Source organism: Callionymus lyra, chromosome 5 (genome assembly GCF_982586985.1).
Source record: "Callionymus lyra chromosome 5, fCalLyr1.hap1.1, whole genome shotgun sequence".
In the NCBI taxonomy this organism is placed as follows: domain Eukaryota; kingdom Metazoa; phylum Chordata; class Actinopteri; order Syngnathiformes; family Callionymidae; genus Callionymus; species Callionymus lyra.
Genome location: NC_141822.1, coordinates 13,954,510 through 14,242,867, shown reverse-complemented (window position 1 = coordinate 14,242,867; position 288,358 = coordinate 13,954,510). Strand labels below are relative to the sequence as shown.

General features: G+C 38.8%; 15 protein-coding genes and 1 pseudogene across 20 annotated transcripts; 14 read left to right on the top strand and 2 right to left on the bottom strand.

The window, feature by feature from the left end:
- Window positions 1-432: 432 nt before the first annotated feature.
- Window positions 433-5,961, top strand: LOC148079486 (bile salt-activated lipase-like). Its single transcript, XM_087791057.1, has 11 exons — window positions 433-501; window positions 646-793; window positions 872-991; window positions 2,259-2,456; window positions 2,535-2,665; window positions 2,753-2,860; window positions 3,895-4,009; window positions 4,073-4,259; window positions 5,163-5,363; window positions 5,465-5,674; window positions 5,755-5,961. The coding sequence occupies exons 1-11, from the start codon at window positions 439-441 to the stop codon at window positions 5,936-5,938; spliced, it is 1,665 nt and encodes a 554-aa protein (XP_087647183.1). The 5' UTR covers window positions 433-438; the 3' UTR covers window positions 5,939-5,961.
- A 12,925-nt stretch (window positions 5,962-18,886) lies between these two features.
- Window positions 18,887-24,992, top strand: LOC148079485 (bile salt-activated lipase-like). Its single transcript, XM_087792478.1, has 11 exons — window positions 18,887-18,964; window positions 19,109-19,256; window positions 19,335-19,454; window positions 21,028-21,225; window positions 21,304-21,434; window positions 21,522-21,629; window positions 22,959-23,073; window positions 23,137-23,323; window positions 24,199-24,399; window positions 24,500-24,709; window positions 24,790-24,992. The coding sequence occupies exons 1-11, from the start codon at window positions 18,902-18,904 to the stop codon at window positions 24,971-24,973; spliced, it is 1,665 nt and encodes a 554-aa protein (XP_087648604.1). The 5' UTR covers window positions 18,887-18,901; the 3' UTR covers window positions 24,974-24,992.
- A 351-nt stretch (window positions 24,993-25,343) lies between these two features.
- LOC148079484 (bile salt-activated lipase-like) lies at window positions 25,344-27,444 on the top strand (annotated as a pseudogene).
- Window positions 27,445-34,607: 7,163 nt separating this feature from the next.
- LOC148079483 (bile salt-activated lipase-like) lies at window positions 34,608-42,192 on the top strand. The gene is made up of 11 exons (XM_087791058.1): window positions 34,608-34,670; window positions 35,227-35,374; window positions 35,453-35,572; window positions 38,123-38,320; window positions 38,399-38,529; window positions 38,624-38,731; window positions 40,162-40,276; window positions 40,340-40,526; window positions 41,324-41,524; window positions 41,626-41,835; window positions 41,916-42,192. Exons 1-11 carry the CDS (start codon window positions 34,608-34,610, stop codon window positions 42,097-42,099), a joined length of 1,665 nt encoding a protein of 554 aa, XP_087647184.1. The 3' UTR covers window positions 42,100-42,192.
- Window positions 42,193-43,030: 838 nt separating this feature from the next.
- Window positions 43,031-48,886, top strand: LOC148079482 (bile salt-activated lipase-like). Its single transcript, XM_087791056.1, has 11 exons — window positions 43,031-43,103; window positions 43,177-43,324; window positions 43,444-43,563; window positions 44,304-44,501; window positions 45,525-45,655; window positions 45,763-45,870; window positions 45,965-46,079; window positions 46,142-46,325; window positions 46,380-46,583; window positions 47,631-47,840; window positions 48,672-48,886. Exons 1-11 carry the CDS (start codon window positions 43,041-43,043, stop codon window positions 48,862-48,864), a joined length of 1,674 nt encoding a protein of 557 aa, XP_087647182.1. The 5' UTR covers window positions 43,031-43,040; the 3' UTR covers window positions 48,865-48,886.
- Window positions 48,887-54,009: 5,123 nt separating this feature from the next.
- Window positions 54,010-67,157, top strand: LOC148079481 (cholesterol 7-desaturase nvd). The gene is made up of 7 exons (XM_087792477.1): window positions 54,010-54,378; window positions 62,028-62,216; window positions 62,283-62,461; window positions 62,535-62,660; window positions 63,345-63,464; window positions 63,573-63,749; window positions 66,169-67,157. The coding sequence occupies exons 1-7, from the start codon at window positions 54,024-54,026 to the stop codon at window positions 66,328-66,330; spliced, it is 1,308 nt and encodes a 435-aa protein (XP_087648603.1). The 5' UTR covers window positions 54,010-54,023; the 3' UTR covers window positions 66,331-67,157.
- A 14,185-nt stretch (window positions 67,158-81,342) lies between these two features.
- Window positions 81,343-124,779, top strand: grin1a (glutamate receptor, ionotropic, N-methyl D-aspartate 1a). Of its 4 annotated transcripts, XM_087791051.1 has the most exons (22): window positions 81,343-81,941; window positions 90,721-90,855; window positions 92,648-92,824; window positions 99,335-99,397; window positions 100,173-100,270; window positions 102,456-102,577; window positions 103,244-103,418; window positions 105,098-105,242; window positions 105,780-105,866; window positions 107,208-107,343; window positions 107,628-107,755; window positions 108,939-109,103; window positions 110,319-110,437; window positions 110,717-110,829; window positions 112,430-112,578; window positions 112,653-112,810; window positions 113,371-113,532; window positions 113,803-113,912; window positions 114,195-114,340; window positions 118,666-118,692; window positions 119,250-119,360; window positions 122,061-124,779. In XM_087791051.1, the coding sequence occupies exons 1-22, from the start codon at window positions 81,693-81,695 to the stop codon at window positions 122,127-122,129; spliced, it is 2,844 nt and encodes a 947-aa protein (XP_087647177.1). In that variant the 5' UTR covers window positions 81,343-81,692; the 3' UTR covers window positions 122,130-124,779. The 4 variants fall into 4 exon arrangements, with proteins under 4 accessions (XP_087647177.1, XP_087647179.1, XP_087647180.1 ...); XM_087791053.1 differs by lacking the exon at window positions 99,335-99,397; XM_087791054.1 differs by lacking the exons at window positions 118,666-118,692; window positions 119,250-119,360 and having other exon boundaries at window positions 81,351-81,941.
- A 5,290-nt stretch (window positions 124,780-130,069) lies between these two features.
- Window positions 130,070-137,035, top strand: entpd2b (ectonucleoside triphosphate diphosphohydrolase 2b). 2 transcript variants are annotated; one of them, XM_087792474.1, is made up of 9 exons: window positions 130,070-130,236; window positions 131,590-131,707; window positions 131,856-132,006; window positions 133,088-133,247; window positions 134,468-134,695; window positions 134,760-135,026; window positions 136,004-136,123; window positions 136,406-136,540; window positions 136,609-137,035. In XM_087792474.1, exons 1-9 carry the CDS (start codon window positions 130,132-130,134, stop codon window positions 136,822-136,824), a joined length of 1,500 nt encoding a protein of 499 aa, XP_087648600.1. In that variant the 5' UTR covers window positions 130,070-130,131; the 3' UTR covers window positions 136,825-137,035. The 2 variants fall into 2 exon arrangements, with proteins under 2 accessions (XP_087648600.1, XP_087648602.1); XM_087792476.1 differs by lacking the exon at window positions 130,070-130,236 and having other exon boundaries at window positions 131,607-131,707; window positions 134,454-134,695.
- A 1,556-nt stretch (window positions 137,036-138,591) lies between these two features.
- Window positions 138,592-141,381, top strand: phpt1 (phosphohistidine phosphatase 1). The gene is made up of 3 exons (XM_087792473.1): window positions 138,592-138,835; window positions 140,853-140,980; window positions 141,085-141,381. Exons 1-3 carry the CDS (start codon window positions 138,670-138,672, stop codon window positions 141,175-141,177), a joined length of 387 nt encoding a protein of 128 aa, XP_087648599.1. The 5' UTR covers window positions 138,592-138,669; the 3' UTR covers window positions 141,178-141,381.
- A 627-nt stretch (window positions 141,382-142,008) lies between these two features.
- On the top strand, window positions 142,009-158,443 carry mamdc4 (MAM domain containing 4). Its single transcript, XM_087792472.1, has 28 exons — window positions 142,009-142,088; window positions 144,081-144,167; window positions 144,251-144,412; window positions 145,466-145,585; window positions 145,650-145,886; window positions 147,614-147,730; window positions 147,885-148,037; window positions 148,105-148,208; window positions 148,811-148,966; window positions 149,032-149,122; window positions 149,501-149,614; window positions 150,260-150,352; window positions 150,431-150,568; window positions 150,633-150,775; window positions 151,506-151,614; window positions 151,683-151,787; window positions 151,867-152,001; window positions 153,171-153,295; window positions 154,270-154,492; window positions 154,550-154,672; window positions 154,732-154,859; window positions 154,974-155,064; window positions 155,746-155,895; window positions 155,962-156,087; window positions 156,182-156,306; window positions 156,389-156,485; window positions 157,453-157,631; window positions 158,328-158,443. Exons 1-28 carry the CDS (start codon window positions 142,031-142,033, stop codon window positions 158,355-158,357), a joined length of 3,519 nt encoding a protein of 1,172 aa, XP_087648598.1. The 5' UTR covers window positions 142,009-142,030; the 3' UTR covers window positions 158,358-158,443.
- A 4,868-nt stretch (window positions 158,444-163,311) lies between these two features.
- LOC148079476 (glutamine synthetase-like) lies at window positions 163,312-167,793 on the top strand. Its single transcript, XM_087791050.1, has 7 exons — window positions 163,312-163,421; window positions 163,748-163,922; window positions 164,994-165,155; window positions 165,260-165,406; window positions 165,497-165,624; window positions 167,014-167,213; window positions 167,294-167,793. The coding sequence occupies exons 2-7, from the start codon at window positions 163,754-163,756 to the stop codon at window positions 167,589-167,591; spliced, it is 1,104 nt and encodes a 367-aa protein (XP_087647176.1). The 5' UTR covers window positions 163,312-163,421; window positions 163,748-163,753; the 3' UTR covers window positions 167,592-167,793.
- Window positions 167,794-170,721: 2,928 nt separating this feature from the next.
- On the top strand, window positions 170,722-202,396 carry arrdc1b (arrestin domain containing 1b). The gene is made up of 8 exons (XM_087791049.1): window positions 170,722-170,882; window positions 188,998-189,108; window positions 193,804-193,854; window positions 196,372-196,526; window positions 197,565-197,747; window positions 197,805-197,981; window positions 199,128-199,566; window positions 200,483-202,396. The coding sequence occupies exons 1-8, from the start codon at window positions 170,765-170,767 to the stop codon at window positions 200,539-200,541; spliced, it is 1,293 nt and encodes a 430-aa protein (XP_087647175.1). The 5' UTR covers window positions 170,722-170,764; the 3' UTR covers window positions 200,542-202,396.
- Window positions 202,397-203,622: 1,226 nt separating this feature from the next.
- On the top strand, window positions 203,623-209,220 carry slc31a2 (solute carrier family 31 member 2). Its single transcript, XM_087792471.1, has 4 exons — window positions 203,623-203,778; window positions 207,723-207,789; window positions 208,527-208,749; window positions 208,806-209,220. The coding sequence occupies exons 1-4, from the start codon at window positions 203,770-203,772 to the stop codon at window positions 208,969-208,971; spliced, it is 465 nt and encodes a 154-aa protein (XP_087648597.1). The 5' UTR covers window positions 203,623-203,769; the 3' UTR covers window positions 208,972-209,220.
- Window positions 209,221-211,518: 2,298 nt separating this feature from the next.
- On the bottom strand, window positions 211,519-235,917 carry niban2a (niban apoptosis regulator 2a). Its single transcript, XM_087791048.1, has 14 exons — window positions 235,299-235,917; window positions 229,695-229,825; window positions 227,213-227,341; window positions 227,024-227,129; window positions 225,635-225,802; window positions 218,831-218,946; window positions 216,367-216,471; window positions 216,127-216,289; window positions 214,666-214,853; window positions 214,286-214,441; window positions 213,591-213,704; window positions 213,372-213,479; window positions 212,981-213,092; window positions 211,519-212,903 (listed from the first exon to the last, which is right to left on the bottom strand). Exons 1-14 carry the CDS (start codon window positions 235,351-235,353, stop codon window positions 212,131-212,133), a joined length of 2,424 nt encoding a protein of 807 aa, XP_087647174.1. The 5' UTR covers window positions 235,354-235,917; the 3' UTR covers window positions 211,519-212,130.
- A 1,796-nt stretch (window positions 235,918-237,713) lies between these two features.
- On the top strand, window positions 237,714-264,292 carry stxbp1a (syntaxin binding protein 1a). Of its 2 annotated transcripts, XM_087791046.1 has the most exons (20): window positions 237,714-237,801; window positions 245,103-245,152; window positions 245,255-245,336; window positions 245,412-245,488; window positions 246,296-246,374; window positions 246,481-246,584; window positions 249,227-249,375; window positions 250,290-250,374; window positions 250,448-250,578; window positions 250,640-250,747; window positions 250,822-250,882; window positions 251,969-252,034; window positions 252,099-252,179; window positions 252,240-252,378; window positions 253,399-253,508; window positions 253,598-253,699; window positions 253,807-253,892; window positions 255,064-255,218; window positions 256,920-257,079; window positions 263,285-263,374. In XM_087791046.1, the coding sequence occupies exons 1-19, from the start codon at window positions 237,765-237,767 to the stop codon at window positions 257,027-257,029; spliced, it is 1,812 nt and encodes a 603-aa protein (XP_087647172.1). In that variant the 5' UTR covers window positions 237,714-237,764; the 3' UTR covers window positions 257,030-257,079; window positions 263,285-263,374. The 2 variants fall into 2 exon arrangements, with proteins under 2 accessions (XP_087647172.1, XP_087647173.1); XM_087791047.1 differs by lacking the exon at window positions 256,920-257,079 and having other exon boundaries at window positions 263,285-264,292.
- A 2,505-nt stretch (window positions 264,293-266,797) lies between these two features.
- akna (AT-hook transcription factor) lies at window positions 266,798-286,027 on the bottom strand. Its single transcript, XM_087792470.1, has 23 exons — window positions 285,943-286,027; window positions 285,105-285,196; window positions 281,526-282,278; window positions 280,244-280,529; window positions 279,095-279,169; window positions 275,845-275,986; window positions 275,646-275,758; window positions 274,325-274,384; window positions 274,133-274,254; window positions 273,939-274,065; window positions 273,738-273,877; window positions 273,423-273,668; window positions 273,129-273,351; window positions 271,857-271,963; window positions 271,531-271,709; window positions 271,332-271,467; window positions 270,532-270,660; window positions 270,357-270,472; window positions 270,171-270,293; window positions 268,594-268,680; window positions 268,397-268,486; window positions 268,225-268,333; window positions 266,798-267,350 (listed from the first exon to the last, which is right to left on the bottom strand). The coding sequence occupies exons 3-23, from the start codon at window positions 282,110-282,112 to the stop codon at window positions 267,101-267,103; spliced, it is 3,447 nt and encodes a 1,148-aa protein (XP_087648596.1). The 5' UTR covers window positions 282,113-282,278; window positions 285,105-285,196; window positions 285,943-286,027; the 3' UTR covers window positions 266,798-267,100.
- Between the last annotated feature and the right edge of the window lie 2,331 nt (window positions 286,028-288,358).

Genomic DNA, 288,358 nt, shown 5'->3' with positions numbered 1-288,358 from the left:
CACAATGGACTCGGCTCTCGTAACCTCTTGTTCGCTAAATCTGGTGTCCCTAAGTCAGTTTCCTAACCTGACAAAAAACATCTTTAAACATTATTGACATTATTGCATTATTATCTGCTTATTTCACCGGCTTGAAAAGAACCATATTCCAGTTTCCAAACTTTAACTTTCTGAAGAAACTGTTTTAACTTTACATTCTTCGCTAAGGATTTTGTTTCTCTTTGTTATGTCATCTGTTGATAAAATGTACTTTTATTAAAATATGCTCCAGCGTGTCTGTTCAATTCAACCATCGGTGGTTAAACATTAAATTCTTCCTGATATATTTGGGGGAGTTGGCTGGTGCAGGTGAAGCCGAGCCCCTCGCGGAGGGAGGGGTCCGTCGGCGATCTTTATAAAAGTCCAGCAATCAAACCAAATTTGTCCAACCAGATCACGATGGCCTTACTTGGGATTTTGGCAGCTGTTGCTTTGTTTTTGAAATCAGTGTGTGCGACCTCCGTGAGTTTCTACTTTACTATTTTACCAAGTGGCTACTGACTCAAGTCTCAATAATTGTTGTTACAAATGCAGATAAGTTACAGCACAGTGTGACCTTAAACGTGGAAATAATGGAACATTTCTCTTTGACTTGAATCTGCACAGCTGGGGGTGGTGTACACTGAGGGGGGCATGGTGCAGGGCAAAAACATTCGCCTCGGCTTCCGACACCACATGGACATTTTCAAAGGAGTTCCCTTTGCAGACATTCCTGGGCGGTTCGAGAAACCGAAGCGTCACCCGGGCTGGGATGGTGAGTCCTCGATAATGACTGGATAGATACTTGTAATTAGCTGTTAGCTTCGGCTGCTACATCTCTGCTACTGTTCAGGTGTGATGAAAACCACTGAGTACAGGGCGAGATGCCTGCAGTTGAACCTCCTCATGACGGACACTAGAGGCAGCGAAGACTGTCTTTACCTTAACATCTGGGTTCCCCATGGTCAAACAGGTAAGTTAGCATCCATCCATCCATCCATTGAGTCATGACTTTATGTACAACATATTTTTTTATTATTACCTCTTTGCTCTGAAGACAGTTAAGTGCTACAATATAAGGAATAATGTTGCAACATGAAAAGCTGATCTCTTGACCCTTAAGTTACCTCAGGGTCAAGGTGACCCGGAAGCCAGAAAAAATACCTTGACCCAGGGACAACACAAGGAATGCCATAGACAGATTGTTTTTCGGTCCGCTGCGTCACCTTCACCCTGAGGTAACACAAGGGTTAATCTTGCACCCATAGTGGACAATTAGAGAGAAATGTTTCTACTAGTACCAACATCTGCACTGTATGCAGCCTATTTCATTTTGTTCATTGATGAAAATAAACTATTACCACTTCTATTTTTGAAAGCATTCTTAGTTTACAGCATTTTTTTACACCTGCCTAAAACATTTGCATTATTAAATTATTAAATGGGTATTATTTGAGTATTAAATGTTATTATTTCCAAAAATGTTCATAAATGGGGCCACATCACATGTGTGACTGAGTGCAAATTGAAACATTTGTAAGTAAGTAAGTCTGAAAACAATCTACAAATATAAACTACTGGTAGGTTCGAATTTGGTGGACTTTCATTTGACCGACAGTAACACCCGCCGTTCATCTTGGGTCAAGTTGTGTGTAAAATATGACGTGTGCGACTCTGTAATCAGCAGGTGGAACAAGTACTCAACTTTCTCACTTGACTTTTTTACCTAGAAATGTTTTTTCATCTCATCTTCTAGATAAAAAAAACCGCAGCCACGACTCGCTTTTGCACCAGCAGACTTTTTAACTCTTAACTGATTCCCAAAAGCGTAAAATCTAAAATGAACTTTTGGCGATTTTCGGCCTAAAATCTTTGGATTGCCAACTTTTTGTTCCCTATTTCTTACTCATTGCTTCTATCTGTGTTTTATAATGAGATCCAGAAATGACTGTTACGTTGAGCCTTCTGTGATATTTCAAATGCTATCCTTGTGTATTTTTATAACGGGGTAATGTTGAGTATTACACCTAGTATACACTGTAAATATAAAAAATAGATGTAGGTCATTTGGTGTCGTGCATTTATGTATGTGTTTTTGGTCTTCTTGTGACGAAATGATTTGTCAAGTAAAGTGAAGACAATATTTCCTTCATTGTTGCTGTTCCTACCAATTTAATTGGGTTGGGTTTAGATCCACTTGTATGAAAACAATACAACCAAGTTACTCTTTTGTTCCTCAGTGTCCACAAATCTGCCCGTAATGGTCTGGATCTATGGAGGAGCGTTCCTGTTAGGGGGTTCGATGGGTGCCAACTTACTGGACAACTACCTTTACGACGGGAAGGAGATCGCCGAGCGAGGGAATGTCATCGTGGTGACTCTTGGATACAGAGTGGGGACTTTGGGTTTCATGAGCACCGGAGACCAGGACCTTCCCGGTAAGTACCACGATGATTGTGATTCTGTGCGTCTTGATTCATCTACAGCACGTAACTCTTGATTTGTCTTCACCACAGGAAACTACGGTCTGTGGGATCAGCACGCTGCTATCGCTTGGGTGAACAGGAACATCCAATTATTTGGAGGAGACCCCGACAACGTCACTATCTTCGGAGAGTCGGCGGGAGGCGCTAGCGTTAACTTCCAGGTCAGATGAGTTTTCCGAACTTTCCAAGAGCGCAGTTTGGCTGTATACTTACTTCTGTACCTTGTCTCTGCTTCATGTGGCGAACAGACTCTGACTCCACACAGCAAGGGACTTTTCAAGAGAGCGATCACCCAGAGTGGGTCTGCCCTCTGCCCATGGGGTGTCATCAGAAACCCGCGCAAGATCGCTGAAGAGGTACGTGATGGGTTTGGAATTAAAACGCTGTACTTTTTTCTTCCAGAATCAACAAATTATTATCCAAAGATTTATTTCAAACCATAGACCTTTTTTTTTTTTTAAATGGACGTAGTGAACCATGTTTTTTTTAAACGATTCTGCAATTTCTTGAAAATTGTAATTTAGTTCCATTTAGGCAACTGGTACAGAGGTGGAGGTCGGGGTGTCTTGATGAAACTATTATGATTGGGCGATGACGTACTTAAATAATCAAAAGGAAAATGTTAGAAAAGTGATCGTTTAAGACCCTGTGCAAGAATATTTTTTAAATGTCCTAAAGTCTGCAGCCAGCCTCAAGTGGACACTTTATGAACTACAGCTTTTTGCTCTTCCGCAATGGCTTCACTTTCTCAAACTGGAGGTTGACTCTCGGTTTAAACACACAGAGTATTTTTCTTCGCTGACACCAATACTCAAGGAGGAGTGAAAACCATGGGACCATAATGTAGATATCAGAGGGTTAAATAGTTTTCCAAAAATAACTTGCTGTTGTCCACTTTGAAGACACAGATAACCAGTCTATTCATCTTTATCTCTAAAGCATGTTACACACATGAGACACAACTTGAGATCCTATTCAAAAGTAGACCGATATGAATGATAAATATATATTAATAGAAACAGGAAATAATGGATAAACAAAGAAGACGAACATTCGTCGTTGCAACCATCACACACGCAAAGAAGAAAGAATGAACTCAGAATAGAGGGTGAAAAAGACTGTAAGAAAAAAGCCTCGTAATCAATTATCTGTCATATATTATAGATCTGCCTTGATGAAATGGGTTTGCCAGAAGTAAGGAACTCTCTAACCTTGTTAATTAAATTTTTTTTTTTTTTTAAAAACCACCACCTGAACCTTGAGCCCCGGAACATTGAACGATTTTGGCCAAATTGACAAAGTTACAATCGACAGTTATTGTTCCCTGGTGTGTGAAGTGACTTGTTAACACTTACTGATACAATTTATTTCCCATTATCTACTAAAAAAGGTGGCCCTCAAAGTCAAGTGCCCCACAGATGAACGCATGGCCGCCTGTTTGAAGATGACCGACCCGGTGCAGCTCACCATGGCAGGAACCCTCAACATCAACACCTCACCTGACAGTACGTAACGGTCGTCATTATAAAACGATGTGTTGACAGAAAAGGTTTTTCCTTCTCTGTCAGACCCTGTCGTGGACAACCTGATTCTGTCGGCCGTGATCGACGGCGACTTCCTGCCCGATGAGCCGCACAAGTTGTTCCACAACGCCGCAGAAGTGGACTTCATGGCCGGAGCCAATGACATGGACGGTCACCTCTTCACTGGCCTTGATATTCCCTCCATCAACTCAAACCTGATAGAAACACCTGTGTGAGTCACACGCGTCTAGTCGAACCATCATGATGACACTCACTTATAATTTTGTCTATAATAGAAATATTACAGGCGATAAACATCAATTCATTAATGTAATACAATATCTACGAGGTTGGTAAAAGTATAATAGAGCTGGTGTTGTGAGCCACAGGGATGTCTTCAATTCAACTGGTCCGGGGGCCAGAAGAGTGTCAGTAATTTTCTCCAAATTTCATTTATATTTTGTTTCTTTAATGTTTTTTGGATATTTCTGTGGCTTTACTGTCGATTTGGACCATTATTTTTTCTAATTTGATTTATTATTATTTAAAAACAATCTTAAATGTTATGTGATGATTTTTATTTCTTCACCATCTGACATTGAACAAAGACTGAGTTCTTTGCTCTGCCTGCGTTTATAAAAAAACATTTGCTGCATGTTTGAGACCCCTGGTTTAAACAGAACAGAACTTCAGTCATAAAACATTATTTTCTTTCTAATATTTAGGTAAATTTACAAATGATTACTTTTTCATATTTCAGATAAAACTCTGAATATTACTTTAATTTCTGTTCTGTTGTATGTTTGCTGTTTATATGTTATTCTAAGCATTTTTTTATAATGATTTTTTATTTTTTCTCTTATTACACATTAGATTTTATCACCACTATGTCCACACAGTTTCTTTCCCGTTTTTATAGGTTGTGTGCCATAGCTCATATCTTTGCGCTATTCCTCAAAAAGTGTATTTAATATTAATATTTTCCTTTTTCTTTAGCCCAAAAGCCACAAAATATGTATTTGAATTTTAGCTTTTCCAGTTACCTCCAACAGTCACATCACATCCAAGCTTGTGGTTGATAAATAAGCAGCAAATTGCATTAAAACAAAAGACTTATTGAATTTTCGGCCCTCAGTGACGACATCAAGAGGCTACTGGCTTCGTACACGAAGAAAGGCTCTGCAGGCATGCAGGAGGCTTTTGATTTGTACAGTTCCGCTTGGACAGCGAATCCTACCAAAGAGAACATCAAGACAACTGCCGTGGCGATCTCAACGGATTATATCTTCTTGGTTCCCACTCAGGCTTCTCTGTATCTTCATGCTGCTAACGCCACGTAAGACCTTCTTTGCAATCGTCCAAGATAAACGAACATTAAAAAGGACCTCCAAGAAAGAAGGTCTCAACCATTTCAATCATTTTTTTGTTTTTCTGAAGCACCGGTAGAACCTACTCCTACCTGTTCTCGGAGCCGAACCGTATGGCTGGCCTGATCAAGCCCTACCCCAGCTGGATGGGAGCCGACCACGCCGATGACTTGCAGTATGTGTTCGGAAAGCCCTTCCAGACCCCTCTTGGATACTGGCCGAGCCACCGCCGCGTCTCTGGCTACATGATCGACTACTGGACCAACTTTGCCAGAACTGGGTATCATCCCTTCACTCTAATAAAAAACAATCTATCCTGACGTTCTCCACAAGATCTAACGTTTACTTCCATCTCTAAAGAAACCCCAACAACGGCCCGGAGAGTGTTCCTGCCCAGTGGCCAACATTCACCAGCACCGGACACCAGTACCTGGAGATCCACTCTGACATGGACCGGAGCTACGTGAGACAGAAGTTGAGAATGCGATACGTGCAGTTCTGGACCAGTGTGCTGCCGAACATCCATGTGAAAATCTCAGAATAAATAAAAGCTGCTCTTAAAAGTTATATTTTCCTCACTAATAACATGTTTGTATTGAATTTAAATGTTACAAATACATTTTTTTAAAACATTTATTTTTGAGTTATTGGAATTAGAATATCAAACGCTCCTCCATAGATCCAGACCATTACGGGCAGATTTGTGGACACTGAGGAACAAAAGAGTAACTTAGTTGTATTGTTTTTATACAAGTGGATCTAAACCCAACCCAATTAAATTGGTAGGAACAGAGATGGATCCATTCACTCAAAAAAAAGTAAACCCCGATGTGTTTTTATATCTATTTACTTTTATCCAACTGACACTAATCTTAGAGGCCTCCATACTCTCAACAAAACCCCTAAAAGTGATAAATATTATATAGAATATATATATAAAAACACGCAAGAATGTGCAGATCTCTGTCAAGCAGCTCATTCATATTTTCTAATGTATACTGTATATATTTTTTAAATCCCTATAAAATCAATGATAGCAATGATCTCAATGGGAGAGTTTTTGGAGATCACTTGAACAACACAAGCACCAAAATGCATCATAAATTAATTATTCTGCAAAAATTTTAAGGATCCAGATGGTATTTAAAATGAGATGATATGTTCTTTATTCAATTTGCCAAGTTTAATGATTTTCATTTCATTGGAAATCAGTTTAAATTATAGGTAAATTATATAATAAATACTTGAAAAATAATAATGACGTTACATATGACGATTGGAAAGTTAAATATCGAGTGCTGATTTTGCTCGCTCTTCTTCTGTCGGCAGCTTCCTCGTGTGCTGCGTCTGTAAGTCTCTTTCATTTTTGGACTCATGACAGCGATAAAAGAACCTTTATCGAGGACTTTCTCTGTTTTGTAGCTGGGAGTGGTGCGGACAGAAGGGGGCAGTGTTCAGGGGAAAAACATTCCTCTGGGTCTGTTCCGCTCTGTGGAAGTTTTCAAAGGAATTCCTTTTGCTGCGAAACCTGGATTATTTGAGAAACTAAAACCTCACCCCGGCTAGGAAGGTGCCCTCTCCATCACGCACAAGATGAACAGATGATGAACACATAAAGGACAAAGTGGATGTGTTAAAATGCGATAGATCGTCGGATCCATGTTTGATTCAAGGCTTTCTCCTCAGGCACGCTCAAGGCAACCAAATTTGGTCCCAGATGTTCTCAGGTGTCTTTGACGATGACGTCCCACTTTGGCAGTGAGGACTGTCTCTACCTCAACATCTGGGTCCCTCATGGTCTCCAAGGTAACAAATGTCTCGTCATATTAAGTTTAAAAATGTGCGTTTTATTCTTTAACCTGAAAACCAAAGAAATTCTCAATATATTAAAGAAACAACACAACAGCTTTCAGGTCAGAAACGTACACTGAACTGCAGTTCATTGCGGTTCAGTTCAGAAATATGGAGGTGCAAATGTCGCCTTCTTCACTCTGCTTTGATCGTATCGTTTTCTTTCAGACCCTCTCGCCACATAACAAAGGGCTGATTCGTAGAGCTGTCTCTAAGAGTGGTGTGGCCTTGTGCCCTTGGGCCTTCAACAGTGATCCATGGACAACGGCCAAGGAGGTAACCCTTACGCTCACCCACCAACCTCCCTCCCAATAGAGATGACTTGGAGTATTCCTTGATGAGATGAGACAAAAGTAAATCTGTGCTCAGGTTGCGGAGAAAGTCGGCTGTCCAACCGATGACGAGATGGTGGACTGTCTGAAATCCAAGGACGCTGGCGTTCTGACCATGGCGGCTCCTCGTCCGTCCCGGGTTCACCAGACAGTGAGAGTCTTCACCCTTTTCACACCGTTTCCTCTTTGCCTCAACGTTCTCTTTCGTTTCAGCGCCAGCTCTGCTCAGCCTGAAGCTGACTCCCGTCACCGACGGAGACTTCCTCCCCGATCATTCTGGGAAACTGTTCCACAACGCCGCCGAAGTGGACTATCTGGCTGGAGTCAACAACATGGACTCGCATCTCTTCACTTCACAAGACATTCCCAGCATCAGGAAGAACAAAGACATGCCGGTGTAGGTGAAGATTGTTGTCGTCCTGGTCGTATCTGAATAACTTTGTTTCTTCAGAGAAGATCTGAGGCGCCTCCTGGCTGCGTACGTCGGAGAAATGGGGGAGAGTGGATTAGAAATTGCCTTCAGGGAATACTTGTCCAACTGGGGAACATCACCAAGTCAGGAGACATTGAAGAGGGCGGCCGTGGATGTCGGGACTGACGTCGTCTTCTTGGTTCCTACTCAAGTTGCCCTGAACCTCCATGCTGCTCAAGCCACGTGAGCCAAACTGAAAACCTTATCTAAATGTAGTACTAGTACACATTAACCTCATCTCAATGTGGTAATTGTTCTCATTAACTTTTTCTTAATGTGATACTAGTACAAAATAACCTTATCTTAACGTTTTACTTGCTCTCATTAACTTCTTAACGTCTTAATGTGATACTAGTAAGTAAGTAAGTAAGTAATATTTATTTATATAGCGCTTTTCGAGACCAGGGTCACAAAGTGCTTAAACAATCAAAACAATACTCAAAAAAGTACATACTTTAAAGATCAAGATAATACTGAGAACAACACAGGAGTTCGAAAAATTCAAGGAAAAGCCTGAACAAATAGAAACGTCTTAAGATGTTTCTTAAAGGAGTCAGTAGACTCCATCAAGCGCAAAGAGAGAGGAAGATTGTTCCAAAGTTCTGCTAAAGAACTTTTAACTTTAACAGAAGCCTTTAATTTTGAGCAACATGTTTCTGAACCCACTCATCAAAAAGGCCACATTTTAGACTTAGTTTTTACTCTTGGCCTGGACATTTCTAATGTATCTGTACATGATGTCCATCTGAGTGATCATTCTCTTGTCTTGTTTAACCTGGACTTCATCCCTGAACCTAAGCCTTTGAAAGTTTGGTCTCAGAGGCGTGTCATCTCAGCCGATACTGCAGACAGTTTTTCTGCTATGTTTGACCGTCTTTCCTTTGATGACTGCCCAGACGTGGACAGTTTGATTCACTGTTTCACTGATCATTGTGTTGAAATACTGGATCAAGTGGCACCTGTTAAATCGAACTTGAAAATTCAGAAAAAACGGTGCCCTTGGACAAATAAAGATCTCCTGAGTCTGAAGAGACTTTGTCGAAAGACTGAGCGTCTCTGGAAGTCCACTAAACTTGAGGTGCATAGACTTCACCTCAGGGATCTGATGACTTCTTACAATGAGATGGTAGAAACTGCTAGATCTGATTACATCAGAAAACTGGTAGCAGCAAATAGGAAAAACCCCAAAGTTTTGTTTGACACAATTAATTATCTCGTGTCTCCTGCTCCTCAAATCACGCCTGTCTTCTGTGAAGCTGACAGCAATGCATTGTTGAGATTTTTCATTGACAAAATTTGACAAAATTAAATTGATCAATGAAAAAATCTCTCCCCCTTTGTTTGGAACCCCTACTGTCTCTGAGCCCCTCTCCTCCTCTTGGTCCTCCTTCACTGCTGTATCTTTGGGTGATATTTCGGCACTAGTGAACAAGATGAAACCCTGCTCTTGCTCAGATGACGTCCTTCCTTGTAGGCTTTTTATCAAAGTATTTGATGTAATTGGCCCCTGGGTTACCAATATGGTGAACCTTTCCCTTTCCACAGGGGTTTTTCCCAATGCATTTAAACATGCCATTGTGGAGCCTCTGCTCAAAAAACCAGGCTTAGACCCAACTGACCTCAGTAATTTCAGGCCTATTTCTAAGCTCCCTTTCTTGTCCAAGATCTTGGAGAAGGTGGTGTCTGAGCAGCTGTCCTTGTTCCTGGATCAGAGCGACATCCATGAGAAGTTTCAGTCTGGCTTCCGTAAACATTACTCTACGGAGACAGCTTTATTGAAAGTGTCCAGTGACATCATGATGTCGGCTGACTCTGGTAAATTCACTGTTCTGGTTCTCTTGGATCTGTCCTCAGCCTTTGACACAGTTGATCACCAGATCCTGCTGAGAAGACTGAGGGAAGAAGTGGGACTGTCTGGGTCTGTGTTAGAATGGTTCTCATCTTACCTTTCTGGGCGCAGTTTTAGTAGTACACATTAACCTTATATATCTTTCTAATCAGTTCCAGCTTTCCAGGGGAAACTGGCCATTTTTTAATGTTTTTAATTAGAAAGTTTAACTCTTTACTCTGTAAAATAATTCAATTTAAATATCAGTGTAGGAACTAGCTATAACCATAAACATTAATTAATTAATTCATTTTCTAACGCTTTATCCCTTACGGGGGTCGCGGGAAGACTGGAGCCTATCCCAGTTTCATTATTGGGCGAGAGGCAGAGTCAAATTCATGTTGTATTTTTGTTGTCTCTGTATTGCCTCATTCTGGGTTTTGTTTTTGGTTCTGGGTTTTGTTTCTCTCTCCTGCCTGTTCACTCCGTGTTCCCCGTGTCCTCCTCTCGTCGGCTACCTGGTGGGCTTAGGTCCGCCAGTGGCGGTCCCTTGAGGGGGGGTCACTGTTATGTCTCGTGTGTCTTTCTTTGTGTTTCCTGTTTTTATTTTGAAACCTGCTCCCTTTTGTCTGTGAGTTCTACTTCATATTGGTGCTCTGCCCTCTAACGGCTTCGCTATTGGTTTACCCCGAGGCACCGCCTCGTCTCTGAGAAAGCTTAATGAACTCGCCACCCAGCAGGGGGCAGTCCACTTCCTATGCTGAAACACTCGCCTCACTACCCCCTTTACAACTCAGCCAGAAAGCTCCTGACAGTGGAATGTAATGATGGCGAATGAATATTGAAGTGAACAATGTGTGCACGAAGACTCCCTGAAGAGGAGACACACGTCTGCTTCGTTTGCCTAGGCCCAAATCACACGTGATGATTGTGTGGCCCTCCGAGCGCTTCCCACAGCTTTTGACGTGCGTTCGAGGCTTGTCGACCCACGCCGCCTCAGATCATGATTATGATCAAGACAGGTTAATGCCATGTTGTTTAAGAAAAACAAACAACATGGCAGTCCTGTGCGGTGCACTCGACATGTTCCAACGTGATAAGAAGAAAAAGGCTGTTGGACCCTGATGAGTCGAGCAGAGTCGTCCCTCGATCATGAACAGACCGCGGCGAGGAGGACGACTGGCTCGCTGCATGGAGTCGACCATGAGGTATGCGAGAGCGATCAGGTAAGTATCTCTTGCAGGCCACATGGCCCTCCTGCAGCACTCGACGGGTTCACCTGAGAGAGATGTTAGTAGTGTGCATGTGTTTCCGCCTGTGAGTGTGACGTATTCACAGGCGTCATTAGAAACTTTCGCCGCTACTGCTAAGCTAACATGCTCCGCCGTTTATAGACGGCGAGAGTTTCCTCTCAGAACACAGTTCGGAGGAGGTTTTAAACCCCTTGGTCCGGGTCATGCCGAGACTGTAATAACGGAGTCTGTCCACACGAATGAAGGACAGACTCAACCATGTGTGTTTGTTTCCAGATAAGCAAATGTCCACGAGACCGGCTTGATCAGCTGTGTTTACTTCACTTCCGTGTTGACATGCGCTGACGGGGGTTGACCGCTGATGAGCGTTGTCAAAAAATCCCGGCGCCATGGATGACGTCACGTTTGGCAGAGAAACGCCATGGAACAGACGCACCATGGAGAGGAATGGCCCGGCAGGAGGCGGCGCAGCGCAGCAGCAGCTCCGCCATCACCACATCTACATCTACATCTGCATGGGCGTGATGACGAGGCGCGACGGGGATACGGCGCTCGGAGACGGAAATCCCGTTTGTCGGCCTCATCATCTGGTGCTGGGGGGAAGCGGAGCCAGCAGCCGCAGCAGAGTCGTCGGCCAATGGCTCCTCCCCCCTATTCATTCAAGGGCATGTGTAGGAAATAAAACAAGAGAACGTATGACGTTTCTGTGGTTCGTTCTGAGAGAGATGTTAGTGCGCATGTGTTTCCGCCTGTGAGTGTGACGTAGTCAAAGGCGTCATTAGAAACTTTCGCCGCTAATGCTAAGCTAACATGCTCCGCCGTTCATAGTAGGCGAGAGTTTCCTCTCAGAACACAGTTCGAAGGAGGTGTTAAACCACTTCGTCTGTCCATACGAATGAGGGGCAGACTCCAGCCACATGTGTTTTATTTACAGGCGAGCACAGGTCCGCAGTGCCGGTTCAGCGGTGTTTACTTCCGCGTCGACCAGCGCTCGTGCCCGACAGAGCTTGACAGCTGAGGTGAGTGGAACTAGTACGGACATGTCTATGTTGACCGGAGGTTGTCTCTTCCCCCACAGTGCTGTCAACAAGCACTGGCACCATGAAGGACGTCACGTATGGCGGCGGAAAAGAGAAAACACCATGGAACTGACGCAACATGGTGCTTTTACGCGCAAGTTTTCTCGCCGTTCTGAGACCAGGCGAGGGCAAGGAGCTTTCGCCCCTTCTGGTCGATCATCTGGAGAGGTGCGTGGCGGTCGGATCTCATGAGTGATGACCAGGTCAGGACCACCAGCGGAGCTTGAGAATGTACTGGACGCGGTGAGTGATGCGGTGCCGACGCGCGCGCGACCTGATCTGAACTCACATCAGCTCCGGTTAAATTCTCCAGCACATTCCTCCACATCTCGGGTTTTGTCAGCTCCGGTGACACTAAGAAGTGCTCGGGGAGCTGGGGAGACTCCCGGGGGGGAAAGGGTACGTGCAAGACGCATTTGAGGTTTCGCACACGCACTTGCGCATTTCTCCCACAGAGCCGGATTTATGAGAGTGGGGGTTCTAGTGAATCCAGCTCGAGTACATGCTCTGTTGATTCAAGAGATAGAGAAGCGGCTTGTGTGATGCCCTTTCGTCTACAGCCCGCTCTGGGACGTTCGCGGGGGCGGGCCGGAGGACAACCCAAAGTTCGTCAGGGCTGTGGTTCTGACAGAACATTATTCGGCTTGGAGTCGCCTGGTTTTAATCCATTTCAGATCTCAGAGGGAAGTAATCAGGCGGGGCTATGCGCTCTAATTTGCCCGTCAACCCCTATGTTTTTCAGGGATTCTCTGGACACGTGTGGCGGAGCAGGGAAAAAAGGTGTTCCTGTCTAAGAAACGAGGCTGCAGTAGAGCTGCTTCCTGCAGCAGAGACGATGACAGGGTTTTACTTCCGGTACTTCCTTGTGCCAAGAAGTCCGTGGGTTGGAGACCCATACTGGACCTGAGCTATTTGAACAAATTCATAGCTACCCGCCCGTTTCGCATGTTGACGGTCAAGAAACTGCTCACAGGAGTCCAGGAGTTTGGATGACATCTATCGACCTGACCGACGCGTACTTTCACATCGAAAGTACTGGCTATTTCCCTCGAGAATCGTGTGTTTCAATACACTCGGCTCCCGTGCGGCTACGCTCTGGCACCCAGGACCTTCACCAAGTGTGTGGAGGCGGCACTGGAGCCATTAAGAGTAAGTGGGGTTAGGATCTTGACCTATCTGGACGACTAGTTGATCCTTGCCCGGTCAGAGGCAGAAAGTTTCACTCACACACAGAAGGTGTTGAGCCATATTGCCACCCTGGGGTTCACGGTGAACCCTCAGCAAGAGCGCTCCGACTCCAGTTCAACAGTTAGTTTACCAGGGGGTACTGTTGAACACGGAGGAGGGATACGCGCGCCTCCCGGACGTGCGTATCTAGCCCATTCTCCGACTGACAACACAGTTGCTGGAAGCTCGGCGTCGTGTGACGACAGCAGGCACTGTTATGTCCCTCCTGGGGCTCACGGCAGCAGCTCACACGGTAGTTCGGCTTTTCTTGCTGCATATGAGGGAGCTTCAGAGATGGTTTGGTCGTTTCAAGCTAGACCTCAAGCGGGTACAGGGTTGAAAAGTGCGCCTTCCCGCTCAGGTTTTGCAGGACATCCAGTTTTTGGGACTCTCTAGCCAACCTCAGACGGAGAGTTCCATTGGGTTGCGTCCTTCTTACACTCAAGTGTTCACAGACGCTTCTCTGACAGGTTGGAGAGGCACCTCGGGTCAGGCCTACGCCAGCGGGTAGACCAGTGTACAGTCACATAATCTGGCTAGAGCTAAAGGCAATTTACAACGTCCTGCTTCACCTCTCTCCCCAACTGTCACGGTCCAACGTCCTAGTGCTATCCGACAGCTCCACCGCCGTGGCGTACATTAATCGCCAAGGTGGAGCCAGTTCCCCAGCCCTTCTGAGTGTTGCAAAGAAGTTTGGCTGTGGGCAGACCGTCACTTGCTTTCTCTCAGAGCTCAGCATGTACCGGGCGAAGTGAACGCAGTAGAGGACAGACTGTCGGGTGGGGGCCATCCACGACGAATGGGGTCTGTCCAAGGCAGTGGAGAGCTGAGATATGGTCTCGGTTCGGTCACCCGGTGGCAGACCTCTTTAACCGCAAGGAGAACTTCAGATGTTCTCTCTGGTTCTCCCTCAGGGCATTGGATTGCCCCCACTAGGCGTGGACGCTTAGCCCACTTGAGTTGGCCGGTCGGACTACTGTTCGCCTTCCCTCCTCTGCGGCTCCTCCTCCCCTTAGTTCGGAGGACGAGGCGGGAGTGACTGAGGTTAATACTGGTAGCGCCAGACTCCCTGGTGCGCATGACGGTCAGGGACCCATGGGCCATTCCTTGGGCCTCCGCTGCCCTGGGCCAGCCTCTCAAAGTGTGGCTCCTGCACGGGACGAGCTGAGTGGGACTTTGGACCCGGGCGTTCTCCACACGCTGGAGAACGCGCGGGCCCCGTCGAAACGCAGGCTTATGCCTCGAAGTGGGGGATTTTCTCCCGCTGGTGTGCGACAGGTCCTTGGACCCCAGCTCCTGTTTGGTCTCTGCTGTCCTGTCTTTCCTGCAACTTTTGCTGGATAGCGGACGGACTTGGCGTCACTGAGAGTGTTCGCATCAGCCATAGCTACGAGGCATGTCGGGTTGAGGGTGCTTCGGCTCACGCCTACCCTCTGGTGGCGCGTTTTTCTTACGGGGTGCCTGCAGGCTTCGACCTCCTGCAAGGCCTTCCAGCCCTCAGTGGGATCTCCAGTTTGTACTGGACTCTCTCACAGGCCCGACCTTCGAGCCTCTTGACCAAGTCCCACTGGATATCTAGTTTTCAAGGTATCGCTCCTTGCCATCCCTTGGGCCCCTGCTGCCCTGGGCCGGCCTCTCGAAGTGTGGCTCCTGCACGGGACGAGCTGAGCGGGACTTTGGACCCGTGCGTTCTCCAGTGCAGGCTTATGCCTTGAAGTGGGGGATTTTCTCCCGCTGGTGTGCAGACAGGTCCTTCGACCCCAGCTCCTGTTTGGTCTCTGCTGTCCTGTCTCTCCTGCAACTTTTGCTGGATAGCGGACGGACTTGGCAACACTGAGAGTGTTCGCTTCAGTCATAGCAACGAGGCATGTCGGGTTGAGGGTGCTTCGGCTCGCGCCGACCCTCTGGTGGCGCCTTTTCTTACGGGGTGCCTGCAGTCAGAGGACATCTGCTCAGCTGCTTCTTGGGCATCCACGTCAACCTTTGCTAACGCCTATCTCCTCGACGTGACGGTGGGATCAGTAGCTCATACGGTTTTGAGCGCTGCTGTGCCCCCCTCGAGGCCCACGGCTCCAGTAGACTTGGATCCTGTGCTGGCAGGGCCCTAGCGATGCTGCTTCAGGAGCGGCGTCCAGCTGGGGGTACATTTATCCCGCCAGGCTTCGCCTTGGGTTTAAACCAATAGCGAAGCCGTTAGAGGGCGGAGCACCAATATGAAGTAGAACCCCTGAGTTATCTATCATAACCTCAGGTTCTATGAATTGGTGCGAAGTCCTCTAACCTCGTCGCCCAGCGGCCGCCCTTCTCGCCGAGTTTTCAGTTGGAGGAAGTGCGGCGGGTGTTTCCCGCCTTTATAGGAAGTGGACTGCCCCCTGCTGGGTGGCGAGTTCATTAAGCTTTCTCAGAGACGAGGCGGTGCCTCGGGGTAAACCAATAGCGAAGCCGTTAGAGGGCTTCGCACCAATTCGTAGAACCTGAGGTTATGATAGATAACTCGGGGGTTTCCTTTCCGGTCCCTCCCCCTGCTGATTGTTATTGTCTCCACCTGTCTTGTGTTCTGCAGCTGCCAGTGATTGCTGGCAGCCTTCATATTCTGCTCACTCTCCCTCAGTCTTTGTCGGTTCTTCACACATGTTGTCCCGTGTTCGTCTAGTTCGTGTTTCACGTTTTAGACTCCCAATTTGAGACTGTGTCGCCTTCCCGGTTTTGACCATGGTCAAAGTTTTTCTGCCTGCGTGTGCCCTTTACCTGTTTTTCTGGATATCGTACCTGTTGGATGTATATTTCCTGGACTACCTGTGACGATCCCTCTGCCTGCTGCTAATAAATCTGTCAAGTTTGACAATCAGACACTTTCTGCGCCTGGGTTTCCTTCCGTACCCTGACATTCAGGATTAATGGTATCAATGCTGAGAAATACAGGCAGATATTTATCCATCATGCAATACAATTAAGAGGTGTATGATATGCTCAAAATGTATTCTGCAGCAGGACAATGACCCCAAGCATACAGTCGATGTCATTAAGAAATATCTTCAGAATTAAGAACAAGAACATCATGGAGTCTTTCTGGGATTACATGAAGAGACGGAAGGATGTGAGAAACATCTACAGAAGATCTTTTAGTTCTTCAAAGTGTTTGGAACAACCTACCAGACGAGTTCCTTCAAAAACTGTGTGCAAGTGTAATTTATGCTGTTTTGAAGGCAAAGGGTGGTCACACCAAATATTGATTTGATTGACATTTGTCTTCTGTTCATTCACTGAATTTTGTTAATTGATGAAAATAAACTGTTAACACTTCCATTTTTGAAAGCATTCTTAGTTTACAGCATTTTCTTCACACCTGGAAAACACGCTCGGCCACATCAAATGTGTGAATGCTCACATGTGAACCATGGGTTGGAAATGTAAACATTTGTGTCGCCGTCTAGAGGTTCAACCTTGTTGACCGTTCATGTGACCGACAGTAACACCCGCCGTTCATCTTGGGTCAATTTTTGTGTAAAATATCATGTGTGTGACTCTGTAATCAGCAGGTGGAACAAGTACTCAACTTTCTCACTTTACATGCAAAAACTTTTCCATCTCATTCTAGATAAATAAACCGAACAAGAACGCTTATATTCCAACTGTGATAGTGTGTAGAACTAAGTAAATAACTGACCAAGGTCACTAAGAGCTTAAACGGTCAAAACAATGCACAGTTAATACACTTGCTTTTACCAGGTCAAGACAACATAGAGACAAAGAAAGATATTTGAGAAAAAGCACAAATAAATATGTCTTGAGACGTTTCTTGACTTACATTTCTCAAAGATTGAATGAAGCAAATGATAAAAGTGATCATTTGTTAAAATTTCTGACATGTTTGTTTTATCTTTTTACTTGATTATTTACATTTATGAGAGTTAAATTGATAAGAATGCATGTAATGAAGGGAATATATATACAGTGGTATGAAAAAGTTTGGGCCTTCTTCAGAAATAACAGCCTCTAAACGCTTCCTATAGCTTCCAATTAGGGTCTGGATTCTGGTGGAAGGTATTTTGGAGCATTCTTCTTTACAGATCCTCTCCAGTTCAGTCAGGTTTGATGGTTTCCGAGCATGGACCGCCCGCTTTAAATCACACCATAAATTTTCAATAATATTCGGGTCTGGGGACTGAGATGGCCATTCCAGAACGTTATACTTGTTCCTATGCATGAACGCCTTAGTAGATTTTGAGCAGTGTTTAGGATCATTGTCTTGTTGAAAGATCCAGCCCCGACGCAACTTCAACTTTGTTTCTGATTCCTGGACATTGTTCTCCAGAATCTGCTTTTATTGAGAGGAATCCATGCGCCCCTCAACTTTAACAAGACACAGCATGATGGAAATTTTCCACCACCAAATTTTACTTTAGGCAGCAAGTTCTTTTCTTGTAATGCTGCCCAAATAACTATTTTAGTTTCATCAGTCCACAGCAACTTATTCCAAAATGAAGCTAGCTTGTCCAAATGTGCTTTAGCATACCTCAAGCGACCCCGTATGTGGCGTGTGCAGAGAAAAGGCTTTTTTCCGCATTACTCTTCCATAAAGCATCTCCTTGTGTAAAGTGCGCTGAATAGTTACATTTTATTTCACTTCTCAAATATCACTGTGTTTGTCTCCTGATTATATATATATATATATATATATATATATATATATATATATATATATAATATAGTCAAGGAAACCTTAATTCATGTCAGGGTCACTTTAAGTGTGTTTTAAATAGATGTTGGACTCAATTGTATCATCAGTATGTGTCTGTTTGTACAAAACTCTTTTTTCATTGAAATATTTACGTTAGAAAATGATCTTAAGCTCCGCCCACTATAAAACAATATTTGATTACATTTTTTTTTACCATAACCTCACCCACTTTGCTGTGATTGGTCAGGTTTCATCGATCCGGGAAGTCTCCACCTCCAAGGGTCTCGTTGTATAAACAAAGCGGGGCGTGATCACAGCTGGCTGGAGCCCATTATTACATCACAATGGACTCGGCTCTCGTAACCTCTTGTTCGCTAAATCTGGTGTCTCTAAGTCGGTTTCCTAACATGGAAAAAGAACATCTTTAAACATTATTGACATTATTGCATTATTATCTTTGCTTATTTCACCGGCTTGAAAAGAACCATATTCCAGTTTCCAAACTCTAACTTTCTGAAGAAGAAATTGTTTTAACTTTAAATTCTTCGCTCAGGGTTTTGTTCGTCTTTGTTATGTCATCTGTTGATAAAATTTACTTTTATTAAAATATACTCCAGTCTGTCTGTTCAACTCAACCATTGGTGGTTAAACATTAAATTCTTCCTGATATATTTGGGGGAGTTGGCTGGTGCAGGTGAAGCCGAGCCCCTCGCGGAGGGAGGGGTCCGTCGGCGATCTTTATAAAAGGCCAGCAAACAAACCAAATTTGTCCAACCAGATCACGATGGCCGTACTTGGGATTTTGGCAGCTGTTGCTTTGTTTTTCAAATCAGTGTGTGCTACCTCCGTGAGTTACTACTTTACTATTTTACTAAGTTCTACTGAGTCAAGTCTCAATAATTGTTGTTTCAAATGCAAATAAGTTACAGCATATTGTGACCTTTAAACGTGGAAATAATGATGCGTTTCTCTTTTACTTGAATCTGCACAGCTGGGGGTGGTGTACACTGAGGGGGGCATGGTGCAGGGCAAAAACATTCGCCTCGGCTTCCGACACCACATGGACATTTTCAAAGGAGTTCCCTTTGCAGACATTCCTGGGCGGTTCGAGAAACCGAAGCGTCACCCGGGCTGGGATGGTGAGTCCTCGATAATGACCGGATAGATACTTGTAATTAGCTGTTAGCTTCGGTTGCTACATCTCTGCTACTGTTCAGGTGTGATGAAAACCACTGAGTACAGGGCGAGATGCCTGCAGTTGAACCTCCTCCAGGCGGACACTAGAGGCAGCGAAGACTGTCTTTACCTGAACATCTGGGTTCCCCACGGTCGAACAGGTAAGTTAGGATCCGAGCAACTTGATGAAAACGAATACTTGATTAACTTTAGTCGTTTTTTTCTCTTACCATCTGGATCCTGAAATTATTTTAAGTTTAAGTTAAATCCATCCCATCCATCCATCTATTAATCCATCCCATCCATCATCCATCTATTTATCTGTCCATTTACCCATCCATCCATCCATCCATCCATCGATTCATTTACTTTCTGTATAACATAATTTTTTAATATCACTTCTATGCTCTGAAGACAGTTAAATGCTACAATTTCAGGAATAATGTTGCAACACGAAAAGCTGATCTCTTGACCCTTAAGTTACCTCAGGGTCAAGGTGACCCGGAAGCCAGAAAAAAAACCTTGACCCAGGGACAACACAAGGAATGCCATAGACAGATTGTTTTTCGGTCCGCCGGGTCACCTTGACCTTGAAGTAACACAAGGGTTAATCATCATTTTGTTCAATGATGAAAATAAACTATTAACACTTCCATATTTGAAAGCATTCTTAGTTTACAGCATTTTTTCACACCTGCCTAAAACCTTTGAACAGTACTGTATATTAAATAATTAAATGGGTATTATTTGCGTATTAAATGTTATTATTTCAAAAAAATGTTGTCTTCATAAATGGGGCCACATCAAATGTTTGAATGAGTGCAAATTTAAACATTTGTAAGTAAGTAAGTCTGAAAACAATCTACAAATATAAACTACTTGTAGGTTCGACTTTGGTGAACTTTCATTTGACCGTCAGTAACACCCGCCGTTCATCTTGGGTCAAGTTGTGTGTAAAATATGACGTGTGCGACTCTGTAATCAGCAGGTGGAACAAGTACTCGACTTTCTCACTTGACTTTTACATGCAAAACCTAGAAATGTTTTTCCATCTCATCTTCTAGATAAATAAACCGCAGCCAAGACTCGCTTTTGCACCAGCAGACTTTTTAACTGTTAACTGATTCCCAATAGCGTAAAATCTAAAATGAACTTTTGGCGATTTTCGACCTAAAATCTTTGGTAGCCAACTTTTTGGTCCCTATTTCTTACTCATTGCTTCTATCTGTGTTTTATAATGGGATCCAGAAATGACTGTTACGTTGAGCCTTCTGTGATATTTCAAATGCTATCCTTGTGTATTTTTATAACAGGGTAATGTTGGGTATTAAGTAAGTAAGTAAGTAAATCATTTTTATTTATAGAGCGCTTTTCCAGACCAAGGTCACAAAGCGCTTAAACAATCAAAACAATATTCAATAAAGTATATACTTTAAAGGTCAAGATAAAACTGATAACACAACAGGAGTTCCAGAAAATCAAGGAAAAGCCTGAACAAATAGAAACATCTTAAGATGTATACACTGTAAATATAAAAAATAGATGTAGGTCATTTGGTTTCGTGCATTTATGTATGTGTTTTTGGTCATTTAATTTGTCAAGTAAAGTGAAGACAATATTGCCTTCATGGTTGCTGTTAGAGCTGGTTGCGTTAAATCCTACCAATTTAATTGGGTTGGGTTTAGATCCACTTGTATAAAAACAATACAACTAAGTAACTCTTTTGTTCCTCAGTGTCCACAAATCTGCCCGTAATGGTCTGGATCTATGGAGGAGGGTTCCTGTTAGGGGGTTCGATGGGTGCCAACTTATTGGACAACTACCTTTACGACGGGAAGGAGATCGCCGAGCGAGGGAATGTCATCGTGGTGACTCTTGGATACAGAGTGGGGACTTTGGGTTTCATGAGCACCGGAGACCAGGACCTTCCCGGTAAGTACCACGATGATTGTGATTCTGTGCGTCTTGATTCATCTACAGCACGTAACTCTTGATTTGTCTTCACCACAGGAAACTACGGTCTGTGGGATCAGCACGCTGCTATCGCTTGGGTGAACAGGAACATCCAATTATTCGGAGGAGACCCCGACAACGTCACTATCTTCGGAGAGTCGGCGGGAGGCGCTAGCGTTAACTTCCAGGTACGATGAGTTTTCCTAACTTTCCAAGAGCGCAGTTTGGCTGTATACTTACTTCTGTACCGTGTCTCTGCTTCATGTGGCGAACAGACTCTGACTCCACACAGCAAGGGACTTTTCAAGAGAGCGATCACCCAGAGTGGGTCTGCCCTCTGCCCATGGGGTGTCATCAGAAACCCGCGCAAGATCGCTGAAGAGGTACGTGATGGGTTTGGAATTATAACGCTGTACTTTTTTCTTCCAGAATCAACAAATTATTATCCAAGGATTTATTTCCATCCATAGACTTTATTTAAAAAAAAAAAGTTTTTTTAAACGATTCTGAAATTTCTTGAAAAATTTAATTTAGTTCTGGTACAGAGGTGGAGGTCGGGGTGTCTTGATGAAAATATTATGATTGGGCAATGTCGTACTTAAATACTCAAAAGAAAAATGTTAGAAAAGTGATGTGATCGTTTAAGACCCTGTGCAAGAAAATTTTTAATTTCGTAAAGTCTGCAGCAAGCTTCAAGTGGACACTTTATGAACTACAGCTTTTTGCTTTTCCGCATTGGCTTCACTTTCTCAAACTGGATGTTGAGCCTCGGTTCAAACACAAAAAGTATTTTTCTTCGCTGACACCAATACTCAAGGAGGAGTGAAAACTATGATAGATATCAGAGGGTTAAATAGTTTTTCAAAAATAACTGTTGTCCACTTTGAAGACACAAATAACCAGTCTATTCGTCTGTATCTCTAAAGCATGTTACACACATGAGACACAACTTGAGATCTTATTCAAAAGTAGACTGATATAAATTACATATATATATTAATTGAAACAGGAAATAATGGATAAACAAAAGAAGACAAAAACATTCGTCATTGCAACCATCACACAAGCAAAGAAGAAAGAATGAACTCAGAATAGAGGGTGAAAAAGACTGTAAGAAAAAAGCCTCGGAATCAATTATCTGTCATATATTATGGATCTGCCTTGATGAAATGGGTTTGCCAGAAGTAAGGAACTCTGCAACCTTGTTAATTTAAAAGCCTTTTTTTATTGTCCTGAGATGGAGGTGTGAAAATAACAATCATTAGTTTTAAAAGATGGATCAGTTGTTGAGCGGATCAAAGGTGTTTGAAGGTTTCAGCCCCTTGAGCACACAAAGCTTGATAAAAACAGGTTTTCTTCTTCTCTCTTCTCGTTGTTTGTTTGATGTTTTTTTTATTCCTACTTTTTCTTCAAAGTATCCTGGTGGTTACAGAAATACAATTAAGAGAAATAAGTTAAGTGGAAACTAGTACGCACTGAGGAACTGTCTCTTTATGTTGTCCTTGGAACGTCGCTGCAAATCCATCAGAAGATCTGGAGGTGGTTTTTGGGTTTCGAACATCAGGCCTTGTTTGTCGACCTGAACCTTGAGCACCGGAATATTGAATGATTTTGGCCAAATTGACAAAGTTACAATCGACAGTTATGGTCACCTGGTGTATGAAGTGACTTGTAAACACTTACAATTTATTTCCCATTATCTACTAAAAAAGGTGGCCCTCAAAGTCAAGTGCCCCACAGATGAACGCATGGCCGCCTGTTTGAAGATGACCGACCCGGTGCTGCTCACCATGGCAGGAAACCTCAACATCAACACCTCACCTGACAGTACGTAACGGTCGCCATTATAAAACGATGTGTTGACAGAAAAGGTTTTTCCTTCTCTGTCAGACCCTATCGTGGACAACCTGATCCTGTCAGCCGTGATCGACGGCGACTTCCTGCCCGATGAGCCGCACAAGTTGTTCCACAACGCCGCAGAAGTGGACTTCATGGGCGGAGCCAATGACATGGACGGTCACCTCTTCACTGGCCTTGATATTCCCTCCATCAACTCACACCTGATAGAAACACCTGTGTGAGTCACACGCGTCTAGTCGAACCATCATGATGACACTCACTTATAATTTTGTCTATAAAATAAATATTTCAGGCGATAAACATCAATTCATTAATGTAATACAATATCTACGAGGTTGGTAATAGTATAATAGAGCTGGTGTTGTGAGCCACAAGGATGTCTTCAATTCAACTGGTCCGGGGGCCAGAAGAGTTTCAGTAATACGTTTTTTGGATATTTCTGTGGCTTTACTGTGGATTTGGACCATTATTTTTTCTAATTTGATTTATTATTATTTAAAAACAATCTTAAATGTTATGTGATGATTTTTATTCCTTCACCATCTGACATTGAACACAGACTGCATGTTTGAGACCCCTGGTATAAACAGAACAGAACTTTAGTCATAAAACATTATTTCTTACTAATATTTAGGTAAATTCCAAAAAATACAATGATTACTTTTTCATATTTCAGATAACACTCTTAATATTACTTTACTTTCTGTTCTGTTGTATGTTTGTTGTTTATATGTTATTCTTAACCTTTTTTCTATAATTATTATTGATTTTTCTCTTATTACACATTAGTTTTATCACCACAATGTCCAGTCTGAGCAGTTTCTTTCCTGTTCTTTCAGGTTGTGTGCCATAGTTTATATCTTTGTACATTCATTGTGCTAATTCTCCAAAAATGTATTTATTATTAATATTTTCCTTTTTCTTTTCCCCAAAAGCCACAAAATATGTATTTGAATTTAAGCTGTTCCAGTTACCTCCAACAGTCCCATCATATCCAAGCTTGTGGTTGATAAATAAGCAGCAAATTGCATTAAAGCAAAGCAAAGAAAAATAAATAAATAATAAAAGACTTATTCAACTTTCTGCCCTCAGTGAGGACATCAAGAGGCTCCTGGCTTCGTACACGAAGAAAGGCTCTGCAGGCATGGAGGAGGCTTTTGAATTGTACAGTTCCGCGTGGTCAGCGAATCCTACCAAAGAGAACATCAAGACAACTGCTGTGGCGATCGCAACGGATTATATCTTCTTGGTTCCCACTCAGGCTTCTCTGTATCTTCATGCTGCTCACGCCACGTAAGAACTTCTTTGCAATCGTCCAAGATAAACGAACATTGAAAGGACCTCAAAGAAAAAAGGTTTCAACCATTTCAATCATTTTTTTGTTTTTCTAAAGCACCGGTAGAACCTACTCCTACCTGTTCTCGGAGCAGAACCGTATGGCTGGCCTGATCAAGCCCTACCCCAGCTGGATGGGAGCCGACCATGCTGATGACTTGCAGTATGTGTTCGGAAAGCCCTTCCAGACCCCTCTTGGATACTGGCCGAGCCACCGCCGCGTCTCCGGCTACATGATCGCCTACTGGACCAACTTTGCCAGAACTGGGTATGATCCCTTCACTCTAATAAAAAACAATCTATCCTGACGTTCTCCACAAGATCTAACGTTTACTTCCATCTCTAAAGAAACCCCAACAACGGCCCGGAGAGTGTTCCTGCCCAGTGGCCAACATTCACCAGCACCGGACACCAGTACCTGGAGATCCACTCTGACATGGACCGGAGCTACGTGAGACAGAAGTTGAGAATGCGATACGTGCAGTTCTGGACCAGCGTGCTGCCGAACATCCATGTGAAAATCTCAGAATAAATAAAAGCTGCTCTTAAAAGTTATATTTTCCTCACTACTAACATGTTTATATTGAATTTAAATGTTACAAATAAATTTTTTAAAAACATTTATTTTTGAGTTATTGGAATTAGAATATCAAACTCTAGAGATAGATCCATTCACTTAAAAAAAAACAAACCCCGATGTGTTTTTATATCTATTTACTTTTATCCAACTGACACTAATCTTAGAGGCCTCCATACTCTCAACAAAACCCCTAAAAGTGATAAATATTATATAGAATATATATATAAAAACACGTAAGAATGTGCAGACCTCTGTCAAGCAGCTCATTCATATTTTTTAATGTATATTTATTTTTTAAATCCCTATAAAATCAATGATAGCAATGATCTCAATGGTAGAGTTTTTGGAGATCACTTGAACAACACAAGCACCAAAATGCATCATAAAGTAATAATTCTGCAAAGATTTTAAGGATCAAGATAGTATTTAAAATGAGATTATATGTTCTTTATTCAATTTGCCAAGTTTAATGACAATTTCATTGGAAATCAGTTTAAATGATAGGTAAATTATCGCCGATAATAACGTTCCATTCTATTTCATAACGGATTAATTAAATTATAAAATTAACAAATCATTCGTCGTCATCTATATCCGCCACTTATTTTCTCTCCAGGGTTGACAAACACTGAAAGGTTATTTCCATGTTTCTTATCTCGAGCATGTGTGTCAGTGTGAGAATCCAGCCATCTGTTTCACAGACGAGTGTTTTTATAATCATTCAAACTGTCTTTAAAAAACAGAGTATTTGCAATTTTCAAACACATGAAGCACTTGTACACTGAAGGGCAACATAAGACATTTGTGTTGCTCGACATCAAATACTTGAAAAATAATAATGACGTTACATATGACGATTGGAAAGTTAAATATCGAGTGCTGATTTAGCTCGCTCTTCTCCTGTCGACGGCTTCATCGTGTGCTGCGTCTGTAAGTCTCTTTCATTTTTGGACTCATGACAGCGATAAAAGAACCTTTATCGAGGACTTTCTCTGTTTTGTAGCTGGGAGTGGTGCGGACAGAAGGGGGCAGTGTTCAGGGGAAAAACATTCCTCTGGGTCTGTTCCGCTCTGTGGAAGTTTTCAAAGGAATTCCTTTTGCTGCGAAACCTGGATTATTTGAGAAACCCAAACCTCACCCTGGCTGGGAAGGTGCCCTCTCCATCACACACAAGTTGAACGGATGATGAACACATAAAGGACAAAGCGGATGTGTTAAAAATGCGATGGTTGGATCCATGTTTGATTCAAGGCTTTATCCTCAGGTACTCTCAAGGCAATCAAATTTGGTCCAAGATGTTCTCAGGTGTCTTTGACGATAACGTCCCACTTTGGCAGTGAGGACTGTCTCTACCTCAACATCTGGGTCCCTCATGTTCTCCAAGGTAACAAATGTCTCGTCATATTAAGTTTAAAAATGTGCGTTTTATTCTTTAACCTGAAAACCAAAGAAATTCTCAATATATTAAAGAAACAACACAACAGCTTCCAGGTCAGAAACGTACAGTGAACTGCAGTTCATTGCGGTTCAGTTCAGAAATATGGAGGTGCAAATGTCGCCTTCTTCATGCTGCTTTGATCGTATCGTTTTCTTTCAGACCCTCTCGCAACATAACAAAGGGCTGATTCGTAGAGCTGTCTCTAAGAGTGGTGTGGCCTTGTGCCCTTGGGCCTTCAACAGTGATCCATGGACAACGGCCAAGGAGGTAACCCTTTACGCTCACCCACCAACCTCCCTCCAAATAGAGATGACTTGGAGTATTCCTTTTTAGGTGAGACAAAAGTAAATCTGTGCTCAGGTTGCGGAGAAGGTTGGCTGTCAAACGGATGACAAGATGGTGGACTGTCTGAAATCCAAGGACGCTGGCGTTCTGACCATGGCAGCTCCTCGTCCGTCCCCGGGTTCACCAGACAGTGAGAGTCTTCACCCTTTTCACACCGTTTCCTCTTTGCCTCAACGTTCTCTTTCGTTTCAGCGCCAACTCTGCTCAGCCTGAAGCTGACTCCCGTCACCGACAGAGACTTCCTCCCCGATCACCCCGGAAAACTGTTCCACAACGCCGCCGAAGTGGACTATCTGGCGGGAGTCAACGACATGGACTCGCATCTCTTCACTTCATAAGACATTCCCAGCATCAGGAAGAACAAAGATTGGTGTAGGTGTAGGTGAAGATTGTTGTCGTCCTGGTCGTATCTAAATAACTTTGTTTCTTCAGAGAAGATCTGAGGCGCCTCCTGGCTGCGTACGTCGGAGAAATGGGGGAGAATGGATTAGAAGTTGCCTTCAGGGAATGCTTGTCCAACTGGGGAACGTCACCGAGTCAGGAGACATTGAAGAGGACAACCGTGGATGTCGGGACTGACGTCGCCTTCTTGGTTCCTACTCAAGTTGCCCTGAATCTCCATGCTGCTCAAGCCACGTGAGACAACCTGAAAACCTTATCTTAATGTAGTACTAGTACACATTAACCTTATCTCAATGTGGTAATTGTTCTCATTAACTTTTTCTTAATGTGATACTAGTACAAAATAACCTAATCTTAATGTTTTACTTGCTCTCATTAACTTTGTCTTAATGTGATACTAGTACACATTAACCTTATATATCTTTCTAATCAGTTCCAGCTTCCGAGGGGAAACTGGCCATTTTTTAATGTTTTTAATTAGAAAGTTTAACGCTTTACTCTCTAAAATAATTTAATTTAAATATCAGTGTAGGAACTAGCTATAACCATAAACATTCATTCATTTTGTAATGCTTTATCCCTTATGGGGGTCGCGGGGAGACTGGAGCCTATCCCAGTTTCATTATTGGGCGAGAGGCAGGGGACACCCTGGACAGGACGCCAATCTGTCGCAGATAAACCATTACCTTAAAATTAAAATATATATACAGTACTTTGCAAAAATTTTAGGCAGGTGTGGAAAAAATGCTGTCAACTAAGAATGCTTTCAAAAATATGAATAATAATTGTTTATTTTTATCAATTTACAAAATGCAAAGTGAAAAGATAAATCTAAATCAAATCAATATTTGTTGTTACTACCCTTTGCCTTCAAACCAGCATCAATTCGTATAGGTACATTGGCACAAAGTCAAAGTTCAGGTTTTGGAGGATTATAGATGGATGGATGGCTGGATGGATGGATGGACGGATTTATAACTGGGTGAGGAACAAACTCTGCTACCAAGCTGAGGTTGTGGAAGACGGTTTCATGTCACAGGTCAAACACCATGACTGAGCACAGCAACAAGACACAAGGTAGTTAGTTAGTTGCATCATCAAGGTTTCTACCAGACAAAGATTTAAAAACAGACTGGATTTTCACGATGTTCAAGCTCTTTTGAAGAAGCACTGTGGCGAAAAACGATCACGAATCTCACATATGGCAAGTCAACTGTGCATTTATTTTTCCAGGTGCTCGATATATATATATATAGTGAGAGGAAAACCAAAGAAAATCTAAAAATATTTACAATAAGACAGAACAAAAAAACATAACCTGATCCCAGTTCTTCCGTAGCTAGGGTTCACCAACAGGTTTGTAACGTTATCCTCATTAAATGTGGTTTAGATCCTTGTTGCTCCACTGTGCAAATCAGGAGAAAGAGTGACCTCTTCTCCAGCCGGCATGCTGCTTTTAGCTGCTAAGCCCCTCCCAGGGGAGTGGTTGAAATAATTCCCCAATCATAAATGATTTAACAATAAATGGTAACATTGGGCTTTCATGATGATTAATTATCATTCATAAACTAAATAAAAACATGTTCGGAAACCAATTATGAAATAATTTACCCGTCAAAATAAAGCGATAAATAAACAATATGACGCCTGGTATAATGACCTCAAACCCATGACCAGGTTTCCACTTAAGCCCCTGATTAGCTCCGCCCTGTCTTGCCAGTTGTGACTTCTGTGGCGTCATCCTCCTTCTCCACGGCTGAGTATCTGGTCTCTCGAGGTTGGAGCTTGCGGCTTAGATACATGACTGGCCGTTCTTCTCTAGGGTCTCCTTGGGCCAATACTGCCTCTCATGCATCCACCTGCACCACAAACTTCTTGCCAAAGTCTGGGCTCACGAGGACAGGGGATGAACAGAGAATGTCTTTAAGGGTCCTGAATGCTCCATCACGCTCGTCCGTCCATGTGACCGGGTTCCTCTGGTCTTTACAGGTCAGTTAGTGGGGTCGCGATGCTGGCAAAATGAGGTACAAACCTCCGGTAATAACCAGCCAAACCCAGGAAGGAGCGAACCTCTTTCTTGGTGCGTGGTCGCAGTCAATCCCGGATCGCTTCCACCTTGTCCATTTGGGGCCTCACCTCTCCCAGTCCCAGCTGGTAACCCAAGTAACGTGCCTTCTGCCAGGCCCACTCACACTTTGACGGGTTCAGTGTCAATCCTGCCTCTCGTATTTTCCCCAGGACCAGCGTCAGGTGTTGCAGGTGCTCCTCCCATGTGCTGCTGAAAATCACCACATCATCCAGGTAGGCCGCACTACAGTGGTCACAGCCCTGGAGAACTCTGTCCATAAGCCTCTGGAACGTCGCTGGGGCTCCGTGCAGGCCAAAGGGCATCTTAGTAAATTGGAACAATCCTGCTGGTGTCCGGAATGCCGTGTATTGCCGACTGGTTTTTGCCAGTGGTACCTGCCAGTATCCCTTACAGAGGTCAAGGGTGGTGATGAACTTGGCTGCCCCGACCTTCTCTAACAAGTCCTCAATCCTTGGCATAGGATAGGCGTCAAACTCTGATACTGCGTTGAGTTTTCGGAAGTCCATGCATATTCGCAGTGACCCATCTTTCTTGAAGACTATGACCACTGGACTGCACCTCTCTGAGTTCGATTGCTCAATCATGCCCAGTCGTAGCATCTCCTCCACTTCCAGCTTTAGCCTCCCGACCAGATGTTGTGGGACCCGATATGGTCTCTGCCGGATGGGCTGGCTGTTCTTCAGGCCGATGACATGCTCCACGACAGTGGTCTTACCCGACTGGCCTGAGAACAAGGCTGGCACCTTTTTGAAGAGCTGCATGAGCTGGGCTTCTTGTTCGGGATACAGATGGGCCAGGTCAGGCCTAGATGTCCCCTCTTTGATGGTCTGTGGTCCCGTCTCCAGCTCCTCCTCACTGTCCCCCTCCTGGGCCAGCAAAGCCACCTTCGGTGTCTGGATCGGATGGTCCTTCCACTCCTTCAGTAGGTTCACATGGTATACCTGCTTCTGTCTCTTCCTCTCTGGGTGCAAAATCTCATAGGTTACCGGACCCATTTTCCGTACAACCACATACGGACCTTGCCATTTCGTGAGGAGTTTGTTGGTGGAAGAGGGAAGAAGTAAAAGCACCTTCTGGCCGGGCTGGAACTCACGGAACCGTGCCTGTTGGTCGTACCACCTCTTCTGGTTTCGCTGGGCCTACCGGAGGTTGACCTCCGCCTCGTTCCAGTACTTTGCCAGTCGCTCCCTCATTTCCAGAACAAACTGCACCACCCCTTTGTCGGTCTGCCTAATGGATGGACCCTCCCAACTTTTCTGCAGCAGATCCAATGGCCCTTGGACCTCCCAACCATACAGGAGTTCAAATGGGGAGAACCCTGTTGAGGCCTGTGGTACCTCTCTATAAGCAAAGAGGACAAATGGTAACCAACGGTCCCAGTCTTTTCCGGTGTCGTCCACAAATTTCTGCAACATCCGTTTCAGGGTTTGGTTGAACCGTTCTACCAGACCATCTGTCTGTGGATGGTAGGGTGTGGTCCTTATGACGAATTTTCCCAACTTTTTGTGAAACAGCTGCATAAGCCTGGAGGTGAAGTTGGTACCTTGGTCGGTCAGGATCTCGTCAGGGATTCCAACCCGCTGCACCAGTATTCTCAGGACAGCTGGGGCGGTGATTGTGCGCAGGGAAAAGCCTCAGGGAACCGGGTCGCATAATCACAGACCACCAGGATGTACTGGTGACCTGCACTGCTTTTCACCAGTGGTCCAACAACATCTATGGCAATCCTGCGGAATGGAGTGGAGATGACAGGGAGAGATTGCAGGTACGCTCGGTCAGACTTACGGGCAGAGCATGTTTTTTGGCATGTGGGGCATGTAGCACAATACTGTTGGGTGTCAGTGTATATGGATGGCCAATGAAACCGGGAACTGATGCGCAAGTATGTTTTGTGGCGACCCAAGTGTCCTGACCATGGAATGGTGTGTGCTAGGTGCATGATCAGTGCTCTACTGCACGCAGGAACTACTAGACGTTTGTGTTTATCACCTACCACGTACAGAACATCATTGTCCAACACAACAATTTCTTTCCCCACACAGTTTTCTTTTGCCTCCCCAACCTTGGCAATCAAATGTTTTAATGTACCATCTTCCCTCCGTTTTTAAAGAATTAGGCTCTAACAGCTTCAACTGCTTCTCAAAGCAGCACTGTCGGTGTGACTTTTTGGGGCCCTTTGTCCCACCATTAAACAGACTACGGTCAAAGTCTGAAAACGGATGGACGGAAGGGTCAATGTCAGTGGTCTTTGGGGTGTCCTGCTCACACAGACCGCTGTTATTGTCTGTGAGTGGTGGGGCACCCACCTTAGTCATCGATCGAGTTAACACAGGACAGGATGTATCACCATTACCCTTAATATGTGTTTTCCCAAAAACATTTAGCTTATTTTCCCCAGCAAGGGTAACAACACAGGAAAGTCTACTCCCAGGAGCGCTGCAACCGGCAATTGTTCCACTACTCCAAAGTTCATAAAATAGGACTGGCCATCTACTTTTACTGTCAGTTCAGCGGTAGAATATGTATGCTTATCCCCATGTACACATGTTACCTCCTCTTGCTGGCTATAGTCCAGACAGCGTACAGGGACGAAATCCTGTCTAATTAAAGATTTGTAACTACCACTGTCCAAAAGAGCAGTTACCTCTTGCCCATTCACAGTAATAGTTTTATAGCAGTGCAACTGCTCAGTCTCATCAGTTTCCGGCCGCGGTGCATAACAGGCTCCAGTCATTTTTGTCTTTCTCACTGGGCACACAGATGCTTTATGGCCCGGTTGTTGGCAATAAAAGCAAACAAAGTCCTTACCCGATCCACGTTGGTTTGGGGCAGAGTATGGGTTACCTCGTGGCTCCTGGCTCACCGACTCCCACCTCGCAGGATGGTGCTGTGGTGGTGGTGGTGGTGGTGGTTGTTGTCTGGATGCTGCCCCGCTCGCCCAGGAAGCTGGTACTCTCCTGGCGTTGAGGTACTGGAGAGCCAGTGTAGCAGCTGTGAGCCCATCCGGTGGTTTGTGCTCCTTCACCCAGGTCCTTACATCCGGAGACAGAACACAAAGAAGCTGTTCCAGGATGATGATCTCCCCGACCTCCTCCTTGGTGTGCTGCTCAGGACGAATCCAGCGTCGGTAGAGTCCCTTCAGGCGATGATAGGGCTCCGTGGGGTTTTCTCCTCCTGGCCTTGCCACCGTCCGGAACTGCTGCCGGTAAGTCTCTGGCGAGATGTCGAACTTCAACAGCAAAGCTGCCTTCAGGTCTCTGTAGCAGTGGGCCCTCTCCTCATCCATTGCGGTGTAGGCCTCCAACGCCTTCCCCGACAGAAGTGGAACAAGCCGGCATGCCCACTCAGTCTCTGGCCAATTCCAGGTTTTAGCGATGCTTTCAAAACGCAAGAGATAATTCTCAATGTCCTCCCCGGTGTTATAGGGTGGTATTTTGGGGTCACTGTAGTACCTGTGGTTGGCTCTCTGCTCCTCAAGTCTGTTACTGGAATACATACTCGCCGGTGGTGCTTGGGCTGCTGACACTCTGGCATGTGAAAAAGGTTGGCTGGTCCCTGGAAGGCCTGCTTTGATGTTACAAAGCTCTCTTAACAGTCCTTCTCTCCTGGTTTGGCCTTCCAGGAAGCCTCTCATCAGAGTCACCAGCTCAGACTCTGGCTGACTCCCTGATGCGGTGGCAAACTTGGCTCTGCTGCCTCCCTCATCTTCAGACGACGAGGGTGGAGCGGTCTCGCATGCTGGACCACCACATGCTTCCTCCTCTTCTTCTTTCTCTCTCTGCTGAGACCGAAGTCCAGTGCGGCGTCTTGGCCGAGGCACACTTTTCTTTCGACTTGCCATATCCCACTTCTGACACCAACTGTGGCGTGGCTCGTCCCGTTCAAAAAACGATCACAAATCTCACATATAGCAAGTCAACTGCATTTATTTTTCCAGTCCAATGGTGCTCGATATATATATATAGTGAGAGGAAACCAAAGAAAATCTAAAAATAATTATCATTCATAAACTAAATAAAAACATGTTCCTAAACCAATTATGAAATCATTTACCCGTCAAAATAAAGCGATAAATAAACAATATGACGCCTGATCACATGACCTCAAACCCACTACCAGGTTTCCACTTAAGCCCCTGATTAGCTCCGCCCTGTCTTGCCAGTTGTGACTTCTGTGGCGTCATGCCACCAGGTAAGCTCTCTGTGTGTGTGTGTGTGTGAATGTTTGCATGAACACTAACCAGTCCAGGTGTGCACCCTTAGCTGGCTATGCTAACTGTGGAGGGAGGGAAAGATGAACTTAGTGAGTTTGGTTACGATGAATAAGGAGGGGACAAGTGAACCTAGAAGAATTGACGCTGTTTTGAAGGCAAAGGGTGGTCACACCAAATATTGATTTGATTGACATTTCTCTTCTGTTCATTCACTGAATTTTGTTAATTTATAAAAATAAACTGTTAACGCTTCCATTTTTGAAAGCAATCTTAGTTTACAGCATTTTCTTCACACCTGGACACATCAAATGTGTGAATGCTCACATGTGAACCATGGATTGGAAATGTAAACATTTGTGTCGCCTTCTAGAGGTTCAACCTTGGTGACCGTACATGTGACCGACAGTAACACCCGCCGTTCATCCTGTCATCTTGGGTCAAGTTGTGTGTAAAACATTGCGTGTGCGACTATGAGCAGCAGGTGGAACAAGTACTCAACTTTCTCACTTGACTTTTACCTGCAAAACCTAGAAATGTTTTTCCATCTCATCTTCTAGATAAATAAACCGGAGCCAAGACTCGCTTTTTGAAATCAGTGTGTGCTACCTCCGTGAGTTTCTACTTTACTGATCACCGCTGGCTGGAGCCCATTATTACATCACAATGGACTCGGCTCTCGTAACCTCTTCTTCGCTAAATCTGGTGTCTCTAAGTCAGTTTCCTAACCTGTCAAATAACATCTTTAAACATTATTAACATTATTGCATTATTATCTATGCTTATTTTACCGGCTTGAAAAGAAGCATATTACAGTTTCCAAACTTAAACTTTCTGAAGAAACTGTTTTAACTTTACATTCTTCGCTCAGGGTTTTGTTTGTCTTTGTTATGTCATCTGTTGATAAAATGTACTTTTATTAAAATATACTCCAGTCTGTCTGTTCAACTCAACCATCGGTGGTTAAACATTAAATTCTTCCTGATATATTTGGGGGAGTTGGCTGGTGCAAGTTAAGCCATGCCCCTCGCGGAGGGAGGGGTCCGTCGGCGATCTTTATAAAAGTCCAGTAAACAAAGCAGATTTGTCCAACCAGATCATTATGGCCATCCTTGGGTTTTGGGCAGCTGTTGCTTTGTTTTTGAAATCAGTGTCTGCTACCTCCGTGAGTTTCTACTTTACCATTTACCAAGTTCTACTGCAGGCCTGGCCAACCCGCGGCTCCCGAGCCGCATGCGGCTCTTTGCCTGGTTTCATGAGGCTCTAACATTCTATTGTTGTGTCGTTGGTGAACGATTTGTTCGAACAAACGATCTTTTGAGTGAACGTACTGAACCGAATCACTTCATGAAGTGATTCATTCCTTTCTCAGTTCAGTTGAACTCAGCCGCGACCGTGCCGGTGGGAGGGATTCTATGATAAGAGTTCAGTGAACAAGGATTCATGTTTGGCTGTGAACACACCTCAAGATCTTCTCTATTTGCTGAATTTCTCACAAATGTCTGTGCACTGTTCATGTGTGCCCTTGTATGGTATGATGTGGCTCTTTGCGGTAACACAGTAAAAAAAATGTGGCTCTTAGGCTCTGACTGGTTGGCCACCCCTGTTCTACTGAGTCAAGTCTCAATAATTGTTGTTTCAAATGCATATATGTTACAGCACAGTGTGACCTTTAAACGTGCAAATAATGGAACGTTTATCTTTGACTTGAATCCGCACAGCTGGGGGCGGTGTACACTGAGGGGGGCATGGTGCAGGGCGAAAACATTCGCCTCGGCTTCGGACACCACATGGACATTTTCAAAGGAATTCCCTTTGCAGACATTCCCGGGCGGTTCGAGAAACCGAAGCGTCACCCGGGCTGGGATGGTGAGTCCTCGATAATGACCGGATAGATACTTGTAATTAGCTGTTAGCTTCGGCTGCTACATCGCTGCTACTGTTCAGGTGTTATGAATACCACTGAGTACAGGGCGAGATGCCTGCAGTTGAACCTCCTCCAGACGGACACTAGAGGCAGCGAAGACTGTCTTTACCTGAACATCTGGGTTCCCCACAATCAAACAGGTAAGTTAGCATCCGAGCAACTTGATGAAAACGAATACTTTTAATTAACCAAACAAAATGACAAATGATTAACTTTAGTTGTTTTTTTTCTCTAACCATCTGGATCCTTAAATTATTTTAAGTTTGGCCGAAATCCATCCCATCCATCCATCTATTAATTCAATTCAATTTAATTTTATTTAAAGTGTCTTATCATAACAAAGTTATCTCAAGACACTATACAGTTGAAATAAGACTATAGTTGATTAAGGAAAAATAGATCCCAGCAATTCAACAAAGGGCAAGAAGCGAAACACTGTACAGTGAGCTATGGCGAGGAAAAACTTCCTTTTAGAAGGCAGAAACCTCAAGCGGAACCTGACTCATTGTTGACGGCCTCCTGCTTTGACCGGCTGGGAGGAAGGATGGGGGGGGGATAGACAGATGGATAAGGAGAGGAGTGAGGGAGGATATAGTGAGAAAAAAAAGAGGAGCGTGTAGGAGAGTCCATGGAGGTGCTGGAGAGAACCCGGGATCTGATGGCGTGGTGAAGATCCTGGTTCAGCAGCAGCTCTGGAGGTGGAGCCCTGGGGCTCTGGGAGAGAAATAAAAAGGTGTGGGTTTAAACTGCACAGGTGATGAATGTAATGCAGAAAAGGATATACAGAGCTCTGTGTCTAAAAACTCCTCCAGCATTCTCAGCCTATAGCAGATAAGATAAACGGTTAAGTTAGTTATAGGCTTTATCGAAAATTAAGGTTTTATGATTGTTTTTAAACATAGAGAGGGTGTCTACCCTCCGGACTGAAGCCGGTAGTTGGTTCCACAGCAGAGGGGCTGGAAAACTGAAGGCCCTGGCTCCAAATCTACATTTAGAGATTTGTGGAATAACTTAATAGATCAGAGTTTAAGGATCGTAAGGTCCTAGAGGGTTGGGAAGTTTGGATTAAATCTTTAATGTATGTTGGTGCTAGACCATGTAAGGCTTTATAGGTTAGGAGAAGGATTTCAAATTGTATTCTAAATTCTACAGGAAGCCAATGTAGGGAAGACGGCACAGGGGAAATGTGTTCGCGCCTCTTAGTCTTAGTCAGGACACGAGTTTCAGAGTTCTGAATGAGCTGAAGAGTTCTGAGAGAATTTTTAGAACATCCTGACAGAAGAGTTACAATAGTCCAGCCTGGAGTTTACAAAAGCATGGATGAGCTTCTCAGCAGCATCTAAAGGAAGGAAGTGCCTGATTTTTGAAATGTTACGAAGTGGAAGTAGGCAGTCCGTGAGATTTGTTTTATGTGTGAGTTAAATGACAAGTTAATCCATCCCATCCATTTATCCATCCGTCCGTCCATCCATCCATTAATTTACTTTCTGTATAACATAATTTTTTAATATCACTTCTATGCTCTGAAGACAGTTACATGCTACAATTTCAGGAATGTTGTTGTAACACAAAAAGCTGATCTCTTTAACCCTGAGTTACCTTAGGGTCAAGGTGACCCGGAAGCCAGAAAAAACCCAGAGACAACACAAGGAATGCCAGAAACACATTGTTTTCGGGCCGGGTCACCTTGACCCTAAGGTAACACAAGGGTTAATCTTGCACTCATAGTGGACAAATAGAGAGAAATGTTTCTACCAGTACCAACATCTGCACTGTATGCAGCCTATTTCATTTTGTTCATTTATGAAAATTAACTATTAACACTAAGCATTCTTAGTTTACAGCATTTTTTCACACCTAAAACCTTTGCACAGTACTGTACATAAATTATTAAATGGGTATTATTTGAGTATTAAATGTTATTATTTCCAAAAATGTTGTCTTCATAAATGGGACCACATCAAATGTGTGAATGAGTGCAAATTTAAACATTTGTAAGTAAGCAAGTAAGTCTGTAAACGATCTACAAATATAAACTACTTGTAGGTTCGACTTCGGTGAACTTTCATTTGACCGACAGTAACACCCGCCGTTCATCTTGGGTTAAGTTTTGCTGTGTGTAAAATATGACATGTGCAACCAGCAGGTGGAACAAGTACTCAACTTTCTCACTTGACTTTTACATGCAAAACCTAGAAATGTTTTTCCATCTCATCTTCTAGATAAATAAACCGCAGCCAAGACTCACTTTTGCACCAGCAGACTTTTTAACTCTTAACTGATTCCCAATAGTGTAAAATCTAAAATGAACTTTTGGCGATTTTCGGCCTAAAATCTTTATTTCTTACTCATTGCTCCTATCTGTGTTTTATAATGGGATCCAGAAATGACGGTTACGTTGAGCCTTCTGTGATATTTCAAATGCTATCCTTGTGTATTTTTATAACAGGGTAATGTTGGGTATTACAGCTAGTATATACTGTACATATAAAAAATAGATATAGGTCATTTGGTGTCGTGCATTTATGTATGTGTTTTTGGTCATTTCATTTGTCAAGTAAAGTGAAGACAATATTGCCTTCATTGTTGCTGTTAGAGCTGGTTGCGTTAAATCCTACCAATTTAATTGGGTTGGGTTTAGATCCACTTGTATAAAAACAATACAACTAAGTAACTCTTTTGTTCCTCAGTGTCCACAAATCTGCCCGTAATGGTCTGGATCTATGGAGGAGCGTTCCTGATAGGGGGGTCGATGGGTAACAACTTCCTGGACCACTACCTTTACGACGGGAAGGAGATCGCAGAGCGAGGGAATGTCATCGTGGTGACTCTTGGATACAGAGTGGGGACTTTGGGTTTCATGAGCACCGGAGACCAGGACCTTCCCGGTAAGTACCACGATGATTGTGATTCTGTGCGTCTTGATTCATCTACAGCACGTAACTCTTGATTTGTCTTCACCACAGGAAACTACGGTCTGTGGGATCAGCACGCTGCTATCGCTTGGGTGAACAGGAACATCCACTCATTTGGAGGAGACCCCGACAACATCACTATCTTCGGAGAGTCGGCGGGGGGCGCTAGCGTTAGCTTCCAGGTAAGATGACTTTTCCTAACTTTCCCAGAAAGTTAGGAAAAGTCTGGCTGTATACTTACTTCTGTACCGTGTCTCTGCTTCATGTGGCGAACAGACTCTGACTCCACACAGCAAGGGACTTTTCAAGAGAGCGATCGCCCAGAGTGGGTCTGCCCTCTGCCCATGGGGTGTCATCAGAAACCCGCGCAAGATCGCTGAAGAGGTACGTGATGGGTTTGGGATTATAGCGCTTTACTTTTTTCTTCCAGAATCAACAAATTATTCTCCAAGGATTTATTTCAAACCATAGACATTTTTTTAAATGGACGTACTGAACCATGTTTTGTTTTTTTTAAAGGATTCTGCGATTACAGCCATCTTGGAAAAATTAAATTTAGTTCTGGTACAGAGGTGGAGGTCGGGGTGTCTATGAAAATATTATGATTGGGCAATGTCGTACTTAAATAATCAAAAGGAAAATGTTAGAAAAGTGATGTGATCGTTTGAGACCCTGTGCAAGAATATTTTTTAATTTCGTAAAGTCTGCAGCCAGCCTCAAGTGGACACTTTATGAACTACAGCTTTTTGCTCTTCTGCATTGGCTTCAATTTCTCAAACTGGATGTTGACTCTCGGTTTAAATTCATTCAAGTATATTCACACAAAGTATTTTTCTTTGCTGACACCAATACTCAAGGAGTGAAAACCATGGGACTATAGATATCAGAGGGTTAAATAGTTTTTCAAAAATAACTTGCTGTTGTCCACTTTGAAGACACAGATAACCAGTCTATTCATCTGTATCTCTAAAGCATGTTACACACATGAGACACAACTTGAGATCTTATTCAAAATTAGACCGATATAAATGACATATATATATACGTATATATATATATATATATATATATATATATATACGTATATATATATTGATAGAAACAGGAAATAATGGATAAACAAGAAGACAAAAACATTCGTCTTTGCAACCATCACACAAGCAAAGAAGAATGAATTAACTCAGAATAGAGGGTGAGAAAGACGGTAAGAAAAAAGCCTCGGAATCAATTATCTGTCATATATTATGGATCTGGCCTTGATGAAATGGGTTTGCCAGAAGTAAGGAACTCTCTAACCTTGTTAATTTAAAAGCCTTTTTTTAATGTCCTAGGATGGAGGTGTGAAAATAACAATCATTAGTTTTAAAAGATAGATCAGTTGTTGAGCGGATCAAAGGTGTTTGAAGGTTTCAGCCCCTTGAGCACACAAAGCTTGATAAAAACAGGTTTTCTTCTTCTCTCTTCTCTTCGTTTGTTTGATGTTTTTATTATTCTTACTTTTACTTCAAAGTATCCTGGTGGTTACAGAAATACAATTAAGAGAAATAAGTTAAGTGGAAACTAGTACGCACTGAGGAACTGTCTCTTCATGTTGTCCTTGGAATGGCGCTGCAAATCCTTCAGAAGATCTGGAGGTAGTTTTTGGGATTCGGAACATCAGGCCTTGTTTGTCGACCTGAACCTTGAGCCCCGGAATATTGAATGATTTTGGCCAAATTGACAAAGTTACAATCGACAGTTATTGTTCCCTGGTGTATGAAGTGACTTGTAAACACTTACTGATACAATTTATTTCCCATTATCTACTAAAAAAGGTGGCCCTCAAAGTCAAGTGCCCCACAGATGAACGCATGGCCGCCTGTTTGAAGATGACCGACCCGGTGCTGCTCACCATGGCAGGAACCCTTGACATCAACTCCTCACCTGACAGTACGTAACGGTCGTCATTATAAAACGATGTGTTGACAGAAAAGGTTTTCCCTTCTCTGTCAGACCCTGTCGTGGACAACATGATTCTGTCGGCCGTGATCGACGGCGACTTCCTGCCCGATGAGCCGCACAAGTTGTTCCACAACGCCGCAGAAGTGGACTACATGGGCGGAGTCAATGACATGGACGGTCACCTCTTCACTAGCCTTGATATTCTCTCCATCAACTCAAACCTGATAGAAACACCTGTGTGAGTCACACGCGTCTAGTCGAACCATCATGATGACACTCACTTATAATTTTGTCTATAAAATAAATATTTCAGGTGATAAACATCAATTCATTAATGTAATACAATATCTACGAGGTTGGTAAAAGTATAATAGAGCTGGTGTTGTGAGCCACAAGGATGTCTTCAATTCAACTGGTCCGGGGGCCAGAAGAGGTCAATTCCTGTGGACAATAGGTCACAGGCTATGGGGGTCTTTAAGCAGTTTTTCTGTAAGTCATTTTATCCAAATTTCATTCATATTTTGTTTCTTTAATGTTTTGTGGATATTTCTGTGGATTTGGACCATTATTTTTTCAAATTGTATTTATTATAAAAAAAAAAAAAATCTTAAATGTATAAATAACATGTTATGTGATTTTTATTTCTTTACCACCTGTGATTGAACAAATACAGAGTTTTTTCTTAATTCCAAAAAAATCCAATGATTACTTTTTCATATTTTAGATAACACTCTTTTTTCTATAATAATTTTCTCTTATTACACATTAGTTTTATCACCACAATGTCCACTCTGAGCAGTTTCTTTCCTGTTTTTTCAGGTTGTGTGCCATAGCTTATATCTTTGCGCTATTCCTCAAAAAGTGTATTTAATATTAATATTTTCCTTTTTCTTTAGCCCAAAAGCCACAAAATATGTATTTGAATTTTAGCTTTTCCAGTTACCTCCAACAGTCACATCACATCCAAGCTTGTGGCTGATAAATAAGCAGCAAATTGCATTAAAACAAAAGACTTATTGAACTTTCTGCCCTCAGTGACGACATCAAGAGGCTCCTGGCTTCGTTCACGAAGAATGACTCTGCAGGCATAGAGGAGGCTTTTGAATTGTACAGTTCCGGTTGGTCAGCGAATCATACCCAAGAGAACGTCAAGACAACTGCCGTGGCGATCGAAACGGATTATATCTTCTTGGTTCCCAATCAGGCTTCTCTGTATCTTCATGCTGCTAACGCCACGTAAGACCTTCTTTGCAATCGTCCAAGATAAACGAACATTAAAAAGGACCTCCAAGAAAGAAGGTCTCAACCATTTTAATCTTTTTTTTGTTTTTCTAAAGCACCGGTCGCACCTACTCCTACCTGTTCTCGGAGCAGAACCGTTTCGCTGGCCCGATCAAGCCCTTCCCGAGCTGGATGGGAGCCGACCACGCTGATGACGTGGATTATGTGTTTGGAATGCCCTTCCAGACCCCTCTTCTATACTGGCCGAGCCACCGCCGCCTCTCTGGCTACATGATCGCCTACTGGACCAACTTTGCCAGAACTGGGTATCATCCCTTCACTCTAATAAAAAACAATCTATCCTGACGTTCTCCACAAGATCTAATGTTTACTTCCATCTCTAAAGAAACCCCAACAACGGCCCGGAGAGTGTTCCTGCCCAGTGGCCAACATTCACCAGCACCGGACACCAGTACCTGGAGATCCACTCTGACATGAACAGCAGCTACGTGAGACAGAAGTTGAGAATGCCATACGTGCAGTTCTGGACCAGCGTGCTGCCGAACATCCCTGTGAAAATCTTAGAATAAATAAAACCTCTGCTCTTAAAAGTTATTTTTTCCTCACTACTAACATGTTTATATTGAATTTAAATGTTACAAATAAAAATAATGTAAACACTCGATGTGTTTTTATATCTATCTACTTTTATCCAACGGCAACTAATCTTAAATCCTTCTAAACCCTCAACCATACCCCTAAAAGTGATAAATATTATATAGAATAAAAACACAAGACTGCAGACCTGTCAAGCAGCTCATTCATGATTTTTTAATGTGTATGTATTTTTTAAAACCCATAAAATCAATGATAGAAATGAGCTCAATGGGAGTGTTTGGAGATCACTTGAACAACTCACAGCACAAAAAAATGCTTCATAAAGTGATGAATTCTGCAAATGATTTTAAGGATCCAGATAGTATTCAAAATTAGATTATATTTTCTTTATTCAATTTTCCATGTTTAATGACGATTTCATTGTAAATCAGTTTAAATTATAGGTAAATAATAATATCGCAATTAATAACATTCCATTCTATTTCATAACGGATTAATTCAATTATAAAATTAACAAATCTTTCGTCGTCATCTATATCCGCCACTTATTTTCTCTCCAGGGTTGACAAACACTGAAAGCTTATTTCCATGTTTCTTATCTTATCTCGACCGTGTGTGTCAGTGTGAGAATCCAGCCATCTGTTTCACAGACAAGTGTTTTTATAATCATTCACACTGTCTTTAAAAAACTGAGTATTTGCAATTTTTCAAACACATAAAGCACTTTTACACTAAAGGGCAACATAAAACATTTGCGTTGCTCGAGAACAAATACTTGAAAAATAATAATGATGTTACATGTGACGATTGGAAAGTTAAATATCGAGGCTGGTGTGTTCGACGTCACGCGTGGTGTGACAGGGGCCTCTCGTCTATATAAGAGCCGACGCACACGCTCGACTGTTCACCAGACATGGAGACCCTGAAGATTTTGCTCGCTCTTCTTCTGTCGGCAGCTTCCTCGTGTGCTGCATCTGTAAGTCTCTTTCATTTTTGGTGTCATGACAGCAATAAAATAACCTTTATCGAGAGCGTTCTCTGTTTTGTAGCTGGGAGTGGTGCGGACAGAAGGGGGCAGTGTTCAGGGGAAAAACATTCCTCTGGGTCTGTTCCGCTCTGTGGAAGTTTTCAAAGGAATTCCTTTTGCTGCGAAACCTGGATTATTTGAGAAACCCAAACCTCACCCTGGCTGGGAAGGTGCCCTCTCCATCACAAACACACACACACACGGATGATGAACACATAAAAGACAGAGCGGATGTGTTAAAATGCGATAGATCGTCGGATCCATGTTTGATTCAAGGCTTTCTCCTCAGGCACGCTCAAGGCAACCAAATTTGGTCCCAGATGTTCTCAGGTGTCTTTGACGATGACGTCCCACTTTGGCAGTGAGGACTGTCTCTACCTCAACATCTGGGTCCCTCATGGTCGCCAAGGTAACAAATGTCTCGTCATATTAAGTTTAAAAATGTGCATTTTATTTTTTAACCTGAAAACCAAAGAAATTCTCAATATATTAAAGAAACAATACTTACATTTCAACATTTTTCTAGAATTTTCTTTTCATATTTCATTGTTTAATGTTTTATAGATTTCTTTATGGATTTTCGGCCTTTTTATGACTGTGTTTTATTTTTTATCTTAGAAATCTGTTCCATCTTAACTATACAATCAACATTTATGAATGACAACATTTGATGTGATCATTTTTATTCCTTGCCACTGACATCGAACAAAAATGGTGTCCCATTCTTTGCATGCACTCATAAAAACTTGGAGGGCCGCAGAGTATCATGTCATGGGCCACAAATGGTCCAAGGGGCCTTTAAACGAGCATTACACACTATTTTCAGACCCTTTTATTTTGCCCGTCCAGAGAGTTTTGGTGTGTCCACCTGACCAACTATCTTGTGACAGTCAGTTGGAGACGGTGCTTTCATTCATTTCCATTTTGGCCGAAGTTGCGCTTGGAGTTTTGAAGTGAACAAACCAGACACATTGCATTTACGATCTTCTAACAGTGGAGGAGTCGGAAACAACCTGATAAAGTGGTTAAGGGAAGATTAGAACAACTTTCAGTAAGATTTTAAGGTTATGAGAAATGTTCAAGTCTAACAATGGCAACAGTTCTGATCTCCGTTTTCAATAGAGTTAATCTGTTTGCTTTTTCCTCCAGTGTCTTCAAATCTACCAGTGATGATCTGGTTCTATGGTGGAGGCTTCTTGGCTGGAGGCTCCATGGGACCTAATTTCCTTAACAACTACCTCTACAGTGGACAGGAGATCGCAGACAAAGGCAAAGTTATTGTGGTGTCAGTGGCGTATCGTGTTGGGGTTCTTGGTTTCCTTAGTACTGGAGACCCTCGTCTACCGGGTAAGGATTCTGGTGTCGCTAGCGTTGTGACTATAAATTGCATTTTTAGCAAAAATGTTATCTAAATTCTTCAAACTTCATCATTATCATCCTCATCCTCATCCTTGACATCGTCCTCGTCATCGTCGACGTCGTCGGCGTCATCACCATCCCAATCATCCTAATCTTCATCATCAACATCAACATCATCACCATCCTAATCATCCTAATCTTCATCATCATCATCATCATCATCACCATCCTCATCACTATCCTTAACATCAAAATCCTCATCCTTATCATCTTCATCCCCACCCAAATCATCCTAATCCTCATCATCTTCCTCACTATCCGAACCATCCTCATCTTCATCCTACTCACAATCCTAATCATCCTAATCTTCATAATCTTCATCACCATCCTCATCATCCTCATCATCCTCATCCTCATCATCCTCATCACCATCCTAATCATCCTAATATCCTCATCCTCATCCTAATCTTCATCCTAATGTTCATCCTCATCAGCCTCATCATCGCCATCGTCACCCTAATCCTAATCCTAATCCGGTTCATCATCCTCAACCTCATCATCTTCATCCTCATCACAATCCTCATCACAATCCTAATCATCCTAATCCTCATCCTTATCATCCTCATCATCCTCATCACCATCCTAACCATCCTCATCTTCATCCTCATCACAATCCTCATCACCATCCTAACCATCCTCATCATTATACACATCTTAATCCTCATCATTATACACATCCTAATCGTCATCATCATCCTAATCCTCATCCTCAGACCGGTTTTTAACCATTTAAATGATCTTAATTCATTTTATCACTTTATTTCGATCTCATCTTGAGTTTCAGTTTATTCAATTATTCAGGCAAACTTTCATCATGTGTCCTCATCATCATCATTGTCATAACGCACTCGAGTTCTTTACCTATTTAAACGATCTTCATTAGTAATAACTAATGCAAACCCATCGTCACAGTCAGCATCACCTTATTTGAGTTTGCATCAACTCTAACAGGGAACTATGGTCTGTGGGACCAGCACGCTGCCATCAGCTGGGTGCACAGAAACATCGCTTCCTTCGGAGGAGCCCCGGACAACATCACCCTCTTCGGAGAATCTGCAGGTGGCGCTAGCGTCAGCTTTCAGGTCAGAAACGTACAATGAACTGCAGTTCATTACGGTTTTAATTCAGAAATATGGAGGTGCAAGTGTCGCCTTCTTCACGCTGCTTTGATCGTATCGTTTTCTTTCAGACCCTCTCGCCACACAACAAAGGGCTGATTCGTAGAGCTGTCTCTCAGAGTGGTGTGGCCTTGTGCCCTTGGGCCTTCAACAGTGATCCATGGACGACGGCCAAGGAGGTAACCCTTTACGCTAACCCACCAACCTCCCTCCCAATAGAGATGACTTGGAGTATTCCTTGATGAGATGAGACAAAAGTAAATCTGTGCTCAGGTTGCGGAGAAGGTCGGCTGTCCAACCGATGACGAGATGGTGGACTGTCTGAAATCCAAGGACGCTGCCGTTCTTACCATGGCGGCTCCTCGTCCGTCCCCGGGTTCACCAGACAGTGAGGGTCTTCACCCTTTTCACACACTTTCCTCTTTGCCTCAACGTTCTCTTTCGTTTCAGCGCCAACTCTGCTCAGCCTGAAGCTGACCCCCGTCACCGACGGAGACTTCCTCCCCGATCACCCCGGAAAACTGTTCCACAACGCCGCCGAAGTGGACTATCTGGCGGGAGTCAACGACATGGACTCGCATCTCTTCACTTCACAAGACATTCCCAGCATCAGGAAGAACAAAGACATGCTGGTGTAGGTGAATATTGTTGTCGTCCTGGTCGTATCTGAATAACTTTGTTTCTTCAGAGAAGATCTGAGGCGCCTCTTGGCTGCGTACGTGGGAGAAATGGGGGAGAGTGGATTAGAAGTTGCCTTCAGGGAATACTCGTCCAACTGGGGAACGTCACCGAGTCAGGAGACATTGAAGAGGACGGCCGTGGATGTCGGGACTGACGTCGCCTTCTTGGTTCCTACTCAAGTTGCCCTGAACCTCCATGCTGCACAAGCCACGTGAGACAACCTGAAAACCTTATCTTAATGTAGTACTAGTACACATTAACCTTATCTTAATGTGGTACTTGTTCTCATTCACTTTGTCTTAATGTGATACTAGTACACATTTACCTTATCTTAATGTGGTACTTGTTCTCATTCACTTTGTCTTAATGTGATACTAGTACACATTTACCTTATCTTAATGTGGTACTTGTTCTCATTAACTTTGTCCTAATGGTAGGTAGGTAGGTAGGTAGGTAGGTAGGTAGGTAGGTAGGTAGGTAGGTAGGTAGGTAGGTAGGTAGGTAGATAGGTAGGTAGGTAGGTAGGTAGGTATGAAGGTAGGTAGGTAGGTAGGTATGAAGGTAGGTAGGTAGGTAGGTAGGTAGGGATGGAGGTAGGTAGGTAGGTAGGTAGGAAGGATCCATGGACCCGGACCTTGTTTTGGGTTGGTACACGTCAGGTTTCTGGGCAGATTAGGGTGTTGTAGCAGTGTCCCCAGACGTGAACCTTTGACCCAGACATGGACCGTCATCAGGCCAGTTCTGAACTTGGAGACTGGCGTGTTCAGTTCCTCCTCACAGCACAGATGGTTCCTATTCTTTCACTCGTCAGCATTTCACACTTATAATTCTTACTTCACTGTGACATCGTGGCCTTTCCATGCACTCAGGGATAAATTCAGGTTAGATTTCTTACCAGGTTAGATTGTACTCTGTGTATTGTTCAGTTTATTCTTTATTGGTTAATACATTGTATATTTTATCTATATTCTATAGTAGGTAGTTAGGTAGATAAAAACTTTATTGGTCCTTCTGGAGGTCTCCTTCAGGAAATTGTTTAGTGAGGGAAAAGTTAAACGTGTCTCAGAGTTAACATTTGAGGAATGTGTGAATTAAAGTGTTCTAACGTCACTGGGATGTTGATCGAGCTTTAATTCCCAGCACTAGGTGGCGCTCATGTATCTTTTCAGTTCAAGAGTGTGTCCAGATGAAGTTGAACACTGCAGGTAGAAATTGTCATCAGTCACCAGATCTCTCTGTACTTGTTGCTGCTGAGCAGGTCTGGTCGAACCTACTCCTACATGATGTCGGAGCCCAGTCTACTGGCCGGACCAGGAAGACCCTACAATGATTGGGTGGGAGCTGACCATGCAGATGACCTGCAGTATGTTTTCGGGAAACCTTTCACCACACCAAAGGCCTACGCAGACAAACACAGAGACCTCTCTGCTCATATAATGGCCTACTGGACCAACTTTGCAAAAACAGGGTAAAGTTTTATTTAAATCCCATCTTGTTTTTTTTATCTGATTATATACTGATTACACAGTATTTGTTTTGTGTATGTCATAAGTTTTATATTGTAATGTATTTATTTTTTTTATGGTTAACAAACAATTCAACTGCATCAAGTTTTTTTTTACTGTAATAAAGCTGTTTCTTAACAGCAATCACACTATTTTCAAGTGTAATAGAACTATTTTCATTCATTATAAAACAATTTTCAACTGTATTCAATTCTTTTTTTTAACAGTAATGAAACAATTTGGAACTGTAATTAAACTATTTTTTAAACTGCAATTAAACTATTTTCAAACAGTAATTAAGCTTTTTTTTAATCTGTTATCAAACTATTTTCGACTGAAATGTAATATTTCTTAACAGCAATCAAACCATTTTCAAGTGTAATAGAACTATTTTGATACTGTAATAAAACGATTTTCAATCATAATCAAACAATTTTCAATCATAATCAAACCATTTTCAACTGAAAACAAACCACTTTTAAACTGTAATCTCACTATTTTTAAACTGTAACTAAGCTTTTTTTTAAATCTGTTATCACACCATTTCAACTGAAATCAAACTATTTTCAACTGAAAACAAACTATTTTCAACTGTAATCAGATATATAACAATAACGTAACAATTTACAACTGAAAACAAACATTTTTAAACTTTGATTAAACTTTTTTTTTTCAAATATATTCAAACTATTTTCAGCCTCAGAACAAGATGTTTTTTTTTAAGATTAAAAGACGCAAGAAAAGAAAATCAGCCGTTTAAGATTCTAACGTATTGTCTTGTTTGTCGTGGTCAGTGATCCTAATGTGGGGAACATGAAGGTTCCAGTGAGCTGGCCTGAGTTCAGACACCAGCACCTTCACCTGGACATCCATGCAAAGATGAACGACAGCTCCGTTGGGCATGAATTGAGGCAACGTTTTGTCCGCCTTTGGACCAGCTTCAATCCCAACCTCCCCTCTTTGAACCGCCCAAAGAACCAGATATAGTTCATTAAACCAATTTTCCCAGCTCGTGTCTTTTTCTACAATCATTTTCCAGGGATCACCCTCTACCACAGAGGAGCTTGAACCAAGTTCCAAACAAGATTTAGATTTATTGAACCTTCTAAAATTGATCCATTTTAATATAAACCTTCATGTATGTTACTGTTATAGAAGCTTAAACTGTTGCAAAGCATTATTAAATGAAGTTTCATTAATACATAGAAGAATCATCCAGTTTCATGATGGTTGCCATGCTGCCTTCATTTCCAGTGTAACTTTAAAATCTGCCTCATCCCTGGTAACTGCATCTTTTTGCTTTGGACTTGACCCGCTTGCGACCCTCTCTTCTCTGATTTTGTCTTTCCTTATAATCCATCACTTCCTTCCTTTCAGTGGAATGCATGGCTCACATCAGAGCGTTGCACTTTGGAGAACACATGTAATGGTTAAAAAACATAATTGTTCCTTTTTAAAAAGTAGTTTATTAGGTGGTTAAAAGTCAGGATTATGTTATTAGACTGACTTCCAGGTAGAAAAAAAAAGAAAATGCAATAAATGACCTGCAAAAAAAACCTACATTTAAGTGGATGAAAAGAACTCATCTCACAGTAATGCTGAATCAGCAATCGCTCTGACTCAGACTAGTGTTTTTGCAAGAATGTATAGTTCCTTGTTTGCTGATGATGGTGTTTTTTATGACTCTTGGCTGTGCTTTTGAATATTGGTTTTATAGCATGAGGACTCTGAAAAGGAAATGTTGTGTTTTACTCTTTTACTAGTCCAGAGTCCGACCCTTTTATTAATCCGGAGAATTTTTTTTAAAACATTTTTTAAAATCTAAACAAAACACCTGTTAGGGTTAGTGTTAGTGTAAGAGTCAAACTCAGGGCCCACTTTTAAGTCTTAAAAAACATTTGCACCCCATAAATACAAAGTTATTATAATGGTTCTCAGAGCACTTTTTTTTAAATTGAAGATTGAACATAATTTCTTTCCAACCGCCATCAGACTCCTCAACAGTTAGAACCTTTATCGAGAGCTTTCTCTGTTTTGTAGCTGGGAGTGGTGCGGACAGAAGGGGGCAGTGTTCAGGGGAAAAACATTCCTCTGGGTCTGTTCCGCTCTGTAGAAGTTTTCAAAGGAATTCCTTTTGCTGCGAAACCTGGATTATTTGAGAAACCCAAACCTCACCCTGGCTGGGAAGGTGCCCTCTCCATCACACACGCACGCACGCACGCACGCACACGCACGCACGCACGCACACACACACACACGATACAAGATGAACGGATGATGAACACATAAACTTCATTAACTTTTTCTTAATGTGATACTAGTACACATTAACCTTATCTTAATGTGGTACTTGTTCTCATTAAGTTTGTCTTAATGTGATACTAGTACACATTAACCTTATCTTATTGTAGTAATTGTTCTCATTAACTTTGTCTTAATGTGATACTAGTACACATTAACCTTATCTTAATGTGCTACTTGTTCTCATGAACTTTGTCTTAGTGTGATACTAGTACACATTAACCTTATCTTAATGTAGTAATTGTTCTCATTAACTCTGTCTTAATGTGATACTAGTACACATTAACCTTATCTTAATGTGCTACTTGTTCTCATGAACTTTGTCTTAATGTGATAGTATTACACATTGACCTTATCTTAATGAAGTAATTTTTCTCATTAACTTTGTCTTAATGTGATACTAGTACACATTTACCTTATCTTAATGTGTTACTTGTTCTCATTAACTTTGTCCTAATGGTAGGTAGGGAGGTAGGTAGGTAGGTAGGTAGGTAGGTAGGGAGGGAGGTAGGTAGGTAGGTAGGTAGGAAGGATCCATGGACCCGGACCTTGTTTTGGGTTGGTACACGTCAGGTTGCTGGGCAGATTAGGGTGTTGTAGCAGTGTCCCCAGACGTGAACCTTTGACCCAGACATGGACCGTCATCAGGCCAGTTCTGCGCTTGGAGACTGGCGTGTTCGGTTCCTCCTCACAGCACAGATGGTTCCTATTCTTTCACTCGTCAGCATTTCACACTTATAATTCTTACTTCACTGTGACATCGTGGCCTTTCCATGCACTCAGGGATAAATTCAGGTTAGATTTCTTACCAGGTTAGATTGTACTCTGTGTATTGTTCAGTTTATTCTTTATTGGTTAATACATTGTATATTTTATCTATATTCTATAGTAGGTAGTTAGGTAGATAAAAACTTTATTGGTCCTTCTGGAGGTCTCCTTCAGGAAATTGTTTAGTGAGGGAAAAGTTAAACGTGTCTCAGAGTTAACATTTGAGGAATGTGTGAATTAAAGTGTTCTAAAGTCACTGGGATGTTGATCCAGCTTTAATTCCCAGCACCAGGTGGCGCTCATGTATCTTTTCAGTTCAAGAGTGTGTCCAGATGAAGTTGAACACTGCAGGTAGAAATTGTCATCAGTCACCAGATCTCTCTTTACTTGTTGCTGCTGAGCAGGTCTGGTCGAACCTACTCCTACATGATGTCGGAGCCCAGTCTACTGGCCGGACCAGGAAGACCCTACAATGATTGGGTGGGAGCTGACCATGCAGATGACCTGCAGTATGTTTTCGGGAAACCTTTCACCACACCAAAGGCCTACGCAGACAAACACAGAGACCTCTCTGCTCATATAATGGCCTACTGGACCAACTTTGCAAAAACAGGGTAAAGTTTTATTTAAATCCCATCTTGTTTTTTTTATCTGATTATATACTGATTACACAGTATTTGTTTTGTGTATGTCATACGTTTTAAATTGTAATGTATTTTTTTTTACTGTAATAAAGCTGTTTCTTAACAGCAATCACACTATTTTAAAGTGTAATAGAACTATTTTCAATCATTATCAAACAATTTTCAACTGTATTCAAACATTTTTTCAGGGTCACAAAGCGCTTAAACAATCAAAACAATACTCAATAAGGTATATACTTTAAAGATCAAGATAAAACTGATAACACAACAGGACTACCAGAAAATCAAGGAAAAGCCTGAACAAATAAAAACAGCAATCAAACCATTTTCAAGAGTAATAGAACTATTTTTAAACTGTTATGAAACTATTTTTAAACTGTAATCGAACAATTTTCAACTATAATGAGTTTTTTTTTTAACAATAATGGAACAATTTCCAACTGAAAACAAACATTTTTAAACTTTGACTAAACCATTTTTTTTCAAATATATTCAAACTATTTTCAGCTTTTTTTAAGATTAAAAGACGCAAGAAAAGAAAATCAGCCGTTTTAGATTCTAACGTATTGTCTTGTTTGTCGTGGTCAGTGATCCTAATGTGGGGAACATGAAGGTTCCAGTGAGCTGGCCTGAGTTCAGACACCAGCACCTTCACCTGGACATCCATGCAAAGATGAACGACAGCTCCGTTGGGCATGAATTGAGGCAACGTTTTGTCCGCCTTTGGACCAGCTTCAATCCCAACCTCCCCTCTTTGAACCGCCCAAAGAACCAGATATAGTTCATTAAACCAATTTTCCCAGCTCGTGTCTTTTTCTACAATCATTTTCCAGGGATCACACTCTACCACAGAGGAGCTTGAACCAAGTTCCAAACAAGATTTAGATTTATTGAACCTTCTCCTCATTATCTTGATCTTTAAAGTATGTACTTTTTTGAGTATTGTTTTGATTGTCTAAGCGCTTTGTGACCCTGGTCTCGAAAAGCGCTATATAAATAAATATTACTTACTTACTTACTTAAAATTGATCCATTTTAATATAAACCTTCATATATGTTACTGTTATAGAAACTTAAACTGTTGCAAAGCATTATTAAATGAAGTTTCATTAATACATAGAAGAATCATCCAGTTTCATGATGGTTGCCATGCTGCCTTCATTTCCAGTGTAACTTTAAAATCTGTCTCATTCCTGGTAACTGCATCTTTTTGCTTTGGACTTGACCCGCTTGCGACCCTCTCTTCTCTGATTTTGTCTTTCCTTATAATCCATCACTTCCTTCCTTTCTGTGGAATGCATGGCTCACATCAGAGCGTTGCACTTTGGAGAACACATGTAACGGTTAAAAAACATAATTGTTCCTTTTAAAAAGTAGTTTATTAGGTGGTTAAATGTCAGGATTATGTTATTAGACTGACTTCCAGATAGAAAAAAAAGAAAATGCAATAACATGACTTTCACTAGTCCAGAGTCCGACCCTTTTATTAATCCGGAGAATTTTTTTTTTTTTTTTTTTTTTTTATATAAACGAAACACTTTTAAGTAAGTAAGTAAGTAATATTTATTTATTTAGCGCTTTTCCAGACCAGGGTCACAAAGCGCTTTTAAAAGAGTCTCCTTTTAAGTGTTAGTGTTAGGGTTAGTGTAAGAGTCGAACTCAGGGCCTTCTTTTAAATCTTAAAAACATTTGCAGCCCATAAATACAAAGGCATTATATTGGTTCTAAGAGCACTGTTTTTAATTGAAGATTGAACATAATTTCTTTCCAACCGCCATAAGACCCCTTAACAGTTAATCCACATTTACCTCATGCACTAATTGTACTTTTGTTGCTGTGCTTTTAGATTTTAGTTCCTTCAAATGTATATATATGTATTTATTTATATATAAATATATAAATATATATATATATAGGTTTATAGTGTGCCCTGTTGTTGGGGGTACAAAGGAAGAATTTCATGGTACGGTAGTACCTATGACAATAAACGCTTTGAATCTTGAATCTTGAATAAAGGAGAAACATATTGGAAGATCCACAATCACTTACACAGCATCCGTAACATGTTGCAACACCACATACTCGAAGGAAAAACAATATAATGAAAATAATATTTTGAAAATGTTTAATATCCTTTTAAACCGTTTATTTTGCCTTCTGTCTCGCATTAAGATTAATCTATTATTTAGAAATATGACCCCTGGCCCTCGATTAAAATTATGTCATAGGATATGACTTATATGATCCAAAAGTGTTTCTGGGAAAAAAAAAGAAAAAAAGTTGGACAAAGCTCATCGCCGAATCAGATCCGGGTCCTTGTGCTTAGTTAGTTCTGGTTGGTTCTCCAAGAAAGTCGTCTGTCTGGTTTGAAGACGTATAAATGTCATCTTTATCGCGGAAACGATCCAGTCAACGTGAGGTGCCACAGCGAGGATGAGCGTTCTCACGGTGGTCGCCGTCGCCCTTCTAGGGGCCATCATCGCCCGGGGCGGGGGTCCCCTGGGGGGGGAGTGGTCGGATGTGATCGGCTTCACCGTCGCCGCCGGGGCGACCGTGTACCTGTTGTGTGGTCTCTGTCGCCTCCTCTTTAGTCCCCTGAAGGTGCTGAGGGGCCCCGAGGAGGTGGGCTACATCCCGGCGGAGGGTCGCTCCAGGGCGCAGGCGTACAACGAGGTGCGGCGCAGGAGGAAAGTGGGGGATCTGCCGCCCGTCTACCCGAACGGCTGGTACCGACTTCTGGACTCGCACATGCTGGAGAAAGGGCAGGTCCAGTCGATGAACGCATTCGGTAGGCAACTCACAACTCATATTTTTCATAACATACACCCTGAATTTCTTAAAAGTTTGAAGACCTACACCTGTGCCTGTGAGCTCACCTTTCAAAGTAAAAGTTAAATTTGCAAATAAAAGCGTGCAGGGCAACCGTTTGCATACTTGACCACGTGAGTTGTCATCAGAGATAAGTAAGTGAGTAAGTAAATTATATTTATAGAGCGCTTTTCCAGACCAGGGTCACAAAGCGTTTAAACAATTAAAACCAAATCTCAATAAAATATAGGTGTCAGAGATTTACTGGATTTAAACACAGACAATCAACAGCAAACTAAACATGCTGTACAGTTTAATGTGCAAATATATGTCTTCATAATCCTTAAAGTTGCAAATATAAAGAAAGAGAAAAACCTCGCATGTTTAACTACAACATGCATGTTAAATTTGTTCAATTTTATTTTTATTTACGTTTAAGATTATTTTTTTTATCACCTTTCGTGTTTGCACTACAACTAAGTTTGACGATTTGACGCGTGGCAACAATATGAAGCATTGCAATACTCAAGGAACATATTTGTAGATTATTGTCGAGTACTTGACTTGGTGTTGCAGGATTTACAGACCACATGACTCTTGACGAAGTCGTAACTGCTTTCATTTGTTTGGAAACAATTATACGTCCAAACTTCAGCTTTAAAAGTATCCTCTTGTCCTCAGTTATCGGCAGGATCGCGCAGGATTTCATTGGTCCTTTAACTTTTGAGGACCTTCAAATGTTTATTTTAAACTGATTATTATATTTTATAAGGTAAGGTAAGGTAAAACCTTATTGTTTTTTACCACTAGCCAGCAGTTTTTCATAAACAATAAAAAATTATACATAAAAAATAAAATAAGAACAAGAACATAAAGGGAAAGAACAAGATGACACAATCTAAGTCTAAAGATAAAGACCAAGAACAGGTCAAAGAAAAACAACAAAGACAAAGGATACAAAGACTAACATAGAACAGAACATCCAGATACTTTCACTCCACTCCTGCCCTCGAACTCAGAATTGTACAATTTAATAGCCCGAGGTATGAATGAGTCCCTGAGTCTATTTGTTTTGCACCTGGGTAGGAGCATTCGTGCACTCATTCTGCTTCTCTGCTCACTGATGACAGTGCTCAGAGGATGACTGTTATCATCATGATGGACAGTAGTTTATTCAATGATCTCCTCTCAGCAACTGTCACCAGTGAGTCCAGCTTCATTCCAACCACAGAACCAGCCCTTCTGATCAACCTGTCCAACCTGTTGACACTCCTCTTGGACACATTTCACAGTACACAGTTTATTAAAGATATAAACACTGAAAATAAAAATTACAATGCTGTTCAATATCAATATAGCTGGACAAGATGTGCCTGAAACCAGTTTGTTAGTCAAACAAAAAATCAAGACATGACAAAAAAATCCTCGTGAAAGCAGCCTTCATGAGAAGGTGTGAAAGGAGGCTTGATGACAGAATGACTGTGGACACAGATATTCTGTCTAGACGTTTGTTCAGAAGAAGCTCCTGTTAAATGAATTGAAGAAATCCATTTTTAATTTGAATTTATGAATCGTATACCCTCAAATCAATACGAAAATATTTCATGGTTAAAAAAAAAAAATCCCCCAACAGGGACTTGAGCTGGACCCACTAGCACTCCAGAGGGATCAATTGAGTTTTATGTATCTCTTCCTCAAACGATATTAATAACGTTTTTGTGAGGAAATGTATTTACTTTAAAAGGAAGTTCAAAGCAAGAAGGAACCAGGTTTGAATTTTCATTTAGAGTTTGTGACTTTCCTGTCTAGATTATTGGATGTGTTTTGTATGAATATGGTTCATGTTGATATGATGCGATATTAAGCTCAAATATTATTTTCTTCTTTAAGCTCTGTATCCACTACTGCTAGGTAACTGTAACACATAGTAACTGCTGTATAATACTAGTAATTACCGATCATGTTCTCTTAAACAATGCATCTGTCTCCATAGCAACATATAGTAAACACTATGTTTTTGTCAGTTTCAATTGTCCACTGTTGTACATGAATATATTTCCACTTCAATAAGCTTCAAAGGTCGTAAAAGAAACATGAATCGAACGCTTTCTTTGCCCGATCGTCTTTGCTGCGACAACATGCAGAAGGCAAATAAAGAGAGGTGGAAAGTAAATAAGGATCCTAGTAAAAGAACACAGCGCAAATTCAAGTAGGTGCTAAAAGTGATGTACTTCTTTGTCTTATTTGCCCTTTTAAAGGTCATTGGGTAGTACTGTGTGCAAGAGAGTTTTCCAGTGTTGAATCATCATGAAGCATTGTCCTTATATTCAGAGGGCAGGAGATGGCGCTCTAAGCTGAAATACACTAATATGTGCGTTTATTTTTCCAGGATACTGTATCAATATTCTGGCAACTAAATGGCAGAAATTATTATGTCCTCAGCAGCTAAAGTGAACATTAATATACAGTGAGATCTCGGCGATGACTGTGGACGAGAGGATACATTAGACTCTGGCAGCTTTTAAAGCTGATGTTTGGATATATTTTGTTTTCAAAAAAGATCGAAGAAGTTACAATTTTGTCAAGGATCTTGTGGTCTGTAAATTCTGCAACACCAGAGTCAAGTACTCGATAATACTACAATCATGTCCTTGTTCCTACTATATGAAATTATATCGTAATATATTGTATCATTGTTCCGTGTCGTGATTCGTGTCTTAACCCAAATCCCTCACTCCTCAGAGTAAAACGAATTCGGTGTATTCCTTGACAACCTCTTCATTCTTTCAGACTCATGAAATTTTACTTCCTGAGAGTCTCACGAAAGCCTGCCTCTCACTCGCACAGTTTCTCCCTGTGGTTTTATCTCCGGTTGAATGTGTGTCACTACTCACTTTAGGTCTTCCCCGGGACGTGATGCAAAGTGGCCTGAATATGATCTTGTGCAGCGCAAACATGTGGTTACTTTTTTTAGCGGAGTCACCCAGCGTGTGTTAATGCGGTGGCAGAGTGATCACAGTTTGTTACACTGTGCAGCGCGAGGACTTCCATTTATGCCGTCATGAATTCACAATGATCTTGCGCCACATGAATACTCCTGAGTAAAGTTCTTGGAAAGTTAGGTGACTATTTTTTCGGTAAAAGCAGTGATTCAAAATGAAGCTACCAGACCTCTGGAGTCAGATTTACAATTTTAAAACGTGAGAAGAACATCTTATTTCACTGTTAATCCAACAGCATGCAACTGTTTTATATCCAATCATTATCACACAAACATGCATAAGAACAAATCATTTGTCTTTTATGTAAATTGAAGTATAGAGACGTCTGCAGCATACATTGTATTTTGACCTTCACTAAAAATATCTGATAATTTTCACACTTGTTATTATGGAATTTATCAATTTAAATAAATAGTAATAATTAAAGATCAATTAAAGCTTTAAATCATGAAGGTAGGTCACAAAAATTGATGTATGAATGAAACCTTTTTAAAAGACACCAGTCACTTCTTCAATATAGGATTCTGACAGATTCGATCTTTGTGCGTTAAAAGTTCAGAAACTATGATGTGTTCGAACACATCTTTTCTGTTTCCAGTCCTAGCTACTACTGTATTGACTAAAAGCGTGTTTGAAGGAAAATAATTCAGTTTTTTTATCCTTGTAAAATGCAAAGATCTCAGACGGAAAGTGAGACGTCGTTCAAGGGACCGTCCTCCAATACTTTACTTATAATGAACCTTCCTATGATAGTACTACACACATTATTTTTTCAAATAGTAAGTAAGTAAGTAAGTAATATTTATTTATATAGCGCTTTTCGAGACCCGGGTCACAAAGCGCTTAAACAATCAAAACAATACTCAAAAAAGTACATACTTTAAAGATCAAGATAATACTGAGAACAACACAGGAGTTCGAGAAATTCAAGGAAAAGCCTGAACAAATAGAAACGTCTTAAGATGTTTCTTAAAGGAGTCAGTAGACTCCATCAATTGCAAAGAGAGAGGAAGATCGTTCCAAAGCTTAGGAGCAACAGCCTGAAAAGATTTCTCTCCTCTGGTCCTGAGCCGTGTGCGTGGAACCATAAGTAGATTCTGATCCACAGACCTCAGAGCCCGAGCTGGGGTGTAAGGCTGGATCAGATCAGTGATGTAAGGAGGAGCCTGACCATGAATAGCTCTGAAAGTAAGAACCAGAATTTTAAAGTTGATCCTGAAAGAAACTGGAAGCCAGTGAAGAGTTTTAAGGACCGGAGAGATGTGAGTTCTTCTACTTGAGCGGGTCAGAATTCTCGCTGCAGAGTTCTGAATCAACTGCAGACGAGACAGCTCCTTCTTGTTAAGACATGAAAACAAACTGTTGCAATAGTCCAGACGAGAAGAAACAAACGCATGGATTACAAGCTCCAGATCATGTTCCGACAACATTTTCCTAAGTTTAGAGATTTTTCTCAGTTGAAGGAAACAGTTTCTGGTCAGTTTTCTGCAATGTCGAACAAGAGACATGTCATTATCAAATACAACACCCAGGTTTCTCAGGCTCAGTTTGACAGACTGACCTAAGTCACCCAAGTACTGACTCAACCCTGGAACCTTATCATCAGAGCAATCACCAGTGTTTCAGTTTTGTCCACATTTAGCTGTAGAGTGTTTTCACTCAGCCATTGTTTGATTTCTAGCAAACAATTGACTAAGCTGTTCAGCCTCTGGGGCTCAGTTGGATCAAAAGAGCAGTAGAGTTGGATGTCATCAGCAAAAATGTGATAAGAAACATCTGGAAATCTCTGAATGATTTTACCGAGGGGAATCAAGTACAGCAAAAACAATAAAGGACCCAGAACAGAACCTTGAGGGACTCCACACAACAGATCTGCCGATTCAGACCTCATTTGATTGGCAGATACACTAAAACTGCGCCCAGAAAGGTAAGATGAGAACCATTCTAACACAGACCCAGACAGTCCCACTTCATCCCTCAGTCTTCTCAGCAGGATCTGGTGATCAACTGTGTCAAAGGCTGAGGACAGATCCAAGAGAACCAGAACAGTGAATTTACCAGAGTCAGCCGACATCATGATGTCATTGGACACTTTCAATAAAGCTGTCTCCGTAGAGTGATGTTTACGGAAGCCAGACTGAAACTTCTCATGGATGTCGCTCTGATCCAGGAACAAAGACAGCTGCTCAGACACCACCTTCTCCAAGATCTTGGACAAGAAAGGGAGCTTAGAAATAGGCCTGAAATTACTGAGGTCAGTTTGGTCTAAGCCTGGTTTTTTGAGCAGAGGCTCCACAATGGCATGTTTAAATGCATTGGGAAAAACCCCTGTGGAAAGGGAGAGGTTCACCATATTGGTAACCCAGGGGCCAATTACATCAAATACTTTGATAAAAAGCCTACAAGGAAGGACGTCATCTGAGCAAGAGGAGGGTTTCATCTTGTTCACTAGTGCCGAAATATCACCCAAAGATACAGCAGTGAAGGAGGACCAAGAGGAGGAGAGGGGCTCAGAGACAGTAAGGGTTTCAAACAAAGGGGGAGAGATTTTCTCTTTGATCAATTTAATTTTGTCAATGAAAAATCTCAACAATGCATTGCTGTCAGCTTCACAGAAGACAGGCGTGATTTGAGGAGCAGGAGACACGAGAGAATTAATCGTGTCAAACAAAACTTTGGGGTTTTTCCTACTTGCTGCTACCAGTTTTCTGATGTAATCAGATCTAGCAGTTTCTACCATCTCATTGTAAGAAGTCATCAGATCCCTGAGGTGAAGTCTATGCACCTCAAGTTTAGTGGACTTCCAGAGACGCTCAGTCTTTCGACAAAGTCTCTTCAGACTCAGGAGATCTTCATTTGTCCAAGGGCACCGTTTTTTCTGAATTTTCAAGTTTGATTTAACAGGTGCCACTTGATCCAGTATTTCAACACAATGATCAGTGAAACAGTGAATCAAACTGTCCACGTCTGTGCAGTCATCAAAGGAAAGATGGTCAAACATAGCAGAAAAACTGTCTGCAGTATCGGCTGAGATGACACGCCTCTGAGACCTAACTTTCAAAGGCTTAGGTTCAGGGATGAAGTCCAGGTTAAACAAGACAAGAGAATGATCACTCAGATGGACATCATGTACAGATACATTAGAAATGTCCAGGCCAAGAGTAAAAACTAAGTCTAAAATGTGGCCTTTTTGATGAGTGGGTTCGGAAACATGTTGCTCAAAATTAAAGGCTTCTGTTAAAGTTAAAAGTTATTTAGCAGAACAAGATGTGACGTCATCAACATGAAGATTAAAGTCTCCAAGAATAAGAACAGATTCCATCTGAATAATGGAAGATAAGAAGTCACTAAAGTCTTTCAAGAACACCGCCGCAGGACAAGGCGGACGGTAGATTGACACACAATAGAAAGGTCTTGTAGAACCAACCAAGATCATCTGAGATTCAAAAGAAGTGAATTCCTGTGTCTGAATGACTTTGCAAGAACAACTCTCCCTAAAAACAGTAGCAAGACCTCCTCCACGACCAGAGAGGCGAGGCTTCCCCAGGACAGCGCTCCCTACTGGACAGAGTTCGTTCAGATGAATAAACTCTTCCTCTCTCTGCCAAGTCTCAGAAAGACATAACAAATAAGTGTCCCTCAGTCACATTTTTAAGGAATATTTTAATGAAATATTCCATAAACATTTATGTAATAAATCCTTATTTACGACCCCAACACGTATTGCATTTATGTCACTGATTAAAAACCGCCCTATGATGTTAAAACACTCAGTTTTATACTTCTCAAGAGCGATCAAGCATAGTGTTAGCATTAGTGTTTAATCGTATTAATATGCAAAGTACTAATCTGCCAATATCAAGCCATGTTGATGATTTGTCATGTGGTTTAACTTGTCAATAACCCATCAGTCAAATTCCAATGTACTAATCAACTGACCAGGTCCCAAATGTTTAATTTCTAATTTTTGCTTTATTCACTTTACATTGAAAACTACCTTACTTGCTGCCGTCTTCCAAAACTGAACTTGTTCAATACTTCTTGACGTATGACATTCCCATATTGTTAAACTAGCTAGGGGCCCTCATATCTGTGCCCCACGTCTATTGAAAGTAGTCTTAGACATGCACACTATGATTTAGATTGTTTAAAACGGGCGTTGAGGGTCCCGCCCCATTTCAGGTGATAAGAGCGGTGAGCTGGCAAAAGCTTTTTGAATGATTTTGCCTAAATTTCTATAAGAAAATTGTGTTAGTAATAGATTTGGTGTTTATTAAGTATTCTTGACAACATATGCTTTATAAATGATTACTCTATAAAGGAGACCGACTCCCTTCACATTTGTGTTGAGTCTGCGTCGTGCTTCATGGCGGCAGCTGGTGGGGCCTGGCCCTACTGGCCCCAGATGTAAAGATGCCACTGATTACAATGCATTTTATTTGCTACATTTATAGAAGTATGAATGTCTCTGAAACATCCGCCATTTGCACAACGTACGTTTCATTATATAAGATACAAATGACCTGGATACACTGTACACAGTGTTATTGTGTTGGGTAAATGTCTCCCCAGAATGACCGAACTAAAGTGTGAAACTCAAGCCTCTGGGGCCTCATTCTTCTCTCAGGGCTTCAGCTGGTGGTGTTCCGGGGCTTTGATGGAAAGGCTCATGTTTTAGACGCCTACTGTCCACACTTGGGAGCCAACCTCGGAGTGGGCGGGAGAGTCGTAGGTGACTGTATAGAGTGTCCGTTTCATGGATGGCAGTTCCAGGGCGACACCGGCAAATGTGTCAAGATACCATACTCAGAAAAAGGTACTTTCAGGGACACTCACTGCGTCGTGGAGCCACTTCTGACCCGGGATGTTTCTTCTCATACAGTGCCAGAGGTTGCCAGGGTGAAGCACTGGACCAGCTGCGAGGTCAACAGCCTGATCCTGGTCTGGTTTCACTGCGACGGCCTCGACCCGGAGTGGTCGGTCCCGGAGGAGACGGAGATCGCCACGGGGGAGTGGGCTTATAGAGGGAGGACCGAACATTTCGTCAACTGTCACATACAGGTGGGCGGGATTTCTGTACCGCGAGGTTTGAAATTGAGATGAGATGTGATGCCGCATTGACTGACCCCTACAGGAAATTCCGGAGAATGCGGCAGATATTGCTCACCTGGGTCACCTGCATATACCTGGCATGGCGAGTGGATCAGATCTACGTTACACTAATAGCAAAACATGGGAGTTTATGCGGCACCAATGGCAGGTGAGACCCCAATAATGTCGACAAAGTTTTTAAAATCACATCATATCAAAAAGCATGGAATCTGTGCCATCCTATTTCCAAGTTTTGAGACTTTACATTTTTTATTAAAAGTTTTTTTTTTTTTTTATTATTTTCAAACAATTGAATTCAAATTTTATATTTAAACATATCATTCCTTTTTATTTAATAATTGAAGTTAAAGCAGCATTCGTTTTTCAACCCTCTTACAATATTTTCATAACTTTTATGATAATACATCGTCACTTTACACCTTCCGAAGAAAGAACTCTTTGCAAATACCTATGAGACATTGCGCAACTTTCAGCCAATCATTGTGGCACTATGAAACCAACGTTTTTATATTGAATTTAAACGGCTACAAATTAAAAAATCTATATTCATGAAATGTATTTTTTGAATTATCAGAATCAGATAATCGGTTTGCGACCTCCGGGTCAAGGTGACCCGGTGGTCTGAAAAACAAATGTGTTTTTCTTATCCCTTGTGTTGTCAAGGTGAAGTTGTTCACCTTGACCCAGAGCCACACAAGGATTAATATAAAATTGATAGAATTTAAAACTAAAAAATAATTACATGCTTAGATACATTTTTTATTAAAGTTTTAACATTTGAAATGTTCAAATCAACTTCATTCAAAATCCACTAATGTTGGTTTACTTCCAGGCTCAATGGGAACCTGAGCAGGAACCGAACAAACACTGTTCTCAGATGTTAGTGAAACATTCCCTGTATGTGTTCGGTGTCCACTGCTCGCTGCTGGATGTGAGTGTTGTTGCCAGACAGGTATGTCGAAAAAACGATTTTCTTAAACATTCTTTAAAGCCTCAACTACAAATGAATTAAAGGTTTCCAGAACAATGCCGCCAACGTTACGTTTCTTCGGAATCTTAGGTCGGACCTGGGCTCGTCTTCCTCACGTTCAACCACAGTTTCCTGGGCCGCGGCGTGTTGATGCACTGCGTGACCCCGGTAGAGCCGCTGGTCCAGTGCGTCTCTCACACAATCTTCTACAAGTCGACCATCCCCGTGCTGGTTCCGAAATTCATCCTCATGTCGGAGCGCATCCAGGTCAGTCCCTTTGGACTCTACCTCCTTTGCATCGTGGGTTTAATGTTGGAATTATATTCACGGACTGACCTTCGGATTCGACATGACTGGTTCATCAACACTCGGAGCATAACGCTGAGTCAGCAAAAAACACTTGAAGTGTCAGAAGTCACACGTTAATGTCACCAGTCTAAATCTGGTCTTTTTATGAAAGAAAAAAGGCCAGACAATAAAAACCAATCCAACTGAAATGTAATACATTATTTTTTTCATCCTGTGCAGCAGCTTGTCAGGTAAATGTATATGTCACGGTACAGATTGGAATCCTACTAGTACAGTTTGGAATTCCAATCCAGTCCTAGGAGGATTCCAGATTCTACTAGTGAATTCCAATCTCTACTAGGAGAGATTGGAATCCTACTACTGTATTGGGATTTGAATATTGGAATTCCAATCTGTCCTAGGACAAATAGGAATTCTACCAGGACAAAAAAAAATGTGACTGACTCATTTCACACCAAAAATCTCAGAATAGGTAAGCCTACATTCACCATTACTATTCTAGGTGAATGACTTCATATTTTAGATACCTGATAACCCTTCTGTGAATACACATTGTAACCATGGCGACAACCATCTGGTCCAGGTCATAGACCTTATTCATTTAGACCATTGCGGATTGTCCCATGATCGATTGGAATCAAAATTTGTCATAGGACAATTCAGGTCAATTGCAATCTGTCCTCGGTTAAACTCAAATCTATTTCCATGGTATGGTGTTAATGTAAAGGAAACAACAATATTCTTACAAACAATGATTGACAAATGATTTCAGGGGGAAACTAGCTATTTTATACTGAGTCACTAACTTACGGCTTTTCTCTGACTTACATATCAATATTAAGATCCCAGTTCAGTAGCAGGATTCCAACCTGTACTGACATAATCCATGTCAGTTAGAAACGGATGTGATAAGGGTTTGGAACTTTGTGCTTTTTTATACGCCCTAATTCAGGCTGACAGTCACAACGTGGACACTTTAGAGATAATGATGTCATTTTCAGTCAAAGTTAGCCTCTCATTGTTGCCCTCCGGCTCCAGCCAAAGTGTAATTACACTTTCCCTGAGTACTACTAATATGCTTATTTCTATTTTAAGCTCACAAAACAATTCAACACAATTTAAACACCCAGAGATTCACTTAAGTGATCGCAGGCTGTTTCCTCGTGCATCCATCACCCACAGTTGCTCGCCTGGTTCAGACAGCTCAAAACTTTCCCTTCCAGTGACGGTTCATTTTGAAGCAGCATGAAGGTGCTCACTGCGGTTAAGTTATTTTTAAAGAAAAATGGTATTTCTCAGCACCAGTGAAAGACTCTGACGGTGCCATTTCCACGTCAACGGAAGCGATTGAATTCAATATGAATACACTGATATAGTGATGTTTCCAATAACCATTCACATTCAATAATTATATTATAATATTATATTTACAATAAACAATTAGCAAATACTTTTATTAATTTTGTGTTGCAATGAAACTACCGGCCTCTAGATGACACCCGTCATTACGTCCTCCTCAGTTAAAGTAACAGAGAAATCCCACGAGATCCTGGTGATCCTGCTTAGTATGAGAGGATACAGTTGACTTGTGCAGTTTTTAAAGCTAATCTTTGGACATATTTTGGTTTTAAAATAAATGGAAGCAATTACTATTCGTCAAAAGTCATTGTAAATATTTAAACACCAGAGTAAAGTAGTAAATACCGCAAATTTATCATTGTTCCTATATTATCTCAAAATATCACAATATTTAATAACAATGTCCCTGTCTAGGGATTTGTATTGTATCGCCCGATTCTTGCGAATACTCATCCAAATGGTTTACTGTTAGTGTTCCTTTGCACGCCGTTGTCCTAATGTGCTTGCAACGGTACAGAAGCTTCTCGTCTATATTCTGAATCTTCTGATGACATTTAGGCAAATAAAAAGCAAAGTGTATACATCCTTGTCGTTTATGGTCACCCCATGTCTGAAAACAGACTACATCACACAACCGTATCAACGATTTCTGTCTGAGGCATTGAACCCCACCATCGACACATAAACAAAGATTCACAAGGTGCAAGTCTCCTGGCGTCCAGTTGTTTTTCGCTAACACTGTAGTCATGTAAGCGTGCCACAATTTTGCCACACTTCCTGAGCCTCCTACTGGCTGGGCATGCCTGGAAGACCTAACAAATAGTTTGGGTCATCATTAAAGGCCCTTTATATCGTTTTTGTATAGTGGTTTTGGCTCCCCCTATTGTCGGAATTGTGTAACGGCAACATAGTGAGTATTTTCTTTCTATGATTTCTCATAGTTGTTTAAGGACATTTGAGAAAGAAATCAGTGAGGAACTGTTATATGTTAACATATATCTTCACATTTTGTTGACAGTTCGAACGGGATGTGATGATCTGGAACAATAAGAGCTACACCTCCAAGCCCCTGCTGGTGAAGGAGGACTCGGCAATCCAGAGACACAGACGCTGGTTCAGTCAGTTCTACAGTGAAAACAGTCCTCAGTTTCAGTATCAGCGCGACACGTTAGAATTTTGAAAAATGTTTCCGAAGGTTGACACAGTAAGCTCGAAAGAGCTTTGCCAAAAATGGTGCTAGCTACTAATGCTAACCTCCATTGAAAAGTGCCTTATTTAAAGCGATAAAAAATAAATGTTTTTAGTCATTATTCGTGTTATTAATATGCACCATATTTTCTGCACTATAAGGCGCACTTAAAAGCCTTTTATTTTCTAAAAAAAAAAAACACAGTGTGCCTTATAACCCGGAGCGCCTTATGAACATTACCTGGTGGGTGACTTGTTTACGAACACTTTCATGACTCTGCGCCGACTGAGCAGACACGCCATGGGCGGGATAACGTCATTGCATCATCAAGGGTTGGGAATAACGACGCACGTCACATCATGGCGGACGTCTATGGAGTAAGATTACTGCAACCGGTTTGAGTGAGTGTGCGCTGTATAATCCGGTGCACCCTATTTATGAAAACAGTTCTAAAATAGGTCATTCATTGAATGTGCGCCTTATAATCCGATGCGCCCAATAGTGTGGAAAATACGGTAGCTTCTTTTATGGATACAGGGAAAGTTTTCTTCACTGTTGTAGTTTGGGTTGGTTCAAAGGTTTTCAATGAAAAAACAGTTATCATGTGATGTTCTTAGTTGCAGGTCGAGCGTTAAAGGGGCAAAGGTATTCATCTATATGTCATAATCAACATTCAACTTTCTCTGTCATACCTAGTTAAAGTGCTTTTTTTGGGTCAATTTTTGACTGATGTCTACTCACACATAGTTCTGCTGCTTTAAAAATGATGTATCGATTTGTGTGATGCATTGTTCGACAACTCTTTTTGATAAAATAAGTAATTAAAGTGACATTATTAAAGGGACCTGCATTCATTCCAAGTGCCCTTCAGCTCACTGTGTGTTTAATAAAATGACAACATTGTTCATGTATAAATAATTGTCTCCGCTTTAATGAGTCAACACATGCATTTTTAAATGATTACGTGATTGTGCTAAATTGAGCGGAACTGTGTTACGCGGCACTTCTCCAGCACATTTCTGATCTGTGAATGTACTCGTCTCCACTGGGGTGTGTTTTTTTTTTTCCGGAGGAATAGAACACTGTGGTTTCTGTCAGAACTCATCCACCGAGTGCCAAATTTAGTCCAGCTGAGATGGAAAACGTGTTCTCGAACCTTTTGTGTTAAATCCCTGGACTCATCAATCATTCATTACAACCTTTTAATACTTCACTTTTTTTTTTAGGAAGTAAATACCGGGAGATGGAAAATTAAATTAAAGATACCGCACAGGGGATTATATATTATCAAACGAAAGCATCGCTCCTGTTTTAAACTGTGATTTTTATATTGCTGGTTTATGTAAATAAATGAACATTCTTGTCAATGCTACCCACACAGGAGAACATGACTATACTTCACTATTGCTTGTTTGTTTAATGATATTGTAGGTGTAAGAGTACGAAATGTCTTTACTTGTTCCACAATAGGGAAATATGGGTTGTTGCAGCAGCAAGATCACAGAAGAAACAGAAATGTTTAAATTTGATTCATTTTCTACTCATGCAGAATGTTGACTAAGGGATTATTTTCAGAGTTATCTGTTCCTTTTTAGAGTTTTAGACACAATTTTTTGTTCATTTTAATATAGGGAATGGAGCTCAGTTGTCTTCGTCTTCATCTTCGTCCAAAAAAAAAATCCAAATACCTCCATACTGCTTGTCTGTAACTTCCATCTTGTATTGAAGCCTCGACAGGAGGAATTGTTCCAATTTTTCTTTTAAAGTCTATATTTTTTAGATGTTTTTTGGCAGAAGATTCATGGCCATCAGCGTAAATCTTCCGCAGTGACAATGCCTTTCAATGCGGGTACACTTGGAGCTGAGGCTCAGAGACTGGGAGCTTCTGCTGCAAACAAGATAAAAATATGGCCTTTTTTTTATTGTTTTTTTTTCCAGGAACAATTCCTCTAGTTGAGGCTTCAATACAAGATGGTCGTTACAGACGAGAAGTATGGAGGTATTTGGAGGTTTTTATGTGTCTCTTGGATAAAGACAACTGAGCATGGGCTGCTAAATTAGCATAGACATACATTTCTGTCTATAACTCTAAAAAGCAATGGATTACTCAGATTAAATGAGTAAGGTTTGGATGAAATATCACTTTAAGTCCATTGAAAAAGGACTTGGGCCAAAAAACTCAAGATATACCAGTAGATTTACGTTCCTCCACTCCGACAGTCATGGAATTTGACAAGAAGAAAGTCTATACAAGCAACGAATAGAGGTAAACTCCAGGGTGTCTGGACTTGTGGTCGTGTCAGAAACTAAGAGGGAGGCCTCCCCAGGTCATTAGTCCCAACTTATGACCTTAACAAAGGTCGTATGAATATCTTGCCATCTAGTGGTTTAGTTCCACCATGCAGAAGACGATAACTAGCAATTGCTGACACGAGCATTTCTCTGAGAAAGGTCAATATTTGACATGTGGTCTAATTAGAAGACGGTCGTAGCAGTTTTCCACAGTGGCCATTTAAAAACTTCCTGAATCAATACAAGTCTGAAAGACAAAAATACATATTTATTTGCACTGTATTTTCCTTCTGTTTTACTCTTTTTCACAGCAGAGTGGGTGTGGTTTCTCTCCAGACAAAATGGTTTCTAATGTAGATATTTCAACGAAAAGATAGTTTTGTATGATACAATACTGATGATACAATAGAGTCCAACATCTATTTAAGACTCACTTAAATAAACACATCAGTTGAACTTTAGTTTGAGAGTGTGATTTAAAAAGAATCCAGGATGTTGGAATTGACCTGTTTATGTAACTGTCCCGATAAAACTTTTTTCACACCCCCGAAAATTCCATCTGGGCTGTGGACTGGAAGAGTACCGACACATCAGGACGGTCGTGACGAAGCTGGCATCCTCCCGCCAACAGATGGTCCAGGCCAAGAGACATCTGTTCCACAAGAGACGGGATCGCGTGGCTCTGTATCAGCTTTGCAGCAGTGGAAGTGTCAGGAGTGGATTCACTGACAGAAAGTCCCATGTGCTGGCAGCTGTTCCATCACACCTAAACCCCTGCACGCACTCACCGCTGTTGAGGCAGTTTGTGGTCAGGAGAAGCAAAAGCTTCTGAGCACGAGGGGGCCGAACGCTTCCAAGGGCTAAATTGGACAGGAGGGAGAGAACAGCTTCAGATACAAACCCACAATGTCTCTTTTAATCATGCGCCATGGAAGAAACTTTGATGAAGCAGATACAAATACCCGTCATTGTGATCATGTGTGTAAGAATTGATGCATAAAGAATTCTACCTGCATGTATCATCATCAGTGCAAGAGCCCGTTTAATCTTCTTCTTGTCCTCTTTGATTGTATACATAAGCAGAAATCCTCTGTTTCTCTTTTCACCTCAACTTCTCCTTCTAACATCCACCCCCGTCTTAGCTCTCCATGTGTCTGGCCTCGCCGACCTTGTCTCCAGACTTCCCTGCAGGAGCTGTCTTTCCGATCTCGTCCTTCCCAGTAAACCCCCCGAAAATGCAGTGAAACTAAATTGTGAAACGAGAGAATAAAAAAGTGTGCAGGAATTCCTTTGATAGTAAAGCCGTTTGGACTTTATAGATATTTATTTATTTATATTTTGCTTTTTTTTTGCCTCTTTGCCTTAGTTATTTGTTTTGCTTGTCTGCTTTAATTTTTTGAGTGTGTATATTTACATGTTTATATATATATATATATATATATATATTTTAAGTGTTTCTCACACATCAATATTGGATTTTTTTCCAACATTATATATACTTTTAGATTGTGAATTATAAGGACGTTTTATTTAGCTTGCCCAGGGATTTTACTAAGCTACAAACTGAGAAAAATTACTTTAAATGAAAATTGCAAAGGCCAGTTAATAAAGTAAATATATATATAATTGTGTCCCTTCAACATGCTTGCATTTCAGCCAATCGCACTAGATTCCAAAAAATGGCACAGAACTAAAAATAAGTCCTAAAACGATAGAGAACTTTTAAAGGCTGTAACTTGCTTTATATTCTACAGACCTCAACTGTTTCAGCCTTTGTGGACGATTAAGTAGAAATAACATTTAAATCAGGCTTAGTCCAGACACAGAGCAGTTCATGGCGGTCATTGTGAGTCTAAAAAGATCTCTGTAGGACTTCTATAGCACCTGTAAAGGAAACCAAACTGACTCAAGTGCCCTTTATAGATAAAGATGGAGGTTCTCATATTGTCTCATTGGTACCATCACAAATTTCATCTTCATCTGTTACTTTATCCAAATTTAATGTTTTGATGAAGTTATAATTAAGGTACCAGACCTCAAAATTCACAAGCATGAAATTCATATCCCGCATAAAATCCACAACATTTCTGAGAGAAGAATTTTACTTTTTTTGAAGGGTCAGCATTAATATCATGATAACTTTAACCAAAAAAAATCAAGGGCATTTTATTTCCTTTTCGACCAGAACTTTAAGATTAAGAAAACATTGGATGCAGTTTAGGGGTGAATTCGGGTTGCATTGGTCTGCCTTGTTTCCGGGCAACGAGAAATCTTGAGGGAAACAAGATCAATACTAGCGAGCGACTATTTAAGCATCTGAACCGACACATAAATCAAATTCATCGCAATATTGACACGAAAGACTCTCCATTTGTGGAAACACTCAACCAAGAGTGGGTATTTTAATATCTAGTCACTGCAATGAGAGGCTGTCAAGCAAAAAGAAGTCTCAAGAAAGGAAAAAACAGAGCATAGATATGATGGAAAAAGTAAAGAAACAAAAGATAAAGCAGGGAAAATGTTCTCTTTAAGGCTTTTTTAATGGTTGAGCTATGAAGTTTTAATTTAAATATTAATTTACCCATTGTCGTGTATTCTTTACTCAAAACAAAATTAAAAAAAAGACAAGTATTAGCCCTAATAAACTGATTGCCAGGTGGCGAACCTTTTTAATTTTGGTTTTATTTTGATTGCCACTTCCTGTCCCTCCTTTAGTGTTCCACTTAGCTTGACTTAGTGCTAATCTACAAGCAAGACTTGACAACTCATGCCAGATCAGAAGATCTTGTGAGGGTAAAGTTGCTGCTTCAATTTTGTTTCATGGATCTTCCTGTTAGGACTTGTGGTATAATGGACTATTGGAGATATTGGACTACTGTTTTTATTGGACTCTGTTGTTCAAGTGTTAACTCCACTTGTATTCTTATTTAAACTTTCTATTCTGTTTTTTTGATGATCTTATTGATTAGTGCACTCTTAGTTTGTACTTTGTTTCCACTTTGGTCTTTATGTCGGCTCCTGTGTGGAGACTAGAATCCTAACTTCCCAGGGATTTTGCCAAGGAATCAATTAAGTTCTCTACCTACTACATGATTTACTCTTTCTGCTCACTATGGGTTACACAACATACAGACAATTTTTATATATTTATTTTTGTCTGTTTCAAATTTAAATGTCAACTTTAGATTCTTTCCTCTTAAAACAACTGAACTGTAGTTTTAAATTTTAATTAAATGTTCGCTCCGAATAACAGGGAAATCGAATTGTAGAAAATGTTATTTTTGAATCCCATTGTACCACAACTGTATCCAACTGAATTGTTTGTGTTGACTTCATATTATATTGTATATCTTCGACAGGAGTGAATGAATATCATTGTATATCATGTATATGTGGGAGTGTATCAAGATAGATATGAAATTGCTTGTGGAGATGCTGCTACTGCCTCCATTTCAATGTGTAAATCATCCATATTAGGCATTTAACAAGGAAAACAAAAGAAGAAAAACATAAAAAAGAGCTCTTCAAAAGGATCACATTAGGATTTAACATCTTACAATCCAAAAACTGCTCAAGTTTTACCAAAAAAAAGTACCTTTAAAAGCCATATACCTGTGAATCAGACCGCCGTGCTGCAAGTCCCTGAAGAATAACTTTGCGACGGCCCACTTCACATCAGAGCAGCTCTTTGTTGTTGTTGGTGCTGCTGCACGGTGTAAGAACACAAATCCTCACTTGATCACTCTCAAACATTTGACCTCAGACATCCATCCAACGCGACAAAAGAGATACATTCAACTCTCTTTGAGTCTTTTTCTGAGTTTGCTTTTAGTCGATGTGATGTGTATGACAGACCTCAGAGGGAGGAATCATCGTGGTACTTGCAGATAAACAGTCTCTGCAGTTCCCCCTCTTCATCTAAAAACATCATAATCGCACTTTTTTCCGTTGACGGGATCGTACGTGAGAGCGAAACTATATTTGCTGCTTCTCAAATTCATCACACGAACGCATCATGGCATGAGGTGCAAAACCAGTGAAGCGTGTCGGTGGATAAACATCCTCCATGTTGTGCGTCTCTTCACACACGTGTGTCGCTCCCCTGACGCTGCACACTGTCTCAATTACCCAAACAAGAATTACTTTCCCGCAGATCTGTCCCTGCAACAGAAAGATATATTGATCCGCATTGATCGAAGCTTCAGCCCCACATGCGGCGTTTTCTGGAAGTCCACCAGAGTCGTGGATCCCTCACAGCCTGAGCGAACACATCTATGATTAATGTGAAGACTTCCTACATGAGAAACACATCAGACACGCTGGCATCCGTGTGTACCGTCAGGCATTCTATTTTTCCACTGCTTGTGTTCCTGTCGGAGTTACGACGGGACGATGTGTGTTTAAAACGTCTCCAGCCGCATGCGTACCGCGTCCCACATCCTGGCCTCCACGAATCATTTATGGTTTGAGCTCAGCGAGGTCGAGCGCGGAAGACGGCGAGCGTGTTTTTAAAGCCGACACTTTGCAGACATCTGCTGACCAATTAATGATGCAGGAGATCAAATGTGACGTTCTACGTCCATCTCTGGGTTTCATGGATGGCTGGATTGTCGATTACAGGCACTTTGAGTCATTTTATATTCTCCATGCGTGTTGCCATGTAACATACATTTGGAACACACAAGAGAGTTTCATTTGAGCATAAAACATGATGCAAAATGTCTTCTCCAATCAGCCTTTCGCGGTCTGCAAATGCTGTGCAGATAAGTCATGCAATCATTTCCTCAAATGAGCATCATCTGAAAGAAGAAGAGAGAAGATGACTAATAGAAAATTTAAACTACTCGATCATGTGATTTAATCCAAAATAATTCAATCAAGATCTACGCACGTTCTAATATCTAAATCGAAGGTTTTAAATTCAACTGTGTGGCGACACCAGAGAGTTTACGATCAAAATGTGATCTTTTGATCTTGTCGTTCAACGTTTGTCTCATGTTTATAACATAAAATCTTATTTGATTTTCATTTTACTGCAATTGTACAAAGAGTCGCTTTTCTCAACCCTTTTGATCCAAACTTGAAAATGTAGGGTCACGGAAAACCATGTTAAATGAGTGCCACAAGTTTGGGACCCCCTGCTCTAAATGTCCACTTCCTGTATGCTTTTATTTTGTCTTTGTACTTCCTGTTTTAATCCAGTTTCCTGAGCTTGACCCAGAGCAGCAGCTGTAACCAATTTGTATTCATCAGGTTCACACACCTGAAGTTCATGGTTCCTGACTTTTATTCCTGCTGTCTTCTGTCGTGCTGGATTTTCTCTTGGAAATACTTTTGCCTTTTTCGATCTTCCTGTTTGACCTATGACTCTGATGTTGGATGATGGTCAGCAAGACTAAACTCATTCAGAAAAGTAAATGTATATTGTATTTTATTTCATATTATATCAACTTGGCAGTGCTGTTTTTTGTGTCAAATATGATGTGACCGACATATACGTGTCCTGTGATTGGATAAGCACCACGTACAGTAAAATGACGTGTTCCTGTCCAGAATAAAATTCAGCATGGCTGAAGTAGAACTGATAGGTTTGGTTTTCAATAATGCATTATTTATTTATGGACTCGTAGAAAACAATCTTTAAAACAGAGACATCTCAAGATGATGGAGAGTGGATTATATTTTCAAGTCAGCAGGCGATGTCGAAGAGACAAATGTCGGTGAGTGGGACCATTTTATTTGTATTTTTAACATGTTTTGTCATTTTATTTTGTTAGTAATCAATGAATGGCAGCAAAAACAAATGACTGAAAATGCTAAAAAAAACAAAAAAAAAACATTCTGAACCATTGTAATTTATAGAGGAAATAAAATTATCTTTGACTGTGTCAAGTTTTTTTTAATGGTGTTTATTTAGCGACTGCAAAAAATATCTTTGAATTACTTTTTACATTTTTCTGTGAATTGTTGCTAATATTATCTCCTTGTTGGTGTCTTGTATGATGAGGATTTATTTTAAGAACTTGTTTTAACCCTTGTGTTATTCTTGGGTCAAGTTGACCCAAAGGCCCTAAAACATGTGTTTGCATATGTATTCCTGGAGGCCATGGAGGTCGTTGACCTTGACCCCAAGACAAACCACAAGAACTTCCATTTTTTTGGATTAAATCATACATGTTTTAACTAACATTGCATCTCCTGGTGTCTACGTCCACTCCTGTGGTTCATGTCTGTGCTACCGTCACACTACACCCTCGAGGTTCTGCCCCATAAAGTTGGAATACCGATGTTGTTCACTAGGAGAAAAGCCTATAGAAGATAATAAAAGAAACAGCAGTGAAGTATTGTAGAAAAAGCTAATTTAAATCAAATTTTGATTTTATTTATTAAATCAAATTATCAACTAGAATGAAATATTTTGGTTATCAAGCGAAACACCAAATGAAGAAAAACCTCAACATCCTAAAACATGATAAAAGTCGGCTTTCAAGTCGTGATGGTGGATCACATGACGTTAAAAATGCATGTTGGTTAATCTACCTTCCTCTCTTATATATGTCATTGTGGCGAAAGTGTCCGTTTTTGTCAGCGAAGACACACGGACACGGTTCAAACTACGTTCACGACCACTTTCCTCTCATCACTTCTGCATTTTCCATCTTGTCTCTGTTGATAGTTAAAAGTTCAAAAAAAGGTTTGAGGCAACAATGACACGCTTTTTTTCCTTTCTGAACTTGTTGAATAAAAATTTAAATTCTCCTTTAAAAGCCACTCTCACATATGATACAATAGACAAACGGATGAATAAGCATTTTTTTTCCTCCAGGAAATCTGCATGTAAAGATCAACAAATTCCAGTTTCAATTTCATCAAATGTAGTAGTCGAGGGTACTTCTGTTCCGTCTTCTCTTGATAACCTCATAAGTGTGTAATATCACACAGATTTCCTAAATCTGCCTCCGTATCTCATAAATATTTCATGTCTTGTATTAGTCATCTCTACAATTTGGCAGACGTTGTCGGTTTTCATCTCTGCTGCTTGTCTCTGTGTCTTTTGATCACGACTTAAAAGAGAAATCCAAATGAGTTAGATATTGTTTCACTGTCGCGAGGCCGCATTTGATATTATTGATTGTTTCTCAACGTAAAAGATCACCAGGCTTTTCACAAACAAGAACAAAAATGGTGTCATCCAACCTTTTAATTGGGGCCTTTACATTTAGGAAATGTAGAATCATCTCAACATTATACCAGCAAAAACAACACATTATGTTGTATATAGGAAAAGGAGTTCCATATACATACTCTCAAGAAGAATGGCTACATATTTGGCAAACGCAACAATTTACAACGTCATGCGATGTGCATGCAGTTTGCAATGTGCAAAATTGAATATGTTGGGGTATACGTTTCCACATTTAAAATTCAGATTTGTATCTGGGTAAAAACTCATATTGTACATAAAGAAGACAAATATTTGTTTTTAAGATACTTTCGGGAGTATCTAAAAAGGCTATTCCAAAAAAATGTCATGAGACACAATCACGTACCGTTGAGGAGTCGTCTCGTGTTATATGAAGTGATTGAAATGGAACTGTTGACTCAAACAGTCAGCGGTTAGAGGGCTTCGCACCAATTCATAGAACCTGAGATTATGAAGATAACTCAGGGGTTCTACTTCATATTGGTGCTCTGCCCTCTAACCGCTTCGCTATTGGCCTCGAGGATAAACCAATAGCGAAGCGGTTAGAGGGCTTCGCAACAATTCGTAGAACCTGAGATTATGAAGATAACTCGAGGGATTTCTCTCCTCTGGTACGGAAGCCTGTTCAGGAACCATCAGTAGATTCTGATCCACAGACCTCAGAGCCCGAGCTGGGGTGTAAGGCTGGATCAGATCACCGATGTAAGGAGGACTCTGACCATGATTATCTCTGAAAGTAAGTAATTTTAAAATTGATCCTGAAAGAAACTGGCAGCCAGTGAAGAGTTTTAAGGATCGGAGAAATGTGAGTTCTTCTACTAAAGCTGCGTTCTGTATCAACTGCAGGTGAGACAGATCCTTCTTGTTAAGACATGAAAAAAACTGTTACTATAGTCTAAATGAGAAGAAACAAACGCATGGATTACAATCTCAAGATCGTGTTGTGACAACATTTTCCTAAATTTTTTCTCAGTTGAAGGAAACCGTTTCCGGTCAATTTTCTGCAGTGTCTTTGTCTTACTCATGTTTTGTATTCAAATTTTTATGCCACAATCCTATTTCCAGCTTGATTTATTTATCATTATTCTCTTCTTTTTTTTATTCCCACTGAAAGGTACAGATTGTAAAACAAGATAATCTACTTATTCTGTTTTATTATTCTATCAAAAGTTTTTTTCTCCTCTTCCTTCCCTCGTATCAGCTGCTGTCTGTTTAAATTTGTCAAGGAATCCTACTGAGGATGTTGCTGCTCAGAAAACTTGTGTGTGGAAACGGAGATTATCTCACAGGTGGCTAATAACTAGAGAATAGATTCTAGAGCATGACATGTCTTTTAATTGATGGTTTTTCTGGTTCTACTCAGAGGGTACTTTGAATATAAAAGAGTGCGGACATATCTCCTCTGGGACCGAGGGAAGAGCTGAGTGGATCGACTGGTTACTTGATTGGAACGGTGCCATTAATGGCCTGATGTGATGGGATGTGGATGAGTTTGAACGGCGGCCAATACTGCCGTCATGCAGAGGTTGGATCAGGTTGCAGCAGGTGTGACATGAACACGTGAGGAAATTTCTCATATGAATTTAAAAACTTCCATCTGTTGACGTTTTCGATGAAGTTGCATATTCAACGGTGGTGTGTTCAAGGACGGTGTGGGTGGTGCATGAGTGTGTGTGTGTGTGTTGTTTCTATGTGGGCGGGCGGTGAAGAGTGTTGCAGCGAGCGGTGAAGAGTGTGCAAGATGAAAGCCTGCAATGATCTCCATGTTTGTTGTGGATGGACGGATGGCGGTGGTTATTTAGCTCTGCTGGAGCTGTAAACAAACAGAATTCTTTCGTAACCCTCTCGTCCTGCTGATGATTCTCTTTACACATGAAGGTCTGAGACAAACGGCAGCCGTCGCATTGAGGTGGGAAGGTCGACCCAGGGTCACTTCTCACCCTCGGATCTTCTGCTCTCCATGTTGTCAACTTGTTCTTCCTGAATATTACAAAACTGTCACAAACTATTTTCTGCTCTCTAGTCACCACGACCGGATCTACTAGTTCACTCTGGTCCAACAATGCTGTCGCGTCACTGGTTGTTCTTCAGCAGCTGATAAACAATATTGTATTTTATTCCTTGCAAATACTGTATTTTGGTATTTTATTGCTTGCCAATATTGTATTGTTTTATTCTTTCATTGCATTTTTGTATTTTTTTCAAATAAGAATGTATATTCTTCCTTGCAAATAATGTATTTTTGTATATTTCTTTTCCTGCACACTTATTTTATTTTTTGCATTTTTTTTTCCATGCAAATATTGTACTTTTCTTTCTTTAAAATATAGTGTTTTCTTTTTTTCTGCAAAGGTTTTTTGTTGATTTTCTCCTTATTATTCTTTCTTTCTTGCAAATTTTGAATTGTTTTTAATCTTTCATTGCATTTTTGTATTTTTTCCTTAAGAATGTATTTTATTCCTCACAAATATTGTATTTTTTTTTTTTTTCTTGAATAAAAATGTTGCTTCTACTTTGTGATATAACTTTCAGCCAATCATGGTGGGAAACAATATCTTCAAAAAGAAACAAAAAACACTTTAATTCTAAAAAGGTTTACCCGTTCAATTAAATAACTTAAAATAAAACTTCCTGAGCCAACATGTCAACCCTTCACGTGGACATTTTCTTCACTTTTCTACAATGTGTTAAACATTGTCTTTGTATTTTATCCGTCCTAAATTAACAATGTGCTTCAAAGACTTTACCTGGTTACCCGAAAAAAAAAAGCAACTGCAACATAGAAACAGTTTTTTTAATTGCCTGCCTGTGACCTTGGCCCCGAAAATCAGTTTGATCCTCTCAGATGTCACGCAACGAAAAAGTGTCTTTGTAAAAGCCAGAATATGATGGGCTGTGAAGACTGTGGCGACTCGTATGACATCATGAATATATAAACCTGTAAAGGTATCAGTTCTTCTTATGACACTGAAAACTTGTTTGCTTCACGTCTGAAGACACTCCCTTAGTTTCCCTTCACTTTGCATGGATTCAAATGTCTCTATTTGTGACCAGGCAAGTCTGTCGGGAGGTCATGGGTTCAATACCCTCTTGTACGACCTTATTCCTTAAATCCTTTATATTTAGATGTCTGTAACAGTTTTTTTACTCTAAATTAAATCATTAAATTAGATGTCACCAGTCCACACTCTCGAAATTAAACGTTGGCTCCGAATTAAAGTCAATACAGATTCACTGTTAGCAACATGGTCACAGATACACACTGATACAAACTGTCATCATCATGAAATGCAAGAGTCTCTAGTGATCAAAAAAAAGTGCTTGAATTAATCATATTTATTGTAATATTAGCCTGAACAGATATGTAAAAATCAGACTTATGTTGAATTTGTTGGACTCTTTTTAGAGTACAGCCAGTTGAAGGCAACATGTATACAGTTCATTTGGTTTTGGTTTGTGATCTAGATTGTGTTAAAACACTTTGGCCCTTTCTGTGATTAATTTGTCATCCCTGCTCTAGAAATATATTGAAGTATATCAGTACCGTCAGAATATTGAGTGGTTGAATTTAAAATTTTAAATGTTGGAAAAGAGGGAGAGGAAGATCGTTTCAAAGCTTAGCAGCAACAGCCTGGAAGGATTTCTCTCCTCTGGTCCTGAACCGTGTTCAGGAACCATCAGTAGATTCTGATCCACAGACCTCAGAGCCCGAGCTGGGGTGTAAGTCTGGATCAGATCACTGATGTAAGGTCTGACCATGAATAGATCTGAAAGTAAGAACCAGAATTTAAAAGTTGATCCTGAAAAATCTGGCAGTCAGTGAAGAGATATAAGGATCGGGGCAATGTGAGTTCTAGTAGATCAGGTCAGAATTCTTGCTGCAGAGTTTTGTATCAACTGCAGGCGAGACACTCCTTGTTCAGACATTGTGTTGGTATAATGACGCCACCATACCAACATTTTTACAATAAATTAAAAATGGTACTTATAAGAAAATATTGTTATATTTATAAATATTTTAATCACTTTATCAAAACTCAAACAAATTGAATTTTTTTTTTAGATTCAACTATTTGAAAGAAATAGTTGCTTAAACGTTTCAATTTAAAAAGTGTCAACCTTTGAAGTGTTAAATTCATAAAATGAATTCATACATAGAATCAAAGTAGTAATTCCGTGTCAGTACGCTCAAAAATGATTCCAAGTCAAAATACATTGAAACCAAAGTGTGCACTTGATGTTAAAAATACACTTTGAAAACCAACTTGTTCTACAAACAAGTGCAAAACTCTCAACAATGCGCAGGAATTTGGCAGGACATGAATGTAGACGCGGCTACTACGAGCGCTTTCAAGGAGCAGGGATGCTGTTTCTATAGCAACGTGGACCACGATCGGACTCCTGGACTTTTTTTTCTTTTTTTTTAAATCATCCCTTGAGTCGTCGAGAACTTTGAGCCCTTAGTCCTGTCGGCTGTCGAGTCCAGGACTTGACGTGTGGACCATCAGAGGTCGACGAGCGATGGCTCAGCAGCAAATGTTGATTCCTCCGAGTCTCCTCATTAATTCATCACGGCTGCTGCAACAGAAACACGCTGCCATTCATAATTCATGACTGTTCGATTTAAAAAAAAATAAATATATATATATATATATTTTAAATCTCCTCCTTCTTCGTGGCCTCATTTCACACACATAGTTGAAGTTAAACTTGACACTCGGAGCTTATTCCCCCTCCATCCCCCGGGCGTTCATTTTCCCTGTGACTATAACACATACAAAAGTGTTCACACAATGAGTCTGAGCTGTCGTTTGTTCCGTCTCATCGCGACAAATAACCATCGCTGAGCCATCGGTAGAACGTTTCCTCTTTGTGCGAAGCGTTGTGAGAGGAACAGAGAAAGAGAGAGAGAAAGAGAGAGGCAAAAAAAAAAAGCTTGTTTCCCTGGTAACCACAAGGTTGGTTCGGCTCCACTCTCTCTAGCTGCAGGGATGCTTCCCAACTTCCAGCACTGGAGAGAAGGAGGGTACCAGAGATGGTGAAGCCCACCCCCCCAGACCCCTCCACACACACACCACCATCACTCTTGTCTTCTCTTAATTAAACACTTCAAGGATGGATGCTGCAGCTCTGACGGATGAGCGGACAGGAAGACCGTGAACTAAAACTAACCTCCACTGTGTTTTCTATAAAAGCTTCACCTGAGAGTGGAAGATGTTTCAGTCACACATTTTATTTTGATTTATTTTTTTATGAAAAATTGCTGTATTTTCTGTGTCTATTGGAAAAAAAAACAATTTCAATAAAGTTTACCTTACCTTACCTTACACACCAACACGAACTGGAGTTTTTTTTATTTTAAATTTTTATTTTTTAAATGTGTTGATCCATTGACACAGCGCGAGAGAGGGAGAGAGAGAGAGAGGAAGCGACTGACGCAGCGGGAGGAGCGTTTTTTTTTTCTCGTTTTTTTTTTGACGCGTCGGAGCGGGATCGCGCACCGCCGCGCGTGCACATCTGTCAGCACCAAGGACAGCGGAACGGAGTTGCACAACGAGCGCTGAGTTCCAGAGGAGGGTTTGAGGAATTCTGACGCGGTTGCCATGGAGGTCCACTCTCCTCAGCATCGCAAGTGAATTTGGGTTTTTCATCATCCTCCCCTCCACCACCCGGACCCCCGTCACCACACCGCCCACATCCACCACTACCAACCAAAAACCCAAACCCCACGATCTACCCCGCACCCCCCCCCCCGTGAGTCGAGCTGCTGCCCACAAACGGATCGAGCCGAGCCGCCACCGGGTGTGAGAAGAGGGACCGGGCTGAGTGCCGGTGCCGCCGTCTGCTGGTGCGAGCCATGCGCGCGTTTCTGCTGGCGGTGCTGCTCTCGTGCTCGTGCGCCCGGGCCGGCTGCGAGCCCAAGATCGTCAACATCGGCGCGGTGCTGAGCCACAAGAGGTACGAGCAGGTGTTCAAAGACGCCGTGACCCAGGCCAACCAGGTCTACGGCAGGGACAAATTCAAGCTGACGGCGATCTCCGTGACGCACAAGCCCAACGCCATCCAGATGGCTCTGTCGGTGTGCGAGGACCTGATCTCCAGCCAGGTAAGGAAGGAAGGAAACGCATGCAGATGCTGGCGATGTTGGTATTTCATCCGCCTTTTTTTCATTCAGCAGTTTTTTCTGTTCGTCCAACATTTTTTTTCCCTGTGATCTGCAGCCCAGCCATTTGTGCAGTCCCGCCACTTAGACCATTTTAATCCTAATTCATCAGGGAATAAATTCACTTCAACTATGACAAAATCCACAAATGGATTAAATGGTTTTTAATTGTCTTCCTTTGTCCATTGAGGACCTCATTGTTATCGACTTTTTTTTCATTGTTACTCTTCATTTTAATCCTAGTGAATCTTTTCTTTTATAAGAAAGATTCCCGTAATTCTTTCTTTTATAAAAAATAAATAAATAAATTCACAGTTTGACACCCAACAGAAAGTCATCCCAGAATTCCTTAAATTCCAACATTGAGATTAATTGATTTGTAAACTTTTTTCCATTTAATTAGATTAAGTTATAATAAAAGTTAAATATTAAGATGTTCTAATGCAATTGGATAGAAAATGGTGAGATATATCATTTAATGAACTACATTTTGGATTATTATTCTATTTGTTTTCATTTTTTCCACGCTTATGATTTTCAAAAAGTCCTTTTTTTTTTCTCCCTCGTATGAGGAAAAAAAAGGTGTTATTATAATCAGAACATGCTAGTTAATACAACAAGACACGTAAGACAAAAACTGCCAATAAATACCAATAGACATAGAATAATCCTGTGGAAAGAAAAGGCAATAAAATAAAAGTATGAATTACAAATTCAATTTACTCAACTAGTGACGAGCCGGACAATAAACATAAAAGGGTCGGATGCACCCGAGGAATTGATAAGCTGCAATTTTATCATATTTTTCTTTTTGTGGTTTTAAATCCAGCAACATTTTCTATGATATAGATTTATTGTGCTATAAATTACTCATCGGAAGATGCCTGCGTATTCACAGTGAGTGAGTCACTCTAATCCTTTATTGTCATCTCTTGAATTGAAATAGAGGGATGTTTAATCTAAAATAACTCTAATTTAAATGAACTATTTTTATTTTAAACAAAAATAAAATTGGACTAAGATGCATGTTAATTATAGGTCTTCTTTATAAAATGGAAATTTCTATTATACTCCTAATTACATTCACACAAATGGTTTTTTTTTTTGGTTATTATATATTTTGTGTAAATATATTAGAGCATATCAGTTCCATCAGAATATTGAAATTATTTGAAACTTTCCCTCTTCAAGATTGGCTAAAGGTTTGATCAAGTGGCTCCGTACTTTGTTAGTATTGTCTGTTGGCACCATTATACCAACATTTTTACATTGAATTATTGAAATCAGAATACCAAGCTGTATCTGTTAAAAGAATACATTTATTTTGACCATTTTAATTCAGTTCAACCATTCAATCGCTGCACTCGCTCGTGACTTTCTAAGTTATCTCACATCATCCGAAAGAGAAAACGCTGTATCGTTTTTTCTTCCTCCCTCGTCCTGTTGCCAAATGTCTCGTCGAAGCCTCGTCCGTTTTAATTGATGCTCGAAAAGATCAGATTTAATCGACCGTCTGCTCCACCGACGACCTTTACCTTTTTTCAGCCACGAGCTCGGACTCGTCCAAATTCACCCTCTCCGCCGGGCACAGTCCACACTTGGCCCTGACCCTTTATATTCCCCAGCGCAGTTCAAAAATAGGCTTCTGGTTTCTGGGCACGTCTCGGATGAAGGCACAAGTCTACATTTCAGGATGCACAGCTGCAGAGGTAGTGAACTGAAACGAGCGCAGTGAGGAGTGAAAATGGTCAAAAGGTCCTTTTTTTTTCTTTTTTTTGTACTCCGGGAAGTGTAGAGTATCACCATCGGTGTTCATAACCCAATCTTCCGTGTGGTCAAATATGCCAGGTTACTCTGATCACCCAGATGTGTAGCTTTTTTTTTTTTTTACTCTCTCCCTTCAAAACATATTTGCTCTGACACAGGCCACAAGCGACTCATCAACATTCTGATGTAACAATGCAGCATGAAGAGGTGTGAACTTCCTCTCCATCTCAGATTCGCCCACACGTATAATTACGCTTTTCTGCCCTGAAAAATCAAGCGAGCGAGCGACGACAACAACAACACCCTCCGACTTCTTGCTCCTGTCTCTCGTCCCCACGCTCATCACGATGAGGCTAATTGATACAGGCTTGCAGAATAGTTCTGTCACATCCAGTCCGGGATCTCATTTGCACTCGACTGGACGGCGACCCAAGTCGTCGAGGTCACACAGACTCGCAGCATAAAAAAAAAAACTAAGAACGGCGTGGAAGTTTTTTTTTTTTTTTTTTAGATGAGACTCGCCTTCGGGCGAGTGCAGCCAGTGAGAAGGAAAGTGTGCAGCAGATGGAGGAGTCGATGCCTGCAAGCTGTCCTTGGAAGATAGGCCTCGTTTCTGACCCAGGCGTACACGAGCTGCACTTATCATCCTCGTCTGCATAATCGCCGCAACTTATTATGTTTCTTCTGCCACGACTCTGTCCTTCTTCCCGAGAGCCGTCGGGACAAGATTCAAGTTTCGGCAAGAAAAGCGCTCTTTAGTTTTCAAGTTGTGTTTCCAGGGATGCACCCAGATGAAAATTCTCGCCTGGAACCCAAAACCGAAACATAGAAATATAGTATTATGCTTATGGTTGATACCATTCCATTGTTGGGTATTACTCTCATGCTCAGACCCATAATGCACTAAGATTTAGAAAATGGTGAATTGTAATACGTTTTACTACTACTACTACTTCTACTTTTTATTTTTATGTCTAGAATAATGATCAGAAAAGTAGATTTAAAGTAATATTTCACCCCAAATTAAAATTGCATTTTCTACTCAACCTCATGTTGACGAAGGGCTTGGATTATTTTCAGAGAAATCAGTTCATTTTTAAAGTTATAGGCAAAACTTCCAGGACCGGAGCCAACTTTTCTTCGTCCAAAAAGACAAACCAAAAGACATCTAAACACCTCCATACTCCTCGTCTGTAACGTCCCTCTTGCATTGAAGCCTCGACATGAGAAATTGTTCTGAGAGAAAAGAAACAAGTTTATATCTTAAGATGTTGTTTGTAGCAGAAGCTAAAAGGCTAGCATGTAGACATTCTGTAGTGTTTCCTGTTCGTGTAGCCTGTTAGCATTTTAGCTTCTGCTACAAACAACCTTAAAACGTATAAGTGGGACGTCACAGACGAGCAGTTTGGAGGTATTTGGATGTTTTAGGTGTCTTTTTAGTCGAGGAGGACGAATAAAGGGAGCACGTTTGGCGACCGTCAAATGAACATACATTTCTTTCTATAACTCCGAAAAGAAGCGATTACTATAAACCCAGTAAAACTTAATTTTGGGGGTGAACCATCCCTTTTAGTTGCATATATTTAAAAATGTACGGGTAGGAATACTACTACTACATGGTACATTCTTTGAAATGGGCAACTGTTGAGAGATGAGTTGATGAGTTGAGCACGTGTTTTGTGTATTAATTTGTACATAGAAGTGAGTAGTATTCAGCGTTTTGCACTTCCTTAAAATATATCCTAAGCTCTTGAACGCACCCTAGCAAACCCCATTGTCATTGAATGCATTGAAACGTCACAATGAGTTTCTTCGAGTCTTTCCTTCACCAACAGTGTTGATCTATAAATGTGTGTAAATGCAAGAAGACCAACAAAATCCTTCCAAAAAGTCACAAAGACACCAGTCAACGTAAGCACTTTTGGTTTGAGATCCCCCCCCGGGTGGAGGAGCATCTTTGTGTGACGGTGATTGACAGACGGATCACTGCAGCATCTTCAGCCGAGACAAATTCAGAGTCAGCATCTATCAGGCTTGAGCGTCCTGGTTTTCATTTTGAAAACGGCCGAGATCAAAAGGGCTTTGATGTGGAAGCTCTCCGGTCACCTGGTCAGCGGTAAAGCTGGCGCAGTCGCAGGCTTGGTTAAAATCCCAGCTGACATGGGTTGAAAGACAAGCTGCCAAAACAGCTCACTCACTGTCACGGACGATTTAGAGGCTCCAACTGATAGACGTCCACTTTGGTGATCCTCAGGTTTGCTGGAGAAGCACTATGAGGTCGTGGAGGTCACGTGAGGTCCTTGATTTAAAACAAAAACAAAAAAAATTGGTGGAGAAAAACCTTTATCTAATAAAATAATGTTCATGATCTCCTTTACGAGTAAATATAACTATTATTGCAATATTATCATTTGAATTTTTGATGCTAAATCTAGCGTAGCTACCTATAGCATAGCTAACTTGCTACTTCAAATAAACACCCATCAGCTTTCTATGAAAATCCCATATACATTCTTTCTTTTTGAAAGGTTCCTTAAGATTCCTGATGTCAATAATCTTTGTTTCATCATGGTCAGGCTCCTCCTTACATCACTGATCTGATCCAGACTTACACCCCAGCTCGGGCTCTGAGGTCTGTGGATCACAATCTGCTGACACGGTTCAGGACCAGAGGAGACAAATCCTTCCAGGCTGTTGCTCCTAAGCTTTGGAACAATCTTCCTCTCTCTCTGTGTTTGATCTACTGACTCCTTCAAGAAACATCTTAAGACATTTTTATTTGTTCAGGCTTTTCCTTGATTTTCTGAGACTCCTGTGTTGTTGTCGGTGTTATCTTGACCTTTAAAGTATATACTTTATTGAATATTGTTTTGATTGTTTACGCACTTTGTGACGCTGGTCTGGAAAAGCGCTATACAAATTTAAATTACTTACTTACTTACTTACTTATATTAAACACTAGCATCTTCCTAGGTCATTTAAAAATAAAATTGTGTTAAGAAAAGTTCTGCCTTGTGGGCCTCGCAAAATGAGTCAGCCAGCCGTATTTGGCCCCGATCCCTTGTTTGACACCAGTGACGTGCCTCACCTGCCATCATGATAAAAAAGATAAAACAGTAATTAATAATTTAATCCGATATGTGTTAAATACGCATATTCGATATGATTCTAAACTTACATAAACAAATGTAACTTGGCACAGAAGAATGTCATAATGCAAGTTTTGAGGAGTTTTTTTTCTTTATTCCTCCGATCGGTAACTGTTGTTTTTATTTTGATCAATGTCTTCGTCCTGATTCTCTTTGCTATAAAACATATCTGGCCCGTAGGAGTCTGAGGGAAATGTTAAATACAGCAAGCTCAAAAATACCCAAAAATACCTGCTCTAAATAAATATTTGCCCCAGAAAGTATTTATAGATCTAGGGCAACGAGACCTTCACTTGAGCTAAAGTCGTGCCCTCAGTTGTAGAGTCATAAAAACAGAGATGAAGTGAAACCCCAGGACTTTAAAGTCTGAACTTCTACTGAGAATGACAAAGGTGCAGTTTAAATACCACAAAAATATAATCCATGATGACTTCACTTATTCTTTTTTTTAATTAAAATGAGAATAATTAAAGATAAAAAAAGACTGTTGAGCTCAATTCATCTTTAGCTAAATGTTTAAATAATGGTTTAAGCTATTATGTCATCTATATATATTTTAATAATCAATATAAGTAATAACTATGCTTTAAATACTAATATATTTAAGAAGAAAAACTTTCACACGTCCTCCAAATATGCGCAACTATCGAAGTAACAAGCCATTACTAGGCTAATATTGAAAGAGTAAAATAGTCCCCATCGAGCAGGAATGAAGCTGGAACTTCACTTTGTTTTAGATGAATATTTATCGTCTCTAAATGACTCTAGAGATGTTTGTTTGACAGCCTTCAACTGCGCCATGAAAGATTGAGATTCCAAAATAGCCGAATACAAAAGAAATGATGACGGATGAAGAGAAAGAACATCCATAATAAATCATGTTTCTGTTAGTTAACGCTGCATTTGTCTCGCAAACTCTCAACAGATTCAACCTAATTTGTTTCTTCCTACAGAACTTCCTTGAATCTGTTCAGTTTTTCTCTGATTTTCTCTTTGTCGTGAACCATTCATCGTCAGCGACCGTTCAGTTTGACGTTTTCCGCTGATGGAATTGAACACGAGCAAACAATTGATTATTGATGTTGCGCCTCAGGACATCTCTGAGTGTAACAATAATTGAAGCATAATTAATGTCAACTGTGTCAGATTGTTATTAATGTTTCATTCTTCTGGACCAACTGTGACATTCTCCCCGAGCATGCTCCGATCTATTAGTCACTTCTCGTGACAGGATTGGCAGCTGCAGTGCAGGAAGTCTGGCCTGTCACAGCAGTTTTTTTTTTTTTTGCCAGACAAAGAAAGATGGAACAGTTTTTATCTGCAGCAAACCAGACGCGATATCTCACCGTAACAATGCTGGGAGTCCAAAAACCGAGGCACGTTAATCACCCACAATATGTTGGGAAAAAAAAAAAAATCCTCTATTTATTTATAGGATTCCACTTTTTTTTTCAGTTGCTTCTGTTCCTGGCACTTAATGTATTAATAAAGATGTGAATGAAAGCACTTCACAAGGTCTTCACGGCCGTAAGTGAATCCGCTCAGAGTAGTTGTGAGAGCCGATGCACAAGCGGGGTCTTATTAAATTTAGAACGGACCCTCCAGCGGGTCAGGAAGAGATAGATTCTCTGAATGGGCCGTTTCCGTGACGTTGTTAGAGGCCGTAAAGTAACATCCGTCACATAAACAAGCAAACCCGCTGAAGCGTTCGCTTATTCATGCAGGGGGAGAGTCGGTTATTTTTTTATTTGACTGGCTGGAATTAAAAGCAACATTCATTTATTTTCTGTTGCTTATAATTTAGGGCAGGGCTAATGAACTTGATCTGACAAGGGGTGTGAACAAAACGTATATTTATTTATTTTTGTGAGGAAGTCTGATTGTGACGCTTTAATTCTTGGAGGTTTAATCTATCTTAATTAAATCTTATATCTTCCATTAAATTCCTTTCAACATAACCTGCACTGCTATCAGAGGTCCGTAAAATCTGTTCCTTATCTTATCTAAAACACTAGCATTTTGTACGTCACAGTATGAAAGTATGAATATGGTAAAAAAAAAATTGAGTCAGATTTGGCCCCCCCAGGCCTAGACTTGGTGGCTGGGCGTCATTTGAATTTGGGGCTGTGGAGTTGAGACCCCGCACAAGCTCAGGGCACCACAAAAAAAAAAGGAACGACCCAGATTTCCCTCCAGCGGGTATTGAACCGGCGACCTATGGTGCAGCGACACAACAACAAACCACTGTGTTGCCCAATTATCGTTACATATTCATAAATGACATGTTTTACCGTCGGCTTTTCAACGCCCCGGTGCCTGGAGTTTGACAAGCCTGGACTCAATACAGCGGCTAGATGAGGATGACGGGCGGGCAAGGTCACCCCCCCACACACCCACCTCCTCTCCTCCCTCCACAAAGAGGGCGATAAACATGAGCAGAGTAATTATAGATCACGACTACAGCAACTCTCAAAGGTGCTGGAACATATTTTGGACGAGGATTATTTTCTTGAACATAATCACAAACATGGCGACTTATCTCGAATCAATTTGGCACAAACAGACCTTTGGTTCACTGGAGGATGTAGACGAAGAGCATTTTTATTTTTTTTGAGTTAGGATTATACAGGATTTGATCTTTTGGTTTGATAAATTAGCACAGCAGACATCAGTATGTGAAAATATTTAAGTTTAAAATCATTTTGAAATTGAGCGTGGCGTACCACAAGGCTCAATGCTAAGACATACATAGTTTCTATTATGAACTAACAAATGGTGTTTTAGGGGAAAAAAATATTTTTTAAAGATCATAAGACTTTTGTAAAATGTGGAGATACCCCAAACATGTGGAAAACAAATTGTAAACAATATGGTAAGCCTTAAAAAAAAACACTCTTCTTTCCTTTTTTTAATTTCCAGATTGCCCTATTGACAGAACAATATTGTTGGAAATAAATGTAAACACAGAATAGGTTGGTTTCACTATAGATCAGGGGAGTAAAACTCACACAAGGAGCCAACATTTTATAACAAAAAAAAAGGATTTACCAAACTGTCAACAGGAAATGTATGTTTTATTACTGTCTTGTCTTTTCATTCTCAAAGGCTCAATTTATCCTGATTGCTTCTATTAAATTCCCATCCATCAATTTAAGTCTCACTCTTGTTAAAGTCCTGGTGTGATTGTTGATATCCATAATCCCTATTTCTTATCTTATTTTAAAAACATACATCTTGTTTGCAGCATAATTATTATTAGCACCAGAATGCTAGTAGTTTTGTCAGAGGCCAGAATATGTAGCAGAGCATATGTTTATGTTTATACCTGAACAACCATTTATTTCTGTTTATTTTTGTTTAAAAGCAATGTATGCCTGATTTTTCTCAACAATGTTTTTTTTTCTTTGTTTTTTTTGTCATATTATGAAATGCACCATGATTGTTTTAACTTTTATTTTAGTGGAATCTGTCTATTTGTGTTGGTATTATACATCTTTTTTTGTCACTAAAAAGCCAAACTTTATAAGTCATGATATAAACATAAACACATTGATGTACTTCTGAGCAGACATTCCGACATAAAATACCTGAGGAAAGGAAATTAAACTAACCACTAACTGATTCAAAATAATCAAAAGTTGGGTTAAAAAGTGAAACTTTTGTCAACTAATGAGACTGAAATAAATAACAAAACTATATTTTTCTTCTATGTTTTGAGGCAGTTCTTTGATCTATGGGCTGTAGGTCCAGACAGAAATAATAAAGAAAAAGGTGTCCAGGATGATTAAGTGTTTGTGTCTCTCCAGGTCTACGCCATCCTGGTGAGTCACCCTCCACAATCCAACGACCACCTCACCCCGACGCCCGTCTCCTACACCGCAGGCTTCTACCGCATCCCCGTGGTCGGGCTCACCACGCGCATGTCCATCTACTCCGACAAGGTGAGCATTGAATGGCGGCGCTGTGAAGATCCGTATAATGGGAGTCGGAGAAATCCCCCGGGGCTGGGGGTGGATCTTCACCAGCCTCTCAGATGAAACATCCCGTCGGCTTCCATTAGCGGCGCCGTGATTGAAGATGTTTACAGCTCCAATTGAAAGGCCGCCATTAATAATATCATTGACCGCGGTGATGCGTTTTAATGCGCATCATCAGTTGCTGTCGTTAAATGTGTAAACGTGGAGTTTGATTGATGCATTCAAACAAGTCCAGGATGTATAATTAAACCTGTTCATCATCCCTCACTTCAGTGACTTCATTGTCTCAAGACGAAGGAGACAAAGCTTCGTGTCGATACAAAAATAAAGACGTACATGGTGTTAGTAATATTCTCAAGGCACATCCTTTATTTACTTAGAGCGACATTCAGCCTTTTGTCCAGAACTTGTTAGTCCAGTGTAAAACACAAACAGAACAAATAGTGTTTTGACACTTTTAGAGCCAAGTAATATGTGATGATTCGTACTATTATCGACTCCAACTAGATAAAATTAATGATTAGATTTATTTATCTGTTAGCTTAATAACTTGAAAAAATGTTTCTTGGAATTTTTCAGGAAATATTATCAATAGGAAAAAAATGTTGGTGGTGTCCAAAGGTCCCATCTGGATTCATGAAGGTATTGCAGGGATGTTCATTCACTTGTATGGCTTCTCACTGCTGCTGCTCATGAATAGTTTAAAACCACCCAGAAGAACAACTAGTAAACTTTACCTAAATAAGAAACACAGAAATATATATATATTTTTTCCTTTTTTGGTTTATGCTACTTTATGTTTTAGGGTTGCTAGATTAGATGGCTAGTGTTTTGTGGATTCTAGCATACTGCTAAAATTAAAGTTTAGTTCTGGATTTAAGCCAAGCTGAGGTAATGACATTTTTTTGCCACAAGCCAGAAGTTGATTTATTTATTTGTTAGTAGGCTGTGTTTTCTAATTTCACTAAATTCAAAGTTTACTTACTCCTCTAACAAATCATTTGTGGCAACACTAATACCACAATCTCTTTGTAACTAATATTTCTTAAGGCCTTTATCTTTGTTGTAACTCCAACAGTGCAATATCAGACATGACATTTTTCCTTAAATGATACATCACTGAAAACATATTTCAACTTTTTAAGGAAATCCTTAAATACTCTTTTCAAGAACTGCAGCAATAATTTCAGTTATTTGTATTCATAAGTCTATTCTTTTATAAATTATAGCATAAATAATTACTTTCTAATTTTCTAAAACTAAAAACACAAAGCATTTTCTAGCAGAAACAACTATTTTTGAATATTTTACATAATTTTTATTGTGTAATGGAAGCTATTTAGCTATTTCAATAGTATTTTTTCTGTTAGATACATAACTTTACACGTAAAGGAAGCAACTCATTGTGGATTTTTAATTTCGTCTGTAATGGTTGAAACTAATAAATAAATATGATTTATTACCGTAGTAAAATGTGCATTAGTAAGTAGAAAATGAGACCAGAATAGACCAGATGGACTGTGAGATTTGCCTGGAGGCTCAGCCCTTTTGGATAATGGTTCTCCATCTGCTCCATCTCTGCAATTAATTTCATGCCTGATTATTTTCTAACTTGATCACAATGAGACTCTTGAACTCTATCAGTGGGATATTTATCCTCTTGGTACACTTTTGAAACAGACTAACAAAAAACAGTATTTATTGATATTATCTTTCTAATAAGTTGTCTTAAAATAATGTTATTTCCGTCTGGCAGAGTATCCACCTGTCCTTCCTGCGGACGGTGCCCCCCTACTCTCACCAGGCCCACGTTTGGTTCGACCTGATGCGAGAGTTCAACTGGAACCACATCATCCTCATTGTCAGCGACGACCACGAGGGCCGGGCCGCCCAAAAGAGACTGGAGACCCTGCTGGAGGAGCGGGAGACAAAGGTGAGATGCTCCGGCTCCGAGCTCCACATCCCAGAATGTGTGTGAACATGGGCGCACACGAAAACAAACGGAAAAAAAAATCCTTCTATGTATGTAACTGTTTCTTTTCTGTTACGTGGCCACATCTCTTTCTCACCATTGTGTAACGTTGCTAACATTCCTGAGAAACATCAACAGCGTCTAATGTGGTCTAATCTGAAAAGTTTGTTTGCTCATCGTCACTTTGCTTTTCTCCATAGTCCAAATCTGTCTATCCACATTGGGAGCCAAATAGTGGACTTCAACACGGGGCTCTGCAAACCATCATGTCAAAGTCTGGTTCTTAAAGTGATAGTTCACCCAAAATTCTAATTCCACTCATTTTCTACTCACCCTCATGTTGACTATGTGTTGGGATTATTTTCGGAGTAATCTGTTCACTGGCGACTGGAGCTCAGTTCTCATCGTTTTAGTATTCGTCCAAAAAGACTAAGACCTAAAACTTACCTCCATACTGTCTGTCAAACTGAGCCTGAGAAACCTGGGTGTTGTATTTGACAAAGACAAAGATATTGCGTTCAACACTGCAATAAACTGACCAGAAACTGTTTCCTTCAACTGAGAAAAATCTCTGAATTTAGAAAAATGATGTCACAACACGATCTGGAGTTTATAATCCATGTGTTTGTGTCTTCTCGTTTAGACTATTGCAACAGTTTATTTTCGTGTCTAAACAAGAAGGAGCTGTCTCACCTGCATTTAATACAAAACTCTGCAGCGAGAATTCTCTTCTGCTCTAGTAGGAGAACTCACATTTCTCCGATCCTTAAAACTCTGCATCTGCTGCCAGTTTCTTTCAGCATCAATTTTAAAATTCTGCTTACTTTCCAAGCTATTCATGGTCAGCCCTTTGTGACCCTGGTGTAGATAGGTGCTTTACAAATAACTATTACTTACTTACTTTAACAACCATCTTGTTGTGACAACTTGACAAGAGGAATATTTCTGAAAGTAAACAAGTCTATATTTTAAACTTGTTTTAGCAGAACCTCGGTTAACATGCTTCTGTCAGGTAAGGAATCTGACTTAAGGCTGTGAACAAGGACAACGAAGAGACATCAGAGATGAGAAATGGTTTAAAGTCACAACAATTTTACTTGCAAGGAGAGCTTAATACAGAACCTTCTTATTGCATGTCCCATACATTTCCTTTTTGAATTGAGACGTAGCATTGTTTTAAAACACAAGCAATAATTAACATGTAAATACCTATGCTTAAGAAAATTTGATAACGCACTCGAAACACTAGCTCGGTATTTTTACACAGACAAGAAACACTAATATTGCAAGAGCTTCCAATGTAGACAATAGCCTGGAAGCTTTGGTGAAAATAACCCCAATCCTTAGTGACATGAGGGTGAGTAGAAATAATTTAGAATTTTGGGTGAGCCATCGCTTTGACCTGCCACTTGTTTCTGTTTACTCTGGTTTTCTTGTTGCTAGTGTGTTGCATCCATCTTAGGTGTTTGTATTTGGGTCACAGAAGTGCTGATGCCTTCTTGCTGAAGAAAAAAAAAAAAGATAATTGCAAGTGAGGGGCCCATTAGTCTGGAAGACAAAAAATAGTTCAGCAATTTTTCAAGTCAACTGGAGGCTTGGAAAATATGTATCCGTTGGGCTTTAACATCCTCAATGACACGGTACATGAAACTCTCAAATAAGAAGTGGGAAAAGGGTATATATAAAATTGTATATATCTCAAGCAGGAGTCACAGTTATAAGGAGGCATATGGAGTGCTTTGAGTGTGATCTGATAGCGAGAGATACGAGTTTTGAGCTCCTATAATAAACAGGATCGAGCCTTGATCGTCACCATCTTATCCAGAAATCACAAACTGGCACATGTGACGGAGAACTGAGGGAAATCTGAAGCTTTTGATTGGAATCCAGGAAGCCTATTTGGACGCGGAGAGTCTGAATGTGAGGCCGACTGTGATCCTGATTGATTTACAAAACTCGAAATGTGTCTCAATGGAAAGCAGCTGCAGCTTTCAGAAAAGGTCTTTGAATCCAGAGTCGAATCAATGTGCATTTATTGATCTGTCTTTGAAAGTTGATCTATGATGGTTCACGTTGTGCGTGTTTTGTGGACCGAAGTTTTAAAATAGGTTCCTCAGAGTATTGTGTAGTAGGCAGGTGTGTAAGACAGTAATAGGTTTTTAAATTACAAAAATGTAAATACATTGTTCGTTGGCTCTCTGGGCCGATCAAATTTATTTTAGGCCGCTCTATACCCGGTCGTAAAGTGATGAATCGGTTAATTAAACAACTAAATATGCTAATTTCGCAGGCATTCGCAGTGACGTTTAAGATTAACTTTGGCACAGTTTAGAACCGACTCCAGAGCTGTAAATCAACAGTATGCCAAACCTTTGGATTAAAAAAAAGGAAAAGAAAAGGAAGATTGGTTAAAGTCTGGCCATGGGTATTAAGTGCTGCGGTTACATGATTAATATGGCCACTCACCTGTTGAGACGAGAATACAGGTGACTGACTTTATCCGTCACTTTACTGGATGTGCACTGATGTTACAGTGTGTTCAAAATCCTTGATGCACAACATGATAAATATTCAGAAACAGTAACTTTACAAGTTATTTTCATCCTCATTGCTTGATAGAGACGTTGAATTGTTAATGTTACGATTAACAACGGATTGTTTTGACCTGATACACTTCTCTGTCATGGTTTAACCACACAAGTACTGTAAATAATCGTGATTCAGAAAACTGACTTGCATCAGATCGCTTCTAATTGAAACTTATTTAAATCGTGAGTGAATCGTATCAAGATTTGTGTCGGATTACCATTCGAGTAGCAGTAGGTGTTTGGCTATCGGGAGTCAATGATGTTATCGACAGCAATTCTTATCCGTTTACGAGTTTACAGCTTGATGACCTCAGCAGATGACCTTGTCTAGTTAACACCATCCTCTGTCACTTGAGTTTGAAGCGGTCAGGATCAGGAGACCGACAGTCAGATTGTGGTTCAGGGTGTCGGACTGGAGATCTTTGAAACGAGTTCCATTATTTCAAGGTTTTCTTTACAGGATTATCCTGGTTATGGAAAAGGTAGAGCTTGAGAAGGTTACTTGAATAACAAGCCTCTAAGATACAAAGATGGTGTGAGACAACTGTAGAAAGCTCAGGGTAGGACCAAGTAAAGGAAATTTATTTTATACTTATTTTCTTATTCTTTTTTAAGGGCAACTAATATGAAGTGTTGAAGTTATGACTTTATAAAGTTCTACTCGTCTGAAATGTCGACGAACGAGAGGTTACAAGAGCCTGGAGTCTATTATGCCTCCTTACTGGCTTCACTCCTCCTCCAGCCAGCTGTAATCAAGCCCTGCTTTGTTTATACAACGAGTCCCTTCGAGGTGGATACTTCCGGGATTGATGACATGCAGTGACAAACCTCAAGGTTCAATCCCAGCAGAGTGGGTGTGGTTGTGTTGAACAAGATTTGATCTCCATTTATAGAAAACCCAGATTCAGCTGTTTGTGTCCTCCTGGAATACAACGCGACGGGATTATGACAAAGCAGCGTCTTTTTGATCCGTCGGCTCGGGAGACTGGCTGTAAATTTTGTCTCCGTGTCTTTGTCACTTTTTATCTTCCTTCGTTGCCCGGTAGTTCTGCTCGGTAGCAGTTGATTTACATAGTATTTTTAGAATTCATGCGGCCAACCAGTCACGAGGGAACCACTGTCACCAGCAGCAGAGCGGCCAGACACGCTGGGCCACACCGGGGAAGCAAATGTGACTAACACAACATGAAATATTAACGCCGGCTATAAAAATAGGAAAAACACTTTTCACGTTTTTTTTTTTTTGTCTTTACGTTATGAAGCTCAGACGAGCTCCTGTCACCGGCCGTGTGTCCGAGGCGTCTTGTGCTTCCACCGGAGCCGTGATTCAGATTTGAACTTCTCACATCGGAGCGTCGCGATTCCGTCTGAACGCGGTGACTAAGGAGCGTCTCCGGGGTGGATGTGTTTGTCGGCCAGGATGTTGTGCTGATGGAAGCAAACTGTGGAGGCAGGGGTTGCACTGTAGGTGCGGGGGGGGGGAGGCAGTGACTAATGTATTAGGATAAGAGTGGTTGGGGGGGTTTGACTGCCGTCTGAACTGTGGCACAGATTTTTATAACCACTTTTTTATTTATAAACAGGATTTTAAATCAACTTCACTAATAAGTGCAACGATTTAATTATTAAAGAAATGAACAAACGGGAGATAAAATATTGGTTTAATCTAATTTTCTCTAGATCAAGTTTATAGTATAGTTTAACCAAACACAATATACGTTTATCAAACTATATATATCAGGAAGTAAAAGTCTGATAGTGATGTTGTATTTTTATTCTTGGAGGCTCGATCTGCCCTAAATACTGTATCTGTTCATCAACTGTCAGTTTTACTCCTATTTGAATTCTCTGCTTACTGTTAACATCAACAATCTGATCCTTATCCTAAATTAAAGACTTTATAAGGCACATTATCAACTAGAATATTTCTCTTACCGATAATTTACTTGGTCAAACATCCGGCAAAACAAATTAATGTGACTCGGACGGGCTGACGTTGACACACGGCCATGAATAATATCATAACCCTAATAAAGATAATAAATGAAGATAAAATACATTATTACTACCTCGTCAGCCGTCATAGTTTAGACCGTTTTCCCATCATGAAGAGAAGCACATTTCTCATAAATGATATAGTCGGAGTCAAATATTTATTAGTAAATTGTGCAACTCCAGTCTTATGTATTATTACTATGACAGCCCTGGTTTGAATATTTACTTCACATGTAATCGTGTATTTATGTGCATCAATGTAGCATCTGTCTCGAGTCATCGTTCCGTATGATTTCAAACTGTTATAATTCAAGGGGTGTTGAAACTGTGTAGTTGTTGACTTTCCTCTCATTCATCGTTAACCATAGATGCATGGAAAAGAAAAATCACTGTGATTTGTTACAGATAAGATTACATCCTAAACTCATGAAAACATAAAAACAACACTTACATATCCATGTACATGTTAATTAGCATCACTCAAACCCACGTAGGGATCAAGGTCAAAAGCAAGATCTGACAAGGTGCTTTTTTTAATTTGGTATTTAGATAGGATTCATTCAGCTTGACCTCACCTCCCCTTAACACGGAGGTTTCAAGTTCTATCCATCTATCATACAAGGTTTTGTGTCTTTAACAGCAAGTATCTCTGATTAGAACCTTGTCATTTAAATCTCCTCAACCAAACTCTGCTTAAATACCTTTTACTTTTATTGAATGATTTATATTCCTTAAATCTTCTGACATTGGTTAAATGTTTATCTTTTACGCAGTAAATAAACATAATAGTGCATACATTACATGTATAAATCACTAATAAATAGTATTATACAATACTTTTTTTTATGAATAATTATAAATAAAAAACAAATGAAAAGAGCAAAAACGAAAAAATTAAAATAATAATGATAATATTACTGATGATATAATGTTAAAATAATAAATAAAACATAATAAATTATTGTAAATATATCAATATATAACAATAAACATTTATGACAAGTTGAACGCTAGATTTTTAAATGCAAACACTATAGAAGTACAGAAAAGTGGAGGAAAAAACTTGATAGACTAGATAGAACTAGATAGAAACATTTTCATCATTTTTTTTAATGCTGGCTAATTCTCATTATCTTTATTAGATTAGATCAGATTAATTCGACTTAATTAATCCTTCTGGAATTCCATCGGGAAATTGGGTTTCCAGTTCACAGCAGACGATCATTTTATAAAAACAGGAACAAAGCGCAAATAAAAGAACAAAGGTCAAAGGATGACAAAGTGCAAATATAAATAGCATAGATCAAAAGAAATAACGCAAAGAAAAGGATACAAATACATTATTATTAGTATTATTGTACTGTTTCCTTTTTTTGTAATAATTATTGGATTATGTATCAATTAATCTAAACAAGCATTTATTATTATGTATTATTTATTATGTTAAGTCATACATACCTGTTAAGATTTTTGTTTGTCTAAAAATGTCTAGATTAAGAGTAAAGAAATGGTAGCAGTGCTAGCTGCTATCATTTTGAAGGTGAAATAGATTTTAAATGTGTAGGTCGGTTGTGTGTTGAGAATGTCTTTAAAGAAAAGGTTTGTCTGCGATGATTCCTCCAGAATTTCAAAGCGGTTCTGTTCGGTGTAACGCCAGCCGGCGTGAGTGCAGACGAACGCCGACGCGCTAAATATTAACGACGCTCCCCGGAGCGGGCGTCTAGTTCGGCGCAGCCGCCCTGATGTTCTTTGCAAGCCCCGATGTTAAAGATCCCAATTTGAAGCAGAAAAGTGGAGAATTGTTGGAATGCTTTACTGCCCTCCATTTTCAACTGTTTATAATATTTTTCTGTGTCTGCATATTTTCTCTGTGCACATTACTCATCAGAATAAAAAAAGGAACTATGAAAACCTCGACCAACTGTCCTATGACAACAAGCGAGGACCTAAGGTATATTTGCATGGTCAATGCACGCCGCCCACCAACTTTTTCCAAACGTAGCCACTAGAAACCAGCCCGAACCAGACACCGGCCGACCCAGAAACACCCCTCTCTTGGTAGCACGTGTTTCTTTTGACCCTATGATTTTAATTGAAAAAAATGATTTTTGTTTTGAAGAAAAATCTATCATTTTGGAGACAAAAAGAAGAGCGCCCCACTGATTTTCATTTTATTTTTTGATTTCCTCCTGCAAAAAACAACAACAACAACAACAAAAAAGGAATGCATGTCCTGAGAACACACTTACACACACTCTTGAAAGAGAGTTTGCAAGTCTCTTTGGAGAAGCGCTAGAGTGAAACCGATTCCCAGATGCTACGTCCTCCTGTTCTGTAGCACCTCCCCAGTTTTTCAGCAGCTTTTTTTTTTTCCGTTGGGGGAGAACGTCTCCTCACCCCCTCCTCACCCGTTTTTAGTTACTGGTTGCATTGACCTTCTTCTTCCCTACCTAACACATGCACGTCCTTCTTTGGAGCCTTGATAACCCTCAGTTTGCATGCCAACAAATGCAAAAGTTTTTTTTTTTTCCCCCTCAAGCTTTTTATTAATTTTTTTCGTTCAGCCGGTTCCCCCTTCCCCCCTGGATCGCCTTTATTTTTTTTATCTGTCTCCCGTTCTTTAAATTAAAATGGGGCAAGATTGATCCAAGCAGGTAACGAGGCAGCATGGTGTCCAGGGTGTGGAGAAGTAGCTGGCTTGACCTTTCTTGTTGCCCCGATCACAGGCAGAGAAAGTCCTCCAGTTCAGCCAGGAGACTAACTTAACTGCCCTGCTGCTGGAGGCCAAAGAGCTGGAGGCTCGAGTCATCATCCTGTCGGCCAGGTGAGCTTTCCTTCCTGTTCATTGATCGATTAAAGGAGAAAACTACGTTTTTTTAAGTCTCTACAGATAGAGTTTGGGGAAAGAACGAGCTAACTTATTTTTCTAAATAATTTGACACTTTTTGATTGCAATGAGCTCTATTGGACAGCAGGTGGCAAACGTGATAATGGAACTCCCTTCCACAGCATATAGTAGGCGAAGAAGAGTTGTTTGTGCATGAGATGTAGCTTTTGTATCTATCTATCTATTAATCTATCTTTTGGATTAGTGTAAAAAAAATATTAATTTAGAAAATATATGGAATTATATCAGAAAATAATGGTTGAATTTAACATTTCAAATGATGAAATTGAAATTTTGTTGGTAAGCTTCTTTTTTTTTTAATAATCGAATTGAATAATGTCTTTATTCAAAGGTTGATTTCTCTTTTATTCAATCATTTAATTCAATGATTTGTACATTTTAATGGTTGTTTTATTAATCATTTAATCATTTATTTTAATGTATAGTTTGAATTTAATATTCAAATTTTGATCATTCAAAAATAAATTGTCTAAACGTAATATTTTTTAATTCGTAGTCTGTTAAATTAAATATAAAATGTTGCTAAAATAAAATACTAAGAGTCTATAATTTTGAAAACAAAATGAATTTTTATTTCCATTTTTTCTAAACAATTCAAAGTTTTGATAAAGAAATTGTTAAAAAAAAACAAAGAAGAACATTTTCATAAACATAGTTTAAAAATTTTGAAACAGTAAATTCAACCATTCAATATTCTGATTTTATATTTTTAAATTCAGCAAGATAACTCCAAAATGTTATATTCATTTACAATATCATTGAGGTTAGTTGGTTATCTAAAAACCTTGGTGGAGGTAACTACTGTGGATTTTGATAAACGAAAGTGATTCGTTACACATTTATAAAGGACCTAAATATCCCATAATCTTACTTTGAATTTGTCTATTTGTCTATATATATATAATTCAAGTGTACTAACCAAAATCTTGATGTTTACAAAAATCCATTTAAATAACCTCTCGGATAACTGGATAGCTTCTTAAAGTGCTCGAGAGAAAGAGGAAAAAAAAAACGTTTACGCTTCACGTCCTCATTACGGCGTTTGGCCCAGGGCCCGATGTCCATTAAGTTGAATTCCCAAAATGCACTGAGTCAGTATTCAAGTCCAAAAAACAAACGCTTTAAGGTCACATGAGACATGAAGGGGACGTTAACCTCACAGATGAACCATCACGTCATGTAAAGTGACTGACCTAAGATGAGCGTTCTTACGTTTTCTTCATCTCGCTTCAGTTCAGTTTCAGTTTCTTTCAGTCGTGCATTTGAAATCAACAGTAAAATAAGCAAATTTTACCTTTTTCTGAAGAAAAATGGTCAGAGATAAGCTAGGCTTATTCAAGCTTGCCTACTATATGACTTAAGATACGCTATAAACTTAAAGAAAACAAACATTCACATGAAAATACACATAACTCCCAAATAATCATTTTATTGTATATAACAAATGAAGTACATTATTTATGTTTAAGATCAACACTACTCTACAGCTGAGCTCCTTTAAATGAAATACATCTTCTTTTAACTTCTTTTTATGCTTTTTTTTCACATTAATTTCTGCTTTAAGTCTATAAAAATGATTGTTTTTTTGCTTTTAAAATGTATTAGGATTATTCTATTAAAAAAAAACAAGTCTATAAAATTCGAAATATGAGAATTATTATTATTATTAAATTTTTTTATGAAGCGAATGGCTCATTTTCGTTCTAAAACAATTTAATAAGTTGTTTTTTAGTAATGTAGATCCCTATAATTCCACACAGTTAAAATTCATTCAATTTCATACATTTTCTACTCACCCTCATGTCAACTTGGGATCTTCGTAAGAGACTTAAACACATTCAAATACCTCGATACTGCTCGTCTGTCACGTCTCCCCAATATCAGAATTTATTCGGACTAAAGATGAATAAATTGTATTTTTGAGCTTGTTTGTAGCAGAAAAAATCATTACGCTAAATGTAAACTTGTGATTTAACATGTCTTTGGTTTCATTCAAGGCTACTATTGATTTAGAAAATTTAAATTGTACGTATTCAACATGTTTTTTCCCAACTATGTTTCGGTCGTAACCCCTCCATGTGTTTGACGAATGACTCCCCAGTGAGGAGGACGCGGCGGCGGTCTACAAGGCGGCTCGTTTCCTCAACATGACGGGCTCTGGTTACGTGTGGCTGGTGGGCGAGCGCGAGATGTCGGGTAAAGCCCTGAGCGAGGCTCCAGACGGTACGTTGCTCCCGCGGGGGAATGGGTTTCGGACTCTCAAGTAATTTGAATGGTTTAAGACGACCATGTTTAAAGGGTTTTTAAAATTGCTCCGTGCGTGATAACAGCACTAACGCCATGGTTTCCAATGAGTTGTGAAGGGACTGTGGTTTCTCATGTCTGGTAGAATGGTAAGATGAAACGGCACAAACTCGTATCACCATGTTTGGCACAAACGTCGAGCGTCTGTCTGCACCAGAGCACAAGCAAAACCCCCCCCAGTTCGAAGCCCCTGTTGTCCTGTCCGTGTCCAAACTCCACTGAGGCTTCGTCCAGAAGTCTGACGGACCCGGTTGCAATCAGAAAACTTAACTGAAGTTGGATTGACCGTCCAGTTTAGAGACACGCTGTGTTAGCTTAGCGTTTCCAGGGCCAATCCAACTTCAAGGGACCATTTACACATGCTGTAAAAAAGGAGCTCAGCAGCTTTTAAAAAAAAAAAGAAAAAACGTCTCCACCCATCATGTCGGTCCACGCAGCTGACGCCTGACCTTTTTTCAGGATGTCTAAAACCAAAAAGGCCCCATTAAGTTTTTTCCCCACTTTGTGGATTGCAAAAGGATCCAGAGAGGCCGCTCTAGACCCGAGTGAGTGATTGTCACATCTCTGGACCCCCCCCCACCGCAGGTCTGATCGGCCTCCAGCTCATCAACGGGAAGAACGAGTCGGCCCACATCAACGACGCCGTGGCCGTGGTGGCCCAGTCCATCCAGGAGCTGTTCGAGAAGGAGAACATCACGGAGCCTCCCAGAGGATGTGTGGGCAACACCAACATCTGGAAAACAGGACCTCTGTTCAAACGGTGAGAGTTTCTTTAACCGAGAAAAGATAAGATAAGATAAGTTAAGAGAGATACAGTCTGTCAAAACATACTCATCAATGTCTTGATACTGTCACTTTGACCGTTGGCTTTCTTGTTTCAAAGTTTATCAGTGGTTGAATTTAACATTTTAAATGGTGTTTTTTATGGATGGATGGATGGATGGATGTTGATGGATGGATGGATGGATGGATGGATGGATGGATGGCTGGATGGATGGATGGATGGATGGATGGATGGATGGATGGATGGATGGATGGATGGATGGATGGATGGATGGATGGATGGATGGATGGATGGATGGATGGGTAAACCAAGACTACAGAAAGAATGGTGGTGAGATCAGGACTATGGAAATATAATTTAATTTTTAAATAATTTATAAGTTATATATGATAGAAATTATATAAAAATTTCATTTGAACATTTTTAAATGAAGGAATTCATCACATTTTCTTATTTCTTGGTGGCACTATTATATATTGAATTTTAAAGGCTACGAATTGAGAAAATGTATATTAGAATTATAGAAATTAGAATTAAAAATATATGTATAAAAATATTTTTAATTATTCAATAAAAGCCAATTAAACCTTTCAATAGAGAAATTACAATCAAAATCAGAATAATATTTTATCAGTACAGGGTTTTCACCAATTAGGAATTTATTTTGTTAGTGTTGTACAACATTAAACATGAAATAAAGTCTTAAACATGAAGAAAAAAAACGGTTAAAGTATTTACCCAGTGCAGATTAAGAAATGAAAGTGAATGTTACTATAAGTTTGTTTTCAAGAGTCTTATTGCCAAGGGTGAAAAAATATATAATTCAATTTCAAATTTAAATTTTGAATTAAAAGAAAAATAACATTTCAACATTTAAAATATTGAATTCAATGACATATTTCCAAAGTCTTGGTCTCACCACCTTTTTCTTGTGGACTTGCTTTGGGTTTTAACTTGGTGGTCCCAAAGGAAGCCGCTGACTCTATGTATCTATGTATCAATGAACTAACCGGTCACATCAATGCAAAAATAAACACATCCCTCCACACTATTCTCTGCAACGACAAAACATTTTAGCAGCTTTAACAATACAATGCAACATTTATACGGTGTAGTTGAACACCGTATAAATATTCTACAACTCATAATGGTACAATTACATTTTAAATTATGTATTTACTTCATTCTCGTCTTCGCCCTCGCTCTCAAAAAGTCTTCATTTTGGTCTTTGCGAAGCGGGTCTTGACTACTTTTCTTAAGTTTGCCAAACATTTTAAAATATGAAAGGAAAAGTCACTTTATGATGGTTTTCCCAGCATCAAGGTATGTAAGTAAGTAAGTAAGTAAGTAATATTTATTTATATAGCGCTTTTCCAGACCAGGGTCACAAAGCGCTTAAACAATCAAAACAATACTCAATAAAGTATATACTTTAAAGGTCAAGATAAAACTGAAAACACAGCAGTCAAACAGCAGTGTTTAACATAAGACAGGAAATGTAGATTTTGGATTTTCCCAATAATAATAAAACTGAGGTTGAAAATCTGTATTTTTCTTTTTGGTCTTTATAATGACGCCCTTGTTTAAGGCCTTCACTCCAAGAATACTCTCTGACATTTCAGCACTCATTCACACTTGTTTGGTTTTGGTTACAGGGTGCTGATGTCGTCCAAATACCCAGAGGGCCTCACGGGACGTGTGGAGTTCAACGATGACGGCGACAGGAAGTACGCTCACTACAGCATCCTCAACTACCAGAAGAGTCGCCTGAATCAAGTCGGCATTTACAACGGAACGCAGGTGACCGGCGTCGTACATCGTCAAGGAAAATCTGTAATAAAATATTTCCGTCCTGCTCGGTTCCCAATCCCAGCGCAAACATCACACGGCGTTTACTAACGGTATTTTATGAGCTTAAAGTGTGTGTTTTTGAGCCGAATCCAGGCTTCTCCAGTGAATACCTCTTCCCCAATGGTGACTTTGTTTTTTGATTAGCTTCGGTGCTTGGATGTATTTCAGTGAGCACACATGAAAAAGGTGTTTCTGTGAGCATATGTTCTTTTTTCTCTCAACTCTCGGTGCTTTAGTGTGTAATTACTGCTCCTCAGTGGGTATTTGAACCGCGCCGTGGTGGTGATAATAAGTCCACAGAGCTGTCAGGTGAGATCAAGAGGCCCTTTATTGAATAAAAAAAAAACAACAAAGTGCAGTTATATAAAAGTGACTCATTAGCAGGCGATCGCCCACTGTGTTAAGGTCTCATCCTCGGCAGGCCTTCTGTCATCACTCAGCGATGATAAACGGCATCACGTGAGCGTCGGCTTCCCCCCCCCGCAGGTGGTGATGAACAATCAGCGGAAGATAATCTGGCCGGGAGGAGAGACCGAAAAACCGCAGGGCTTCCAGATGTCCACTCGCCTGAAGGTAAGACGCCTTCAAGACCCCCCGCCTCTGAGGACGTGACATTTTTTCAGTCGACTCTGGATGGGGACCTGAGTTGATCCACTCCAGTCGGGGTGGGTCGCCAGTGCTTGGCGTCTCACGAGGGAGGGCGAGTGACTCAAAGTTTAAAGAAGCGTGAAAGGGATTTGTCCATCCTGAATAATCTGGGATTGCCAAGGAAGGAAAAAAAGTGAACCTGGCAAGTAGTCAAAATAATCCTCGTAACTCGTGGATGAATAACAAAAAAAAATATCACGAGTTCAAGTGAAAATCTTCAATTTTTATATTTGAAACTTTCCTCGGCAAGGCAAGTCAAGCATCATGGAATGACTTTAAACCCGAATCTCCTTAATTCAGTGGGATTGTATCCACGACAGGCACAGAAGAAGATCCTAAAAAAAATCTATTTGCCAAGCAGCTAATAACAGTTACAGAATGATCATTCAAATGTGGCTTAAACTATTAAAAGATCAACCTCTTCTTGGTGCGTGTGTGTTTAAGAATTTTTGTATTTGTTTCCTTATGTTTAGCTTCTTATCCACACGACATATATTGCATTTAGATTTTCTTTTGCTCCTGTTTGCATGTTTTTTATTAATTCATATCAAACTTAAACATAAAATTAACATTTGGGGAAAAAAAGGAGAATCCATTAAATTTAAAGATGTGTTATTTAGGGTCTAGAAATTAAACTTCGAAGTATGAGATATAATCCAAACTGTAAATAAATGTATTTGTTTCCCTGTAGTTTTGGTCCTTTGATGGATATCAATATAACCATAAGACTATTTATTGCCAATAAATTAAGGTTTCGTGTCGTAATATCTGTAGATGCAACTTTAATAAAGAGAATAGAAAGAGACAATATTATTTTATTACATTGCAACAATGTCCAATTAAAAAAAAGGTTATTACTATATTTTACTATATGTTTTACTATTTTTAACAATGCAATTATGTGTTTGTTTTAAGATCTTTTTATTTCTTATCTCTGTATGTAATGGTTGTCCTTTTTTAAATACAATTCTATGCATTCAAGAATTATTATTAAATCTACAATTAAAGATGTGTTAAAATACACAAGCAACAAAGAACTAACAACCATTTTTCAATATATATGAAGATATTTTTAAACACCTTTATTTATTAAGATGGTTTTCTTCTTCATATATTACGCAAAAAATGCTATCATTGTGAAGGCGAAGATTTTATGTTTGGAACTTTATTCGATGAATTAAATTCAGAAATCATCTCTCCAGAAGTGGAGTTAGAATATATCTTTCTGTAAGTTTGTTCACCCATAGATGGATTCTCTGGTTGCAGATAGTGACCATCCACCAGGAACCGTTCGTGTACGTGAAACCAACCCAGCTGGATGGAACCTGCAAGGAGGAAATTACGTTGAATGGAGTCTTAATTAAAAAGGTTATCTGCACTGGGCCCAATGAGACCATCCCAGGTAACAAATCAGGGACGTTCATACTGTGATCGCGCTGTCACTGCAACCATTTGGAGATGCATACATATATGTTCAGTAGGTATCCATATATGTATGCATCAAGCTACGTGTGTCATTAAGTGTGTGTGCAAGTGTTGGGTGAAGACTTACGTCATCGGGGGCTTAACGTGACCAGCATCACTCCGTCTTGTCTAAGGGCGCCGCCTTAGCTTTAGCTTCAAAATTTTTCGCCTCAACGTGGGATCCCTGTTTTTATTTGGAATTTGCTCTTCTCTCCCCAACAGGACGCCCAACTGTGCCTCAGTGTTGTTACGGATTCTGTATCGACCTCCTCATCAAACTGGCCATGACCATGAACTTCACCTACGAGGTCCACCTGGTCGCTGACGGGAAGTTTGGGACCCAAGAGCGAGTGAGTGAACAGAATAAACTATGTCACGGTTTGAATGGAGCGGACCGTGAGTGCTCGCTCAGCCTCAAGCAGAATCAGGGGCGTGGAAAAAAGTAAATATAGTTTAATAAGAGCCAGTCAACAAGTACAACAAGGAGTCCAATATCTCATAAAACAAACACAACAAGGAGTCCAATATCTCATGTAAATTCCGAAGTCAACGCGTTCACCAAATCGGGTATAGCAAAAGGCACATAAACAGGAACATGGAATCTAAAAGTGAAAAGAAAATACAGAAAACACCCCTCACATTTCTCAAGATATTTAATTATCTTTTCATGGGACAACACTGAGGAAATTACACTTTGACACAATGAAAAGTAGTCTGTGTGCTGCTTATAAAGCAGAGTACATTCATTTTCCCCTCAAAATAACTCAAAATATAGCCATTTATAGCTAAACCTATTCAGGGGTGTAGTCTCTTAAGGGTGTACTCAGTTTCGTTGCTGGTGGTTTAGACATTAATGGCTGTATATTAAGTTATTTCGAGGGAACAATACACTGTTATATAAACTTTACACAAACTTTCCATTGTGTCATTTTGTCAGTGTTGTCCCATGAAAACAATATACTTAAATATCTGCAGAAATGTTAGGGGTGTACTCACTTTTGTGATACACTTACACATACAATACTTAGCAACAGGGCCAGGAAAGCAAAAATATTAAACCCAAGGTAAGACATGGAATATAACCAGAAGAAACACGGCCAATTATCAAACACATGCATATCTTAGATGTCCAAATTTAGAAATATAACTTTTTCAAATGAAAGACGTAAGCAGTAGTTCATTATTTAAAAAAAAATAGTCCTGGATGACTCAAGGGAAAATTGTCTGATAATTTAATGCAGGGCTTTCAAACAAAATGTATAATTATCTAATATAGTCTGATTTTGATGTTGTCTCTTTCTTCTTCAACGCTCAATTTATCTTAATTATCTCAGTATTTGTCCTCCTTCTCCAAACAAATTACTTTCCTTCACCATACGTTTCAATCTAATTGTTAACATCCATAATCTCTCTGCTCCTTATCTTATCTTAAACACTGGCATCATTAGGTCACCATATCAACATGAACATTGAGTTTGACTCATGTGGTTTAATGCTACGACCTACATCCGCCGACTCTCTCTCTCTCTCCAGGTGAACAACAGTAACAAGAAAGAGTGGAACGGCATGATGGGAGAACTCCTGGGCGGCCTGGCTGACATGATCGTGGCTCCGCTGACCATCAACAATGAACGAGCGCAATACATAGAGTTCTCCAAACCCTTTAAATATCAAGGTCTCACCATTCTTGTTAAAAAAGTAAGTTTGGATGTTTTATTACTCATCGGAAGTAGAGTAGTATAGCCGTTCAGTAACGTTTCTTTAAAAAAGAATATTAGAAGATACAGCAAGATACACCTGAAATTGACCATTCTACCTAAAATAAGTGGTATAAGTAATAGCTTGAAAAAAAATAAAACTTTTTTTCTTCTATTTAATGGTTTAATTGTAAGGATAAGAACAAATTATATTCCAGTTTTGTTTGTTTTAAGTAAAAAAGTGAGATCAGTAAATGTATGTTCTGAATTTGCAGATCCTTTTCTCCTCTAAAACAATAAACTCCAGATGAATAGTTTTAGTTTAGCATCAGTGGAGACATCGTATCAGCCTAATCTAAAATAAATTGTATTATTATTGGTAAAATAATATATGTTTCTTCATTTTTATTATTGATAATGTCCGATAAATCCAGTTGAATATGAATCAAAATGGCTTTTTAAACAAATGTCAACAAAAATATATCTATTTTCCATGTCATTGGTAAATACATTTGTGCGCTCTCTGATTCACTGAGCCCTCACGTGAGCAACCTTGCTTACTCATGCTCCCATTTTGGACCAAAGTCAAATGTTAAAGCAGTTTTCCAGAATTTTGGATGAACACAAAACAAACTAATAAACAATTATTAGTATATTATTTTGTACTCCTCAGGGTCCACATCTATATAGTGGCTGTCTCGAGGGGCCATCAAGCAAAAACAAAGGAACAAAAAGTACAAAATCAAGTAATAAAATCATGCTAAATAAATTGTTTTGTCATGTTTTATATACATTTTTTAATCTCTCATAATAGCTCCTTTTCCCATATGTTATTTTATAAAGACATCTATACATATACTATATATACAATCTTTTTTAAGGGGCCATACATTACCACAAAAGTTCTAAAACAAAAACCCTATTGTCATATTTAGATCTAATCATATTTAGTTATGAACAATAAAAATACAATATAAAATATATATATGATCTTTGACCTTAATGAGGGCCAGATGTGGCCCCCGGGCCGCACTTTTCCTAGGTCTGTACTAAAGGAAGGATAATTAAAGGGGATCTGTAACAGGTGATCCATAAGGCTGTTACATCTTCTTTTTTTTTTAAAAAACATTTGTTGAAGTCAAATTTCCAAATGAAGACAAAATGAAATGAGTAAAGTTGTGAATGTTACATATTTGACAACGATGTGTTCTTTCAGGAAATCCCGCGCAGTACACTGGACTCATTCATGCAGCCTTTCCAAAGCACGCTGTGGCTGTTGGTGGGTCTTTCCGTGCATGTGGTGGCGGTGATGCTTTACCTTCTAGACCGGTTCAGGTACCAGGGATCCCCTGTGTGTCACAGTTTTTATATTTTAATTTCTATATCTCCCAGTCAGTTGTAGTATTTGCATAGACTCCGATCCTTTGTGTTGACAGAGAGACAGATAGAGGTGATGACGCGCTCCAAACCATCCTCATCATCCTCTTCTGCCTTCTCACCAGTTCTTCACTTTTGCTTGACTCCTTAACACAATCCTTCACTTTTTTTCTTTTTCCTTGCCTTTCACATGTTATCATTGCATCTTTCTCCAAATCTCTCATTATCTCCCTCCAGCCCATTTGGAAGATTTAAAGTAAACAGTGAAGAAGAAGAAGAGGACGCCCTCACCTTGTCATCTGCTATGTGGTTCTCCTGGGGAGTGTTGCTGAACTCCGGTATTGGAGAAGGTGAGAAGAGGTGGACGAGCAGCTGTTTTAGTTTGGGTCACATATGGTGTTTAGAAATGAAGGTTTATCTTAGATATCAACGTATGCTTTACAAGAAATGGAAAGTGTTGACTAAATAATCTGGCTTTTGGACACAATCATCTTGTCAAAGCATAGGCTGTTGTTAGAGAGTGTTGGGTTTAAAGGTGGTTTAGCTAAAACTGTTAGTACACGATCCGGGAAATCTGCGCGATCCGGGAACGCATGCGCAGTGATTTCTATCCTCCATGTTTTTACGGCAGCTAGATTGGGACAAAATTATAGCGTGGAACACGATCTGGGAAACCGGCTGCATTTATACAGCCGGTGACATAGCGTCTCTTTGAGTCTCAAAGCATCAATTGTATAAAATATTTTATCATGTCCATACTATCTACTGGTTAAAATGAAGATTACTATTAAGACGTTCCAGGGAAAGTTTTCGTTGGCCAGCATGTCCGTTTAAGTTTAGAGGAAAACATGACGTGAGTTCCGCAGTTGTTTGTTTTGGTTCGATGTTCCTAGCAAATAACTTTTGTCCTGCAAAACCGTGTCTTCATTAGGAAGCTCCCAGTTTATCACAGCCTAAATAATTGTGTCATCTTTCAACTGATTGTACGCTCATAGAAAACTTCCTGACATTTTAAAGTAACTGTTTATAGAGCTAAGAATGTATTGTGTCATCGAGTCTCAAAACATCGACTCTAGGAAAGATAAATAGGCAAACAAATAATGGAGTCCGTGTACATTTCATAGACAAATTATTTTCCTCTTTCTCTCATAAAATCGATGCTTTGAGACATGAAGAGACCCTAGGTCACCGGCTATATAAATCAAGTTGTGTATTTAAAATTCAACGCGCAGATTTCCCGGATCGTGTACTGACAGATCCCGACACCAACGGAAACTTTAGGAGAAGTGCTCGAACGGAGTTTGATTCGAAAACAATTGTCTTTCTAGAGCATTCCATATCCTTTGTAAAGTTAAGGAACAGGTCACAGTCAAACAAATTCACTGTGAACCAAAACACCAAAGTAGTGAACTGCAGTAACATGTATATCGAAGGGTGGTTGCTTTCTTTTGAACTGTTGAGAGCTGTGGAGGTTTCTTTTCTTAAAGCTTTTCATTTTGGCAGAGTTCATCAGACGCTGTCATAACTGAACGTCTGATGTGGACTCTCACAAGAGAAGAAGACCATCATCCATGAGACACCCATTCATTAACATCTCTCCTCCTACGTCGGAAGCTTTGTTTCCGTTCTTTGGTCTCGGTGTAGTTTGACATAAGCCCGTCTGTCTGAGAAGATCTACTTTAACGGTGACAAATTATTCACTTTAAAGTCCTTGTTTTCCAAATTTATAAAAGAAAATCGCTTTGATAGTTTTGCTTCTTATCTTCGACGTTCATAAGTCAAGTCTCTGCCAATTGTTGCAGTGAACAGTTCACAGAGCTTGTTGAGATCCTTGGCGGAGATATGAAGGGAGGAGTTGGACAGGGGGCTCAGGGATGGTTCCGTGTGGTGTATCTTAAAAAGAGATAGCCGATCAAGAATGTTAGTAAACAGTTATGTAACACCACACAGGTGCACCGCGCAGCTTCTCAGCGAGAATCTTGGGTATGGTGTGGGCTGGCTTTGCCATGATCATTGTGGCATCTTATACTGCCAACCTGGCTGCCTTCCTGGTGTTGGACCGGCCTGAGGAGCGCATCACCGGCATCAATGACCCTCGGGTGTGTATGCAGGGCCTGTACTGGTTCATGGTGGACTCACGTGCATATACGTTCTCACTCCTTTTGTCTTTCAGCTAAGAAACCCATCTGACAAGTTCATATACGCCACGGTGAAGCAGAGCTCGGTGGACATCTACTTCCGGCGGCAGGTGGAGCTTAGTACAATGTACCGGCACATGGAGAAGCACAACTATGAGAGTGCCGCCGAAGCCATCCAGGCTGTGCGCGACAAGTGAGTCTCGGCCAAAAGCCGGGCCGACCGGTGGTTTGCGTCGGCCCGGCTTGTTCAAACTGTGAGGGTCAGAGCAGTCAGATCCAGGGGGAGGGAGGATAAGGGGAGTGGGGCGGGGGGTGGGGAGTGGACATGGACCTCTGGACCAGGTAGAGGTCGCAGGATTTTACTGCAGCCTTTGGTCTGATCCGGGCCCATGGCCAAGCCATCAGAGACGTCAGGGACAGGATAAGGCGCCTTAATGGCGCCGGTAACAATGTGGGCTCAAGCTAACATTGAGTGCAGGAGCACCCTTTTTCAGGTTGTACCAAGACCAGCATCTTTGAGATGACCTCACCCATCTGGCTTTGGATTTCATAAGCAACGGTAGTGATTGCTGGTAATCGGTGAATGACACACACGATCTGGTGTGCAAGAGAGAGAGCGAGAGAGAGCCGGGTGGGAGCCATAAATTTGTATGTAAATCATTGTACTGTTGCACCGTAACCCCGTCCTTCCCCTCCTCCTCCTCCTCCCTCCTTCCTCCTCCTTCCGCCCTACCCCTTCCCCCCCCCCCACAGCAAGCTGCATGCTTTCATCTGGGACTCTGCGGTGCTGGAGTTTGAAGCCTCGCAGAAGTGCGACCTGGTGACCACGGGAGAGCTGTTTTTCCGTTCGGGCTTTGGCATAGGCATGCGCAAGGACAGCCCCTGGAAACAGAATGTGTCCCTGGCCATTCTCAGGTCTGTCCCAGCCAAAGCTGCATTACTCGTACGACTTTATTTTTGTTTCTGACCAGTTTCATTTCACAGTCACCACCTGGACACAACGCCATCAAATGCATTGCCTTATGTAACATTTCTGTCCGTCAGTTCGTCGTGAACCATTTGTTGTCTTTCAGAACATGTTTTTTGATTTAGTTTTTGAGGGGAGTGAGCGACCATGTGACCACAACGTACTCGCCGTGTATTAACTTTGCTACCTCTCTTTCCACCTCCCCCAACCCCCTGCAGTTCTCATGAGAACGGCTTCATGGAAGACCTAGATAAAACCTGGGTGAGATACCAGGAGTGTGACTCGAGGAGCAATGCCCCAGCCACACTCACCTTTGAAAACATGGCAGGTATGGTCCTTAAGGCGTAGAGAAATCGTTAAAAAGTGATTGGACAAAAACTGCAGTGGTAAGGTACTGTAGCTCTTTTTTGTCCAATACCTTTCCATTTGTTGTTTTAGTGTCGAGTGGGTGCTCTGTGGAAAATGTGCTGTTTGGTACTTTGTGCTGTGGCTTGGTGCGGTTGAGGCTAACAAAAAAAAATAAATGAACAAGTGTATCGAAAAAAAGCTTTGGTACAAGAACTGGAATAGGAGCAATTCTCATATATACGTTGTGTCCCCCGTGTCACAGGAGTCTTCATGCTGGTGGCTGGAGGCATTGCGGCCGGGATCTTCCTCATCTTTATCGAAATCGCCTACAAGCGACACAAAGACGCCCGCAGGAAGCAGATGCAGCTGGCCTTTGCGGCCGTCAACGTCTGGAGGAAGAACCTACAGGTAGGACTGATCGCCATAGTAACTCGCCCACGAGGAAGTGCCTCTCGGATTGTGTGGTTTAGCAAAAAAACTAATCTGCCATCACCACTTCAGTGGTGGGAAGTTCGATGTCATACATATCTCCCCAAGGTTTATGTGTATTGTTTGCCTACAGGAGAAGGAAGAATTATATGGAAGGAAAGCGTTGTTGTTCGACAACAGAATGTACTCGTCAGTCTTCGGCCATACTTGACACGAGCCGCTGAATTTAGAAGGCGTTATCTTAGGGATACGGAACAGCAACTTTTAGCAATTACATAATGTGACGTCTGCAGAGCTCTAACGATTTCATAATTGATTTTTCAATTTTTTTTACTCGTGCCGCAGCTAACCCCGACAAATAGAGCAGGATAATGAAAATCGATGCCATGGCTCTCTATCCAAAATTCATTGGACTAGAAGCGACACAACAGTGCAGACTGTTTTCTTCTTGCTTCCTCCTGGTGTCCAAAAGGCTGACATGGTCCAACAAATCCTGTGCGCGCGCAATTACTGCGACATCCTTTTCGAAGTGCCTGAAGTCAACCATCCGGAACCACTCAAGGAACTAGCCTAGCAGTGTCGGTGGATCTTAATTGAGAACTTTCCTTTCTTTGCTTAAATTAATTAGGATCCTCTGGGGCAGAGGTCCCCAACCTTTTTGCTCCGAGTGGATAACTTTACTTTCATGGACAAAATTAAAATGGCGTGACCTGGAAAAGGACTTTTTAAGTCTATAAAAGTATATAAAATATAAAAAATTATCACCATGACGCTAAATCAGACTTAGCCCTGGACAAGTTTCTCTGCAACATGGTTTATATAGAGTTGGTGTTTTCCCCTTTTTTACTACTATACTCATTTTCTTAGACATTTGACATGTCTCAAGTCAAATATAACTGCCTAATGATGAAAAAACAGTAATAATCAATACAACCAAATTTAAATAGTATTTATTTCCCTCATTATTTTATTTATTTTCCAAACCATTTTTAAAGATATCCTTTTATTCTCCAGCTACAAATAATTGTAAATCAAGGCAAATGGAAGGAAAAATTATGTCATTTTGTAAAGGATTAGCAGGATTTAGTCGATCAATTAATGACGTACCAGACAACTGGTTGACTTAATTTATTTAAATAACAATAGTCTACTAGTCTTTAATTAAAAAAAGGCCTTATATGCTTTTATTCAACTGTAATAATTGATTTTATTTTGCATTAGTTATAAATCAGCCTGTATGAATCTCAAATTGTAGCAATAACTCTCATGAAGCGTCCGTGTGTCGTCGTTTAATACAACGTGTCACATGATAATAAAAAGTCTATCAGCAGAAGCACTTAGAAAATGGGAAATTACTATCAGTCATTTTTTTTTTTTTAACAGACGCCCACCGCTTTGTACAATTAACCTTCCAGCCAATAAAGATAATTATTTGGACCGCGGCCATCGCTTCCATCCCATTGTGGGAGAGCCGTGTATGAACTGAAGTAGGTTGTTTTGAGATAGTCCGGGCCGTGTGGACCCTTGTTAGGAAGCGTTATTTTCAAGTGCCCTGGAAGCGAATCAATGTAATCCTGGGAGTGTTTGCATCGACAATGTCGTGGGTGTTTCTCTCGTATGGATGTGCGTCCGTGAGGCGCAGATGAATGCATGAGGGGTCGGGGGGAGGGGAACCGGCCCCACTAGGAAAGGAGAGGGACACACCAAGCTGTCTGGAACAAAAATAATAATAATAATAATAATAATAGCAACGATGGCGTTTGATTCTTCTGGCCTGCTGAACTGAGATGGCTCATGCTCATCACTGTGAGCCTCGGAGCAGAAGCAGACAATCAAAAATCACCCTCTGGAAGTGTTTGCAGACTCGTGCTAACAAGCCACGATGTTGAGCTAATACAATCTTTTCTGCATGGATGTTAGTCGGGAGATTACTCATTCTGTTTGGGTGCCGTGTGATCGCTGGTCGTCATCTTTCACAAATTCACGATGACGCAGTGTATGAGAGAGAAAAATGAAAAAATGGCAGCTCCACGTGACCGTCACCTTCCTTAGCACGGCGGTTGAAAACCTCTGATGTCGGCATCGTTCCGGTTGCTCGTGGTGTTTGTATGTAACGATGTGCTTGTTTTTTTTTTATTTTTATTCTTTTGCCCCCGGTGGACGTGTGATGTGAAGCACTCTGTCAATACGGGACTGTGAACAATTACGACATGCACTTCTGACCTCATTCCGCTGACGATATGTGTCCGTGCTCTTTACAATGTTGTCGCCTCCAACACGCAGCGTTCATTGATACCACAGTCACACCATCGTCTTCTGTCGATGCACGGAGGCCCAAACCGTGATGGCTCATGAATGAAGTGCAGTTATAGTAACATAGTTTTGACTCCAAATCAAAGTAAAGATGTTTAAGATAAGATAAGGAACAGTTAATAAATGTCAATGATAAAGAGACGTCCATTAAAAGTAGAAGGAATGACGATGAAGGAATTTGACGGGAATGTCTGATTAACGGTGATAAACCATAATAATTAAGAAATATCAAAACCTACAAAATAAAAAATAAAGGATCACATTCAGACTTATACTTCCTTATAATAATCATTTGGTCAATAAACTAAACTCGATCATTTTGCTTGTCCCCTAGAACACGAACCCCCAGCACTGGTCCATGTTACCGGGCTGCACTGAAAGAAAAGACAATTGATATAACTTCTGTTCTATTGATTATTACTGTCTTAAAGTGTGTTTTATTTTGAAAAAAGATGGTATTTTCTCTGAAGTAAGATAAGCTTGTTACTCCTGACATGTCAAGATTCTCGTATTAGTTAAGTTTACTAAAGAAAATAAGCCTGTAAACTACAGTAAACTGGCCTGCAGTGCAAAAAAAGGTTTTTAATTTAACAGTACAAGGAATGAGGAATAAAACACATGTTTATATATGCAATTTCTAGAAAGAAGTACCATGTTGCAGACATGCTACAATGAATTCCTATTAGAAATACTTCTAAAGAAATAAAACCCACATGCTCCACATTTACTGCAATATTTTTTATATATTTATTTAAATATATATTTATATATATTTTAATAATAAAAGCTAATTATCTTAGTAGCTAATTATGGAGAAAAACTTAAAAATACATTCAGAGCCTCAAGTTCATTCAAGGTATGATTCTGGATTGAAGTACAGCAAAAAATAAAAATAAAACATCCTCAACAATATTCAGAGCACTTTTTTCCTCTGAGAGGCTGCGTGTTGGACTTAAAGAACATTGTGAAGAGACATATCAAAAGTGCACTGTCGCACACGACTGAAAGTGATTGAGCCGAACATGAACGCTCTGCGATGTCCGCCGATGATGATGATGATGATGACGATGCACTGCGGCAGCTCGCTCACGGTGTCGGCCCCTGCCGGAGCGACCCGAGCGACGTGCCGCCGCTAATGACCCAGCATGCACTGCATGAGCGTGCAGAGGCAGCACCTCATCAGGCCTCGATGACACGTGTGAGGAGCGAGGGATCCACGCTGCAGACTTTTTGAGCGGCGGCTGCTCCGACTGCTCTTTTCTCATTGTCTAACCCGATATGTCGTCTCCCAACAGGACACAATCATTAATGCCATTATTTCCCCGCACACAAGCAATTACTCGTCCTGCCAGCGTGCACCTCCGCCCCTCGCCTGCTCACCACCTGATGTCCCGGCATCAGGCTGGGGGTCGACAAAAAACTGGGTGGTGCACATGAATGAGCCTAGACATGATGAACCAGGATGTTCTGCTGGCTCACAGCTGGGCGCGACTTTTGTTTTTTTTTAACCGCTTTCTTTATTCTCTCTTTTATGTTCCTCATATGTTTTTCTTTTAATCGCATGACGAAATTCACACCACACTGCCCTGCCCTAACCCAGGGCTTCCCCCCTTTTTTACTCCTCATTTGATTTCCCCCCCCCATCCATGCAAGTGCTTTTATACCAATCGTCAACGGCATTCTTTCAGATTTATTTGCACTTTTCTAAGACAGATTACATTCCATCCTCTTCCCTTGTGTGTGGGGTGAATTTCCATTATACTCTCATGTATAATGACTTATATGGGCTTCAGTTTTCGCTCTTGTTTTCCTTCTTTGACATGACTTCTGATACACCTGCCTGGCTTTGAATGTGATTGTTTGCTTTGCAAGCATTTAAAAAAAAAATCGCCCTTTTTTTTTTAGTTCTTTTGCATAAGGATATCGATTATTTTAAGTAATTAACAAGTGAACGGACATTTATTTACTTTTTCTTTTCTCCCCCTATGCAGCCCTCTTCCTCACTAGAGACTCAGGATGTAAGAATACCTTAATATAAAGGTTTTATTTTTCACACACTGACATGCAGTTGTTGTGCTGAGAGTAGCCTTTGCTGGTACGAGGGAGGGGAATTGGCCTGCCAACCTTTAGAGTATTTCATATTACATCACATTGAAATGTCAACATCGAAAAGCATTTTTGGCTTATTTGACGTGCTTGATGTATTTAAAGGAAGTGTTTATTTAACGTAGGAAATCACAACCACTGACATTCTAACTAGCCATCACTCATTTCAATGCATTTGTAGGAGTCCGGGATAAATGGCTGCCCCGTCTTTTGCCGTCCCAGTAGAAGGAGAGTTCTCCTGTCAGAGTCAGCTGACGATTTCCACTCGCATCTTACAGGCTTTACGTCTCTCTGTCTTCCACTTTATTCATTTCCCGTATCCAAATCTTCTGCACACAAAACCCTCCCTCTATTTAGAAAGGTTTATGGTGGTGGTCTGTGGGGGTGGTTTGGGGGTGGCGGGGGCTAAGAAGGAAATATCATCCCAGCCAGAGAACATGAATAATGTGTCCACATATATTCATTTTAGGATAGGAAAAGTGGTAGAGCAGAGCCCGACCCCAAAAAGAAACCCTCTTTTAGGTCCATCAGTACCAACCTGGCCTCCAGCATCAAGAGACGTAGGTCCTCCAAAGACACGGTAAGGAGATGAAGAAGCAACATCTTCCCTTGTTTCTGCTCATCTTCTGTCTCTACTCCTCTGTCCTCTCACATTCAAGAGAGCGCCATGCGTCACCCATTTCTACTCATGGCTCCGCGCCCTCTGCCACGTGTCTGTCTGTTCACCATTGATCAGCCATGACCATCGTAGCTAACCACCGACGAGGCAGGTCAGATGATCAGGTGCCGGTCCTTTCAGCCTAGAACGTAGCCAGTTTGAAAATTAGGGGCTCCTCGGGAGGAGACGGGCGTAAACAGCAAGCAGTCTGCCTTTGTGGTGTATTGTCTTGGGCTGCTCCTATTTCTCGCCTCTGGCCTGGATGCGGACTTCTTGTTGTGTTGTGCGTGTCCTGTACATGAGCGTCTCTGTTGGTCTTAACTGCTCGATTCTTTTGTGTACTCACCTTTTTCTTTTGCTCCGGATTTTTTAACCACTGTTGCCTTTTGTTTTGGGAGAGAAAGCATGTGATGTTGCCATTTTTGTTCATTTCTAAGGTGGACGCGAGTTCTTCTGAGAAGAAAAGGAAACCTTTGTTCATTTATTTATTGTCTTTCTTTTCAACGATTCTATATAACGCTCATGGATTTTTCTATGAATCTGTTTCCTTTTTTGTTGTCATGATTACTTTATTTTCAGTGTTGTAATCTGTGCATGCCTTTTCACAGGGACTATTTCCAGGTGGCGACGACAACTCTGGTTTTGTTGAATGTTTACCAACCGACACTCTCTCTGTGCCGCAAAGCAAACAATTTTTTTTCGACAATATTCAAATCTCTTCTGCGTTTGCAACACAGTAAGAGTGTCAGGTTCTGTCTACTCAATTCAGCTCACGATCTGGTCAGTGCTCTACACACAAAGGAGTGACCGGACAATTGTCCAATCATGGCTGGTCACTTCAGAGCATTAATGAAATATGAAAGTGGTATTTGATACAACCGCTCACTTTAAAATAACTGTGTGTGTTTTACTTGTTCTTTTGTCTTCTTCTTTATCTTTTATTTTGGTCGTTTTTTTGGCAATTTATTCCTTCACCTAATTTTTTCAAATATTGAATATGATCAGAGGTTTACTAGCTCCGACACTAGCATGTTGTGTTTTAGAAGAGCCGAGCTGCTGGTTTCTAAAAGGCAAGAAGATTTTCTCCACAGATTTGAGTTCAAGATACACTCAGCTCCTCTAAAACTGGTGTCACGAATAGAACAACTGACCTAACTTCAATACTTGACTCTCCTGGTAACAGGAATAACTTCTTCTGAATGTTTGCTGCATTGAACATTTACAGATTTCTCTGTAGATATCTTGTGGTAAGAGAAATAGAAGGCACACGTGATGTGATTGTAGTAGCGCTGCTACTCTGGGAGCCCTCGTGCAGAAAAAAAACATACAGCAACAAACCCATCCTCAGTCTTTGACCTTTATTTTGATTTTATATAAATGTTCTTCTTTTACTTGAATGGATATAAATGGACTTAAGTGTCAGTGTCCCTCACCCACATGCCACACTGCTCCTCTCTCCCTCTAAACGCATGCAAATACTGTCATAGATGTAGAACCTGTAGAATGGAAATAACCTACTTATTATGAGCTTAAAAGAAATCGTTGAGCTACTTTTCCTCGTTCATGTTTTTCTGGTCCAGATGTATTAGATGTTACACATCGTCAGCCAGAATGAGTCATCAAAAATATTGTTATTTCTGGAGCCGAAGCAAAGTTCAAGTCTTTTCCTTCCCCCCTTTACTAGCTCCACCTCTTAAGAGTGAAATTAAAATCTTGTTTATTCGTACTGGACTGGTCAAAAGATCAGTTGGTTTTCCTGTATGGTGCCCATAGAAACGTTGAAGAAAACTGCACAGTTACCATTAATAGCTATAAAAAAAACAACCTTGTGACGTCTTTACAATTTTGTTATTCATCTCAGGATCCAGAGTTAATGGACGTAAGTAAGACGGCTAAAATCTGAATGTGTATGACTACTGCAGAAAATTATTCCTGAAAATGTAATTTATTGGATCATATTTAATATTTTTTATGAAATAACCTGTTAATATTTAACCTGAGTCACAACATTTTGCCCTGAATACCATTTTTTTTTCTCAACATTGTGTTACTCCCCCCCTTTTTCCGCCTATCGAGCAAAATCCCTGTTGCCATAGAAACTGCACACCTGCATGACAACTATATTCTCTTCCCTGTAGCAATGTAGACGCTTGTAGCTCAACCCACTCAGATAATAAAGAAGCAAAGTGGGCCCTGGATGTAAGAGTCCTACGCAATAGCACTTTGAAATCTCGCCCTGGTTCTCTGAGCTGCTAAAATTAGAGAGTCCGCCTCCCTGCATGCATACAAATTACTGTGGGGAGATAAACAAGCTGCCCACTTTAATATTGGCAGGACGTTATCACCCTTGTCATGGTAGAAAAAAAAGGCTATAAAGATTCAAATGTGCTTTTGTCTCGACTCTGGATTCTTACGTCCGCTTGCAAGCTAGCCCACCTCAGGCATCACTTAGAACGGAAACACAAAAGTGCCTGAGAGGGGCTAGAGACCCCCTGCTGACCCTCGCTATCTCTGATGCTTTGGTGTAGTTAAGAGTTTACAATGCTGCTTTTGTTAAAAAACTGACTGGCTTCTCTGTGTCCCCCTGCCTTCTTTCCTTCCGTCCTGTTTTCACCTCTGCAGCAATTCCCACCCACTGACATCACGGGCCAACTCAACCTGTCCGACCCGTCTGTCAGCACCGTGGTGTGAGGAGCAGGGTCGTTCTGCTCCGCGAGGAGAGAGGAATCGGCGAGGAACGGCAGGAAACCCATCTCCTGAATTTCCCTTGATGCCTGAAGTTTTCATTTTCCACTGCCTGCCGACCAGGTTTTGGAAACCTGCTGGAGAAATGAAAACACTTAAATTGCACCTTTTATATGTCGAAAAAAGAACCCAAGAGAACCTGGCAGTAGATGTTTGTAGGGTCCCTGAGCATGCACACTCACATATGCGACCATTTTCCTTCGAAGCATTTGATTTGTTTTTGACCAATGTTTTTGTAGTCCATGGTCAGATGTACAGCGTTGCCTAATTAAATAATTTTGGTGTCAGTACACTGAAAAAAGGCAAGATTACTTAATCCATCTAGGGGTTCCAAATTACTAAAGCGGAAGCAGAAGAATGGTGTAGGACTCCCACTACCCGGAAATGACCTCTCGGGTAAAATGGAGGCATTTACAGGACAAACAGGAGAAAATCTCTCCAGCTTGTACTGGTGCCTTCTCCGGTAAAGTTTCGCCCTCACTTGAGTGGCATGAATTCCCAAGTGCCATATTCAGGGGCCATGTAAAGGGGTAGTGGTCTGGTTGAACAATTCCTCTACCCTTTCCCTGAGGTAAAGACAGACCCATCGAACCAAAATATTTTGGTCAGTTAGCAGAGTTTCTGACTCAAGATCAGGATTAGAACACACACTGGAATGGGTGGTAAAATCAGGAGCTGTATTTTTATGGGCCTTTGAAACCATGAACGAAAGAAATTCAAAAGGGCCATTCAAAAAGCAACCATGGGCTCCATTTTTACCAAAAAAAAAGGCCCATTTACAGATCCCTGATGACCTAATGCTCCATCCATTCCTCACCTGTAACCGTGTTGCTCTCTCTAGACCAGCGGTTCTAGTAATCTCCAGGTTTGACAGGAAATTTTATTTTCTGAAAGAACATCATAGAGTTGCTGCTACTGGTCCTAACACTGGGATACAACCTGTTACACATCTAATTGGAGTGTTTCGTTTTAATAAATACAACAAAACCTCATCATCTGCAAAAGAAAAGCATGAGGTTTCATTGCAAACAAACCAGACAATCCTGTCTAGAAATGTAGTCCATGAAGACCCGATAGAGAGACCTTTGAGGAAACTGGTCCAATTCCCTGTGATTATCCTTCCAAAGGTGCGAATGCCTTTTGCGATCCACTAACAAATGTATAATCATGACATAATAAGATATTATAATTGTAAATGTTGACTTAATGATAGTTATTTATTAAGGCTAGTAAAGAGAATAATAAGTGTATACGATAATAAATCAGACAGCAGTATTATAACTATAACTAGGATAGTACGAACTGTGAAGGCAAACTACTTACAAATCTTTTTTTCAGTGTACTCGGCATTACAACCAGAGCTTTTCAGCAAATGTACGGTGTCTCAAACTCGCTTAGTTATAAAGAGTATGTTTTTCGGCCGAATCTTCGGGTTTGTTTTTCTTTGTCTATCTTGACGCACCAAAGAAGGTGCTGCGCCGAAAAAACCCTATTTACTGCAGGCACAGGCATGTTTGTACATAAACCTGAGCTTTATCTATCTGAATGACATTGTTTATACTTGACAATTTTTTAAAAAACTACAGTCTACAACTGCAATTGGTTTGATTTGAATATGACGATGTGGCGTCGCTCAACCTTGAAGCCATGTTTTGGGGGTCCACCTCTCTCTCTTCCTCTCTCCGGTCCCCGGCGGCCGTCTTTCTCCTCTCCACTCTCTAAAAAAAGGGGTTGCATCAAAGGGCCAAAGTTTTTCACCCAACCAGCATTCGGCCTTTCGTGTAAAAAAAAATAAATACAAATCATTTTACACAAAAGGAACCGATTGGATTTGGAAGCTCAGCCTGCGAGCTCGTGTGCAGGTCTTGGTTAGATGCAAAAACAGGCCATTTCCCGTTCACTGGAGTGGAGAAACCACAGCTGCCGGTCGACAGATGACCACGTCTTTCCTGGTGCACTTTAAACTGAGGGGTCCCCAAAAAAAAAAAATAAGTCACTGTTAAACCACTTCCTAATTAAACATGTTCTTTTCTTGGACTGTTAACCAAAAAGAAAAAAAAAAAAGACGATACTTTTCCTGCCACTGCATGCTTATGTTGATATTTGTGCTTTTATTTTGATTATCGCGCCTGTCGTTGATTTCTCAGAAGCACTTGGATCAAATGTAAATGAAACCCTTGGAACGTGAGATTTGATCAGTTAGGAATGCACTTGTGTTTTTGACTGCAGCTGAGAATGTCTTAAAAAAGTCACACATCCACACGCCTCACACGTATTACTGACATGAAAAGATGCTTCAGGCGCAGGAAGCGAGGACGGATGAAAAGATGGGTTTTAATTAGCGAAGATGAAGCGAGTGGGAAGGAAAGGAAGGATAATCTTGAGATCATTAAAGTAGGACAAGGATGTGGAAGTGTCTGGAGAAATAAAGTGCTTTATCAATGTTTTGGAGCGTGCACACACACACACACACTCAACAACATGTACGCAACTGATGAGATGAAATGTTTTCTTACTTTTCCAGTACAAATATTTCAATTGAATTATCTTGTTTATATATCTGTAAATAAAACATATCTAAAGAACCCTAAACAAATGTTGATTTCTCATTTTTTTCAGTCAGAAAAATAAATAAAATGGTTTCATCAAATGACGCTCACAATAGATTTTCATGAAATGTTGTTAATGAAACAATGGATGTTTAAAATGTTGTGTTGTTGACTAGTTTCATCTGGATTCTGAGGGAATCATTATTCAGGTGTCTGGTTGGAACGCTGTCTTCAGAGAGAACATCTAAACCAGTGTCATCATCTATTAAGTCAACCTCAACCCCGGCATATGTATTTATGGAAGCCAGGAAATTGATCACCTGGATTCAGAGAGAACACAAGGGATACCTCAAACACATTTGTTTCCCGGCCTTCGGGCCATCTTGACCTTGAGATAACACAAGGGTTAACTGCTCTCTTAACCTGTCTATTGAAAGAACAGAAAGCATAATTGATCAAATGCATCAAACAATCAAATTCTACTTTTTAAATGACTGTTAAAGTTTAAAGTTAAAGGGTAAATATGTTGTTTTTCAATGGTGTTTATGGCTTCCCCTGCTGTCGGGATTAAGGTCCTGTTTTATCAAGCTCTCATTTTATCATCCCAGTAACTTAAAAAAGTACTAGATAGAGACTAGTCCAGACTAAGCTACTAGTTAAGAGCATTGTTAAACTAACAGCTACAGACTTCATGACTGTCATGACAGTTCAAAAATAATCGAAATGTCGAATAAAAAATATATAAATAACAATAATAAAATGTTCTGGATTTTAAATTGAGGGTAAGACCAAGTACTTGGCACAAATATTGTGTCATTTGTATACTTTTATAGTTTAAAAATATTTGTCTGTTGTTTTGTTTGCTCAAAATTCAGTACTGATTGTAGAAATGTCTTATAACATAAAAAAATATATATTTTTTAATGAATTGATATTTTCTTGCTGCTGAAACATACAAATTATTTATTTTTTCAGCATATTGTGTGAACGAAAAGTTCATTCCTGGGTAAAATGGGGGAGAACAAAAAGCCCAACAGTTTTGTCACATGCTTGCTTGCAGTCTCAGCAACTGCATTGACTTCCATAATACTAAGAGTACATTTGCAATAATAATTGGTTAGAAATAGTTTTAGGTTGGTCCAATAAGGACTTGGTTTACCGTTTGAGTCTTTGATTTAGTTTATTTTCTTGTTTTATTTGTTATTATCATCTAAAGTGTACTTTCTGTAATACAATGTGCTCAATTGTTTTAATAACAAGTGTATGAAAACATGGAATACCTACAAAAAGATGTTTTGATATAAGCTCTTAAGTGAAAGTCTAATGTTCTTTTCATTTTTATTTGTCGCACAAAGTACCTTTAGTTTAATCAGACGTTCAAATGAACAGGAATCTGCAGAAAACAAGGAGCTTTATTTAATCATGTTTCTCCATCACTCTGTTTACTGAGCCAACATGTCTCCTGCTGATGATGTGAACAAGTAGAGCAGAACCTTCCTGTCTGCTGATGAGAAGACCTGACAAACGTTTCTCCTCCAGGAGCGTCTTCTCCCTCTTTCAATTAATATCAGTGGTGCTGAATTGTCAGAGCTAATACATCTCCTGCAGCAGCTGACAAGACACATGGAGAATCATCAGAGCTTCAACTCAAACATCCCCCTCATGATCACATTCATTCCGTATTTGTTCCTAAACTAAAAATACTAGAAAACATCAGAGGAACTGTCATTATCTATTAAGTCAATGATGTCTGGGTTGATTGACGTTGAGATGTGCTGAAGGTGACGTTTGTCCTTATGGTTTACAAACTGTCTGTCTGTCTGTGGATTTGTCATAGCAGCTGTAACATCCACTTTTTACCACTAGGTGTCAGTTTTGCCATTATTTCTTAACTAATCTTGAGTGGATTTTGATAAAGTTCAAATATTGAAATATCTTATGGCCGTCAGAATATTGACTCGTTGAATATACATTACATTATTTAATTTGAATAATTGAATTAAATAATTTGTATATTGAAATGTTGAATTAGTTATATATAAATGAAAAATTCTAGAATGAGATTATTTTCTTTGTACGCATTGGAATAAGAATATTGAACTTTATTTGTGTAAATAAATGCTAAAATAAATAAAATTGAATTAGTTATATATAAATGAAAAATTCTAGAATGAGATTATTTTCTTTGTACGCATTGGAATAAGAATATTGAACTTTATTTGTGTAAATAAATGCTAAAATAAAGTTCTTTTTTTTTTATTCATTTAAAAACAACCTTTCAAAAATCAAATTATTAACTTCCATTATTTAAAAAAACAATTTTAACCATTCAATATATACATTTTTGAATTAAATTATCCCCCCCCCAAAACAATTAACTCTTTAAAAAACATTTTGATTTCAATACAATAAATATTTAAAAAATATAAAATAAAAAAATAAAATAAATGAACCATTCAAATGTCCTTGATTTTAAATTTGTAATATGTTTTTTAGTATGTTTTTATTTAATCATCTTTGATTTGAAAATAAATGTCCACTTAACTTTCCAATAATTTGAGGGAAAAAAATCTTTACATTCACTACTGCCAATCACCAGACAGTTGTCTTTATTACGAAAGTCAATAACCCGGATTTCAGACGGGGGAGAACTTTCTTTTTAATTAATAAGTTCCAAAAATGGTCATGATGAGAGACTTACTGCATCTTGGAGAGGAAGACTTCAACATTTAAAACATGGCACTGCCCCCTATCGGTGTAAAATGAAGGTTCATGTAAAGACAGTTCAAAAACATGTATTCTGTTTGATGGGTCTTTAGCTGACACTTAATGTTAAAAAAAAAAAAAAAAACTTTATCTTCGCTAAAGATTTGATCTTTCCATATTATTTTGATGAAGTTATGCCGTGGCTGTACGATTGCTTTGAAAAATATATATAAACACAAATGTTATGATAGTACTAGATCAGGGGTGTCAAACTGGTTTTCACCAGGGGCCACATCATCATAATGTCTGCCCTCAAAGGGCCAGATGTAACTTATAAATGTAGTAATGAGTAAAATACATCTGCGGGTCTTAATCATTAAAGGGGATATTCTTTTAATTTATTCATACAAATGTGTTATACGTGCTATGCTTATATAACTGCAATACTATGCAACATTATGTTTTCTGGAAAACTACTGAGGTGAACAAACACACGAACATTGCCACTCAGCCCCGACACTGCACCGAAGGATCCGAGGTCAGCGAGAGGAACCTCCCTGTTTCATAACCATCGGCATGTCAGTTGATAACGGTACCCTGGTAACCGTCAGAACAGGAACATAACAATTAGACTTGGGGCTTGACACCGAGAGACACCGATGGACCCACCCGTAAGGGGGAGCAACGGCGAAGGAAGGATCCAAGTGCTCCAACCAGGCCGCGTATCGCTAAACAACGCCCGCCTGCATCTTTGATTTTGACCAATGTTAATCTCAAGATTCTCGTACAAACGAGTCTGCGCACTCTGCTTAGGTATCCTTTTCTGAACATCAGCTCACCTGAGAGGTTGTTCCGCTTAGGTCCGTGCACGTTGGACTGCCGGCATATATCTGCTCTTAAGCTTGAAATAAAGCATTTTGTTTTTAAACTTTTAAAATTCTCCGACTGCCTGATTTCCAAATTCACAACAGTAGCTAAATGTAAGCTAATGTAAAATAAATGTAACTACTCCTTAATGTTAAATGACTTTGAATGTATTACTTGAGAGGGGGCATAACTACTGTAAAACCAACAATTGTGAGCTGCTAACAACATGTGTGATGTAGCATTTTACAATAAAATAAAAATGGCTGCACACAGCCTTGCATGTGGTACTAAATACATTGCTACACATAAAAATAAGTCAAAACTTACAGCTCAAGACTAATAAGTTGCAACTGAAATAAGTCTGACAAGCAACTTTTTCCTTGTTGATGCACATGTGTCATCACACTTGTCATCTCAAGCAGAGAAAAAATAAATCAATTGCAGGAAAATCAGATTGGTGAGTCTTGAGATATGTCCCAACAAGAAAGAAAGTCTCACAACCAGTTATTGGTCACGTTTTTAGGTTCCCCAGCTTATATATTGGCTGTCAATTCTTGTGGATGAGTAGATCCTGAACAAACCAAGTGGATCCTCTCCACCATCCATTGGTCATGTTCTTAAAATAAGTAAATTTGGCATACTTGGCTCCGTGTTTGGTGTCAAAATGCCGGCGTAGATTGTACTCTTTTACAACCGACACTGCCTCATAACACAAAAGACATACAGGCCTTTCTACTTGAAGCACAAACATGTATTCGCCTTCACACCTTTCTTGAAATAGCCTTCCCTCTGCATCAACTTTTCTCTTCTTGGACATTTTGCGAGGATGTTTTTGTATTTCTAATTTCCACCTGTTGGCATTGATTTGCAGCAGTGATGCGTCAATCGTGGGAAATATAATACCGGTAGTCATGCATTGTGGGTAAATGTAGTTTTCTTTACAAGCCAGCAGCCAGCAACTTGTGCGACACTTTTTCCTGCTGAAATCGGTCATGTGACAGGGAGCGATTGACAGGCCACGGACTCTGTGTGTGTGTGTGTGTGTGTGTGTGTGTGTGTGCGCGTGCCGCGATGACGGATCACGCTCTCATCGCTGCAGCGATCTGCAGCGCACCGCGACATCGCTGCTTATTTTTTATTTTTATTTTTTTTTTATTTTTGCTCACTGGTCAGGTAAGGCAGGCGGGCCACATAAAATCACATGGCGGGCCACATTTGGCCCGCGGGACTTGAGTTTGACACATGTGTACTAGATAGACACGAAGCAAAAATAAAACCAGAGTGATGCGTTCAAATACCTCTTCACACTCGATCCACTCTTATTTACGGTGAAATAGGGAAATCAAAGAAAAATAGATGCAAGAAAGAAAGTTAGACTTCATGTTCGTGTTCAACTTTCAAATGAGCAGTATTTGCAAGTTACACCTTTCACATGCAAATCCTGGAGAGAAAAAACCAGAGTGGCCCTCCTGGTCTGGAGTTCCGATACACAAAACGAGGACCACAGCAGCTGCCGCCCGGATGAAGGATGAATAGATGTATTTGATGTGAGTCGATCCCCACTGGATTGAATTCTGAGGGACTCCCACTGATGAATGATCAGCAGGTTCTTGTCCTCGCCTCACTCTGACACATTTTTCTTTTGTGCCACCGGTCGCCTCGGAGATGTTTCCCCCTTCCAAGGGAGGGGATCTTGGCAGCGGCGGGCTCATAAGTCAGAGTTGACATCAGGGGTGAAATGTAAAACAGGAGGCGGGCAGCAGGTGAAGCGGAGAAAAAACCCACCAAACGTTTTACTCTGGGAGTCGCAAGAGAAGCCGCTCCTCATGGCTCATCCCGTCTTCCCCGTTGCGTTGCTGGTCCTGGGGCTGGTGGTCGTCCTGCTGCTCACAGTGCCCACCCAGGACCTGCAGCCGGCCCCGGGGTTCATGGTAAGGTCACATATTTTTGGATGTTTGGATTACATGTGGCAGCGTACACAAGTTACTGCATAGAAGCTCTGAGAGGATTTCCCAGCATTCGACTGAGATTAATGGTAATGGTTATTGACAGCTGCTAGAAAAAAAATCAAATATATATGTATAAATGTATATATTTATATATATATTTATATATATGTGTGTGTTTTTTAATGCTGAAGAATGTTACTTATATACATCAAACATATTGTAAAAACAGTGTTAAACTACATTCACCTTCTATTTATTATTGTTTTTTATTAACAGTAAAATGTATTCATTGGTTGAAACATATTTAAACACAATTTCACCAACAGAATTTTTCTTGCCAAAGTTTAAATGATATACATTTTACAAAAGGACATTTTGTAAAAAATCATTTTGTAAGGGAGGAAAAATGATGGATAGCCCCATGAAATGTGATCTGTTTAGACTAATATGACCCCGACTAGTAACGGACATGTATACATGACGAGCGTAAACATTTAATTTTAACTTTAAGCTTCGCCTACAGGGAGTCGAACCTTCCACTTCACATTCTAGTAATTATCTGTTATAAATACAAATAACATTACAAATAAATAAATCACAAAACCAAAAGATATATATAACATAATATATATATATATAAACAAAAAGATATATATTTGACAAATGTTATATAGTTTATGCTAATATTTAATATTATCTTTTTCAGTTTCAATCATTATAACAGGGTAATAATGCCATAATGTTTTTGTTTTTTTTCATGGAGACATTTTATAACTTTAAGCAATATCTATAAATACTGTAAACATACAATATATTACAATATGTATAGGCAGAAATAGCACTGTACCAGCTTTGTGGCATTTTTATTTGGTGTTTTTTTTTTTGGGGGGGGTTTTGCATTATATACAGTATATATTATATATATATATATAAACTCAAATAAAATACTTTTTAACACAGGTGTCTCACTCAATCATATATATATATATTTACCATACTTCAAGTATAAGTATAAGTAAGACTGCGATATTCTCAATCTTAATGTATTATTATTATCGCTTTATGTGATTGTTGACATCCATCATCCTTGTACCTTATCTTATCTTAAAAACTTGCATATTTAATGTTCACAATAACAAGATTAATATTAATCTACTTTCGATTTGTTCCAACCATCCGGCGGGCCACATAAAACCACTGTGACCAAATGTAAACATCCACAGCTTAAACTACTTTGAGCATCTATGTACTGTAACTTTTTCTTGTGCGTCTCCACTCCATGCGTTTGTTGTGTTGCGACACACAGTGTTGTGTTGTTGACTCTTCTCTCTGCAGTATGGGATCGTTCTGGACGCGGGTTCTTCGCACACGGCTCTGTACATATACAAGTGGCCCGCCGACAAACACAACGGCACCGGAGTCGTCACTCAACACACGGAATGTCACGTGAAAGGTGAGAGATACCGTCAGTTGTTAAAGTTAATTTAACAAAGTATTGAATGTTCTGAAGGAGAAGAGAGAGGGAGGGGGAGATGGTGGGAACGACATGATCTGAGGTGATGATAATAAGCTTGAGCTGCTGAATATTTATTCCCTCTCAGGAGGAGGAATCTCCAGCTATGCCGACCAACCAGGAGCCGCCGGGAAGAGCCTGGAAAAGTGTTTGGATCAGGCCGTGGTAGACGTTCCCAAAGAGAGACACAAGGTGACTCCTGTGTATCTCGGAGCAACCGCCGGGATGAGACTTCTGGAGTGAGTCGATCATTTATGTATGTTATGAGATCATTTATGTGCATCATGTGATCCTATATGCAGATCATGTGAAAATGATATTTGTCATTTAATCGTTCATGTGTGTTATGGGAACATGTGTTTCATCTGAACATAATCTGACAAAAAATAATAATATATAATTATAATAATAACAAACATAATCTGTATCAAGTGATCATTTATGTATGTCATGTGAACATTATTTATGTCATGTGATAATTATGTATGTCACAAGAAAATGAGTTTCATGCGACCGTTTATGTGTCATGTGATCATTATGTGTGCCATGTTATCATTATGCGTGTCATGTGAACATTATGTGCCTCACATGAATGTGTGTCATGTCATCATTATTTAGCTCATGTGATCATTATGTATGTCATGTGATCATTATTTATGTCATGTCATCATTATGTATGTCATGTGACCATTATGTATGTCATGTGATCATTATGTATGTCATGTGATCATTATTTATGCCACGTGATCATTTTGTATGTCATGTGATCATTATGTATGTCATGTGATCATTATGTATGTCATGTGATCATTATTTATGCCATGTGATCATTTTGTATGTCATGTGATCATTATGTGTGGCATGTGATTATTATGTATGTCATGTGATCGTTATGTATGTCATGTGATCATGTTGTATGTCATGTGATCATTTTGTGTGGCATGTGATCATTATGTATGTCATGTGATCATTATGTATGTCATGTGGTCATCATGTGTGTCATGTTAACCTTATATGTGTCATGTGATCATTCATGTATGTCATCTGAAAAGTATGTGTGTCATGTGAACATTATCCATGTCATGTGATCATTCATGTATGTCATCTGAAAAGTATGTGTGTCATCATTAAGTTGATATTAATTATATTTGTGTTTGCTGTGAACATTAGATGTGTCGTGATCATTTGTGTATTTCATGTTATCAGTGTGTCTGATTAATTTAGACCCTGTTTATTTGTCATGTGATCTATCATGGTGTTGTCGTTTTTTTCAGTTTATGTCGTGACATTGTCTTATGCATGAAAGTTTTTGCTCGTCAGTCTCTCCAGTCCTCTGCAGTCGACTCGCATCCTAAGCGAAGTTGGTCGCAAAATCCAGTCCTACCCTTTCAACTACCAGGGTGCGGCCATCTTGAGTGGTCAGGAGGAAGGAGCGTACGGCTGGGTCACAGTCAACTACCTCTTAGAGAACTTTATCAAGGTAAGAACTGGAATTAAGTATCAAACTGGACTGTCAACAAGTGTAGACATGATGTCAGAAGAGTATCTGGTCAGCAAAAAAAGTGGAAGAAGTTAAATTAGGAAGGGGTCTAGATCAAAGTTTTTCATTAAATTTTAATTAAATCTTGTTGTTTACAATATATTTAGAAGTTTGATACAATCGCAGTTAGTGTTATTGAACATTTTCAACAGTAATTAAACCATTTTTATTTTAACTATGACAGCTTTGGCATAGTTCATTTTTTATAATTTTTTTACTCTAATTAAACCGTTTTTAACTGTAATTAAACTAATTTCAACAGTAATCAAACCATTTTTAACTCTTATTAAACTGTTTTTCAACTGTATTCCAACTATTTTTAACTGTAATGAAACTATTTTTAACTGTAATTAAACAGTTTTTAACTGTTATCAAACAATTTTCTACTGAAATCAAACAATTTTAAACTGTAATCGAACCATTTTTAACTGTAATCAACTATTATTAATTGTAATTAAACTCATTTTAACTGTGATCAAACAATTTTTAATTATAATCAAAATATTTTTAACAGTAAGTAAGTAAGTAAGTAAGTAATGTTTATTTATATAGCGCTTTTCGAGACCAGGGTCACAAAGCGCTTAGACAATCAAAACAATACTCAAAAAAGTACATACTTTAAAGATAAAGATAATACTGAGAACAACACACGTAATAAACTATTTCCAACTGCAATCGAACCATTTTTAACTGTAATTCAACTATTTTTAACTGTTATCAAACAATTTGAATCTTTCTGTCTTAATTATATTATACTTTTTTATTTCACCATACAGAATATTATATATATATTATTATTTATTGATGGTACGGAATGCATCTTACAAAATAAAAAAGTTAAGCTCCTCTGATGGAAGACATTACAAGCTCTTCAACTGCTGCAGTGAATTATGGTTCTTTCGTTCTGGAAATTAACTTTCAAGTTAAAATTCCTTCCTTTAAGAATCTCCAAGAAAAAAAAAACATCATCCAGATGTGAATCCTTTGTTTCTTCTTGTAACTGTTCACAGATGTTTTCTCATGCAGTCACAAGACAAAGTGATGGAAGCACATCAATCAGCATTTATTTCAGGAGAAACAGAATGTTTTTAAGATTTATTTATAATCAATAACTAAGCTACTTAGATGTGATTTAACCAGACTTAGTTCTTCTTCCTCAGTACAGTCTGGTGGGTCGCTGGCTCAGCCCCGACAAACCCACGTCGGGTGCTCTGGACTTCGGAGGAGCCTCCACCCAAATAACATTTGAGACTCAAGAGACGGTGGAGGACAAGGCGGACCTGATGAAGCTCCGTCTGTACGGTCGGGATTACTCCCTCTACACTCACAGCTTCCTCTGCTACGGCCGGGATCAGGTCCTGAAGAGGATTCTGGCCCACATAGTCAAGGTAAACTACTTTTTTTGTTTGTTAAAGTTATGTTTTCTAAGCATTCTGGATCTGTCTCTTCAAGTCTCAGGGATATCCAGAGACCGTCTATCATCCATGTTACCCATCGGGACACAGAAGGTCAGTCAAGTTGGAGACTGTTTTTGACTCTGTGTGCACAAGACCGTACGAGCCCAGTGACCTGAGCAGCCGTTATATCGAGGTTCACGGTGAAGGACGTTACGACCGTTGTCTGAACAACGTGAGCGAACTGTTCTCCTTCGACGACTGTCCTTTCTCCCAGTGCTCCTTTGATAGAGTCTTCCAACCTCGTCTTACTGGTCCCTTCATGGTAAGTCCGTCTGTCCGTCTGTCTGTCTGTCTGTCTGTCTGTCTGTCTGTCTGTCTGTCTGTCTGTCTGTCTGTCTGTCTGTCTGTCTGTCTGTCTGTCTGTCTGTCTGTCTGTCTGTCTGTCTGTTTGTCTGTCTGTCTTTTTATATTTCTGTCTGGTTATCTTTCAGTCTGTCTGTTTATCTATCCGTCTGACTGTTTACCAATCTGTCTGTATCTCTGTCTGTTTGTCTGTCTGTCTGTTTACATTTATGTCTGGTTATCCATCTGTCCGTCCGTCCGTCTGTCTGTCTGTCTTTTTATCTGTCTGTCTGTTTATCGGTTTGTTTTTCTGTTTATCTGTCTGTCTGTTTATATTTCTGTCTGTCTGGCTGTCTTTTTATCTGTCTGTCTGTTTATCCGTTAGTTTTTCTGTTTATCCGTCTGTCTCTCTGTCTGTCTGTCCGTCTTTTTATCTATCTGTCTGTCTGTCTGTTTATCTATCTGTCTGTTTATCGGTTTGTTTCTGTGTATCTGTCTGTCTTTTTATCTGTCTGTCTGTTTATCTGTTTGTTTTTCTGTTTATCCGTCTGTCTCTCTGTCTGTCTGTCTATCTGTCTGTCTGTCTGTCTGTTTATCGGTTTGTTTCTGTGTATCTGTCTGTCTGTCTGTCTGTCTTTTTATCTGTCTGTCTGTTTATCTGTTTGTTTTTCTGTTTATCCGTCTGTTCGTCTGTCTGTCTGTTCATATTTCTGTCTGGTTATCCTTGAGTCTGTCTGTCTTTTTATCTGTCTATCTGTTTATCTGTCTGTCTGTCTGTCTGCTAACCTATCTGTCTTTCTTTCTGTCTATTTGTTTTTCTGTTTGTTTATATATTCCTCTATCCTTCTCTCTACCTGTCTTTCTGAACGCCTATATATCTGTCTGTCTGTCCATAACTGTCTGGACATCTTTCCAACTTAAAATCGGACGTCAAAGTATCTACGTCTGTGTTTCTAGGCGTTTGCTGCGTTCTTCTACACTCACTCCTTCCTTCATCGTGTGACCGACGTCAACGTCAAAACACCTTTACAAATGGGAAACGCAGCAGAAGAAGTGTGCGGCATGACTTACAATCAGGTAACATGTGACTCACAGCTACAGTCATGGAATGTTTTTGCTTTTTTTAATGGACCTGCTGATGTGATGAGTTAATATGGTATGATTGAACTTTCTTACTTACAAACGTCTGCACAGAAGCTGTTAAAGGATAAGTGTCAGCTCAAAACCCGAAGCCGTCATAGTTAAATCTATTTAAACCAGACATCCATGGACTCACTCATTCATCAATCATTCAGCCGATCGTCCACTGACATGTTTTGGCAGCTCATCTTTCCTACTTTAACAACCTGATTCTCTCAGATGCTGCAGCTGGCTCAGGAGCAGGAGCCTCGTCTGCAGGACTACTGTGCCTCTTCTGTCTTCATCCAAATCCTCATGCTCCGAGGTTACGGCTTCGACGACACGTCCTTCCCTAAGATTACCTTCCAGAAGAAGGTGAGACGCTCCTGGTCTTCAGTCACGATCTCATCAAATACTGACGACCGGGTTCTGGTGTCCTGCAGGCCGGGGATGCGTCTCTGGGCTGGGCTCTGGGCTACATGCTGGCTCTGAGCAACATGCTGCCGGCGGGGCAGGTGGAGATCTGGAAGGCCCTGAGCACGGAAGTTTGGGGAACGCTTGTCTTTCTCGTAGCCGGTCTTCTGGTCGCAACACTGGCTTTTATTATCCATCTTGTGTACAGAGTGCGTAAGAAAGACAGCGGCGACGGCCCCTTGTAGACCCTCCCAACTAAAAGCTCATGATCGTCTTCAGAGACTAGGTGAATGTAAATGTCTGTTCAAGGTCAACACGTCAAGAATAAATTAGCCATTTCTGCCAGAGAGATAAAGTGAAACCTTAAAGCTTTTCAAGAGAAATAGTCGTTTGAGATATTTTTGTCATTGTGTTTGTCATTTCATCAAATTCTGAGGTAAACCTTTTTACATCCTTTCTCATGTTTGTCATAATTGTGTTTGGTTTATTGACATTTGCAGCTTTTTTTAATGCCAAAGTTGCTTTAAAATCTAATCACATGAATGGAAACACAGACAGACAAACCCTCAACGGAGCCAAGATCGTAGGCATGCAAGAGTTTAACATGATTTATTAAATTAAACACAGTATATATATACAATAAAAACCACTTAAATAAATAAATAATCTCTAATCACATTTATCTAATTATAAAGATAATTTAAAAAAATAAACAAGTATTGCCTTTATTTGTTCAGGCTTTTCCTTGATTTTCTGGAACTCCTGTTATGTTATCAGTTTTATATTGATCTTTAATATATATACTTTATTGAATATTGTTTTGATGGTTTAAGCGCTTCGTGACCCTGGTCTGGAAAAGCGCTATACAAATAAAAATTACTTACTTACTTACTTACTCTTCCGTTTTAACTGGTGTTGAGTCGTGGAACAATAAAATAAAAGTAAACAGTACTATAAAAATAATAACAACAAGAGCAATAATAACAACAATTCTAACAATAAAAAAAACACTTAATAAATATATATTTATTTAAGTTATCCATCTGTCTGTCTGTCTGTTTATCGGTTTGTTTCTGTTTATCTGTCTGTCTTTATTTATTCTAAAAATAAAAAACACTTAAATAAATATATATTTATTATGGTTGTTTTTTTTTATTGTTAGAATTGTTGTTATTATTGCTGTTGTTGTTATTATTTGTATAGTACTGTTTACTTTTATTTTATTGTTCCATGACTCAACCCCAGATAAATCCGAAGAGGATAAAGGCAATACTTGTTTATCTTATTTTATTATCTTTATAATTAGATAGATGTGATTAGAGATAATATATACTAACCACCATAATGTAGTGGTTAGAATATAGTAGCTATAATGAAAGAGTAAGAAATATTTAATTGAATGCTAATTGCTAAATTAGCATTCGCTAACACTGTTGGCTGCAGTGAAATTTACCACATTTGTTAATTTATTTATTTATTGAAGATTAGAATCCAATTGTTATCTGACTCTTTACATGTCCAACTAGTTATTTCATAATTAATAATAATACAAAAATGTAATATTTTATTCTTTCAACGTAAATATTGAACATTTAAAAATAAATGTAGGCATCCCTGTGGTGGAGTGATAAGATGAATTTATCTACTCTTTAAAAATGACACTTAGGTCACATGAAAAACAGATCATATTATAAGGATTTCTACCTAAAGTAAAAAAATATATTTTACAGGTCTTATTACATGATGAAAACTTCTTCAAAATAACTACAAGTAAGGTAAGGTAAGGTAAGGTAAAACTTTATTGATCAAGTCCTCTAACTCTAAGTCCATTATTGTTTATTGTTTAAATGTGCAAAATGGAGATGGCATCATCTGTTTTAACCCGGTTTTATACTCAAATAAATATAGAAAAATGTCAATATATATCAAATTAACAAAGTGTATTGAAGACCCAAAATTGCAGTTGCGAATCCGGTACAGCAGAGGGAGTTGTCGCTGTCTCGCATTACACACGCGAAGAAGAACACCAGTCGAGGCTGTTGTTGTTGTTAGCTGTTAGCTGTTAGCTTGAGCGGTTGACACGAGCCGACATGTGCACCCAGACGAAAGCTGCGGCTCTGATGGCGAACATTGCGGAGGCGGATATCGATCCTTCCGGCGTGTTCAAGTACATCCTCATCCGAGTCCACAGCAAAGAGAACGGAGATGATTCTGAGGTGGATATAGTTCGAGGCTACGGCTGGGCTGAGTATCACGGTGAGACACTGGATATTCCCTATTTTTAACATGGACTTTCCTGCCTGTGCTGCTGCAGGTTATTCTTATTTTAATCTGTGTTTATGAGGGTTATAAAATATATGTTCAAACCAAACTGGAACTAATATTCTTGTTTTTTTAATCTCTTTGCAAGCTCAAAACAGTAAAGCATTTTAGAATATTATGTTTGTCCTTCAATGTCTTTATCCAAGTTAATATTAACTTCAAGAAATATGGCTCAAAACCCCCCAAATTCTATATTTAAGTTGATTTATCGGACGCCTTATATCTAACGGTTTGACTTTAAAACTAAGCGACAGTATTGAAAAGTTCACTTTCTTTGTCAACTAGTTCAACGTTCAGTACACCCATTTTAAAAATGAACTATTTCAGTTCATAATTCAAAGTCTTCAAACATGAACATTTCTGGGAACTATTTGATCAGAATCAGAAAACGTTTATTGTCACTATTGTCTATTGTCTATTGTCACATTATTGTCACTGTTACTGTCATTGTCACATTGTCTTCTCGTCTGGACTATTGTAACAGTTTGTTTTCATGTCTTAACAAGAAGGATCTGTCTCGTCTGCAGTTGATTCAGAACTCTGCAGCGAGAATTCTGACCCGCTCTAGTAGAAGAACTCACATTTCTCCGATCCTTAAAACTCTTCACTGGCTTCCAGTTTCTTTCAGGATCAACTTTAAAATTCTGGTTCTTACTTTCAGAACTATTCATGGTCAGGCTCCTCCTTACATCACTGATCTGATCTAGCCTTACACCCCAGCTCGGGCTCTGAGGTCTGTGGATCAGAATCTACTTATGGTTCCACGCACACGGTTCAGGACCAGAGGAGAGAAATCTTTTCAGGCTGTTGCTCCTAAGCTTTGGAACGATCTTCCTCTCTCTTTGCGCTTGATGGAGTCTACTGACTCCTTTAAGAAACACCTTAAGACGTTTCTATTTGTTCAGGCTTTTCCTTGAATTTCTCGAACTCCTGTGTTGTTCTCAGTATTATCTTGATCTTTAAAGTATGTACTTTTTTGAGTATTGTTTTGATTGTCTAAGCGCTTTGTGACCCTGGTCTCGAAAAGCGCTATATAAATAAATATTACTTACTTACTTACTTACTTACTTACTTACTATTGGAAAAAACAACACAGGAATTTTATCCGGTGTTGTGTTTAACAGTGTAGGAGAAAGTGCATGAAATAAATATAAAATGAGAAGAATAAAATACATTAATACACATTTTGAACCTTCAAGAACTATAGTTTAAATTGGGGAAGAATTCCTGTCTATTCACTTCACAATTCATGGTCCTGACGTGCAGATCTGCATATAAAACTCTTTTTGAAATGTTGATTCAAATGAAAGCTTCACAAAAGTTAGCTAGTTTTAAAAAATCCCATAATAAGTTACAAAGGTTAGGAAGTTCTTTATACAAATGCAATGTAATGGCATGGTATTGTTTGGTGTTGTACACAATAATGTGATTTCCAACTAAACTGAAAACTACTAAAATAAAAATGTACAGTAAATAATTCAGATTTGTCTAAAAATATGAATGCTCTAATATATGTTGGGTGTATATCATACATCATACATTTAAAGCAATTAATGTATATATAATATACAGTATATATATATATATATATATATATATAAAATTAAAATGTTTTAAAGCATTGATTTATTATTATTATTTAATAATGAAATGCGATAATTTATATATTAAAAGGTTAAATCAATTTAATTTTGAAATCTAACCAACATTGTCTTATTTTTAAAATGAATTATGTTTTTTCAAGGATTCAAATATTTTTTCTAAATTATGTAGTTTTTTAAAAGAAAAATCTTAGTTTCAACATTTAAAATGTTAAATTCAACTATTTAATATAACGATGCCTCTATGATCTACTTCCATACATAAGCGACATTAGCTTAGCAAAATGGATTTATTTTGAATCTAAATTGAATCCATGTTGGCATATTCATAGTCAATCTTTCTCCTGCAGCCGACATCTACGACAAGGTCTCAGCAGAGCTGGAGAAGGACGGCCTCTTGGACTGCGAGTGTGTCGGAGGAGGACGGATCAAACACGATCCTCAGGACAAAAAGATACACGTGTATGGATACTCCATGGTGAGAGTCCTGTTATATTCCTTCTCGAGTAAATACAAAGCTTAAGTGAAGACATCAACAATCATGTTTTAGGCACTTTGCTAGTTTTTGGTCTTGTGTTTCAGGGCTTTGGACGAGCCAATCATGAAGTTTCCACTGAGAAACTGAAGGTTCGATATCCTGACTACGAGATCACGTGGGAAAATGATGGATATTGACCAGCAGCGTTTCATGACCTTGCACTATATGGACTAATAACACTCGCTTCCTAAACCTTGTGAACAGCTGTCATCATCGATACACTTTCAAGAAGATGCTCTTAACACTGGTTTACTTTTAGTTCAAATTAAATCATGTGAAAGTTTTTCCTGGACATCTTGTCAAGTGAAATACATGTATTTAATAAAAGCACTTTCCAGTCATTTGTTTTAATGTTTTATTTACTAGTAATATTCATGATGAAGAACATTGGTGCATTTGGAGTCTCTAATGGTTCTAAATATCGCTTTTAAAAATTTAGTTTAGTTCGTTTTAACTTGTTTGTAATTTGTTATGATCATGTGATCACTATTACTTATTCTTTATTATTTTATTAAAGTGTGTCAAGGCAGTAGTCTTTGGACTTGAAGCGTTTCATAAACAAGTCATTAAATTATCCGTCTCAATAAATCTGCCTGACTTTACTGCTGTTGATAGAATGAATGTTTCATAAGAGAGGCTGATGAAGATGGTGAAATTGGTTTTAACCTCTGATGCTGACAAACAAAGAGTAAGTTGAGTCATGAGACCTTAAAAATGCCTTAATTTTGAAATATTTTCCCCAAAAAAGCACTATTATTCATTTTAAAATTAAACTCAGGAGAACAAAATGGTTAATAAATAATTACATCGTTCTCATTAAGTTCTTGAACGCATCACAGCGCTCAAGTTGGAGCTCCTGTTCCGTCGGTTTGTGATGGAATAAACAAAGTGCTGTTGCAGGTGCATGCTGGGTAAGTTTGAAGTCCAGCTGTTATCAAGTGAGGGGAGCGTCTCGGTTCCTGCAGCATTACTCATTGATTCCACCTGGGCATGAGGATGTTACGCTGCTGGAGCGCGGCGCTCCTCCTGCTGTTGATGCTGGGGTCGGGTAAGAAAAAGAGTCGATACATTGAATATAAAAATAAATAATTACCTGTTATTTCATTGATTCCCTTGACTCAGCTTCACTGCCAAAACTTGTAAGAGTTAAATGATGGTTTGGTAAACGTGCAGAACCGTTATATTTATTTTATAGTTTTTTATTTGGCTTATTACCAATACTTATTTATTATTTGGTTTTATTTTATTGGTTTATTTTTGTTACTAACCACTATAATGAAGCTGTAATGAGATGAGAAGAAATCATTTAAGTGAAGAACATTTAAACTTAATGCTAATCGCTAAAAGAGCTAGCTGCAGTCATTAGCCATTTTTCTTTATTTGTTTTATTATTGATATTTATATTATTAATTTTTTTATCATTATTTCGTTTTATTTCATTGCTCTATGTTTGTATTTAACCACTTTAATGAAGCTGTAGTTGGATAGAATAAATAATTCAAGTGAATATCATTTAAACTTGATGCTAATGCTAATCGCTAGAAGAGCTAGCTGCAGTCATTAGCCAGTTTTTTGTATTTGTTTTTTTGTTGATATTTATTAATTTTATTATTATTTTGATTTATTTAATTGCTCTTTGTTTGTATTTAACCACTTTAATGAAGCTGTAGTTAGATAGAATAAATAATTCAAGTAAATATAATTTAAACTTGATGCTAATGCTAATCGCTAGAAGAGCTAGCTGCAGTCATTCTTGGGTGAAATTCACCAAACAGTGTTTTTATTTGAATCCGACCTTGATCTGATTATGAAAATGTCAGACTAAATAAAAAAAAATCTATAATTTTTTATTAAATTCTGAATGACAGAACTTTGGTAAATTGCATTTAAAGGCAAATAATACATTTAGAGTCAAGCTTATGACTAAAATATCAAATTACATAACTTCATTTCATTATGTTTGTATATTTTGGAGAATAAGTTCAGAGGGCATTCTATGTAGTACTTTCCAGATGTGGAGAAATGATCAAATTACTTGATAAAATATTCCAAAACATGAATGTATTTCATCAACAACTTCATAGAAAACTTCATCATGTAAGTCACAACATTTCACAGTTTGAAACATTTTTTTTCTAGAAGGAGGACTTTATGATGAGCGTCTTGAATGTGTTTTATTTGAGGTATAAACAACAAATCTATGATATGTGTCGATTTAACCAACTGTGGGTGGCTAGTTCGACGGGTGTCGCCTTCAGGTTCCAACTTTAAGTGCGGAGATCAGTCTCCAGGTTGGCCTTTGAGCCTGTGAGATAAATCTCTGACACTTAATCTGATAACAAGTCAGTCTTGAGTCAAGCTCAGTGGGAAATTATTTGTTTATTTTGAGCTCATCCCGTTATTTAACATCCCTTAAAAATGTTATTTGCGAAAAAAAACATAAATGTGAAAACTTACAGGCGTATTTATTCTGATTTATTTTATTGGTGGAGGTGAAAGATGAATCTGATCCTCAACAATTGAGGAAATAAGTGGGTGTGTTGACTTTTTTATGCGCTACTTGCTGCCATCAATCCTTATCTGTCCTTTTCATACTTTAGAAAGAATGCTTACCCAATAAATATAAAATACTACGGCAAAAAAGCAACAATTAAATTTCCTCTGGGGACACATTTTGTACAGTGGATGTTGTGAGGGGCCATCAAGCCGAAATAAAGGAACAAAAAGTATAAAATAATGTAGTAATATCCATCTAAATAAAGGTTAATTTAGTTATCTTAATTTGATCTTCTATAAAACATTTCTACAAATGCTTTTTTATATTCACTTAAATCGTTTTCAGGGGCAATAAATATTCACAAAAATAAACTAATCTGCCTGTAGTGATTAGATTATATGTGAAAAATAGTGATAAATACATAATTAAAATTGGTAGTTTCTTCATAATCTTTGACCGCGTGAGGGCAACATTAATGCAATCTAAGTTTGCCCCGAAGTATAATCCAATAATTGGTGACAAATGTTGTTTGTTTCCCGACAGTATCGGCCGATCCACATTCGTGCTCGGCAGAAAAGATATGTGACTTTGTGTGCAACTGTCCCGACTGCGAAGATGAGCGAGACTGTGGTACTGTTGACACGTTGACCTGAAGAAGTCATTCAGAGGTCGCTCGAGATCATGAAAACATAAAAAGCGCATTTCTACTCCAGGATACAGAGGGACAGACTTTGTGTGTGACTTCGAGGACGAGGACATGTGTGGATGGACTGTTGCCGACCCAGATCGAGTGTTCCTGTGGGAGAGGAGGCAGAGAGGACCCTTGTTGACCGACACTGGACCGTCGTCAGACTTCACCGTTGGAACAGCCAAAGGTTTTTTACATATGGCTTTAAGTATATCAGTGCCAACATAATATTGAATGGTTGAGTTAATCATTTTAAATGTTAAAATCAATTAGGTTTTTTTAAGAATTCAATATTTTAATTCAATAATTTCTATATTCAAAAGTCGGTTTTCTTTTTTTTTCAAACAAATATTTTCCAAATGTATGCATTTGTTCTTCACAGTCTGACATTTTACTTCCATTGATCAAAAAATACATTTCTAAAAGTGAATATATTTTAAATTCGGAGCCTTTTAAATTTTGATATACAAATGCTGGTTTATTTAGTAACACCATTTAGTTGAAAGTAGCTTGGTACTCTTATGGTGGCAACATGTTCATATTGAATTTAAATATCTACGAATTAAAGAATATTGAATTTAGAAAATGTATTTTTCAATGGTTGGAAAAGTATCAAAATCTTCATTCATATTAGGAATATTCCAATATTTGAATTCAAGTGTTCATCAATTACAACAAATTAAACACTTGAATATAGAAAGTATTGCATTAAATTATAAATAAATAAATGTTTAAAACCAATAAAAATTAAGTTAAATGTTCAATTTGTTTAATATTGTGTTGAAACTAATATTCTTCCATTATAAACTGTCATTTATTTTTTTATGATGGGTGTAATAAGTAAAATCAAGATCAAATGAAAGGACATTAATATAAAATAATGCATTTCGCTGAATGTAAAAGTGAAAAGTCTATAAACAGATTTATATTATAATATTACATAATAATAATTAAATTGCGTGTTTATGAAAAATAAATCTGAAATCATACATTATATATTTATGACTGATTTATTTATTTTTATTTCAAATTTTAAGAAAGGTCTAAAAAGTTTATACATAAACACTTGATAGTTCATCAGATATAAAACAGGGTAATTATTCTTATCATAACTAATATGTTTGTGTGTTCTGCAGCAAGCCCTTAAAATATTTTTGTTACAAAAACGTAAAAGTGCTCAGAAACATTTGATGGTTTTGATTGAAAGAAAAAAAAACCTGTTGTTTCTTCGCCTGTGCAGGTTGGTTCATGACTGTGACTAAATCCACACCAGATGAAATCACAGTTCTAGTCTCACAGGAGATGAAACATTCTGCACCAACATGTCGCCTTCGTCTGCGATACTTCAGCTGGAGCGAAGGTAATCTTTAACAGTTTGATGAATCTTTTATTCTTTTACTCTCTATGGTATAATGTTGTTCCAGATCGAAACTGGGATGCTGGATCCTCAAAACTGTGGGCCTCCATCAGCTCTGGTGAACCCGTTGACTCAGTCGTCTGGCGCCCTGAGATGAACAAACTACGGGTCTGGAGGGAGGCGACCATCTTCATCGGACGTATTCCCAGACCTTTCCAGATCAGCTTTTACGCCTCGTGTGACTACTGCAATGGAGGAGAGATCGCCATCGACCAGCTGGAGTTTCTGGATTGTGCTTTGCCTCGTAACTATTTTCCCTGTTTTCTAACTGCTATCAACTTATTTTATTCATGGTAGAAACGTTTAGTTTTGGTTTAAAGAAGGTGTAGAAAATCTGTTTAGAGAAATCTAAATACTCTCCGAAAAATTTACATTCGAGATTATCCAAAAGTTCGTCCAACAAATATTTTGACCAAAAAGTATTCTTCGAGACAGTAAGATAACGTTATTATAAAAATGATTTTTAAATGATTCTAGCTGGATGTATGGAAGTATATTACCTCCATCACAATATTGATTGGTTTGATTTAACATTTCATTCAAACATTTTGAGCATTTTTTTAAAATAACTGAATTAGATCATTTCTATGTTCAAATTTAGGAGTGTTCTTTTTTTTAAGAATTTAATTCCATTTTTTATATATATATATTTTACATATGGTATCTATTTTATTTTATTTTCTCATACATTTTCTAAATTCAATAAATTTTATTTGTGTACTTTGAAATTACATTTAAAAAGCGTTGGTATAATAGTACAACAAGACAATACCTAACCATGTGACATCATCTGTGCATTTCATGTTTGGCTGAGATACTACAAAAATATACTATTTTTCTTATTTTATTATAAATAAACGTTTCCATATAAAAATTATTTAATTTAATTATTTTACAAAATAATTAGATGTTGTTTAATCAATATTTGAAATGTTATATTAGGCCAATCTTAATATTGGCTTAATATACTCTTTCTGATGGACCCTCAACCAAATTTCAGAGAAAGCAATAAGTTCTTCTCCTGGAATTCAGTGTTTTCCCTCTTGTTCTGATGAAATAACTTTATCTCAGTCTCATCTGACCACAGTATTTTTTTCAAAAATGCTTCTTTCTTGTCCACGTGTACTTTTGCGTAACTCATGCGACTCTTCTTGTGACGAAAAGGCTTTTTGCACGTCAACCGTCCAATGAGCTGGATTGTGGAACAGGGAACATCTACACCATCAGTAGCCAGATGTTCTTGTAGTTCCCAGGAGGTGGTCTGTGGCTTGTCTGTGACCTTTCTAACCGTCCTTTGCACGGTGCCTTTCCTTTATTTTTCTGGCCTACTGCATCTTCCCTGTTCCTGTGGCCTGCCATTTCTGCACTACATTTCTGACTATGGAGACAGACAGTCCAAACCTTCTTGACAATTTCTCGTACCCTTCTTCTAATTCATGATATCGAATTATCTTAGTTTTTAGGTCCGTGGAGAGTTGTTTAGATGCCCCAATGTTGCCACTCTCTTAAAAAATGAAACTAGGACAAGCACAGCCAGTTATTACTTCTGTTAAACATCCTTTTTCATGATCGGCTCATGACTGTTGTTGTAACTGAAGGTCTCACAAGTTAATCAAAGCAATTTTTTAGCTTTAAATCCCTACAGGTCTTGGAATTAATTTGAATAAAAGGGGCCCAAACTTTTGCTCATACCATTTTTTACATTTTATTTTATCATAATAAAACTATGTAATCCTACTCCATGAATTCTGGTCTGGAAAACACTCAAATGTCTAAATCCAATCTTGTTGCCAAAGTTAGAGGAAATTATAATGAAATCTTAGAGGGGTGCCCAAACTTTTGCAAACCCCTGTATATTCATTATAATAGATACTGTATATATATGGCAAAATCAGAAATTAATATTTTTTTCATTTTAAAGCTACAGAAATCTCTCAGTTTCTTGTTTCATTTTCCTCCTGGCATCATCAGAACCTGCAGCCGAGTGTCCTGAGGGAGCACTGAGATGTGGGAACGGCGCCTGCGTGGAGTCGCACAAGGTGTGTGACGGCAGTGACGACTGCGGTGACCAAACAGATGAGATGTGTGGTGAGATTCCAGAACATTTACCTGCAGAAATGCTAAACTCATGATGAGGGGGAGGGGATTTACTCACACTTAAAGTATCTTCTTTGACTCTACTTTAGCTTATAAGTAAGATTTATTTTACTATCTGCATTATTTTTGGTTGTGTTTTCACTAGAATCCCAGTACTGTGACTTTGAGCAGAACACGTGCGGTTGGGACCGGAGGTCTTTATCCTCCTTGATTTGGGTGAGAACCAATCAGGAAGGAATTTCTACCACAGATATTCTGAAAGGACCAGGCCGGGATCACTCCACCAACACAGCATCAGGTACACGACAGTGTTCTTTTACGTTGTGAGCTCAATTGAAGGTTGTTGGTTTATGTCACGGACGTAGGTTACTTCCTGTACGTCACTGCCCCTGATGCGGGTCAGATGGAGGATTGGGCTGCGTTTCAAAGTCCTCTTCTGGAACCAGCTAATAGTACACATCCTTGCAAGGTGAGTTTATTTGTTTCTCTCATAACCTCATGAATCTCTATGTCATTGTTTCTTTTCCCGTGTTTAACACATCTGAATGAAATGAAATAACCGCATTTGTAAAACAGTTTGACTGATTTAGCCACGAATTTAACACGGACCTTGTTTTAAATTAATCTTTATCTAAACATGTGGATTATCTAGCTAGCCAACACATGCAACATAAAAGTGTCTATATACATTTTGGTCACATTGTTTACTTTGGATAACAAAAAATATCTTGTTGCATTCATTTTAAAAAATCAATTAAGGGTTGGGATTATTTTCAGACTTATTTCCCCAGAAGCATTTGTTATTACGGGGTGTGAAAATCAATCACACAGCAAATAATTAATAAAAAAAATATTTGCCAAACTCTCTCTAACCAGGCGTAACAAATTCCCACCTTTTCTTTTAACCTTCGTTTTAAAGTTAATGTAGGTCTCTGTATAATTGTTACCATCACTTTACCTTATCTTTATCACCGGCATTTTAATATGTTACCATAGCAACATGAACAAAAATCGGCTTTGATTTTGAGCTACAGAAAATTATTAAATTGTCTTGTGTTTGCAACACGGCAGATGACCATGTACACGCACCAGTTTGGGCCGAGGTCAGGAGGTCTGACGGTGTTGGTGGCTGACAAGAAAATCTACCCAGTGTGGGAAAGGGGGGGTGCTCTGGGCGACGTGTGGGTGAAGGCCGAGGTGGAGATTGTCTCTGATCATGATTTCCAGGTATTTGTCGCACTAACACAAAAAAGTTTTTTTGTGCAAGTCTCTTCTTTTATGCTCCACTCTAGATCGTCATCATGGCAGCATTAAGGGAATTTGACTATGGAGGGATCGCAGTGGACAGTATTTCGTTGTCTCCAGGGTGTAAAAATTCATCAGGTAAATTTCAGGAACATTGTCGTTTTTCTTTAAATCTAAAGCAGGGGGGTCAAATGTATTCCTACGAGGGGCCAAACTAAATCTATATCAACCACACCGTATAACCAAAAGCACAAATGTGATATAATCCTTTAATTCACATTTACTCTATCTAAAGTTCTACTTATATTAACCCTTGTGGCCCGATAATAAATGTCTTTGTGGTATCCCTTGTGTTGTCTCTGGGTCAAGGTGAATGACCTCCCTGGTTGTTGAAATCCATAATATCATGAACATAAATCTAGTTGAGATTGAGACAACCATCCCACAGGCACATAACATTTATTGGGCTTTGAGTTTGACACTAAAGTCTAAAAACTGCTCTGGTGTCTTGAACAGGTTTTTACAAGCCTGCAGAGTTCCCCAATCCTCTGAAAGACCCGTGCACCGAGCCGGACAAGATGTGCGATTTTTACCCGGACTGCATGAATAACGAAGACGAAACCAAATGTGGTAAAAGAATAAGCAAACTCTCTGCCTTTTCTAGAATACATGGTAATCTCTTGCGGCAATTCTTACTGGTGAAATACAGCTGTGAGTACCATATTTAGTTCTTCTGAATCTCCAGAGTATGGGCAATACCATGAGGAGTGGAGTTGTCACGACATTTTTAAGGTTTTTTTGGGTCTAGATAAGTGTTTTTTGCATGCATTTTATTCAGTTAAACACATAATCTAAAAAGTGTAATCTTTTCTGGTTTATAAACTCACGCAGTACATTCTTCTGGAATACACTCTCTCTCTTGTCAATTATGTGAGAGTAAAAATAAAGTCTAAACAGTGAGAAAATATTTTTCTAATGTTTAGTGAGCCCATTCCTCAAAATAAAAATCATATAATGGCTAATGAAAAGATATAAGTAATGCCTCAACCATTGAACTTAAACGGTTAAAGTACGTTCGACAGTTGTGATTGGATAGCTGGGCGGCAAAGCATCACAGGAGCAGCTACAATTGAGTTCTAGTCACCGTCACTGAGAGTGGTGAGGCACCTCGCATACAGTTATCTTTCATTAGTTCTAAGATCTCACAGACTTAGTAGTGAGATTTCAATCTACTTTATTAATACTTTTGTTTAATATCTGTGATCTCGACTGTAGGAGATTTCTCATTCCCCGACGGCAGCAAAGGCTGGACCGACAGCAGTCTCGGCAGACAAGGCTGGAGGCTGCATCAGGATTCCTCGTCAAATGGTTCGACTCCTAGATTGATTGATTATGATTTTTGGTCTATTTTGGCAAAAAAAAAAGTTCTTCTTTTTCTTCCTAAAGAAGATCACCTGTACGTGGACGAGTACCCGGGTCAACAAGTGACTGGCGCTCAGATTCGAACTCCACTGTTGGGCCCCACGGGGCCGGCCTGCAGCCTGACGTTTGAGTTCTCTCTCACTGGAGTTTCAGAGCACGTCGGTAAAAAAGAGCCTCGCCCTCTTATGTGTTTCACTCAGCTGGGGCTGATCTTACGTTCTGACAGGAGATCTGTCGCTGTGGGCGATGAACCAGCAACTGGGCTTTCAGTCCAAACTGTGGGAGTTTAGTGGCAGGACGGGCTCCCAGGCAGAGGAGGGCTGGAGAGAAGTTCAAATTCTTCTTGGAGTCAGAAAACATCGTTTCCAGGTGTGTTACAAACTCAAAATTCTTGGCTAAGCCTACTGGTGTCGTTCAAACAAAGCTTCTTGCTTGATTTTATAAAGGGATATATTGACAAAATATGAGACGAAAATCACATTTATCTTGACATCAGAGAAGTAAGTCAATTACTCAATAAGTTAAGTTAAGTTAAGTTTTCCCTCTTGTTAATTTTTGTTGTATAACCACACAGCGTTATCAGTGAAAGCTGTCGCTTCCACGGGTAGCAACACTCATAAAGCCAATAAATACTCTTCTAACTTCATGCCAATAGTGCCACTAAGTGGCGAACCATATTAACTACGTCGCATTACATGTCAATTCAATTTTATTTAAAGCGTCTAATCATTACAAAGTTATCTCCAGACACTTCACAGTTTAAGTAAGACTATAGTGGAGAAAGAAAAATAGATCCAGCAACTCAATAACGAGTAAAGCACAGTGTGGTGTTGGCGAGGAAAAAAGTTCCTTTTAAAAGGCAGAAACCTGGAGTAGAACCAGACTCATTGTTAACGGCCTCCTGCTGTGACCAGCTGGGAGGAAGGATGGACGGAGGGAAGAGTGAGGGAGGATACAGTGAGAGAAAAGAGGAGAGTATAGAAGAATCCATGGAGAGAACTCTGGATCCGACATGTGTTTTTTTTTTTTAAATAGATGAATCCTTAACTGTTGAAATTAAAATCTGCAATATTCTGTTTATTGTGTTGCTGTCCAACAGTTAATATTCGAGGCTCCCCCGGTGAACCTCTCCGCTGGTTCCAGCGTCAGAGTGAGAGACGTCATGTATAACGATTGCAGTCCAGATTATATCCCATCATCTCCCAGTGGTAACGACTACACAAAAAAATCTCTTAAACTATTCACATGGCAGCTAACGTGCTCCACGTCTGTCCAGGACTGGCGTGCAACTTCGAGGACGGACTGTGCGGCTGGTACCAGGACAACGAGGGCAGCTTCGACTGGACGCTCGTCGAGGGGACGGACCACACTATAGGGGTTGGTGAGTGTTCCTCAAGACAACTTTGAGGCGGATTTTCAAAGAAGATTTTGTTCACTGACGTTCCAATGATCGTGTTCAGGCAAAAGTCTGGTCGTGGATTTCTGGAGTAAGTCTCTACGTGGTGCGTACGGACGATTGGTATCGTACGACCTGCCGAAGAACACGGGGGAGTATTGTCTCTCCTTCTTCTTCAAGCTCTATGGACCAAACACAGGTGATCATAGATGATGTTTTCAGAAGAAGACAATAGGTCATTTTATTTATTCCATTTGATGAGTCACTTTTTCATAATGGACCGTTTTTGATACAACTGTGCGTTCCACAGGTGACAAAATTCTTATTGAGTTTTGTATTGGAGTGTTAACTTTGTGTAAAGAAGTTTTAAGAACAGTAGTAAAAATAATCTATAAAACCTATAAAATAATCATGTTTTCCGAGTGATTGATTGATTGATTGATGGATGGATGGATGGATGGATGGATGGATGGATGGATGGATGGATGGATGGATGGATGGATGGATGGATGGATGGATGGATGGATGGATGGATGGATGGATGGATGGATGGATGGATGGATGGATGGATGGATGGATGATGGATGGGTAGATGGATGGATGGATGGATGGATGGATGGATGGATGGATGGACGGACGGACGGACGGACGGACGGACGGACGGACGGACGGACGGACGGACGGACGGACGGACGGACGGACGGACGGACGGACGGACGGACGGACGGACGGACGGACGGATGGATGGATGGATGGATGGATGGATGGATGGATGGATGGATGGATGGATGGATGGATGGATGGATGGATGATGGATGGGTAGATAGATGGATGGATGGATGGACGGATGGATGGATGGATGGATGGATGGATGGATGGATGGATGGATGGATGGATGGATGGATGGATGGATGGATGGATGGATGGATGGATGGATGGATGGATGGATGGATGGATGGATGGATGGATGGATGGATTGAGGGATGGATGGATGGATGGATGGATAGTTTGTGAGTTTGTACATTCAACTGTTTTTATATTTGTTTCAGAGTTTACATTTCGTTCCTATAGATTGAAAACTTGTTTGAGAGTTTTTTAACATATTTTGAAAACGTTTCTAGTTTTGTTTCAACTATTTGTATCAGACTTAGTTTTCTTTTAGTTGTTTTTAGTTTTCTTTAGATGTTCAATTTGTTCCAGAGTTGAGTGATATTGAAATCTTAATCTTTTGATATGTTTACTTCATGGAAATGGGAACATTTAGCGCCATCTGTTGGTTTCTCAAAACGCACAACTGCTTTGTAAATATATAAATATATTTGGTTTATTAATTGTTCTTTCTTTTTTTTTCAATTTGTGGTGCTGAAGGAACCCTGAATGTGAAGCTGATCAAAGACGGTATTGAAAACGTCATCTGGAGCAGAACCGGAGATCATGGCAACGAGTGGCAAGAAGCTCACTGCCAAGTGCGACGCGACCATAGCGACGCTCAGGTACGGTTTCATGTGTCCTTGAAGGTTAGTTGCGGCACATTTTTAAATTGTTTATAAAATCGTCTTAAACATCTCTTAAAATACTATTCAATATCATTACCAATTAACAGGTTCTCTGAAAAAGCTTTTAACTGAACGTGTTTTCTTGCACTTTTTACTGTTTCAGTTTGAAGGTGGTTTGGTATAATCCATACCGTGGCCAGATGAACGTAAATCAATTATAAAATCACAGAAGTTTTTTCAACTGCAACCAGGTCAGAGATGAGCTATGGGACGAATATCCATGTCAACATTTAGAAAGAAAATTCCCTATTAAAAAAAACAATGTTCAAGGCAATATATTTGTAGATATTCAAGATTGAAAACTAACTTACATAGTTAAGTATTTATACATTTTGCTCGGCATGTAAACTCACCTGAAAGAAAAAGTTTGACACACCTGCCTTATACCTATGATTTTAATATATACACAGGAAACGAGCATAACATAAAATGGAAGGAAAACCCACATAACTAGAATGGAGGACACATTTACAAATATTGGATGGAAAAAAAAGAAATGCATTCATTTGTAGAGGGGGAAATATAGTATACAGTCAATAGGTTTGTCCAATTTGGTCCATATTTTGAGTTCAATTTGCAGTGTGATTACAAACTTCTACATTCCTATAGATAAAATAAACCATGTCTATCTTTTTCTATGTAGTGGGGGATTCAACTTTTAACATTCTTAAGTGCAAACAATAAGGAAAGCAGTTTCTTGTCTCAACATTTCTTCATGTTTTCCACTTGAAAGGGAATATTTAAATGAAAAATAGTCATTAATGTTGGTGTCTATCTGTGCTCAAAATGCTTTAACGTAAGATCAATACTAGTGGTTTGCTGCAGCATACCTGTAAAGAACCTCACCAGGGCCTAGGAGTTTTTCATTTTTTTTTTTTTAGATGTGTGTTGATCAGGTGTTTCATCCACAGCTCGTGATTGAAGTGGTTCGTTCTGGATTTGATGGTCAAGTGGCCATAGACGATATTTTCCTCAGAACGCAGTTCTGCCCCATGGCCCGGTCTTGCTCCTTCGAGGGTGGCGATTGTGGCTACAGGAATTCCGGGGACGGCGATTGGGTTTTACAGAACGGACAGTGGAGCAAGGATTACAAACAAGGGCCTCCAACAGACCACACTCTGCAGTCAGCGGAAGGTGTGATGAATGTCAATGGATGTGACTTGGATGTGATTTAATCTTGTCTCTGCTCAGGTTACTACATGGCGGTCAAATATCTTCATTCAGGCTCGGTCGCCGTCCTCTCCTCGCCTAGAAACAGAGTCGCAAAAACGGAGTGTCTGGACTTCTGGTATTATACAGCGGAGGAGAATCGCGGTGAGACACTTGAGCAAACAAGAGAGATATTAAAACGACATAACGTATTGTATTTGTAGGTTCACTGACGGTGTTTATGACTACTGCGGAGGGTGAGAGGGTGAAGATTTTTTCCAACACTCTGGAAATTGAGAACGTCTGGCTCCACGGCAGCGGGAACATCTCGGCTACGCTCGTGGACTGGCAGGTATGATCAGGGATATTTAAGTTCTATTAACACAATGACAGTGTGAACAAAGTACCTGCTGAAGTGAAACTTTAAAACAGGTTTTGAAAAAGAAACTGTTCTACTTTTTTCTAGTTGGATTTTGAGGTGATTGGAGGAAGAGGATATGAAGGTTATGTTGCCATCGACGACATCTCCTTGTCGCCTCAGCCGTGTGAAAGTCCAGGTTTGTTTTAATCCTTTTTTTAAGTCTTTACTTCAAATTTCCATGATTTAAGAAAATCACTCCTGTGTTGTTCTCAGTATTATCTTGATCTTTAAAGTATGTACTTTTTTTGAGTATTGTTTTGATTGTTTAAGCGCTTTGTGACCCTGGTCTCGAAAAGCGCTATATAAATAAATATTACTTACTTACTTACTTACATCAAGTTGATGAAATAAATTTGAAATGTGCATGTTTGGCCGCTAGGTGTCAGTGTTTCACTATCAAAAAAAAAATATTTAGAATTTTACGAAGAAATACTGACAAGAATGTTTATATCATGTGAAAATATGTTTTCTTAATTAAACGTTGAGGTTGTCCCCTGCCTTTCGCCCTAAATTGCTGGGATGGGATACGTCTGAGCATCCTGAAAAATAGGCTGAAGATTATATATTTATATTTATGTAGTAATATAAAAATTGTATATTTTGTATTGATTGGTCAATTTAAATTTACGTTAAATCTCACTATATTCTCAGTGAATTTGAGGGTTTTCGTAACCTGTTGTTGGTCATATTTTATTAGGGCTATTATGGGATTGTCAGTTTCCCCGAATTATGAAATAAGTCATATATAATATTAAGTTATTATTCCTAAAAGTTCCGCTCCGATCTAGTGAGATGTATTTGACTGTTTGTGTCGCAGGTTCGAAGTGTACTTTTGAAAAAGGCATGTGCAACTGGAGCAACAACAAGAACCCCAAAGTGGACGAGCTGGACTGGGTGAGAACAAGCACCCGGATCGAGAAGCAGTACCTCACCCCGTTCGCTGACCACACCGTGGGCACGGAAGAAGGTATTTGAAACCAAAAGTCCGGGCGAAGGAAAACTGGAGAATGAAGTTTTGTTGTCTCTCGTCCAGGTTACTTCCTGTTGCTACCCAGTACCGACCGGACATCGGCCGGTCAGAGCGCGCAGCTGCTGAGCGCTCCACTGCCTCCGACCAAAGGAACCTGCCTAAGGTTTTGGGTCTCCATTCCCTCGTCATGTGAGTCGCTCTTGTTCTTTCAGTCATTCCTGATGCAGAATAATACAAAGAAAATACCAGAGACAGGATGTGACCCGATGAATGTTTCTCGCAGCTAAGGGTCGGCTGATGGTTGGGATTCTCTCCCGGGCTTCTATGGATCAGTTGCAGATGGTGTATGAGTCAGGAGTCGTGTGGAAAGAGTTCAGTGTGAACTTTGTTGCTACAGAGGAATATCAGGTTTGCCTTCAGCACATCTACTGGAACAATAATACAGTCTACGGACTGAGACTCAACTATTTCTCTTTTTTCTTGCTTCCAGATGGTTCTAGTGGGGGACAGAGGCGTGTCCGGCTTTGTGGCTCTGGATGACATTGGATACACAATCGGGGTCAACTGTGAAAACCAAGTCACAGACAGTAAGACTCTCTGTTGCGTGAGAATGATTTTTACGAGTCAACCTTTACTACAAGCAGCAAAAAATAAGTCTGAACTGATTTGTTTCTGGCTCCTCCCTCTTTTAAAACTGTAATAACAAACTTTTTTTTTCTAGCTTCACCATCACAGGTTGCATTTGTTCTTAAATCGAAAACAATACATTAAGTTTGGCCACTAGATGACAGTGTTTCAAGTGTTTCTTAAAGGGCAATTAATGTGAAAACCCAACTCTCTTGACTCACATGTTTCAAATGTTGAATTCTTCCTCTCCCAGATGCAGTAAGTCTCTCATCATGACCATGTTTTAAACTTATTACTTTTTAAAGTTCTCTCCTAAATAAAAATTTCAGCAAACAAGAGGTCGCGAGAGCATTATGACGTAATAAAGGTCTTTGCTCCTCCAGCAGAGAAGAACGTCCTGATTTTTTCTTTATACTTGTCCCTTGGAGGTGCAGACTTCTGAGATTGATGACACTGCGTGACAAACCTCAATGCTTGACCAATCACAGCAGAGTGGGTGTGGTTATGGTAAACAAGATTGTACCTTGCGGAAAAACAAGCATTTTCAGTGGGCGGAGCTTAAGCACATTTTCTAATGTAAATATTAAAACGAAAAGAGAGTTTTGTACAAACAGACACATACTGATGATACAATAGAGTCCAAGTTCTATTTAAGACACACTTAAATCAACACATTATTAATTAATTCATCATAAAAAAAATAAAAAAACGAGACAAACGCAGATACATTGTTCTAACACGCAAAACCAGATACAAATATTCTTAGAGTTTTATGGAGATACAATATTATTCGGGTGTTTAACTTGAACTAAACTAAAAAGTTGAAGATCAGAAACCTTTGAGTCATTTTTTAGGGCTAAGATTTCAAATCTTTATTATGAAAACATTTTTTTTCCCTAAAACGTTGTTTCTGCTTCTCATCTCCAGAAAGCGTCAACACGGGTGGAATGGCGGCAGCAGTCATCGTCTCCCTGCTTCTGGTCGCCACACTCGTCGTCCTGCTCGTCCTGTACTTGAAAAAACCATCCAGCCGTCCTTCGCCGTCTCACACAGACACTTCGTCCGCCACTGGATTTCCAAACGTGGGGTACACGTCAGATGGTCAGGTAAACTACCCAAGTTTAGCTTCATCCTTCCATCTGGAATTTTTTCCGAGTTGTTTTTTGATCAGGGATGAAAACTTTTAGGCAGGTTCCTTTTACTCTGCGATCACATTAGGCCACAAACTCAATAGAGAAGCTGATGTTCTTGAACATGAGTTTTTTTCTTTCTCATTGTTCCTTCAGGAAATAAATCTCCCGGTTGGATTTTAAGGTGAGAATATAAATAAATCTTAATTAAAGCACCATTATATTTGTTAAGAATTAATCAACTTTTTTTGTATTTCATCAATTCATTTAATCTATGGTGGCCATACGCTAGTAGTAAAATATTGTTTCTGGCTCCCTCGCGTGTTAGAATGGTGTAACTACAACGCTATACCCAAGTTCACTCTTCCTCTCACAAATCGCATGTTCCTTTTTTTCAATCATTTTTAACGAGAGAAATCGGTTTTTATCTTCCTGGTAAGTTGAAAATGTCTCTCATTACTTCATATAAAACAAATCAAACCATCATTACAGGAAGAATAAAAGCGATTTTTTTTAATATTCCAAAATGTTGTTGCTTCAAGTCAACCTCTCAGAAAAAAAGGTAACGAATCAAATTCACTTAATTAATAATAAAAGTATTTAAATGAATACATATTTTCTCGATCATTGCTTGTTTAAAATTCTGATCAAACCACTTTTGTGTTCCAACAGTCCATTAGCATCGTGAGTCGAGGCGAATAAAGCTGCGGTGCTGCCACCTACCGGTGAAGTTGTGAACTTCGAGCGAGAAGTCAGAAATCACTCCGAATCAGAACCGATCAAATGTCTCTTTTCCGCCGCCTAAAATATATGTTTTAAATGTACAAAATGGAATTAAATAATAAAGTGAAGTGAAAAACTACAGCAGGTCAATTTACAAAATCAGTTTGTTAAATTAGTACATGTGTTTTTAATCTATTCATTTCAGGGTAAACTTCTCTATATTTTTATAAAATATGCACAATTTTGATGAAATTTAAACCATGTGTGTGACATACTAAGTAAGAGAGATTTCCAGAATTTCGGCTATTTTTGTTAATCGTAAGGGGGCGGAAAGGGGGGCAAAAAAAAGGAATCAAAATCAACATTTTTCGAGTGTCGATGGAGACCGAATGTATTAAATATAAGCGTGTTGAATACTGACCTCTCACTGAAGGCTTTAGGAGGGAGAGCAACTCAATCAGGTCATGGGAAAGGGAGATTCCGGGGGGCAGAAGACCCCCATGAAAATAAGAACTTGTCCAATTTTTATGAAGACTAAATATCTTGAAAGGGGGCAAAAGACCCTCGTGAAAATCAAAATATATCCTATTTTGATCAAGATCTAATACCTTTAAAATTAGCATGTAGACTACTGACCTCTCAGTAAAGGTTTTGAGAAGGGAGGGCAACTCAATTAGGTCAAGAGAAAGGGGACAGAAGACCCCCATGAAAATTTAAATGTTTCCAATTTTGATGAAGTAACCCCCCCCCTCCCCGCCCCCACTCTCATGATAGGGATTTTAGGTTTGTTTATTACATGTATTTTTATACCCGTGCATTTCAGTGAGTCGTCTGTCTATAACCGGACCAATAAGCATGTTTTCTCCGTGTAGTTTAGACTGTAGTGAAATTGTTTGTCATCTCAGTCAAGAGAATGATCGTGACATCATGCCCTTAGCAACCGCGGCGTCTCTACGGCAACATCCTCTGCCGCTTCTCTGCAATTCTCCCCACTTGTTCATCAGTAAAACGACTATTCATCACTTGATCGGCTTGTGTTTCGTGGCCAAAGTTGGAAGTCGACGAGGGGAGACGTCGTTTTGACGTCTTCGACCGTTGAGTGATCACAGTCAACCTGCCTTTTCCATCCCGGTTGATGGATCCCACGGTCCTCATCTTCCTGCTGTACGTGATGATCCTGCACGAGCTGGTCTGTGGCTGGATGCACCAGCGGCGACAAAGAAGCAAACCCCACCGAGCAGCTGCGCCCCTGCTGCGCTCCAGGTGCGTGTCCGTGACAAAATCTCAACTCACTTCTTACATATGAATCTCTGCGTTTAGACCATTGTTAACAAAGTCCTTTATTTGGAGGTTAGAACCCAATGAAGACGACAAAATAGTGACGATCGAAAAGGATTGTCAGGAATATATGCGATACATTTTTCACGTTTTAAACACTTTATAAAGTTCTCCCCCGTCTGAAAAGTCGGCGAAAGAGAGGTTATGAGAGCGGCGTCCATTCAGTGTAACTCCTCCTCCAGCCAGCTGTAACCACTCCCCGCTTTGTTTATACAACGAGTCTCTTGGAGGTGGAGAGTTCCGGGATTGACGACGTGCGGTGACAGACGTCTATCCTTGAAGCTTGATGTACATATATATATAAATATAAGTAGATATATATATATATATATAGATATATATAGATATATATAGATATATCTATATATATATATATATATAGATATATATAGATATATATAGATATATATAGATATATATAAGTATTAATTTTACTGATCAAATATGTTAAATATGAGTTAAAAAACAGAGCTACATTTTTTCGGAAGAAAAGATGTCTTAGGCAGTAGTTACCTGAGACATTTACGGCCCGACATTCTTCGGGTGTGGACCAATTGGAGGAGGGTCGGCGTGTTCAACTCTGAGAGCAAAAGTCTCCGGCACGATCTTGAAGTTAAAAATAAAACCGGTCGATCCGCATTCCTTTTCCTCACAGAAGCAAGAGCGTGTTTTTAAATGGCAGCGAAATTACAGGAGTCACACCTGCAGAACCAATTGTTAATAATTAGAATTGAGGCAGGACGACGTGTTCCGCTGAGTCAGAACCAGAGCGTCGGGTCGATTGATGTCAAAGTCTGATATAGATATATATAGATATAACTTCCTACATTGTATAGTTTTTCAATTTAATCCATATTTATTCATCCAAAAACATTCATTTATTTTTAAATAATGAATTAAAACGTTTCCTTTAATTATTTTATTGTTTAATATATATAATTTAGCATCCCAGCATGCATTGCAGGAGTAAAGGACCCCAAGGCATACTCTTTTAAATTTTGTTTTTTAACCTGTTAAGCTTTGATTATATATATATATACATAGGATTATTATAGGATTATTATATATATATATATATATATATATATATATATATATATATATATATATACATATATATCGTCCATCAATATGTTTCCAGAATTTAAGCTCTTAAATATCTACATATGAGATAATAAAATAGATATAATTTAGATCATTTCTACTTTTCATACCGATAATCTCTCCTGTCTCTGATAAAATAAAGGTTTATCTTTAACTAGTTCACTAAAAAACTCAATATTAAGTTGGATTCTATCATATATGTCAATAAGGAAAATATGAACTCATGTCAAGAATTGTGTTTTTTGTGCTACACTACAAATATTTCAGTTCTTCTGTCATCCATTAAACTTTATGTTGGGATCTAAACAACTTGGTCATGTTTTTTCATTTTTAAAAATGTTTTCCTCTAATAGTGGACGGATTTTTCGGACGACCTGGAGGAGGAACAGCATCATCCGAACTCACCAAGACCTGAGGAAGTGTGGACGCTTCGTGAGAAAAGCGTAGCAACACATGCGGAAATATGAACGTGTAAACTGGTACGAAATAAACATTTTGTTCTTTAAATGTCTCTGTTTCTAAACTTTATCGATAATAAAGTGTCAAACAATTTAGTCATTGAACGCTATAAAGTTCGATTTATTCATCTTTTTTCAATTGTATATATTTTTTATTATTTAAAATCTCTATATTTCTTTTATTGTGTAAAGAATCGTGCGAGTCGAAGCGAGACTTGTAAGCTTGTGTGCGTGCATGTCATCCCTCCGCCTGATCACGTTTACCTTTCCTCTTATCGTTTAATAGGAATGACCTTAAACACCGATCACATGCATGTGTGCCGAACGGATCCATCCATGTGTTTCTGGTATAAAGGATTACAACATTGTTTAAAAGAAAGATTTATGTAACGTGTTTTTGAAGCTGCTTCTGTTTCCTTTACAGAAAAGTACAGTAATGCAGGGGAGATAAAAGACATCCATCCTCCCATCAACCCATCATAGATGAGAAGGATTATTTTATATCTCAGAACCTTTTCTTTCTCACAATCTTGATTCATAGAACAGCCGGAAACTGTTGAAAGAGAAACAAAAAGCAAGTAGTAGAAGTAGAAGTACAAGAACATCAGCTGGCGAGTTTCCTTTAGGAAAAAAAACAAAAAAAACAATCCAAAGCAAGAATGTTGTTTGTCTGTTACTGTCACGCGTGATGCTGCTCGTCGGGTTTTAGTTTTGACGTGTTGACCTTTACGGGGTTGATCCAAGATTCATGCCAAAAATGGTGTTATTTAAGTGATTGTTAATGGAACAGTGACCTCTACCGACCCCCCTTATATCCCAATGAGCTGTTTATTTAGCTCCCACCTCTCCTCTCAGTCCACTACCCCTGCAGACCCCTACTTCCCATCTCAAGCCCCTACAGACCCCTACTATTTACTCTCAGGCTCTTACCCCTGCAGACCCCCGTCTTTCCTCTCAGGCTTCTACCCCTGCAGACCCCTACTTCCCATCTCAAGCCCCTACAGACCCCTACTATTTACTCTCAGGCTCCTACCCCTGCAGACCCCTACCTCCTGTCTCAAGCTCCCTACCCCTGAAGACCTCCAACTCTCCTCTCAGGCCCTACCCCTCCAAACCATACCCCTCCAAACCCTACCCCTCCATACCTTCTGCTGCTTTGAGTGTCGAGAAAAGCTCCTTCGATTAAAAAGTTTTCCATTTTTTATTATCATTTTTCAACCTAAAATAAATCTAATTGTCGACAACAATAATCTGTTCCCGGGTTTTTCTTAGACACTAATACAAAAATAGAAGCGATCTTCACATAAACATTAATCTACTTTGACCTTTTTAGTGTATCTTGTGTTTAATATACTATTGTTTCAAACCTGTAGCATTTTGAGATTTATGAGCCGAATACAAATAATAAATGTTATTAATATTATTAGTATAAGAATAATAAGCTCTTTGTTTAAATAATAATAAGCTCTTCATTTCAAATGTGGATCAGATTGAAGGAGTGAACACATATTTGTGTATTTTAATCGTGATCACATGCCACAGTACACACAAAGCGAGGTGTAAATGTTAGTGACAACAAAGAAGGTGTGTGTCCGTTGGAACTTTTAATACACTAATCCAACCACCACTTGTCTCAACGGTGAAAGAATAATGGTGTATACTTTTGCGTCGTACGATAAAATGTGTAATAAAATCCCTTGAAAACGTGCCAAAACAAGAATCTGCCGACACGACTGGTCCCGGAGCAGCCAACTAGACAAACTCCGATCACAACAAGTCACTGTTAATTGTAATTGAATCAGGAATTCGTTGAGCTAGAAAGCCTGACTTGCATACGCAAACTCACTGTCAAACATTTGTTATTCTGATCCTCAACAAATGTTGAAAATTGAATATTCAGGTATTTTAATCCTGAAATGAATACTCTGCGTGACTCCATTGTTACCTCGCCTGAACCAAATGTATTGAAAACATTTTTGTGAAGATAAATTAGAGACACACCCACTCGTTTTTTTTCTTCTTCAAAGGCCAAACAAATAGAAGATGTGCGAGCGTGTGACATCAGAATCGTCCTGCTACTTAAATACCTGGAACGGGTTGCGGCACTTGTAGAGACAGCTCTCCTTCGTTCACCTGGAGCTAAGTAAGTAAACAGTTTTTGCTTTTTTGTTTTTTATTTAACTTTGTTTCCTGCTGCTTGATACTGCATTTGACAAACATGGTATTGTTTTGTATCTTGAATTAAACTTTGTTTCCTACTACGATAGTAGTCACTTGTTTTTTTTAGCACTAAGGAAATCAATTAAAATATATATATTTAAATTAAATATGATCATATTCAGGTTCAAAAAAAGTCTTGTTTTTAAATTAAATGGCTCAAATTCGATGTTTTATAATTCATGCGTGACACGACATAAAATGTACGTCAGGCTCCATGTACAGTCTTAGAAAAGTACCTTGTTTTCCCAGGTGAAAATGGCATCCGTCTCAGTCAGCTCCCGCCTCAACAAGACGGTGCGGCAGCACTACATGGGTCTCCCCCAGGGGACCAAATGCCAGGTGACCTACATCTGGATCGACGGCTCCGGGGAAGGTCTCCGCAACAAGACCAGGACCTTGGACGTCGAGCCGACCTCCATCAAAGGTGAACTCAACATGTTGACAAGAAAAAAAACTTCCCACCTACATAGTACACAAGTGGAAGTTCTGTGTCCTTGTTTTTTTTCCAGCCTGAAATTCCAGTCCGACAGAACTAATTATCAACAGGATATTCTAAAAGCCAGCCTCAGACTTAAAGCCAAATAAACGTCAAGTCGTTGCTCAATTTATACTTGAGCTATTAATCATAGATGAACTATTTGCTTGGAGGTGAAGCAAAAACTGAGAGAAAGAAAAATACCTGTTATTTGATCTGTGCAGCAGAAGATAAAGATGTTTCAGATTCTTTTTAATCTCAAAATCTCATATTCACATTTAGCGAAGACAGTTTTGTTTCTTCACTGGCACGTCCTTCCCATGATTCCAGGCAATAGGTCAGGTGTGTTGCTGAAAATATGTTTGTATATTTACCAGAACAGAACGGTGTGTAACAGGAAGTACGAGTCAGATTTTGAGAATGTCTCATAAAAAAAATCCAATCAAATTCCTCCCTTTTTGCAATCATCTCTACTTTTATAGGAAATCTCTGTATAGTTTGTTAAAGTCCTTTTTTTTTAAAAAACGTAAAAACTGGCATCTTGATGGATCTTAATGAAACATGAATCCACTTTGATTTGAAACGCTTTGTTTTTTTCAACACATAAAATGAATTTTTTGGGTCAAATTGGCCGGAGTTTGAGACACAAATGTAACTATGTTTCACTTCAGTTAAATTTTTTTTTTTTTTTATTAAATCAATGTTTTTTTAAAATTAAATCAATATTGTTTTGATCCATAAAAAAAGTTTTGAATCAGATTATTGATGAAAAAGTCTAAATCAGGCTCAATTTAATAAGATGAACTGAAAAGACATTCTTCCCTTATAATGGAAGTATAAGTTGTCTCAGTAGAAAGTTACCAAAAAAACATTCAGTACACATTTAAAAAAATAATAAGAACAATTATACCTAAAATACCAATTAATAAAATAATAATAATAATAACAATCGTCTCTTTGAAAATGTTCATTTTGCCTCTATTTAAATGTAATAAATAATTGTTCCATTGTTCATTCCAGACATCCCCGTGTGGAACTTCGACGGCTCCAGCACCGACCAATCGGACGGCGCGGACAGTGACCTGTACATCGTCCCGGCTCGGATGTTCAGGGATCCGTTCACCCTTGACCCCAACAAGCTCGTCCTGTGTCACGTCGTCACGCACGACGGCGTACCTGCGAGTATGTTCCTCGACGGCGCCGCATCCTTCTTCTTCTTCTTCTTCTTCTTCTTCTTCTTCTTCTTCTTCTTCTTCTGGTGTCTTGACCGACGTGTCCTTCCGCAGAAACGAACCACAGGTTCAAATGCAACGAGGTGATGGAGGCAGTGAAGGATCATCACGTCTGGTACGGCATGGAGCAGGAGTACACGCTCTACGGGATCGACGGCAGCCCGTACGCCTGGCCCACCAATGGATTCCCGGGACCGCAGGGTGACTTGAATTGTTTGACAAGTTGTCGCTCCTGAACACGATAGTGAGATTTCGGTAGTTTTTGTTCAACTTTCAGACGTTGACTTGCAGGTCCTTATTACTGCGGGGTTGGAGCCAAAAGTGCTTATGGACGGGACATCGTGGAGTCTCACTACAAGGCCTGTCTCTACGCCGGAGTGGACATCTGTGGCACCAACGCTGAAGTCATGCCATCTCAGGTGAGACCGTCTGTCCTTCATCCATCACACGTTTAAAGAATGTACCCTTGTGGGACTAATAAAGGAAAAATCTAATCTCATCTACCATCCATCCTTCAATCCATCCTTCAATTCATCCTTCTATCCATCCTTCTATCCATCCTTTGTTCCATACTTTGTTCCATCCTCCATTCGTCCATCTATCCATCTGTCCATTTGACAATGCATCTATCCATCCATCCATCTATCAATCCATCCGTCATCCATCCATCCTTCGATCCATCCATCTGTCCATCCGTGCTTCCATCTGTCCATCCATCCATCCAGCCTTCCATCTGCCCATCCAACCATCTATCAATCCAGCCATCCATCCATCTTTCATCCTTCCATCTATCCATCCATCCAACCATTCACCCATCTGTCCATCCAACCATCAACCCATGCATCTATCCATCATTCTGTCCATCCATCCATGGATCTTTCCATACATCCACCCATCAAAATATCCATCCCTCCATCCCTCCATCCATCCATCCATCCATCCATCCATCCATCCATCCATCCATCCATCCATCCATCCATCCATCCATCAAACATTCAACTATCCATCCATCCATCCATCCATCCATCCATCCATCCATCCATCCATCCATCCATCCATCCATCCATCCATCCATCCATCCATCCATCCATCCATCCATCCATCCATCCATCCTTCATCCATTCATCCTTCGATCCATCCATCTGTCCATCCATCCATCCTTCCATCTGCCCATCCAACCATCTATCAATCCACCCATCCACCCATCCATCCATCTTTCATCCTTCCATCTATCAATCCTTCTATCCATCCATCCAACCATTCACCCATCTGTCCATCCAACCATCAATCCATGCATCTATCCATCATTCTGTCCATCCATCCATGCATCTTTCTATACATCCACCCATCAAAATATCCATCCATCTATCCATCGATCCATTCATCCATCAGTCCATCCAGCCAGCTGTCAATCTATCTATCCATCCATCTATCTGTTCATCCATCCACCCATCCATTTGTTCATTAATCCGTCCGTCCCTCCATTGATCTCTCTCTATTTCATCCATCCATCCATCCATCCATCCATCCATCCATCCATCCATCCATCCATCCATCCATCCATCCATCCATCCATCCATCCATCCATCCATCCATCCATCCATCCATCCATCCATCCATCCATCCATCCATCCATCCATCCATCCATCCGTCCATCCATCCATCCATCCGTCCATCCATTTGTTCATTAATCCATCTGTCCATCCATGGATCTGTCTATATGTCCATCCACCCATCTATCTATCCATTCGTCCATCCATCAATGACTTCTGACAATCAATCATTCATCCTCTGTTGTTTCTCTTCAGTGGGAGTTCCAGGTCGGTCCCTGCGAGGGGATCGAGATGGGGGATCAGCTGTGGATGGCACGTTTCTTGTTGCACCGCGTGTGTGAAGACTACGGTGTCGTGGCCTCCCTGGACCCCAAACCCATTCAAGGAGACTGGAACGGAGCCGGATGCCACACAAACGTCAGCACCGTGGAGATGAGAGAAGAGGGAGGACTGGAGTATGTCCATTTTATTTGAGTTCATTTGACATGTTTGCTCCAGTGGAACTATTTCATTTATTACTAATGTTTTGTGACAGACACATCGTCACGGCCATCGAGAAGCTGGGGAAGAGACACGCCCAGCACATCCAGGTCTACGACATCCACGGCGGGAAGGACAACCTCAGACGCCTCACGGGGCATCACGAGACCGCCAGCATCCATTCATTCTCGTACGGGGTCGCCAACCGAAAAGCCAGCGTCCGTATCCCCCGTCAGGTGGACCAGGACGGCCGCGGCTATTTTGAGGACCGACGTCCTGCCGCGAACTGTGACCCTTACGCTGTGACCGGAGCCATCGCTGCCACCTGTCTGCTGGACGCTCAGGACGAGTAGAACCCGTGCATGGACATCCATGCGAATCACTCCTGCCTCACAGATGTACTGCGTGGTGTAGTGCAACAAACATTGTTGACGTTTTCTGACTTATGCCCCACTGAAATATGCACAAGTACTTAAACAAGAAGCTGCTTTTCTTGACCACATTGTCAAGGAAACCTAATATCAATAAAAACCATAAATAAAGACTTTAGAGTAGTATATGTTTCATGGTTTGATCCACTCTGCTGCTGTTTTAATTGGACATGAAATTAGAAAAAGTAACACATTTTAAATTATAGAGGGATTAAACTTACAAAATCTTCATTTAATTCATAGAAAACTATACATTCTAATATAATATAATATAAAAATACATTAATACATGTGTGTGCAAAGCTCAACCTTTTTTTCTTTCTTATGATTCATGAATTATGAAGCATTTAAAAAAAGAAAAAACCCCTTCGTGGGTTTGATCATTTTGTACAAGCGTAGCTTCGCAGAAAGTGGCCACTAGAGGACGCTGAATGCTACAAGTAGAAGTTCCTCCATAAAAAGGGAATAATTGGATGAACTAGATTGACTGAATAAATTAACCTCCAGTATTGAGATTTCAATCAACAAATAATGAATAATCCATATACAATGCATGAATTTAATGTTGCTACGTATAAATAATATATCAAAAGTTAATGTAAATTCTAATTAATCTAAACACTATATTCCTAATTCCTAAATATTCAACAAAAAAAACAAGGCTCTATTTATATAATAAGTTGAATTACATAAGACATTAATATAGTTTTAGCCTGTGTTTATGACATGAAGGTCAAAGGTCACCTACTATACACAATGACGTCAGTTCAGGCTCTGGAAATTGGAATGACTCAGCTCAGACGGAAACTTCAGTCAGCACAGCAGCACACCTGGATCCTGTCTGGAAAGATTGGACACCTGCTCCGGTCCTCACGTCGGATTCCACTGTCTAATCGGAATGTGGGAGTTGATTCATCTTTACTTCCTCACGACACTTTTAAGGTTTTTTTTGTTTGTTAGCTGTCTTATCTTCTCACTGTTACCCTTTTAAATCAGGCATGTCCAAAGCAAGGTACAAGCATGTATTTGCAAAAATCTTGCGGTTACGAAACACGTGAAACGATTGATATATTGATGTATATATCTTGTGATACTGTAGGAACAAAGACTACTTGACTCTGGTGTTGCAGAATTTACAGACCACATGATCTTTGATGAATTCGTAACTACTTTCATTTGTTTAGAAACCGAAATATGTGAAAACAGCAGCTTTAAATGCAGATGGAGTCGACTGTATCCTCTCATTCTCAGTCAACGCCGGGACCTTTCAGGGTTTCACTGTTGTGGCTCGTGGGACGTAATGACTGCTGCCATCTAGTGGTAGGAGGTTCGAATTGCAACAAGAGAAGGAGAAAACACTGTGAATATTTGCAAGTCAATTGTAAATGACTTGAGTGTTTTGATTGCTTAAGGCTCTATGTTGTATTCGTGAGAAAATTATATTTATATCATTAAAATAAAATACACACGCCTTATGTTTTGCACACTTATTTTCACAGAAAGGCTATATTTCACCCTTCTTTCACCGCCCCTTCCCAAGTACCAACATTCTTTTGGTCAGTGGGTCAAATATCTGGGGATTTCCTTGTTAAAATGAAACAGAACAATAGCTTGTATTTGACAAAACCATCCTTAAGGTTATTTGAACACCTGAATAAACACCACAACTAGTTATAACTATGATTTGCAAAGTTCTCTATAAATTATTTTGTGATCTTGTTTATATATATATATTTTAAGAAACCTCTTTCTAACTCACCGTTATTTAATAAAAATGAATGTTTGAGAGTACCACCCCTGACAGGTGTCATTCAACCTCTGATCCCATCACTTCCATATGATCCACTAACCTGCCGACCGTGACTCCACTGAAAACCATGAAAGGGAAGGTTTCACAACATGAGTAAACAGGAGAAGACAGATGCCGGGCCACATTTCCATGGATACGCTGGAGAAATCTAGGCTATCGTTGTGCTTGTCTGTTTCCATGGAGACATCCCACCTGGAACTTTTAAAAAGACAGATCTGGATCTCATTCATCTTTCTTCAAATGACTGAGGGAGGAGTTTTTATGTGGAAACTTAGTTTGTTTAAATACAAATCTATATTTATGATGCAGGAGGATCATCAACTATTATTTAAAGTATTGGGTAAAAACAACAAACAGAACTAAACAGTCTGAAATGTATTACCAATTTAAAATAATATACAAAGCTTTAAATTATATAAGTATATTAGTCTAAAAATCAAACAATTTCAATCTATAAAGTTCTACCTAATCAGAATATTGTATGGTTGAATTTCAAATGTTAAATTCATTGAAATGTTGTTGGTTCATTTATGCATTGAATCCTTTATGGCACTTACATATAAACATGTCTATATTCAATTTAAAATGCTGGCAATAAAAAATATTGAAATTAGAACATTTATTTTTGAATTATGGGAATTAGAATATCAAATTATATAAGTAAGTAAGTAAGTATTTTTTATTTGTATAGCGCTTTTCAAGACCAGGGTCACAAAGCGCTTAAACAATCAAAACAATATTCAATAAAGTATATACTTTAAAGATCAAGATAAAACTGATAACACAACAGGAGTTCCAGAAAATCAAGGAAAAGCCTGAACAAAATAAAAACGTCTTAAGATGTTTCTTGAAGGAGTCAGTAGACTCCATCAATATGGTTTGATATTATATATATATTTTTAAATTTAATTATTTAAATAAAAATAATAATATATCGTCCTTTCAATATATAAATTATTGACTTAAATTAAATAAACTGAACTGAACAAAACAAATTCAACTTTTCAATTTAGAATTTATTGATTTCTTTTACATTTCAATAAAATAAAATTCAACATTTGTAAAATTTAAAAACACTTCCTCAATAGAAATGGAACATTAAAAAAAAACAAAAAAAAACTACATTTTTCTTCTTTACTTCCGCACACACGAAAGCCATGTGCCGGCTCCTCCCCCCCGTAGCCGTGACGTCACTCTGCCAGAGGCGTGAACGCGCAGGCAGCAGGTGTGCGCGCAGCATCGTCTCTTCCTCTCTGGACTGGAGTCTCGCTCGCGGTGCGCCGTCATGGGGAAGCTCCAAGAATTTGACATCACTTTTGCCAACAACAAAGTTGTTTACAACCCCGGGGAGTCAATCCACGGCTCGGTGAAGATACGAATCAACAACTCGCTGCAGTACAAATGTAAGTCCATGTTTGGTTTCTTTTTCTACTCGGTTTTCTGGTCGAAAGTAGCGTTTTTTGGGGGGAATTCTCTCCATGTTGGTGAACTTTTTAACGGATACGGAAAAAAATAAACGACAAAACATATATATTATCCTTTTTAAACCGTCATAATAATGTGTTTAGTTTATATCATTCAAATATATTCGTTTATATAACCTTGTTGTCACCGCTTGTGTCAGTAAACTCTCCCGCCAGGTTTAGTCACGTGTACTTTTTACTCTAACGTTATACTTTGTTTCGTTGACACAAAGTGAAAGTACTTTTTTTTGTGTAAAAACAAGGAGAAACGCAGGTGAAAGCTGAACACAAAGCATCTATTGAAAGGGAGAGATGGTCCCTGAGGATTCCTTTCTGACAATACAGACACGAAAACCCACACTAATGGTATTTACTTTTACCTGTGTGTTTAACTAAGTCCAAATCAGGTTAAAGGATAGTTAGTCAAGCTAGAATACTATCTAGTGAACTCATCATCCTCGTTATCATCACGGAAGATCAAGTTGTCTTTACTGCTCAGGAGAAAACTGGAGATGTTTTGAATATTAAATCTGTCAATTGAATATAGTTTTGCTAGTAGCAGTTTATATTGTACTTTAAAGTTTCGTCAAATTATTTTTGAAAGTTTGTGTTTTATTAATTCGATTTTCTACTTGGTAAAGTGTTAAGAGAAGTATTTACGCAACACAAAACTGGAGTATGATAACTGCCATTAAAGTTATTCATTAATGAGAATCCAGTGTGATTAATAGATAAACAAGTTATTTAAATGTAATAAAACACCAGTCATGTAATTCATCTAGTGCGTATTTTAAGTTAAAAGGAAACTAAAACGCTCTCCAAATATTACTTACTTACTTACTTACTAATATGTTGATTTAAGTGTCTCTTAAATAGATCTTGGACTCTATTGTACTCATCAGTATGTGTCAAAACTATATTTTCATTGAAATATATGTGCTTAAGCCCCGCCCTCTGTAAACACTTGGTTTTAGTGGAGATTAAATCTTGTTCACCGTAACCACGCCAACTCCGCTGCGATCGGTCAAGCATCAAGGTTTGTCACTGCATGTCATCAATCACAGACGTTTTGAAACTACTAAAGACTCGTTTGTATAAACAAAACTGGGGGTGTGTGATTACAGCTGGCTGGAGGAGGCGTGAAGACAATATTATTTAATAATAGGCATCACTCTCGTAACCTTTCATTCGTTGAGATTTCAGACGGGGCGAACTTAATAAAGTAATAACATCAAAGCGTGTATGGTCATGATGAGGGACTTACTGCATCTTAGAGAAGAAGACTTCAACATTTGAAACATTCTAGTGAGTCAAGAGAGTTTGTTTTTCAAATTAGTTTCCCTTGAACTTTATATTGTTACCTAAACACACCTATAAATACACACAATAGACAAAACGGATTGTAAACTTTCTATTTGGGTCCCCTTTCAAATGTGCTGTTTTACAGTTCCTTCACTTTATGTGATCTCATTTCAAGCTCTCACCGTTTACAGTACCATACATGCTGAGATTGCGTTTTACGTCCAGAATCATCATCGCTGTCTTCCACGGCTGCTCACAATCCCATCAATCAGTTTTTAGTCCTGCTGATGTAGGGGGAAAAAGTCGATGCTTTGTTCACGCTTGACTGTTTTGGCTTTTATTTTCTCCTTGAGAATGTATTGATCAGCTTTACACGCCTACTTATTTTATAATGACTTCAACTCGTGTGTTCTGCTTCCACAGACGACCAGCTTCCTCCTAATAGGATCATCTAGGATTCTAGAATATGTCTCTATCTACTGCTTGAACCATAATGTACATTCACGCTATTTACATTTCCACAGTGTCGGAAGAATACAGGAATATTTTGTGTCTGAAATTAAAATACAGTGATGTATCTGTTTTTCTTGCTAGTGGCACGTGTTTTGAAGTGTCGATATTTATACAATATTCATTAGAATAACACAAAAAAACACCTTTAAAATTAATACATTGAATGCAACACTCACTTTCCATGCTTTTGCTCATTCTTAAATCTCTCTCATATCCAAATCTGTAACATAGGTCAAGTTCATAGATCGCAAATCTGACGCACAAACTTTAACGTTTTCACGATTTCAAAGACCTTAGTGGAAATAAATGTAATACTGACGCACCACAGGCCATTTATTTAAGCAGGTTGGATGCGCTTCTGTAACCAGTTTATGGAATTAATTTGGAGTTATTCCATTCTCGTTGTCCAGATTGTTTTTTAGGGATATAAATCATGTACTTAACGTTATTGAATATTTCTATTGACCACTAATCTTTCTTATGACATCACAAATATAGAATTATATTAGTTTACTAGAAAATATGATGAATTGATCTGAAATGAAGGTTTTCTTGCCTGAAAGATGTGGCTTGTTCAAAAATATTTGTTTACAAGACAACACGACACCAGTATCCGTGTTAACCACTAATCCAACATGCACCTATCATTACTTATTTACTTGGACCTTAAACACATCACACATTTCTAATATGTAACACTCACCGCTGCAGCGTGATGTTTAAAAAAATGTTGTCTCAGCTGCAGGAACATTTGAGTTGGTGTCAATACAGTGAACATGAATATAATAAGAATAATCTCAGACTTAAACCTAGAAAATCCATTTGTTTTCACTCCATTGTATCATAATCCTTTAGCGCATGCTTACGAGTCCTTGAAGGTGGAGAGTCGTATCTTCAAATTCAAGTCCTCCTCGCTTTGTCCTTGGAGACTTTCAAAGTATAATCTAAGAATTGGAAAACGCGCTGCCTCAAAATGCATTTTTGAGCTTTCGTTAAAACCTTTTTTTTATTTCTATGAGAAAAAACAGATTTAAGAAAAGCATCCTGGCTCTTGAAAACATATTTTTTGCAGGTACATTTTTCTACCTCACTGTATTATTGATGATAAAAACCATTAGACTGAATATGTATTGATTGGTTTCCTTGTAAAGGCTCTTATCTGGAGACCCATGAATATGTTGTGGATGGCAGCGTATGAAGTACACACACTATGTACTAACAGTGTCAATTAACCCACAATGCTTCTGGGAAGATGTTTTTATTGGTAAAAATATGGTATCATAAGCCATACATGCCGTACAAACACATTTACTCAGAAAAGTTACTATAGTTTTCAAAGCATTAACTATATGCTTGACATCATTGGATCAATAACATTCTGTGTCATGGTTATAGATACAGCAATATATCGCAATATTTTTTCCATAGATATTATATAAATAATAGACAGCAATATATTGTATTTTTAACAGTCATTATGTCCTTGGCAGGTAAAAGGATAATCAAATCCCATAAGATCCTGTCAATGACTGAGTATGAGAGGATACCTGTGGACTCCAGCAGCTTTCAAAGATGATTTTTGGACATATTTTTTTCTCAAAACAAATCAAAAGCCGTTCCGACTTCATGTGTCGAGTCATGTGACCTGTAAATTCTACAACAAACAAACTCCAGTACTCGGACAATACTATAAATATATTATTGTTACTTGTAAGTATCTCAAAATATCGTATTGTTGTCACTGTATCTTAATACGCATTGCCAAGTTCTTGCCATTGCACACCCCTATTTGATGTTTACCCAACTGTCTAGGTCAGCAGTCAAGCAGTTAATGTGGTTGACCTTTAAAGATGCCAGTGTTTATTCAAAGATACAATAAATAAAACTGATGTTTAAGTGAAGACAATTGATGTTTTTGATGTAGTTAAAACAAAAACTTTCAATTTCAGTTTATATAAAAGGATAGATTGAGCCTCATAGAATGAAAAGACTGTATCGCAATCCGGAATATATACTTGTACTCCTTGTATCATTGAGTTTGATGCCCATGGTATACAAGCAGTAAATATAAGTCTCATAAATGTGTTGGTTCTATCAATTTCCCACAAGTTTTGCTTGTTAAGGGTAGTTTCCTTATAATTGCTGACATCAATATGTTTGTTATTTTCTTTATCTTAAACCCTAGCCTTCTCATATTAAATGTAGAACCTACACCATTAACTAGTCATGTGCTGAAGCTTTAAGCTTATTTTTTAAAGCTCACCCGGTGTCAGTTGTTGCTGTGAGATATTTTGTTTTGATCAACTTTTAAAAGAAAACTCCTATTATTTTCAAGCCAAAAGCACCACCTACTGGGCTTTTAAAAGAAGGGCACTGTTTCATGAAGCATCGTCAAGCTATATCAGTACAGCACTAGTTGCAAAATAACAATACATTGTTGAATTTTGTATATTTGTACAATGGTGTGTAAGGCTCGGTCAGACCTTGTGTTGTGTGACGCTCCCACGTCATTTTTCTCTCCTCCTCTTGCTTATGTCATTTGTGTCAACCTAGCTCTTGACACAGTTCTTTATGAATAGCCAGGGATTGACCCAGTGACGTAAGATAAATGGTCACTTTACCTCATCCACAGGTTTATATTGTAGTTGTAAATCTGACTCCGAATGAAATCATTCTTCCCCCCCTGTCGCCACTTAGTGTGGGTGCGGGTATTGATTCTTGTCATCGCACTAGTCGATCTGTCACCGTCAGCTGGAAATCTTTTTCACCTGCTACACCCTTTACTGATGGACTTTGTCACGTTAGTAATAATAATGTATGACCAACAAACCCTCTCTAAACCCACTTGTTATTAAGGTCGATCATAAGAGGATTGTGTGTCTTTGCCCTTGTTAAGCAGACAAATTTCCCTCCATCTTCTAATACTCTCCCCATTTCCTCTCTAGCAAAAAAAAAAAAGTATTTTGACACCACAATCGACGTAGATGTTGTCCAACTGTCCGTGGCGTTTTGTTGACGTCATACAGGGAGTGTAACTTACTGCCTGTATTTGCTATTATTCTGAACTATTTTTAAACAAGTATCAGTCCACCACGATGAAAAGAAAAGGAGAACATTATTGTTTGAGATACAAAAGAAAATATTTTACTTCGCAATCTTAATCTCTGATTAAAACCCATTGTCTTCTAGTATGATTAGTTATACATTTTTGTTACACTTATGTTACATAAGAGTACTTTGCTCTGATTAAAACTATCATACAAGCAGAGACAAGTATTTTTTTTTAAATATATTTTTGGCACACTGCAGCATGAAGAGGATTCTCATGAATAGTATTTACTAGTTTTCACTGACTTAGTGGGTCACCAAAGGAAGTGGATTTGCATGAAGAAGTTTTGAATACTTGCAGGAAGTCTTTCATCAATGGGGACAAAAGTTGAGCTTCTACATCTGTCTGTGTGTTCAGCTCTCTGACGGTGTCGATTGATTTGAGGGTTTTTTTGGAAGCCTCCCTTTATTGTTCTGCTCAAGAACCATCAGAAATATTCATCTTCAGCGCAGGTTGTCATCAGAAAACTCACAAAAACCCTTTACCTTGTACTATACTTTTTTGCCACGTTTTTAGCTCCACATGTTTTGTCAACTTAAGTTTCGATTCACACGCACATCTATGTCTGAAAACCACACGCATCCTGTCGGTAGGGGTTTATCACCGACTCTGTTATGTCATTTTATGGTCAGCTGACTTGTAATCTTTGACCTGCACATCCACCCATTTTTCATCATTTTTCACACGCAGAGTGGTTTTGTGAAGGTCTGCAGATATTTAAAATTGTGCAGTAGTAATTGAGTATTCTACTCTGAATTTAATCGACTAAATGAGTCATCAGAATGCACTTAGTTTTAGACTGTTAAGAGCAATTACAAATGTACATTTATTTATTTTTAATAAATGCATTTCCTTCAACTTAACCATATATGTTTAAATAATAATAATAATAATATGATGGTTTTAAAGTAAATAAACCTTTCCTTTTTATGTGGTAACTTTATTAAAATTAAGATAATGGTTACTACTGTCACAAAAAAACACGTATACTTTATTGTAAAAGATAAACCTGAAGAATAAAAAAAAAGGCATTCCAGAAATGTATATCTCACAAAATCTGCAGGAGTGTACTGTCTATGTTTTTATGGGGAATAGAACAATGTGAAATGTTAGTCAGTATTTCAAGTTTACCGTGTTATTCTTAATTGAATTCTTAATTATATTTTTCCATTTTTATACTTTGTTACATTTTTCAATGTACGGTATATTTTTCATTTGTTGTTTGTTTTATATATACTTTAGATAGGTAAGCAAATTCCATAAAAAAAAAGTTTATAAAGTCGAATGAATACTCAAGGCTGAAAAACATGATTCTGCTATTTACTTTTATCAAATACTCCAATACTTTAAAAATGTGTTTTACCACTGGTTTCATGTTTTTATGTGTATAGAAATTAAACCCTTTTCAATAGCAAAATGAATCTGACGATGTTTATATAGTAATCCACTTTGTCATACAAATGTTTTGTCAGTATAATTTTGGGATTAATTGTGTGTTTGACAGAGTGCATGATGGGCTCTCACTGGGTCCTTAACAAATGGTGGTTAGGTAAAGTGCTTTTTCAACTCCACGTGAGAATCAATCGGCAGACACCCTTCATGCCAGATGCCGTGTACCTAGTGAGGCAGGGGGGAAACCTAATAGAAACTAGATTATATATATAAATTCATCGTATTAATCGTAGATGACTAGAATCCTGATGCAACACTTGTTACATACTTTATTTTTCCGACCCTATAATGTTATAAATATACATAATTAAACCAATTTGATTCATCTTGTTAATAATCACATTTATTGAAACTCTTATTTAATGTGTTTTTTAAACATTTTCTTTAAAGCAGTGGTTTATCGACATGCACGTCAGACACTACTGTTACTTTGATGTTGTGTCAGTGGCTGGATGTCATTAATTTGAAGAGTTTGACATGAGACATGACCTGCGATCTATTTGGAAACATCTTCCGTTTGCTTCCCTCGGCTGCCAGTCTTTCTGGCCGAGGTTCAAACACTTAAGATTCAGAGATCGCATGCTGTAACTGACTCCTCCCTGGAAGATTAAAATCTGTTGTGTCTTGTTATTTTTCTGCCTGTGGAGAAGAACTATTGAAAACATTTGTCACTTATGCTATTTGCTCATGATGACTCTGGGAATTCTCCCCTCCTGTGAGTTTCCAGAATAACCAGACATTTGGTTGAGCTTCTTAAAATCTGGCATAGACACTAGAATACTTGTTGACTGTCCAAATGATGATGGAGTATAAGTCGTGCTTTCTCTGTTCAACTGATGGAGCAGAGTTTCCTGTCTCCAGTTACCAGCTGCTCTTGGAAGTAAAGTTTCACTGTTGGCTCACAGATCACTGAGAACAAAGCGTATTTTAAATTGGAGTCGATGATGCAAGATCGTCGATGCCAGCGGGGACAGGCAGGCGTCGGCGAGTTTTCTTTTCTACCTTTCATTTTTAGAAACTAGAGAATTGATGACTGCCATCCAAAGCCATCTTTTTCCTCACAAACAACTTTCCCATAAAAATAGAACCATTTCAAGCTTCCAGATAAAGTCACTGCTGATGAAAATGTCATAGTACACATGCCAAGCCTTTATGTATTTGTTTTAATGCTTTTGCATAAATAAAAGAACCCAAACATGGACACAGACGTTGGGCTGTGTATTGGCTAGAATTCAGTGATACAATATGTATTATGATACAGGGGCAACACTGCGATATACTGCACTATAGAAACAACCATATATTTGTAGTATTGTTGAGTACTTGACACTGATGTTGCAGAATTCACAGACCATCTTGACGAAGTCGTAACTGCTTTCATTTGGTTTGAAACCTAAATCTGTTCGTACGTCGGCTTTAAAAGCTGCTGGAGTCGACTGTATCCTCTCGTCCTCTGCGGGATTGCGGGACTTGAAATAATCAAAGCATTTTTCAAGGTCATGAGGTCAGAGGGCTCATCTGGCTAATTGCACTTTACCTATCTTAGGATTTTATTGTTCCTTTAGCTGTGGAGGATATAATGAATGCTTCCATCTAATGGTCTAAAGTTTGATTGCAACATGACACTTTAAAAAGACGTTCATATTTGCACTTTAATTGTAAATGAAAACAAAAAAATTATCCTATTTTACACAAACTGTATTGAACCATAATTGAACTATGGTGAAGAATGTAACCCGATTCTAAAATTGATACAGTGATGTTGAATATCAATTAGAAAAAAAATAACACAATATTTCAGCGTATCAATAGTTTCATAAACCCGATTACAAGGTTTAGCTGTAATTACAATAATTTGTTATATTTTGATGTTTTTCTTCATTAATTTTCTGCCACCTATACCCTTATTGGGTATTTAATTGTATGATGCAAACAGAAAAATGGACAAAACTTTTTTTTTTCTAGGTTTGTTTATGATGCACATATTATATTTTGGCAATTGTGCATCCAAGATTTTATGCCATTACCCAGAGATGTTTTTTTTTTTTTTAAAGCATTTTTTATTCATTAAAATCTTCGTTAATACAAAAGAGAAACCTGCATTAATTTGTATCAATCCTAGTTTGGTTTGTTTAAAAAAAGAAAGAAAATACACATTTACTGCTATCATTACATTTGAGTTTGTAATATACTTTTCTGCCAATTTCGCCTTTAAAATTGTTTCATCTGCTGTACAGTCTGTTTCCACAGTGATTTTTTCTGCCGCATAAATGAAAGATTATCAGAATAATGTGTGTTAACACATCATATTAGCTCAACATATAATGTTGCAACAGTCTTATTTGACACAGAACTTGTTTGGATAACCCCCGTATCAGGTGTCTTTGTTTCTTCACCAACAAAAGGAGAGTAGAGGTAGTTCCCTTTAAAAAAAAGAAAGCTTTGACTAGAGAGGTCAGGCAGCTCAGATGTTAGTACATCCCTTTCTTTGCGGTGTTTTTGAGGACCGTCCAACTAGGACATGACCAAAGACTGACCAAGGACAGAAAAAATAGCCAAGTCACAATCCAGGAAGATGCAACAAATCATTTCCTTAAAATAATATACCAGAAATGGGTGTTTTAAATGTTTATTATTTAATCCAAATGTGCTCTTCTTCCAGAAAAAGAGGCTCATGGGCATTAAGTGTTGGGAGCAGGCAGAGGAAGGATTCTCTTACAACTGTTGGTAATGAATCATGAGATTAGGTGGCCATGTCTGCCCTGTCCTTCAAAGAGGGCATTAGCAAAGAGATTGAAAAGAGTGAGCGGGACTAATTGTTTTCTGCACTTAAAGATTTAATGAAGGTTGTTAGCGAAGTATCACATTTCTCTTCCATCTTGTCGTAACAAGTGAGGGCCGTGACCTTGGTGGACGACGGCCAGGACGGCCATGGTTCCATCCCTGTCCGATTGTCCTGACAGAAAGCGATCTCAATGTCTTTTTTTTCTCTGAGTAATCCAACTTGATCAAGCATTTTGAAGATTTCACAGTTGTCGCGACAAACTCACTGGAAGTTAGTCGTATCTATACATCTGTTATATTGGCCGACATAAATTAGATTATAATGAATTAATTCACCATCAAGTATTTTATCCCTGTTAGCCTCGGTTACATTGTATCCTCACCATAAGGTGTCTCACAATCAGAAAATATTGCTGATAAATATTTGCCGTTATACATCATTTTATTTTAGGAAAGAAAACCATTCTTAACTAGAAAAAGTGTATGTATCAGACTTAGGCAAGGAGCTTTTTTTTCATACATTTCGTCCATTTTTTCTCCAAGGTATTAATTGGCTTTCAGTTATTTTCACAGTATTTTTTGATTCATTTTATCATTAAGAGTATTGTTTAAGGCATTGAGCTCATTGGCTTCATGGTTTAGGACCCTGTGGTGCGTTCAATTCCATTGATAAAACACATGATCTAATTGTAACCGAATACATTCATAGACTTTTGGGCATACTTTGTGGTCCAAGCTCGACTCAGGTGTTGAACAAAATACATTTCATCAAATAAAATGTGCCTTGTCTGGAAACCTCCAAAGAGTAGGTACTGTTGACCAACATGGTCTTTTATATCATTAGAATACTTGAGAAATGGGAACCTCTGTGGGCAATAAAGTATCATTTTTACAAACAAGGAAAAATGTAAAAAATGTTGATAGTTGGTTATTTTATTTGAGATTTTTCATAAAGTAAAACAAAATGCAAATAACATTGTCTGACCCACACATAACAATGAATTAATTAATTAAATAAATACACAAAACAAAATGCCAAGCACTCACAAAAATATGAACAATAATAACTATAAAATACGAGTCTTTGAAAGTTTCATAAGCAACATTTCAAATCTAGGAATAACTTATTTTCTCCAAAACTGACCATGATGTTATTTAACACTGATACATGTGACAATGGTTCCATTATATAACGGAATGTCATTTTTTTTTTTCATCAGACAGCATTGTGGCTCTTTTGAGTCATCTGGTTTAGAGAAGTGTAGAGTTTCCCTCGACCCTTCTTTGTTCTGTATAGATGTTACGTTCAATTGCAAACACTGAAGCTTCATTGTCCCTCGCAGTCTTCCAGCTGAAACTGGAGTCTGTGTAATTTGTGTGAGAGAGAAACCGGTCATCGTTGGCCTGACAAAAGTCACAAAGTCGCTCATGCTGACTGACGTAAGACCCTCGTCGTTCTGGTCATTTTATTGTTTACGCAGAGCCGTCTCGTTTGACAACAGAGCCGATTGTTACTCTAAGAAAACACCAGCCTGAAGGTCTAAATTCCTTCACTGGATCAAGGTGTGTTGAAGATGGTGTTCTCTCTGAAGAGGCTTTAAGGTTGTTGTTTTTTCGTTCGTGTCGTTCTTGTTTTCGGCGCTGCGATTAGCTTGCCGGTACCAGCTCTTGTCAACACACACCGTGCTTGTGCTTCATTCTTATCTTATAGAACCGATGATGTGGGGATTTCCACATGCCCGGCTGAAGGAGAGGGTTGGTCTTATCTCTCACCTTTTAAAGGCTCCAGGCAATCATTTTTAGAATGTCAGTGAGTGACTCAGGTTCCGCTGCATGGCTTGCATTAAAATAACATCTATTATTATTTCCATACCATTAAAGTGGTGTTAAAATGTTTGATTTATTATTCAGTTGACATTTCATGGTCTCATTAATACATTATGATCCGCGGTGTCATTCCTTATTTGCCATAGTCCTTCTTATAGCACCTTCACCTTGGCACCTTAGTTTTTCAATTCAGTTAATCTCATTTAATTGTTTTTATATTGTATTAGGGACTCCACGTAAACAAAAAACTGTTGTTTTTTTTTACTTAACTGGCATCAGACGCTTTCTGATTATAGCAGTGTACCTGATGTTAAAGGTTCCAACTTAAGTAGACCAAAGAATTGGTGTAACTGGTTCAAAAAAAGGCGAACAAATGTCTGCACCATTATGTGTAACATTTAAAACTCTTATCATTTGATGTAGCTTGTACGTTTTCTAATACTCAAGGTCAGGTAGTTAACTGAGTAAGTAAGTAATATAGGCACAAAAAGGCAACAAAGATCAACTTTACTCAATTTGATCAACAATTTATTGACATACCAATTTGATTTGAGATTTTTGGTTCACGATAGTTGATGAAGCTGAATTCTGAACTGCAAAGTGTAGTTATTTTTCGTAGTAGTTTGTTAGTAAGAACAGTGTGACTAATGGAAAATGAGTTTCATGGCACACGCATTCATCGAGTGTATGGAAAATATTGGGTTGTGTTTTTATAGTAGTGTGTGTGGTAGACTAGTGTCTTTAGGTACTAGAGCTTTTATATAATACAAATATAAAAAACGTATCCTGGAAATGCACTTTCAATGGCGGGTTAAACGTTTAGTTTTTTCGTATCGATCAAAATTGTTATTTAAGATGTAATGGGTAACCTTCTGCCAAAAAGCCACTATACATTGTAGGACTCTATTTCTAATCAGATACAATATGTTGCGTTAAATTTTTCATCATGACGTTATGATTAAACTGCAGCGATGCATTAGGTATTTTTAGGACACTAGTGAACATGATATATTCATTCATTCATTGACAACCGCTTTATCCCGGGGTTGTGGGGTCGCAGGGAGACTGGAGCCTATCCCAGAATCATAGGGCCAGAAGCAGGGGACACCCTGGACGGGACACCAGTCTGTCGCAGGGCACACAAAGACGGGACAACCATTCACACACACACTCATACCTACGGTCAATTTACCAAAGTTCTCAGTTTACCTCTGTATGTTTTTGGACTGTGGGAGGAAACCGGAGTGCCCGGAGTAAACCCACGCAACACGGGGAGAACATACAAACTCCACACGGAAAGGTTGGCTCGGCCTGGCTATCGAACCAGCAACCTTCTTGCTTAAGGGTCATATATAATCATTTAATTTGATTTGTGATGAATCTTCCAATGTAATTGAGCAAAGCACTAAAGCATCCAGAGAAAACCAATCGACGAGAGACTTAAAACAAAACAGCCAGACATCACAGTGTAGATTGCATCTTCTAGTCTGGCACAGTCCGCCCACACACACTCTTGTGCCTATAATGTTGGTAATGAGTAGTGGCACCAGGGCTGCCTCCGCCTACAGACACTCTCAGTGAACCAGAGAAAAGGATTTGGAAAAACTCCAGTGTGTTTGCAACAAATCCGGCAGCTGCTGAGTCAGAGACGCACCGTCATAGCTTCTGATGTTTCCCCCCCAGGCAGTCGTGGACTCATTTGCGTCCCGTCTCATGAGCTACATGTTTGGACCTGATGTATAATAATCCCAAAAGTAAAGTCTAATCTTGTAGACCTTGTTCTGGTGCCAAGTTGCCGCAGTGGGGATTCAAACAAGATTCTCCCGGATTAAATATTTAGCGTGTTTATTTTTTTTCGATAATGAAAAATGGCAGCAAAAGTTTAAAAATGAAGATTGCTCTATAGTGAGAACACCTGGAAACGGTGTGTAAAACATAACAATGTTAAAGAAGGTTATTAACCTGTTGGTATTGATTATTTTTATGAGGGTAAAATCTCTCATTTGTTGACTAGATTCCACTTCGATTTGTACCAGTTGAAATTGCTAAATGTTTTTTTTTACTCTTTTTGTCATTAGAACATGTGTCAAAAAACGATGCCCGGGAACCAAATCTGGCCCACTAAGTCATGGTTGGAGGAAGGTAGATTAAATTTCCCCCCGGATAAAAATAGTGGTTCGTATTGGCGATGAAAAACATGTCAAGATTAAGGGAGACGATACCATATATTGTGATGCTGTACGAATAAGGATATATATTGTAGTATTTTCCAAGTACTTGACTTTAGTGTTGCAGAATTTGCAGACTTTCTTCTGTCCAAAATTAACATGATGAAGTCGTAACCGACTTATTTTATTGTGAAACCAAAATATGTCCAAACATCAACTTTAAAAGCTGTCTACCGTATCCTCTCATCCTCAGTAATTACCACTATTCTGTAGGATTTCATTGTTCCTTAAGCTGCAGAAGAAGTAATGACCATCTAGGGCAGGGGTCGGGAACCTTTTTGACTCAGAGAGCCATGAAAGCAAAATATTTGGAAATTTATTTCAGTGAGAGCCATATAAATAATATTCAGATGTAAGAATCTGTGCTTGACACGAATTCAAGCCCTTTTCCTTTGTTCATCAAAATCAACAAAGAATTCAGACGGGTTCATCCCTTTCCATGCCTCCATTTCAATGTCCATCATATTTAAATGAAGCACAAGACTAAAATTTCTCCATTTCTGTGATCATGAAAAAACAAAAACAAATGAAAATATGAATTCAAACTAACAGTTTATATTTGTTAATTTTAAACATGTCTGATATGAATCACACAAGTGGATTAATTAAATTTCAGATGATTTAACGAGAATAAAACTGTTCATCAGTAACTTCACATCATCTTTGTCTGATCGTCTCTGACGTCATTAGAATGTGTGGCGCACCTGCACCTGTTTAACGTGTTAGTGTTTCTGCGTTTTCTTATTACATTCGTGAGATAAAGGTAATTTACAAATAGTCATCATGTGATGGTGTATTAATGCAAGTGTGTTTTAAGGACCGCGATCACAAAAGGAAAACCAGCATTTGTTGCGCTTTCATTGAAACCTGCAGCTTAACTTTGATGGACCTGACGTCATGTTTCTGTGACTCTCGTAGAGAAGAACCTGAAGCGATCAAACGCGCATTATTTTTTCGATATATTATTTAAAAAAAACAAGCTTATAATTCTATATCGTTTTTCTGAATTGCGTAAAATGACTGTCCCACGTTTTGCTCTTTTTATTCTCGATTCATATGATCTTTTCCGTGCGTTCAGTGGAAGAGGCAAATATTTGTTTGTTCATTATTGTGTTGCAATTAAACCTTCAGCCCCTAGATCAGGGGTCGGGAACCTATGGCTCGCGAGCCAGGTGTGGCTCTTTTGATGATTGCATCTGGCTCGCAGAAAATAACATAAAACAAAACATAAAATATTATCACTTGTTTCAGGGGTGGGCAATACGTCGATCGCGATCGACCGAAGCTGTTGCGAGTAGATCGCGTGATTTAATAAAATATGATATAAGAAAATAGTAAAGAGAGCTCTGATTGGCTGCTGTGCATGTCAATCAAATGGTTATTGTGCCGATTGGTTGAAAATTTGATTGACATGCACAGCAGCCAATCAGAGCTCTCTTTACTATTTTCTTATATCATATTTTATTAAATCACGCGGTCTACTCGCAACAGCTTCAAATATTTGCCTGTTTATATAAATAATGTTGTTTTTTTCATTTTACACTCTCTTTATTGAACTGTATCTATTCATCTACTAATCTATAAAACAAAATAACAATAAAATAATAATAATAATAATATAAATAACATTTTGATTTGAAAGCCAAAAAATAAAATCCATACAATGTTGTCAAATATCGATACAGTATCATGAAAAAAAAAATAGTGCAATCAATCACCATATCGATATTTCATAACGCCCCTAATATTAATGTTGTGGCCTATAAAGATGAGACAATTAAAGCTGTGATAAGAAACGGAGATTATCGTTGCTAATAACTATATAAATAAAGAGTTAAAACTGACTGAAGGGAACTAAATGGGAATGTGAAGGAGCACTCCACATTGACTACTAAAATAATGTGGCCTCTTTAGTTTGGCACCCCTGGTTTCTAGGAACAAATAAAAAAAAAGATAAAGCCATCTTTTAGTTCTGCCCTTCTCTGTTTCTGGCCAGCTTGACGTAGCAGCGGAAATTCATCCTCCAGCTCTTGCTCCTCCTGCAGCCACGGAGAAATTATCTGATTACTTTGTGCTGACCAGTTCATCAGGAGCTCACTTTCCACACCAGAGAGCACAGTAAACTATAGGTCACCACGGTTGTTTTCTGTCATGCCGCCGCCACAGTGGGTTTAGCCGTGTGCGGCAATAACGGCACGTGAAGCCTAAAGATAATATGTGGATCCACACATCAGGCCAGATGGCTGGAGCAGCAGATTGCAGCTGTAATTAATGCTCACATAAATGGACATTAGTCTGCGAGCCTGAAGGACAAAAGTCTGTTTTCAACAGTGCCTGCTTCGCCTCCTCCTCCTCATCCTCCTCCCCCAAAACTGTGCCAACCTGGATGAGAGGCCATCTGCCACCATCGGTTAGAGTGCGTCTGTGTGTGTGTGTGTGTGTGTGTGTGTTGCTGACTGGCGGATGCAACATGCCAGCACAGGATTTTGACGAGGGAAATTAAGAGTCAAGAGGACTACATGTTCGAACATAATTTATCATCTTTTATTAAACCCAGTTCTACTGAATTTAGTTCCTGTTATGTCAAAGCCCCATATACATTTGTGTTTAACACAAGTTTAATAGAGGGATATATTTTTTCAAGTCACCGGTTGAATAAATAACTTGAAGAATTCTTTCGAACGATCCGGCCTGCGGGTGCGTTCGGTCAGAGGTGTAGAAGACCGCAGTGGTTCATTGATCTATCTGGAAAACCTGTTGTTCAGTCAGAGTGAAATCTGAGCATAGAAACAGAATCTTTAACTTCTTTTGTGTGTGTGTTTACATGGATTTCTGATTGTTTGCCATGTGCTTTGTAACTGTCACGGCGAGCTCTATTGTTGAAAGATTCACAGAATAAATGTGTGCGAGCTATTTAGAGAAATGTAAGGTAGACCAAACACTACAAGGACAGTATCTTAATCAAACTCATACTTCCTGTTACAGTTAAGTTAAGTTTATATACAACAGTATTTGCTTGGCCAAACTCGACTGTAAAAATGATCTTGGCCCATTGTGTGAGTTTAACCCCACTCTCGTCGGATTAAAATAACTACTGATCCACCCAAACCCCCCATTGTTTTTGGCTAAAATATATTTTTGGTTTTGGTTACTAATATTTTAATGTCTTCCCTGAGTTTTAAACTGGCGCCTCACACAAAAGACTGTGGGTTTATCGTGGCAAAACAACAAAACAACTTTCAAGACCAGCATTGATTATGGTAACGGGTCGATTAGAAGATTTATTCTCCCCTTAAAATTCAGGCAGTTTGTTGTGACTCCAGGTGGAGTGAAGGGGAAGTTGCCATTATTCAAAACAAGATGCAAATCAGAAAAGCAATCTGCGGCAAAGACCGCGCAACGATCCTCTTAATACTTGTGTTTTGTCGGGGAGGAAAAACTTCACCAAGAAAAGCGGTAAATGTCCAAAAAAACAAGCCATTTTAGGATTTATTATGAACCTACAGAAACTGAGATTCATGCTGGTCACCTGTGGATTCATCTTTTTTAACATCCCTTTAATGAATCCAAAACTTTTTCTACTAGCCAGTAGTTCTTCTACCCAGTCAACCAAGCCGTAGCCATTTGTTTAGGCTTCGTTTTGCCTTGCTAATCAGCTAATCATGTGTCTGGAAATAGGACACCGGTGGCTATAGCGAAGGAGGCAGCTGTCATTCAGGACACAAAACCACAGGAAGTATTGTGACATGAGTGACATTGCAAGGACTGCTAATTTTGGATGGAAAAAAAAGAAGCTGAAGGAGACTTCAACCGACACCAAAACGTCAATGAAGTTATGTTTTATTCTGAATGATTTTGGGATTATTTGACTTTTCTCTATAGTTAACCTTTAGTTTTTTTCTTCAGCTTTTGCTGCATTTGTTTATTTAATGATGTTGTTTTTATTTTAATCTTTTTTTTTTTAATATTTAAAATAAGTGTAAAGGGAGTTCTGAAAACGGTTGAATTTAATTTGTTGAACCAGCGTCCTCTGGTCAAACCTTCTGCCTGTTCGCTCAACTCAAAAATCCTGCTCACGATTATTTGGATTCAGGTTAGATTACTTGGCGTTTTTTGGAAATTTAATTTAACCTCTATATATACATGAAATGACAGAAAAAAAAGTAAATAGACATTTTAAATGTTTATTTAGTAAAAATACTTCTATATTTTCATTTGTCCAGCGATTTGTACGCACCATGAGAGAGTGCAAAATGCAAAATAATCATGTCCGTTATCATGTTTTCATCATCATGTCAAACCATAATTAAAATTTTGATCAACAGGTTATTTTAAGTTATATATATTAAGTTATTTGTTTTTTATTTTATTATATTTCACTTCATGATAAGTGTAAAATATTGTCAAATTAGTCGCTTAAGTTATCACATTAGCCCACTTGTATGTTTCCGAGTCACTTTATTAATTTGATCACATTTAGTTTTTTGTGTGTTTTATTTAACACAACACTACAAAATAAATATCTTCAGTTTTTACACTACTATCAAGACAATACATTTTTATGATTCTAGCTCTTTATAGTAGATTATTCTCAGACAAGATGAAAAAAACATTATCAAAAAACAACATCAACACATTGTCTCTAGTATTACTCTGTAGCTTAGCTTGCTTGACATTAATACCCTGGTTTTATTCTTGTAGTTTTTTGTTATTGCACCACAGAAACCTTCCTAAATCAGCCGTAATGTGTTCCCTGCTTCATTAACCAGCATATGAGCCCAATAAAACCGCTTCAAGTTACTGTTTAGACACAACAGACTAACGTTTCTCTGTCTTCCAGCTATCAAGGTGAGCTGCCAGGGGTCGTGCGGGGTCTCCAACAAGACAAACGATGTTACTTCGAGTCTGGAGGAGCAGTACTTGAACAGAGCGCTGTCTGTTGCTGATAGAGGTAATGAATGGAAACACCTCTCTGGCTCTTTAGCTTAAATTTAACCTCATTTAACGGCCGTCTACAAATCATCACTCTGTTTGAAACATCACGCTCGTTCGAAATCCCCCATGAACACACACTTGTTGGCAGATAATATAACCTTCCGTGACCCCGGAATAAGGCGAGAGCTGTGTGACTTCAGTCGTAACTCCAGGTGTGCACATGTTTATTTTTCCGCTGCGCACCTCCTTTTTCCCCTCAAGTCTCCTTTCATGTCGGAAACATCAAGGAATCATTCGGGAACACGATCCTCAGAAATCACCCTCGGTGTGGAAGAAAAATAGGTGCCACGCTTGCACGAAATGTGTTGTGAATGCAAATGTCCTTGATGAAGCGGTAATGGACAGTCAAGCATGTAATCCATGCGGGTTTAAACACGACCCAGCAGTTTAATGTTTACCTTCGGTGTGATTGTCTCACGCCTGTTAGTGTCGGTCGGGTTGAAAGATACTCTTGTTTAGTTGTTTATGTAGTATGTGCACATTAATCGAGGTGTGTATTGGCAAGAATCTCGAGGAATACGTATCACAACACATACAATATATTTCAATACTGTTCACGGGATGGAACAATGGAACAAGGATATATGTGTAGTATTGTCAAGTACTTGACTCTCGTGTTGCAGAATTTACAGACCACATGACTCTTCACAAAGTCGTAACTGGTTCTATTTGTTTGGAAACCAAAAATTGTCCAAACATCAACTTTAAAAGCCACAGGAGTCAGCTGTATCCCCTCATCCTCAGTAATTCCCAGGATTTTGCCGGCTTTCACAGGTGAGGCTCATAGGATGTAATGAAAGATGCCATCTAGTGGTCAGAGGTTTAATTGCAATGTAGAAAGTAGAAAAACACTGTGAATATTTTGCAAAAGGCAATGGTAAATGAAAACAAATTGAAACTGTTCTGACTCTTGTAGATCTTGAACAACTGCTATCATTTGTTTTGGAAACAAAATATGTCCAAACATCAGCTTAAAAATCTGTTGGAGTTCACTGTATCCTCTCGACCTCAGTCACTGCAGTGATCTTGCATGATTTCCTGGTTTCTTAGCAGTAGAAAACATGTATATATATATGTACTGTTTAGTTGCACATATAGTATGTGCACATTGATCAGGGTGTGTATAGCAAGTATCTGGTGATACAAAATATATATATTGGGGGTGTAAGAAAATATTGATATAACAATATTTTTATTCATAAAACTGTATCGATATTTTCAAAATATATATTTTTGCACTGGACATCATAATGACAAAAAATTACATTTAACCAGTTTAGTTTAGTCATAACACCGTTAAATGCTTCACTAACTTACTTTTAAATCGTGTCAAATCGGATCAAATTTTTATTTTTTACAAAAATTAATAAATAAAATTACTTTTAATTAAAGTAAAATGTTATTTCAAATGTTAATATATATTAAACATGAGATTTAAAAGCTGATGTTTGGACTCATTTTGGATTTAAAACAGAGTTTAAAGTAATACAATTAAACACTGACGGATACTTGATATTACATGTTGTTCCGGGTTGTTTGAGATGTTAATGCACTTCATTCTTTATTGTTAATGTAAGTTTACATTTTAATTTTACATGTAAACATTTCTAGAAGCACTTTCACGTTTGATTAGAGCAAAATGAATAACATATCATTGTTACTACAGTATTGCAATATATCGTAATGTTACACATGTATCCTGATACTTGTTGTATCGCCAGATTCTTGCCAATACACAGCCTGCAAATATATACTATACTCTCTTAAACATAGTCAAATCAATGTATCCATGAGTTCTATCCATCTATTTTGAGTAATGCATCATCCACAGTGGGAGAAAACTGGAGTGGCCACAGGAAAAAGGAGAAAATGACACAAGGTAACCCCCAACCAAAGCCTCGAGGTCAAAGCTAAAAAAAAAAATATTCATCAGGAGCAAAACCGATGTGGACAATGGTGGACTAATATTAAACGTATTCTCCATCTCACTGATGTGCGCTCTCTGGACATGAATTATTCATAAGTCAGTCCAACTCCCTGTAGCCTCTCTATCTTTTTTTCCCATTTTTCCATTTCCAAACCGTCTTTTAAAAATGGGCTGCCAGCCCCTTTTGGGCTGAAGACCGTAGGGAGTGCAGGGCACTGACGGATTACCTCACACACTCGCTGATAATGTGCTGCGCTGCAGATGCTTGACAGTCAATGAGCGAGGAGAAGTGATGTCAGCCTCCTCTATTCATTCTGTCGCTCTATTGGGTAATGACCTTCTCTCTGTTAAAACTGCAGTGTGTTCATAACACCAATGACCATCTATTTGAATTTATTTTTTACCGACAAACTGCTTTATAAAGAACCCACACCTCAGAGTAACACGACACATGCTTAAAAGGTGAAGAAATACATGTAAAAAGTGTTTGTATTATTGATTATATATTAATACATGTATGTCTGTGAAGGTCAGTCTTTGTCGAGCAATTTCTTAACATTCATTAACTTACAAATGTTTTTTTCTCGAGGCAACTCTGGCTTTGTAACTATTTAGTTATAGCTATTATATTAGCTATTAGTTATATAGTTGGTTCATTTTTTAATTTTTTTTCCATCAATTTATTTCTGCAACATCTGAGAGTATTTTTCCTTTTCTTTTTGCAGTATTTTAAACATATAACTTATCTGTTGTCATCTTTTCCTAATCACATTTTTTTCCATGATATCTGTTTTTTCTTTGTGTAAAATATCTGATCGATAGCATTTTTTCTTTTGTATTTATTCAGAATTTAAAGTTCTATTATATTTTTATGAACTATTTATTACATATATTGGTAAAATGTTGCTGAGAAGAAAATCTAGAAAGCGATTCCATCTGCAACATCGCTTTGTAGCCCTCACTGGCGCTTGTTGCTAAATTCAATTTGAATGATATATTAAAGCTATTAAGTTTGAAAATGAAGGTTTGTTTTTAGTCTCTGTCAGTCTATAAACTTCTTCTATGCATTTTCTCCAAATATTCTACAACGGAAGAAGTTCACTTGCAAACCGAAAACTCGTTACACAGGAAATTAACTACTTCAAACTGTTGCTTTAAACTTCCTCTTGTGGCAGAAACCAAAAATAGAAGCAGTTTTATTACCAGCGCCCGCCATGAACAGATTTAAAAGAGAGAAGAAGGTTCACTAAAAGCGGTTGTGGTCCTGTTTTAGTTTTGCTGCCTGGAAAATGGAACCATTGTAAATCCAACGACAAGAGATGAACCTTACTACTACTTTTTACTAACTTGTGTGTGTTCTGGTCGAAACAGCTGGACCTCCACCAACATTGTTTTCAGTGACTGTGTAGTGTCAGTAAAGTTAAATATGTTCTTGTCAAAAAACAAAATGTTATATTTTACAAGAATGATATGACTCAGTGAACTGGTGACGTGTGCAGAGAGAAAAAAGTCAACAATCGTACAGTGTTTGTTCATCCAGTGTCGCGCCCGTGTTCGGTGTGAGTCCGGGTTAAGTGGGAGGAGGTGCAGGTGAAGGGTGTCACTGTGAAAAGGGAGTGACAGGTGTAATCAGAGTAAAAATAGAGACATTTAATGATCATAATAGAGCTGAACGATTATTGAAAATAACATAATTATTTTCTTTAATAATGCGATGGTAATTATTCTTTTCATGCATTTTTCCCTATTTCAATTAATTCATTTTCCATTCAAGTGTATTTATTTGTGATTGTTAATATAAAGTTATAAATTATTTTAAGATAAAGCATACGTTCAAGTTAACATAGAAGGTTCATTTAGTTACTGTAATAACAGTTGTAAACAAACATATGACTAGAAGCCTTGCAAATATTCCCTGCAAATACTTTAAAACTCCTGCAAAAACGTGCTAAAAGGTGTGATGTAAAAATGTATATCTACAAGTCAATAATTAATCACACAGACACTTGTTTTCAGCACATTCTTGCACAGTTGCTCTTGTTACTCTGTCTGTTACTAAGTGCATCTCTTGCGATAATCATCATTCATATATTTATTGTAATGTATACAATTTGAATTGTGTGAACAAGGTGATAAACTGTGGATTAGCACAAACACACAGTCTCGCCAGCAGCACGTCTCAATTTAAATTTACGAACCGATGGAGGTTCTTTCAGTGAGGAACAGTTATTTTGGTCACGATTGTAATTCCCAGAGATTCTACATTTTTATTTCAATATTAGGATTTTCTCACTTCCTTATCTGTGTTTGCAAAGAGCCTTCATCCATCAGCAGCAAAACCTACTTTGTCACTTTATAGTTTTTGCATCCTTGCTTGTTACGTATCTTTTTAATGTACAACTTCTATCTTGATCGTATGAGTCAAGAACTGAGCCTTTCTTCAAACTTTAACTTGCTAACAAGTTACACTCTATACGCAGTCATTCACACTCTGGGAGACAAAAGGTTAAGAAAAAGCATCGACCTGTCGATCCATCAGAGTCTCGGGTCGATCAATGAGTAACTGAGTTTGCTGGGAAAAGCTTCACTTAGTGTCTCTGCAGTTTCTGTCCGAAAGGTTTTGTCTGTGCAAACTTTCAAGTTTCTGTTGTCTTAGTAATAAGCAAACAGTGAAACACTTTCCTGGTGAATGTTTGTCCTGATTTATGTGTGTGTTTTTTGCAGGAACCCTGACGGCCGGAGAACACAACTTTCAGTTCCAGTTTGTGCTTCCAGGTGAGTGTTTGAAGAAGGAGTCAACCTTTATTCCTTTGTGTCGGTCAGGCCTCTTGACTTTCCTGATGTTATCAGCCAGTGACGTCCATGGAAGGGAGTCTGTTCGCTCTTGGATGACCTAAGATGACTTTATGTAACTGATGTCAAACGGTCTGCGTCTGACACAAAGCAGGCCTTTTTAAACATGACTGGCTCATTTTAAAACCAGCGTTTTCTGCAGCATCTGGTTCATTTCACGAACTCTCATAAGTCATGTCGTGTCGTGTCTCCACAGTTTTAACAAGAAAATTGATCATTTCATCGAGTTCTGAAAATTCCAAGTAGAATTACCAAAACGATTAAAAATTCTGCTTTTTGTCACCATATTTTTCCGTTTATTTAATTAATACATATTTTCCTTGATGCCATTAAATGTTTATTTATATATATCAGGGCCGGGTCTAGACAGGCATGTATGAGGGGGCAGCCACAAATCTTGAGGGGGCATTGTGCTGTTACTTACTTACTTACTTACATGTAAGTTTGAGGGGGCACAACATTTATTTGAGGGGGCCAGGCCCCCTCTTGCCCCTGCCTAGACCCGGCCCTGATATATATATATATATATATATATATATATATTATATAAATAAGTAAATTAGCATGATAAATTATTACCTCTCAATGAAGGTCTTAGGGGGGCAGGAGAACCCCATGAAAATAAAACTAGGTCTTTATAAAATCAAATCAAAATCAAAATTGGACCCTTGTGCCCCCTTTCCCTGTTCCCCATTATAGATGGATAAACTTTATTGATCCCTCTGGAGGTCTCATTTTGCAAGATTTCCAGAATTTCTGCAGCTTTTGTTGAATGCAAGGGGGCGTAAAGGGACCCAGAAGACCCCTGGGAAAGTGCTAATTTGGCTTTTCAGCTACTTCCTTATACAGAAATAGAGTTTATATATGACTACGTAAGGCTTGCATGTTCTAAACACCGTTTCTTTACGCAAATTCACTTACAAAAGATGACATCCCTCAAGCCTTTGGAGGAGCCAAGGTCTTGAGCAGGCTAGTTCCAACACAACATTTATTTTCTCTTTTAATGAGGAAATAAATGTTGTAAATGTAAAACTAAACCAACGTGCCATCTTAGCTATTTAATAACTATCTCTATTAAAGACCTATCTTTCGTAAAGAGGATTTATTTGAGGTGGAAAATATTGTTTGCAGGTCTCATGAAATCTTAGTCCTTAAGAATAGCTTGTACTTTATATAGTGTTCTTTGTGACCTTCGTCATGGCGTCATGGCGGAAGAAAATTGTACCGTCTCTGCTTTGTGTCGTGGGACGTCAACTTGGATAAAAAGCCCATCGATCAGCAGCATTCTTATACACCGGTTGCAATCGTGGCTGCAGAATAGACTAGTTTTTCTTTCATGGGAGTCTTGACTAAAATTAATTTTCTAATGCACGTCTGAAGGTGAAACAACCTTTTAATGGAGCCAAGTTTTCAAACGTCAAGAATACAAAAACAGGCTTCTGAGAGCATCCACTACTTCCGAAGCACACGTGCATCAACCTGATGTCCATCTCTTCGCTTTAATGCGTGATAGAAAACATGAAGTTGATGTGTCAGATATCAGGTTACTGGGCACCTCTGAGGGCAACACAGTGTTTATCAGCAGCTCAGTCGAGAGCCGGAGCACACTGGGGTTATTTTTAGAGCCCTCTCCTGTTGTGCAGTCGCTGGTTAATTTGTCTTCATACCCCCATGCTTCTCCACTCCCCTCCACTCCCCTCCTGTCTCCTCAAGGCACAAGACATTTTAATAATCTCCTTTCAGTTTATCAAGTGTTCGCTGCTGCCCCCCGCTGTCGCATCGGCCACACTACAGCTGTGGCCTCTAATTTGAGGAGTCGGTTAATGAACAGGTGTTAGATAAGTTATGATATTTCAGGCTTCTTTTTAAGTGTTTATTATTTAATTTACCTTGAGAGCAAGATATTGTTTATGTTTGTGTGATCTTTAGTTGGTCGTTTAATGCCTCAGTTCACCTTAAACTCTATGTACCTGGAAAATACATTTAAATGTTTTGTTGTTATTATTATTATTATTATTATTATTGTTAGCAAAGTAAGCCCATGCTGAAGAAAACTACCGCTTTATCTTTCATGTTAACTTTTAGAACTCATTGATAAACACTTAATTACACAGAAGAAATAAATGTTATTATAATACTATTATAATTCTATATAAAGCAACATGTGAATAAAATATATTTATGTCATTCTTGCAACACAATAATAATTAAAATGAATGTTGTTTATATTTGTTGTTCTACTAATCAGTCAAACATTTACATTAAAACTAAATATAAATTAAAAAAAAGAAACAATAGATTGTAATTAGTATATGATAAAAGCTTCTACAATATTTTCCATATAAAATGGTGTGTTCTTGGGTATATTTTTACCAGACACTTGCACAGTATTTACTCGTCATGTTTGGAAAATCTTCTAATAAGTTTAATTTTCCTCAGTTGCAATTCCAACGTCGTTCGAGGGACCTTTTGGGAAAGTGATTTACAAAATAAAGGCGACCATCGACACGCCGCGCTTCTCAAAGGACTACAAGGCTCAGAGAATCTTCTATTTGCTGAACATGCTCAACCTGAACGAGATTCCCGACATCGAAGTAAGTAACTTCCATTTTATGATGATATAGTATGAAATTAGATTTTCTGTTTTGAAATCCAAACCAACACTATTTCCGTTTGAATGTCAAAATAACTTTTTCAAATGTTGTACCATAATGTCTGTTTTACATCATGGAGCTTCTTTTCTGTTATTTAAGAGTTTTTCTGCACCAACTGTCATACTACTGACAAAATATTGTGACTGCAATATCGTACATTTTTCTACACGCACATTTGAAAACTCAGTTATAAGCTCAGAGGTTCTACTTCAGGATTCATGTTACAAAATGTAACAGAAAATGTAAAACTTATGTCTTTATGTTATAATGTGTTGTTGCTTTAGGAAGATAACTGTAAAGGAAAAAGGTTATTAATAAATTAGAAGTTTTAATGAAACCTCTGAGAATCAGTGAACACATCGTTCAATTGTTTGACCAAATCTTTCTTTTCCTACTAAGCTACTCCCTTGAGACCAGCTAGTTGAGTCACTTCTCGAATCTTAATTTCTTTGATTTTAAAGGTTTGACTAGAGGTCAGCGACCTTGGAGCCATTTACAACATTCCTATGTCAAAAAAAAAAATTGATTTATAAACGGATGCTTTCACAGTTGATAATCCTGTAAAACCTTTTTTTAATTAACAAAAAATGAATTTATAAATCTAATGTTTCATTCAAAAGTCAGTGGAGGAGCGAACTGTACTAGTAATCAATGATCAACTATCAATTCAAATATTTAATAACCAATATAAATCAGGTCCACACTTTTTAATCTCTCAGCAGAAGATGTTAAGACATTTTAGAAAGTAATATTGTCAACTTTTAATGTTTTTTTATATGTAGACTGGAGCGTTGTGATGCTTTTAAAGATTGGTCCATGAACTTCATATGTGGATTCACTTCACGTCTTCTCTAAATTCAGATAAACATTAATTTGCTACGTGTCTCACCGAGCAGTGAAGCGTGTATTTCTGTTTAAAAGACGTAAATGATTTGCTGATTCGGGCCAAAAAAAAAAACCCACTTTGCGTCTCCGCAGCAATCGAGCTACGCCGTCATCACCAAGAAGTTCAGCTACCTGCTGGTGAAGACCGGGACCTTGCTGCTGAAAAGCCAGAGCGACCGCCGCGGTTACATCCCGGGTCAGGTGATCCAGTTGGCCACGGAGATCCACAACAAGTCCGGCAAGGACACAGGATGCGTGTTGGCCAGTCTCATTCAGGTAACCATGACTCGGCACGTTAGTCCACCATCTCGTTCCATCGATGTTGTCGTCCAGAAAGTGACGTACAAGGCCAAGAGGCCCGTGTACGACCTGCGGACCATCGCCGAGGTGGAGGGCGCCGGCGTGAAGGCGGGGAAACACGCGGAGTGGCGAGAGCAGATCATCGTCCCTCCTCTGCCTCAGTCGGCGCTCGACTGCTGCAGCCTCATCGACATCCAGTACTTCATCCAGGTCAGTGTTCCTGGTGTTTGTGACTGTGAAGGTCAACGTGTTGAACTCGTCATTATCAGTTAAGATTTACAATGAGTTCCTTATCTTTTTTAAGGTTTTAATGTTGGTCCACAAACACGGATATAATCAAGATAAAATGAGCCTCCAACAACCTAAAGACTATATAACAATCAGACCTGTAACTGAGGGTTACGTAAATATTTGAGCTGCAGCTTCATATGTCTGAAGATTTTGGCGTCTTGCGTAGATGGCGAGTTATTGGATCATAAACAACACATTAACTTCCTATTTACGTCTAAAATGATATTATGATTACTTGTTGTTTACGACTATGAGTTTGTGTTTCTATCCCTTTATCTGTGATTAATTCCTTAACATCTAAAAATTGTTATTTATATTAACAGTGTAATGTCAGTTTAATGGACAAGTTGATAATATAGTTTTCTATGAATCCTTTATTAAATTGAGGTACAGCCTTTATTGATATCAGAATTATTATTATTATTATTATTATAGTGTTAATATACAGAAATATACACACGTTAATTCAACTTATAATTGAATTTCATTGTCTAATCATGATATTGTTATCTCAAGAAACACTACATAAGACGTAGCTGTCAAACTCCATCAAGCAAGCGGCCGAAATTCTACTACTAGACTTAAAAAAAAAAAAAAAAAAAGTCAGGGGCCAAGAAGTTAAACCAGAATGACCTGTCAGTCATCTATTTTAATGATCTCTGGTTAACTTAAGCACACATGTTGTTCAGTCTTAAAATTTGAATATTGGTATCTAAAGCTGAAAAACAAGAAAGTAATATAAACGTCATACCACGGGGTTTATAGACTAGTTTCTTGTTTCACTTGAAAAATATACTTCAAAGGTTTTGGGGGCCACATAAAATGACTTGGTGGTCACATGTGATCTAAGGGAAGAGATGAAAAGATCCCGGACACTCACAATGCTCAGAAAAAAACCCTGCCTTTTATGAGGCAGAAACCTTGAGCAGAACCAGACTCAGTCTTCTGCTCTGGAGTATGGAGGGAGAAGGAGAGGAAGATGGAAAGGAGAAGGAGAGCGAAGAGTGAGAGATGTGTATCTTCTCCTCCTGACACGGTCTTTCTTCTCCTCCGTCGGTGTTCCAGGTGTCGCTGAAGTCTCCAGACGCCGTGGTCACTCTGCCCATCTACATCGGGAACATCGCGGTCAACAGGACGCCCTCCAGCCTGCCCTCCTTCCCCTCCAGCCTGGATCAGTCGGGGGTCATGCCCAGCGCCCCCCCGATAGAGGACGACCTGGACGAGGGTCTGTGTGCGGGGGGCGGGGCCAGTGAGGAGCTCCCCACCAAGAGCCACTCCCAGCAGGACGCCACCGGTCAGCCGGTCACCATGTCGCCCGGCAGCTTCGGTTACCCGGCCGGTGGACCTCTGCCCCCGGGCTTCATGCCCGAACCCAGCGCCCCCTTTTTCTGCCTGTCGACCGGCGCCACCATTCCTTTCTTCACGGCGGGGAACCCCACCCCGGTGCCCACCTCCTGCTCCCTCATCCTGCCTCCAGAGTACAGCAGCTGGGACTACCCTCATGGTGGGTCTGAGTTATTTTTGTTTAATGAACACAACAGTTTATGACTTAAAGCCATATATATATATATATATATATATATATATATATATATATATATATATATATATTTATGTATATATATGTATAATTGTTTCATATGCATATACATGTACGTTATACGTGTTATGATAAACGTTGGATTAATTAAAAACTTTGTTTTATAGTTTTAAACAATAGGATAAAATGATTAAACATACTTTACTTCATCTTGTTAGATCAGTGCTCACTTTATTTGTGACTCGATAATATATTTAACTTAACTTGGATCTGAGATTTAAACCCTTAAGTAGAGGCACCTGTGGAAATAAATATTAACAATATATATATTTATATTTTAACGATTTAATTGAGAATTCTGAAGATATTAATGAAGCTTTGGAGGCTTTTATCATTTTTCCTTGTTTTAATTACCTCTGCCAAGGAGGTCATTTATTTAAATAATATAAGACATATTGAATAAATACTATTATAAACAATAATGCAAAAACATGTATAATAATGATAGATCGTGAAATAATTTGTTTGTTTTTTAGGAAAACAACTAAAAAGCATATGCATTAAATAGATGTACTTTTGTTATTATTTTTTTTTTTTATCCGAAAAGTTTAATAAAGGGAAGGAGAAAGAAGACAGCATTACTTTACCGTCTGGATCCCCAAATATTTTTGCAGAATATGTGAAGAAAATTAAAGCTTCTTTAAGCTCAAAAGTACAGACAATATTTCAAAGATTCTGATCGTATTTTTGGTCAGTATGAATTGAGTTTGTGAGGTTTGTGAACGACGGCAATACAACGGCTCATCGAAGAAAATACACAACAATTCCTGTCGACTTCACTGCGTCTGTGACTGATAACCGTTCGCTTCTGTTGTTCCAGAGCCGCCGCCGACCTACGAGGAAAGTTGCCCCGAGTCGAGTGTGACCAGCAGACAGTAGAGAAGCGACGGCTCGGCTTAAGTTAAGAACTCATGACGACGTTGATGGAAGAGGTTTGTCATCGTCCGTCGGTTGAAGTGGATCATGGACGTGATGTAAGACAGTTTGACTCGACGGTTCGACTCGACGGTTTGACTCGACGGTTTGACTCGACGGTTTGACTCGACGGTTTGACTCGACGGTTTGACTCGACGGTTTGACTCGACGGTTCGACTCGACGGTTCGACTCGACGGTTCGACTCGACAGTTTGACTCGACGGTTCGACTCGACGGTTCGACTCGACGGTTCGACTCATCAGTGCCTCCAGAGAGAACCTGGAACATCTTCACTCACGTTTATGCTTCGACTGAAAAAGATAATGTTTTATGTTTGGATTGTTGCACAAGAAATTCAGTGAAAATGATGCTGATACACCAAACTTTTGTGTGTGTGTGTTTGTGTGTATATATATGTGGGGGTGTATGTGTGTGTGTGTGCGTGTGTGTGTGAGTTCTTCTGCGGGAAAGAAGAGGCAAAATCTGCGAGTCAGTGATTTAGATCATCTTTTATTACTTTAATATAATCGAATGAAGTGCAAAATCATGATTTTAATCGTTGAAGGTCGAGTCATACTTTAGTTGAGTTTCAGGTTATTTCCCACATCATTGCAAAGACGTCAGACTTACTTTGAATGACTAGAAATGTTATGATCGGACGATTCATAGGATAAATAAATAAATATAATCGTGAGCAAGAAGACAAAGGTTTTAGTGGCAGTTGATTGAAGTAAAAAGGTTTAACAAATAATATATAATCGTTTCCAGATCCGCCCTCGCCTGTTGTTTTTAAGTTTGAATATATTAAAATATAAACAAAGGTTTAAGTTGAATGTGTACAAGAAACGTTCAGAAATACATCAACGTATTGTCTGTGTTAAGAGCGACTGTGGTATGATTGTGTTTTTCTTGTTTTTAAAAAACAAATAAAAGTTCAGTCCCAGCATATATTTAACAAATAAGTTTTATCTTGTTTTGTTTTTTTTCTAAACATTTCGCCACCTTTTCAAACTAATTGTCGATTAAAGAATGTTTACTTTATATTACGTTTAAACGGTTTATATTTATATGCAAGTCGAATGAAGATGACGCGCTGGGGCACACTGCCCTCTGGTGGTCAGTGTAGGAACTGAAACCTGGTTTAAACACCATTGTAACTCTGGTTTAAATCAGAATAATGTTGACACTTATCTACTATAATGCCTTACTTGAGTGTTGAATAGATACTTTATTGGGTGTTCATGTGCACAGTACTGTACTTTTGAAAAACGAGTGTGTATCTTGTGAATGTGTGAATCAAATGTTCACTGGTTAATTAAATTGATTGGAAACTGTATATTTTATAATAGTTAGAATTTATATTACAAAAATAATAACAACCTGGGTCGTTAAATGTGTTTGTTTTATTCTGATATTATTGTCATGATTATAAGCACAGAAACGGAAGCTTCATTATGTTTAGTTATTAGAACTTTTGTTATGACGCGTCTCACGAATGTCCATCAACACATGATGTCCAGTTTGTTTTCACGAGCGCTTGATAGAAGCAACGGTAGCATCTCCACCAACATGTTCCTGTCACGGCTGGTTTCACGCTCCTGGTTCCAACGCTGCCTTCAGCTGCACCTTCATCTCGAGGTACCAAAGCTTCATGAAGCCCCTGAGCTCTGTTCTCGGATCTACTTTTCCCTCATCGTCACTCATGGATGAGATGGTCCTGGTTTTTGTATTTTTATACGTTTCTCTCTCTCTCTACGGTTGCACCTTAACGTCGTCTACAGTGTACAGGTGTGTACAGAAATAAAGTTATTCAACATGAGTTGTGTGTATTTGATTGATGTTTGAGGAAGTAAGAGGAACCGAGTGGAGCCTCAGTTGCTTCAAGAAAGACGATCGTCTTCGACTCTCTGGAGCAACAACTCAAGAGTCTGGATGACCTTCGGAGATCCTGGAAACTTAAGCTTATAAATAAATAATGTGAAAAAATTAAATATGTATCTTCAGAATTTCTGCTCAACAAAATTATGAACAAAAAATATTTTGATTTTCAACAAAATGTCAGTTTGTTTCTTTATAAATATTCTGATTATTTACAATGTTATTATAACTTAACTGGTGAAGAAAAAGAAAGAAGGGAGTGTTTTTAAGGTACATCAGTTCCATTAGAATGTTGTTGTAAACATTACATATTTTTATTATTGAAATGTTGCACTCGCTGTTACACTTGGTTTTGTGTGAATTATGTTCAGGGTTGCTACAATTTAAGACAAATTAATTCAAATGTAAGACCAACTTGATAAATAAAGCAAACCTGAAAAAAAAACATCAAATTAAACAAGTTTAGGGACAATTCTACCTATTTTATATTGTAACAAAATAATAAACTTTTTTTTTTTACCGGAAAAATGGATATTAAATAAATAAAATAATACAAAAGTATTTTCAGATTCGAAACTAACATACAATCTTACGTATTATGTTTTTTAAGACCTTTGTATTTCTTATATAATCCATTGTAATGTAAGTTAATGCCTTATTTATAATTTCATGAATGCATTTTAATACTTTTAAAGAAAACCCATGAACATATCGTTTTTTTAATGAAAATCGAATGAATGATTTCTACATTGAAAGGTTTCATCTGTTTTTTATTGAATAATTGAATAAAATAACGTTTAATACCTTTTAATATTTACTTATAAAAAATAGTGGGGCCTACATTTTATAACCGATTATGGATTGATCTATATACCATATTTATTTATCTTTCAAACCCAGGAAGCTCTAGTGTATTTGAGATAGTTTTTATGTGTATAATATTTTGATCACGTCAACCGAAAGACACGGAAAACCATTAGAAAGTTTTTTGGAATTCAAAACAAAACTTGAAGGAAACATATTAACAAGAAAATCACTATCACGTGAATAGTTGCGTAACTTCGGCATTTTATTCGTATCTTGCTCAATTTCCCTCTCACAAAACTCCATTACCCATCAGCCCCCTCTTTGTTGTCACGGGGTGTGAGATGTGGGCGGAGTCAAGCAGCTCAAGCGAGACACTCATTTATATTCACGCTTCAATCTCAGCTGCTCGAACCCTTTGTTGTGTCGCCGCTGGTTCCGTCCAAACCCGGGTGTCCTCATGAGACTCTAGCCGCTCGCCGAGCACCGTGAGCCCGCCTGAGCTGCACCATGATGTCGGTGAGTCTTCGCTGCCTCAGCAGGAATTATTTATGCGCCACTACTTCCGAAACAATCTCTCTGCGCGTTTATTACTTGTAGTTTGACTTTTATTGACGCTTTTACTCAACATTGTTGAGGAAAATAACACATTATTTATTCGTTTTTTTCGGTATATTTTTTAAACATATGCTCGATAATCTCGTCGCTTTACTGATGTTTCAAATATTGAACTAGTACTTTAGTATATGTTGTTAGGCCTGGTTCCATGTTCTTTAATATTTAGTTACTTTTAGTTAACTAGTTAACCGAACGTGGATTTGCTTGTTGTAAAAATGAAATAACATCAAAATAGTCTTAAAAACATGTGAACAAAATGAAATATTCATTAAAGGAGTTTTAATGTAACATACTGGGGATTTCCTTAAAAAGTATGCAAATGCATTACATTCATGACATTCTAAATAAGGTATTAACAGACATTATAATGGATTAAATAAGAAATACAAAGGTCTTAAAACATGTAATAAGTAAGATTTTATGTTAGTTTCGAATGTGAAAATACTTTTGTAGTATTTTATTTATTTATTATCCATTTTTTTCGGTGAAAAAGTCATGTTTATTTTTTTTGTTAAAATATAAAATGCGTAAAATTGTCCCTAAACTTGTTTAATTTTATGATTGTCTTTTCAGGTTTTCTTAATTTATGAAGTTTGTCTTAAATTTGAATGAATTAGTCTTAAGTTGAAACAACCCTGAACACAACTGACACAAAACCAAGTGTAACAGCGAGTCTAACACTTGATCGCTCGCCTGGAAATCTAACTAGACAAACTCAATGATCGCGACCGACTCGTCGAACCAGTCAGTTTGTGGTTTAATCTTTAACAAAGTTAAAGAAGTTGTTTAACGGCCGACAAGGAATACGTTTTAATATGCAGATCTTATGATTTTTGTAATAAAATCCAACTTAACGACTTACTTTACTGAGATGATCTCCGTTATTTTAACCAGAAAGTGATGTTCAAACTCTTGTTTTCTTCCATGACTTGTTGATTTCGGTGGTCGTACATTAACTAACGTGGCTCAATTTTCTGGGCGAGTCAAGATGCCGACGATCCTGTGGAAGCTGAAGACGATCACGTCTGTTATCTTAAGATGTTTTTCTACTGCATGATTCTACAGTTTATCACAGTCTTTGAGGATCATCCGTGAAACATCGCAAACTCGGGCTCAAACTTGACTTAATATTTGTTATTCGACAATAATTGTCATGTTAGACTCGTCGTTTGATTCTTGACGCACCAGTTTTTTATGATCCAGGTGCGGCCGAGTTAAATATTCTGTTTCGGATCCAATGTTGTCGTGTTTCAAACCTTTGCAAACCGCAAATGAACATGTCGTTGTCACTCGGTGACGTCTCTGCGACACACTGGTAATGAGAGCGTGTGTGTCGCACTAACCACTATTGTTTCGGACACAGGACCGTTTCGGAGGTCGGAGGTCACAAGTTATAGCGTAACAATGCAGATTCTCTTGTCCGTGACGTTCAAGAATTTCGACGACTTGGCAAAGTGTATTTGAATGACTTCACCAATGAAACCAGCGTCTCTTACGGATTGTGGTTCGCACGGATTCCAGTGAATGTTTTCGACATTAATAACCTTCCCTTCAATACCAGTTCGTGAACAATAGTTTTTTCGTTATCGATTTCATGGAAGAAAATGACATTACACATACAATACATAGTTAAAATATATACTATAAAATGTAGCATGATTCAATACTTCAGTACTTCAGTAGCATTTCGGGTGGTGCTAGAAAGACTAGAAAGATGGTTTTGATCACTGTTGTATAAATTTCCGAGCATTTTAAATACTTTTTTTTTAATTCACTCATTTGATTCTCTTATTGGTGATGTTTAACACTGACTTTGAACTTTAAACCCCTCGACATTTGTTCGTTTCAAAGTTGACTCTGGTGTTACTATCAAAAGCAGAGACACAGGATGGTGGCTGATGTCGTCTAAATGAACGGAAACGTCTGACACCACGCGCTCGTCTCAAGATCGTGCAGGTGATTAAAGAATCAAGCGTTGAGATAGAGTCCGATTGAAGAAAGACGGGGAATACCCAGAGATATTTAAAGGCAACGCAAGTTATTTTAACGTGCAACTAGGGTTGTCACGATAGTAACATTTTCAACTCAATACTTAGGAAAACATTCGATGCTAGTGATGGTCGATGTGACGATATATTGTCAATCCCGCCATTTTCTCTTCTATAGTTTGTTCTATTGCGATTTTATTCATTCAATCCGATCCTCCCAGTGTAGGTGTTTTTACAAGAACTGACAATTTGGTACCAATTCTGTACAAACGGCAGGAAAGTACAGCTTATTTTCGGCACCGTGAGGACGGGATACACAAGATTCTTCTGCTTCTTCGAGAGAAAACAAAAGACCTCGTCTTATTGAAAGGTCGAGTCAAGTTTGTAAATATTTAAAATTGGAAGCGGATGAATGAGGAGTAAATTATTAAGACCTGCAGACTCGGCTGAGCGTACTTGAAGGTTCCTAAAAAATGCTCCTGATCAATACATCACTCATTGCTGCTGCAGCTGTGGTGAGTCTCAGAGTAATATCAGGATCTGTTTCAAACCAGTTTAAAACAATATTCTTTTTTTTTTTAAAACAGAAATAAAGTCTTTCCAGACTAAGATTTCACAGGATGGACGACTAAGAGATGCTGGTTCTCACTTCGGAACAAGAGAAGTGTATCAGCTTTTTAGATTGAGAAGGTGTTAATCCCAGTAGGTTGAATCATCTACACACACCTTCACTGCTGAAGATACTTTGGATTTATTCTGTCTTTCTCTGAAAGTTTTTCTTTGTTCTTGGTTTTCTTTCCCAGTGTTTTCGGTTCTCAAAGCAGTAGGAATTCTTCGGTCGAGGGTTGCTGAACATGTTTGGATGGATGAATAGTTAGGTGGATAGATGGATGGTTATATGATGGATGGATGGATGGATAAACTTAATTGATCCCTCTGGAGATATCCTTCAGGGAATTTGGTTTCCACCACACAGCAATATGTTCATAAATCAAGAACAAAGTGCAATAAAATGAAAACAATGGCAGAAATCTAAGTTTATAGAACATATACCAAAGAGAAATAACACAAATAAAATGATACAAAGATTAACATGGAATATCATCTTTTCACTCCTGCCCCCAAACTCAGAATTACACAATCTAATAGCACGAGGAATGATTGAGTCCCTGAGTCTATTAGTGTTGCATGATGGGAGGAGCATTCGTGCTCCATCTGTTGACGCTACTTCAACCCTGTGGTCTTGTTTTAAGGAGTAATGGTTAAAAAGTTACAGATACAAGAAGGGTTTTTTGGTTCAATTTTCTTCTAGTTTTTCTGCGTTTCCAAGTTTGGACTGGAGTCTACAACCGAAAATAATGGGTGTGAATGCGTTGTGTGGGTCATCTTGACCCGGGATATGTCACCAGGAATTGAAACGGATTGATGGTACTGAACCATTTACACACTTTTTAACTTCTAAATCAGAATCATCTGAAGACGTGACACTTGTTAAATAAAGGTATAGAATCAGTGGCGAGATAACAGGCAGAAACTTTGAGCAGAACCAGGTTCAGTGAGGACTGTCTCTATGTGTGACTGCCTGAGAGGAAGCGAAAGAGGAGAAGGAAGGAAGGAAGGAAAAAAAGAATGAACAATGTAAGTCCAGACGAGGAACAAAACGCGACTTGTTCACTGACAAGATCAGCTGCAGGTTGTTAGTTCCGAGAAGAATAACAGGCCATTGTCTCCACAAATGATGATCTTGGAATATTCCTGCATTAGAGCGCCACCTAGCTGAGGATTGAAATGGAGCGACATTAGATGAACATGTGTCACGTCTGCTGCTGCTAAACTTTACTGATGTTTTTCTTCCAGATGACGTTTGAGGCGTCGAACAATGTTACGCTGCTGTTTGACTTCTGGGAGGTTCACAGTCCTGCAGGTAAGATTTACATTTATACACTTAAGATGTTCTTACAGTTGAGATGACGTCATGAAAACTAATAGATCCAAAACAGTGTTATGTAGGTTTCATTTTGCAGTGAAGAAAAACTTTATTTAACATTTGACGACACATTGAAAACATCAATAACCTTCTTTCCCAGATCTCAAGAAGACCCACTAAGTAATTCTTGGCCTGATCTTAAGATTCTCTTAAGAAGGCAGTTAAGAATGCATCCGTGGCTTGTATCTAAGCACTTTGTTTAGCCAAAACCTTCTTAAGAACCTTCTTACATCTGCAGTGACTCCCTGGAAGAACGTTTGGATCATAAGAACTTGCGAACGATCGGATCATATCTTTGCGCTCCTTTTTGGCCGAACCCTTCTTAAGAACATTCTTACCCCTGCTGTGACTCCCTGGAAGAACGATCGAATCATAAGAACTTACGAACGATCGGATCATATCTTTTCGCTCCTTTTTGGCCGGACTCTTCTTAAGAACCTTACATCTGCAGTGATTCCCTGGAAGAACGATCGAATCAAAAGAACTTACGAACGATCGGTTCATATCTTTGCGCTCCTTTTTGGCCAAACCCTTCTTAAGAACCTTCTTACGTCCTTAAGAACGATAGAATCTAGGAAACCCAGCCAACATCCGTCAAAGAAGAAACAAATTCAAAGATAACTTGATAACACTGACATCTTTGTACGTCACTATAGCAACGGTTCTTTGTCCAGGGATGGCGCTGACGGTGATCGTGGTCCTGCTGTTCACCCTCTTCTACGAGCTCCTCAAAGTGTGGAGGGTGTGGCTTTCCAGCAGCTCCAGCATGGTCGCCACGCCCCCCCCTTACACCAGGTCCATCCAGGGCGACAGCAACTCCGCGCTGGATTACACGCCGTCTGAAGCCCCGCTCACCCCCCACCAGCTGAAGTCCTTCTTCCCCAAGACCAGGAACGGGTGAGGATGTGAAGTCCTCGCACCATGACTCCCCCTGACTGTGTTGTTGTGTCCAGCTGGCTGCTGCACGTGGTCCAGACGCTGCTGCACCTGCTGCAGGTGACCTTGGGCTACATGCTGATGTTGTGCGTCATGTCCTACAACACCTGGATCTTCATCGCCGTCGTCGTGGGCTCCGTCCTCGGCTACTTCCTGTCGTACCCGCTCATCAGCCGCTCCTGATGACCCTGGTCACGGGGAAGTCCAGACACTGGAGGGGGAACTCTGGGAGGGGTTTTTTTGGGGGGGGAGCGGGGGTCACCGGCTGCTACCTCTGAAGTGCCAAATGTTAGAGGAACGACCTGGAAGTCCACTGAGACTGTTCAAACCAATGAAGTGCCTTCCTTCACAATAAAAGCACAGCAACTGTTTTTTTTTTTCTTTGTGATGAATAATTTGCACTTTCAATTAAATAAATGCAGTTTATAATCATCTGTCTTTTGTTTTCCTGTTATAAACAGTTGAGTGACTGAGCAAGATGAATGTTGATAATTAAATTATTATATTTTTTGTTATATAATTAACATCTGGACACAATGTTCTTTCAAAGATTTGTCACTATTTTTGAGCTGGAAAAACATGTGAAGAAAACCCAATCTACAAAAACAAAGGACAGTTTCAGCACAGAAATGTTCTTTTCGTTTGACTGAATATTGATCTGATCCTGCTGAAGAAAGCAAGAGAAAAGATTGAAGGTAAAAAAAATTACTTAAATGACTAAAACGGAAAAGAAAATGCGGAAAAATGTCTGGAAATCTTTTAAAACTCAGTAATTCTTACGACAAAGAGATTAAAAATAATTTTTCAAAGATGTTTATCCAGAGCTGCCAAAAAAGCTAAACTTCATGACTCTGGTTTAAAAAAAACCTTCTCAAAACACACTAAAATATGGATATTACAAAAAAAAAGTTTGAACAGAAGTAGCTGGTAATGAATGATTAAAAAGAAAAAACAGGTTCTATAGGTTCAACAGGTCTGTTGTAGCCCTGGAGGTGACATTATCTCGGGATTTCTTATTTAATCTTGTGATTAAAAATACAGAGATAATCCATGTCACCTCACCAGGGTTGACCCCGCTGGAGAGAAGACATAGATAGGGTCCGTCAATAAAGAAAGACATTTCTTAAATTGCTGAAAAACTCCCACAAAAAAGACAAAAAAAACATTTTATGGTAATAAACAATATTAGTGGTAGATCATTTTTAAATTAACCTCATTAATGTTAAACAAGCGAATCCTTCTGTGTAAACATAAATAAATATGTATAGAAAGTTCTAAAAACTGTAAAACGCGGAAAGGAAAAAACGTTTTTGGCATTTTTGATTTTTTTTTAAATAGACAAGCAAAAAACTAGATATGCTGAAGTCGAAAAGTAAATCATAGAAGTAGCAGTAAAGGGATGACAAGATCGAACACTAGATGGCAGTCTCTAATCCACAATATCTGACACCTCACATCATTTTTAAACTGAGAGCGCCCCCTACCGAAAACATGCGACCACGGGTGGTCTAAAATTAATTTGCATTTATATAGCGCTTTTCCAGACCAGGGTCACAAAGCGCTTAAACAATCGAAACAATACTCAATAAAATATATACTTTAAAGGTCAAGATAACAGTGAGAGCAACACAGGAGTTACAAAAAAAATCAAGGAAAAGCCTGAACAAATAAAAACGTCTTAAGATGTTTCTTGAAAGAGTCAGTAGATCCATCAAGCGTAAGGTAATTTAATTTTCTGGTGACGAAGATAGGCAGCAGAAAACACAGCAGAGTCGCTTTGCTCTGTTTTAACAGTTGGTGAAACAAATGACAAATCAGCTGACACAGCAAAATTCTTCCCATTTTAATCAACATTGAAGGTCACAAACAGTCGTGCGTGAGGGTGTAATAAATAAGGAGAGGTGTCAGTTGTGCAGCAGAAGTAATACTAAGACGTGAAGTTCCGTGAAACATGTAACACGACATGATGAGACTTTGTCCGCTGGGTCGTCGGGGAATTTGACTCGCAACCCCAAAGTGCGTCCGAATCCGTTTGTTAGCAAAAGGTTAAAGGTCGGTTATAAATACGGCTTCTGATCACACGGGAGACTAAAAACATTCGTCGATAAAAGTCACATTTTTTTTCCAATAGAAAGTTAAAATCTTGCAATTTTATTGACAAACCAAACTCTCTAGTGAAAACGACACGAGAAACTTTGAAGCAGGATTTTAGAAAAAAAAACAAAAAAAACTACAAAATATAATAATCTAATGACTATTCGAGGAGAAACTTCCAGAAAAACCTCCACGTGGATGAAGAGTTGAAGATAAAAGATTTTAAATGACCAGAGATAATAAATATCCACGAGCTGGAGACTAAAAAAACTCACGTCGATCAACTCACTGGAGACTTTGAAACCACGAGTCGAGCAGGACAGGAAGTCACTCAAGTCACATGACCTTCCAAAGTTCTGTCCCCGGATCATATTTTGTTTATTGTGTGTTGGAGCTTCTACGTGATGATCCAACGTATGGAGACACGTCTGTGTCGTTTGGATCATAAATGGTTTTGATTTAGGAACTTAATGATGATGTCAGAGGTGAAGCATGACGATGATGTCAGAGGTGGAAACATGAAAATGATGTCATGAAGGGGAGCATGACGATGATGTCAGAGGTTGAGGATGATGTCAGAGGTGGAGCATGACGATGATGTCAGAGGTGGAAACATGAAAATGATGTCATGAAGGGGAGCATGACGATGATGTCAGAGGTTGAGGATGATGTCAGAGCTGAAGCATGACGATGATGTCAGAGCTGAAGCATGACGATGATGTCAGAGGTGGAGCATGACGATGATGTCAGAGCTGAAGCATGACGATGATGTCAGAGCTGAAGCAAGATGATGATGTCAGAGCTGAAGCAAGACGATGATGTCAGAGGTGGAGCATAATGATGATGTCAGAGGTGGAGCATGATGATGATGTCAGAGGGGGAGCATGATGATGTCATAGGTGGAAACGTGATGATGTCATGGAGGGGAGCACGATGATGTCAGAAGGGGAGCATGATGATGATGTCATGGAGGGGAGCACGATGATGTCAGAAGGGGAGCATGATGATGATGTCATGGAGGGGAGCACACTGATGATGTCATGGAGGGGAGCACGATGATGATGTCATAGGTGAAAACGTGATGATGATGTCATGAAGGGGAGCACACTGATGATGTCATGGAGGGGAGCACGATGATGATGTCATGGAGGGGGAGCATGATGATGATGATGTCATAGGTGGAAACACGACATCCGGAGCATAACATACAAACAAAGTCTTAAATAAAACCCTCATGGTTTGTCCCTCTCATGCCAGACTCACGTCCACTTCTACCGGGTCGACTATTTTGTCGTCTCCGTTCACTGGGTCGGCGCTGGGAGACTTATGGTCGCCCGTACCACCGTCGTTGGTCTTTAAATCCGACTCACATGTAGGTTTTAGAGGCTGATCCTCCACTTTAGTGTCGCCCACGTCCTGCTTCCTGCTGACCACCAGCTGCTCCAGGAGCCGCCGCGGGGACGTCTTCTGGGGGGACTTGGTCGGAGTGTCGTCCACCACGGTGGTGACGGACACCACCTCCTCCTGGACTCCGTCCTCCAGCGTGACGGTCCCGCTGGTCGCCTCCGTCTCCAAGGTTTTGTCCAGCTGTTTCTGCTCCGTGGCGGGCAGAACCATCTCCAGCACCGGGTTGATCAGGTCCCGGATCTCGTTCACGCTGTCGGGCGACTTGGGCTCCTCGTTCGGGACCGCCGCCTCCTCGTCCGGCCCTGAACCTTCGTCCGCCCCCTCGGACACGTCCTCCTCCGGGATCAGCTCCACGCCAGGGACCTCCATGCAGGACTCCAGCGCCAGAGGAAGCCCGTCCAGCTGGATCATGGACACCACCTGCTTGCGTCTCTTCCCGGTGTTGCCTTCCCCGTTATCTCCGGCCAAACCTTCGCCGTCCTCGGCGCCGAACTTGGCGGCCCAGTCCACGGCCGGGGACTCGCCCAGCAGATGGAGGTTCGGGTCGCTGTTGGTCAGGACGATGCTGTCTCTGTAGAGGTTGTGTCGCCTCTGGACGGCCGCTTCCTTCACAGCTGGAAACAACGGACACGAGCGTCACTCGCGGGGGAAACCACCATCTCTGGACCCTCGGCCGGGTCACCAGACTCACCCATCATGATGTCCTTGGTGACCGTCTGCAGGACCACCTCCTCGAAGATGTTCTCCACCAGCAGGAAACGGGAAAAGTCCTCGAAGATGAGCTCTTTGAAGCGAGGAAGCTCCTGAGGCAGGAGAGGAAACCAAACAACAATGAGAAGAGAAGGAGCTGTAAATGTTTAATACATTCCACATGGTGCTGCTGAATAGAGTTTTGTCAAAAGATACCCCCCAAAAAAACAATGAAAGTAAAGACGTAGACAATTAATTATCAAAACTCGGTCAATTCTAAATATTTATCGAAGGAATTCAATTAAAAAAAACCAAAAATCAGAGACCAATTGAATGGTAAAACAGCTGGTTGTAATCAGTACTTCCAAATATAATAAACGTTGAGGACTCACAGAGGAACATGTCGGGGACAGATGCTGCAGCATATACGGGATGATGATCTGCAGAAGAGCCTCTCTGAAGAACTTCTTCCTCACAGTGCTGCTGTCGTAGTCGTATTTCTGCAACATTAACACAATAGTTAGAAAAGTGACTGAATCACCGAATGAATCAGTTTCTGGCAGAAAACGTCCATCATTTTCCACGTTAATCAGACAAATATCGTCTTCTACCTTCAGAACTCTGTCCTGACATCGTTGGATGGTGTTGCAGATCTCTTCCTCCCCCTGAGACTCCAGAGACTGTTGGAGCAGCTGCTCAAATGTGTAAACGGAATTATCCATTTGCTGTAAAACACATTACAAACAAATGAAAAAGGCTGCGGGCGTCAGAATAAAGAACTGTACGTGTCCAGCAGATGGCAGCAGAGACACCGTCAGGTTATGGATGTTTCAACTTCATTGTACATATAAATCTGCACTTTCAGTCATGTTTTTGACAAGAATATATTTTTCCTTTACAATTAGAAAATAGCAACTTATATATTTTAATAAAAAAGATCAACAGTATAACACATTTTCATTATCTTGGTGGTCAAATCATTCATAGTTTGATTTATTTCTGATCAAATTTCCCTGAGCACAAATTAGAGATGGTTAAATATTTTTGCAAGTAATTATGTGAATAACATAATTTCACTGTTTGTTTTTTTTAAGCAAGGTTTAAAAGACACCAGTTTTTATAGATTAAATTGTATATAAATAAATACAATTACAAAATGTCTATACATTGGCAATACATTGTACAAAGCACAAGTAAACATCATTTAAACACATTAAAACAAATAAACACACTATAACAAACAGCAGCAGTGGAAATAGGATTAAAGAACACAATAAAACAAACACTAGAAAGCCACTGCTCTCACCTCCCTCATGAGGATCTGGGCCCTGCTGACAAACACTGAAGGGTTGGAGACTTCAAATCTCTGCTGCAGACCCTCCAGGTTGAGCTCCTCCACCTTCTCGTAGCAGCTCTGCATCTTCACCGGGTGGAAGGCCAGCATCGACAGCCGGTCCATTTGCTGGAGGGAAGGAAAACAAAAACGACCACCAGAGGGCAGAAGTCAGTAAGTGTTGAAACATGAGCAGCAGGTGATGATGCCACGCCCTGAATGATCGAGCACTGTTGACATCTAGATCTGAACCTCATGATAGATGGTTCTGTCATCTGTGGATAAATCCATCTCATATTTGCTTTACTCGTCATTACTCAGGTCAATATCACGAGGAATCAGACGTGACTCACCTCGCCCAGCTTCTCTTTGCCTCCGCCGTTGAGCGAGTTCTTGCTCATCTCCACCAGCTCCCTGAAGAAGACGTCCCGGACCTCCGCGAAGCCTCGACTGGTGGGCTCCATCAGGGCCTCCAGGATGGAGGCGATGTAGGGCTGGACGTTGGTCCTGAGGAGCTGCTCCGCTTTGGGCAGGACCAGAGCTGCAGTCGGACACAAGACGACAACAACGGGTTAAATACAAGCCAGGACGATGATGAGCTGTTCCGTCAACAGTTAAGAAGGCGATGATAAGGAAGGGAATGTAACACTGAGACATCATGGAGCTCATGTCAGCAGGATCGTTCCATCATCTAAACATCCATTTTCATGATAAAAGCAAATATTAAAGTCAAAGTGACAGCAACAGTAGAAGCCAAAAGTGAATATTCTGAGCAGGAGTTTTATAAACGGGACTAACGTAGATGACACACTGGAATGCTGCTCTTCTACTTTCACACGGTGGGAAAGTGAGGGAAAATAGTCATGCGTGCCAAGTTTGTCTTTGCAATACAATAATAAACTCGAGTAAGCACTCATGCCATCTTGTTCTGTAAACATTGTCATGAGAAGGAAAATAATAGCGTATTGGCAAGAACCTGGTGATAGGGTATTTATCACGATATGATATATTGCGATACTGTAATAACAAGAATATATATGTAGTACTGTCGAGTACTTGACTCTGGTGTTGCAGAATTTACAGACCACGTGACTCTCGAAATGGTAACTGCTTTCATTGGTTTTAAAAACCAACATGTCCTAACATCAGCTTTAAACCCTGATGCAGTCAGTTGTATCCTCTCGTCCTCAGTCATCGCGGGATTTATTTGTTCCTTGAGCTGCAAAGGTGAAGATGAAGTCGTAACTGCTTTTATTTTGTTTTGAAATCGAAATAAGCTTTAAAAGCTGCTGGAGTCGACTGTATCCTCTCATCCCTATGTCAACTGGCAGGATTTGATTGTTCCTTAAGGTTAGGAGCATGTATTGACTGCTGCCATCTAGCTGCTGTAAATGTAATTGCAACACAAAAATGAACAAATGTTTTAATATTTGAATGTTAATTGTAAAAAAAGAAAATATACAAGAATCTAATTTCTTTCCTGCTTTTATCCACAAATATAAACCATTATAGAACTAAGAAAAAATGAAAATCTGATTTGTCTATTTTTATTTCGAAACAGTGCTGTTGAGTAAAGTCTTGTTGTCTTGAAAAAGAAAATTGCAATATTCAAGTTTATTGACATTTTCTTAGATCTTAGATACCTTGAAAAAACAAAAGAAGGTTGAAGTCCAGCATCAGAGATCAGGACACCTCTAAGAACAGTTACCTCAACTAAAAAATAAATTCTTTCATGTAGTTGTGTGTTGTTTTTCTTGCAGATAGTACTGGACAAATCGTGAGAAGTCTGTCTTCAACAGCACGACAGGTGTTACCTCTCATCTTGTTGCTGACGTGCTCTTTAGACGTGACGATCTGGTCCATGTCGGTGCGGAGTCGTGTGTCCAGCTGAGTCTTCTGGGCCTCGCAGGCTCCCACCAGAGCCTCGTACTGACTGTTGGTCTGAGTCAGGACCTGCTTGTACACCGCGTCCGAGATCTGGTCGCCAAAAAAAAAGGACGATGATGAGTGCGATGGTTCGAGTCCGAGCGACGAGATCCAAACGCGTTGCTCACCAACATCCAGCTTCTCTGCTTCTGCTGCAGCTTCCCTTTCAGACGAGGACCGATGGCGTCCCTCAGGTCCGGGTGGAGGCTCTCCATCACCATGTTGGCTAGAATCTGTACACATGCAGCGACACGCATTAGGAAGCTTTCAGAGACAATTTGGATCGTGTGAAGTAAAAGAAATAGAAACTAGACAGACAAATAAATAAAATTAATGTATACGTTTTCTGCTCTCTTGATCCTTACTACCCTAAAAAGTGTTTCATTTTTTAAAATATCACTTTCTCTGAAGGAGCACTAGCATGCGGTTCTTGATGGACTCTCTTTTTATTCAAGATTACTCGAAGAAACAAACCTGTAAATGAGTAAAACACACTCTAAATGCAACTTGTTTTGGAAAAACCAGTCGCCAGCTCTTGCTGACTCAGCGTATTTACTGCTTTTATGTGAAGGTCGGTCCGTGAATATAATGCACACATCAAAACGATCTGCGATGCTTAAAAAGTTGGGGACTCCTGCCAATACGAACTGCAACAGTCGAACCTCTCCTAAACCTCTGTGTTCCTGATTAAAAGATGCTAGAATTAAGACTGATTGGTTTAGAATGGAGAGAACCACGAGAAGGAAATCTCTTTAATGCATATTCTTAGGATAAAGGGAAAGGATTTGCATCACAGGACAAATAAAGGATTCAAACCTATAACCTTCAGGAAATTAATTTTGATATCTAGATAGTACTTTATCCTGCGGAAACGTACCTTTGGGACATTGGAATTCTAATAACTGCACAGGCAGGAAAGCAGAAGAGCATAATAGAGGAATAAAAGTATAAGAAATAAGAACATTAAATGCAGTTTTTACTAAAGACAAAATTCTAAACATGAAAATCCAGACTTGTAGACACTAGCTTTTAAAAAACCTCTTGCTGACTAGACAGGTTTCCGTCGTAAAGTGAACGTAGTGAATCTTGGATGTCTGCCAGAGATATGATCGCTTCGACACATCGACCCGGAGAGTGTTTTGTGTCGAGTTCACAGACAATGTGTTGTCCTGGAATCCACGGTTCGCACACACACACTTCATCGGAACAACGACAAATTGTACCACCGGAGGTTTGGGGGGGAGATGGAGGGGGGGCAAATAAGGAAGAGATAAGGGGGGCACGCCCTCACGTGGTGAAGAAAAAAAAGCCCCTCACACGAGAGTGAAAGAGCCTCATTTAGATGAGAGGCTCCAGTCGAGCGTGTATAAATGTGTGTGTGAACCTGTGCATGCTTGCATGTGGAAGGGTGGGGCTCGACAAGGCTGTGTGTCAAAGCATTCTTGTTCTCCAATGAGCGTCGCCTCCTGAAGTGAAACATTACTATTTCCCCTCAAATACGACCGATGGATCCAGGAGGACTTAAAGGCTTCTGTGCTGTTGCACAATGAAGTCGACGGTGAGTCGGGTCGTGTCGACTCTTGCCCGGGACTCAAAAGTGCCGATGACGACCTGATCATATAAGGATGTGAGCCACTGGAGCGAGGCGCTCGACTCATGAGGCACAGACACACTCCTTACTTTTACTAGCGTGTGTTTTATTGGGTCAGACCTGGAGTCACGTCCTGCGGGATTCAAAGAAACCTGCTGTCTAAATAAGACGTCAGTGTTTCAGAGTCAATTCAATCAAAGGGACTTTCAAAGAAAAGTCAGCTTCATCCACTCAAACCACTCTCTAAACTATTTCTATTAAATACAGAGTTAAAAATTAATATATTTCTGTGTGTTTTTTTCCCCCAAGAAAGGTTTATTATCATTGCGAGTTGCAGCTCACCTGTAGAGGGCGCTTTGCTAAATAATATTCCAAACGATAAAAGCATAAATCTATTAAAATGACCTCAATATTTTCATTCCTTTATTCATTAAAGAGTCTATTTCATGGTGAGTTATCTTCGAGGGAAATCAGAAATATGGAAATTGGACCAGATCAACCCAGTTTTGCATATCAAGCAGTAGTAAATGGTTTCGCTTTCTCCGCTTTTCAGCACTACAGCAAGTCATCCATTCATCCATTTATACACTGACGGCAGTAGGCTGTGACGCAGCGCCCAATCTCGCCATCAGGGTTAAGTGTCTTGCTCAGGGGAAGAGAGACAAAAATCAAATTAGGAACTGGGATTGAATCCAGAACTTCTTAGCCACAAGATTAACGAAAATACACAAAAACAATTGACGATGATGGATTTTGCGAAGCCTTTGAGTTTGCTTTGCGTAGCTATGATGAGTGCTCAGATAACCCAGGGTCACCTTGACCCAGAGACAACACATGGGATACCAACATTGGTCCTTTGGGTCACATTGACCCTGAGATAACCCAAGGGCTTTAAAGACCTTCCAAAGTGTTAAATAATAAAATAATACAAATCAATGAGCTCGAGTTATTTGAATGGTTTTTTCATGGTTTTGATTGCGATGAAAAGGTTCAAGTCCCACCTGTGAAGGAGCTCCGCACATCATGTCCCACGTCCCGTAGTTTCCTTTGGCTTGTCTGTAAAGTCGCACGGAGTCGGTGAAGGCCGGTGTCTTAACGGTGCAGTCCTCTGGGAGACCTGTGGGTGGCAGAAGAGAGCAAATGATCAATAAATGTAGCACTGAAACAAGAGTGGAGCTCCTGGAAAGAAAATATTTCAGAAAAGAACCAAACTTAAGCCAAGGTTTATTAGAAACAGATATTGATTCATCGGCCATTTTTTTTAATCTAATTTTGAGAGCATTTTTGGCACATGCATAACAAGACGTCACAATTAATTCAACATGTAGACAACAGGCTCACCCAGATGTGTCACACGTGTTTTTTTTAGAAGAACTGTATACACGTGGTTACCATGACAGCGGGTAACGGCAGCCACAGTCACCGCTTCTTAAAAACATTTCAGGAAGTTGGTCATTGTCATACGTCTGTGATCATCCCAACTATGAATAGAATCTTGTTCTCCGTCGTCGGTCTCTGACTCATCTAGTCATTGATTTTGTGTTCGTAGCAAGAGAAGAATAAACTCAGCAGAAGCAATGATTTGATAGTCAAGCTTCTCTTATTTATAAAATGTATAGTTATATATGCGGTTTTGGAAAATTAAATATAAAAAACATATTCAGCAATGTCTTATCCTAATACTATTTGTGTTGACTGTAAATAAACATTTTTTTAAGTTTCAATTAAATTCACATTAAAATGATATTATTCACGTATTCACACGTTACAATTTTTATAAATTAAACGAAATCAACTAAAACTTTCTGTTCAACCAAAAAAATAAAAAATAAAATCGAAATCAAATAATAAATAAATGACTATTAAACCACATTCAAAAAGGCATTATCACGGCATAAAAACTAGATTTTAAGAGGGATTAATTGTGGATTACAAATATTGGCCACCAACGTTAGCCAGCAGTCCTAGTTTCTAAATCCCCAAAATTGATTTGAAAATCCCTTCTTCATCCCTCACATACATACATACATTTGTATAAAATATAACCTGATTTTCAACCACCAAAAATAAATAACTGAACCAAACGACGTGGTCGATTATTAGGAAGAAGCAAAATGAAAACATTTGAAAGGAAGGACATGTTTCTGTCTTCAGATTAACTTTAGAAACTGAGCTCTGAATAGATCAAGCGTCTGTTGGCTTCTCATATCAGGCACTTGTCTGACAACTTGTTTCATCAATAAATGGCTCCCACAGCATTTATTAAAAAAAAGGCCCCAAATATACTTTCTCTGGCCTAAAAATAGATACTTTTGTGCTGCTATTCCTGGCGGCTTCTCAAGAAATCGACCCGGCTCTTGAGCAAACAAATATCGGTCGTAACCATAACATGGATACATTTAAGGATAATAATAATAATAATAATCTCTATTTATATAGCGCCTTTCTAGACCAGGGTCAGGATTCAGTTTTGTTGTTTTAAACACAATTTTAGATACAGTTTCTGTGGTGAGGATTTGCTTCAATGAGTTCCTCAGTTTGTTTCTCCAGATCATTTGGACCACTTTTTATGATTCACCAAATTGACGTTCAATAAATTCACGTGCACTTAAAATTAAAGGTGTAGACAAATATTTCTTCATGTGCAACAACTGTTGACACATGATGCATTTTCCCTTGTCGTCTTTCCTCAATAGATAGAATTCCATCTGTCAAACTCATGGCTAAATCTTGCCCCGCCAAGTTATTAAAGATGAGACGAATAAAAAACATAATTATAACACGAATTGATATCAACAACTACACAGAGATGTCTAATAGCAGTAAAATGATGTTGAATTAAAGGAATTTGATGGGAATGTTTGATACAGAAGGACAAATATAGGGTAGTAAAGATATATGAAACCTCCAAAAATAAAAAGAAGATATCAAAATCAGACTTGTACTTTCTGTTAAAAGACATTTGGGTAAATATGCTTTTTGTTAGGGCTCGCAACACTGACTTCTAAACGATTTTGGCCCCAGTGAACACCCCTGGATTTAAAGATCACTCGTTCATGTCAAAGATTCTCCCGACAATGTTCTCAAAAAAGGCTGCACACTTAAGTCATGTCTCTCACGACACACACTCGGTCCACAACTTCTACGTCTGAGACTCGGAGGATGTTGACAAAGTCAGGAAGTGTGACCAAGGATTCAGTGGGCCACGCCGAGCTAGACAGGAAGTTGTGCTCGCTAGCTCTCGCGTGTTTGTCTTGGCGCTGGTTTGCATGAGAACAGAACCACTGACGTCTGTGGAGGAGGGAAGTGATGAGCAAGTCTGCCGAAATATTCGGAGGCCAGATGCTAATGTGGGAAGAAACTTCCCGAAATTATATATTTCTTTTGGTGGATTTTCGACCCAATATTATGTTCAATGACTTTTGTTGTGTAGTAATTTTTAACTGCACAACACTTATCCTTTAAGGTCAAGCATTTTAGACACCAAACGTGAAAACGCACTTGTATGTTTGCATGCAACTCTACATACCTCAAGTTTGAGGTCAGATGAAGGATTAGATGGACGTTTCTCTGACCGCGTGTGTGTGTGTGTGTGTGTGCGTATGTGTGTCAACTGTGTAAACAGAACATGTGGCACCACTTACTACGCTCCCTGTATTTCAGGCATTTCCCTCCTCACTCCAGTCTGACGCTATGTCAGGAGCCGGTCGAGGGCAAATTCCTGAGACTTCTGCTTTTACAAAACTGTGCATTTCATCATATTTGACATTTTTAAATGGCTGCTCATGTGCTTCGCTGTAGACCGTGTTTTATTAGCACTGTAGTCCATCTGATACGGTTTTAAAAACTGGCTGCTTTTCCCATTAACATCCATCCGATAGGATTCCCCGGCGTGGGAGCAGGTTTTATGAAATTTGAAAATCGTTTGTTGGAGACTTAGAGAGTTTGGAACTCGACTCCATGCGGGTGTGCGGCGGCCATTAGACATGATTGATGGCACTCAAGTGGCTCCACGGCACCTCAAAGTACTGAAGTGATGCCTCACGGCGCTTACTGGAAGCACAGAGGAAGCTCTCATTAGGGGTACTAATGATCCGAACCTTTCCCTCTGCAGATGAAGACGACTTCAGCTTCTACCCGGCAACAACCCTCGCATAAGTGATCGCGGAAGACGCCACAGCAGGTCAAATGTAGTATTATTTTCAATTAACCCATCTTAAAAGGTCCAATATTCTCATTAACCCTCAATTAAGTGACGTTCCAGTGATGCATGTGCATTAATAAAACACATTAAGTTTGTGAATCTCACCGGGTATCAGCTAAAAACTGCTAATAATGATCAGATTAGATACATTTCTCAACTCTGTAACCTCCATAGTACTTAGATATAGCAATGTTGTTTTTTTCATGATACAATATAGATATTAAAAGCACTGTATCGATATATTTAAAAAATATACATTATATTATTATTTGTATTTTATTCGCCTTGAATTCATATTTTATTTGAATTAATAGTATTATGTGTCTTTTTCCCAATAAAGCATGTATAAAATGAATTATTCTTTATTCAGTATTTTGCAAATATTAACACTGTTTGATCAGTTCTGTGTTGCAATTCAACTCCCAGCTGCTAGATGGCAGCAGTCATGTCCTCTGCCACTAAATGAATATTAAAATCCTGTGCATGAATGTGCAATGACTGAGAACGAGAGGATACATTCGACTCCGGCAGCTTTTAAAGTTGAGGTATTAAGGTTTAAAAACATAAAAGCAGTTATGACTTTGTCAAGAGTCATGTGGTCTGTAAATTCTGCAACACTAGACAATACTACAAATATATATTTGTGCCTACAGTATAACAATATTGTATTATATTGCATTGTTGCCCCTGTATCTTGATACGTATCGTATCGCCAGATTATTGCCAATACACTCTTGTCATACCCGTATCATAGATGGTTTTTAAAACCATTATAATTTTAAAATAGTTTACTCACATGGTTCTTTTTTCACTTTTGTCATGTTTATCATTTAATTCTACACAGCAATCTTTTATGATAGCCATTTAGAAATGTGTAAAACTGCCCACAACACAAACATGTTTACCACACACCCCAGATGTCATTAAACCACCTGAATAAGGGAACTTTTTCTGGATATACACACACACGCGTGTCTGTGTGTGGCTCTAGATCCGAGAGGTCAAAGGTCAGGCTAGTATAACACCATTTATAACCAGCCTGGAAAAGCCTCTACCGGTTCTGGTTTCCGTCAAAACCAGGAACATGACGGAGGTGAGACCAGGGCGTGTCGCCGCAAACCCACCAGCATGAATGCCGGGAGGTGAATCCATGCGAGCTGTGGACGCTGTGCAACAGCTGGAATGTTTCGGGAGTGACAGAACGTTGCATGCCTGGACAGGTAGTGTTAATAAGTGGAAGGTGGGAAACGACTGGAGACACAAACAAGGCTGCTTTTTGTCTGGTTGTCAAAAGGCCCTCTGTGTCACACTTGAGTTTCACTTGGGACACAATTTTACCCACAACACAACAATTCAACATCCATTTTAAAAACGTAAATCCAACATAAAGAATAACAGGCTGAGCCTGGTGCTTCCACGTGCATGTTGGAACTTTAGCAAGGTTGGCAAGAGAGCATAAAAACACATCCAGGATCAGGTTGAACAACTCTGTCACCTGCTCATGAGCTTCAAGCCAGAATGTAGTTTGAATCTGAATAAACTTGCAGAAGGTCTATTTGACAGGTTGGAATAAGATCCTATTTGCTCACAATACTGAGAATAACCAACATATTCCCATGCGTTTTATATGCAAAACCTAAGAATTAAACTAAATGGTATTTTCAAAAATGGCTTCATCATCGTCATCATCACGGTCTCATTCTTTTCACCGCCACCATCACCATCTTCAAGCAAGTTGACATGTATAGTGAACCATCATAACAGGTTTGTGTGTCAAAGTGAGGTATATTTGAGACAATACCGAGTCAATAAAAAGGTCATCACATCCTTCTAGTGGTTTTAAATCTGCCGTTCTTACAGACCACTGCGCCATTTATTTACGTAAAAACAAACACTGTATTCCGACATTGTATCAACTTAAGAAAAGAATTCCAAAACAAGTGCGATCTTCTGCTGTTGGCAGACGGTACAATCTAGGCTTGGTCCTGCCTGAACAAGTCTGATCAAGTGTCCAAAATCGCACACTCAATAAAATGTCCTCTTGGCTAAGTGTGAAGAATCTTGAGCATTCGTCCTCGCAAACCAACTCGATCAGTAGCATGTGCTCGTAATGTCATGTCCGTGTTATGATATTAACCATGTTCCTGTCAACACCAGGAAGAAACAGTTATCATTGTTGATTTCTCTTTAACATAATGGCCCCGGCGGATGTGTGGCTAAGCTAAGAGTTGCATGACAAACCAAAGTGTTTGCACGTCCTGAGACGAGTCTCCTGCTCTCGACGGCTCACCAAATATGACGCTCGAGTAAAAGGACCCAGAGAACGGCTCCACCCATGTAGAACAAACACCTTCTCATTTGCAATCACAAGTTGAGTAAACGATTGTTGCTCAAGACAAAAAAAACAAACGCTGTCAAACTATCCCTTTTTTGCTTTTCACAGAGAAAAGTGAATCATTAATTTGCCCAAAACTCAGGGTTGAAATTGCTGCCAGAAGGGTGTGTCGAGCGTCTTTCAAATTGCCGACGTGACTGTGTCTGCCAGTTGTTTTCTTTAAATGTGGCAAATTTACTCCAATATAGTATATGCTGCTGGATCCAGGATGAAGGATCCAGTGCTAGTGGATCCACGAATGTCTACATGGCCTTGTCTGGACCCGCTTCCTCCACCCTTCCCCTCTTCAACCCTCCCAGCCGGTCATAGAAGAAGACCTTTAAAATCGAGTCTGGTTCTGCTTGAGGTTTCTGCTCTGTTAGAAGGATGCTTTTCCTCACCATGGTCTCTCATTTTAATTGGCTGGGATTGGACCATTTTCTCCCCCTTTATTAACCGTCAATAAAACTGTTTTGAGTCTTGCGATAACTCAGATTTGACACTTAAAATAATATTGAAAAGTTGTCGATCAGGTTTTTTTTTTTATCTTTCTGCTAATGAATTTGTGCTTTTTTTTTCCTTTTCCTCTGATTATTGACTTGGATTATGTTTTTTGATTCAACATTTCAAATGAATCGCTTTGATACTTTTGACCATATTTGATATTTTTAAGAGGCATCAGTTCCATAGAGGGACCAACATGAGACATTCTGTGGAATTAGAAACAAAATCTGGACTGACTTTAGATGAAAGTTGTTTTTTGAAGTTGAAATGCAAATATGTTTTCTTTTTACTCTCCCTGCAGTTTAGTTTGAACTGATCCTGTTCAGAAAAAAAAAAAAAATTCAGTTAAATTTATGAAATAAGAGAAAAATGCATTATTTGAATAGGGTTTATTTTACATTATAATCTTTGTTTTACTATTATTTATTATCATTTGATTTATTTGTATCAATGTTTATTATTGTTATTATTATAGTTTTTGTTGTTATTCTATTATATATATAATGTTTGCAATACGTGTACTATATATCCTAATTCAATGCGTATCCTTTTTTAGTCTTTTTCCTTATAACTGATGAAAAGAAAAGTTTTATCACTCAATCAATCTACTTTGTGTGATCAGGCTGATCAATAATCAGTGGTTGTTGCTGCAGCCGCTCGTAAATGCAGCTGCGAGTGTCGCGTCCGACATCCACACAGTGGTTGATAATAAGAGGCGAGTACCGTTGTTGCTGTGGCGAACACAGTCCTGCAGCACGGCGTGCCACTTCATCTGCTCCTTCTCTGTCATCACGCAGAAGTAATGGTGGCGGGCGTATGGATGCCACAGAATGAGAGGGAAAGCAGTCGCGCACCTGATGAAGGGATGACTGCTCACTTTGGCCTTGACTCCTGAGAGAGAACAAAAAAAATAAATATATTTTTACAAGCCTGGCTCACATGACGGCTGCTAAAGCATCACCTGCTATCATGATAAATACTTCCAAAGAGAAATCAAGTTTGTTTTATCCATGATTGTTTAAACATGGCGTGCAGGAGAAAGCGGATGTGAGCAGATCAGCAACAACATCATGATCACTGACAGGTTATAGTTTATGGGCCATAAGTGTTGTTCAATAGTGTGATTTATCAGGGTTGTCGGCCTGAGGAGTCTACACGTGTCAGCTGGCAGGGGGGTTCAGGCTCTTACAGTAAACTCTGACACTGTACAATTATTTCGACAGCTTCGAGTTTCTGTGGTGGCCTTTGAATATTCCTGATATAAAGATATACAAAATTAGATTTTTCTCCTTCTATTTTTTCTATAACAATTATTATATTTTATGTCACATATGTAGGTTATTATTCAAATTCTGAAATAGACTGAATATCCTTTCGATTCACTTCATTATTTTTCAATCTACAGTAGTTTAGCTTATTCAATTTTTATAGAACACAAATCTATGCAATTTATTTTTACCTTTTTGTAAAAAAAAGTGAACAACATTGTTCACTGTAGACCGTTTTATTAAATTATTATTTTAAGATACATTCAGTGAAGTATTTTACACACCAGGTCACTTTAATGCCATCATGATTATTTTCTATATATTAGTGCCATCAGAGTATTTAACGTTTGAATTCAACATCTGCAACCATGTTTAAATTCTGTTCTTAATAAAATGTTTTTTATGCATTTAACATTTTTGAAGAGTAACAATATATCCTATATAAAGTTATATATTGAAAGGTTGAATTTGATTCTGTTTTTTAAAAATAATCTAAAAATCTTGAAAATTCTAAATCAGAAAAAAAAACTTGACCTTTCAATATAGAAATGATTTAATTCAATCATTTATAAACCAACAACATTTAATTTCTCAAAATAAAAAAAAAGTTTCTACCTTAATGAGGATATATCAGTGTCACCAGTAATTTTGAATGGTTTGTATTCAACATTTCAAACTAAAAGTGTAAGAAATAAGACCAAATACAACAAAAAGTACCATAGACTATAAAAAGTGTTACGTTATTTTACTGTCATAAATCTGATCCAGGATGCCTCACGCCCCGAACACGGATAAGCGTAATACAACATGACGACAAAGATCAGAAACACCACCAAAGACTCACCTGGCAGGCTTTCATTGATCAGCTCCATGTACTCGTCCATGGAAGCCAGCGCTCTATAGCCCGCACAGTTGATGGCAACTTTCGGATGAAGGCCTCGTTCATGTGCCTGTCAGGTGTGACGAGATGTACCGTAAATACAAATGTAGCTTTTTTTTTTTTTTTTAACTGAACGTTGAGAATCGCTCTCACCGTTTTACTTTCAAAAAGGTTCATGTCGTAATTGTTTGGCACGGCAACGAAACGATTCCTCCACTTCCGGCTCTCCTCAAGATACTGGAACAGGTTCCCTGAGAAGATGGAGCGTCCGGCCAGGGGGTCCTGAAAGCAAAGTGGATACTTCAGCAAGTTATCAATGAAAAAAATGAACATTTTTAAAGTGGATTTCTTCCCCGTCAGTTCTGGATTTTGTTGGTTTTGTTTTTGTAGTTTTAAATTGCGTGTTGTGTGTACACAAATAACCATCCGCTTGATGTTTATATAAAAAACATTAAATGACTTTCTAAGCTCCGAGAGAATACATGTGGTATGTTTAATGCACATTAAACAAAAGAAAGTTCAAACATAAATCAAAACACACAGAAAAGTATTTATAACATCAAATGAAGGCTCAATTACGTGTGGTTCATGTGTCGCCACACAAGCAGCTGCCTGCCACATTACGAGCAGAGCGGCCAACTTTACATGTGAAAAACTCCCACAGCATCTCTCGTCATGTGTGAAACGCGTTCCACTTTCTCTTCGCGACTCGCAAATGGATGAAAAGTTGGAGCTTTGGTTCACGAAGGAAGCGACACGTTAGTAAGGGCTATTATAGCCTCTTGTTCTAGGATGAACCGGAATGAGTGCAGTCGTGCATGGTGGGCATGGTGGGCATGGAAAATAGGTTTCATCAGTTTAGGAGAAGATAGCGAAGCAACAAAAACAACAATGCTTGAGCATCGATTAGAACATGATCCGTGTTTTCCAGATTAACAAACCGTCTTTCTTCACCGTCATCTTTCTTTTTGTTTTATTTAGTCGAGTTTGTTCCATGTTTAAAAAGAAATACATTCCCACCAAGTGATAATGGTTATTCTTTAGCTTCCTTATTGTTAGCATTTTAGCATAGCTCAACACAAACAAATTTAAAATGTACAGATTCATTTTGAATACAAGAGGGACGTTATAGACGAGCAGTATGGAGGTTTTTGGATGTTTTGGAGTTTTGGACAAACATGTAGACGACGACGACAACAAAGCTGCAGTCGCTGCATTAAAATAAACAAACATTTTTATCTTTACCTCTAAAAAAGAACAGATTACTCTGAAAATAATCCCAACCCTTAGGCGACATAAGGATGAGTTGAAAATAAGATTTTGAGTAAACTTTTGAAGTTACTTTTATTAAATAGAAATCTGCTCCCATCAGCTCAAAAAGTGCACTTTTTTAAAATATTTAATTCAATTATTCTGAAAAGGGGATCAAGGGAATTTCCTAACAACAAATAATGACAGCATGATATTCCTGTGGAAGTTTTGGTTAGAATTGTTGCATTTTTATTTTATTTAACTTTAGATAACAGTGTTTTTTTGTGTCAATTTGTGTACATTTTTGAATGGGAAAACAATTACGTGGTAATGTCAGAACTTTTTTTAAATAGCATTTTTAAATATATTTACTCAATTACCTTCGGACTCATTGTCTTGTGAATAAGTAATGAGGTTTTCAAATGTTAGACACACGTGTATTGTAAACAGAGTAAGCAAAGTGTCACGATGAGAGTAAACTACAATAAAGCCGATTTGAATATCCAAGCACTCGAGTCAAATATTGACACGGAGTTGATGTGAGCCGAGTTGACAGGAGGTTAAGCTGTGGATAGAAAACACTTCAGTGGGGAAGGTATGTGTAAAACAAATGACTCCTGACTGAGGCATGGACAGACTTTTTAGTGGTCAATTAATGGCTTCTTTTACATGGTTTTATAAAAATAAATTTGTGTATTTATAACGCAAATCTATTAAAACACTCAAAAAGGGTTCAAGTTTAAGAGGTCTGTGGTGTGTGTGACCTCTAACCACTTTCATAATAGTGGTGAGATTTCACTTCCCTTTCTTAATTCTTCTCAACATTATCATCTGTAGATCCTATTAAGCTCCATTGTTGCTACAGAATATTTTGCTTTTCTTTGACTCAAATGTTTTTTTGCCAATGGCTTCAAGTCTGGACTTTGCATACACATGATAAACATATTCATATAGTTACAGCCTCAGCATTAGTTAGTTTATTTTTTATTTTGACATGAAAATAAATGCACACACCACTAAACTATTTGGAAGATATTTGTTTATCCTCACCCGTGTTCATGGGTTAACTTTCCTGTTTTTGTTGACACTGTTTTTGGAATTCCATTTTTTTTATTTTTTTTATCGACCACTTTCTTTCTCAGACCACCTGCTTCCTGCTACATTTTTCCACAGACAACCAAAATAGAGACACTCTTCCCTGCTGCGAGTCGATCCATGAAACCAAAACAACCACAACTGCAGTGGGTCCAGATGTCGGGGGTCGCACCGCAGACGTATATTTCCTCTTTTAAGATTAGTAACTTCATATTCTTTCACTATCTGTCAATGTCATTAGGAGCCGTTTCAGCTGGAGATCAGCATTCCTTCCAAAAGAGTGACTTGCCTTTCTATGAAGCAGCTGTGACTGCGCTCCTCCTCCTCCTTCGATCTCGAAGCGAACGCTGTTGAAGAGAGCGACTGCATATTGCTGCTCGTACACGTCACTGAACTCCTTAATCACATCTCGGGTTCTGGCTGTGGAGGAGACAAAAAAGCAGGAAAATGAGTCAGCATCCTTGAATTTTTAGAAATGATCATCAGTGTCCAAAACACCCAAACTGACTCCTATTTTTCGCAAGTATTTCAAGGTCTTCAAGAAGTATGTTTTTCCCAATAAAAAAACTGATGAGGTACTACTTTAAACAGGACTCATTCACACAAAGGAGATTTCTATATGTCGAGTCATCAATAGTTATTAATTAATAGTTTAAAAATGCATTTAAGAGATATTTCTCCTTTGTTATTATACTGACCTACATTTATTTAAAATTCAATTATTATTTCAGCCTGTGACGCATCAATGCAGTGCAATGAGCTCAACCTAACAGTGGGCTAGTTTGAGAAACGGAACATTTTTGAATTTGCAGTAGGCGAGGAAGAGTTGTGCTGCAGATCAAAACCACAGAAAAAGATCTGGAGTCTGAGATGTACCACCTAAATGGTACTTCCAACTTATTCTTCGTTTCATTTCATGAAGTGTATATTTTCTCTAGCAGATAAATCGGAGGAGAAAGAAAAGGAAATGGACACGCATTGACATTGAACTGAGAAAAAAAAGAGATTGTTAAAAAAAGTTAGAAATCTACTCTTTTCAATAAGTTAAACACAGAATACAAAAAAGAACTACAAGTACCAAGTACTTGTATGCCACAAGGTATCCATGAATCATTTAAAGCACTCAAACTGAAGTACCTTCTGGATTAAGTCAGACTCTTATTTTTAACTAACCTTTAGTCACAAGAAACTGTTACTTCTTCTCCAGTTGACATTGTGTCCCTTGGATGTAAACCTCAGCCATGCATACATGTTCCTGGTGTATTGTTACGAACTTGATATATAAAGAAGCATGATTACGTAAAGTGAAGCTTCATCATTTGTCAAGTCATGGAGAAAAGAGCATCTCCTTTTTGGGTCCCAACTGTGCCTGAATAATACATTTGTGTTCTCATCTAAAATGCAAAAAACTTCCCAAGCATCCACTTAATCCAAAGTCGAGTTGGAACATGATTAATAACCAAAAACATTTTCTGCGTAATTGGAACTTTTTTCTTGGCGGATGATTTTAAACGTACACGACACACCATTTGGAGGGTTAGACGGTGCAGTGAACTGCTCAAGGGCACTTTGAACATTGCGCAGACAACCCCTCCCACCAAAACATCCTGTAATGGAGGTCAGCAAATAACAGTCGGAATCAGACGGCAAAGCCCGACAGGGGGGGGGGGGAAGAGAAAGTATCGCTATTAATAGGAGTCATTAAAAGAGTTTGAGAAAAAAAACACGTTACACCTCTCGGCTGGTTTTCCGGCGCGAGGGCAACCACTGTCTGGCACATTCCAGCGGTTGAGGTATGTGTTAATCAGTGCGGTCGACTCCGTCAGCAACACGCTGTGTTGACTGATCTGTTTAGGGACGGATTCGAGGCAGGAAGGTGGGAGACGCAGTGCAGCGAGGGAGCAGGAAGGAAAAAGCTGACAGGACAAGTGGGGAGTGAATGTGGAGGAGACGGGAGAAGGACACTGATCAGGCAGTAACACAACACGGGTAGGTGGTATGAAGGGACGAGGGGAGTCGCCTGTGTATTTAATAAATAAACGCGAGACAATTTATCTACAAAAACACGTTGACATATATTGGATAATGTACATCTCGCAACAAAATGTATATTTGGAAGCAGAAATATTACTACGCAAAACAGCCTCACCCAAATGTAAACATCAATTAATACTGTTTAATAATTCCTTCACTTTATGGCCCCACATATAAACAATCGAAATACAATAATCTCTCAGCTCCATGACTAATTCAATGAGTGTACAGTTTATTGTTTTTTTGCAATTCTGAGTAACCGCACAAGCATGGACTGGATGAAAACCTCTTGTCCAAGACCTCAAAATCCCATCGTGGAAGGGAGTCGAGTTCTTTCCATTGGTCAACGGACGGTTCCAAAATAAGCAGACAGTGAGTCTGGAGAATTGGAAGGAAGACCAGTCTTTAGAGACGATGCACCAGCTTTGGCCTGAGAAATACAACAAAATGTAATCTTTCGTTTTACGTGTCGGTTTGTGCGTTTCTAATTAATTTCCCGGCTGGCGTTTTGTCATTTCTACCCTTCAGTCAGAATTTAAGCCATAAGTCTTCTCCTGTATTTTCACATGTTTTTATGACTATTTTGAAGTGAATTTACCAGTCTACACATGTGTTTTTTGTTAGTTGTAGTGCTAGAAATGTTTGAGAATTCGAGAGCAGAAGTCAATGATTTTGACATAAGGGAAGATTCCAGGATGAGTCATTGATAAATTCTTCTCTATAAAAACCACCACTTAAATGAACTAACTTAACGGATTATGGAGAAAATGGATGAAGACCAAGATAAAGTTTATCTATCCATCTATCAATCAATTATTGCGGAGTGTGGCCATGACATATATACAGTTGACGAAACAACAAATTGTGATTAAATGGATCCGAAATAAGAATTCTGGAGCCCAGAAATGTTTTCAATACACTAAAAGGTAAGAGTGGTTGCATCAGTAGTATGTCATGGCCTCTAAGAGTCCAACTCCCCTTAGGATTACAAAAAAGACTTGAGGGTCTGAACCAGTGATGCTAGAAGTCCACTGCTGTGATAATGGCTTGTTTGAACAGAAACTGGAGAGTTGCAGCTGAGTTGATGGAAGCCCCCAAGGAAACGTGGTCGGACACTTTAAGGACACGTTCAGAATGTCAAAAAACAAAACAAGAAAACATAGATCGTCAGGAACAGAACGGCATTCTGAATTTCCGACAATAGAAAAAGATCTTAAAGAGAAATAAGAATCATTTTCCAGGTCTTCCTTTTGTTGGGGGTCATTTAAAACGCTGTGGTAGATACATTAAACGCTTATAAAAAAAAGTCAGTAGATCACATCATTGATTATTAAATGTTAATACTTCCAAACTATTTTGACATTAGATCATTGAAGCGCACGCCTTAAATAAACGGTATTAAACGGTCATCGGTGTGTGCAGCTGATGGTAATCATTCCTCTCGCCGTTAATTTTTGCGGCTAAGATTTAAAGCTTGCCGTTAACATTTTGGATGCTGGCCATCTCTGCATGGTTTGGGTCACAAGGTCAGATGTTTTATGGCTTTGTGCACATTCCTGAGAAGGCAGAGTATCCAGAGACTTTCTTCATCAGACTTTATTTCACACTCGAGATGTGTCAAGTCAGACAAAAAAGAACCGGGTTATGGAGTGTTCAGTACATACTTGAATGATGGAGTATTCTTCAACAAAATGCGAGCATTATAGTTAATATATAACTGAATTTCACAATACTAATGGTGGTTTTAAACTACACTGCTCTTCAACATTATATCGGGCTGAGCAACTACACTTTATACTTTTATATTCCTGGAATACTTTTACTAATCCATAGCCAAATGGAGGATAGTATAAATAGGTATACCCGTTTGAAAAAAACTGTATAAAGTTACGACTCAACTCTACCCTTCACTATAAAAATAATTTTGGCTAGGCTACTGTACCACTTTCTTTTCACAGCACCTCAAGAACAATACAGAGCACTCATTAACTCGTTATAGATAATGGAAACAAATTTTACTACTTGTGTTTTAATTAATGTTTACAGCTTAGCTGCAGCAATAATGGATGCAATTATTACTTTGGCACTCAACTAATAAAAATATTGTTGTGTTTCAGACACAGCTTCTGTCGCCTTCCTTTTGCTATAACATGTTTTTTTATTATTATTATTTTTTATTTTTTTTTAAATCAAAGAATGTCACAAAAAACAAGCCCATTTTTTTAAAATTTAAATATTACTATTAATTTATTTATTTTTTAACCTTTTCCTTCTCAGTAAAGGCAAAGTTCATTATCAAGTTCAAATGATTACTGTAAAAAACAAGCCAAAGAAGATGACAGAAGGAGTGATGATGACCTTTGACTGACTGACATGCCAATAATCTTTGGGATGAGATAATGCCATCACATCTTTTTGTTGTTAACTGTGAAATGCAATCATCGAAAACTCCCAAGTTTGAAACTCGAACTATACTATAACCTTTTAATTTGTGAAGCACTGAAAAAGCAACACACACTTGCCACTTATTGCTGTACAGAAATAAGTAAAAATTAATAATAAAATACAATTAGACCACAAGAACACATTAAAAAGCAAGAGATAAGGTAAGACTTGGATTTAAAAATGATGGATGGAAAACATAAAGAATACAATCGGTGCAAAACAAAAATTATGCATATATATATATAGTTAGACACATTTCCATCGTGTAAAATTATTTTACGCTTTTAAAATTTACAATTAATGCTTGATCTTCAGATTTTTCTGAACTGTGTATACAATGACTTTAAAGACTCTAGAATCTCAGAAGGTTTGACTAGGCAGTGACAAAGACTGCTCCGGGATCAGGCGAGGACAGTGTTTTGTGATTTCTTAGCACATGATTGAATCAAAAATACTATACGTTTGGGATGGAAACGTGTTCAATTCACATTCGTGTGCTGTTTAGAGAACATGTTGCTGGTATTTAATCACACAGAAAACTCAACATAACACAAAAGAATCAACACGAAAACAACCGCCCGGAGATTTGATCAACAAACGATTCAATCATTTTAGAAAGTGCTGAACAGACGCTTTTTCAAAGAGGAAGCTACAGATTTAACTTCCTATTCTTGCCCAAATCTCTGTTACTAAGGTGCATCATAACCAAAAAAAACAATATTTTGTTTCGCTTTATTGTTACAATGCAAGCAATGTTTCCACTGAGCCTCTCCGACGCCTCACAGGTGAACTGAGGCCACAAACAAACAAACAATAGACCCGTCTTCACAATGGACTTCAGGTTTAAAGAAATGTTACATATTAGATCTTCACTCTTCCCACAGACACACACAAAAAAAGAAGGATCTTTTGAATCAAATATTAACTATAAGAGACATGGGTTACATATTAGATCTTCACTCTTCCCACACACAGACAAAAAAGAAGGATTTTTTCAATCAAATATCAACTATAAGAGACATGGATGAGCTGTGTCTCTCCCCCTTTTTTTTTTTACAACCATGGCTGTGATTCACTCCCTGACTGTTCTCTGGTGAAGGTGGAGCATCTAGAGACTCAAATAGCTTCAGTTTCAAACTTCTTTAGAGAAAAAACCTAGTCATTATGAGAGGCAGACCTGTGGCTGACTGTGGGGGGACCAGGAGAGAAAATGGGGAAAAAGGGAGGCTGGTTGGGAAGAACCAGAGGAACCAGAGAAGAAGAAAATGGGAAAACACAGGAATGTGACACTAATTGAATTCTACACATTATATGCCTTATTGTAGGTTAAAATAAAGGTTTTCATGTGATCAAATCGATGAACAATGATGCTACTATTCTTAAAGAAGAAGACAAAAATAAAGATATTTCTCACCCGTGATCATTTCCCTCTTGCCCTCATCCAGGTGAGATGAAACCACGTCCCCCATGGTCGCAAGAGATCCTTCAAAATCCACAAAAAAACGACAGTCCTGGTCCTTTCCACGTACAGTGAGCGGTTAAAAAAAAAACGCCGACCTCAGAGAACACGGAGCTCGTCCTCCACCATCGAGTGACTCACACCGGGCTTGAACTTCGACTGGGTCCGGGTGGTGCTGGTGCTGGTGGTTGGAGGAGGAGGAGGTTCGAGGCGTGGTGACGGAATGAAAAAAAAAAAAAAAAAAAAGGAGGAAGAGAACAGAGCTCGTACAGTGGCAGCAACAGAAAACACACCTTCAGACAATCATCACTGGTTCGACGTGTTAACTGGAGCCAAGGGTGTGGCCACAGAGACACAAGCCTCGTCTCTGTTTAACACATGTGACGGTAAACACCTCGCGTGTGTGTTCCGAACCCACCGGAAGAGGTTTTTTTTGTCGTTCGTTTGGCGCAACAGAAAAGGAAAAAAGAAAAAAGGAGAACAATGCGTTTTGACAAGCGAAGAAGACCCTTTAAAAATGCACGTTCGCTCATAAAAGCATAATGCTGCCACCTAACGGTGAGATTGTGACATTACAGCAACACCTGGTTTAAAACGTAGAAAGCGAGTGAATCGGAAATTTAAAACTAATAAACATTTTTTTTGCTTTTCAATTCCTTTTTAATTGTTTCCACCACCCCTCAAGTAAACGTGTTGAAGTTCATTTGGAATACATTTGAACTAAGAGCTTAGTGACGTCATAGAGCGTCGCTATGATGACGAGTCTACGTTGATATTTCATCAGATTATTGTCTTTAATGTTTGTTAAACTCAGAGGTTTTTTTTTTATCAGTGGCATCACTCGATTTGATCATTCACAAGAGGTTTATCGTTTATGAACCCAGTGCACTTGAACATCTTTAAAAAAAAAAGATCATCAAATTAAACTATAATATTATATTCAACCATTATCAAAGGTATAGTGTCGAGAAGCCCATACAAATAACCATATATATTTTTTGAAAATCCTATATTTAATAAAGTTTCCCTGCAAACACCGGGAATAATGAATTCATTCCAAAACGTTAAAAAAAAAAAAAATCCAAGATTGCGACAAACCTGCTTCTAGAGCTATTGGTTTGACAGCAGCATGACTATGTAGTATTTTGATTCTTTCTTTTTCCCTCAAACAATATAAACATAGAGAGCTGAGGTGCTGAACTGATCAAGGTGGAATTGAGGAGATTAAAGGCAATATTTAAGAAACATTAAAGGCTTCTTAAAGAACAATCCTATTTCATCTTTTGTTCATGTTTTATATTGTTTAACATGTGGTTGTATTTTATACCTGTGATAACAACACTACTATCATGCTCACCAGGGGAAAAAAATTTAATTCTAATTTATTATATTAACATTGTTTGTAGGGACATTTGGTTTTATTTCCACCGTCGTCTTTCCTGTTTTTTACATTTATTTTGCTTCTTTGGAGAATTTTTTTCCAATGCTCATAACAACAACAGATGCTAGTTTCTGGCCTGAAACATGTACTTTATACACTGTATTTTAACAGTATATACATACATATTTTAAGAGAACATTTAGATTTGTATCAAATAAGCTTACATCTTGTTATTTTGCATATATTTAAGTTCCATATGAAATATTTGACATTTCAATCTAATATGCACTGTTATTAATTATTGATACCTTTCTAAACAACAACAACAATTTCACAAAATGTCAAACACAGCATCTTTAGTTTTATTGAATTGTTTTAATTATGTGTACTCTATGTTTTACATCTGTCTGTCTGTCTATCTCTCTGTCTCTCTATCTATATATCAATCCATCCATCCATCCTTACATACATAAATCTTTATTTTGATTGTTGTTTATTGTAAACTTTCTGCCCGAACAATTCAAAATGATGATGATGATGACGGTAGAATAAAGAAATATAAATCAATGATTTACTTGCTGTAGCATAAAATACATTAAAATTATTATTTAGAGTCAGACAAAACTTAAAAGCCAATAAAATGTGTAATTTAAGTGTCTATGTTGGTTCAACAAAAGGTCTTTCATCTTTTAATTCAGGCTTCTTTTTTTTTTTTAAGAATATTGTTTACACAGAAGAAAAAAAACCCATTAACGATGATAACATCTCTTGATCATTTCCCAAAGCGACGTCAATCCAAAGCAATAGCTGTGGTTTCCAAAGGTTAATCGTCCATATGCTCGAGCTAGATGCTAGAAAGAGTGAAGCCCAGCCCCTCCTGTGATGGAGGGATGCGGAAGAATACGTGCTGACGTCTCCTCCAGGAGCTCCTCCACATCTCTGTGAGCTGACCAGAGAGAGAGAGAGGGAGAGAGAGAGAGAGAGGGAGAGACGCGGAGGAGAAGAAAAAACACACTCGCTCCTGCATCTCAACCTCAAACATGGCTCCTATCGGATTAAAGGCGGTCGTCGGCGAAAGTAAGACTTTTAAAAAAAGATTTCAATGGTTTTTCCATTCGTGGCTAATTATGAAGCGAGCGGTGGTTACGCAAGAATTGAAGAGGAAGAAGAGGAGGATGATGGTGATGAAGGCTGTGCGGATGCTTGCCATTGTAGAGATGAAGGGATGGAGTTCACCTGCAGGGGTTGATCCTTTTTTATTTATTTTATTTAGAGGGAGGATTCTCACGTAGCACCTTCCTAGTGTCTTCAATCCATCCGCGTTAGAGCTCACCTGCCACTGCTTATAATAAGGTAATAACGCCTCCAAATGTGTAATAACGCCAGTGATCGCGCCAGGATTTGAGGTTTAACCCTTCACGTGCAGCAGAGCCTCACCCCTCGGATGATGATGATGATGGGAGGAGGGGGGACGAGGTGGGAGGGTGGTGATGTTGGGGGGAGGGAGGGGGGGGCAGACATTGACTGCGCAAATCGTCACAATAATGGCGGATACAAGACGCACGAAAAGTGTGGCGAGGAAATTCCGCATTTGTCGTGAATATATCAAACCTAAACTGAAGGGGGTGGTGACAGGTGACGCCGGATCACAGTCGATGGTGCGAATTCTATAGGTCTGATCTGAGCACTTGTGCTAAAGGGGGGGTGACTGGAGTGTTTGGTGCTGAAGCAGGCCTGGACATGCAAGAGAGGGTCAGCTGGGTGCAAGTGATGGGGGGGTGGTGATGGTCGCCTCTTTTTTTTTTTAATGTCACAGAAGCCTGCAGAAGCTTTCACACAGGCCTCTGTGAAGTGGAATCAATATTTCGCCCGCTTTATTCTAACAGAATATTTGGCTTCAATGGCATGTCAGGAACCTTTTTGATTTTTTTAACCGCCTGTTATATGTCTGATTTAAGGAGGAAATTCAACCAGGATTGGTCAGTTATAGAAATGAACTCCAAGGCCTCGAAACTGTCCACTCACATGGAAATGATTGGTTATATAACCTGTAGATATAAAAAGACATCCTAAAAAAAGGATGCTCGTGGAAGTATCGTTTTTTATAAACAAACATTATAAATGGAGCCGTTACAGTTGAATAGACACATCACAAGGATAAATACATGTTTAGGTTTCAATTTTTAATTATGTATAAAAATATAGAATATTTGTGAACTGAAAAAATTGCCATGTCATATTGAGATTTCTTTTTTTAAATGTATCTATTGAATACAACACACATACACACAGAAACACAAGAAGAAATTGCTGCAGCTCTTTATACGCAGAGTGACGAATCCTTAAAAAGATTCATGGATCCATTCATCAAAAACATCACCAAAATGTTCTTTCTTTCACCGTGTGAATGAACATTTTATTAAAAAATAAAATCAATTGTAAAACGATATATAGCTAATTGACAGTGGAATACTGGACGTCATATAACTTAAAAGATTAAATAAAATGTTTTAAAATGTAAGTGATATCACATCAAATGAGAGATAACGTTGTAACCACATGTCACCTCAGATATAATAATGGAGACGTTCAATTTAAGTTTATTTTGAGAAGGTTTTAAGCATACTACGAAATTAATAGTGTAGGTAAAATGTAAGGTCTTGTGCATGAGTGGATTGTTAAGTGAATTATATATTAAAATACAGCATACCCTTGATATTACTGACACTATACTATATCTTCTATATCTATATTATTCTTTCTGAGATGAGCATTGTTCTCAGAGATAAACGAACGCTCACATGGGTAGACGGTGGTTACACCAGACTGGGATCGGCGATGGTGGAGCTTGATGCCGAGGGGGAGGGCACACCAGCGCCGGTCCTCTCTGCAGCAGCGTTGGGAAGCGCCAGGATGGGAGAGGGGGGATGGGCGATGCTTCACCCCCTCCTCCATGACTGTATAAGAGCAGCTCAAAGGAGCTACAGCAGGAATAGGAGGCTGAACAAGTGTAGGGTTTAATCAATGACTGAGCGGAGAAGGTTAAAAGGTTGATTCGATGCTTTGTTATTAGTTGATCTGTAGTTGATGTACTATTGTTGTTTGTTTGAATTGAAACTACATTGATTATTTGGTTATAATATAAGGTTTTAATTTAGACTAAATTATAGATAACCCCTGTCATCTTCTTCCGGAGAAAAATACCATCTACACCTTTATGTGAATATGTTGAATTTGAAACAAAAACTCGACTTAATACAGCTACAATACAAGCATGTATCTAGCGATACTCATCAGGATACAGGTGAAACGATTGATATATTGATATATATGTCAAAGTACAGATTCGAATGGATCTGGAATCCTACTAGTACAGATTGGAATTCCAATCTGATCAGATCAGAATCCTACTAGTAGATCCAGTCTATCCTAGCAGGATTCCAGATTATACTAGTGAATTCCAATCTCTACTAGGAGAGATTGGAATCCTACTATTGTATTGGGATCTGAATATTGTATTTCGGATTATTAAGATATTATTAAGATCCCAGTTCAGTAGCAGAATTCCAATCTGTACTAGTAGGATTCCAGATCCTACTGGATTCCGATCTGTACTGTGGCATATATATTGTCATACTGTAGGAACAAAGATGTATTTGTAGTATTGTCGAGTACTTGACTCTGGTGTTGCAGAATTTACAGACCACATGACTCTTGACGAAGTCGTAACTGCTTTCATTTGGTTTAAAAAAACCAAAACATGTCCAAACATCAGCTTTAAAAGCGAGTGTCGACTGTATCCTCTCGTCCTCAGTCACCACTGTGATCTTGTGGGGGATGTTCCTTGAGCTGAGTTGGACGTAATGACTGAAGTACAGACATACAGTATCAAGTAAAAAAAAGTGTTGCGATATATATCCCTGCATGAATATTTTCTTATCATATTGCAATGGGTTGTGTTTCTTAATATCGTCGGCTATAAGTTATGCAACTGTTCGGGTCTTTCCGGGATTTGTTTGATTCATAGTCAAAGCTGTTCATTGCATCTAGACATTGCGACAACTCTACCAAAGCCATGAACATACTGTATACTGTCAGTCAGGTTACAATACAAATAAAGGCGCAGGAGACTCCTTATGAAACCTATTAGACAGACAAGTCAAGATTCACTCAATTGCCAACAAGTCAACCTTTTTTATTGTACTATTCAATGTGTTTCTCAACCTTTTATTAGTGTAGAAACCTCCAAAACAAGGTCAAACATTTCTCTAAATAGACAGAGATCACACCAAAGTGTAATTCACATTGACGTTTGCATCCTTTTTGGTCTTTTTCAGTGCATTATTTAACCCTTTTTACTTCACATATACCGAAACTAGTTTCTGATGCTTTCGTAATCGGGCGATAAAAAAAAACAAAAAAACTTCAATACTTCATCTAATATCTGTTGTAGTGAATGCAAATGAATATAGCATTTAACCATAGTGAAGAAGATCAGTCTACGTCACATCTATCAAGTTATTAGTAAAGACGAGAATCTGACCGACAACCTCAGGTGGTGAAGAACGTTAGTGTAACAAATGATCGTTTGACTCATGATGATAGTGACTTCTCCTTGATGGTCATAATGTTCTCAGGGAAAGGTGACAAAGAAGGTCGCACACTCTGTCTCGCACTCGACCTGCAAAGCTCGACCAAGCCCTGGTCCGGGCTCAGGGTCTGACGCAGTGGCCGCAGTCTGCTAAACACACACACACACAACAAGCACACACATCCAAATAAATCCATTGTGAAATGTCATGTTGCTGTGGTTACACAGAGGGAAAAGGAAGGTGATGTAAAGCTCCAGAGAGGGAGAGTAACGCAGACTCCAGAGTGCTGTGTCAGAACTGGCAAACCTCCTCCTCGTCGTCGTTGTCACATGACCTGACTCTCTGTGCTCCTTTTGCATCCATGCACACATTTTTTCATCAAGAAATATCTGGTCACGGAACGTCCTCAGTAACCTAAGTGCACATGGGAACAAGCTTTTTTTTTTCCAATAAATCTTGTGTTATTAATGTCATTGGCATAATATTGAATTTGGCTCAGACGTGCAATAAGAAAGCTTCGTCTACTGCAGTTGCTCAGTGCAGCTTATGTAACGTCTTATATTTATTTCTGGCCCGTCACAAGTTTATGTTTATGGGCAGAATTCACTGTAGGATAAAAATGTTTATTATTTTATTCTGAAATACAATTTATTGGTACCATGGATTCTCGTCTTGCTTTCAAAAACAACAAGTACAAAAAACACAATAGTTTAATAGGTGAATTGTATTAAAAAGAAAAAGAAATTACTTCCCTGATGTAGTTTTAGTCTGAGTGATGGGAAGGAGACCAAATGTTTTTTATATATATATATGTATATTGTGATCATAGGAGATTACTGCAGAAAAATAAATATAAAAGTGATTGACTTTTAGCTTTGACTTATTTTTAGTCTGGTAAATTAACTTTTATTTAATCAGTGTTTAACTAGCATTATAATACTTTGACTAGAGTGTAGTATTTTTTGTCAATAATGTGTGTCTATTTTATTTTGACAACCCAGTCAGTTGTGCTCGGTCACAGTTATAAGAAAATTGCGTTTATAACTTGTATTTAGACTGTTTTTTATTATGAAATATGTATTATAGTTATAAATATAGTTAAACAAAATGAAACAGTTACAGTCGGGACTTTTTAAATCTAACTGTGTGTACATGTACACACTTATGCTTCTGATTTATTGTTGCATTGCTGAAGGATTCTTGTTGGTAAACTACTTGCTGCATGTTTTCTTCTTTCATCCTTTTTTTAAACTATGCAACATTCTTATACCAAACTGTGTTCAAAGTGATCGCTACAGAACACATACAATTAAACCTATATTTAATGTGTAATCTACTTTTTTTTTCATGGGAAGGTCAAATGCGGGTCAAATTATGTCCACCTTGAGCAAATCATCTATTACGACAGTGTATGTTTTGTGTCACTCTTTTTGTTTATACACATAATGGAGGATACAGTGGTTTGACAAAGAACGTCAATGTAAATCGATGGCATTGATCAGTGCTAAGATAGAATGAGGTAAACGTGTGTTGGTGTGTGATGCTCTTTATACGGTTTACACAGCTGCTGCTGTCGTGTTTGTTCAGGTCTCTTACCCTCAAACTAAATGTCTACGTATTGTCGAACGACAATCAGCTCGGGCAGATGGGAAAATCCGCATGGTTGGCTTTTTATAACGTGAATCATTGATGTAATAATAAGAACTATAATAAATTAATATTTATTCTCTTATCATGAGCTTTCTTCAGAACAAAATACAAAAAAGGTGCACAGTGGTGTACTGCTTATTGGGGAAACCTGCTGCCTTTTTGTGTGTAGTTTGTATGTTCGCCCCTTGTTTGTGTTTACTACCTGTACTCAGGTTTCCTCCCACCAACAGTGTGTTTGGGTGTGTATGAATGATTGTGTGTCCTTAAGCAGTAGAGGTGTGTATTGGCAAGAATCTGTCGATACGATGCACATCACAATACAGGGGCAACGATACGATATATCGCGATACTGTGGGAACAAGTTTATATTTGTAGTATTTTCCGAGTACTGTTGCAGAATTTACAGACCACATGACTCCTGATCAAGTTCTAACTGCTTTCATTTGTTTTGAAACCAAAATATGTCCAAACAGCAGCTTTAAAAGTAGCTAGAGACGACTGAATCCTCTCGTACTCAGTCATCACCAGGATATCATTGTTCCTTAAGCTGCAGATGACGTAATGACTGCTGCCATCTAGTGCGCAGAAGTTAGATTGCAAAACAAAACAATATTTGCATGTTAATTGTAAATAAAACCATGTGAACTATATAATAAAATATCATTTGAAAGCAACAAAAAAAATTCTGTGCTCTTGAATATGGATAGTATTGTGAAAAATAATATTAACAATTAGATATTCACACCCCTATTCACCAGGCTGTCCCTAGCTTCTTGCCCGGAGTAGCTGGGATAGTCTCCAGCCCCCCTGCAACGATGCTAAAGGAATCAGTGGTTTAAAATTGATTTATGATTGAAGATACAAAAATACAGTCTCCAATCTGACTAGTAAATATTTAACTTCCTGCCAGTCAGGTGCACAATTAAATATGTTTCTTTTATTCCTTTATTTTTACAATAATTCTGCTAGAGAAATTTGGCTCGCACAGCAGCAGCAGACATGGAAAAACATCAGCTAACCAGGAGGAAACTGCTGTACAAGAAGGAAATCAAATTATATGTATATATATATATATATATATTTTAATCATATTTATTTTATGTCATGGCGTTGTGGCTGTTTTGTTTTAAAATTAATCTTCTGGCCGCTAGTTGGCTGACTTTACACCCTTCGCAACTAACGTTAAAAGGAAATCCCACGTGATGACTGAGGACGAGAGGATACAGCTGACTCCAGCAGCTTTTAAAGACGGTGTTTTGGCAAATTTTGGTTTTAAAACAAATGGAAGCAATTACGACTTTGTCAAGAGTCACGTGGTCTGTAAATTCTGCAACACCATAGTCAAGTACTCGACAATACTACAAATACATCCTTGTAACTACAGTATCACAATATATCGAAAAATATCGTGTCATTGCTCCTGTTTCGTGATACGTATCGTATCGCCCGATTTTTGCCAGTACACAACTCTACTGGCAAGTGAAATATATTCCAAAATATTTTGTCCTAAACCTTTGCTACAATACCTCACTGTTTGTACAAGTAAGAGTAGGATTATTAGGCTTCAGGTCAAATGTACACCCTTAATCTGTCATAATCTGAGGGTTTAGTGACACCGAATGATATCGAGCGTAAAAGGATTTGTCTTAATATGTTTGACAGATGGTGGGAAAAGTGAGCAGGCAACAGAATAAATGATCAACCTCAATGTTTTTCTATTTGCATTCGAGCAACAAAGTCATTTGGCCGACATTTTCGGTATTAAATTGAGTTTTAAGGCCATAGTTGACCTCGGCATGCAGCTGCCCCCCGGTGTGCAGAAATGCATCATGGGATTGAAACAGAATTTACTATTCTTCAAATGCCCTGGCTTAGTATGTTTTCCTGTGCTGTGCTCTGTGAAGAGAAAACAAGTTAAAAACCTTTTTATGGACGACTAAACAACATGAACTCACCAGCTCAAAAACCACGTCTTAAACATTCAAATTGAATTCAACCTCAGAATGTCTGCAGGGTTGAGTCTGTCAGATTTCCCGAGTAAAGAAGTCTGAAAGTAGAGCAGTGGCCCTCAGGTCTGCCGGCTAAATGTGGAACACATATCTGAAAGCTTTTTCTCTTCTTCTCTCCTCTTGGCAGAGATTATGAATGATGTCATCAAGAAGGTGAAGAAGAAGGGAGAATGGAAGGTGAGAAGACACTCAGAAGATGATAAAATTCCCATCTTTTGTTGGATTTAAATGACCTGTTGAAATGGCAAATATCTTAAAAAAAATGTCTTCTACTGTCAGGCTCTGATCGTGGACCAGCTGAGCATGAGGATGCTGTCGTCCTGCTGCAAGATGACGGACATCATGACCGAGGGCATCACCAGTAAGACACTCACCGTTATTTATCGCAACCATCAGGTCACGTTCCTGTTGAACCGTTTCTGTTTTCGATCTCTAGTTGTGGAGGACATCCACAAGCGGCGAGAGCCTCTTCCAAGCCTGGAGGCCATTTACCTGATCACACCCACAGAGAAGGTAGTCCCTCCTCCTCCTCCTCCTCCTCTCACTCCTCTTCATCCCTGTTGTCAGTTTTTGTACTGTAGAGACAAACACATATTTTAATTCAACTCTGAGGAAGAAAGCAAAAAGAAAAAGAACCTTAATATTATGGAAAAACTACAAGTTCGTTGTAAAGTTCGTCACTAAATTAAAGCAGCAATATGTAAAATTGCTTCCTTAGTGTAACTGCAATATCATGGAGCCACAGTTGCTTTGACGCACATGTATTCAGAACAAGATAAAGGTTCTTGTTGTGGCGATTCCTCATTTTTTCCTTCCTGGACATTTCAAAAAGTCTTGTAACCACTGTAGAAAAGCAGTTTGGTGAATTTGGTGGCAAATTTTTGAAGTGAAGAGCTTGTTAAAAAGTTAAAATAATTATTTAGAGAGGTCTAGTACATGAGCCATGACTGTTCGGAAAAAAAAATATATATAAAAGAGGTATAAAAACAATGCTAATAATAATGTCAAATGTTATGTAGTGCAGCTTTAAGAAGGTTAAAGTTGAATTATAAAATCATTTTAAACATAAGCTAATGGCTGTTATTGATGAGAAATCTTTTCATTTAATAATTGTAATTTTTATTAGGTAATTTCTATAGAAATTATAGACAAAAATGTGTTTTAAAGGTGAACTGATGATGCTAGTGAATAATATAATTAATGGGTCCGACATATAAGCTTCTAATAAAGTGTAGGCTCTCATTGTTTTTGTTAACTTTATCATTCTTTGGCTAGCACTGAAAATGTTCTCAACCTCGTTGTTTTCTTTCCTCCCAACAGTCGGTCCACACCCTCATCGGAGACTTTAAAGACCCTCACTCAGCCAAGTACAAGGCATCCCATGTTTTCTTCACTGACTGTGAGTGAATGATTCAATATAATCTTTTGGTTGTTCCTGTGCAACACGGTACACACCTGCCTGTAAATGCTATCACTTGTAAACAGCCAACTGCCTTCTTTTACAGCGTGTCCCGATCCTTTGTTCAACGAGTTGGTGAAGAGTCGTGCTTCCAAAACCACCAAGACTCTGACAGAGATCAACATCGCCTTCTTGCCCTACGAGTCTCAGGTAGGATGACATCAGACTTTATTATTATTATTATTATTAGTAGTAGTAGTCGTTGTAGTAGTAGTAGTTGTAATAGTAGTAGTAGTAGAAAATAAATTATTATTATTGGTAGTAGTAGTAGTCGTAGTAGTATAGAAATTATTATTATTATAAGTAGTAGTAGTAGTAGTAGTAGTAGTAGTAGTAGTAGTAGTAGTAGTATATAAATTATAAGTAGTTGTAGTAATAGTAGTAGTAGTAGTAGTGTTAGGGGTTTTTGTGTTCCAATGAACCGACCCCTCCCCAGCCTCGTACGTGGTGGTGGAATGAAGGACAGACACATGGATGAGTTTAAGAAAAATGCTCGTTTAGTGAATTATGCAAAAGTCAGAGACAAACTTACGTGCACACGGGCGCTAGCAAGCAGAGAGATCTATCGCAGACGTCTTCGGATGCCAGAACGCAAAGATCAGACAAAATGGTGGATCTTTATAGTAGAATATTCAGGTTAACGCCTCTAGTCAAATGTGAATGTAGGATTGGTCAGTGACTCTAAACACTTGATTCTAAGATGGCCGTCGCACGTGATCGTAGTGGAAATTTACCAAAGTTGTTTTCTTCTCGAATCTCTTCCCAGCGACTTGTGTCCTTCAGAGTGAATTCTCAGACAGGTGTCCAGACTTCCTGGAATCTGGGATTGTTTAATCTTTCTGTGTGTGTGAGGGTTTGTGACCTCGGCCTTTGAGTTGTGAACCTGAGTTTAGTTTAAGTGAATGCACTGCAAGACAATGATTATTTAATATGAATTAAATATGTAAGATCATCAGTTAATCAAGTGACTATTTGAAATGTGTGTTAAATGTAGATGATTGATAACAGTAAAGTTGTCATTTCCTTACATTCCCCCTGATTGCATCATGAACTAATGATGCAATAAAACAAAGACAAGTCTGATTTCAAAATAATGATCGTGAATCTGATTATAAACTAAACATGCTAAACTATCATCCGTATACTGCCACACAAAGATTACATATGGTGAGAAAGCAACAGAGGAAACACAGATTCATTTAATGAAAACAATTATACATTATGAGCATTTCTCTCAAATCACAAAAAAAAGAAAAAAAATGGTATGGTATTTATTATTATTATTATTATTATTATTATTATTATTATTATAATATTTAGTAGTAGTAGAAGTAGTAGCCGTAGTTGTATAGAAATTATTATTATTAAAAGTAGTAGTAGCAGTAGAAGTAGTAGTAGTAGTAGTAGTAGTAGTAGTAGTAGTAGTATAGAACTTATTATTATTATTATTACCATCAGCAGTAGTAGTAGTAGTAGTAGTAGTAGTAGTAGTATAGAAATTATTATTATTATTATTAGCATCAGCAGTAGTAGTAGTAGTAGTAGTAGTAGTATAGTAACTATTATAGTAGTAGTAGTAGTAGTATTAGTATGACAGTATAATTTAAAGATATAATTATTGTTGTTCTTGTTATAATATTTATTAATATTATTAAAAGTAATTGTCATTATTATTATTAGTAGTAGTGGTAATAGTAGTAGTAGTAGTAGTAATAGTACTATTAGTAGTAGTATTATTAGTATTAGTATTATCTATCGATCTAATGTTTATTATTATGTGATTATTATTATTATTATCATCATCATTATTATTGTAATTATTATCAATGTCCAAATATAATCTGCCTTCTAGTAAAATCTTAATCTTAATTCAGATTATTATTAATTAAATCCATGTCAACAGACGTAGTAGCTCTTAGTAAATACTCACTTTTGCGGTGATCTATTCTTCAATGCCTTAAATTCATTCCCATCACTGGGCATCAGTTTTCAAGGTTTTTAAACAAGAACTTTAAGGTACAGCTGGATGTATTTCAGTAATCGCCTATAGATACTGCTGACTCAGTAGGTGTATATATTTTCTCACAATCCTTACTCTTCCCTACAGTCCCTTGAGATTAATTAGATCATACGTGTTTGTGTTTTAAATGGCAAATGATCCACCAATATTCTGCCTCTACATCCTGTCAATTCTCCAAATTTCTGCCCGGTCCACAAACCATCGCTCCCACTAGTCTGGCGTCATTAATTCAGTGTCAGTGGTTTATTCCTGCTCCGGGGCACAGTGCGGACCCATTGCCCCGCCTACATGATGATGCTGGCGCACCATTGGCCGGAACCACCATCCACACAATGGGCAGTAGCCAATGGTTAACGTGCCCGACACGGGAACCCTTCTGCAGGGTTGGAAGGAGGGTCACGTGACTGGGAACAGATGGGGAGGAGGGTGCAGACAGGAGGAAAAAATGAACGATAGAAAGGGATGTCAAGGGTGTGTGGGAAGGGAAAATGGTTGAAATGAGAATGTTTAAGGAAATGGGGTGATTTCAAGGACACGGTCAAGAGGTGAAATAAAACATTCCAAAATAATTATTGAATTTTTTCCATTGTTTCAATGTTGAAAGGTTGAAAAACAACTAGAACTAAAGGTGAAATAATGAAACAACCTATTAAATATAGACATCAATATAAGAGAAGTTTATAACAACTGTAATCACTTTAATATATATATACGTATATAAATATCTGCTTGCTATATATTAACCCTGTATTTATATTATATTTGTGCGCAGGTGTACTCTCTGGACAATCCTGATGCCTTCCACAGTTTCTACAGTCCACACAAGACCCAGCTGAAGAACCCTGTGATGGAGCGACTGGCGGAGCAGCTGGCGACACTGTGTGCCACTCTGAAGGAGTATCCTGCCGTCAGATACAGAGGGTGAGCAGCAGGTGGCGCTCTATATACCAGTCAATTATCGAACTTATCCAATCAATCGCTTGGTCAAACTTTATTCGTTACCAACTTTTTAGGAGTAGAATGTGGCTCAAATTTTTGTGTTGTATGTATGTAAGACGTGTTCATAATGAACTTAATTGTTGGTTAACGTGTTGTTAATGATATAATAATAATAAAATGAATTTACACTTCTTAGCCATTTTTACCAAGAACATGGACAGTATTATCATCTTTTTATCATTCAAAACATTCACTTTTCACAATTTTTTCATAAATTTAATTAAAATAAATTATGCTCTGGATTCTTAACTAAATGTTTTTTTTAAATAGTGTCTTAACTTTACCACTGTGTAATAAAAATGGAAAACGATCGTCTTTTTTAAGATGTTAAATATATTGGAGGACATTCTAAAGCTAACGCTAGCTTAGCTAGTTGATAACAATTCAATTTAATGAATTGTGTCAAATCATAACAGAGTTATCGCGAGACATTTTAGCGTTTAAATGGTACTTTATAAGATAAGATAAAAACAGGACACAGACAAGCAGAAACCTTGAGCAGAACCAGACTTAGTCCGAGGTTAAAATAATCGCCTTGTATCTCCTTGAGTCATTGGATACTGAAGTTGAATTAAATAATGTAAATCTCCACTTAAATAGAATAAACATAATTTTGAATATGACATTTTATCACAACAACAAAAAAATCAGTCGTTTAAAAGATTATGGTTATTATTTTTGTAGATCACACTGATTCAGATCTGAATGTCTTAAAAATGTCTTGTTATCAGTGATATATAGCGTATATGTTTCTGTTTTTGCACAGTGACTAAAGAAATAAATCACTAAAACTGCATTATTTAGTAACTTTTAAATGCTCTTCACCGTCTATCTAGCGAGTACAAGGACAACGCCACTCTGGCTCAGCTGCTGCAGGACAAACTGGACGCCTACAAGGCCGACGACCCGACGATGGGCGAGGTGAGCTCCGTCCTCCTCCCTGAGAAACTCACCTCTGAAACAAAATGTTTTCCCCGTCCTGCTCTCTCTCCAGGGTCCGGACAAGGCTCGCTCGCAGCTCATCATCCTGGACCGAGCGTTCGACCCCGTCTCCCCCGTCCTGCACGAGCTCACCTTCCAGGCCATGGGCTACGACCTGCTGCCCATCGAGAACGACGTCTACAAGTGAGACGGTCGTTGGCGAGACACCATTTTTTTCATCTCAACGACACCTTTTCTTTCCCAGGTACGACACCAGCGGCATGGGAGACTCTCGCGAGAAGGAGGTCCTCCTGCACGAAGATGACGACCTGTGGGTGAGCCTGAGACACAAACACATCGCCGAGGTGTCCCAGTGAGTATTGATCTGTGAGCTGCCGATCAGATCTGTGTCCGTTCTTCTGCTCATATTTAATCTCTCGCCATCAGAGAAGTGACGCGTCAGCTGAAGGAGTTCTCGGCCAGCAAGAGGATGAACACTGGAGAGAAGGTGGATTTTATTTTCTATACGTCTGCCGTCTGGTTTAGAAACTATTAAGATGTTTGATTTGTATTAATTTGATTAAAATGTATTTATTATTTAACCCTTGCGTTACCTCAGGGTCAAGATTAACCAAAGGCCTGAAAGTGTTTGTAGTATACAAATGTGTTTGTGGTATCCCTAGGGTCTAGGTGACCCTGTGCCCCCCCCTAAAAATGTGTTTGTGGTATCCCTTGTGGTGTTTCTGGGTCTAGGTGACCCTGAGTTCCAAAAAACAACACATTTTTTAGGGCCTCTGGGTCACTTTACCCAGAGACAACAACAGAAGGGATACCACAAAAATATTTGTTTTAGGCCCTCCGGATCAGACCTAGAAACAACACAAGGCATACCACAAACACATTTTTTGGGGGGGGGGGTCACCGGGTCACCTAGGCCCTAGGGATACCACAAACACATTTGTTTTTTGGGCCTCCGGGTCGACTAGACCTTAGAGACAACACAAGGGATACCACAAACACTTTTGTTTTCAGGCCTTTGGGTCACCTTGACCCAGAGACAACACAAGAGATACCTCAAACACATTTGTTTTTTGGGCCTCCGGGTCGACTAGACCTTAGAGACAACACAAGGGATACCACAAACACTTTTGTTTTCAGGCCTTTGGGTCACCTTGACCCAGAGACAACACAAGAGATACCTCAAACACATTTTTTAAGGGCCTCTGGGTCACCTGGACCAAGGGATAACACAAGGGATACCGCAAACACATTCGTTTTTTGGCCCTCCGGGTCACATTGACCCAGAAACAACACAAGGGATACCACAAACACATTCGTTTTTTCGAGGCTCCGGTTCACCTTGACCCTGAGACAACACAAGGGTTAATATTATTCTATTATATAATCTATATGCCCATGTTAATGTACAAGTCTCTTATTTTATTTTATATTTATTTCACTTTCAACACCACAAACATGTCTTGTGTTAACAGTACTGACAGTAAACGTGTTCTGATTCTGAAATAACCTATTTTAAGCAGCAGAAGATAAACTGTCTGGTCAATAAGTCTCTGTCTCATTATTCCCCCTCCAGACCACCATGAGGGATCTGTCCCAGATGCTGAAGAAGATGCCTCAGTACCAGAAGGAGCTCAGCAAAGTATTCCTCATAAGAAGACTCTTAAGAGTGTGAGGTGTTGAACTAACCCGTGTGTCTGTGTCAGTACTCCACTCACCTGCAGCTGGCCGAGGACTGTATGAAGCACTACCAGGGTACCGTGGACAAGCTGTGCCGTGTTGAGCAGGTGAGTATTCATTTGTTTTTTAAAGAACAACAGCTCTGATGTCGGGGGTCTCGTCTCCAGGATCTGGCCATGGGAACAGATGCAGAGGGGGAGAAGATCAAAGACCCCATGAGGGCCATCGTGCCCATCCTGCTGGACGCCAACGTCAGCACCTACGACAAGATCCGCATCATCCTGCTCTACATTTTCCTCAAGAACGGTAGGAAGAGACGCCGCAGAGATGATGCTCGAGATTATACGATGTATTTAACAGATTATTATTTTACAAGTGATACAAAAAAAGTGTTTATTCGGGAGTGTAACTGAGTAGAAATGTTTTGTACATTTTTATATAACTGTAAATCAACTTCATTACAGTTAAAGACAATTTAAAGCTATTCCCTTCTTCCTCAATATTCAATGTATATTCATTTATATTTTATTATTTTATCAAACATCTGAATAACAATAATTTACTTTCAATACATTCATTTAAATAAAAAACAAATAGATACAATTAAATAAGATTAGAAATTCCACCAAAAAGTACAATACAATAAACATTTGTAAATATGTGTTCTGTAAATATGGTATACCTATTATTATTATTTTTTTTAATGATTGAGCATTCTTGAGAAACAATTTAGATGTTTAATGTATTTATTATTTATCTCTTGTGTTACCGCAGGGTCAAGGTGACCCAAAGGCCTGAAAACAAAATTGTGTTTGTGGTATCCCTTGTGTTGTCTCTGGATCAAGGTGACAACATAAGGGCTACACAAACACATTTGTTTTAGGGCCTCCCGGTCACCTTGACCCAGAGACAACATAAGGGATACCACAAACACATTTGTTTTCAGACCTTTGTGTTTTGATCATTCTTGTCCCTTATTGGTTTATTTTCTAAAATCCTGTGCTAAAAATATTTCCCCCTCTATTTCCTCTTTTGTCTTTTAAGCAAATAATAGTTTTCTTTGTTGTTTTTTTTCTTAAATGTGTATTTTTTACTCATGCTTATATTTATTTTTCTCCAGATAAGATACATTGACAACGTTGTGTCATCATTTTTATTTCCTGTATTAAAAAACCTGGAAAACGTATTCCAATTTACATTATTTCATACATTTTCTTTCATATATTTTAAACAAAATTACCTGTAAATTAACAAAAGATTTAAACATGTCTTGTTCATTTCATAACATCTGAACATTGTGACGTTCATGAACTCACTCTGCTCCAGGCATCACCGAGGAGAACCTGAACAAGCTGATCCAGCACGCTCAGATCCCACCTGAGGACAGCGAGATCATCACCAACATGGCTCACCTGGGCGTCCCCATCGTCACCGACGTAATGACCTCTCGGCGAGAGAGGAAGCTTCCAATGGAAACGTTTCTCTTCCTTTTTTGAAACCGACTCTTCTCTCTGTTCCCGGTCAGTCCACCCTGCGCCGAGGGAAGAAGCTGGACAGGAAGGAGCGTGTGAGCGAGCAGACCTATCAGCTGTCCCGCTGGACGCCTCTGGTGAAGGACATCATGGAGGTTAATATTTCATTCGTACCGGACCCCCCTCGCCGTTGCTAGGAGACGTGACGCTGTGGTTGAGGAAGGAACAATGCTCGCATGGTAACGGCTTGTCTTCTCTGCAGGATGCTATCGACGATAAACTGGACACAAAGCATTACCCGTATATCTCCACCCGATCCTCCGCCTCCTTCAGCACCACCGCAGTCAGGTACTCACGCCGGGCGTCTCACTCACAGGGAGAAACATGCGTCCATTTTTTAAAATGCCATCATGTAACTAATGGTTTGGTTCTTGAGTACGTTACGTTTTCCAATAGAAGTAGGAATCGGAAATGATATCATGGCGTCCTTAATGTCCTTGTAAGTGTCGTGTTTTGAGCTCTAACAGTTCTAATTACAAAAGTAATTCATCTTCTAGTTGTTTTTTATTTAAACTTTATTTTATTCAAATCATCTTTTGGATTTTATACAGATGCAAATTATGTTCCTCCATATAATATCATCCAGGACACCAGTCTGTCATAGAACACACAACCATTCACAGACACACTCATACTCCTACGGACACATTTCCCAAATTCCCAATCAACCTCTGTATGTTTTTGGACTGTGGGAGGAAACCGGAGTGCCAGGAGTAAACCCACGCAACACAGGGAGCGCACAAGGTCACAAGTTGGCTCCCTCTAGAGGATGAATGTGAATTGTCACTAGTTTAACTCGAGTCAGACCGTAATTATTATTGCTAGGATTGATGATTTACAAATGTTTCTTACGGCTCATATACATTTATACTTTCTATTTATTGTATTTTTTAGTCATTCTTAGTCTAATTAAAAGTAAATTGATCTTATTTGCCGGATTTTCTTCCCTGTTTTGTGAGTTTTTAATTACTTTCTTAGAATATTTTAAAAGAAATAATGTATATAAAATTAAAATAACAATTTCAGCTTCATCGTATACTGTAATGGCATAATTGTGCTTCCTATTTTAATTTATTTAATGAAGATTTCTCCGTCATATTAGGGATATTTAGTTGATTTAGTCTTTATTATTGCTGTTCGTTTACTATTATTCGTATAAGCTTGAATCTTATAATAATATCATTATAAGGTGCTGGCTTCATATAAGCCTGCAGTGGTGTTTTTATTTATTTAATATGTTTATTGTTTATTGATTTAAATGATCCAAAATAAAATAAAATCTGAATTCATAGGGTTAAAGAAACTAAGAAAATGGTATATTTGAAATCTCCTCCATTTTGTTCACCTGGGGACAGACACTATCATCTCATATCATTAGATTAATAATAATCGTATATACAGTGCAACATATTTCTATCCGGTGAATATAACAAGTACCTGCCGTCTTTTTTTCCCTCAGTGCTCGATACGGCCACTGGCACAAGAACAAAACACCGGGAGAGTACCGCACGGGGCCACGTGTCATGGTCTTCATCATCGGAGGGATGTCCTTCAGCGAGATGCGCTGCGCCTACGAGGTCACGCAGGCCAACGGGAAGTGGGAGGCCATCATCGGTGAGTGATGCCGCAGGAGGCGCCGCATGAAGTCAACACTTGAATGTAGCCTCCGTTTCAGCCTGAAGTACTGTGTTAAACTGTCAAACGGGTTAATCTAAAGCAGGGGTCTCAAACTCAACTGGCAGGGGGGGCCCACAAGAGGTCAATTCTGGGTAATGTTGTATGGATTTTTGTGTAGTTTCACTGTCTAATTGTAGAGTGTGTTTTGTATTCTTTTATTTTGAAAATATTTCCCAATGCTATATGAATGAAACAACTGCTGTGATGATCTTTTTTCCATTAACTATCTGATATTGAATCTCTTGCTCTGCGTGTACTGAAAAAAACGTGGTCAATTAGCTATAAGGGCTACAGGCAAAATAGTCCATGGTTCCCCAAGTTTGAGACCCCTGACCTGAATACAGTTTTATGATGGTAAAAACTGCAATGTGGTGTCGTTTAAGACACTTCAGCCCCAAATGGTGGTCAAGTTTACAACTTGTTCTAATAATGACAGCTTGTCTTCCTCCTGATCCTGGACTCAAACCTTTAAGTCACAAGTCAGCGTTTAGATATAAGAAAATGATAATAAAAGTGCCCCAAAATGTGCACTTCCAATTCCAAGATTATCTGAGAAGTACTTGACTGTACAAAAAGAGATTTAATTGAACTTATTATTGGATATATTTAACAATTTACTGTCTGTAACAACTAAATGTGGTACTTTATTCTTTGAGGTTCGATCCATTTTAATTTTTCTCCTTCATCAACACGACGATCAAATTCCCTCTCTTCAACGTCGTTACTGTAAGAACAAGGATATTTTTGGAGTATTGTCCGAGTACTTGACTCTTGACGAAGCGTTCGTTGGTTTTGAAACCAAAAATATATTCGAAACTTCAGCTTTAAAAGCTGCTGGAGTCGACTGTATCCTCTCGTCCTTAGTAACTGGCTGGATCTTACAGGATTTCATTGTTTCCTTTGCTGCGGGGGCCCGCTGCCATCTAATGACTGGGTGTTGAATTGCAACACTAAAATGAACAAAATGAAAGAAATTGAATTTTAAACATGCTTAATTGAAATGTAGAATAAATATAATGACAAGATGAATTGAAAGCAAAAACTTAAAAACAAAAATAGAGCTGTTGAACGATACGGTGTTGTGAAGAAAAAACAATCGAGATATTTGTGTGGATCGATATTTTCTTCACCCCTAATTGATGCCATATCGCCGTAAAGATGAATCAGGCCATGAGTTTGACGGTAAAGTTCGTCTCTTAGCGCAACAATAAACTTGGATCGGTCCTTTTTAAAATTTACCCGTATCCCCCCCCCGCCGCCACCCCGCTAATGCTAGCTCACCCACCTGTTCTGTCACCCGTCTGGCTGCGGTCCAGTGTGTGTTGTGGGTCAGCCTCCCGGATGTCTCGCCCCCTCTGTGCCGTTTCTTCTGGATGTGTCAACGCTTTGCTGTGTCACTGTCTTCTGCTTCAACTCTTGTCTTTCAATTTCAGCTGCCAGTGTCTCTCTCTGTTTGTGTGTGTGCTAACTCTTTGTGCAGAGATGTGTGTGTGTGTGCGTCAGTACTGAGTGAGTATTTGTACAACAGGTTATAAGTTTTTTTTTTGTTTTTTTTTTGCTGGAGCGAGTGTGTGGGGGGAGGGGGCCGTGGCATGTGCTGAGTGACGAGTGGTGAAGCCCGCCTCTGTTCCTCCACAGGTTCCACCCACACGCTCACCCCCACCAAATTCTTATCGGACCTGCAGCACCCCGACTTCCGAGAGTCCACTAGGGTGTCCTTTGAGGACGCAGACGCCTCAGACGACTGAGGCGGAGAGAGGCAGATTGGGAGGGAGGGAGAGAAATCACACTGAAAAAAGTAAAGGCAGCCGCCCAGAGAAGCCCTTTCTGAACCTTCACAGCACAAGGGCTTCCTCCTTGTTTTACCTTTCTTTCTTATATCACTCAGTACCGTTTTGTGTGCCTCCACCCTCCTCTTTTTTTCCCTGTGACCTTCAGGGATGGGATCACCATGACCTCTCCTTTCAGAACTCACGCTCATAAACCTAGTATTTCTGTCAAGCTGGCCGTTCTAGTGAAGCAACCACAACATGATCCGATCAAACTATAAACTTAGTAACTCATTGCATCACTTCCTGTAGACAGTAAGACAAAAAAAGCATTCGAAAGCCCAATTCTTGTCTCATCCTGGCTTCTTTTTGGTGACTCAAATAATGAAGCACAATATTTTGTATTCTTAGATTATTAGATTAAGCACTTTTTTACAGTTAAAAATGTGGACCTCAAACCTGTAAGTTAAAGGGAAACTAATGTCTTGATTTAAGTGTGTGTCTTTAGCACTATTCGCACAGGATTAGTTTTACCTGTGGACCTTTGGTGATTTGTAAATAACCCCCACCACCTCTGTGTTTTTATAGTACATTTGCATGGGATAAGTGACGTCTGTAAAATAGTCTGTTTTACCGACATTACGGCCGAACATCCGCTTCTACTTCAGGCAATGACATTACGGCCACGCCTGTTGTACCTCGCGTTCCCGAAACGTAAACACGCCAAAAGTATGCACTGGAAAGAGAAAGCGAAAGGTAGCATGTAAACAAGATAAAGACCAGGATGCAGATTCGAACTGGACTTGTATTATCACCGGACGCCTGTGTTAGGCGAAATAAACAAGGTCATTTTCGGTCGGAATTATTACATTACAAATCACAAACATGTCACATTTGCACAGGATTAAATCTCTAACATTCTCTGCAATTATTAGTCGCCTTTGGTCCTCAGGTGATACTTATCCCGTGCGAATCGGGCTTTAAATATATCTTGGGCCTCTATAGTCTTAAAACTCTCTTTTCATCTAAATATTTACATTAGAAAATGATCTTAAGTCCCGCCCGCTGAAAACACTTTCTGGAGATGAAATCTTGTTATCATAACCACGCCCACTCTGCTGTTATTAATCAGCCATTGAAGTTTGTCACTGCGCCCCTCCAAGGGACTCGATGTATAAACAAAGCGGGGGTTGGGTAACAGCTGGCTGGAGGAGGAGTGAAGCCATTATTACGTCATAATGGACTCCGCTCTTGTAACCCATTCTTTGCCGAGATTTCAGACAGGGAGAACTTTATAAAGTAATAAGTTCAAAATATGGTCATAATGAGGGACTTACTGTATCTTGGAGAAAAAGGAAAGTTATCTTTTCACATTAGCTGCCATTTAAGCCTTTAAAATAAACTTCAATCAAACCATGTCAAACGCAGGCCAAACAAAATGTATATTTACTGTAGCTGTACCTAACATTAAGTAAACTTATGATTGTAATATTATTATGTATTTTCTTTAAGGCTCAATATATCTTATTTATTTGACTCTCACCAAGCAGTTACCTTTCTTTCAACATAATTTTAACTTTTATTGTAAGTCTCTGTATAATTTTTCAAGTCGATAATTATTATTTGTTGTCTTAACCTAAACACAGACGTCTTCATAGGTCACTAGATAAACATCAATATTATTTGATTAAAAACCAACTATCCGATGGGCCACGTAAAATGACTAAATTAAGCTGGAAGCGAACCAGCAACCTCATTGCAGTGTCCAAGTATAGTGAGGTCATTATTTTTGTCTCACTATTCTGTCAGATGGAATAACTGCGCACAAACACACACAATATAAGTTGAAAGGCCAAGCTTTCGGTTAGTGATATGATTTCTAAAATCAAATTTGTACCTGTGAAGGAGCGGCCATGTCTGAGGAGTTCGTGACCCCATCCTTGCTGCCTTGTCCCGTCATCACAGCCGGTTGGATTAAATCGCCCCTCAAAGGACATGTCAGGGCCGTTTACGCCCGCTGGACACCTCAGATTTAATCTACCCCTCGATCCATCTTTGATTTGACTCTGTGGTTATTCTTAACCTGGTTTCATGCAGGTCCTTGACTTGAAAGAAGGGCTGTTTTGTTTTCTCTCTGTGTGTTTGTTTGTTTTATTTAAGTTGCCTCCCAGTTCTTGACCTCAGTCGCAGTCACTGCCCGCCATCACATGCTGACATGACTCATGGCTGGTCGGCAGAGCGCCGGTTATCTTTTGATTGTGAAATTCTTATGAGCCAAATGGACACTTCCTGTCCAGCACCGCCACTCTGCTGATATGCTTCAGCCACCTAACAAAGCCGAGAGAGCTATTAACCCCGCACCTGTCTGGCAGGAAATATGTCTGTTGTGCGACTCAGCCAGGCCATTGTAGGTTAGGACTTCTTAAGTGTTTGTGAAAGCTATGTGACATTTCAATTAGAGATCAAGCAAAGACAACTTTTTAGTTTAGAAGTCATTTTACAAAGGAAACCAAAACTGTACTTACACAGCCCATATGGAACACAGGGAAAAATTAACTTGAGATCCATACATCCAGAGACTCTGATATCACTATATCCCAAAATGGAGAGATCCGATATCGAGAGATATTCAACATACTGAGTTCCAGAGATTTGAACAACCCGAGATTCAGAGTTACCGACATCTAGGGAGCCTAAAATCAATACATCCCAACAACCCAAGATCCCGTCATCCCAAAATCCCTTGATGACATAGATAACAACAAACCGAGGTCCCGAGTTCCTTAGATTTCGACATCCCTATAGTCTGACACCGCTAGATCCTGACATATATACCGACAACTCGTGATCCTGACTTTCATAGATCCCAACATCCCTAGATCCCGACAACCCGAGATATCGACAACCCAAGATCTACTACCCGAGGTTGCGACATTCCTAGACCCTGAAATCCATGGATCCTGTCATCGCTCCATCCCAACATATATACCGACAACAAACATAGATCCCGACTACTCAAGATTCCAACATCCATAGATCCCGAGATACCGAGAGATATTGATAACCCGTGATCCCGACAACCCGTGATCGCAACATTTCTTGACCTATAAATCCCTAGATCCTGACATCGCTAGATCTCGACATTTATACCGACAACATCCCTAGATCCCGACAACTCGAGATCACGACATCGCAAAGATATCGACAACCCGAGATCCCGATTACCCAAGGTTGCGAAATTCCTAGAACCAGAAATCCCTGGATCCTGACATTGCTAGATCCCGAAATATATACCGACAACATACATAGATCCCGACTACTCGAGATCCCGACATCCATAGATCCCGACATACCGAGAGATATTGATAACCCGAGATCCCGACAACCCGAGATAGCGACAACTCGAGATCTAGACCACCCTTGATCTCGACATTCCTAGAGCCTGAAAACCCTAGATCCTGAGAACTCAAGATCCCGAAATCCATAAATCCTGACATCCCAAAAGATATCGCAACCCGAAATACAGACAACCCGTGATCGCAACATTCCTAGACCCTGAAATCCCTAGAACCTGACATCGCTGGATCCCGACATATATACGGACAACATCTCTAGATCCCAACAACTCGAGATCCCGACATCCCGAGAGATAAATTAAACATGAGATCTAGACCATCCGAGATCGGGACATTCCTAGACCCTGAAATCCCTAGCGACATTCCTAGATACCGAAAACTCAAATTCCTGACATCCCGACATCCAGAATTGCTTTCATTAAATTGTAGTTTAAAGTTAACATACTGTGACACTAAAATATAAATAAACTGAACACTCACAACAGGTTAACTCTTTAAGTGTCCAGTAAATTTACTTCTTTAAAGATACTTTGAAAGACAACTGGATTGTCAGGAGTGAGAGATGGAGAGAAAGTTGAGAGATAGAAACCAAACTGACAAACAATTGGCTTATTTGTCGTTTGTTATTGGCATTATACACAACAAAACCGAGATTTAGAAGTAGATGTTTGTGGCCTAATGAGAACTCCATAGAACTGTTTATCAGTTTATCATTGATACTCTTCACACCGTGAGTGCTAGTTAGTGCTAGCTAAAGTCACTGTAGCATGATCAAGAAGTCAGTCACCATCTGTCTAACGCAACATTTTAAAACCGGAGGCTGCCGCTTGGTGTTCATCTCATCCTCAACTCTTCTGCTAAAGCGATGTCTTCACAGTAGGAAGCTCTCGCCATGAGAAGCCCCCCCTACCCCCCACCCCCTCAGCATACATCCGACACCTCACTTACTAAAACGACTACTTTGTTTCGTGAGAATCAGCGGCGTTGCTGCTCAACGCTGCCGTGTTGTGTTTTCTGCGGCACAAGTCAAAGCTGTGTGTTTGTCTCGGCGGAGAAGCAGGCGAGAGCCGCCGTCCCTCACTAAAGTACCTCCACGTCCTCCATGACCTCGCTTCCTTCTCTGCTCTCCTCGATCCACTTCCCTCCACACCGTTCTCAAGAGGGGGAAGTGGAGGAAAACACGCAGCTTTGTGGCAGAAACCAAAGTATTTCTGATGATGTTGGTAGTTGGTGTGAGGAGTAAATCAAGTCTCCATTTGCTGTTTTTTTTTTTTAAAAAACGATGAAGCGAACCAAACAATCTTGCTTTACTCCCATCCAAGCACCGTTTGAACCCGTGTCTTCAGCTGTCAAAGCATCTTTCTGTCAACCCAGTGTTGACATCATCACACACGTCCGCTCACGCACCAAATAGATCAGATTATACTTCGTAAGAAAACTGTAAGTGTCACTAAGCATTCTGGGTACTGTTAGCCTGAAATGACTTAGGTTATTTAGGTAAAAGCACTAACACTCATTTTTGCTTTATTCATTTACATCTATCATGTAACTTATTTTTTGGGGGGTTAATTATTCTTGCTATTATCTTAATACAAAAAGATTTCAATAAATAATTTATTTCAAAAACAAGGTAAACAGATGAATTAATATCAACATTATACTAACATACAAACATGAAAACTTGGATAAAGATGTTTCATATAAAATGTATAATTTTGAAAAAACAACAATATTATAATCACATTTTATTCCCTTTATATTGGTTAAATGAAAATAAGGAGAATTTATAGCATAGCATTAAATCGTGCGGCAATGATTAATTGATATTAACATTACACAGAGATATGTCAAAACCAAATAGAACTGTGAATGACTTATAAAGATGAGGAGGCAAACATTTAATTTTCTTAAAAAAGAATTATGTTGATTAATATTCATTAATACAAAGCTATGATGAAAATAAACAAAACTGAAAAACTTGATGTGGAAGCAAAATATATTATTTCTCTAAACCTTCATTTCCAATCAATATTTTTGTATTTTCTTCACTTAATACTGACACTTAACACATTATACAATTAGATAATAAAACTAAACAAAACTGAATAACCTTGATAAAGAACATTCTTTTTTAAAAATATTTAAGTTGAATACATTGTGTGGAATTTGATTCACTTTATATTGATTGATATTAACATTATAATCATAACAAATCTATAATTAAACAAAATAAAATGATGAAAAAGCAAAAGCAAAATATATTATTTGTATAAAAGAAAAAACAACTTTATTATCAATAAAGTGTGTGATATTTTATTCACTTTATATTGATTATGTTAGCATTATGCAAGCATAAGATAAAACTAAATATAAGAGTGAAAAAATAAGAGAGATTAAAATCATCGTTTAAAAAACTAATTAGTATGAGGTATTGTATTCATGTTATATCGATTGATATTTACACAATCCAAAGATATGATGGAAATAAAAAACGGATTAACTTGGATAAGAACAAAAAAGTATATCAAAACAATTTGTGTGAAGTATTTTCTTGCCTTAAATGTATTTATTGTGATGGACACAAGGTTTAGTCATATATAAAATAAAGAAATAAAATAGAAATAGACATGTCGTGGTTAAATTATTAAGATAATTGTCATTTAAAAGGAAATTCTAAGTTATCTGGGATAACTTTGCTGAAAGAAAATTGGTCAGTAATTAGACATTAATATTAGGTTTAACCTTACTTTTGATTTATTTACTTTCTCATCGTGGTTTGACATCTTCCATCACCACAAGTTCAACAGTCGGTCTCTTAAGAAGTCACTCAAGTAACTTTGTGTTTGTGTGCGTGTGTGTGTGTGTGTGTGTCGTCCAGGTTCGACCAACATCTTCACACCCACCAGCCTGCTGGAGCAGCTGAAGGCCATGAACAAACCAGACGAGGAAGTGACAAGTTAAAAAATATAAAAATATAAAATCTGCCGCGTCATCGCTCAGCTGCGCCACCTTCCTTCCACACAAACCTCTCATCATCAAGAAACCCACGTTTGTTGTGAATGCATCCTGCTTGAGAACAATAATAATAATAATTAAAAATAAAAAAAAGACAGATCATGAAAAAATAAAATATTTATCAGTCGTTACAGGTATTCTCATGTTTCCCTGTGGATGCAACAAACCAGAAGGCCATTTTAAAAAGTACCAAATGTAACATTGTATGCTAAGAAACTTGCTAGAATCTGTAAATGGTAGTTTTCTTTCTTCACATTTTTCCTCTTAAGTGTTTGTCCATTTTAGTAAAAAAGTAGTTGGAGGAGGGATGAGAGAAGAAAGATGTACCATATAATTGTCAACATGCAATATGATAAAAATGTATGTAACTGAGTGTCTTTGTTTGTCTAGCATGCTTGAGTTGTGAAACCTTTTACTGCATACTTCTGGATATACTGAGAGTTAGCTTTAGCCTACAGGCTAAACTACAAAAAAGTTAGCTTACTGGCTTAACTTCAGAAGCTAACTTTAGCCTGTATGCTAAACTGCAAACGTTAGCTTAACCCTACATGCTGAACTACAGAAATTAGCTTTAGCCTGCAAGCTAAACTACAGGAGTTAGCTTACCCCTGTATGCTCAACTGCAGGAGTTAGCTTTAGCCTGTATGCTAAACTACAAACATCAGCTTAACCCTACATGCTGAACTACAGGAGTTTGCTTTAGCCTACAGGCCAAACTACAGAAAGTAGCTATAGCCTACATGCTAAACTACAGAAAGTAGCTTTAGCCTACATGCTATACTTCAGGAGCTAGCTTTAGCCTGCATGCTAAACCTTGTGAGTTAACTTAAGCCGGCACACTTTAGGGGTTAGCATTTGGCTACAGGCTTAACTTTGGAAGTTGGCTCTATACTACAGATAGCTTAAGCCTACAGACTAAACTTTGGAAGTTAGCTTTTTCCTAAAGGCTAAACCTCCGGAGTTAGCTTTAGCCTATAGGCTAAACCTCCGGAGTTAGCCTGCATGCTAAACTACAGGAGTTAGCTTTAGCCTACAGGCTTCACTTCCGGAGTTAGCCTGCATGCTAAACTACAGGCGTTAGCTTTAGCCTAAAGGCTAAACTTCCGAAGTTAGCCTGCATGCTAAACTACAACAGTTCGCTTTAGCCTACAGGCTAAACTTCCGAAGTTAGCCTGCATGCTAAACAACAGGAGTTAGCTTTAGCCTACAGGACGATGTGCTCACTTGCTTTTTCTGGATACATTTGTTTTGAGTTGCAGTTAATTTGCGTAAGAAGCAACACTCTGAGTGGTTTGCTAGTGAACTGGGCTAAATCTATGCAAAAATAACCAAACATAATCATATTTTATCGAGCTAACAGAGCAACGTGTACAGAGTATCAAGAGTAGTATTTAGACTGTCCAATATTCTCCACACGTTTTTTTTATGTATCAGGGAGAGCGACGTTGCTAAAGCTAACCGTGAACGTAAAAACACATTTTCAAAGGAGCATGAACGCGTTTTTTTTTGTGTGTTTTTTAAATGGTGAAGCTTTGCAGAGAACTTTAGAACGTCCCTCCTCCGGCCGCCACCGCCTGTAAAGTAAAACCCCAACGATTCCTCCGTCCGCAGAAACTTCACGTTTAAATGTCGAAAAAGGCCGAAAATGCTTGCTGATGTTTAATGACTATTTCTAAAGAAGGGCCAGATGTATTTCAGTATTGTATCCCGTCATATTCCACCGCTTACTAACCCATGGACCCTGAAGTCGTGTTGTGTATTTTGGCCATTTGTTGCGTTCAGCGTTGACTGGTGATCCCTCCGACTGTGAACTAGTGATCCCTCCTTTTTTCCTTTTGACGCCGTGAAGCCGCCGTGTTCGTGATGTTTTAGCTGTAGCTGTTAGTGGTCGACCAATGAAATAAAAAAAGATTATGGAAATATATATATCATATATTTTCTTGGTTTCTCTTGTGCAATGTAAAAACCCTCCAGTGGTGAATGGCTTTGTTCATAAATAAAAAAAAATAAACTTCCACCTACTTTGATTTCTGCTCCGTAACAGTCTCAATATTGCACTATGATGCGTTTTCTGTGATGCAAACGCTGGTTTTTATTTATGATTTGTGTTGTATAGGAATTTACTGTCAAATCTATGATGTTTATATATCAACACGATATATATAACAGCAAGAGCGTTGACATACAAGTCTGTCCTGTTTAACTTATTGGGATCGTACGTTTGCAAGTGTTGAAGCACAAACAATACTTCATGTGTAATATGTACCAAGGCTGTCGAATAAATTGGCTTCCATTACATTTATGTCTGTCTCTTTATGCAGTTAAATCTTAGAAATATACAAATATCATAGTAGTATCATAGAGTTATTTATGTCAATTTTTCAGTGATTAGAACATGAGTAACACATTTCACAATTAAAGATTAAAAAATGTGTTAACTTGGACAAAAAATACATTAAAAATAAACCTTTTTTTTTTTTGCTATCACATAATATTGATATCGTTATAATTGGGTATTTTTATCAATAGAATCATAAAACAAGTCAAATACACATTGATATTTTTATCAAAATGATTTAATTACTTGTAAACTAAATACTGTAGAGTTACCCATCTTCTAATACATTATACATATATATATATATATATATACATATACACTATATTATTTAGTTTACAAGTAATCATTTTGATAAAACTATCAATGTGTATTTTTACTCATAAGAAGAGAAGAGTCTGTGATTAAAAATGAATGAAAATGGTTAATAAAAACTACGAATTAAACGTGTTTTTTTTCACAATTATACTATTACTACTATAGACAAAAAAATGTATTTAACTTTTTTTTTCAAAAAAAAAGAAAAGCTGTTGTTCATTGTTGTTTTTTTTAAATGATACAATTGTTTGATACAACATTTTTACAAAGAAATGAAATTACAATTTACACTTTTCTTCAGATAAAATAATCAAATTTGTAGATTATTATTAATTATTATTTTCATTTATAGAATCATGACGATTCCATGATAAGAACATTTGTATTTTAAAAGCCACAAATCACTTATTTTCAAAAGTATATCATTGTAGAAAGTAAAGGTGGAAAAGTCACATTAAAAACAACGTCATAAAACCAACTTGAAAAAAGGAAAATAATATAAACTTAAATAAAGTTTCTTAATCATTTTGATACAGTTATAAATAAATATAATGTATTTTAATCAAAAGAATCACAATAAGAGTATATGATTAAAAACATGTTTATCAAAACTACATTTTTCATATGGAAAAGTATAAAAAGTACATTTAATATAAACATAAAATCACATTATATTCAGAATTAATTAAAATAAAATGAAAAAACATTTTGGCAGTGATATTTAGCTTTCATCACAACTATTAAGTATGAAATAATATTCGTAGAAAACACATTATAGACATTATTACATTATTTTCATATTTTTTGGGAAACTATTTTTGTAAGTTCAGACAGTAAATGATGTAAACAAATTAATTAATTAATTTTCCACTTTCATTTCTAAATTATAACACATTTGATGGTCCCTGAAGTAGTTCCAGAAGTATCAAAGTACTTCAACATGTCGTCACTTTATCATCCTGCAAACCTGCTGCGGACGAATCCCCTCCAGTCTCGTTCAAACCCTCCTGCTCCGGGTCCACCTCAGAAGGAGTGATGGAGGTCCTGGTGCTGAAGGTCCGAGGCCAGAGAGTGCACGATGTGTCTGGACGTTCGCTTCACGGTCCGAGCTGCTCGTATGGCTCGATCCAGAGAGTCCGACAGGAGGCTTTGATCGGCGGGAGACGGGGAGCGTCTGACGCTCTTTTTCCTGAATTTACGAGGCTGAACTTTGACCTCTGAGTCGGTTTTGCCGCCGGGAGACATGAAGACGGGTTGTAGGTTCGGGTACAACCTGAGAAGGACACAGAGCGTATGGAAGTGTATCAGTGACATAAGAATATTGAACGGTTGAATTTGACATTTCAAATGTTAAATGATATTTTATTTTTAAGCATTGAATATTTTTTTGAACAAAACAACTCAATATTTATTATATTGAGAGGTTATATTATTATTAGGACTATTGTTGTTTTTATAAATAATTGATTTTTACCCTTGTGTTATCTCAGGGTCAGTATCCCATTTATTTTCGGGCCTTCGAGTCAACCTGAAATAACCCAAGGGTAAAAAATTGGAATATTTTCAAAATGAAAAAACTGATATTTGATAGATATTTTAATTTCAATGATTCTAAGTTCAATATTTTTTTTTATTAGCAGCCTTTTAAATTCAATATAAAAATGCTTAATTCAGCCAATCACAGTGGCACAATAATACCCAAATTTATATTGAATTTCAAAGGCTATGAGTTAAAAAATATTGAATTAAGAAAATTATTTTTTGGAATAACAATATCAAACTCTATGTGTTTTATTTTAATTTATAAAAATTGTCGATCGATTTTGATTTATTATTTAATTATTAAAAAATTGAAAATTAAAAGATAATTCAATTTTTCAATGTAGAAATTATTGAATTTTGTAATTGAGTATACAACTCTTTTTTTTTTCAATATATTTATTTTTTTAATATAAATAAATGATTTAATTCTATTATTCAATAAAAAATAATAAATTATAGCAGCAATATTTAAATTAAAAAAAGTTTAATCATTTGAAACGTTAAATCAAACCATTCAATATTCTGATGGCACTGATATACTTCCATATAAACGTGGCATCTTTTTAGAATTATAAATAAAAAGTTGCGTCTGAATAAATACATACAGCACTGACGATGAACACACAGGTACACACTGGACAAATGTGGGAGGAGCTAGAGTGTCAGCAGGTCTGGACCGGCCCTGATTGGACGATCCTTGGTTTTGTCGACGATCTGTAGACGACAGTCGTCAGCTGTGACGCCACGAATCAAACCTTAGTTTGTCAATAAACAAACCCGTCTCAGCGCTTCTAGAATCTTGTTGTCCACAACGAGGGCAGTGAGGAGAGGTGGAGGGAACTCGCTCTCTATCGCCACCTGCTGGCCCTGACGGAGAAAGACGATGAGTTCACAGTCGCTAAAGCAACATGACATTATTATTATTATTATTATTATTATTATTATTATTATTATTATTATGAGGACGAGCTCACCATTAGAACGAGGCGACAGATGAACCAGGCAGTGTTGACATGGAGCGACTTGACCTTTGACCTCAGCAGACACACCAGGATCCTGCCCTGAAACACAATCACACAACTTTGAGGAAACCTCCGCAGGTTCTTCCAGAGAAGGGACGGAAATTACATTTTCTACATCGTGTTCTGAGACCGAAGGAATCCTTGACAAACAACTTGAAAAACGATAAATGCTCTAAATAAGAAAATCTATGAATTGTGACGCCTCTCAGCAAAAAAAGGTTGCTGGTTAAATTCTCATTTGGTTCCCCTTGTGGTTGTCTAAGGTTTACTCCGGTTTCCTCCCACAATTTAAAAAACATATTGATTACAGGTTGATCAGGACTCTATAATTGTCAGCATGTGGCGAGCTGTTCAAGGGGTCCCCTGCCTCTCACCCGGAGTAGCTGGGATAGACTCTTAATAAAGGAATCAGTGGTGGAAAATGAATAAATGTGATGATAAAGATGGAGTGAAGGTAAAAGTTAATGAAAAATCGAAGAAATTAAAGCTGTATTGTATGTAAAATATCATTCAGATATAATATTAATGGGAAATGGTGCAACTGTTTTCAAATTTAAATAATTAAAGTTTGTATAAATATTTAGTTTTATGTTTTTATCATCATGACTGCATGAGGGCTGGCATTTATAGTTTTTTTTAGTTTGTCTTACTAATTCAATATTTATTAAAAAAACCTTTGACTTTAAAAGTCACTTATTAAATGCTCTCCTCCTTTTTTTTAAGATGATATATTCCATAATATTTCCCCATAGAGGGGAGATGCTTTATCGCATTTTATTTTCTATTTCTATTGTTTTATCGTATTTAACAAAATAATTATTTATGTTTCACATTTCTGGCAATAAACTTTTTTTCTGAAGCTTATTCTAGTAGATAATAAAACACAAGCTAGCTCTTAATATTTGTATTAAAGGAGTAAAGTAAATGCACAGAACAGCAAAAATATACATTTTATTTTATTTTCTTCGTTAGGTGTAATTGAAAAACTGACATCAGGGGATTTAAAGGCATCACAGCTTCAGAGTTCCACTCGTAAAAAACATACGCCGTCCATTGTTCCCCTGAATTTATAGAACTCTCAAAGATCATTATGAAACCTTTTTGGGGGAAATTATTTAAAAATATGCTTCACATTAATAAACAATAGTGCTCAAAAGTTTATAAGAAAAATTACGTTTCAGTGAACAAACTACATGTTGCCGAGTTCAGCCATAAAGAAAATGTTGTTTCTCGCTCTTCTCTGAATTTACACTTTGCGATCTTGCAACTGCTTCACTTTATTCATTCAACAATTGAAATAATTAAAAAATAAATCAATCTTACCAAATATTATGAGATTTAATAATCATAAAATCTTACTAATCATGCGTTCACTTTTTTTTCAAGACTTTTACAAATTAGATTTAATACATTTTAATAAAATTTAAGGCCTTATTTTTAGATTCATTTCTAAGGAACTCTAAAAACCAATGAGACGTTACGTTTGTGTTTTGTCACTTAAAGAATGTTGGGATCAAAACAGTTCTTACTGGGTGTTTGGCTGCTGCTGGAGACGGCGACCGGCGGCGCCGCTCGTCTGTCCGGTGCTGCTGTCTGAGTGGATCTGGTCACCTGCAGGGGCCAGCTGGAGCGCTCGGGCTCCGAGGAGCTCACTGACAACAGCATCAAGTCAGTATCTTTCGTCCTCACCGAGGCCGGGCTTCTGCTGGACCTACTGGTGTGAGCTTGTTTCCGTCTGGACGCGGAACCGGATCTGGTTCTGGTCGTGTGTTTCCGCAGAGATTTCTTCTGACGGGCCGGTCTCACTTCCTCTCCGCTGCTGTCACTCAACCTGAACGACCAGAGGAGGGTTCAAGACTCAAACTAGAACCTCCTTTTACACCTGCTGACCTGTGGCGAGGAGTGGAGGCGTGAGGTACCGGCGCTCTCGCGGCACCGACCGGGCCCGGGTGATCCAGAGAACTTCTGATCTTGTCATGTAATCTGTTCAGCTCAGCCTGAAGCTCGTGGATCACATCCCTGGAGAGCAGTGATCAGAACAAACAGGAAGTGAATGGAAGAATCATCAGAATATTGAACGGTTGAATTTAACATTTTAAATGTTGAATTTTGTTTTAAAATGTTGTTGTTTGCTGTTTCAAGCATTGAATGTTGCTTTAAAATAAATTTAAGTCTATTATTTTTAAATTGAAAGGAAGGTTACAATTAATTAATAACTATTAAACAATTTGAATAATAATTTAAAAAAAAGACTTTTATTTAAACCCATAGAGTTTCATATTATAATTCCAATTATTCAAAAATAAATGTTCTAAATACAATATTTTTATTCAAAGCCTTTTTAAAAAAAACAGCTTAAATCACAGTTACAAGGGCGAGTAAAAAATAAAAAATGTAAAAGCAGAAGGCTCGAGCAGACTCGGTGTGAACAGCCTCCTACAGTGACAGGACAGGGGGATATAGAAAACAGTTTCAACGCAAAACAAACATAAATTGAAATCCACCCCATAAACATACTAGATGACTATTGACTTGTTATTTTTCATTTGTATCTCTATTTTAAGATGTCGCTCATATCTGACACACACTCTTTGTCCTGAAAACATGTTATACGAGCCTCTGCTCTCTGGAGAAGAGATGAAATGTTTTGGTAAATATAACCGTGGCAGCAGCTGCAGAAAAATACTCACTTGTCCAACACCTGATTGCATCTCGCAGCGTTCACTGCATCGTCATGGCAACGACGCTGGGCGACGGGGGTGGAGCCCCGCGACGACATGTAGGGGTCGATAGAGTACTCCGGAGACCGGTCGCTCCGTCCGTCAGCTGGAAGAAAAAAATACGCAAAAAATAAATAGACGTTTTATTTTGAAGCTACACTCGACCCACATCGATCGGAGGACTCCAACATGGTTGTTTTCATCCAGTTTACAGGGGAACGCTGGTGAGTTCTTGCTCCCTCGGAGCCTGAGGTGGAAGGTCGTGTTGGGCCCCAGACCCTCCTTGACACCGAGGACGACTCGGTCACCGTCTCCGGTGAATCAACCTCCAGATGAACGGGAGCTTGACTGCATCACAGGAGAGAATATGTTGATCAATAAATGGGTTCAAACAGTTGAAATATATGTGGGGGTCGTGTGTGAGCGACCGCTTTGCGTAATTCGGGGGGGGGGAGGGTATTCATTGGAGGAAAGGAGTTCGTTTAAAATCCTCACCGCTTTGGCGCCCTCTGGTGGCGGACAGAACTGGCAGCCAGGTTGAGTCGACTGCTCTCTGAACCCACGAACCCACTGTCCGTCTCTGGTGAGACGACGCCGTCCTGCTGGAACACACGTTCAAGACATTATTTAAAATAACTTTTTCAAGACATTCCTCTCATCCACACAAGTCTTTTGTCCACTTTAATCAAGTTTTTAAGGTTAAAGGTTAAATCAATGTTGCAACATCAACATTACAGATTACACAGTCACATTTATTACCACTTTATAAATAATCGATTCATCTTGATCACCAAAAACAAATAAATAAAAATGAATTGCTGATGAATCTTTATAAAGTTTATTTATATTTATATTTATTTTTACTCTTAGAGGGTGAGGGCATAGTTTTGGTCCATGTGTGATTCATTGTTTGTCTTTTCTCTATAAAAATACTTAATCTAAAAAAAAAAAAAATCAATAACAAAATGTCACAATTAATCACAAACATAAGATACACTAGATGTATTTGTTGATGTTAGGTTTAGAAAAAAATAAAAGCATAACAAATTGGTTTTAATATTATGATTCATCTTATTATTATAGGATTATTTCATTGTATTATATCAACCAGTAAATACTAACTTTTCATCACAATTAATTATTTTTGCAGTTTGGGGGATTATTTGCAGTTTAACAAAAAAATATAATGTCACATGTAATGATAATACTACTAATAATAATACAGATATGTATTCATATAGCATACGGTAGTTACAAGATTTAAAAAAATGCCACATTACATTAAGAACAGCACAATAATGACAACACTATGATGAAAACAACACAAAGATATTAAGAAAGCACAATAAAATAAAATGCAATGTTATTATTTAAAGAGAGTTTTAAACCCATTATAAAATCGAATTCAAAGTTCAAATACAACATCGAATAAATAAAGTACTATGACATTCTATTCAATGTTAATCTTTGTATCCTTTGTCTTTGTTATTTGTTTTTGATCTATGTTCTTTATCTTTAGACTTAGATTGTGTCATCTTGTACTTACTTTTTATAGAAACTTTGTTCTTGTTCTTATTTTTTATGAATTATCGACTCTATTGCTGTGTGCTAATTGGAAAAACAATTTCCTGAAAGAGACCTCCTGAGGGATCAATAAAGTTCTATCTATATAAAAGCTTGTCTTAAAGTGAACGCCTGTATTACTATAAATCAGAAGCAAAACAATTTAAACTCTACGAAAAAGGAAGAAATCTCAACACAACTTGCCTGTGACAGGACTTTCCTCATTCCACGATGAGCTTTGGGACTTTCTGACGAGGCCAAATCCAGACTGCGACTCTGGGATTTAAACACATGCGATTTCTTGCAGCTGCCAAGAGGATATATGGAGGGAGAGGAGAAATCTTCAAGTGGAGCACAGGTGAGTTTTCCGGAATGTTTTTTGGCCACCGAGGCAGGAAGCACATCGGAGTGGTCGAACTCAGTTTGGCTGAAAGAAAGAAGCAAATATTTATAGGTTAAATAATAATTTAACGTAATTAAAATAAAATTTGAAAACACCTTTTCCTCACAGATTCCACTTTTAAATCCACAACATGTCGCTTATCATTTTCATCGAAGTTAAAACTTTGTTCCACTGAATCTTCCACGCTGTGCTGCACCGTGTCATCATGACTGGACTCCAATCCAGCGCAAACAAAACCTTCATTTCCCTCGCTCCAAAATTCATCAGTCTGGACGGCAGCAGATAAAACTTTCTCTTCCTCGTCACGTTTGAGCGGCTTCTGGATGTCGTAGTTCTGTGAGCTGAGGAGGATAATGAGACGGTTTTGTTCAAGCTTGTGTCATTAAAAACTCAACTAAAAAAACACCTACTGATCGGTCACCAGGTCTGCGTCCTCGTATCCATTTGGAGGTTTGAGGTAGACGGAGTTGAGCCTAAATCCATCATCTTCAGAGCTCACAGATTCCGGAGTTGACTCAACCGGATCACCAGGTGAAGTTTCCATTCTCTTCTGGAAACAGTGAGCGTGTAAAAATATACTTTAACTGTAAGAGAATCCTACCAAGAAGTACTTGTTTTCTACGAGAAGATGGTCCTGACGACGGACTCGGACGCTCAAGTCTGGGTGGAGGCGTCTCCACATGCTTCTTTAGCTCCTCCATGTGCTGCCCACACTGAAGAATCAGCTCCTCCAACTCTCTGTCACGTCAAGTGTTATAAAAAAGGTGTTTAAATGCATCCAAATTAATACTGATATCTCACTCACCGATCCGGATCAAAGTGGCTGAAGGGTTCCCCCAGCTGCTGCAGCAGGGACTTCTCGTGGTTCTTAGCAGTCAGGTAACTCTTTTCCAAGGAGCTGAGACCCTGGTGGAGTCTGGAGAGACCCTGCAGGAGGACGACAAGACAAACTATTTAAAATTCTAACTTATTGGTTTTACTAAAAAAAAATTCTTACCGAGATCTGATCTCTGGATTTGAGTTTTTTCTCTTTCAGAAGGTCGTCGAAAACCTGCAACTACACGAAACATGAACGTTACATTTGGAGGAAAATATTTTCTTCATTAATATTAATTCAGTTTACAGTCATTTAAGTGAATGACTGTTGAAACTCAAAATGCTATAAATAGCTAGAAAGGCAGTTAACAGAAAGCCAGACATTCAAACCACTAATTAAATACACATTTATTATTAATAAAATTATCTTTCAATAATAGTTTTGCCATATGTTTACTTTACCAATTTAATTTGTGCTTTTGTGAGCGTTTCAACTGTAGCTGTTGTAATGATTTAAGTGAGACGGCAGGTGGCAGTAGCGCTACGGTGCACATTTGTACACCGAGCAAGAATCTGTGATTCGTTTAAATAAAAGTTTCTCGAAATTCAAGCTGATAAACTGAAACCAACAAAATGAATAAACCCATAACATATATTAAGCTGAAACGTAAAATGCATTTTTATCCAGGCAAATCAAAAACTTTGAAAAAACCGTTCCCTTTTGTATAGAGTTAAAATATAGTGTATGTCTATTTTAATCTACAACAAATAAAGTGAAAATGATTTACTTTCAAAAATAATGATTGGACAGTGACAATATTTTTTTTAGTTCAGCCAATATTAACCTCTCATTCAAAACAATTAATAAATATAAATTCAATCGGCGTTTTAGTTCATATTTGTCATTGTAATCCTCAATATGTGTTCTTTCTAAACTGCAGGAATTGAATCAAGTGGTAAAAAGAGAGATAGAGGGTGATTGACAACATCAACCAAATGTCAATCAGTTCCTTGTTCAATTATCATTATATCATTATCTTAAAAGTTTATCGAAATCCACTTTACTACCAAGACAGAAGAGAAAACTTCGTTGGCACAGGAAATTAAATAGTGTAAAGAAGATATTATTTGATTTAATTGTTCTTCACATCACATTAAAGCATCTAAAATGTCTATTTAATTTAAAAATGTAAGGTTTTGTAGTGTTTTAACTCCTTCACCAACTGCTGTACTGTTAAATGGAGTGTGTGCATTATTAAAAATAAAATTATTGGAAATAAATAAATAAAATGTATAGCATTTGTTGTCTTGTACTAATTGTTCCAAATATTAAATGTAATTTATTCGTTTTTATTTCACTTTATTATTTGTATTAAAGTTGTATTATTAATTTTATTTTTTTTATTTTATTATTTTGCAGCAAAATTCTCGGTCCTGCTTCATCTGAAGTTAACCTTTTAGCAGCCGATTCATGGAGATTCACCCAAGACAAGGTTCTGTACCTGCTGGAGGAACTTGTCAGCCTGAGTGCACAGTATGTTGGACAGCTCTTGTCCGAGCTGAGACTGTGAGCTCTGAGTGGTCGAGGCTGGTGAAGAAGCAGCGGAACATTCTCCTACAAGTGATCCAGAGAGAAGCACATCAGTCAGAAACTGAACGTCTTTATGGATACTATGGATATATGACAGTTTTAATCGTTACCTTGTTGCTGTGTGACTGAAGGAAGTGCGTTGTTCGCTCTCTGCGCTTGAGGAAAACTCAGGGACAGGAACTTTGAGGTATTGTTGTTCGCTTGCGACTCCACGGACTGAATTGGTGGAGGAAAACTATAGTTGATCCTGACCTGGAGAGAAATAAAACAAAAAATAAAATATATTACAGTACTATAGGAAGAAGGATATATGTGTAGTATTGTCGAGTACTTGACTCTGGTGTTGCAGAATTTACAGACCACACTCGTCAACTACTTTTAATTTGTTTTAAAACCAAAATATGTCCAAACGTCTGCTTTAGAAGCTGCTGGAGTTGACTGTATCCTCTCGTCCTCAGTCCTGCCACAATCTCAGAGGATTTCATTGCTCCTTTAGTTGTGGAGGACGTAATGACTGGAGGTTTAATTGCAACACAAAAATGAACCGTTGTGAATATTTGCAATTTTTTTTGTAAAAGAATTAAAAAGGAAATAAAGTTTAAGTGCAACACAAAAATGATGCGAATATTTGCATGTCAAAATGTCAAAATGTTTAATAAACCATTAAAAAACTACAATGAAAATAAAATATGATTGACAAAAATAAAAAACAGTAATAATAATAATAAAAAAAAACCTATATAGTGTTTATGATTCGAACTCAATCACACAATAGATTAAAATTATTTTTCGCCGGCCGAACAAGATGTATATTTCCCCAGCTGTCCATGACAATTAGACCGATTGTGATATTATTTTTCATTATCTAAGGCCATTTCTCTGAAATATTTCCGTGTTTCTTATCAATACATCCATAAATTCCACTATAGTTGGAACCTTGATGTAATTGATAATATCAATAAGCCATGTGCCATATACTGTCTCGCCTGCAGTTAATACAAAACTCTGCAGCGAGAATTCTGATCTAGTAGAAGAACTCACATTTCCCAGATCCTTAAAACTCTTCACTGGCTGCACTAACTGCAGTTTCTTTTGGGATCAATTTTAAACTTCTGGTTCTTACTTTCAGATCTATTCATGGTCAGACCTTACATCAGTGATCTGATCCAGCCTTCCACCCCAGCTCGGGCTCTGAGGTCTGTGGATCAGAATCTACTGATGGTTCCTGAACACACTTCAGGACCAGAGGAGAGAAATCCTTCCAGACTGTTGCCTTGGAACGATCTTCCTCTCCCTCTGTGTTTGATGATCTACTGACTCCTTCAAGAAACATCTTAAGACATTTTTATTTTTACAGGATTTTTCCTAATCTTCTGGGACTCCTGTGTTTGTCTTATGTGCCTTTTAAATTATATATTTTAACTGTGTATTGTTCAAGCACTTTGTGAGACTAGTCTAGAAAGGCACTACAAAATAACCTTTATTTACTTACTTACTTACTTTTCTTAACTTAAAAACCGGCATCTTCATAGGTCAGGACATCAACATGAACGTGAATCAATTTTGAACATTAAATGACTTGAGCTCGACACATGTAACCAACGTCCTCTTTTAGCTTTTAAAACACCTGATCACTGTTGACGTGCATTTGATGTGTAGTAACAGCGACACCTGCAGGATGAAAAAGCTTCACATAATAGACGCTAATATTGTTGACTCAGGCTTTGTTTTACAACACAGATGGTGGGAGGAAATAATCCGTCATAAACTGAGGCTGATTGTCGAGCGCTCGTCTGTTCTCTGACTGATCATCTGACCTTCTTCGTACGACTGTTTTCTCCTGATCTGACTGAATCAAATGACTTTTGGTTGGTTAGATAGTTGTGACTCTCTTACTATAGAGGCCCATGGATAAAGGTATCGATCGAATTTATTGAATATTGCTTTGATTTGTTCACACTAGTGTTTCAAAATCGTGGTTACAAAGTACTGCCACTATATCTTGTATTTATTAGAATGTGGTTCTGATATTAGTCAATGTTGACGTCCGCTACACAAGAATGTTAGGATTTAATAAAATAAATAATTGATTTGAAGTGTTGAACTGATTATTACTGTCTGAAATGTTTTTTATTTTGAAATAAGACAGGATTTTCTCTGAAATAACCACGAGCCAGTGTCTTTTCACAAATCATCAAATTTGTTTCAGTTTATTTAAAGAATAAAACTGTCAACTAGTCAAAAGGAGCGAAACACAAACTCTATCTTGGACCACATTGAAATTAGCTTCTGGACTCCTGATGATTCAACAATTTCTTTTTTCGGTCTTGCCATTTTATTTTTGCCTTTTTTTATCAAAGAAATGTGGCGACATTTAACCAGTCTGTGGTTCAGACCCCTGCTTTATAATAAATAGAAGACCTTAAATCAACGAGTTTATGTTTAAAAATATAGAAAATATTAAAATGTTAAACTATAAAATTTAACACTATTGAAATGAAATGATCAAAAAATATATTTTATGACCAAAATGATGTTAATAAAGTTTGAAAAATACCAAAAAAAATGCAACTTTGTTAGTAAAAATTAATTGTTTTGCTTAATCCTGATGAGAACATTAACTTTAAATGCGTCTTGTCTGTGTGTTACATCATGATAAATCCTTTCTTTTTACTCTTGCTGCTACTCATCTGCTATAGATCGCCTCCTACAGTCATCTCCATCCATTACACCCTGTCTGCACTCTCTTCTTAGCCTTAAACTGTGAGTCTTCAATCTTCACATCCACACATGCGACCCTCTGACCTTCCAGCTTCTCCTCAACCCCCTCTTTTCTCCCAAAACAAATCACCATGTCATCAGAAAACATCATTTTCCAAGGAGATGTTTGAACATAACACAAGGTTTCATAAAACACAGTTCTGTCCTCTAAGTAAGTAAGTAAGTAATTTGTATTTATATAGTGCTTTTCCAGACCAGGGTCACAAAGCGCTTAAACAATCCAAACAAAACTCAATAAAATTTATACTTCAAGATCAAGATAACACAGAAAAAACAACACAGGAGTCTCAGATAATCAAGGAAAAGCCTGTACGAATAATGTTTTTTGAAGGAGTCAGTAGACATCATCATTCATGTAAAAAACCCCATTTCCATTTAATTCAAGACAGTAAACCAGCTCAAGTCGTTGAGGTGAGCAGGTTTCTTCACATCGATCCTTCACAGAGATCAGTGTAATGGAGGCCCGGACGCCACTAAACAAGACGCACATCGACGGCGTGTTGTTTCTCAAAGTGATGCGAGGACTATAGACGTTGACTGGAGGAGCGGCGATAAATAAACGGTCGGCGCATGAACTACCTTGGCTTCCAGACGCAGTCGATCGATGGTGTTCTCCGCCTCGGCATATTTAATCAGCAGGTTGTTGTAGTCGTCCTGCAGACAGACGCGGAAGGAGAAAATATATTCAAGAAAAATGTCGTTTTATATTTGCCATTTTTCTTTAGCAACCGAGACAAACGTCCCGAACCACAAATCATTTGATGGATTATTTTTATATTTTAATAAACAAAGGGGATTTGAATGCTAAAGTGCATTACAAATATACTATAATATTTTTTTTGTATAAGTCATACAAAAAAATGTTTGCTTCAATAGAAACAACGTTTAAATAAAAAAAAAAGCAAATTTCAAAACTGTTTTTTCTTCAATCAATATATATTAAAAAAAAGGATTTCATTGGTTGAAGCTTTGTATTGATTATTTAATTGAAATCTATTTTGTGTTTTGGCCATATTATTGGTAACACATCTGTGTTTTTATTGTTTAATCCCAAAAGATTTGTAGTTTTTTTTAATTGAAATAAAACGTTTTTTTAATTGATTGAAGTGAACAAGGTTTTGAAGTCCCTTTTTTATTTTTTTTATTTGTTTTTAAAACAAAAAGCATTTTTACTTTTGCTTATTTTTTAAAATAGAAAATATCTTTTTAGTTATTTTTTGAGGTTACTTTCTATTAATTGATAACATTGGTTTTTTTTATTGAAGAAACCTTTAATTCTATTGAAGCACATTTCTATAAAAATTTTTGTAGTAAAAAAGATTTGATCAAAGAAACTTTTTAATTACAACTGTACTTAAAACAAACAAACTAATAAACAAATCATTACACAAACACATAAAATCAAGCATTGTTTTAAATCAGGGATGTCAAACTTAATTAAAAGTCATTAAAAAAAACGTACAAAAAAAAGAAAATTGACCAAACCATCTCTATCATGGAGTAAAAGTGTGAATATAATATGGTTTTTCATTCTGTGAGGATTCATTCATTCTGATTATGTTTGTGTTCATCAAACTGTCTAATTCCCTCCTCGTGCTCCAAGAGTTCTACTCTTACTGGAAGTCTATGAATCACTCTTGACATGGATGATAACAATTCCTTATCTTATCTTAAACATATTCATAGTTTTAAATATCACTTTAAGAAACTCATCAAGCTGTGAAGTACCTGCAGCTGGTCCATCAACGTGCAGGTCTGCTCTGGACTCTGAGATTCTCTGGTTTGGTCGTCAGCAGGTAAAAGTTTCTCATCCGTCGTCTGGTCGACGTGTTGCTTCACCAGGATCTCCCTCAACATGTCCTCAGGAGGTTTGTGGGCCAGCGAGGGCTGAGGGGAGAGTGAGGTCTTGGTGGAGCTCTGCCTGCTCTTGGGGGGTTTGTAATCCCCTTTAGGGAAGCGAACTCTGGGCTCGACCTTGGAGAAGTTCGGGATCCGAAAGCCAAGGTTCCCTTTTCTGAAAAGCAAATTGACAGTTTTGATAAACTTTCATTGTAATTATAAACAAAGTTAGATTATTTTGGGAGAATTTAAAAGCCCTTATTAAAATGTTTTTTAAGCATTAGGTATTTTATTTATATAATTGAATTCAATATTTTTTATTGAAAATGTTATTCAATAATTATTTAATTAAAATGTTTAATTTGTTGATATTTAAATAAAATAATTAATCAATTCGAAATAATACATTTAGTAATGATATTGATATAAAATTGTTGGCACTTTTAAACCAACACTTTTGTATTGAATTTAAAAGGCTATTCATTAAAACCAATAGAAACTTAGAAAATAAAAAATAAAAAATAACTTTAGAAACTTGAACTTTGAATTAAAGGAATTAATAATATGAAACTCTGTGTTAAAAAAAAAATCATTAATGGTGGCACTATAAAAACATTTCTATATTGAATTAAAAAGATTATGAATGTATAGAAAATGTTGATTTTATAAAATTGTAATTGTATAAATATTGTTAAATGATTAGGAATATAATATTAAAGTGACAACCATATGTTTAAAAAAATATTTCTCTTATATTGAATTTAAAAGGCTATGAATAAAAAATTCTGAACTTAGAAAATTAAAAGAAATTTTGATATTCAGAGATTAATTTTCTAAATTCAATGTGTATAAATTAATAATTCATGGTGACACTATAACATAAACATTTTTATACTGAATTTAAAAGATTACAAAAGTAAATTCTAAAAACTATATTTGTGAAAAAAACATTGGTAAAGTTTTTAAATTATTAAAATGACATTATTTATAAAAAGCAAATTTAACCTTTCAATATATAAATTATTCAACTGAATTAATATAAAAAGATTAAATTCTTAAAACAACATCTAAATATAAAAAAAAAATCAAAGTTCTAAGATTTGAAATGTAAATTTCAACTGTTCATTATTCTAATATCACTGATTTACTTCCGTGGATTCTTCACCCTCACCTTGATTCTCGGGGTCTAGAAGAAGAAGAGATGCTCGGACATGAACTTGGAAGGAGACTCCGAGCTTTTGGTAAACGAGAAGTTCTTGATTCGACTTTCTCAGAGTTTAGCTCCCATGTTGAAGGATCCTTGTTGGATTCTTTATAACTCATAACTAGATCAGCAGGGATGGAAGGATCTACAAGTCTTTCTGTGAAGTCCTGATGAAACTCATGGTCCTTCTGTTCAGCAGGTTCTCCAGGAGAACGTTGGTTTGAAGCTTCTCCTGCAGGCAGATGTTGGCTGAAGATCTCAGGAACCTTCTGGTTAAATCCAGCTTCAGTCCTTTGACTTTCATTTCCCTCATCCTTCACTAAGACAGCCGCTCTCTCCTTCTGAGGAGACTTTCCTTCTCCTGCATCTTCCCAATCCTCCAGTCGTGCGGCCCGGACGGCACCGGTCAGTCCGATGATGCCGTCATCGTCCATCTGGAGGTCGAAGTCATTCTCCCAGTCGCCCTCTGACCCCGCAGAGCTGCCGGGCGAGCTACAGGCCGGTGCAGGGGTCCAGAAGAAAACCCCTGTTGTCGTTTTAGTTCTGGTCCCCATCGACCTTCTTCTGATCCTCGGACATGAGCTCAGCCGGGCACAGAGACCTGGTGCGTCGGCGAGTGTCGGGGTCGCCCAGAGGTCGAGCAGCTGAGCAAACCCATGGTGGTGACGTTCAAAGTGTTGTGATCATATCAGGGAATGGAGCCAAACATCCATGTGATGCCTGTGAGACATGAAGGAAGATCGATTTAAAAGAGATTTTTACAAACATACAACGATGGTTAACACAGAGGGATGTTGAACAATGAAATATTAAAATGTTATTAATCATATTGATGGAATATATAAGTGCCATCAGAGTATTAAATGGTTGAATTGAACGTTTTAAATTTAATAATTCCTTTTAAATAATTTAAGTTCATTATTTCAATATTATTAATACATTTTTTTAAATGAATGTATTCTTTTTCTACACATAAAAATGCGATATTCTTATTCCAATCATTAATTATTATTTTTTATTTAAACTACTTGTTTGTGTGATTCTACTTCATAATGTGATTTTCTTTTTTAAATTGAATTTAAACAGATAAAAAAACAAAAACAATGAATCAATACATTTTATTTTTTAATGATTGGAATAGGAATACTGAAATGTTTCATCTTTAAACTTTATTTTTAATTTAAATATTCGATTTTTTATTAAATAATAATAATAAAAAAAATCAAACTTTTAATATACACATTATTAAAATGTAACCTCTCATTATAGTTATTGCATTTAATTATTTAAATTAAATGCTTAAAAAGAAAAACATTTCAACAAAGCAATTACAAGTTTCTGCATTTAAAATGTTTAATTAAAACATTCAATATCCCGACCGACACTTATATTCTTCCACACAAACCTCTGTTGCAGCTCATTATCTTTCAAAAAGGAAGAAATAACAAAAACTATAGTAATCCAACATCAAACCCACACATTTCAATTTCACTCGGTTGATTAAGAGACATGCGAGTTCTTAAATAATGAGGTTAAATCAAAGTAAAAATCTCAAAAGCAAATTGTTTTACCAATTGATTCTTACATTTTTTTTTTTTTAACGCTTTTCCCCTCAATGATTTCTCAACAGTTTTGAATACTTTGCCAGGCAGATCTGAAGCCGCTTGAAAATGGGAAGCGAGTGTGAGGCTCTATTTGTCACCAGAGAATTCATCCGACGCTACAACAGTTGCCATAGCAACACCAAAACAAGAGCCAGCACTTCAATGTCGTGGACTTTTGTCCGAGCTACACAAGAGATGGACCTTCATGATCAGCAAACGTACAGAAGATGCCTTTCTTTAGAAGAACAGTGTAGTTCAGCTTAGAACACTTTTCACTTCAATCTTGCAATAGAATGCACGTTCTAAACTCAATGAAAAGAATTGAAGAACAATAAAGCTGTAAATAAACAATTGTTTTTCTTCTTTTTTCATTTTAGTTATAGACACGTCTGAGCTTATTTAAAATGGAGCAAAAGAACGACTCACCTGTTGCTCGTTTTCCTGACTCAGAACCAGACGGCGGAAACTAAGCTGATCTAAAGTGCCGACATGTGGCAGATCATGATGATGTTCCGGTGATACATCAGGGCTCAGACAACTGTCATGGCTGCTTCCGAGATAAAAAGTACGGAGGTTTTTTTTTTACAATCGAGACGAGGCTTCTCCAAGGAGCTGAATCTGATCACGGAACAGAAGAACTATAGACGTCTGATAACGTGGAGGATCCTAAGAGATCTAGAATAATCCTCTTAGTGGGAACAGGAGTTTCTGCAGGGACTTAAAGTCGACCACTCTTCTACGGTTTATCAGTGTCTAGATCGTGGTTGGACTTATTTTCCGTTACTACAAACAATTTCCCAAAGGAGACCTCCTGAGGGATCAATAAAGTTTTACCTTACCTTACCTTACCTTACTATCATAATAGATTTGAATCTGTGCACTTATAGCTTCTCAACAAGTGTTGGTTTGAAATGCTAGACATTCTACATGTTGTGTTATTTTTGTGTTACTTAGGAAGATGATGTCACAATACAATCTGGATCTTATAATCCATGCGTTTGTGTCTTCTTGTTTAGACTATTGTAACAGTATATTTTCGTGTCTAAACAAGAAGGATCTGTCTCGCCTGCAGTTGATACAAAACTCTGCAGCGAGAATTCTGACCTGCTCTAGTAGAAGAACTCACATTTCTTCGATCCTTAAAACTCTTCACTGGCTTCCAGTTTCTTTCAGCATCAATTTTAAAATTCTGGTTCTTACTTTCAGATCTATTCATGGTCAGACTCCTCCTTACATCAGTGATCTGATCCAGCCTTACATCCCAACTCGGGCTCTGAGGTCTGTGGATCAGAATCTACTGATGGTTCCTGAACATTTGTGACCTCCCAACGCTCCATGTACTGAATCTGTGTCAGGTGCCAGTAATTGCTCGTCAGTGTCACAATAATCGGGGGAATTATGTATATTTTTTGACATTTTAAATAGGAAACATTGATAAAAATTAGTTTCTACTGAGACCATGATTCTTTTTCCACAATTGATGATTGATAACTTTACGTTTTATGATGCCACAATGAGATGTCCAACTTCATTGAATAATGAAAATTCGAGAGAATTTCAAAATAAACAAGACAGACTTTTGATTTTGAATGCATAACACATAAATATAAAAATTTACAGATGACGCCATAAAAAATGAAAGATAAATCATAGGTTAAACTTGAGATAAACTTGTTTTAACTTTGATTAATATTATATCAATATTTGTTTTTGTTTTTTCTTTCGTTTACTGGTTAAATGCAACTGTCTGTAGTCATTGTAAATAAAGTTTTAAACAAGAAGTTGGACGTTTGTTGTTGAACCCAATGATAAACTTTTAAAAGTGTTGCTCAACAGCACTAAACCAACCAGTCAGACTGGACTCCAGGGGGTCTTTGTAGTGAAACTAAAAAGATATTTTTTAAAAAAACAACACGAAGTCGTAAAAGACGAAGAAACTCACCTTTATAAAGAGAAAAGCTGCAGGTTTTCCACGCAGTTGAGTTCACGGTGGTCTGAAGTCTCAGTGCTGCGTCGTCTTGAAGATCAAACCCCCTAAAGAGAGAGTCCTCCCCCGGGTCACCATGGAGCTCCGACCACAACAAATCTTCACGACATTAACTTTTCGAAACCGAACTTTTTGCACCAGGATTACAAGTAGATCCCCGAGTGGATCGATGGTGACGATCACGCGTGGTTTGTTTAATCGAAAATAAAATAAAATAATGTACTTCTAGTATTCGTACTGCAATTCATGTAAACTTTGGGCGTCAATTGTTCTCTAACTTGGATTAGACTAAAATGTAAATATATATTAAAATATAGTTTGAATTTTGCAAGAAGATCATTTAAAATCTTCAAACGTATTGCACTGATTTAATAAAATTATAATCCCTGCACTCAAACTATCAGGTAGAGATTACTACATGTCCAAATAAAGATTATTGTCAGTCTAACATCACCTAAACTAATTTCCTAGTATCCAAGTATCTATATAATGAACGACAATGAACACACTATTAACATTTTTGCTTTATTATGAACTACTTCCTTGCCTTCTAGTCTGTATTTAGGGTAAAATAACCGAGTAAACATAAGAACCGATTGGTTTAAGATTATTTGTAGGGGCGGGGCTTATCTTGAGTTAAGTTTTTCTCACTTGTCCACAAGAGGGTGCTATTTGCTCGCTTAACGCTCATAACACACATGTTGGCAATTCAAGCACACACACATTTTAAAGATTGCTCAACTGTCCTGCGCTTAATGCCGACACAAAGATCACGTGGGTTGTATGTTATTACCGTAACTATGCGTATTACGTTGTCCTGTTGCTTCTGTGATGTCTGAGAAATATATTTTCTTTATTTCTGCCAAAGCACTTTGAAAGCTTCTGTGCTCGTGTATAAACACACAAATAAAGTGAGCTTTTGTCGACAATAAAGCTTTAAATACAGCGTAATAAAGTATGTGTAGATTAAAGGACATAATACTGTTTCCTCTGTATATGTTTCAAAGTAAAATCAATCAAATATATCCTGTTAAACATCTATTTGCTTTCAGGAAAATGATCACAAATGAGTAAGAATATTGAAAGTCTTATGTTGATGGGATACAGTTCACTCTTGTTGTCTTGAGTCAAGAGTAAAAGTAAAAACGTTTGAGGGGAAAAGTAGAACTGGTTTGACATCTACGATTCAACTTCAGCTTTGAAAGAAAAGAACACACTTGTCAAGAACATTTTAACTGTTTTGATGGAGAGGATTCAACCTGCCTTGAGTCTTCAATGTTTCAATGTCTGTGTTAGAGATCAAAGTTTTTCCATTAAACTCCTTTTCTGTAATTTGGATTTTAACCTTTTAAATAAAAAAAGACACAAACATATTGGAAAATGTTCGTCATAATGAACGATTGCTGCTAGCTCTGCTATTACTGAGGGATCAATAAAGTTTTACCTTACCTTACCTTAAACTAGCAAGCACTATTATATTATATTATCATGACTATTTTAATTACTGTTTTGATTAATGTTCATTACGGTTGTGTTTATGTGTACTGTATGTTTTTTATAATGTGTATGAATGTTTAATCGTTTTCTCGTGAACTGCTGAAACAACTCAAATTTCCCCAATGTAGGAAGATTAAAGGAATATAATCGATAAAAGCTAAAAGTGAAGAATCTACATTAGGGTAATAGTGTTCTTGTGTGTAGTAACCTTGGAAAAAATCTAATGCTTAACATTCTGCTTTTTGTATTTAATAACATTAAAAAGTTATTTCGCCCAAAATCAAACTTCTCTCATTTTTCTTTGCTCCTTCCTACTCCTTATTAACTATAGGGTTTGGTTATGTTTTCTTTTTTGATTCTGCTTTTTTAGTCTAATTAGTGTTTTGTTATTTTTGCATGTAGAAATAATTTACACATTTGTTTTTGCTTGGAAAAGATCGAAATAAACAAGTTCATTCATTCAAACTCACCCTCGTGTCGACTAAGAGTTGGGATTATTTTTAGAGTCATCGCTTCTTTTTTAGAGTTATAGACAAAAATGTTTGTTTAATTTAATAAAAATCTTCATCTTCGTCCAAAAAGACACTTAAAAAACATCGAAATACCTCCAGACTTCGCTTCTGTAACATCTTGTATTGAAGCCGCCACATGAGGAATGGTTACGGAAAATAATAAAGAAGTCTCTATTTTAAGATCGTTTGTAGTAGAAGTTTAAAGAATAACAAAGCGATACAGACAGGAAGTACTAGAGTAAGTAAGTAAGTACGTAAGTAATATTTATTTATATAGCGCTTTTCGAGACCAGGGTCACAAAGCGCTTAAACAATCAAAACAATACTCAAAAAAGTACATACTTTAAAGATCAAGATAATACTGATAACAACACAGGAGTTCAAGAAATTCAAGGAAAAGCCTGAACAAATAGGAACAAATAGGAACAAATAGAATATATAGAATATATATATATAGAATTTAAACAATTTCTCGAAGGAGACTTCCTGAGGGATCAATAAAGTTTTACCTTACCTTACCTTACCTTAGAATATATAGAAATAGAAGTAAATATCGCGAGCACTTCTAATGTTCTGTAAGTCCTCTGGAAGCACTCGCGATATTAATATATTCCTCGCCTACAACTCCAAAAAGAAACAGAGGAACATGACAGAAATGTGTCTCCTGCTTCATCACAGGTGGAACAGGCTCTGCTCCAAGTCTCTCCCAGATGACCAAATCTCTAAAGGAGAGTCTAACCAGCTTTTGAAGAAAACTTTCCGTTTGAATCCACATTCTTATTTGTTTTCTTTTTGCAGATGACACTGTGCTTTTGGCTTCATAATCTCACGATCTTCAGTTCTCGTCTCACGACTAAAACCAGCACCTCCAAATCCGAGTCCATGGTTCTCAGCTGGAAAAAAAAGTTGTGGAGCCTTCTCCTTGTTGGGGGATGGAATTTCAGTTTAGGTATTTCGGGACAGGAAGCTGTCAAAGTAAAAGCACACGTCGGTGGTTTTGTGCATTTATTTTATTTATAAAATTAAACACACTTTCTGTATAAATATCATGTCGCTGTACAACACTCCCGATCGAGCAGGCAGCACGAGGTCCCGACGCGCCGGGAAAAAGCCGAAGGAGGAGAAAGTAAACGGCTAATAGAGCAGGAGGCACACTTGAGTCGAAGGGCGAAGACTACGAGGCCGACCGTCCTCTAAGGG

Bases quoted from the DNA above. Each gene is read 5' to 3' on its own strand.
- akna (XM_087792470.1), bottom strand. From the start codon at position 282,112: ATGGGGACCAGAACTAAAACGACAACAGGGGTTTTCTTCTGGACCCCT. The intron at 273,669-273,737 runs GTAGGTGTTTTT...TATCCTCCTCAG, and splicing joins GCAGACCTGGTGACCGATCA to CTCACAGAACTACGACATCC. The intron at 270,473-270,531 runs GTCAGCAGGTGT...CTGGTCGTTCAG, and splicing joins GCCTCCACTCCTCGCCACAG to GTTGAGTGACAGCAGCGGAG.
- niban2a (XM_087791048.1), bottom strand. From the start codon at position 235,353: ATGGGGGACGTGGTTTCATCTCACCTGGATGAGGGCAAGAGGGAAATG. The intron at 216,290-216,366 runs GTGAGCAACGCG...TTTGGCGACCAG, and splicing joins AGCAGAGAAGCTGGATGTTG to ATCTCGGACGCGGTGTACAA. The intron at 214,442-214,665 runs GTGAGTCACGTC...CCTTCCCTCCAG, and splicing joins GCAAAGAGAAGCTGGGCGAG to CAAATGGACCGGCTGTCGAT.
- LOC148079483 (XM_087791058.1), top strand. From the start codon at position 34,608: ATGGCCATCCTTGGGTTTTGGGCAGCTGTTGCTTTGTTTTTGAAATCA. The intron at 38,732-40,161 runs GTACGTGATGGG...CTACTAAAAAAG, and splicing joins CGCGCAAGATCGCTGAAGAG to GTGGCCCTCAAAGTCAAGTG. The intron at 41,525-41,625 runs GTAAGACCTTCT...GTTTTTCTAAAG, and splicing joins CTTCATGCTGCTAACGCCAC to CACCGGTCGCACCTACTCCT.
- grin1a (XM_087791051.1), top strand. From the start codon at position 81,693: ATGCGCGCGTTTCTGCTGGCGGTGCTGCTCTCGTGCTCGTGCGCCCGG. The intron at 99,398-100,172 runs GTATATTTGCAT...CCCCGATCACAG, and splicing joins ACAACAAGCGAGGACCTAAG to GCAGAGAAAGTCCTCCAGTT. The intron at 112,579-112,652 runs GTGTGTATGCAG...TTTGTCTTTCAG, and splicing joins CCGGCATCAATGACCCTCGG to CTAAGAAACCCATCTGACAA.
- LOC148079486 (XM_087791057.1), top strand. From the start codon at position 439: ATGGCCTTACTTGGGATTTTGGCAGCTGTTGCTTTGTTTTTGAAATCA. The intron at 2,666-2,752 runs GTCAGATGAGTT...TGTGGCGAACAG, and splicing joins GCGCTAGCGTTAACTTCCAG to ACTCTGACTCCACACAGCAA. The intron at 5,675-5,754 runs GTATCATCCCTT...CCATCTCTAAAG, and splicing joins ACCAACTTTGCCAGAACTGG to AAACCCCAACAACGGCCCGG.
- LOC148079482 (XM_087791056.1), top strand. From the start codon at position 43,041: ATGGAGACCCTGAAGATTTTGCTCGCTCTTCTTCTGTCGGCAGCTTCC. The intron at 43,564-44,303 runs GTAACAAATGTC...TTTTTCCTCCAG, and splicing joins GGTCCCTCATGGTCGCCAAG to TGTCTTCAAATCTACCAGTG. The intron at 47,841-48,671 runs GTAAAGTTTTAT...TGTCGTGGTCAG, and splicing joins ACCAACTTTGCAAAAACAGG to TGATCCTAATGTGGGGAACA.
- LOC148079481 (XM_087792477.1), top strand. From the start codon at position 54,024: ATGAGCGTTCTCACGGTGGTCGCCGTCGCCCTTCTAGGGGCCATCATC. The intron at 54,379-62,027 runs GTAGGCAACTCA...TTCTTCTCTCAG, and splicing joins CCAGTCGATGAACGCATTCG to GGCTTCAGCTGGTGGTGTTC. The intron at 62,217-62,282 runs GTACTTTCAGGG...CTTCTCATACAG, and splicing joins GATACCATACTCAGAAAAAG to TGCCAGAGGTTGCCAGGGTG.
- phpt1 (XM_087792473.1), top strand. From the start codon at position 138,670: ATGTGCACCCAGACGAAAGCTGCGGCTCTGATGGCGAACATTGCGGAG. The intron at 138,836-140,852 runs GTGAGACACTGG...TTTCTCCTGCAG, and splicing joins CGGCTGGGCTGAGTATCACG to CCGACATCTACGACAAGGTC. The intron at 140,981-141,084 runs GTGAGAGTCCTG...CTTGTGTTTCAG, and splicing joins ACGTGTATGGATACTCCATG to GGCTTTGGACGAGCCAATCA.
- slc31a2 (XM_087792471.1), top strand. The intron at 207,790-208,526 runs GTAAGATTTACA...TTCTTTGTCCAG, and splicing joins GGAGGTTCACAGTCCTGCAG to GGATGGCGCTGACGGTGATC. The intron at 208,750-208,805 runs GTGAGGATGTGA...TGTTGTGTCCAG, and splicing joins TTCCCCAAGACCAGGAACGG to CTGGCTGCTGCACGTGGTCC.
- LOC148079476 (XM_087791050.1), top strand. From the start codon at position 163,754: ATGGCATCCGTCTCAGTCAGCTCCCGCCTCAACAAGACGGTGCGGCAG. The intron at 165,407-165,496 runs GTGACTTGAATT...GTTGACTTGCAG, and splicing joins TGGATTCCCGGGACCGCAGG to GTCCTTATTACTGCGGGGTT. The intron at 165,625-167,013 runs GTGAGACCGTCT...GTTTCTCTTCAG, and splicing joins CTGAAGTCATGCCATCTCAG to TGGGAGTTCCAGGTCGGTCC.
- stxbp1a (XM_087791046.1), top strand. From the start codon at position 237,765: ATGGCTCCTATCGGATTAAAGGCGGTCGTCGGCGAAA. The intron at 246,375-246,480 runs GTGAGTGAATGA...CTTCTTTTACAG, and splicing joins CCATGTTTTCTTCACTGACT to CGTGTCCCGATCCTTTGTTC. The intron at 250,579-250,639 runs GTGAGACGGTCG...TTTCTTTCCCAG, and splicing joins ATCGAGAACGACGTCTACAA to GTACGACACCAGCGGCATGG.
- arrdc1b (XM_087791049.1), top strand. From the start codon at position 170,765: ATGGGGAAGCTCCAAGAATTTGACATCACTTTTGCCAACAACAAAGTT. The intron at 193,855-196,371 runs GTGAGTGTTTGA...AATTTTCCTCAG, and splicing joins GTTCCAGTTTGTGCTTCCAG to TTGCAATTCCAACGTCGTTC. The intron at 197,748-197,804 runs GTAACCATGACT...GTTGTCGTCCAG, and splicing joins TGTTGGCCAGTCTCATTCAG to AAAGTGACGTACAAGGCCAA.
- mamdc4 (XM_087792472.1), top strand. From the start codon at position 142,031: ATGAGGATGTTACGCTGCTGGAGCGCGGCGCTCCTCCTGCTGTTGATG. The intron at 147,731-147,884 runs GTGAGATTCCAG...TGTTTTCACTAG, and splicing joins CCAAACAGATGAGATGTGTG to AATCCCAGTACTGTGACTTT. The intron at 151,615-151,682 runs GTAACGACTACA...ACGTCTGTCCAG, and splicing joins TATCCCATCATCTCCCAGTG to GACTGGCGTGCAACTTCGAG.
- LOC148079485 (XM_087792478.1), top strand. From the start codon at position 18,902: ATGGCCGTACTTGGGATTTTGGCAGCTGTTGCTTTGTTTTTCAAATCA. The intron at 18,965-19,108 runs GTGAGTTACTAC...GAATCTGCACAG, and splicing joins AATCAGTGTGTGCTACCTCC to CTGGGGGTGGTGTACACTGA. The intron at 21,435-21,521 runs GTACGATGAGTT...TGTGGCGAACAG, and splicing joins GCGCTAGCGTTAACTTCCAG to ACTCTGACTCCACACAGCAA.
- entpd2b (XM_087792474.1), top strand. From the start codon at position 130,132: ATGGCTCATCCCGTCTTCCCCGTTGCGTTGCTGGTCCTGGGGCTGGTG. The intron at 134,696-134,759 runs GTAAACTACTTT...TGTCTCTTCAAG, and splicing joins TTCTGGCCCACATAGTCAAG to TCTCAGGGATATCCAGAGAC. The intron at 136,124-136,405 runs GTAACATGTGAC...TGATTCTCTCAG, and splicing joins GCGGCATGACTTACAATCAG to ATGCTGCAGCTGGCTCAGGA.